Source organism: Erinaceus europaeus, chromosome 10 (assembly GCF_950295315.1).
Source record: "Erinaceus europaeus chromosome 10, mEriEur2.1, whole genome shotgun sequence".
Classification (NCBI taxonomy): domain Eukaryota; kingdom Metazoa; phylum Chordata; class Mammalia; order Eulipotyphla; family Erinaceidae; genus Erinaceus; species Erinaceus europaeus.
Genome location: NC_080171.1, coordinates 69693914 through 69982271, shown reverse-complemented (window position 1 = coordinate 69982271; position 288358 = coordinate 69693914). Strand labels below are relative to the sequence as shown.

The 288358-nt window shown below is 41.0% G+C and overlaps 1 protein-coding gene and 1 pseudogene across 2 annotated transcripts; both read left to right on the top strand.

Annotated features, from left to right (window-relative positions):
* The first annotated feature begins 72338 nt into the window (after nucleotides 1-72338).
* LOC103120643 (DNA-directed RNA polymerase III subunit RPC5-like) lies at nucleotides 72339-73560 on the top strand (annotated as a pseudogene).
* Nucleotides 73561-92025: 18465 nt separating this feature from the next.
* On the top strand, nucleotides 92026-277884 carry MAMDC2 (MAM domain containing 2). 2 transcript variants are annotated; one of them, XM_016191692.2, is made up of 14 exons: nucleotides 92026-92314; nucleotides 92584-92697; nucleotides 180528-180799; nucleotides 183566-183650; nucleotides 186820-186957; nucleotides 202609-202865; nucleotides 216448-216541; nucleotides 226794-226937; nucleotides 232272-232537; nucleotides 251383-251476; nucleotides 254450-254602; nucleotides 269397-269656; nucleotides 276678-276762; nucleotides 276885-277884. In XM_016191692.2, the coding sequence occupies exons 1-14, from the start codon at nucleotides 92278-92280 to the stop codon at nucleotides 276947-276949; spliced, it is 2064 nt and encodes a 687-aa protein (XP_016047178.2). In that variant the 5' UTR covers nucleotides 92026-92277; the 3' UTR covers nucleotides 276950-277884. The 2 variants fall into 2 exon arrangements, with proteins under 2 accessions (XP_016047178.2, XP_060055709.1); XM_060199726.1 differs by lacking the exons at nucleotides 276678-276762; nucleotides 276885-277884 and having other exon boundaries at nucleotides 254450-254598; nucleotides 269397-269599.
* Nucleotides 277885-288358: the final 10474 nt, after the last annotated feature.

The following is a 288358-nucleotide window of genomic DNA, read 5'->3' as shown; positions in this document are numbered from 1 at the left end:
CAGAGAGACATCTGCATACCTGTTTTACCACAGTGACGTGTGCCCCTTGCTAGTGGAGAGCAAGAGCTTGAACAGGGATCATTGCACATGGTCATGCATGGGCTCAACCAGGTGTGCTACAGCCTGCCCCCATTCTCTTATTTTAATGTGCCTTTCACAACAGAGCCCCCAGTCAAACAAAACAATACAAGTAGAAGAATAAGATTTCTTCCCTCTTATCCTATACAAAGATGTCATGAATCTGAGCCCAGTTGTTATCTACAGGCCGTCAAGTTTGCAGATTACTTTTCTGCCAACTTCAACACATGGATATTTTTCTACTGCTTCCACCCAGTGGAATCAACTAAGTTTTATAAAAGTCCCCAACATTGATTTTGTCACAATCCTAATAAGTAGTTCTCTGACCATTTCCTAAACTTTTCCATTAGGTCTACTATGGACCATAGTCATTTAATGCAGGATCAGATAGTCTTGCAACCCTATATAAATCATTAGTCTAGTGCTCAACAGACACTAGTTTCTAAAGTTAGTTCAGCACTAATTTAAAACCAATTCAGATTTTATTACTAATAATTTTAGAAGTAATTATAAATATCTAAGATAAAAATTATGAAGTCAGGAATTACTGAGTGTTTGCCCCATGTCAGGGGCAAGAACCAAGTCTTTTGATTGCATCACGCTATCTGTTCCTTTACCTTTTCTAGATCCTAGAGGTCACCCACACCCCTTGGCTGGTGATCTCTTTCTTCCATCTCTAATGTAGTGCTAGCTATAGCCCTTTGCTGTCACATGAGCCTCTGAACAAAGTTGGGAAAGTTTGTCATATTTTAAGAACCTGTGCAGTTGCCCTCACATGCATAATCCAATGTAAGTGCCAAATCTCAAGGTCTTCAATTCAATCCCAACTGTAAAATCCCTTTTTTCATATAAAGCAGCATATTCCCTGTTTCTGGATATGAAGAAGTGAACATTTTTTTCAGGGTTATTATCCTATGATCATGCAAACGCTTTTTGATTGAAAGGAAACTTCTTAAGTAACAAATAATTCAGACCTCTTTTGTTTTCTAATGAAGTGATGATCTTTCCATATGGCAGATTTTTCAAATTGCACTTCTCTTAGGAAAACATGAGTATGTATGTATTTTACTCATACAGCATAATGGTAATGTGGATAAGGATATTTTTATTGCTCAAACTTACTTCTTTGTAGTATATATTATTTTAATTTCATGAAAAAGGAGCATGTTTTTCTCTGTTTGTTTCTGTGCTGTTCTCCTTTGTACAGGATCCCTGGCTGGAATAAACTTCTTCCTCATTATCCACCATCCACTTGAATTCACTGATTTTTTTTTCCAGTGCCCAACTTGGGCCTGGGCTCATCCCCATACAGACTTTTCTGACTATGTAAGAGCAAGAAAAATAATTCCTTCTTTGAACCCTGATTCCTCTTTAAAATATCCCCTTCTTATTTAGTTAGTAAATATTTCTTGACTTAACTGACTACTAAGCAGATGCTATTAACAGATGTGGTAGGTGGGGAAAAGTTCACACTGTAAAACTGCTCCTGGGTAAGCAGGATATATATATATATATATATATATATATATATGATGTGGAGTGTGTGTGTGAGAGAGAGAGGGAGAGAGAGAGAGGTGGGGGGCACTTCACTAACTGCTTTGTGGATGTTGTGAAGTGAATGTATGATATCCAGTTCATTTTTACAGAGAGCAGCAGGGACTATGGCAGGCTTCTGATTGTGATAGGAAACTCTACACTATTGTCCTGGAGGTTGTTCCTGGAAGATCAGGCTGTTTCCTGAGTCTCTAGCTCTTCCAATGACTTTGTGATGACCTAATTCTAGGAGTGATGGAGGGATCACATGGAAAAGACGACCACCAGGTGGTCAGCTTTCTGCTTAAATTTATAGGAGGGGTTTCTCTAATCTGTAGGGATTAGAGAATAACCAAACTCTGATTAATATTAGTCCCTTGCTGGTATGAACAATATGAAATGTGGGAGTTTTCAGTGGTTCTGCTTCCTTCCAATTTAGTAATGCTCATGTGGCATAAGGAAGGATGTAGCCAATACAGACTGAAGCATAGATAGAAGCAGTTTAGATAAGACTGATTATAGAGTCTCATGATTCATAACATGAGGCCTCATAACAAAGACACTGCTAGTTTATTACTCAGTTATCTAGCCAACCTTTGATAACATGAGATACCCATGCACCTATGAATTCGCACATTCACTTAAGCTCATTCAAGTTGAATTTCTGTCATTAGCAAATCAAAAATTGAATTAGGGTGTACACTTCCTCAAAGTGATTATTACTAGGATATAACTTTTGACTATTTAGCCCTGTAGATGCATCCTTCTCTCTCCACTCTCCAATGTATGGCTGGTGATTTAGATAATTTAAAGTTAGGACTAAGAAGATCAGATGTAAGGCAAATGAATCACATATACTCTAATTCACAGCCATAGCGGTTACCCTAACAGATCTTTCACTTCTAGCAAATCACTTTAAATTACAGGTCCTATTACTATCAGGTTGCTAATCTATAAGAAGTATAGGACTAACCTGTAACTAGAACACAAATTGGTCAATGAGCGGAGTGAAGGCTTCCCACTGGGAGGGAGCACTTTGCCTTGTGAAAGCAGCATTATAACAGCTACCATCTCAAACTTAGAAAGTTCTGCCCACCTAAAATTTCAAATGAAATGCTTTTATGGCTATTTAATTTGTAATTCTAAATCAGTACACCCCCTCCAGCCTTGCCCATTTCTACCACTGGGTGGCAGCCAGCTGCCAGATGTCAGAACAGCTACATGTATTAGACAATTTGTTGGGATATATATGACCCTCTTGCATTCCCTTCTGGCCCCCACGCCTTGATGAAAGGATTCACCTAGGGGTCATGTTTCTCTATGGGATTCCTATTTCTGCCATTAGTTCTGCTGCTCAAATCAATTACCAGTCCTTAGAGGAGTCAATCTCTGACTCGTTTGAGACCCAACAGTATTTTACTGTCAAATGTAAATCATTAACCCCCAATAAAGAAACAAAAATAAATTAATTAATAAAAATGCATTGAACTTCATCAAAATTAAAACTTGTGTGTGCAAAGGACATTGCCAAGAAACTTAAAAGACAACCCATAGAAATCAAGGACATAACTGCCAACCACATATCTCTTCAGGGTCTCATATCTAGACGATGTAAAAAAATTTTATAACAATATCAAAAGGACAACTTCAATTTAGAAAATGGGTCAAGGATCTGAATAGCCATTTCTCCAGAGAAAATATGTAAATGGTCAATACATGCATGAAAAGATGCTCAACATTAACTGTAGGGGAGTACAAATCAAAACTACAATGATGCTACTTCATGCTCCATAAGATGGCTATATGGAAAATAACAAGTGTTGGAGAGGATGTACAAAAATGGAGCCCTTATACATTGCTGGTAGGAATGCAAATTGGCATAGACACAGTGCAAAAACAGTCCCATAAGATAAACAATTATCAGCTGATGTAAAGGTTGCTCATGGTTGTAGATGGGGTCTAAAAGATTACCAGCTAGCATAGTCACATGTGTTCAGTTCCCAGGAGAAATAGCCATGGTGGATACCTGGCACACCTCCATCGAGATGCTTCTGACCAGAAGAAGCAGCAGCAAGAGTAGCCTGCTCCAAGTCCATGCCTTTTATACCTTCCCTTCTCTGTTGTACACCTCAGGCTGACATCATTCATATGCTAATAGTCCTAAACTCCTGTTGGGGTCACAACAGCCTATAATGCAAAAACAACATAAAGATTTGATTCAATTCCTACCCAAATCCTAATGGTATTTTTATAGAAATAGAAGAAAAAAAGATCATGAAATCTACTTGAAAGTGCAAAATACTCTGAAAAAACAATCCTTGGTGGTGGGAAGGAGTGAAACTAGAAGTAATACAATCTCTAATTTCAGATTATAGTATAAAGTGAGAGTGATCAAAACAGCACAGTTCTAGAATAAAAATAAATGCACAGATCAATGGAATAGAACTAAGAACCCAGAAATAAACCTATATGTGTGTGCCTTTCTTCTCTTAAGGCTTTTCAATATTCTAAGAGGAGAAGACTGTTGGCCATGTATTCCAAGAAAGTATAGATCCAAGATGATATTAGGAATATTAGCACATTGAAGTTACTTCAGTAACTAAGCCAAGTGAATTATCTCCAGAGATACTGAAGCAGCTTGCTGATGTAATAATCTTGCGGTGTATAGTAAGCAGAATAGTGGCTTCTTTTGGAGATACCCAAATCCCCACCCCTCCCAAACCTGTGAATATGATATCTTATGTGACAAAAAGAACTTTACAGATAAAATCAGAGATCTTGAGATCAAAGGATTATCTGGTTAAGTCCACCAAGGAACCTTATTAGGGGGAAGAGGGAAAGTCAGAGAAAGAAAAAAATCATGTGGCTATGGAAACAATATTTGGAGGTGTGATTACTGGCACTTGACCACAGACTAAGAAATGTGGGTAACCTCTAGTAGCTGGAAAAGACAGAGGAGTGAGTTCTCCCCTGAAAGAGAAAGAATGTAGGTAATCTGATACCTTGATTTTAGCTTACTGATAATGACTTTGAACTTTGTAACTCCAGAACTAACCATAGAGTCTATAAAGTTTGTTTCAATTTGTAACAGCAGCAATGGAAAATTGAATACAGGGGGGCTGGGCGGTGACACTCCTAGTTAAGCTCACACAGTATGAAGCGCAAGAACCTGCACAAAGATTTAGGTTCTGTCTCCTGAATCTTCAGGTTCTCCCTCATCCCCACCTGCAAGGGGGACACTTCACAAGTAGTGAAGCAGGTCTTTGTCTTTCTCTCTCCCTCTCTATCTCCCCCTCTTTCAATTTCTCTTTGTCCTATCCAGTAAAGTGGGAAAAAAATGGCTACCCAGGAGCAGTGTATTTGTAGGGCTGGCATTGAGCCACAGTGATAACCCTGGAAGTGAAAGAAAAGGAAGGAAGGAAGGAAGGAAGGAAGGAAGGAAGGAAGGAAGGAAAATAGGAAGGAAGGATGGATGAAAGGAGGAAGGGAGGGAAGGAAGGGAGAGAAAAAAAAAAAGAAAGAAAATAAAGGAAAATAAATACAGGATCACTGCTTCAGACTTGGCAAACCACTGCATAAAGCAAAGATTACCAAGGGTTAGAGGCAGCCACATTCCAGTTTTGTTAGGAGCATTCTATTCAACAGAAATTTAATTATTTTAAACTTTAGATTATTGAACAAGTAGTACGAAAGTACTTAGAAAAGTAGACAGCCATCAGGAGCTTGTATAAATAAAGAACCAATTATCTCCAAATAAGGTGACAGAAGATTTAAAGTTAAGGGACTTATAGGGACATGTATGCAAGCTGCAAATAAATAATTCATCAAAACCTCTGATAGACTGCATATGATACTTAAGCAGACAAGCTGAATGAATGTAGACTGAACCACAGAAAATTTAGATGAATTTATGGTTGAACAAACAAATGTAGCCAAAGAATGTTGGTCTGATGGATCGAAACCACTTTGGAAAAAGAAGCATTTCCTGCTTTGTTTGGTCAAGTTCCCATCAGATTGTTAAAATTCAGAAACATGATGGTTGTGTAGGTGTTTTCCTTCTGTGTGTCAGACAATATTAACAGATTGCAAGGAATTATAAGTTAATAGGCTAAAAGGAACTAATATAAAAAAAATCTTCCAGGTGGAAAAATTAATTTTCCCAGTTAAATAAATTAAAAGGATGTATGCAAAACCTGATACTAGGTTAAAAATTATCCCCCCCCCAAATAGATTTAATACTTCAAGTTCTTTAACTGCCTTGACCATAGCTCTATGTATAAATATTTGCTTTAGCTTAAGTAGTTAATGTTTCATATTTGTAAAATGATCAAATTCTGACACTGGGCTTAAATTGTTCAAGGAACTCTAAAATTATATCTGCATGTATAGCTTTTTAAACATCTAAGTCAATTACAACTTTAGGCCAGACAGATCCAAACCATTTGGCACTGTCAGAATCTAAAATATGGAGATTTTCAGGTAGCACTAAAGGGCACAAAGCACAGTGAGGTCAAGTAGAATACAGTCGATGCTAACCATTGGATTATCATAGAAAACAAATCCCCAATTAACCTGGTCATAAATAATTAATTATTGCTATTTTAAACTCTTAAGACTACAAGGTATCTTTTACATTCTCTTTTAAAATCCTCATTTTTTTCTTAGTCCTGGAACCTCTAGGACTATGCCCATACTTCTTTATATTTCTTCTTTCTGATTCCTTACCACCATTCCACCTCTGTTGACCTCAACCAAATCACTACTAATGCTGCCATCCCACGTTATGCTGCTACTGAATTCTTACTGTGGACTGTAGCCAGGGATAGTGAGCATGAGATGTCATCCTTGCAACTCCAAACCTGGTGAAATCTTTCCTAACACATGGGACTACCTACATCCATTTTAGATTGGCATATCATCTATCAAAGTTACAGAAACTAGATATGGGCTACGGTTTAGGGTACTGGGTGCAGGTGTACATGTATACATAAACAAGGGGCAACTACTTAACTCAAAGTAATAGTGCTCAATAGTCCTTGGTGATTAAACTTAGACTTAATAAACCTGGAATCCTAGTTGAAATGCCTAAAGAAGGCATCCTAAATTGTTTAATTGATTAGACTCAGACAAAATTAGCTTGACAATCTAGCAGAAAGGCCCAAATAAGACAGATCTCAAAACCATAATTCTGCTTGGGTTCAACAAATGAGACTCGATGCTTAAACAACTGGAAGAAATTCTAAGGTCATCAGACAAAGAGAGGACTACAAAAGTTGGGCAAGAAGGGCAAGAAACTGGCTCACTTAATAATGGCCATTTTGGTTACTATGACACCACCTCATCACTTGGGGCCCTAGTGAAGCAATCCTTGGACTCCCACACAAATATGATGGGCCTAGACCTCTAGTAGATCCCTCTCTGCACCACCACTGGTCATTTCATCAGAAACATCATCATAAGCCCTCTTGCAGGCCTTCCCAAGACCTTGCCATCACCATAAAGCAGCTATTGTAGAGACTGCCCCAGTCTCCAAAGAGAGGTTGGGGTATCCTGCCCTGCCACAGGAGGAAGACTGGTCCTGAAATGAGTGCAGCCTGCAGCGTTTTCAGCTGTGACCATGAGCTGTGAGCTCAGACCAATAGGGACTTAGAAATTTCACAGGCTTTTGTGCTAAATGTAAATATATATATATATATATATGCCCTGTGTTGGGTAGATAGAGGTAGATGGTTAATTTTATTCATCAAAGTTTTTCAAGAATGGGAGCTACTCTCTGCCCTAATCCAACTTTCTAGCCCTTTTCTCTCCTTTGACACCATTTTCTCAGATAAGTTTTTTTTTTTTCCTCCAGGGTTATTGCTGGGCTCGGTGTCTGCACCATGAATCCACCGCTCCTGGAGGCCATTTTCCCCCCTTTTTTGTTGCCCTTGTTGTTGTAGCCTCGTTGTGGTTATTACTATTGCCATTGTTGATGTTGTTCATTGCTGGATAGGACAGAAAGAAATGGAGAGAGGAGGGGAAAACAGAGAGGGGGAGAGAAAGATAGACACCTACAGACCTACTTCACCACCTGTGAAGCAATTCCCCTGCAGGTGGGGAGCCAGGGGCTCGAACTGGGATCCTTACGCCAGTCCTCGCGCTTTGCACCACATGCGCTCAACCCACTGCGCCACCGCCCAACCCCCTTCAGATAAGTTTTTATCCCACTTCATGCTAGCTATCAAACTCAGGCAGACTACCATAGGCTTAGGCCCCTAGAAACATGCCTAGGATGGACTTCCTAGCTTTCAATTCCACCCTAGGATTCCTGATCTCATCTGCTCTGTTCCTACTTTTTGGTTCCTGTTCATTAACCATTTTGCCTCACTTTATGTCCTGCCACCTTCCAGACACCAAGTTTCAGATGCTACCATGGTTCTGTCCTGACTTCTCTGCACAAACAACTTCACCAATGTGTTCTGGAACCTTGCCTCTCCAGAGCTCTAGCCCATTATGGAAAGATAGAAACAGACTTGGGATATGAATCAACCTGCCAACACCCATGTTCAGTGGAGAAACAGTTGTAGGAGAAGCCAGAACTCTTACTTTCTGCACTTCAAAAACAGCTTTGATTCAAGCTTCCAGTTTGGGAGAAGTGATAAGCGGAAGAGGATAAAAGGGCTCTGAACTCCAGCTCCATCAGGACCCAGAGAGAGAAAGAGAGAGGAGGAAAAATGGAGGGACATTTAGATGTAGTAATAGGCTCACTTTCCTGCATGCTTCTCTCAATTCATACCAAATGATATTGCATCTGCCAATCCCAGCCTAATCAATGCAACGAGTACCACCTCATCATGCTTCATGTCAGACTGTGTCCAAAGACGTCAGGTATGGAATGCCAGCCCTTCACCCTCATTACTAGGGTGAGACCTTTCCTTTCATAGTATTCTCTAATTCCATTCCAGGTGGTTCACTTCCTAACAAAGTTCCAAAACCTAGATATAGACCAGGTCCCGTGAGATAGAGCATATGTTTACATGTATCCAAAAATTAGGGCAAAATATATACCTGAAAGCACAAGTACACAATAGTCTGCAGTGAGTCAGTATGAGGTTCCTAATGAAATAGTATCTAATTAGACTTAGATACCCTCCTCACCTACTTCCTATTACAGTTCTCTCACTCACTCCAAAGCTAACCTTATCAAAGCAAGACTGCAAAAGCTGAATAAGGGCAAGAGACTGGCATACTTTTTTAAAATTTTTATTTAGAAAAAGGAAACATTGACAAAACCATAGGATAAGAGGGATACAACTTCTCACAATTCCCACCACCAGACGTCCCCTGACAGCTTTCCTATTCTTTAACCCTCTGGGAGTATGGACCCAAGATCATTGTGGGATGCAGAGACTGGCATACTTTAATGATGACTCTTTAGTCATTATCAGGCCACCCCATCAGCTGGGACCCTATTAGGGGAGTCCTGAGATTTCTGAACAAACATGATGGACCTAGACCTCAAATCCCTCTCACCTTATTACCAGTCTTCTCTATCAGGAACAACAAAATAGACCCCTTTGTGGCCCCCCATAGGACCTTGCCCTCAACTTGGATCAACAATGGTAGAAAATGTTCCATCTCCAAAGGAAGGATGGACAACATACTCTATGGTACACCTGAGGAAGATGGGTCAATATTGGGGCAGCTTGGAATGTTCCTATTCATGACCACAGAATGTGAGGTCAGATCTACAGGGATGCAGAGGTCACAAAGGCTCCTAAGCTGAATATGGGCCCCAAAGCAAATCATATTGATGGGGTTTACAGTCAACAATATTTACACCCCATATTAGGGAACTATTCTTTTCCCTGATCCAGCTTTTTGTTCCTTTTCTATCCATGACATCATCTCCCCAGACAATAACTTGGATCCACCTGTATATCAGATTTCAGTCTCAGGGAAAAAAAAAAAAAAAACTAGTATAGCCACAGGCCCTTTGGAATATAACTAAAATATGCCTACTAGATATCTACAAAATAGAGGATCCTCCAACTCTTCATCTGCACTATTCCAGCCTTTAAGTTCATGATTATTCAACAATTTGTTTGGCTTTATATGTTAACTCTCTTTTTCAGCCACCAGGTTCCAGATGCTAGCATGATGCTGACCAGACTTCCCTACACAGACAACCCTACCAATGTGTCCTGGAGCTCTGCTTCCCCAGAGCCCCACTCTACTAGGGAAAGAGAGAGGCAGGCTGGGAGTATGGATCAACCTGTCAACACCCATATTCAGCGAGGAAGCAATTCCAGAAGCCAGACCTTCCACCTTCTGCATCCCACAATGACCTTGGGTCCATACTCCCAGAGGGTTAAAGAATAGGAAAACTATCAGGGGAAGGGGATGGGATACAGAGATATGGTGGTAGAAATTGTGTGGAGTTGTACCCCTCTTATCTTATGGTTTGTCAATATTTCCTTTTTATAAATAAATTTTTTTAAAAAAAGAAGAAAGAAAAAGAAGCACTGTATACAGGTGAGCAAGTGGCAAAACACTTATCAATGAAAAGATAATTATTGTCTCTATGGAAACCTCTATTAGAATCACCAAACAAGTAAATGTAGTATAACTCTCAAGGTTAGCTTAGACCCCACTAAAATCCTAGGTGTACTTGAGACCTGACTCCATAAACCTAATACTGGTTTGGACACAAAAAATGACACTGAACACTTTAACACTGGGTCTGAAAGCGTAAGCTTGTCAGGTAAAGAAGTGAGTGACTACAATAGCTGGAAAAGGGCAAGAGACTGGCTCACTTAATGATAGCATTCTTGGTTACTGCCAGGCCACCTCATCACCTGCGGCCTTAGTCAGGGATTCCTTGGATTCCTCCATAGATTCAATAGGCCTAGAACTCTAGTAAACCCCTCTCTCCACCATCACTGGTCACTTTCATAAGGAAATCAGCATAAGCCCCTACATGTGCCACACCAGAAATTTGTCCTCCATATAAAGTAGCAATGGTAAGGACTGACCCACTGTATGAAGAGAGGCTGGGTCATCCTACTCTGCCACTCTAGGAAGACTGGTCCTGAAATGAGTATAGCCTAGAATGTTCCCAGCTGTGATCATGAACTGTGAACACAGACTGACAAGTATTCAGATTTTATGTAGGCTCTTGTGCTAAAGATGAATAGATATGGGCCCTAGGTCAGATAAATGTGGTAAATAATTAATTGTATTTATATATTTTCTTTAAGTTTGGGAGCTACTCTCTTCCCTGATCTAGTTTTCTAGTCCTATTATCAACTCTGACACCATCTTCCCAGAAAATATTTCTTTTTTTTTTAGTTGCAAAGTATTTGATTCTCTTTCTTTTTTATTTTATTTATAAAAAGGAAACACTGACAAAACCATAGGATAAGAGGGGTACAACTCCACACAGTTCCCACCACCAGAACTCCGTATCCCATCCCCTCCCCTGATAGCTTTCCTATTCTTTAACCCTCTGGGAGTATGGGCCCAAGATCATTGTGGGATGCAAAAGGTGGAAAGTCTAGCTTCTGTAATTGCTTCCTCGCTGAACATGGGTATTGACAGGTCAATCCATACTCCTAGCCTGCCTCTCTCTTTCCCTAGGAGGGTGGGGCTCTGGGGAAGCAAAGCTCCAGGACACATTGGAAGGGTTGCCAAACAACATTTCTATTGCACCTCCATGTTATCTATCAAGCTCAAGCAAAGAGTATTAATACATAGGCTTTTAGGAACATACCTAAAAGAGAATTCCTCACTTCTTTCCACCCTAAGATCCCATTCTCAGCTGCTCTACTCCTACCTTTTGGTTCCAGTTCATTAATTATTTTGTCCTGCTTTATATCTTACTGCCTTTCAACTACCAAGTTGCAAATGCTATCATGATTCCATTCTGACTCCCCTGGGCAGATGACCTCACCAATGAGTCTTGGATCCTCACCTCTCCAGAACCCTACCCTACTAGGGAAAGACAGAAACAGGCTAGAAACAGCTAATAGCTGATATCAGGATCAACTTGACAACATCCATGTCCAGCAGAGAAGCAATTGCAGAAGCCAGACCTCCCACTTTCTGCATCCCATAAGGAATTCTGATCCTTACTCTAAGAGGGATAAATGTTGGGGGAAATGAGTGGAAGACTCTAAATTTCAATTCCATCAGGACCAAGAAAAAAGAAGAGGAAAAAAGGGGAGGTCACTCAGAAGTAGTAGGTGTGACTTAGAAAGGAAGGGAAGGCAGGACCATAGGAAAGAAAGGGGGGGCAAATATATGTAAATATAGATAGTTACAGAAATAATAATCAACCCACATCTGTGACTTTGGGAGAACTACTTCAGTTTCTAATGGAGGGCATGGGGACACAGAACTCTGGTGGTGGGAAAGGAGTGTAATTATACCCCTGCTAGCTTATAATCTTGTGAATCAATATTAAATCACTAATAAATTATTTTTAAAATGCTATGCAAGGAATTAATAGCTTTATGGCCACAAAGCTGGCCATACTTGGGGGTTGGGAGGGGAGTGGGAGGGCATCTGTTGCAGGTTTGCTTGATTTAAGATTTTGTTCTAGAAAGAAAGTTCTATGCTTCTGGGTCATGGACATTTTTTTTTTGGTTTCATGCTGGTCATCTTGTTGAGGGAGAGTAGGACCACCCAGAAATGGGAGTGGTTGGAGGTGTAGGTGGGCCCTTGGCTTTAAAAAGACTTGACCTTTGGGGGAACACTCTCTTTCTGGGACTACCATGTGACCATCAAGGCTGTAAGTCAGTTCTCAGTCCCATTTTTCTCCCTCTCCCTCCCCCTCTTCCTTATCCTCTCCCTCTCTCTCTCCTTCTCTGTCTCTCTCATGTCCTAACATGTTTTGTTTGTAATAAAAGTTTAAAATTCCCTGGATAATCATGCTCTCATCAATTCTTTGTTGGGAAAAGGCATGGCAAGCTCTCAGAATGGGGGACAGATGCTGTCCCCCCTTACTCCTTTAACAATCTGAACAAAACTGAGATCTAGGAAATAGGAGGAAAGAGCTCTCAGTGTAAATTTCTGGCTGCCAGGACTCAAGATGAGTCATTTAAATTAGCATTATTACCAAAATCTAATAATGATGATGATTCCATCAATTTACTATCATGTAAAAGATATTTCTGCAGTTATAATGAAATCAATCTGCCACTTAGATCTTCAACTAAGCTTGAAAAACAGATGTAGAAAGAAATTTATGCCTGCACAGAGAGATAAGATAGAGAGCTAGAAATGCCTCCCAGTGGTGCTTTTCTTCTTTTTTTAAAATATTTATTTATTTTCCCTCTTGTTGCCCTTGTTGTTTTATTGTTGTAGCTATTATTATTGTTGTCATTGATGTCATTGTTGTTAGATAGGACAGAGAAATGGAGAGAGGAGGGGAAGAGAGAGAGGGGGAGAGAAAGACAGATACCTGCAGACCTGCTTCACCACCTGTGGTGGTGACTCCCCTGCAGGTGGGGAGCCAGGGGCTTGAACCAGGATCCTTATTCTGGTCCTTGTGCTTTGTGCCACATGCGCTTAACCCACTGTGCTACTGCCCGACTCTCCCACTGGTGCTTTTTCATTGGCTTAGAATTACTTCATTCAGAGACTGATCCTTATCCATGCGCCACCTCTACTCTTTCAGAGGCTGAGGACTCTCCCTACACAATCCTATCAGAATTGGGTTTAAGCAAAGAATGTATTTGCCAAATATAGAGTAAGAAACAGCTAGTATTTGTATACATTTCACAGGTATGTATTGGGGGTGGGGCAGGGGTAGATAGCATAATGTTTATGCAAAGACACTCTCATGCCTGAGGCTCCAAAGTCCCAGGTTAAGTACCCCCCCCCCCCCCCCCCCCCCGCCCCATAAACCAGAGCTGAGTGTCCTCTGGTAGGAAAAACAAAGGAAAGGAAAGGAAAGGAAAGAAAGAAAGACAGAAAGGAAGAAAGGATGAATTAGAGTGTTCATTTCCCTTTTATATTCTTTCCTTGAAGGCATGAATAGCATGCCTACAGAATGTGAGCTATGACTACAGAATGTGAGCTCAGACCTACAGGGATGCAGAGGTTACACAGGCTTCTGTGCTGAATATGGGCCCCAGATCAAATTGATGGGGTTTATATTTATATACTTTTCCTATATTTGGGAGCTACCCTCTGCTCTGATCCAGCTTTCTAGTCCTATTCCCAACTCTGACACTATCTCCCCAGACAATACCTTTAGCCCAATAGCATGTTAGCTGTTGGGCTCAGACAAAAATTTCTAAAGTCAAGGGCCCCTTGGAATATACCTAAAATGGACTTCCTAGCTTTACCCAAAATGGAGACCCCAAGTCTCATCTGCTATATTCTTTCTTACCTTTAGGTTTTTTATTATTTAAAAATCTGCTCTGCCTTATATCTTAATGCTTTTTCAGGTATTTAATTTCTGAGGAAGGGGACATTTTTAGAAGAATACTCTTTCTCCTCAACAAAAGCAAGTCCAACTCTTGAGCCTTCATTTTCAAATTGTGAAGATCCTTTTCCTTCTTTACTTTAAAAAGTTAGTCCAAATCACACCAGAATAAATACTTCCTGAGATTTTGATATTTTCAGTCCTATTAGACAGAACTCTTAAACTTCATTATTTGAAAACAACTTTAATAAAACCTGACTTTAGGCAAGTCCTGAAATGCTAGATCAGAAAGGAACTTAATTAACTACTTTTCTCCCTACTCTAGATTCTACAGCGTACATTAGAGTTGAAAATGACTTTAGAGCTTTCCCTGATTCTAAGTCTTGTCCTCTCTAACATAGACCCTCCTACAATCTGAAAAATATATGAACCCTCTCCCCAGAAAATGTTAACCTCTCTGACCATAGCATGCAATCTGACCTATAATTTCCCGAATCATCCCTAGGACCTTTCATGAAACCTTTCATGAAACTTAAGAAGCTTAAGTCTTCTTATCCTAGGCTAACTCCTTAAATTTACAGATAAGGAAATCCCTTCCCAGTCAGGTAAAATGACTGACCCAAAGTAATACAGCTCATAAATTGCTGTATCAATCAAACAGGACTAAATTATGCTACAGGAGGGGCAGGCGGTGGTGCACCTGGTTAAGTGCACATGTTACAGTGTGCAAGGACCTAGGTTCAAGTCCCTGGTCCTGGGATGTGAGGGTGATCTGGCTGAGACATCTGTTACCCCATTGATTGCCAGGGTTGATTCAGCTGATCTGGCTGGCTAGGCGGGTGTCCCCTTCCTCCCTCACCACTCCATGTGCGTCCCTCCCAAAGCTGAAACTGCGCACTGGGTGGAAGAGGATGGCCTTCCCCGAACAGAGACAGAAAGAGAAATGCTACCACTGGTCATATTTCATTGACCAAAACAAATCACTCAACCATGCCTAAACTTAAGGATGGAAGAGTTACATCTGGTAGAGAGTATAAATGATGTAAAAAGTTGGAAAAGTCAGAAGAAACCCAAAACTTTATTTTTCTTCTCATGTTTTCCCCTCCTAGAGTACACAGTATAACCTATCTCAATATATACCACAGAAGATTTCACACTAGCTTAGAAGTGTTGTTTCTTATATAAAATTGAGATTAAGCTGAAGATTTCAGCTTGTCTCACTGTAAACACTGGTTTCCTTGGACATTTAAAACACTGTAACAGCAAAATAAGGTTTCATACTAAATGGGTAATCAATTTTACAGAATACTCACCTTTCAGACTACAATATTTTATTTCTGCTGTCTAAATTGCTGTTTCCAACATTCATTTTTCACTTGTCTTTCACAGATTGGGATTCATGGTATTATCAATACAAATACAGAGGAGTTTCTGATTTTTTTCTTACTTTAACAATAGATAATAACTATAGATTTACTTTTTCTATAATTTTTTAATTGGGAGGATTAATGGTTTACAGCAAACAGTAAGTATAGTTGTTGATAGATGTGTAAAATTTCTCAGTTTTCTATAAAACTCTAACTCCCAGGCCAGGTCTTCCTCCACCATCATGCACCAGGACCTTCCTCTTCCCCCAGATTCCTTTATGTTGGTGCAATACACCAAACCTAGTTCAAGTTCTGTTCTATGTTTCTCCATCTGTTCTTATTTCTCAACTTATGACTATGAGTGAGATCATCCTATACCCATCCTTCTCTTTCTGGATTATCTCACTTAATATGATTCTTTCAGGCTCCATTCAAAATGAGGTGAAGGTGAATTCATCATTTTTAATAGCTGAGATATATATATATATATATATATCTCAATTGTTCATTAACTTACAGAATACCTGTTTTGCTTTGAGGTTTGCAATGAGGATTAAATGAGAAAATACTCAGAGCCTCATGCAGAATAGTTGCTCAAGACATGACTACTTTGTGGTTTGTGGGTGATTATTTGATATTCTATAATCAACATAAGACAATGGCTGAGAGCACTTATCCACTTGATAGTGGATAACTTTACTGACAATTTACTCTTTCCATGTCATGGTTTTCTTAGCTTCAGATAGGGATACATAATACCACCATACTCTTAGACTGCAAAGAGGATTAAGTATAATAATAAAGGCAAAGTACCTATCCTTGGACCTGACTCACAGAAAGTTTTTGAATAGATCAGCTGTTATTTGTGCTATTGACATGATTGTTGAAACTGTGATTACTGTGGACAGTGTAGCAAGGAAGAAATGGCATAGACTTTGGAACTGGATCTACACCGATTCTAGTTTTAGCTTAGTTGTGGCATGAACTTCAAGGCCTCTCACAGTACATGGGATGTTAGAGACAGTCAATAAATAAAAACAAACTCTTCTGAATGTTGTGCTGCATTCAGAGAGGAGCACAGGAAACAAGTCCTTGTCTTCACCTCTGGGAGCTTATTATGTCATTGTGGAAAGAAAAAAATTCATAGATAACCACAGGTACCATGATTAAGTCTATGGGAGAGCTGTCACTAGTGCATGTGGAAGTTCATATTAGGTGACAAGAGGGTCATGTGAGCTAGGCTGTTGACTTTACTCAGAAAAAAAAAGTCTCTTGTTTACTTAAGACAATTTCTTAGTCGTTAATTTTGGGATGGGCAGTTGTTTTCTCAAGTTTGCAATAGCTCATCTCCCCAAAGTATGTCCCACCTCACCCACCATCAAATTTCCATCTATACCAGAGGACACATCCACCAGCCCATTTGTCTCCCCCTCTCTTTCCCATTAGTATTCTTAGATCTATTACTATAGACCAAGGGCTCATTAATGTTTCACAGTCTTTCCCCCTTGCTTTGTTCCTTAAATATTACATTAGAGTGAGATCATCTGATATTTGCTTTTCTCTGCCTGGTTTATTTCACTTAGCAGAATGTGCCCCCCCCCCCCATAGTCTGTCCATATTGGAGGAAAAGGCAAGATCTCATCAAAATAGTACTCTTCACTAATAAGATATTTTAATTTGTGAACATTACACCTTTCCTTCCTGTCTCTTCTCCTCACCTGACACCTTCAGGTCTCAGAGTGCCCTGTTCTGCATCCTGATAGCTTTGCATGGAGAGGAGAAATTCATTACCCTCATTCCCAACACAGTTTGCTGATGCACTCTGTTTTCTGCCTGAAATATTTACAGCAATTCAGTTACAATTTCAATTTCTATTATTCCCTGAACACTGCAGCTCTCATTTTATATTCACCATCTAATCTTTGTTGCTCTAGGACCCTGGAACCACTGTTACTTAACATTTAGAGGCTATGAACAAATGGGAAAAATGTTTTATCTGAGACAAGGCACACATGATGGAAGATTTTGCTTTGTTTCTTAGTGATAGTTTCATCCTCTTCTTTCTGTTTCCAACTGCATTTCTCTATCTAATTGTCAAAATGCCTCAGAGGTATCTGAACTTGAACATTGTCTTCTGAAAATGTTATAGTCCAGGCTCTCTCTGGCTGTTATTACAATTCCCTTTTATCTTGACTCTGAACTTCTTGATTTGCATTAACTCTTTTTTTTTTTTTCTTTTGTTCTCACTAGTCTCTTGCAAGAATTTCCCTCTGATTAAAAACTTTTCTAAAGAAACTCTGGGGCTAGAAGACTTTTACCCCACATCATTATCCATAGATTCGTTGAACTGATGAAATAGAATTTTTATTCTTCCACTTCAAAACTCCCTGCTCCCTACAAACCCTTTTCCTTAAGTCACTAAGTCGCTGGGAATGAGGGTGACTGAATGCTCTCTAATCTTTTTACATTAACTTTACAGCCTGTTTAAGGTATTATCAAGTGTAACTAACATTTCTAATTCCTGGCATTCAAAAATACACATTGCCACGTAATTGCACTATAAGCAGACATTGCATAGAGTTTGGCTAGTTCTAGCCATATTTTTGGTGATATGGGATCTTATCAAATATACTCGTCTCTGGGTTTTTAATTTGGGACTCACAGAGAATTGGGCCATTCTCTACAGGAGTCACAGATGTGTGAGGAAAGTAGAATGCCATTTCCCCCCATATGCACAGTGTTTTTTGTTTGTTTGTTTTTAATGGCAGGCATGTTGAAAATAGGTGAAACATGTAGATTATCTTGGTAGGTGACTCATTAGATTCTTTTTTGCCTCCAGGGTTATTGCTGGGGTTTGGTGCCTGCACTACAGATCCACTGCTCCTGGAGGCCATTTTTGTTATTTTCTTGCCCTTATACTTGGTGGATAGAACAGAGAGAAATCGAGAGAGGAGGGGAAGAAAAAGATAACTGCAGACTTGCTTCACCGCCTGTGAAGCGATCTTCCCACTTGGGGAGCCAGTAGCTCAAACTGAGAAATTTACTCTGGTCCTTGGGCTAAACCCACTGCATTATCATCTGCCCCCTCCCCTGCTTATTAGATTCTTAAGCAATATGTCCAGAGTTTGATTCCATCATCACGTTGTTCAGAATGATGCTTTGGTCTTTCTTGAATATTATTAATTTCTGGGAGGGGAACAGAGGTAGAGGAATGAACCTGATGTTCATGCCCCAGTCTTGGTTTTGGATATATGAAGTGTTCAGCACCAGTTACCTTATTTATATCTCAGTTCATCGGTGTATATTCTTTGAGTTTGTTTATGCAAGTACCTGCTATGTAGGTGCTGGACCCCATGCAGAATGCTGGGGAAAGGGGATTAGGTCCTGGCGCACCATGTTAAGAGTACATGGTGCGAAATGCAAGGCCCAGTATTAAGGATCTTGGTTCAAGCCCCAGTTCCCCACCTGCAGGGGGGTCGTTTCACAAGCAGTGAAGCAGGTCTGCAGGTGTCTATCTTTCTCTCCCCCTCTCTCTGTCTTCCCCTCCTCTCTTGATTTCTCTCTGTCCTATCCAACAGCAATAACAACAAGAGCAATAACAAACAACTACTACAAAATGGGAAAAAATGGCCTCCAGGAACAGTATTTTCGTGGTGCAGACACTAAACCCCAGCGGTAACCCTGGAGGCAAAAAAAAAAAAAAATGCCGGGAACATGAAGATGAACAAGATGTGGATTGCTATAACTGGGGAATCAAAGGAAGTGATACCTGGTGTAGACTCTATACCTCCAAGTTGTTCTAACAGAGTAGTGAGGGCTGGGAGATTTGTATCCAGCTCTTGCCAGTGAGTGGTAATTAACTGCTCCTTTTCTAAAATAAGGTGTCAGGGAATGAACCCAGCACCTCACACACATGCAGTGCCTGTGAGCCACCTCCCTGATCCCATTTCTATTCTATATTTTGAGACAGAGAGAGAGAAAGAAAACAGAGAGAAGAGAAGGAAAAAGAAGAGCAGGAGGAGGAGGAAAGAGAGTAAGAGACACCAAAACACCACTCTGCCATCCATGAAGTTCCCTTGGTGCTGTCATTAGTACTTAGTACTCTCATCTGGTTCCAGGGATTGAACACAGTCTCACACATGGTAAGGCATACACTCTACCTGTTGATCCCTTGCAAGCCTTCAGTGCCTGCTCCCTTTAATTGACTGTCACTCTTGATTTGTCACTCCTAGTTTGTCAAAACAGATTCCTGGGGTTAGAAAAAGCAATCAGTGGCATACAAGGCTGGCATCTGGAAGTCAAATCGACCATTAAAAACCAAGTGGATATGAGTAGACACACTAAGTGATTCCTCCAGTTTCAAAGTTAGAGGGAGTGGGTAGATAGCATAATGGTTATGCAAAGAGACTCTTATGCCTGAGGCTCCAAAATCCCAAGTTTAATTCCTGCACTCACCATGAGCTAGAGCTGAGCAATGCTCTGGTCAAAATAAAACACAATAAAAACAACAACAAAAAGTTAGGGGAGCTGGGGGAGAATCCTAATCTCTCAGTGATTCATAGTGAAAGCAGAATCATTCTGACAGTGCTACAACATTTCATTTACTCACTGCTTCAAGACAATATCCCAGTGCTCTCCTTTCCAGTTATTTGAAGATCTAACTCTCATTCTCACCTTTTCTTTAGGCCCCAAGGCTTTTGTTTGTTTGTTTGTTTATTTTACTTAGCTACTAACTGCTTTCAATCATGTCTTAGTCCTGGAGAGGAACTGCTGTTACCCTCACTTACTTGCTTTTGTTCAGGTTGTGATCTCCTTTCTCAATTGATTTAAAGTTTGCCTGTAAAAAAAGTTTTATTATGTTCATTTCACCTGGCTGTGAAATAGAAATTAGATGGGTCATTTAGTCACCAGTTTGGTCACACTCTGCCCTTCACTGTCTTCTCAAATTCTAGACCAAATAGCTTGAACATCCCAGCCTCAGGATTTATCTTTTCACTGTTAACCAAACTTGCTCCATTTCTGTCATTTAATTAACTTATTAAATATGAATTCACAGGAGGCTCTGCTGCAAAGTGTCTGGGAGCAGGAGGCAAGAACTGAATATCCAAGGGAGACAGTGGTCAGACCCAGGATCATTATGGAGTGCAGAGGAGGAATGTCTGGCTTCTGTGATTGTTTTCTCCATTGGACATGGGTGTTGGCAGGTGTAACCATACTCTCAGCCTGTTTCTAGATGGTGATGATACTTTAGTGCTGCCAATACCTTTCCTCATTTTGTTTATCTATATTTTGGAAGGAAATAGATTTGTGCTTTATACATTGTTTTAGAAATGTTGTTTATTATATATGCATTTAGACATTTAAATGCTACAAATTAGAGCTTTACAGAAATTGCAAAGAGCCCTTGCTTTCTTCCCTTATCCCTGGACAATTGTTCCACTCCTAACCTTGCTGTTGTTTTCATTTGCACCTAAAACCCTATAATGGTTATACAAAGAGACTCTCATACCTGAGGCTCTGGAGTCCCAGGGTCAAATCCACACACCACCATAAGCCCAAACTGAGCAGTGCTCTGGTAAATAAATAAATAAAAATGAAAAAATAAAATAAAACTCCCCTATGTCTATTGCCATCCTCCTTGGATGTGGTGCATAAATTCCATTATTTGATTAAATAAATAAATAAATTGGAAAAGCATTGCCAAAGAACACTCTGTTCAAGTTCTGAAGCTTAGGGTTTTTAGAAGGAAAGATACTCTATATATGCAAATGATCACTGTTTCTTTTTGTTCTATAGCTGTTTGTTTTTTATTGCCACCAATCTACTGCTCACCGTTTTTCTTTTTCTTTTTTCTTTATATTTTATTTGAAAAAGAGGAATTGAGTGGGGAGAGGGAGACAAAGAGGGAGAAAGACAGACACCTGCAGATTTGCTTCACACTCATGAAGGTTCATCCTGTAGATGAGGAGTGAGGGTGGCCCTGCAGACAATCTCACCAATGTGTCCTGAAAACTCACCTCTCCAGAGCCCTGCCCCACTAGAGAAAGACTGAAACAGGTTGGGAGTATGGGTCAATCTGCCAATGCCCATGTCCTGTGGAGAAGCAATTACAGAAGCCAGACCTTCCACCTTCTCTATCCTATAATGATCCTGGGTCTATACTCCCAGAGGGATAAAGAATAGGAAAGCTGGGAGTTGGGCAGTATCGAAGCGGGTTAAGCGCACGTGGCGCAAAGCACAAGGACCAGTAAGGATCCCAGTTCCAGCCCTGGGCTCCCCACCTGCAGGGGAGTTGCTTCATAGATGGTGAAGCAGGTCTGCAGGTGTCTGTCTTTCTCTCCCCCTCTCTGTCTTCCCCTCCTCTGTCCATTTCTCTCTGTCCTATCCAACAACGAACAACATCAACAATGGCAATAATAATAACCACAACAAGGCTACAACAACAAGGGCAACAAAAAGGGGGAAAAATGGCCTCCCCACCTCCAGAGGAGTCGCTTCACAGGCGGTGAAGCAGGTCTGCAGGTGTCTATCTTTCTCTCCCCCTCTCTGTCTTCCCCTCCTCTCTCCATTTCTCTCTGTCCTATCTAACAATGATGACATTAGTAACAACAATAATAACTAAGGCAACAAGGGCAACAAAAGGGAAAATAAACAAATTAAAAAAAAAAAAGAGTAGAAAAGCTTCCAGTGGAAGGGATGGGATACAGAACTCTGGTGGTGGGAATTGTGTGGAATTGTATGGTCTTATTGATCATTATTAAATCAATAAAAAAAAAAAACCTGGCCCTTGGTTCCAAGTATGTCAGAGACATTCATATAAAGCTGGCTAGAAAGTAGCCCATGGATTTTATAATAAACCCCATGAAATTCAGTGTGAGTGAATTTAATGGCGCATTTTTTCCTTTCACAAAAGGTTTCTGATGTAAAAGACTGGTGCCCTTCCAGGCCCCATAAGTATAAAGGCTGGCCCTGGCTCACCAGCCCTGGATTCAGGACCTCAGCCATGAGCACTGGCAGAACCAAAGTCTAGGCTGAGGCACAGGAAAGTTTGATGGTCACGGCATCATTTTTGGCATATGCAACTATATATAAACTTCCCACTGAAGGCCCAATTTGTTTGGCACAACCTGGCCTATCTGGCAAAGGTAGTTAGTGGTGCTCTAGCTTTCCAGAGCTGTCCACATCTCACAAATAGACTGGGTGTGGTGCTTTCGGCTCAGTTTGGAGTGTGATATTTTCACATTTCCTTTCATTTATTTACTTTGGTTTCTTATCCCAAATACTTCCTGTCTTTTCTTCTGAATTCAAACGCTGGAGAATTTAGCTGCAGTTTTGCAGGAGATGTATTTGTTCCATATTTTCCCACCTTCAGTGGTGACTTGTGGTTGTGGACCCTACTGACATCTTGAGTAAAATTAAGTTTGCCTTTATATTTTTTTCAATCAGTGCACTTCTCATATGGTGGTGCTGCTGGGGATTGAACCTGGGACTTTGGAGCCTCAGGCATAAGAACCATTATGCACCCCTTTTTTTGAAGCAAAGAGTGAGAGTGGTTGTAATTTGAACAATGACTTGCATGGATTCTGGGGAGAAAACAGGAGTTATTTACATATTGAAGTGTGTGTGTGTGTGTGTGTGTGTGTGTGTGTGTGTGTGTGTGTGTGTGTTCATGCCAATGCCTATGGAAGGGGACCTCAAAGTCTGAAGAAGTCTGATTCCTCATTGAGAAAGCCATTTATGTGATTGTTTCGCTTTGCTACTTAAAATATTTTCTGCTTTTTAATGATAGAACTAGGGTATTAATGACCAGCCATGAACTGACTCTTGCCCCTTTTGCAGTTGCAAGCCTTATGCACTAAAACATAAACAGATTTATTAATTTCCTCCAGAGTACTAAACTTTTTCACCTCGAGCTTTTTACATTTTATTTTCTCCTCCTGAAACACTCCGCACATTCCCTCTGTCTGAGTAACTTCTGCTTATTTCATAGGTCTCAGTTCATAAGAGACTTACCCCTAAAAGCCAAATCCTTCTGGCATAATCTAAGGACCCTTCTCTGTGTGTGTTGCTTTGTTGTGCCAGGGCTTTGCTTCTCCACTTATATATCCTTCATTAATATGTAAAATTACTAAGAGTAAAGACCATCTCTTTATATCTAACCATTTTATTTCTTGTACCTAGCACTATACCTGGCTGACAAATATAGTAGGTGCCCAAGAAATAATTTTTGACCCAGTAACTATGCTGAATATTCTTTCCAGAGAAGGAATCAGGTTTAATTTTATAAGTTCCTTGCTGCCTTTTATTTAGGTATTTGAATTATCTAATGAATTCAGAAGGAGCAACCAGTATTGAACACCATTACCTGCTAGCTATACTATGTCATTGATGTCCCCTTTACCCTCTTAATTTTGTAGCTGATAACATTTAGGCTTAGTCTGACTGAAGATCATGATTATGATAGCTGATGAATACTGAGCTTCAGAGACCTAACCTACTCTCATCATCAGGGTGCTACCTTAAATTTTTTTAATTAAAGGTTTATTTTATTTATTTCATGATATAGATTTGAGAAAGAGAGAAAAAGAGGCCAGAGAAATACTCAAGAATATACAGTGCCAGGGGGCGCAGGTGGTGGTCAGTACCTGGTTAAGCATATACTTTATAGTGCCCAAGGACTCAGGGTCAAGCCCCTAGTCTCCAACTGTAGGGGGAAAGCTTCACAAGTGGTGAACCAGTGGTGCAGGTGTCTCTCTTTCTCTCTCCCTCTTGGTCTCCCTCTTCCCTCTCAAATTCTCTCTGTATCTATCCAAAATAAGTAAATATAAAAATGAAGTGCTAGAGACAGAATGCTTGCAAGTCCAAAGCACCCCTAGTACATAACCTTCCAGATTAGGGATGCTTCCTTTTTCACCTTTTGGTATTTGCTCTGATATTTCAACCATCTGCTAGGCTACAATGTTAGACTATAGGAGCCCCCTGAATTGCCAACATAAAGGGTATAACTGAGAAAGACATCAGAATGGAATCCTGAAGGGGAATTGGTCTAAAAATCCAGACACAAGTTCTCTTCTTACCTCTGGAACTAACTAACTATGACACTCGGCACTTCACTTAGTTTCTCTAGGTCTTAGTTTTCTCATCTATACAATGGATGAAGGTGACCTAATCATTTTTTTATTTTAATTTTATTTATTTTTCTTTTTTATTTAAGAAAGGATAAATTAACAAAACCATAGGGTAGGAGGGGTACAACTCCACATAATTCCCACCACCCAATCTCCATATCCCACCCCGTCCCCTGATAGCTTTCCCATTCTCTATCCCTCTGGGACCATGGACCCAGGGTCATTGTGGGTTGCAGAAGGTAGAAGGTTTGGCTTCTGTAATTGCTTCCCCGCTGAACATGGACGTTGACTGGTCTGTCCATACTCCCAGTCTGCCTCTCTCTTTCCCTAGTAGGATGGGTCTCTAGGGAAGCGGAGCTCCAGGACACATTGGTGGGGTCTTCAATCCAGGGAAGCCTGGCCGGCATCCTGATGATATCTGGAACCTGGTGACTGAAAAGAGAGTTAACATACAAAGCTAGACAAATTGTTGAGCAATCATGGACCCAAAGCTTGGAATAGTGGAGAGGAAGTGTTAGGGGGGTACTCACTGCAAACTCTAGTGTACTTCTGCTTTCAGGTATATATTTTGCAGTAGTTTATGGATACGTGTGAACATATGCTCTCTCTCACAGAAACTGGTGTATATCTAGGTTTTGGGATTTTGTTAGAAAGTGAACCACCTGAGATGGAATTAGAGTATACTATGAAAGGAAAGGTCTCACCCGAGTAATGAAGCTGAAGCCCCTGGCTCCCCACCTGCAGGGGAGTTGCTTCACAAGCAGTGAAGCAGGTCTGTAGGTATCTGTCTTTCTCTCCCCCTCTCTGTCTTCCCCTCCTCTATCCATTATTCTCTCTCCTATCCAACAACAATGACAACAGCAATAACTACAACAATAAAGCAAAAATTGCAACAAAAAGGTAGTAAATAAACAAATAATAATAATCTTTAAAAAAAGAAAGACACGTGGAACCTTGCTTTACCATTTGTGAAGCATCCTCCTTGCAGGTGAGGAGCAGGGGCTTGAACCTGGGACCTTGTACATAGTAATGTGTCATCCTAATTGGGAGCACTGCCTTGCCTGGCTCTATACTTCTTGGAACTACCTTATGCACTCAAGCATTTAACCATGAGACTTCATGTCTTATTGCTGCTCAATCAGACTTGAAATGTAGAAATGCAATTTGTAGGGGATGAAAATAAGTCATTTGCATCTAAACTGATCTTCATGAACAATTAAAATTTACCATATCTGCAATGATTTCTAGAAGTGCAACTGTAAATAGAATAATTATATTATCTGAGACCTTAGTAAAAGAACAGGAAACCTGTCATTCTAAATTTAAAGAGAGAGTCAGTTTTTACTTTAATGTAGTTGACAACAACAAAGCTAAAAGTACATGCAACTTCAAAACCTTGAAATTATCACAGTACATATCAATGGATAGGTTAGGACTTCTTTTAAAAATCGAAGTGGTGAAAAAAATGAAACAAATTAAAATTAACAGGAGTTTTTAACTTGAGAATTTGTTGAGGCTTAAAACATTTGTTGTGGTCAAAACAATAGAAAGTGAAATAGAAATGATTTTAGCTATTTTCCATGCTTTTTCTATTTGTATGACTTTGAAACTAGATTTAAAAAGTTTAGGAGCCCCCCTTTTTTTACTGAGTTTTTTTTTTCCTCCTCCAGGGTTATTGCTGGGCTCGGTGCCTGCACCATGAATCCACCGCTCCTGGAGGCAATTTTTTTTTTCCCCTTTTGTTGCCCTTGTTGTAGCTTCGTTGTGGTTATTATTATTACCCTTGTTGACGCAATTCGTTGTTGGATAGGACAGAGAGAAATGGAGAGAGGAGGGGAAGACAGAGAAGGGGAGAGAAAGATAGACACCTGCAGACCTGCTTCACTGCCTGTGAAGCGACTCCCCTGCAGGTGGGGAGCCGGGGGCTCGACCGGGATCCTTACGCTGGTTCCTGCGCTTTACGCCACATGCGCTTAACCCACTGCACCACTGCAAGACCCCCCTGAGGTTTTTTTTATATTTATTTTATTTATTTATTCCCTTTTGTTGCCCTTGTTGTTTTATTGTTGTAGTTATTATTGTTGTTGTCGTTGTTGGATAGGACAGAGAGAAATGGAGAGAGGAGGGGAAGACAGAGAGGAGGAGAGAAAGACACCTGCAGACCTGCTTCACCGCCTGTGAAGCGACTCCCCTGCAGATGGGGAGCCGGGGTTCGAACCGGGATCCTTATGCTGGTCCTTGTGCTTTGCGCCACCTGCGCTTAACCCGCTGCGCTACAGCCCGACTCCCTTTACTGTGAGTTTTTAAGTGTGTCAATTTAGGCAACAAACTAACGCTCCAGAGAGAAATTTTGCCTTGCCTAAAATTAATATTTTATAAAAATCATTAAGCCATAATAACTTTAATAAATGTTAGAAATGTTCTACCAGGAATGACATTACAGCTTGCAAACTTATTCCAAGTTAAATAAATACTGGAAGTAGATAGCCATTCTTCATGGAAAATATTACATATTTTGTTTCCACATTGGATCACCTTCCTGTCTAAAAATGGGATTTCTACTAAGAAAATGGCCCGAACCTTGACCTTGCTGTGCAAATGTAAAAAGGCCAAACCCCACAGATCATAGATCCAAAAGTTCCTGAGGTTCTTACCCTATAAAATCACCTGTAGAACATATTTCATTAAAAGACAGTTTCATGAGTCGGGCGGTAGTGCAGTGGATTAAGTGCATGTGGTGCAAAGTGCGAGGACCAGCGTAAAGATCCCGGTTAAGCCCCGGCTCCCCACCTGCAGAGCAGTCGCTTCACAAGCGGTGAAGCAGGTCTGCAGGTGTCTACCTTTCTCCCCCCCCCAGTCTTCCACTCCTCTCTCCATTTCTCTCTGTCCTATCCAACAACAACGACATCAACAACAACAATAATAATAACTACAACAATAAAAAAGGACAACAAAAGGGAATAAATAAATATTAAAAAATAAATTTTAAAAAGACAGTTTCAAAATCAAAAAATAAATTTCTAGTAGAATTTTTAAAAGTATTCTGATATATCTTAGAAATGGATCTCTTTTAGGAATGTTGCACATTTTTTGAGAAGTTAATTAAAACCAGAATTGCTTCCTCATGGAACAATAAATCAACAATACCATGCTAGAATTTTACAACACCTTTTTCAAATGAATTTGTTACATCCAAATGAGAAAAATCTGTTTTTCTTGCTAAAAAGACTAATTCTAATTTGAGTTGTCTCCGTGGTAATGTAAAAAAAAAACATATAACTTATGGACTATAGAGAGTGTATACTTGGTTTCAATCTAGAAGTAAAATATAGGGCAAGCTGCAGTGTTAAATTAAGTGTAAGTGTAAGAAGACAATTTCTCTTGAGTTTCAAAACATCTATGACCATAGTAGTGTAAGTTTAGGAGCAAGTTTCAATTTGATGTTAGGTTTAAATCAAGCTTTCCGGAATCAACTCTATAGAATCAGGATGAACTAAGACTGTTAGACAAAACAAGGAAATTCATGAGAAAGAGACAATGGGCTATGGGTAAAGATTCAGTCAGTCCAAGAAAGAATGGTGTTGAAATATGTCTGTTACTTCAAAAGAGAGACGGAGGATCTCCCTTACAGATGGAACTTAAGAAACAAGGAAAGAAAGGGGAAAACTGGGTGAAAACCTCATTGTTGCTGCTGGGAGGTAGAATAAAGAACTTGTAAGGTTCTGGGTTCAATACCTGGTTTAGTATATTTTAGAGCTCAATTGTACCCTGGTTTGTCTCTTTCTCATAAAATAAATCAATAGTTTGAAAATTATACAATTATTATAGAGTAAAATGTATTTAATAATTCTCTATTAAAAACCATGTTCTTAATGGAAAGACAGTTTTGGGAAGCCAAATATAAATCCCTTTACCTACTTAATTCTTAGAAAATGTGGGACTTTTGTATACTTTGAATTTCCATAGGACAATGGACTGCTGAATCATGCCCTTGATTTCAGCTGTGGGTAAGACTTCAAAAAAGGATAGAGAGCAGGGGAGATAGCATGATGATTCTCAAATGGTTTTCATACCTGAGCCTCTGGAGTCTCAGGTTCAGTCCCTAGCACCACCATAAACCAGAGCTGAGCAGTGCTCTGATATCTCTCTCTCCCTCTCCCTCACCCTCTCCCTCTCTGTGTGTGTATCTTTCCTTATCACTCACTCACTTATTAAAATAGTGTTTTTTTAAAAAGAAAGTATAAAATATTTTCAATTAACAGGGGCTTTTGTAACTCTTATTCAACTGACTGTTGTGGGTGAGAAAACTCAAGTGTAATATTTACCTAGAGGTAGGAAGGAAGTTCACAGGGTATATATAGCACATGCTTTGTTGTGGATGAAGCCTTGGGTTCAGTCCCCAATACCGCATACATGGGAGGACTGGACAGAATCAAGGGAAATTCTATATATGATAAGGTGGTGCTCTCCTCTCTCTCTCTCTCTCTCCCTCTCCCTCTCCCTCTCCCCCCCCCTCTCTCTCCCTCTCCCTCTCCCTCTCCCTCTCCCTCTCCCTCTCTCTCTCTCTCTCTCTGTGTGTGTGTGTATGTTTCTGTGTGTCTCATGGCCCTTCTCTTCCTCATTCTCCATGCCCTCTCTCCAAGTATATAGAGTAAAATTTTGGACCAGCTAGGCTGGGATATCATGCAAAACTGAAGCCCCTGGTTCATTCCCAGCGCATAGTTGGATGGATGACTGGAAAAGGAGAGCTAGGACCCAGGAGCTGTGCTTCCCACTCACTCCTCACTCTGCTTCTTCCTCTCACTTGGATTGCAGAGAGCAGATTAAAGCCATAGGGCAGCTGCACACTTTGGTCCTCTTGGACTCTTTCCTGTTTCAACATTTTATGATTTTTCTATCATCACTGCATTTATAGTTTTTTTTTTTAAAAAAAGCACTTTTACTTAAATGGATTAATTGTAAGATCAGAAAATAGAAAAAAAAAAAAAAAAGAAGAAAGAAGTATTATTAGCTCTCAAATGGCCAGGGAGTATAGCAATATATCTTATAGAAAGAGATAGATTGCATGAGAAGAAGAAATTTATCTTCCAGAAAGGAATAAAGCTTTAAAAATACCAACCCAGACACCCTTACATTCTGCCAGAATATATCAAATATGGCACCTTGAATTGGTCCAAATTTCACAGATATCAGGAAACCACAAATGTGATGTTTCTGAGGATGCCACACATTTCCAAAAACATGTTATTTTGTTCTAGCTTTCTCATCCATGTATGCCTTTAACTTAGCATCTTGACATTTCTTCCAGAGATTCCACATACATGTCTAGTTTCCCAGAAATGAGTTATTTATAACATTAGAAAATGTGTTGTTTGGGTATTTGGGGTGGGGAAGGGGATTAAGCCCCATTCTTAACACTCACTTTTCTATTCTGCAAGCACCTTAGAGATGATACACCAGATAAGAGCTCTAATTTTAATCTCAGTGTTTAGACATAATTTTATTTCGAACTAGTAGCCTTACGTCACCTATTTTCCCCTTATGCTTATTTAGCATATTCAATTCTTTATATCCTATGTACAAGCAAAATCATCTAGAAGTAGTCCTCAAAGACACTGGTTTTAAAATTTACAAAAAAAAAAGATATAAATAGAATCTGTGACATTCTCTTAAAGAAGTACTGATTCTTCGCTTTGTTAATAGGATATGTATTTGTAATTAAATTTGAAAGCAAGCACTTTAAAATTCAAATTCCCTATATTCAAAAATATTGAAAAAATGATGGCTGACAAATGAACAAATCATTAGTTTGTCTCAGAAACATGTAATACTGAGGAAAGATGTTGACTTTACCAAAAACTTGAAGCCATTGCTATATTCATATCAGTGGATATAAATCAGAAAATAGTGATATTGTGACTGTGTCAGATTCTGGGACTGCACAGATGAGATAGTGACCCAGTTCCTTCCCCTGGGACCTGACATTGTAATCATGAGAAAGGCATGCAGACAGAATAGCTCTCTGCTAAAATACCGAGAGGCCTCTAGGAACATTGGAGATGGAAAACTTGGGAACCAGATGGTGGTACACCTGGTAGAGAACACATGTTATGCACAAGGACTTGGGTTCAAGCCCCCAAGCCCCACCTGCAGGAAAGAAGTTTCACGAGCAGTAGAGCAGTGCTGTAGGCGTCTCTCTCTCTTCCTATCTCCTTCTTCCCTCTCAATTTCTCTCTGTCTCTAGCCATAATTAATTTAAACAAACCAATAATAAAAGATTTTTTAAAAGATTAAAAACTTATGGGGATGGACATAGACTTCACAGAGAAAGCCACATCTAGGATAATAACTGAAGGGTGACTAGTACCTGCCTGGTGAAATAGGGCTGCAAAGAGAAGCCAGCAGGCCAGGTGGGAAAACTTACTCTGGCAAAGATGTTCAACTAAATCATTAATAGGGTTATTTATTTATTTATTTATTTTAAATATTTATTTTATTTATTTATTCCCTTTTATTACCCTTGTTGTTTTACTGTTGTAGTTATTATTGTTGTTGTCGTTGTTGGATAGGACAGAGAGAAATGGAGAGAGGAGGGGAAGACAGAGGGGAGGAGAGAAAGATAGACACCTGCAGACCTGCTTCACCACCTGTGAAGCGACTCCCCTGCAGGTGGGGAGCCGGGGTTCGAACGGGGATCCTTATGCCGGTCCTTGTGCTTTGCGCCACCTGCGCTTAACCCGCTGCGCTACAGCCCGACTCCCTATTTATTTATTTTTTATCATTTTATTGGGAGCTTAATGAGTTACCGTACAGTTGTTGACACTGTACTGTAACATGGGCACAAATTTTTCGAGTCCAATGCCTTAACCACTCTGCCATCACAGCCTGTTGGGTACAAATTTTTAATTTCCTGTTGATATGTGTCCGCAAAACACACCCAACTTGGGTTCATTTCTACCTACCATCATGCACTGCAATCCAACATCCTTCCCACACCCTCCTATCCCATCCCCATCTTCCTCAAAGACTAGTGTTCTTTTTTGTTTGTTTACTAGTGATTCAATATTGATTTACAAAATTACATGTCAACAGGGGTACAGTTCTATGCCATTCCCACCACCAGAGTTCTGAATCCCTGATTCCTCCATTGCAAACCACCACGGTTTTCCCAAGGTTGCAGACTTAGGTTAATAATTGCCCCCTTGCCCCCTTTTTCTTCCAGGTTCAGTCCTCTCTTCCCCTCCAAGCCACACATAACCCTATTACTTCATCCAAATATCTCTCCCCTTTTGCCCTTTCTCTCTGGGACTTGATGGAGCTTGAATTCAGAGCCCTCTTATCCTCTTCTCCTACCACTTCTCCTCCACTGAGAGTATAGATCAGAATTGTTTTTGGGGTGCAGAAGGTAGGAGTTCTGGCTTCTGTAATTGCTTCTATGCTGGACTTAGGCATTCGAAGGTCGATTCATACCCCCAGCCTATCCTTAATTTCCTGTAGTAGGCTCTAGAGAGGCAAGGTTCCAGGACACATTGGTGAAATCATCTGCCCAGAGAAGTCAGGATGGAATGGTGGTAGTATCTGCAACTTGTTGTCTAGAAGGTGGCAGGACATAAAGTGAGACAAAATGTTTAATAAACAGGAACCCAAAAGTAGGAACACAGCAGGTGAGATCAGGAATCCTAGGGTGGAATTGAAAGCTAGAAATCCTAGGTATGTTTCTAGGGATCAACACCTATGGTAGTCCCTGCCTGAGTTTCATAGCTTGCATGAAGTTATACATAAATTACATGTGTGTTAGAATATATATATATTTCACAGATTGTTGGAATGTTGTTTTTTCAATTTTCTCTTTTTTTTAATATTTATTTATTCACTGTTTTGTTGCCCTTGTTGTTTTATTGTTGTACTTATTATTGTTGCCATTGTTGTTGGGTAGGAAAGAGAGAAATGGAGAGAGGAGGGGAATACAGAGAGGGAGAGAGAAAGACAGATACATGCAAACTGGCTTCACCGCTTGTAAAGCTACGCCCCTGCAGGTGGGTAGCTGGGGGCTCAAACCGGGATCCTTACGTGGGACCTTGCACTTTGCGCCAAGTGCGCTTAACCTGCTGGCAACCGCCGAACTTCCTCAATCTTCTCTTTATGCTTCACTTTGGGCAGTTTCAACTGCTATCTTGAGTTTACTAGCCTTTTCTTCTGTAATATTCAGTCTGTTGTTAATCCCACCTATGAAACTTTTTTCCCTACACATTAAATAGCTTTATCTCTAAAACTGTTTTACTTTTTTTATATCTTAAATTCATTTTTTCTTGTGTTTTTCTTGTACATATTTAGGGTAACACATGAATGAATGACCTGGTGGTGACATTACTTCTTTCACCCAAAGTGAAAGAAGTATTTATTGATTTACTTATCCCTCCCCACCCCCCCGCCATATGGGTCACATTTTGCTGCTGTTTCTCATGCTGTGTAATTTATTTCATTGTATTTTTAAAATTCCATTTATGTCTCTCTTTTTAATTTCTATTTTTATTTATTTATTAGATAGAGACAGAGAACTTGAGAGGGAAAGAGACAAAGAGACGACTACAGCCCTGCTTCACCACTCTTGAAGCTTTCCCCCTGCATGTGGGGAACAGAGGCTTGAACCTGGGTCCTTGTACACTGTAATGTGTGCTCCTATCCAGGTTTGCTGTGTATTTTTTTTTTTATAATTGAATGTTGTACAAGTTTCAGACCATTGAATACTGGATTTTCTTTTTCTTTCTCTTTCTTTTCTTTTTTTTTCTTTCTTTGCTCTTTAAAGACCACCAGACTTTGTATTGAGAGATAGTAATACATGATGACCAGTTGGTTTTTTTTGTTGTTTTTTTTTTCCCTCCAGGGTTATTGCTGGGCTCGGTGCCTGCACCATGAATCCACCGCTCCTAGAGGCCATTTTTCCCCCTTTTGTTGCCCTTGTTGTTGTAGCCTTGTTGTAGTTATTATTATTGCCATTGTTGATATTGTTCGTTGTTGGATAGTACAGAGAGAAATGGAGAGAGGAGGGGAAGACAGAGAGGGGGAGAGAAAGACAGACACCTGCAGACCTGCTTCACCGCTTGTGAAGCGACTCCCCTGCAGGTCGGGAGCCGGGGGCTTGAACCGGGACCCTTACGCCGGTCCTTGCGCTTAGCACCTGAAGCAAACCTTAAAGAGTTAAACTAGGGGAGTCGGGCGGTGGCACAGTGGGTTAAGCGCACGTGGCGCAAAGCGCAGGGACCGGCTTAAGGATCCCGGTTCGAGCCCCTGGCTCCCCACCTGCAGGGGAGTCGCTTCACGGGCGGTGAAGCAGGTCTGCAGGTGTCTATCTTTCTCTCCACTCTCTCTCTGTCTTCCCCTCCTCTCTCCATTTCTCTCTGTCCTATCCAACAACAAAGCAACGTCAACAATGGCAATAATGACCGCAACGAGGCTGCAACAACTAGGGCAACAAAAAGGGGGGAAAATGGCCTCCAGGAGCGGTGGATTCATGGTGCAGGCACCGAGCCCAGCAATAACCCTGGAGGAAAAAAAAAAAAAAAGAGTTAAACTAGCCACAGTCCGGCGGTAGCACAGCAGGTTAAACGCACATGGTGCAAAGCGCAAGGCCCAGTATAAGGATCCCGGTTTGAGCCCCTGGCTCTCCAGGCGATTAAGCAGGTCTGCAGGTGTCTACCTTTCTCTCCCCCTCTCTATCTTCCCCTCCTCTCTCCATTTCTCTCTGTCCTATCTAACAACAATGACATCAATAACAACAATAATAACTACAACAATAATAAAAAACAAGGACAACAAAAGGAAATATATATATATGAAAGAGTTAAACTACCTTATCTTGTTAAGATGTCATTCTTCTACAGTTTTTATAGGATGCCTTAATCTTTTCCATTTTGACAAGCCAAACATTCAGCATTTCCCAGTCCTGTGTGAGTCCTGGGAATTGTTCTGTTTGCAGTCTCCCAGTCATTCTTCTCTTAGAGGAATGTTCACTCAAGGTTTAATATTAGCAGTAGATTCAAGATGAACCATGTGCAGATTTCTGGAGCACTTGCTCTACTGTATAGGTTCCAGTTGCTTTTGCTTCCCTGAGCTTCAGTCTACTTTGTCTCTTCAACACAGTGATTCATTGTTCTTGCTTGCTCTGCTCCTTGCACTGTTTCTGGAAAATGATTCAGACATAAAGTGAGAACAATCACAGGACTCACCACAATGATGTCCTTTTACACAAAACCACTGTCCTGGATTGTCTCTTGTCCAGAAGCTAAAATGAGTTATTTAGTACGTCTAGGTACATTTGCTAGTTATGGTTGAAGTATAAGATTAGTTCCAGTTACTTCATGATGGTTGGAAGCAGAATTTCCAATACTAAATATATATTTTTCCCTCCAGGGTTATCGCTGGGTCTTGGAGCCTGTAATACAAATCCACTGCTCTTGGAGGCCATTTTGTTCCATTTTGTTGCCCTTGTTGTTATTGTTGTTGCTTTTATTGTTATTGCAATTGTTGTTGTTGGACAGGACAGAGAGAAATTGAGAGAGGAGGGGAAGACAGAGAGGAAGAGAGAAAGATAGACACCTGCAGACCTGCTTCACCACTTGTGAAGTGACCCCCCCTGCAGGTGGGGAGTGGGGGACTCACACTGGGATCCTTACGCTGCCAGTCCTTGTGCCTTGCACCAAATGCACTTAAGCTGATGCTCTACTGCCCAGCCCCCAATACTAAATATTTTTAATGTATGAAATATTTCTCCAGCTGTGGTTGAGATCTGAGTCTAGTACTGAGCCCCTTTGATAATTAGAGATCTAGGTAAGAGAGATCACTGTTCTGGGTCCTACAGTTTAAAAGAACTAAAAAACTTCACATAAACAAATTATTGGAGGCATATGGGTAGTGAGGGCTCCGTCAATTGACATCTGGCCTTGAGTAGGGTCCAAAATGGAACATCATTCTCTTTTGACTTACACTGTTCAGGCCCTTTGATTACCAAATCAGCATATTACCAGACGTGACTGTGTTTGTGGATTATGTCACTGATGATTTTAGAGATGCTTGAGACAGACCTTGGTTTAGGTCCCTGGGAGGAATTGAATGACAGAAGCTTTTAATGAAAGACGAAGACAAATTGACTTGTCAGATTCTTCCTCTTAGACAGCCTGAATGTAACAAATTCTTATTTATCATTTGCCAGTAATGCCAAATGCTCATCGTCTAGCTTCTCCTTGTGTTGTGATTTGTTGTACCAGAGAAACTCACAAATTACTTCAGTGTTTTCTACAGCTGCAATGGAAGTCAACTGCTTAGAAATATTTTTTTTTAATTCCATACTCCAAGAGGGATAAAGAATGGGAAAGCTTTCAAGGGAGAGGATTGGATACAGAGTTCTGGTGGTGAGTTAGTTAGAGTAGTCCCCCCTCTTATCCTATGATCTTGTCAATATTTCCATTTTTTAAATAGAAAAGGATTAAGAAAAAAAAACCTGTATTTATATTAAATTTGCAGCACTTATATATGCCTGTAAAAGTAAACACAACAAATATGATGTATTATACTGATTCCTTACCTCACCAACTAAACTGATATTGAATACTAGAATTTTTTTTCTCTTTTTTTATTGCCACCAGGTTTATTTCTGGGGTTTGGTACCTGCACTACAAATCCGCCACTCCAGTCAGCCATTCCCCCCCCCCCCTCTATTTTTACTGTATAGGACAGAGAGAAATTGGAGAGAAGTGGGAAATAGAGAGGTAGAGAGAGAAAGATAGACACCAGCAGATCTGTGTCACCATTTATGAAGCAACCTCCCTCCAGGTGGAGAGTGGAGCCTTGAACCTGGATCCTCACACATGGTAATGTGTGCACTTATCTGGGTGTGGCACCACCTGGCTGCTGAATGCTAGAATTTTAAATATCTTAAATTTAATAAAAATGTTTAAGATTTAAATACAAATTCAAAGTAGCATATTTTATAATTTAGGTATTAATTTAAAACTTGTTTTTTTAATCAGAGTACTGTTCAGCTCTAGCTTATGGTGGTGCTGGGGATTGAACCTGGGACCTTTGGTGCCTCAGGCATGAAAATATTTTTGCATAACCACTGTGCTATCTCCCTGGCCCCAATTTAAGACTTTTAATTTAGCATTTTGCTACTTATAATTTGTAATTTACCTTTTAATTTTATAGAGACAAGTTTGAATTTTAATTTTATAGAGACAAGTTAGAGACAAGTCAGAAAAAATAAGATTTCAAAAACATGGAAATTTTTATAATTTTCATTTTAATTTTTACAAAATATCATCAAGATTTATATACAGCAAATAAATCACATTTTAAAATTCTGTACTATTAGAATGACGGTAGATTGTCATAGAAAATACAAAAATGGACTTCCGGGAGGCGTAGCCATGGAATAACTGTGACCAAATCACCTTTCCTCCCAAGACAACAAATAAATACAGTAAGAGACCCAACTGAATTCATAATCTACAGCTAAAAGTTCTGCAGCCTCAGGTCGGTGCTCATGTGCAGTTGGAGTGAAAAGGGGTTCAGGTGTGTGTTAAAGGACAGCAAAGTCAAATCAGAGCTCTGGGCTATGCAGGTGCTGAGCTGCTCCATCTTGGCTATTTCACTTTAAGGTGCAGCAAGCAAGTAACATTGTTCCTAGTGCCAGAAGAAAAAAGACAGGGGCTTAACACATCTCAATCTTTGACTGGGGTGGGGGGGAGGGTTATCCTTCTGAATTTAAGGCAAGGACACAACATAAAACATAAAAGGGCATTTGTGACCAAAAGACAGCCCAAAGCAACCACCACCACCCCCACCCCATCCCATAAGCCGCACATCATACAAGCAAGAGAATTAAAGCAAAAATTAAAAGAGCATGTTACTATGGAATTAAAACACACAAGAGAGAAACTTATAACATAGTTCACTAATAATCTTCAGATCTTGAAAGAACTTCAGTCAGAATTCCAGGGAATAAAAGACACTCTAACTGCAATCCATGTCCAGGTAGAAAACTTAGGAAGTAGATTCACACATTCATAAGAAATAATCCCCAATCCAGAGATACGGCGAGCCCACTCTTTCAGTTCAAAGATGAGGGAGAGGAATGGTTTAGAAAGACTAAAGCAACTCTATGTGAAATTGCAGACTCCATCAAAAGATTGAATATAAGAGTGATAGGTATATCTGAAGAGGAGGACAAGGCCAAAGGCCCGGAGTTTGTTTTCAGAGCAATTTTAGCTGAGAACTTCCCTCACTTAGGAAACCATCAGAACATTCTCATTCAAGAGGCAGAATGATCACCTAGATTTATAAATACAAAAAGACCAAATGCCAAGGAACATTCTTGTAAAACTATCAAAAGTCAACGATAGTGGGGGTAGACAGCATATGGTTATGCAAAGAGACTTTCATGCCTGAGGCTCCAAATTCCCAGGTTCAATCCCCACACCACCATAAAGTAGAGCTAAGCAGTGTTCTGTTAAAAAAAAAAAAAATTAAAAAGTCAACGACAAGGAAAAAAAAATTGCTGTCTGCTAGGGAAAGGAAAGCAGTTACTTACAAAGGCAGAGCTGTAATATTTCTCTTCACAAACTCTAGAGGCCAGGAGAGAATGGAATGACATATTCAAAGTTCTAAAGGAGAAGGAATTCCAACCACAAATTCTGAAAAATTATCCTTCAAATATGAGGGAGAAATAAAGATTTTCTCAAATATCCAAGAACTAAAGGAATTTGCCACAATCAACCCCACCTTACAATAACTAATGATTTGAGTCCCACAATAAAGGAGGAAGCAAAGGAATATACATTCCAAACACAAGTTGCAGATGCTACCCTGACGCCAACCTGACTTCCCCAGACAGATGACCTAACCAATGTAACCTGGAACTCCACTTCTCCAGAGCCCTGCTCCAGTAGGGAAAGATAGGGACAGGCTGGGAGTATGGATCAACCTGTCAATGCCCATGTCCATCGGAGAAGCAATTACAGAAGCCAGAACTCCCACCTTCTGCTCCCCATAAAGACCTCCCACCTTCTGTACCCCATAATCACTCTGGGTTCATGCTCCCAGAAAGATAAAGAATAGGAAAGCTTCCAATGGATTAAGTGGGATATGGAACTCTGGTGGTAGGAAATGTGCAGAATTTCACCCCTCTTATTCTGTGGTTCTGTCGATACTTTCTTTTTTTTATTTTACAAATAAATTTTTAAAAAGAAAAGAATAGAGGTAGGACCATAGAAAAAAATTACCTAATATATATACAACAAGAGATAGATAGCTATAGAAATAATAGTCAACTTATATCTGTTACCATGGGAGAACTGCTGTAGTTTCCAATGGAGGGGATGGTGACACAAAATTTTAGTGGTGGAAATGGTGTGGAATTATACGTATGTTATCTCGGTTTTGTAAATTAATAAGAAATCACTAATAAAAAATAGAAAGAAAGGGGCTAGGTGGTGGTACACTTGGTTGAATGCACATGTTACAATAAAAAAATACACAAATGGGGAGCTGGGTGGTTGTACACCTGGTTAAGCACATACTACAGTGTACAAGGACCAGCGTTCAAGTCTCCAGTTCCCACCTGTAGGAAGGAAGCTTCACAAGCAGTGAAACAATGTTGCAGGTGTCTCTCTATCTCTCTCCCTTTTATCTCCCCCTTCCCTCTCAATTTTTCTCTATCCAAGATAAATAAACATATTTGAAAAATACAAATACGTTCAATTAAGTAGCTGAAAAAGAAAAAAAATTCTGTCATTATGAAAGTGCAGAAGAATAATTTTTTTTGATAGTTAGTTGACCTGATCTGATTTGTATCTTTCAAATAAACTTACATGTGAGAGCTACTCATTGCTCTCCTGCTCCAGACACATGGGTTTTAGAGTCTGAATGTGAAAGAGGGAGGCAAAACTCTCTCAAGTTGAAAGATTTCTTTTCTTTTCTTTCTTTTTTTTTTTTTTGAAAGAGTACTTCTTGGTGTGTATCTTGTATGTTCAGACTGGGTGGAAGGAGGTAAGAAGTGTAGGAGGACTGATTTGAGAACCCTTGTCCCCAGAATTGCTCATTTTGATTCTGGTCTAGGTCCACTTTCACCATACAGTGGTTTTTTGATGGGGGATAAGAATAAGCATGTTGCGCTTATAAGCAGCATTCCAGCAAGAAGTGAGATTAAAAGCAAAAAGGGCCACTGAGGCAGACATTAGTTCACATAGACCAGATTAGAGGTGGTAACAATGGAGTCTGAGGAAGAGGGCAAAATAGACCAGAAAAACTTACCTTCTCTCCCTTGTAGAGCTCCCAGTGGCTCACCAGCACGCCTTGCCTTAGCCTGGCTCTTACTGAGCAGTTATGCCAAGACATCTGGGATACTTCCTCTACAGGTCACCACAACCAGACTCAGAGCTTGTGGAAAACATCACTGACTCCTGCTCAGAAGGGTAGGAGACAAAACAATATAAGGGCATAATTTTTTTCTATTCCATGTGATTCAGAATATTTGCAGTCATGTTTTATAAGCACTTATGTCATAGGCACCTTGCTAAGCATGTCTCCTGTGACATGATTTATGTTCTGTCTGTGATCACCTCTGCTGGGTTACTTTGAGCCTGGATGGATGGTGTGCTGTCCTTGGGCCAGTTGCTGTTCTGGGCACCAGAGAATTCTGGGCAAGAGAGAACAGCTATCAGTGTATAATGGATGGCTGCAGCTGTGAGAGAAAACTGTGAGAACATCTCTGAAAGAAATCCTGGCAATCTTAAGATCACCACATGGGTCCATTCATTTGGCTAGCAGAGAGTAGGCATTTGTCATCAAAGCCACCACTGTCGTGTGCAAGCAGTGTCCACACTGATGATTGCCTTTCCCAAGGTGAAACATCTGTCTGTACCAGTTGAAAGTTAAGTCTAAGACTTATGTTCTCTCTTTAAGAAGTAAAAGACAGTACAGTGGACATCTATTTATATGTATCTCTAGTACCTCACTTGAGAATTCTCAACCCTGACTATATATCACAAATGCCAGGGAGCACTTAAAAATACTGCTTCCAGTGTAGGCTGGGTGGTGGCTCGCCTGGTTAAGTGTACACATTACAGTGTGCAAGAACCCAGCTTCAAGCCCTTGGTCCCCACCTGCAGGGTGGAAACTTCATGAGCAGTAAAGCAGTGTCGCAGGTCTCTCTCTGTGTGTTCCCATTCCCTTTCAATTTCACTCTGTCTCTATTAAAAATATAAATAAATAATAATACAGCTGCCCACTGGCACAGGCAGGTGAACACATGATCTGCAAATGTGAAACCTGGAGTTTGATCCCTTGATTCCCATGTAATGGAGTGGTGTCTGGTCTCCCTCCTAAACTAATAAGTATGTAATTAAAGTGTAAATAAATTAATTAATCTTTAAAATACTGCTGCTGAGGGCAGAGAGATAGCTCATCAGGTGTGGTGCCTGCATTGCCATGCAGGCAGCACACAATAGAGTCTCAGCACCACATACTAACTAACACTAACTGTGGTATTTCTCCCTCACTTTCTTGTGGAAAAGGCACCCAGAGTGGTAAAATCAAAAAACCCCCCAACCACACACACACACACACACACACACACACACACACACACACACACACATACTTGGAGAAGGAAGGAAGAAAGGAAGGAAGGAAGGAAGGAAGGAAGGAAGGCAGGCAAGCAAAAGGAAGGAAGGAAGGAAAATGCTGCTCTAGACCAATTAAATTAGAATCTCGTAGGGACTGGTTCCCAACTTGTTATTGTAATAAGGAGATTGTAATGCATAGGTAAGGCATTTGCTGAACTAGTTATCAAGCAGGATGCATAGTAATCACTCAGTAAAGAAGATGAACTGAATTTGGAGCAGTAGTTTGTACAGATACCACTTTAACTGAAAGAAATAGTTGAGGAGGGCAGGGGAAGATAGCATAATGGTTATATAAAGAGACTCTCATACCTGAGGCTTCAAAGTCCCAGGTTCAATCCCCTGCACCACCATAAGCCAGAGATGAGCAGTGCTCTGGTGAAGGAAGGAAAGAAGGAAAGGAGGAAGGAAGGAAGGAAGGAAGGAAGGAAGGAAAAGACTTTATCACTCCAGGTAGCAAGCAACAGAACCAAAATGGTTCATCTAGAGAGGTGATCTCATGTCAATTAAAAATCATTGTTCTCCTTACTTTTTCTTTTCTTTTCTTTCTTTTTTTTTTTCACCCAAGGAGAATTAGTGTATATCCAAACACAGATGACTACTTTAGATGGTAGTTTTATTTGTAGGAATTTTCCTTATCTTGATTATTTGATTATTCCCTCATCTTGATTTGTTGTTAAAATTCGGCGGCTCTTGCCAGCCGGGCTAGCTTCACGGGTGGGTAACAGAGACGCGGAGACAACGGCTGGGCAGGGAAGCTGTATTTCTTTATTCAGGAACAACGATTCATAAACTAAGACAAACTAATCACCAAACAGAACTCTGCTGTCTCTTTGCGGCGGCGCAAGCACTCTCTCTTACTCCGGAACTCAGGAACCCTCTCGGGGTTCCTTGGGGCGGGGCCAAGTGGGCCCGCGAAATTAGCAGGACTGATTCAATTCTCTTGGCGGGGGAGAACTAGAACCCAATGTAAAGCATACAACAATTCCCCCTTTTCTTTTTAACTAAATGACTACAGTATCAAGGGTGTGGGGTGAACAGAAACATATATCATACAGGCATTTTTAAAAAAGAAGCTGGCACAAACATGGAGAAACATGTAAGCAAGTAACAAGAACCAGTGTGCTGTCAAGGGAAGGCCTGAGGGGGCCTTAATTGTCTCTGTGGGCAAAACTTTATCAGCTTAAAAAAAAAAACATTTCTTGCCTCTGGGGGGCGTACTTGCCTCGACGGGCATTTGCATGGGGGCGGGGAATGGCCTAGAGTCCCAAAGGCAGCTGGCTGCAATTTACTTACTATGAAACAAAACTTGTTATTAGCATAACCAAAGCACAATCTAATGTTCTAATAGAGAAGGAATTTGAGACTTTTACATATCAACAACGTCTTTTAACCTTTTGTTACACCCATTCAAGGTGGAGTCAGGAAAGGAAACCTCAGGCATGAGAATAATTAGCATAGCCATTTTGCGATCTACCATTTCTAATAGAGAAGGTAATTGAGAGTTTTACACATCAACAAGTCTATTTAACCTTTTGTTTAGACCAACTTAGTTAAAATATATTGCTTGTTAACTAATTTTTACCTCAGACTTTAAATGTAAGTTAATTTTATCTTTATGAGAATTACATTGAAAACCTTTTTCATTTAACTTTGACTAGTAAGAATTTAGCCTTAAAGTTACATTCTTAACCTTAAAGTTAGTTTACCAAACTTTAAACATACACATAAACATGGTCATTAATACACTAGGAGAGAAACCTTTGTTACGAAGACATGTCATTTTAAACACGAATTTAAATCTGTACTGTCTTAGTTGTTGGGGGTGGGGGGGTTTCACCATCTGGAGGTGGCTTCCCGCGCAGCTTCACTTCTAGGAATTGCAGGTTGCGATCTCTGCACGAATCTCTGCGTACTCCAGCTTGTCTGCCTTCAGACCGGACCGGCAGCTGGAGATCTCATGTGCCCAGTTTCGGCAGGGAGCCCGGGGGTCCGGGAGGTCCGGGATCGGTCCAGAATTCATAGCAAGAGGGTGGGCAGGCCAGGCTTGTAGAAGGTGTGGGCCTAGGTGCCCAGGGGTGGCGGCCATGATAGGCTGCCGCAGCCCATGCCCCATAGCCCTGCCATGTCTGCTGCCCTGCTCGCAGTGGCCGAGCAGCGTGGAGGGATCACGCATCTAGTGCCCTGCGCCATGCGGTGGAGAGCCGGCTCCTGTGGGCTGGCCTGCGTGCTGGCATCGGGCTCCTGCGTGGTGGAATCGGGCTCCAGCGTGTTGGCATCAGGCTCCTGTGTGCTGGCATCGGGCTCCTGTGTTCTGGCGTCAGCCTCCTGTGGGCTGTGGGGCTGCAGGGCTGTGGACACGGTGCGCGGGGTTGTCTGGGCGCAGCCGGCTGGCTGGCTGTTTAACCAGGTGGAAACAGCAGCTCCGTGCCTCCCGCCTGCTGGCTATTCCCGCTGGCTGTTCTGAGTTCGCCCGAGCGAGTGGAAACCACAGAGTGGTCCAGAGATAAATGTTCCAGAAACAGCAAAACAGTCTCGTGAAGAAAGAGCAGAGGCCTTTGGAGATCTCTTCACAAGCAGAAGAGAAGGCCATAGTGCATAGGTAGCCAAATTGTCTTTACTTATCTGAGAGATGCGCAGGTCAGGTCCACGTGGGCGCCATTTGTTGTTAAAATTCGGTGGCTCTTGCCGGCCGGGCTAGCTTCACGGGTGGGTAACAGAGATGCGGAGACAACGGCTGGGCAGGGAAGCTGTATTTCTTTATTCAGGAACAACGATTCATAAACTAAGACAAACTAATCACCAAACAGAACTCTGCTGTCTCTTTGCGGCGGCGCAAGCACTCTCTCTTACTCCGGAACTCAGGAACCCTCTCAGGGTTCCTTGGGGCGGGGCCAAGCGGGCCCGCGAAATTAGCAGGACTGATTCAATTCTCTTGGCGGGGGAGAACTAGAACCCAATGTAAAGCATACAACAACTTTAGATGGTAGTTTTATTTGTAGGAATTTTCCTTATCTTGATTATTTGATTATTCCCTCATCTTGATTATCATCCTGATTGACTATGTATGGCTTCTTCTTCTAGCGTTTGCCCTTCTTCCGTAGCCAGTCAACAGCATCAGGTTGAAATCTGTCAGGAGCTGCTTGTTGCTAGCTTTGAAAGTGACTGGGATCCATGTGGATTCAGTCGGCTAGGAAGGATCGTCAGTTTCCCCAATGAATGGGTACTCACAGGATGCACCACGAGAAGGTCGATCCAATGCAACCCACTATGTATGGCTGAATTCCAAGAATAGGCTGAATTGTGACTATGCAAAAGAAAGGATATTACATGTAGTGTCACAATGTTTTTCTTTGTTACTTTGTATCCTCTAGTAATGTGTTAATAACAAAATACGTTTGAGCATTGCAGAAAGGTTGCTTAATAACTGAGATGAGCTACCTCAAGTTATTTAAAAAGCAGTGTTTTTAAGTGTTCTCTGGTGTTTGTATTGTGAGGCCAGGGTTGAGGACTCTCAAGTGAGGTATTGAAGATATACATACATGTCCAGTGCAAAGTCTTTTCCCTCTTACAGAGAGAGCATGAGTATTATACTTACTCTTAGTTATTACTCTTCTGGGTAATGAGATAGTAAGACTAGAAAGTGTCTAGCTTTTCTTTTGTTTTACTGCTCTAAAAGTATTCTGTGAACCTAATTATTCTACTCTTTCCCCACATATGGCTCACTGGTGGCAGTATGTGGAGAAGTGAGCAGTGAACTGGCCAAGCTTGAGGAGAGAGCTTCTTCTAGCATTTGCCCTTCTTCCGTAGCCAGTCAACAGCGTCAGGTTGAGCCTGATGTAAAGTTTCGAGACCTCCTTTGAGTCTGGAGAGGTGGCAGTCGTTGACTATGTGGGTCATTGTCTGTAGCCGCAGGGGCAGTTCGGGTCATCTCTGGCTCCCCAGCGATGGAATTTACAACCAGTAACCCATCCTTAAATCTCAATTTACCAGGTCACTGTCCTCCCTGAGGCATGAATCTACATCCTCCACTTAACATGCTCAGATTCCTCTTCTCTTGAAAAAACCCCTCCCTTCTAAGAAGCTTCAAAGTCTTTCTCTTCTGCTGTAGCCTATCTACCCTTTAGCAAAATGGAGTCTGGTATGATGATTTCCTTTTTCTGTGTTAAGCACCAAAGATTAGATAACAATCTTAGACTACATGAAAGAAATAGTTCACTTGAAAGACTGATGATACAGCTTAGACAAAATAGGACTTTTCCTAGTGACTATGGGATCTGAAATGCAAAGAATAGCCTAAAATACATTTGGAAGAGTGAGGAGGTAGCTCAGTGCCTCAGGAAGAGCATATGCCTTGCATGAGTGAGGCCACATGAGAGCAACAAAGAGAATGTTGTGGGTAGTAGTGCAGTGCTTTTCTCTCTCGCTCTTTCACACACACACACACACACACACACACACACACACACACACACACACACACACACACACACTTTCCCTCATAAGAAAAGAAAAAAATTATGGGCCAGGAAGGGGCTTAGCACCTTGAGTTTAATCCTTGAAACTGCATAAGAAATCTATTTTGACCTTTAGGCTTCTTTTTTGTTACAAAAATCATCTACCTCATATGAATCTTTAATTGTATGAGCAGAGTATGTATGTCCAGCTATGTTTTCATACTGCAATGTATGTTTCTCATATTACCTTGTATTAATCTATGCAAATTAATACATGGGCAGTCCTTGGACCTAGAGGAAGCATTTTACCCAGGAAATGAAAGTCTACTGTTTTCTCTGACAACCTTTATTTTGTGTTTCTTTCGGGTGGATTTCTGAGTCATGTAACCAGTGAACAATGCTAAGTTCTTGTACTCAAATATCATTGAGGTCTGTAAGATCTGTAAAGAATCAGAACATTAGAACACTATTTGACCTAAAATAAACTTTGAAGAATGTGAAATCCAGTCCTCTCCCTTTACAGATAAGGAAACAGACTCAGAGTAGTGAAGTAACTTACTTGGAACCACAGATTTTTGTAAGTAACACAGAGTGAGAGATAGAATATAGCACATAGAATTTAGAATAAATGGATGAGACATAGTCACATTTTTGGTAAATTCTGTTCTAAGAACTCCATATTCTAATTTTATGCTCTAAAATTTTGTCAGTTGGGTTCTAGGAGATGGACCAGACAGTAGAGCATATACTTAACCATGTGTGAGAACCAGGGTTCAAGGCTGTGGCCACTGCATGGGAGCATCATGTCTGTCTATCTATCTATCTATCTATCTATCTATCTATCTATCTATCTATCTATCTATGTTTCTGTCTTTCTCTCTCTCTGAAAACACAAACAAATAAATCTGCTGGGTCCTGGTGCATGATGGTAGAAAAGATCCTACATTGGAGGTGAGAGTGTTCTGCAGACATCTATGGGGAGATAAGAAGCTATACCCATGTGTCAATAACTGTACTGTAAACTCTTCCCCCTTTCAATAAAATGGAAAAAAAAGTCTGCTGGGGGCAGTGGAATTGTGTTGGCACAAAGCTACAGTGATGCTTTGGCTGCAGGAAAAAAATATGTTGTCACTATGGTTGACATTTCAACAAAAATTTCCAGTGTTATATAAAATAAATTTGGTACCAATATGTATTGTAAGATCAGAGGACCAGAGATAGTTCACTGGGTAGGGTGACTGCATTGTCAGGCATGTGACCCAGGCTCGAATCCTGACAACTTTATTTCTGTGGTCTCTCTCTCATTCTCTCTCTCAATGAAAATGTAGCCTGAAGCAATGAACTTGTGTACTCACAAGAGAGAGAGAAAGAGAGAGAGAGAGAAAGAGAGGCAGAGATGCAGGACAAGATCAATAGTTAGGTTTTTGGCAACTAAAGTGATAAGCCTTGCCTTTTAGTTTTCAAGTCCTCTTCCTCTCCCTTCCTTCCCTTCTTCCTGCTCTGTGATCCTCTTTCTGCTTTTTCTCTGACATGTACAAAACACAAACCTTCAAAGTGCTGTTGAAGTCCTACTCTCTCTTCTCCCTGGCCTTTTCCCAGCTGCTCCCACTCCCCTCCCCTGCTCCTCCTGGCCATTTTATGTTCTGATAAGCCTATTTTCAATTTCATTATAGTGTTTTGTTATTTTAAGAGAAACTTTCAACATTATAAAATAGCCTTGGTACCAATATACATTATTAGAATATTTTCCCTAGATCAGGATAGTAAAGCCCCTCCTACACCTCTCCATTCATCCCTTCCTTCATTCCTTCTTTCCATCTTTCCTTCCCCTCAGACATTTATTTACAAAGTATTAAGCCAATAAAACACTGCAAACTAGATGACTACTTGAATACCCTCATGGGAGCATTAGGATCCTTTATGCCATGTGAGTAAGGACCCCTCAGACTCACCACTTAATCCACAGCATATTATCAGGCATCAGATGTAAGTGGATCTGTGGAGGCAGGGAGATAACATAGTGGTTATGCAAAAGGAATTTATACCTGAACCACCTTTTGGTGGTTTAATCCCCAGCACCGCCAAAACCAGAGCTGAGCAGTGCTCCAAACTCTAGCAATAACCTTGGTATCACCTTCTGCATCCCACAATGACCTTGGGTCCATACTCCCAGAAGGTTAAAGAATAGGAAAGCTATCAGGGGAGGAGAGGAGATACAGAGATCTGGTGGTGGGAATTGTGTGGAGTTGTACCTCTCTTATCCTACGGTTTTGTCAATTTTTCCTTTTTATAAATAAAAAAATAAAAAGTGGATCAATGAACATGTTTTGAGATTGGGATTTGAATTCAATGTTATCTGCTTTTGTGAAGATACACAGACTCAGAGGCTGATTTAGTTTTTCTTTTTAAAATTTACCAGCCAACAACTACTAGTTCTTAGACTGTTAAGTACACAGGAAAGCAATCAGTTCATCAGTTACAAAATAATAGGAATTATTCCTACTCAGAGTACTGTCCTTCTTACCCTGGGCAGATGAAGCAAAGGAAAAAGAGACTCATGTGCCAGTGGGTGAGGCTAGAGAGACAGGCTGCTCTCCTGCTCTGCAAGGGGAAGAGCTGTGGAGAGCTGCAGAGGAAGTGAAAGGTTGTGGGGATTGAGACACAACTTGGAGGCTGGTTCTGCACAATTCTGATATGAAGGGGATGGACTCACTTTTAAATGCAGATACTTATAAACAAGCTCACTTAACATTCTCTGGAAGAAATTAATTAATGAATTAATTAATTTACCACCAGGGTTATTACTGGGTCTTGATGCCTGCACAATGAATCCACCAATCCTGGCAGCCATTTTTCCTTTCTTTCTTTCTTTCTTTCTTCCTTACTTTCTTTCTTCCTTTCCTTCCTTCCTTCTTTCTTTCTTTCTTTCCTTCCTTCCTTCCTTCTTTCTTTCTTTCTTTCTTTCTTTCTTTCTTTCTTCCTTCCTCTCTGTCTTTCTTCCTTTTTTTATTAGGGCAGATAAATTAAGAGGAGGGAGAGAGAGAGAGAAAGACAGCTGCAGCTCTGCTTCATAGCTCTTGAAGCTTCTCTCTCTACAGGTGGGAAGTGGGGGTTTGAACCCAGGTCCTTGTACATATTAACACATGCACTCAACCAGGTATGCCACTGTCTGCCCCCCTATCCTATCTCTTTATTAAAAAAAAAAAAATCCTGTCTCTTCTACAATCTTCCCCCTCTCCTTGACTCTCTTTTCCATTCCTCCCCCTTACCTATCTCCCTCCTCCCTCCCTTCCTTTCTAATCCCTATTCAGAATGGAAAAACTCCCCCACTTGTCACTGGACCAGGTATCATAGGTTACATTCTGGTCATTTTAACAACATCATGGCTGGCATCTCAGCACACACCATCAGGCCTATAGGCACTATGCCCAACACATGTCCTCATTTAGGAGAAACAGGGAGCAGAAGTGCTCTGAATTGCACTTTTCAAAACCTGCTGTGCTCTTACGCCAAGAAATAAGGGGGAAATTTGCTTTCAATACTGCCATGAGGCAAATTTAGATGTTTTCACTGAATTAAAGTGCACCTGCATCAGAGGCCTCTTGTTCCCATAGATTCTGGATCCCTTGGGAAAGCAAGCCGGGAGCCAGGTGGTGGTGAACCTGGTAGGGCATACATGTTACAATGTGCAAGGAGCTGGGTTCAAGCCTCTGGCCCCACCTGCAAGGGGGAAGTTTCATGAATGGGGAAGCAGCTGTGTGTGTGTGTATCCCTCTTTATTTCCCCCTTTCGCTCTCTATTTCTCTCATTTCTACCCCAATAAATAAACAGATGATGTTTTTAAAAGGCATTAAAAGAAGCAAAGCATACTTTGTGGTGTTAAATGGTGTCATGAACATCTTGAAGTTAAGATGTTTCAGGGGAAGGATGCTGGGCTTGGCAGCAGATGACCTGGATCTGGCCCCTTGCTCTGCCCTTCCTGGCAGGTATCCCTGGGAAAGCCTTCAGACTCCTCAAGCTTCATGTTGTCTGGAGGTACCCGATTTCCTCTGTCCATCAAAACAAGTATTTCTTTGGTTTCCACTCTATGATGGGCTCATGTATGCATGCCGAAGTGCATTTATTCCTTACATCCTTATCAGTATTTAGATACCATTACTCAAAAAACAGATGCTGAAACACCAGACCAGAGTGTTTGAGCAGTGAAAAAGCAAGTGCACAGGGCTTGGTGGTCATATATATGTGGTTGAGTGCACCTGTTATCATACTCAAGGACCTGGGTTCAAGCCCCTGGTCCCCACCTGTAGGGGAGGAAGCTTCATGAGTGGTGAAGCAGTGCTTCAAGTGCCTCTCTCCCTTCCCTCTCAATTTCTTGGTTTCTATTCTAAATAAATATATTGGGGGGGGGGAGAGAGAGAGAACAATAAGGAAAGGACAAAAATGAGATCTGAAACAGTGTCAGCTTTCAGAGTTATTGAAAAGAATAGCTGTTCAGGGTCGGGCAGTAGTGCAGCGGGTTAAGCGCACATGGTATGAAGTGTAAGGATCCAGTTTGAGCCCCTGGCTCCCCACCTGCAGGGGAGTCGCTTCACAGATGGTGAAGCAGGTCAGCAGGTGTCTATCTTTCTCTCCCCCTCTCTGTCTTCCCCTCCTCTCTCCATTTCTCTCTCTCTGTCCTATCCAACAATGATGACATCAGTAACAACAATAATGATAACTACAACAACAATTAAAGTACAACAAGGGCAACAAAAGGGAAAAACAAACAAAAAAAGACTAGCTTTTGTGTGGCATGTGGAAGGGCTCTGAAAATTATGCTCTAGAGATTGCAAAGAGAGCAATTTAAAAGCACAGGGTTTTATAGTTAGTGAATGCATTGGCTCTCTATGTTAGTCATATTATTTACCTTCTTCCAGTCTTACTTGTTCACATTTACCAGATGGAGGTCATCATAGTAACTTACCTCCTAGAGGTATCATGGGAGCGAAATAATACCAGATCCTGGCACATTAGTTGCTGCCATTATTAGAAGGTTAGTTTTAAATTATTGATCTCTAGAGAAAACTATGTCCACAGCCTTAGCTTCATCTTATACACACCTTCTGTCTGCCCTATTCCTGTTTAGAAGCAAAAGCCAGAAGAAAAACTTATGTCTAGTATTAATTTTTAACGGAGCACATTTAGTATGAACAACAAGTGTTTGTTCCTCAACCTGAGTGGATGAAATCCAACCCCTGTCCCTTGAATAAATATTGGACAATTCCTGGTCCTATCCTTGCCCATGATGCTCTGCTGCCTCAGAATTCTCAGGATACAGCACAGACGTTCATCCTGCATCTTTCCTTTAGTTGGCTTTTGCTTCTTATTTGTCCCATGAATCCTGACTCTCAACTTCCCTTCCACCTCTTCTTCTCTGGAATAGTTCAACCTCTTCCTCTCACTACTGAGCTCTTGTGCTATCTTATCTCCTCTGTTTTCATAGCACCTCTGTTTCCCACTTTCAATTTGCTTTCAGATCCAAATGTCAGGTTCCAACTTAGGCCCACAGAGAGTCATTCAGTCTCTCTCTCTCTCTTTCTCTCTCTCCTCTCTTATGATTCATGTTCCCTCATGAATCATAAGAGAGGACAAAGTAGCAGTTGAGGCTTAGAGTGTGTCCATCCATGACAGACTTCCAAATCTTCTCCCAAAGCCAGAAGTTTTAGTCACATAGCTGAATTCTGTTCCTGGGTGAATTGTCACATTTCCTCCTGATATGATATTAGACAAGGTACAATCTTGGTTGAACTCAAGTTAAGATCAGGACTTCTCAGGAGCAGGGTTCTTTCTGATGGGCTTGGCTGAGAGCGCATGCTACAATGTGCAAAGACCTATGTTTAAGCCTCCTGTCACTACCTGTAGGGGGAAAACTTCATAAGCAGTGAAGCAGTACTGCAGGTTTTTCTCTGTCTTCCTCCCCTCTTTATCTCACTATGTGAGATAGCTTCATCTTATAGAACCTGAGTAGATGAAATCCAGTCCCTATCCCTTGAATAAATATTGGACAATGCCTTGTCCTAGCCTTGTCCATGATGCTTTGCTACCTCAGAATTCTCAGGATACAGCACAGATGCTCATGCTCCATCTTTTCTCTGTCTCTATCAAAAAGCTATTTGATATAAATACTTTCTTTGATTGCAAACACTATTTGGGATTTCTTGCCAGCCGCAGCAGTAAATATAAAATAAGTTCTCTACTTGACAAAAATATTTTTAAATGTAGCTTTCTTATTCAGCACTATGGTTGTTGATTTGGGGTGTGTGTGTGTGTGTGTGTGTGTGTGTCTGTGTGTGTGTGTGTGTGTGTGTGTCTGTGTGTTGAGGAGTGAGGAATTTGAAGGTTCACCCTCATGCACCTCCTGATTTCCCAGTTCTTTCCACTGTCACTGTTTGTCTCCTGCAAACATCTGTTAGAATTGGTAGTGGTGGCTGTTCAATTGGGCTGTTGAGTGGAGTTCCTCCAATTCTCTGATTCAGAGTTCCCATTGGTCTCTAACAGCCACTCTGCCTTCAAATATACCGTTAGCTAAGCACAATACTAAATAGATTGGCTCCTCCAACAAGTACATATAAATGTTTTCTTTTGCAAGAACAGCTTTTACTAAGGTGATCTTTATTATTTTTCTCCTACAAAAATATCCCCTTACATTTGATATTTAGGAACTTTATTCTTGATCTTCAATGAGTAAATTCTCCAAAAGTAAATAAAAACTGTTGCAAGGTTGCTGGCCCTACTCTATTACTTAGTCATAATTAGAGAATTGTGAAAACACAGTATCTTTCTTCTCAAGCAAAGAGGACTTTACTTGTTTCCAAGTTACTTGCATACAAGTTAATATATTGTAAACATATCAGATATAGATAAGAATTCAAAGCAAAAGGAAAGAGTGCAGGAAGTTAGCTCTGTAGAACTGCTATTGTCCTGTACGGTCAGCCTATCTCTAAGCTTCCGCATGACCAAAGCAATGAAAGAAGTCTCAACAGTTTTAAAGACATGGTGTCAAGATATAAAATCCAAACTTTGTTCTCAAGCCAAGAGGGAATTCTATGTGACCCTTCTCTAAGCAAAGTCATTGCAATAATTCTCATGGTGCTAGTTTGACCCAGGCTAAGGAAAACTATGTGAAAGTGCTCGTGTTTTTAGGGACTGAGTAAAACTATATATAATTTCTAATCTCTTAAGCATAAACAGGGACATAAACAGGGACTTTGGAGAATAATGTGAGTATCTCTAGCTCTTCCATTGTATGGTGCAATGTAGAGTGGTTAAAATAACATTAAATTACTGAATGCTTGTAATTTTAGATTGTTCAGTTCAAGGGAAAGTTTCATTTATCTTTCAATAACCTGCCCAAGTAGCTCTATCCTGTGACATTCTGAGGTGCTTCAAAAGTTTCAGCATAACCCACCACAGAGAAGGACCTTTTATATTCTCTACATCAGTGTTCCAATAATGGCATTATGATAATGTGATTTCATTTTTAAAAACATTTATTTATCTATTTGATAGGAATGAGAGAAAATTGAGAAGGGGGGATAAGAAAGGAGAGAGAAAGAGAGACAACTGCAGCACTGGTTCTCTACTTGTGAAGCTTCCTCTCTACAGGTGGGGAGCAGGGGCTTGAACCTGGGTCCTTGCATTTGGTAAGGAGTGTACCCAACCATATGCACCACTGCCTAGCCCCATGACAATGTAATTTCATGTCTATTTCTCAACTTGACTCTGATTTCTTTTTTTAATTATTATCTTTATTTATTTATTGGATAGAGACAGCCAGAAACTGAGAGGAGGGGGAGGTAGGTAAGAAGACAGACACCTGCAGCCCTACTTCACCACTTATGAAGCTTCCCCCCCTTGCAGGTGGGGACTGGGGGCTTGAACCTGGGTCCTTGCACATTGTAACATGTGCACTCAACCAGGTGCACCACCACTCGGCCCCTTGACTCAGATTTCTTAGGGTAGGTTGTCTTACCCATCATTGGATACCAATGTCAAGTATGGTGTCTTCTACAAAAAAATGTCAAGCCAAAGCAGAATGAATATTACTTTCTAGTTGGATCCTAAGTGCTTCATGTGATTTTATTTATCTAGTCTAACAACTTTATGAACTAGATACCATTAATATCCCCATTTTTCAGATGAAGTAAGTATGGCCAATGGAATGATGTGCTTTTTTACAAGAAGTGGTAGGAAAGAGAACTGAAACACATTCTATCAGTCAATGAACTAAAATGAAGACAAAGACTTAAGACTTTGACTAGGGAAGCACTAGAAAAGTCAGTGGGTTGTGTCACACAAACACACACATATACAAAGACACAAAAGAGTAAAAGATGGTTCTTATAGGGGCACTTTAGTCTGAACTCCTTCTCATTACCACAGTTCCAAGAATGAATCTTCTCACTCTGGCCTGTTACTGCACATTACTTTCAGAATTATGTGGCATCCTTAGAGGCAAGTACTTTATTTGAAAAATTTTATTATAGGTTTAATAATGTTTTACAAAATTACAGGGGTATAGTTCCACACTGTACCCACCACCAACATTCTGTGCCTCCCACCTGCTATGATAACAATCATAGTTCTCACAAAATCTTAGAGATAGTTTGGTTACTTTTTTCCTTGCAAGTTCATGTGTTTCAATTCTCTATATTTCACACCATTTTGTAGTTACAGTTCACTTTCATAATTACCTCCAGTTCTGTCCATTTTGTCATGAAGGACACAATACCACCTTTTTTTCAATTGCCCAGTATAGGACAAGCATTTATAAACCCTCATATTTTTAAATATGACATCTTTTTAAAATTTAGTAACATAACAGGTTTGTGGAGGGTGGTACATTAACTGAATAGATGCTACTAAACAGAAAAGCAGAGATAGGTGTAGGTCTGACTTAGAAAGGAAGAGAAGGGGCCAGAGAAAACATAGGCAAAAAAGACAGACAGATAGATAGATAGATAGATAGATAGATAGATAGATAGATAGATATAGAAATTACAGTCAACCAATATCTATGACTGTGACCTTGGAAGAATCACTGTATTTTTTAACAGATTTTTAATTTTTATATCTTTATTTGTTGGATAGAGACAGTCAGAAATTGAGAGGGAAGGGGGTGATAGGGAGAGAAATACTTGCAGCACTGCTTCACCACTTGTGAAGCTTTCCCCCTGCAAGTGGAGACTGGGGGCTCAAACCTGGGTCCTTGTGCACTGTAACAGGTGCGCCACCCCTGGCCCCGAATCATTGCACTTTCCGGTGAAGGGAATGGGGATATAGAACTCTGGTGGGAGGAACCACATGGAATTGTTCCTCTGTTATCTTGTAATTTTGGTTTTTTGTTTGTCTTGTTTTTAATGTTTTAATCTTCATTTTTTGGATAGAGTCAGCCATAAATTGAGTTGTAAAGAAAAGATGGAAAGAGAGAGAGAGAGAGACCTGCAGCACTGCTTCACCACTCACATAGCTTTCCTCTTGCAGGTGGGGACTTTAGGCTCAAACTTGGGTCCTTGAGCATTATAACATGTGTGCTCAACCAGGTGCACCACCACCTAGCCCCTTATCTTGCAATTTTGGAAAACAATATTAAATCACTAATAAAATAGAAAAGCAGAGACAATAAAGATAGTTTATTATATGCTTTTAATTTCTCCTCAGTGCAAAGTAGTGTTTACCAGTTGCATTATTTTACTCTAAACTCCAGATTCTTAAGTGGTCTGACATCTGTGGTTTTCTGAGGGAGAGAACAAAACAGTTGCATCTAATGTTGGAATTTACTCTAACATTTTGTTAAATAAATCCTGTTCTGAAATTAAGCTCTGCCCTTTTGATAAATTTGGCATATTCCTTTTCTAAGGGCATCCAAAACAAAATAGGTTGACTGAAAATATTTCTTCTAATGAGATGGCCTTGAAATATCAGTACTGTGATTATAAGTGTAAATAATGAATTTCATGGGGTCATTTAAGTTTCACTTTTTTTTTTTTTTTTTTGCTCCAGGGTTATTGCTGGGGCTCAGTGCCTGCACTATGAATCCGCTGTTCCTGGAGGCCTTCTTTTCCCCCCCTTGTTGTTGTAGCCTTGTTGTGGTTATTATTGTTGTTGTTGATGTTGTTCGTTGTTGGATAGGACAGAGAGAAATGGAGAGAGGAGGGGAAGACAGAGGGAGGAGACAAAGATAGACACCTGCGGACCTGCTTCACCGCCTGTGAGGCGAATCCCCTGCAGGTGGGGAGCCGGACGCTCAAACCGAGATCCTTAAGCTGGTCCTTGCACTTTGCGCCACATGCACTTAACCCGCTGCACTACCTACCGCCCGACCCCCTAAGTTCCACTTTTGATGGCATAGTATATCTTAGAACAATCTGGGGCAGTAGATAAATGAACAGCTTTTTAAAATATATAATTAACTTATTTTAGTATATCTACTGGCTATCTTAGCACAACAATCCTAACTCAGTTTCAGTCCATCTCAAACACATAAAAAAATTTAGCATTGTCATAGGAGATTTATCACCAGCCTAAAGGATTTTAGTTCATTTTTAAAAAGGATTCTGTTTTGAGAGAGTCATGATGATATTATTGAAGTTTTTCCTGTTCTTCACTAGTATTAATAATAACTTGATTGTAATTTTGAATAGTGGAATGTTTTTAAGCCAGGAACAGAAATGAACTTGGAGATAATGTAGAGTTTTACCAACAATTTATGAGAAAGCCAGTTTCCCTATCTTTTTACTGATGCTGTTTTGAAGAGACTGGTCAACTATTTTATATTCTAAACTTGTCAGATTATTACTTCATGGTGGTAACTTGTTTCTGTAATAACTGTATTTCCTGTTTAAATTGAATTTAGAACTTAGTGTACAGGGCAAACTTTAGTTCAAGCTGTATTATACCAGGAGACACTTCAGATCTCATTAGACTTCTATTCACAGTGCTTGGTTCTGATGTTAGCACAACAGTGGTATTTTCCATTATGAAGTCATATTCCTCACCTTACAATTAGGAAGTTATTAATGGGATACACTTATTTTTTATTTAGAATATATACATTAATTTTTGTTGGGGGGATTAATGGTTTACAGTTGATACAGTTGTTAGTATATTTATAAAGTTTCTTAGTTTCCTGCAAAACACTCTCACCCCCAGCCTAGGTCCTCCTCCATCATCAGGACCTGAAGGTACCCCTACCCCCCTTCCCCGGAATCCTTTATTTTGGGGGATGCATTTATATAATGCTAAAAGACTGACTATACTTACATGTGATTGACCAAGGAATTAATTGTTTAGGAAGCAAGTTATGTTTGCTTCTTACTTTCTTTGGAGTAGGACAGGCAAGGGAGTTTATACTACTTAGTTCATACTAGGCAGACTCTTACTTATCAGTAGGTCCCAGAAGATATTCAGGTCAAGGAAACTTGAGGGAATTCTACTCCTAAAACCATTATAAGGCTTGGATATGGACAAAAGCTAAAATCAGAGAAGTTGGGGGAATAATTTTACACTTTTAATAGGAAATAGATCCATGTGATAGAAAGTTTGAACTCTAGAAAGGATGGACAGTGACCTTATAGTACTAGCTGTATATTACTTCATAGTAAGATGCCAACTCAAACAGTGGCTTAAAACAATAATTATATCATTGATTAGTAGGGAGACTAGGCACCAGTGGAGTCAAATGTTCAGTCCTCCTGCAGAGTCTCTTATGCAGGTACTGTTGGGCAGTGGCTAGAACAAGTGTGTTCTCAAAGATCGTGAATGTGGAAGAATTTGCATCTGTATTTCAAAGGTCTTATATTGGTTTCCATAGTCACTCAGTGTACTTTTATCAGGGCAGCCAGTGTTACCACTTTCTCATGAAGCACTGAAAAGATGATCTATGTACAAGATTAACATGCATGTTCTTATTTTTAAAAAATTATTAAATAAGTTGTACCCCTCTTATCCTATGCTTTTTGTCAATGTTTCCTTTTTATAAATACAAATTTTAAAAAAAAGAATAGGAAAGCTATCAGGGGATGGGATGGTATATGCAGTTCTGGTGGTGGGAATTGTGTGGAGTTGTACACCTCTTATCCTATGGTTTTTGTCAGTGTTTCCTTTTTATAAATAAAAATTTATAATAAAAATTTATGTTATGCATGTACAAACTATTGTATTTACTGTTGAATGTAAAACATTAATTCCACAATAAAGAAATAAATTATTAAAAAAAAAAAAGTAAAAGACTCTGGGGTGGGTGGGTGGGGAGAATACAGGTCCATGAAGGATGATAAATGACATAGTGGGGGTTGTATTGTTAAATGGGAAACTGGGGAATGTTATGCATGTACAAACTATTGTATTTACTGTTGAATGTAAAACATTAATTCCCCAATAAAGAAATAAATTTAAAAAAAAAGAAAATCTTCCCAGTTGCTACAGTGATAAAGTAATGTAATGCCAGAAACTAGGCTCTATTATCAGAAAGTTGGGGGTTCTTAGGTTTGTTATACCTTGAGCCCCTTTGACAGTCTGGTGAAGTCTATAGTCTCAAGAAAAATTTTTTCAACTTAATTCATTTATTAAAATTTTTTTTTAATTATTTATAAAATATCCACAAAACCAAAGGATGAGGGGTAATATTCTACACATTTCCCACCACCAGGGTTCCATATCCCATCCCTTCCTCTGGAAGCTTTCCTATTCTTTATCCCTCTGGGAGTATGGACCCAGAATCATTATGGGGTGAAGAAGGTAGAAGGTCTGGTTTCTGTAATTGCTTTACCACTAAAGTTGATCCATATTCCCAGCCTGTTTCTATCTTTCCCTAGTGGGGCAGGGCTCCGGGGAGGTGAGTTTCCAGGGTACATTGGTGAGGTCCTCTGCCTGGGGAAGTCAGGTTGGCATCATGGTAGCTTCTGTAACTTGGTGTCTGAAAAAGCATTAAGATATAAAGCAGAACAAATTGTTTAATAATCAGGAACCTAAAGGCACGAATATAGCACGCAAGATTTGAGGCCTCTGTTTTGGAAAAAGTTAGTAGGTCTATTTTAGGTATATTCCAAAAGGCCTATGACTTTGCTAATTTTTCCCTGAGCCCAATGCGGGTGGGCCAAAGGTATTATCTGGGGAGATGGTGTCAGGGTTGGAAATAGGACTATAAAGCTGCATCAGGGAAGAGAGTAGCTCCCAAATCTGGGATAAGTAGTATATAAATATTGTTAACTGTAAACCCCATCGATTTGATCTGGGGCCTATATTCAGTACAGGAGCATGTTCTTATGCACTGTCTTGTCAGTTTTTCTCTTAACAGAATTTCATGGAAATTTTACCAGTCCACAGAATGATCTTCATACTTTTCCCTTAATAGTATTAGCTAGATGTACTATAGTGATTAATCCACACCTGTGTTAATGCATACTTAGATTATTTCTAATCTTTTACTATTGCAATCAAACTTCAAGAACTTTCAAAATGTATACATTGCTTTGAATTTATGTAGGAATATTTGTGTTATACATTTCTTTTAATTTATAAAATGGAAACATTGACAATAGGATAAGAGGGTAGATTTCCACACATTGCTCACACCCACAACTTCATATCCATTCCCGTCCCTTGATAGTTTTCCTATTCTTTATCCCTCTGGGAGTATGGACCCAGGGTGATTATGGAGTGCAGAAGGTGGAAGGTCATGCCCATGTCCAGTGGAGAAGCGGATGCAGGGGCCAGAACTTCCACCTTCTGTACTCCGTGATGACCCTGGGCCCATACTCCCAGAGAGTTGGGGAATAAGGAGGCTATCATGGGATGGGATGGGATGTGGAACTCTGGTGGTGGGAAATGTGTGGAATTATACCCCTCTTATCCTATGGTTTTGTTGACATTTTCTATTTTTTTTTCTCCTCCAGGGTTATTGCTGGGCTCGGTGCCTGCACCATGAATCCACCGCTCCTGGAGGCCATTTTTTTCCCTTTTTGTTGCCCTAGTTGTTGCAGCCTCGTTGTGGTCATTATTGCCATTGTTGACGTTGCTTTGTTGTTGGATAGGACAGAGAGAAATGGAGAGAGGAGGGGAAGACAGAGAAAGAGGGGGAGAGAAAGATAGACACCTGCAGACCTGCTTCACCGCCTGTGAAGCGACTCCCCTACAGGTGGGGAGCCGGGGGCTCAAACCGGGATCCTTAAGCCGGTCCCTGCGCTTTGCGCCACGTGAGCTTAACCCACTGCGCCACCACCCGACATTTTCTATTTTATAGATAAATTAAACTAAAAAATTGTGTAAAAAAAAAAAGTAAAGAAGCAATAAAAGATACTCATCACTTAAAAAAGAAGATGGAAGGTCTGGCTTCTGTAACTGCTTCCTCGCTGAACATGAGCACTGGCAGGTTGATCCATACTCTCAGCCTGCCTCTTTCTTTCCCTAATGGAGTAGGGATCTGGGGAGGTGGGGTACCTGGACACTTGGTTGGGTCACCTGCTCAGGGAAGTCAGGTTGGTATCATGGTAGCATTTGGAACCTGGTGGCTGAAAAAGAGCCAAAATATAAAGCAGAACAAAGTGTTGACTAATCATGAACCTAAAGGCAAGAATATTGCAGATAAAGATTGGGGTCTCCGTTTTAAAAGGCTAGCAGATCTGTTTTAGGTATATTCCAAGGGGTCCATGACTTTACTAGTTTTTACCTGAGCCTGACATCTAATATGCAGGTGGACCCAGCTTATTGTCTGGGGAGATGGTGTCATAATTGGGAAAAAAGGACTAGAAAGCTGGATCAGGAAAGAGAGTAGCTCCCAAATATGGGAAAAGTATATAAATATTGTTAACTATAAACCCCATCAATTTGATCTGGGGTCCATTTTCAGCACAGGAGACTGTGTAACCTTTGTATCCCTGTAGGTCTGAGCTCACATTCTGTAGTCACAGTTAGAAACTTTCCAGGCTGCACTAATTTCAGGACCCATCTTCGTTGGGTAGTAGGTAGAGTATGTAGTCCAACCTCCCTTTGGAAAGTGGAGTATTCCCTACTATTGTTGATCCACATTGAGGGCAAGGTCCTATAGGGGCCGAGAAAGGGGTCCATTATGTTGTTCCTGATGGAGATGACCAGTGACAGTGACTAGAGGGATCTATTCGAGGTCTAGGCCCATCATGTCTATGGGAAACTCAGGGCTCCCTGACTAGGGCCACAGGTGATGGGTAACCTGGTAGTGACTAAAGAGTCATCATTAAAGTATGCCAGTCTCTTGTCCTTATTCAGCTTTTGTAGTCCTTATTTTGTCTGACACAGTTAGCTTTGGAGTGATTGGGGGACAAGTAATAGGAGGTAGGTGAGGAGGGTATCTAGGTCTAAGTAGAAACTGTTTCATTAGGTAACTTTAAGGTGTCTTTTTAGTTCTTTCTACTTGTTTCATTTACTTGACTCACTGTAAATTATTGTGCACTTTTACTTTAAGGTATATATTTTCCCCTAACTTATGGATACATGTACATATGCCCCATCTCATGGGTCCCCTGGTCTATATCTAGGTTTTGAGGTTTTGAGCCACTCAAAATGGAGTTACGAAGTCCTGTGGGTTAGGAGTGGTCTCACCAGAGTAAATGAAGCAGAAGAATTGACATTCCACACCTGATGTCTCTGGACACAGTCTGAAGTGAAGCAAGCTGAGGTGGTACTGGTTGCATTGCTTAGGTTGGGATCAGCAGATGCAGTATCAGTGGGTATGAATTGGGAGAAGCATTCAGTAAAGTGAGCCTCACCCTAGAGGTTTCAGGACTGGGAGATTTATGGGCTTTATAGAGATAGGGGAAGATTCCTGCTATCTTAGGGCTTAAGAAGGCAATAGATAATTATAGTTATAACCAAATCATTTGGCAATTGGGTTGACTTTGAAAATCCCATTGTTAGGATATCTTATATTATACAAAACCTCATCAAAATTTTTGACCTTTTATGCTATTTATATATAGCTGTAATAAAAGGTCATGTAATTGTGAAAAAAAAAGATGTTGTGGGGGTCGGGCCGTAGCACAGCAGGTTAAGCACACATATTTCGAAGCACAAGGACCAGCACAAAGATCCTGGTTTGAGCCCCCAGCTCCCACCCTGCATGGAGGTCACTTCATTGGCGGTGATGGAGGTCTGCAGGTGTCTCTCTTTCTCTCCCCATCTCTGTCTCCTCTCCACTCTCGATTTCTCTCTGTCCTATCCAACAACAACAACAGCAATGAAAATAATAATAATGACAACAACAAGAGCAACAAAATGGGTAAAATGGCCTCCAGGAACAGTGGATTTGTAGTGTAGGCATGGGCCCCAGCAATAACCCTGGAGGCAAAAAAAAAAAAAAAAAAAAAAGATATTGTAAATTAGATGTAGGCAGTACTATAATTATAACTGATTAATATTTAAAAATTATCTTTAGCTGATACAAGAAAGATAACTTAGTAAAATGACCCTACAGTTATTGCTTTAGGGCACATTCATTTATTTTTAGTGCTCAAAACTGGTTTTTATTATTTTTTATTATCTTGATTTATTATTGGATAGAGACATCCAAAAATTGAGAGGAAAAGGGGTGATAGACAAGAAGAGAGAGACATTGTAACACTGCTTCACCAATCATGAAGCTTTCCCCCTGCAGGTGAGGACCAGGGGCTTGAACCCAGGTCCTTGTACATTGTAATGTGTGTGCTCACTCAACCAGGTGTGCCACCACCCGGCCACTCAAAACTGTTTTAAAGAATGTTTTTGAAAAAAAAAACATTTCAGCTGCTTAATACATTAACTATGCTATCTACTACTGTATTATCTTCAAAAATTGTAAACATAACTGTAACTAACTTCCTTGTTTTCTTTCGTATGTAATGAAACTCATTAATGATAGTTTATTTCGAGCCTGTATGTAAAAGATCATTTTCTTTTGTACATTGTCCTCTTTTGATTTAGGATCCTTAACAAAGAATAAGCCTAGAAGTTCTTTTGATGCCATTATTATTGCCCTCTTAAACTAACCATGTCATTTACATTTAAAGGATTAAGACAGTTTGCTTTAACTCGGGAGCAGTCTTTGCATATCATGGATTACAGAGATTCTTGGAACACAGGTTTGGATTCAAAGTAGCAATTTTATCACATTGTAAATGTGACACATGACTGTGGAAAGAAAAGCAGGAGTGCTGGAAAGATAGGAAAGACTGACCCTTTTCGTTGATTACAGAAATGCTTCCTCTCCTCAACGTCAGCTTCAGCAAGTCATCAGGACCTGAAACAAGAGACTTTTTGTGTGGAATTGCATTGCAATTGGCAAGGAGTATGTTTGCTTTCTGAAAGGCAAAGCAAAGAAACCTAACAGTTGTTAGTCCAGGTAATGGTGCACCTGGTTGAGTGCACACATTACACTGCACTAGGACCTGAGTTCAAGACCCTGGCCCCCACCTTCAGGGGAGAAGCTTTATGAGTAGTGATACAGTGCTGCAGGTGTTTCTGTATCTGTCTCTGTCTCTCCCTCTCTATCTGCCCCTTCCCTCTCAATATCTCTCCAAATGTACCCAAAGTAAATAAGCTTTAAAAGATACCTCTTCAGTAAAAACCTAACGGTTGTATATGAAATTCCTATTTTACTATTTGGAGTTCTTTCTGTGCCCAAAATGGAGACTTGATTCTTGTTCCATATAATATTTAGTAGGTTTTCCCATAAAACTGAAAGGGCCAGGAGCTGGGCAGTAATGCAGCAAGTTAAACGCATGTGGCACAAAGCACAAGGGCCAGGGTAAGGATGCCAGTTCGAGCCTCCAGCTCCCCACCTGCATGGGGGTGGCTTCACGGGTGGTGAAGCAGGTCTTCAGGTGTCTATCTTTCTCTCCCCCTTTTTGTCTTCCCCTTCTCTCTCAATTTCTCTCTGTCCTATCCAACAACAGCAACAGCTATGACAACAATAACAAAAACAACTACAACACGCACAACAAGGGCAACAAAATGGGAAAAATGGCCCCCAGGAGCAGTGGATTCATAGTGCAGGCACCAAGCCCCAGTGATAACCCTGGAGGCAAAAAAAAAAAAAAAAATTGAAAGGGCCAAATCGCCCTCCCTGGGTTTCTTCATGTACTTGAAAAGAGCAAATTCAAGGAATTTCCCACTACCACAGTGGGAAAAGTATGATTTTTTTTTTTTATCCCAGAGTGTGGTTTACTACTCAGCTGTGGTTTATGGTGATGCAAGAGACTGAGGTTTTAGCATCTCTGGCATGAAAGTCTTTTGCAGAACCATTATGCTATCTCCTCCACCTGCAAAACTGATTTTCATTGTACAGCCCAAATGCTAAAGAGCTATACTCATGATAAATTGCCAGTGAGGGAATATTTGGCTTTAACTTTCCTGGTGCTAATTGTTACTTAGTTGTTTGAGTCATTGTGACCCTCAAAGGGTGAGGTGGAATGGGCATGGCCCTACAAGGGTGTGATGACCTGAAATTGGTAGGCAATGGAATGAGCTAGGTAGGCAATGGAATAAAGCTGTCTTTGTGAAAAGCAAGCAATACGCCAAAATTTAATTTGCAAAGAAAGGATAAAGAGCTGAAATTTACTCCATTGCCCCCCTTTTTCCTTTTTCCCTTTCTCTTCAGGAAACAAGAGAGTTTCAGACTATTTTGTAAGAAATAATGTATACAAACACCATCCTGATGGGCTCCAGATCACATCAGATCGATGGGGTTTACAGTCAACATTATTTATCCACCTTTCCCATATTTGGAAGCTACTCTCTTCTCTGATCAGCTTTCTGGTCCCTTTTCCAGCCATGACATCATCTCCCCAGACCTTGGATCCACCTGCATATCAGATTTCAAACTCGGGGAAAAAAAACTAGTATAGCCACAGGCCCTGTTGTATGCTTTACATTGGGTTGTTCTAGCTCTCCCCCTGCCAAGAAAATTGGTTCAGTCCTGCTAGTTTCGAGGGCCCGCTTGTCCCCGCCCCAAGGAACCCCGAGAGAGTTCCAGAGTTCCAGAGTTCGAGAGTGCTTGGCGCCACCGTGGGGGAAAGAGGCAAGAGAGTTCTGTTTGGTGATTAGTTTGTCTTAGTTTATAAACCATTGTTTCTGAATAAAGAAATACAGCTTCCCTGCCCAGCCGTATGTCTCTGGTCGTCTCTGTTACCCGCCCGTGAAGCTAGCCCAGCCAGCTAGAGCCTCCGAATTTTAACAACAAGGCCCTTTAGAATATAACTAAAATATGCCTACTAGCTATCTACAGAACGGAGACACACACACCCCAAACTCTTCATTTGCACTACTCCAACCTTCAGATTCATGATTAGTCAACAACTTGTTTGGCTTTGTATGTTAACTCTCTTTTCAGCCACCAGGTTCCAGATGCTAGCAGGATGTGACCAGACTTCCCTGGACAGATGACCCCACCAATGTGTCCTGCAGTTCCAATTCCCCAGAGCCCCGCCCTACTAGGTAAAGAGAGAGGCAGGCTAGGAGTATGGATCAACCTGTGAATGCCCATGTTCAGTGGGGAAGCAATTCCAGAAGCCAGACCTTCCACCTTCTGCATCCCACAATGACCTTGGGTCCATACTCCCAGAGGGTTAAAGAATAGGAAAGCTATCAGGGGAGGGGATGGGATATGGAGTTCTGGTGGTGGGAACTGTGTGGAGTTGTACCCCTCTTATCCTATGGTTTTGTCAGTGTTTCCTTTTTATAAATAAATTTAAAAAAAAAATCCTGATCCAGAAGGCTAGATAGATCAGGTGGCTCAAGGACTCTGGGGATGAGAAAGGTGTGGAGTTATACCTCTGTCATCTTATAATTTTCTAAATCAATATTATGTCACTAATAAATAATCTTGGGAGGTGGGGCTATGAGCAGCAAGAGATGTGCTTCTCTCCTCTCCTCTCCTCTCCTCTCCTCTCCTCTCCTCTCCTCTCCTCTCCTCTCCTCTCCTCTCCTCTCCTCTCCTCTCCTCTCCTCTCCTCTCCTGTCCTCTCCCGAATCAATTAGGAATACCAAAGGAGACCACATGGGACCGAAACTAGATAGAAGTAGAATGACCTCAGGAACCCACCAGATCATCGGTGTATGCAAACACATATGGCTGGTGGACAGAGAGGAGCCTAGGGAGAGATTGGGTAGCTAGTAACAGTCCAGCAATTTATCAGTTGAGGCACCACCTCCAGTCTGTTTCACTGACAAGGGGACAGCTGAGGGGAGGAGAGAACTCCCGGGACTCGCCAAGTGCAACTCTGAGTCTCCATTACTTTCATTTTCAGTGACCCGTTATCTTCTGAATAGCATTCCTAAATACGTATAATTTCCATTCTATAACTCTTTTCTCTTAATATGAAACTCTAAGTCCAGATCCCCAACTTCCTTTCTACCTTGTAACCAAGATTCCATTAGTTAGGCATACCTAAGATTTTAATTTGTAACTGACTACAAAAAAAGAAAAAAAAATCAGTAAGATTCCTACAATGATTATCAAGAGTCTCCATGCCATGCCTCCACATTGTTGGCAGTGGAGTCAGCTTGGGCATTTGCAATGGGCTCAATGCAGTCAAGCTTTGGGTGATTAGAGTGACAGTGGCATTTCTTTTATCAAGCTATTTCTGTAACATTATTTTGGTCTTATTTCTGGAGGTTCAGCCTCAGACCTAGTTCTCTAACCCCTTCAGTAGAAACCCTAGTCCCGTCTAGTTTAAATTTCTACTTTCATATCTGACTCATTCCTCACCTTCACACTGCCCATATCATCATCAAAGTTTTTACCCGAGGAGCTTGGTGTAGGAAAAGGTATTGTCTGTGTGTCAGATCTTCCTGGTTTCTTCTGCTCCTGGTTCTTACAGCACATTGTAGGAAGGATGGATAAAGAAAAGAAAGGCTGTTCACCTAACTCATGCAATTGTAATCCCCTCTCAGAGAGTACTCCCTCTGTAAATTATCTTTCTGGTGGTAGATTTTTCTATGTAGGCAAGCAACCAGAAAACCATGAGATCGCCACACAATGTCATTGGAGAACAGACAATAGAGAGTCAGTGAGGCACAGTAGGAGGCAGTAAGTGGGGGGGGGATCAAACCTATTTACCTTCATGCCTCTCATTTCAGATCATCTAACAAGGTCCTTACTGAGGGTACAACCACATAGGACCAAGTTATTATGTGGGGCTCTTGGTTCCCATGCTTCATCCAAACCTATCTCCAGTCTGCTCCCACCCTCATCCCAGCCTTATCCTTTGTAATTCCCCAGAGCATCCAGGCACTGGAATCTTTCTTGATGGGTTGCTATCTTGGGTAGTGTGCTAGCAAGATACTTCAAACTTTGAAACTTGTGAACCTACAGGAAATTTACATGCCCGAACAAAGAGTAGGGGAGCAGAGTGTTACATACTCATATTCTCCTTGCCCTGTCATATTTTTCCATTTCTTTTTTTTCCTCTGCACAAAACATCAACTGCATTATCTAAACAGAACCCAAGTAAGGAATAAGATGTCAGTAAGATACTCTAGATCTCCAAAAGTCAAACTTGGAAGCTTTTCCAAACCGGAAGTTCTTGAAAAGAAAAACAGTTCCTTTTCTATTCCAGAGAGAGAAACAGGCAAAGGCTCAGTTTCCTTACCAGCAGCACCTGACTTGCAGGATTCTAGTTTCTCTCCTAGTCTCTAACATAGACTGTAGGCACAAAGGTGTGTGGAGCAGAGGATAAGGCTAGAGAGCCTTGATGAATTCATAATAACCCTAGGCAGAGCTACTGGGCTTCATTTGGATTAATTTCTCTTTCACAACCAGAATATCTGCTTCATCTCTGATCAGTAAGTCACTTGTCAATCAGCAACCTACTACATCCACTCCAAGGGTATTTTTCCTAAGTACAAACTCATTATTCATACTCTCCTTTCAGAATTTTGTATATTTGCTCTTCATGCAAAGGCTGTCCTTATATCTTAATGATTTATCCTTATAGGTATAAGTTTGTGCCTGGGATTATTAACCAGCACAGCATACAGTTGTAGAGCTGTACACTAATTCCTGATGAATCCCAAATGAGCACACTCTAATCTTTCCTGGAATTGTTGGAAACCCTAGAGAAACCACAGAATACAAAAGACAAGGAATAAAACTTAAAAGTGACCAGGAAAGAAAGATGATGATCTGTAAGGGGCAACTATTAAAGTGCCAGTAAACTTCTCAACAGTGTTGAGATCAGAGAAATAAAATAATTATTTTGATATATTGAAAGATGTTTATTTCTATTGTTTGTGTACCCTTCATACATTTGCATATTTACAAGATGTTCGTCCTTTAATATGCTAACAGTATAACTTTAGATCATATCAGTGTTTATGTTATTATGTTTGTAACATAATGTGCTTTTGAGTGTGCATGATATTCTTTTGACCTCTGGAAATTTGGAAAATCTTGTTGTCCCCATTATTTTGCTATTTCTTGATGGCTGTGCTTTGATGTACATCTAGCTTTCATCTGTAGGTCTGAGTGCTTAATGAACCTGTATTTGAATTCAGTAAACTTTCTTAAATTATTTGATTTTTCTCATTTATTTTCTCTGTTCTCTCTGAAACTCCCACTATTCATACATTGATCTTTCTAGTACAGTATGTTAATATATTTTAATATAATGTAGTAATATATATTAATATAGTGTGATGTTTTAGTACATTTTCCCATTTCCTTTGATTTGCTTTATGCTCCCCCCTTCCTTTTCTCCGAAGAGAATACACCTAAACTTCCTATCTTTCTGTCAAACGTTTCAGTTCTACTATCTGTTTCTGATTTCTAAAAATGTCTTTCCTGTTCTCTGAATGTTCTTTTTAAAATAGCATTTCAGTCTTGCTTCTGGGATTCAGAATCATTGTTCGTCTCTTTGAAGATATTAGTAATAGTTTTGTTTTGAAGTTTTCTTTTTCCTTAATGCTTTATTATCCCTCCAAGATGTTTTTCTCTATTTTTGGTTTGTTTATTTGATTCTAATATGATATATTAGAGGCATTCTTTGGTTGTCTGGTGGTATTTAGGTGTCTGCTCACATGTTTGTGTGTGAGGAGTATTCGGATTGGGAATTTTAGTGTATCAGTGGAGGGTGATGTAGCTGGGTCATTGTCACAGAAACCCCAATATCACTATTTTGAAGATTTTCCTCCTGATCTGCTGAGATCCCTTAGAAGTGGCTCTTCTATTATTCAGGTCTTCTTAGAGAAAAAGGGTCTGGCCATAACCATTCCAGAAGTTGTGTGGATAAACAGAAGTTGAAAATATATCTCAGTTTTTGTTGTAGTAATTCATATTCCTGATTTCATTGTGATACTTATGTTCTTAACTCATCAACATCATATGTGTTTTACCTTCTCTGGAGGATATTCTTCTATTCTTAAGCTGGAGTGAGAGAACATTCTGTAGTATAGCGGTATGGAGGGAACATAGGAAGTCAGTGCTTCTCAAATACCTTATCTAATCCTTATTTTAAGCCAACACACACACACACACACACACACACACACACACACACACACACCAATGGCCCCTATGACCTGGTATCACTATCTCCTAGTATCACCATATCCTGAATAATATTGCACAATAAACTGATACAACTCCAAGGTTGACTTTCTTTGATTTGATTGGTCAGTTTTTATTTTCCCATATCCTTTCTAGTTTCCAAGAATTTGTTGTTATTCATCTCCCATTATCCATATCCTTTCATGTCAAAGTATTTGTAAATAATATCTACTTTTTTGGCTTAAAATATGAAGGGGGAAATAAAGCTTATGAAGAATATTTTGAGTTAGGGCAAAAACAAAACAAAACTAAAAGACCTTTAACAATGCAATAAAATTGCTAATTTGAGACTTATAAATAAAAAAGCAATGGGATATACACTCAATGGAGTACTACTCAACAGTTTAAAAAGACTATAATGTGGAGCTAGATAGCATTATGCAAAGAGACTTTCATGTCTGAGGCTCCAAAGTCCCAGGTACCATCATAAACCAGAGCTGAGCAGTTCTGGGGGTGGGGGTGGGGGGAGGATCTATAATGTGTCTTTTGGGACTATATGAATGGGACTGACAGTGATTATGTTTACTGAAGTAAGAAAAGAAGTGAAAGGCAACTACAGGATGATTTCATTCATAAGTGTAGTATAGGGAATTGGAATACATGGATTTGAAAAAAGAAAAATGTATTTATATAGTCAATCCATATTTATGACCTTAGGAGAACTATGGCAGTTACCACTGGAGGGGGGTAGAGGCACAGAAATTGGTGGTGGGAATTACGTAGAGTTATACCTCTATATTTTATTATACCCCAAAGACTCTTCCAGCCCTCACAGTAGTGTGCTAGCCAAGGTGCTCTCCTGGGGCTGAGACTATGTTTTTGTTTGCTTCATTTCTTTATTGAGGGATTAATGGTTTATAGTTGACAATAAAAGACAATAGTTTGGGGAGTTGAGCGGTAGCAGTGGGTTAAGCGCACATGGCGCAAAGCACAAGGACCAGTATAGGTATCCAGGTTGGAGCCCCCAGCTCCTCACCTGCAGGGGAGTCGCTTCACAGATGGTGACGCAGGTCTGCAGGTGTCTATCTTTCTATCCCCTTCTCTGTCTTCCCCTCCTCTCTCCATTTCTCTCTGTCTTATCCAACAATGATGACATCAATAACAATAATAACTACAACAATAAAAAAAAACGAGAAGGGCAACAAAAGTGAATTTTAAAAAAAGACAATAGTTTGTACATGCACAACATTTCCCAGTTTTCCACATAACAATACAACCCCTACTAGGTCCTCTGCCATCATGTTCCAGGACCTGAACCCACCCCTCACCCCAGTCTTTTACTTTGGTGCAGTACACCAACTCCAGTCCAAGTTCTGCTTCCTGTTTTCCCTTCTGATCTTGTTTTTCAAGTTCTGTCTATGAGTGAGGTCATCTCATATTCATCCTTTTGTTTCTGATTTACTCAATTAACTTGATGTCTTCAAGCTCCACCCAATATGGGGTTAAAAAAAAAAGTGAATTCATTTTTTTCACTTTTCTTTTTTCCCTTTTTTACATTTATTTATTTATTTTCCCTTTTGTTGCCTTTGTTGTTTTTATTGTTGTTGTTATTGATGTTATTGATGTTAGATAGGACGGAGAGAAATGGAAAGAGGAGGGGAAGACAGGGAGAGAGACAGACAGATACCTGCAGACCTGCTTCACTGCCTGTGAAGTGACTCCCCTGCAGGTGGGGAGCCAGGGCTCGAACTGGGATCCTTACACTGGTCCTTCTGCTTCGCGCCACATGCGCTTAACCCACTGCACTACCGCCCCAACTCCCTTTTTTTTTTCCTTTATTGGGGGACTTATGTTTTATATTCAACAGTAAATACAATAGTTGGTACATGCATAACATTCCTCAGTTTTCCACATAACAATACAGCCCCCACTAGGTCCTCTGTCATCCTGTTCTAGGACCTATACTCCCCCCCACCCCCCACCTACGACAGAGTCTTTCACTTTGGAGCAATACACCAACTCCAGTCCAGGTTCTGCTTTGTGTTTTCTCTTCTGATCTTGTTTTTCAGCTTCTGCCAGTGAATGAAATCATCCCATATTCATCCTTTTGTTTCTGACATCTCACTTAACATGATTTCTTCAAGCTCCATCCAAGATGGGCTGAAAATGGTGAAATCACCATTTTTAACAGCTAAGTAGTATTCCATTGTGTATGTAGACCACAACTTACTCAGCCACTGTTCTGTTGCTGGACACCTAGGTTTCTTCCAGGTTTTGGCTATTACAAATTGTGTTGCTATGAACATAGGTATACACAAATCTTTTTGGATGAGTATATTTGGTTCCTCAGGATACATCCCCAGGAGAGGAATTGCAAGGTCATAGGGTAGGTCCACTTCTAGTCTTCTGAGAGTTCTCCAGACAGCTCTTCACAGGATTTGGACCAACTGACATTCCCACCAGCAGTGCAGGAGGGTTCCTTTGTCCTCTCCAGCATCTGTTACTGCTGTTATTTCTGGTGTATGACATTCTCACAGGAGTGAAATGGTATCTTATTATTATCTTTATTTGCATTTCTCCGACAATCAAAGACGTGGAGCATTTTTTCATATATTTACTGGCCTTTTGGATCTCTTCTATGGAGAATATTCTGTTCATAACCTCTCCCCATTTTTGAATGGAGTAATTGGTTTTCTTGTTGTTGATTTTGGTGAGCTCTTTATAAATTCTGGTTATTAGCCTTTTGTCTGATATATGGCATGTAAAGATCTTCTCCCATTCTGTAAGGAGTCTCTTTGTTTGGGTGGTGGTTTCTTTTGCTGTGCAGAAGCTTTTTAATTTGATATAGTATACTTGCCTTAGTCTTCTTTGTAATTGGATTCATTTCATTGAAGATGTCTTTTAAATGTATACAGAAAAGAGTTCTGCCAATACTTTAAGTATTTGATAGTTTCTGGTCTAACATCCAAGTCCTTGATCCACTTTGAATTTACTTTTGTGTTTGGTGAAATATAGTGGTTTGATTTCATTCTTCTTCATGTTTCAACCCAACTTTCCAACACCATTTGTTGAAGAGACCATATTTCCCCTATTTAATTGTCTGGGTACCTTTGTCAAATATTAGATGGCTGTAGGTGTTGGAGGAGACTTTGTTATGTGAAAGTTCACACAGAACCGGTGGGTGGTGAGGAGAGAGGTGGTGACAGTAACTAAACTGCGCAGACTACCTGAAGGACTTTCTGGAGCACATGGCTGTGGTGAGGATCAACAAAGGCTGAGAGTTCATCCTGCCCGATGATAGGGAGTCCATCAAGAAGCACCCCGATGTGGTCTAGCAGCAGCACATGCTATAGTAGGGCATCCAAGTCAAATTAGAAAAAAGTCTATAATCTTGCGAAGGAAACCATGCCAAAGAAGCCCGATGGACAATCAGCACCTGCAGTTCTCGTCTCTGGGGACCAGTGGATTCAAATAGCCAAAAGCAAGGCCCAGCAGAACCACACTCTCCTGGACTGCGAGCTACAGAGGCAGAAGGAGCAGCTCCGGGCCTCAGAGATACTGCCTGGCATGAGGACCAAGGAGGAGCCCCTGAGGAGAGGGAGGAAAAGGAAGAGCGGGAAGTGAAGAAACCTAGAAGTCCATGGACACCTTGCTCAGTAGCCTTCCCAGCAGGCTGCCAGCAGGGGCAGATAACTTCAATGGGCGCCCGTCTCCTGACTGGGCAAACACCTGTGTGACCCAGGAATTGTGGGCCTTTGTGAAGACGACCTTCCAGACAGATCATGCTCATGCTGAGCCAACTCAAGCACCTGCATCTGGCCAGCCTCCTCCCCCAGCCCCCACCCTGGGCACATGTTGTTCGGTGGCATCTCAGACCACATGCTGCAGGACAGGGTACTGGTGGCCACCTGCAAGCAGATACTGGTGCCTTTTCCCTCACAGACTGCTGTTTCCCTGGATAAGCAGAAGGTATTCGACCTCTAGGATTCTTCCAGTCTCATCTGACTCAAGAGTTGGCTGACTCAAGAGTGTGGTGATGATATAAGCAAGCAGGAATTGAATAAAGTGTTAAAGGACTGCTGTGTGAGTTATGGTGGCATGTACTACCTTAAAGGGACAGTACAATCTTGACAGTAGTTGCAAACCACTAATGCAACAAATTCAAGCCCAAGGAAGGACCAAAGAGCTATCAGTAGATTTAGTTACTTTAGGAGAAGACTAAAGGACACAAGAGGAACTGACCATCTCTAAGACTGTGATATCGCACTGTCCAGTGAACAAAGATCACACTTAGCCAGTGGCAGGGACAGCCTAGAATCTTCTCTGCAATACAATTTGAAACTCCTGATGTATTTTGCTTATTGTTTGATTCATTCTCATAAAGAGTATATACTGGGAAAAAAATCTTGTAAAGCACTAATAAAATAAAAATAATACCTACTTTTTATAGTTTTATATGGTTTCTAAATATTCAAAATTTGCATAATGCATTCAATCTGCCATCTTTACCTAGTATTTTAATCTAGAAGCTAACATTGAACTGTACTGCTTTTGATGGATATAGTTAAAAAAAATAGGGAAACTGAAATCTGGAGTAAAGAGTGGAATAGAAAGGTCAGTACACTTGGAAGCTTGGTAGGGATCTAGGAGGCTATCACCTTCAGATAAAGTTAAGCCCTTCTAAAGAATGTGGTGACATCATTGGTCTACTGTGGAAATTTAACAGAGACACACCACCCACAAATACACAGTGAAAGGCATTTCCGTGCATAAAATGAAAGAATCCATTCTGATTCTATTGCCTGATTTTAAAATAAAACCTAGAGATGAAGGACTTTGTGTTCTCGTGAAATAATGCCATCTTCAAACACCATGGGAGAAAATCTGAATTAAGTGAGTTAGCTATGCAGAGAAGTTCAATTCCAGCCTGCTATGGGTGGGTGAGTAAATAAAATTTCTTCATGACCAAGGAAATTTGTATATAAGTTTATAAAATGGGTCATGAAAAAAACAAGCCTAGGGGTAGGGAGACAGCACCATTGTTCTGCAAATGACTTTCCTGCCTGAAGCTCTGAGGTCCCAGGTTTAACCCCCAGCACCACCATAAGCCCAGAGCTAAGCAGGACACTGGTTTCTCTCTCTCTCTCTCTCTCTCTGTGTGTGTGTGTGTGTGTGTGGGTGGGTGTGTATGTGTGTGTCTTTGTCTTTTTTTCCTGTATCTCTCTCATTAAAATAAGTAAAATCTTAAAAAATAGTAATAATAAAGTAAACCTTTTCAGTTTGGGAGGATTTATAGTAGCTCCAACAGTTGGAGACAAGCTGTCTCACTTAAAAGATTTCCAGAAGATACTTTATTGGACAATGACCATTTCCCCTTAGGCTATAACCAAGGCCCAAAATAATTTCCTTTTGCCTCTAGAAACATAATCTCCTGAAATACTCTTTATGTATTCCATTCCATTTTGCTTGGTGGACTTCAAGTATTAGCAAATAAAGATTTCTATTTTATTTTATTTTTACACTATTTTATTTGTATTTATATTTTTTATTTATAAAATGGAAATATTGACAAAACTAAAGGATAAGAGGGGTACATTTCCACACAGTTACCATCACTAGAACTCCATATCCAATCCCCTCCCTCCCTTGATAGTTTTCCTATTCTTTAACCCTCTGGGAGTATGGACTCAGGGTCATTATGGGGTGCAGAAGGTAGAAGGTCTGGCTTCTGTAATTGCTTCCTCGCTGAACATGGGCATTGGCAGGTCGATCCATACTCCCAGCCAGTCTCTCTCTTTCCCTAGTGGAGTAAGAATCTGGGGAGGTGGGGCTCCAGGACACATTGGTGGGGTTGCCTGCCCAGGTTGGCATCATGGTAGCATCTGGAACCTGGTGGCTGAAAAAGAGCCAAGATATAAAGCAGAACAAAGTGTTGACTAATCATGAACCTAAAGGCAAGAATATTGCAGAGGAAGATTTGGGTTCTCTATTTTGGAAAAGGCTAGTAGGACTACTTTAGGTATATTCCAAGGGGCCCATGATTTTACTAGTTTTTGCCTGAGCCTGACATCTAATATGCAGGTGGATCCAGATTATTGTCTGGGGAGATGGTGTCATAGAAAGCTGGATCAGGAAAGAGAGTAGCTCCCAAATATGGGAAAAGTATATGAATATTGTTAACTGTAAACTCCTATCAATTTGATCTGGGGCCCATATTCAGCACAGGAGCCTGTGTAACCTCTGCATCCCTGTAGGTCTGAACTCACATTCCATGGTCATGGCTAGGAACTTTCCAGGCTGCACTAATTTCAGGACCCATCTTCGTCAGGTGGTAGATAAAGTATGTTATTCAACCTCCCTTTGGAGAATGGAACATTTCCTACCATTGTTGATCCACATTGAGGGCAAGGTCCTATAGGGGCCCAGAAAGGGGTCCATTATGTTGTTCCTGATGGAGATGACCAGTGACAGTGGAGGGAGGGATCTGTTAGAAGTCTAAGCACATTATGTCTGTGTGGGAATCCCAGGACTCTCTGACTAGGGCCCCTGGTTCTGACCTGGTAGTGACTAAAGAGTCATCATTAAAGTATGCCAGTCTCTTGCCCTTATTCAGCTTTTGTAGTCCTTACTTTGTCTGACATGGTTAACTTTGGAGTGATTGAGGGATGTGTAATAGGAAGTAGGTGAGGAGGGTATCTGGGTCTAAGTAGAAACTGTTCCATTAGGTACTTTAAGGTGTCTTTTTAGGTCTTCCTACTTGCTTGCTTATTTATTGACTCACTGCAAATTATTGTGCATTTTTCTTTAAGGTATATATTTTCCCCTAACTTAAGGATACATGTACATATGCCCTATCTCATGGGCCAAGATTTCTGTTTTAATCCAGAATTATTTTCTACATTATTATTTTAAATGTGTTAATTATTGGTATTTATGATAATATGCACCAATAGTTTTATTTTTCTATTCTGGTCATACATCAAATTTCTAGTTTTATGTTTATATTTGTTTAATTTATCTTTCAGTACCCCATCTTCACTCCAGGTGTGAAACACTATATGAAAGATTAGTTTGATATATAAATTCCATTATTAATTTTGACTATCAGCCCTGGCCTGTAAAGAACTTAAGTTGAAAAAACCAAACTGCACTTTAGTGCTTACGGAGAACCAGGCACTCTTCCCAGTACTCTGAAAATATAAACTAATCTAGTACTCATGTATGGTGAGAATTGTTAGTGATGTGCTCTGGGTTTATGTTTAGGTGGTAAGTGTCAGAGCTACAGATCAAACCCAGTGGTCCCCAGAGCAATATTAACATTACCTATTCTGATATAACACTCTTTCAACAACTTTTTTTTTCTGTGTTCGATTTTGTTGCTGATGAAAGATTAAACCAATGTGTTTTTAACCTTGGCTCAGTAAAATTACCTCAGAGAGCTTCAAGGAAATACCAGTGCTTTGATCCTACCTCCAGAAACTATGATTTAATTAGTTTGGTGGGGCCCAAATTTGTATTAAAAGGAAGCATCTCCCCAGGTGGTTTTAATGTACATCTGGAGTTGTGAGTCAGTGGACAAATCATTGAGGCATTTTACCATGTCTGGTGGCAGAGTTTCTACATTATTACCAACCACTTGGGAACTGGGTACTTTGAAAATCTGAGAGTATTACTTTAAAATCATTAAATCTTTAAAACCAAATCTTCAGTAGGTTAGCCCTTTGCATTTCAAACTTCCAGATTAGTAGTAATTATGTGGGATGTTTTCTCTTTGGTAATAAGTCTTTCTTTGCATACCACACACACTCATACATGCACATAAATGCCTCTTACACTTTTTAGAGCTGATCATCATTTCTCTGCCTCCCTCTTAGCTGGTATCCATGCCGCCTCTCAGTGCCCAGGCCTTGCTGGCTGTGACTGTCACTTTAGCCCTGCTCAGTTTTGATTAAATCACAAACTATATAAATCCCCAATGTAGCATATTAATAATGTCAAAAGCAGTAAGTCAGAAGGTAACCATAGGTTTCACTGCTATTTATGGAGTATTTTTGCTGCAAAAATATTCATTTTTTTCTTGCAATATCACAGCACTCAAACAAAACTTTATAAAGATGTATTTATTTTTAATAGAGACAGAGAAATTGAGATGAAAGGGGGAAGGCAGAGACACTTGCAGCACTGATCCACCACCTTTGAAGCTTCCCTACTGCAGGTGGGGGTAAGGGGCTTGAACCCTGGTCCTTTCACATTGTAAAATGCTGCTTGTCGTTAAAATTTCCGGACGGCTCCAGCTGGCCGGGCTGGCTTCACGGTGGTGAACAGAGACGCGGAGACAACGGCTGGGCAGGGCAGCTGTATTTCTTTATTCAGGAACAACGATTCACAAACTAAGACAAACTAATCACCAAACAGAACTCTGCTGTCTCTTTGCGGCGGCACAAGCACTCCCTCTTACTCTTGAACTCTCGAACTCAGGAACTCAGGAACTCTGTCACTCTTGAACTCATGAACTCTCGTACTCGGGAACCCTCTGAAACTCTGACACACTGGAACTCTCTCTTACTCTGTAACCCTGAAACTCTCGAACTCAGAAACTCAGGAACTCTGTCACTCTCGAACTCTGGCACTCAGGAACTCTCGGACTCAGGAACCCTCTGAAACTCTGGCACACTGAAACTCTCTCTTACTCTGTAACCCAGAAACTCTCTAACTCAGGAACTCCGGAACCCTTCCACCCTGGCACTGTCGAACTCTCGGACTCAGGAACCCTCTCTCGGGGTTCCTTGGGGCAGGGCCAAGCAGGCCTGCGAAATTAACAGGACTGATCCAATTCTCTTGGCGGGGGGAGGGCTAGGACAAACCAATGTAAAGCATACGACAATTCCCCCTTTTCTTTTTAACTATATGACTATAGTATCAAGGGTGTGGGGTGAACAGAAACATATATAACAAAAACCAGCATGTTGCCAAGGGAAGGCCTGAGGGGGCCATATCTGAAAAAAAAAAAAATTTCTTGCCTCTGGGGGGCTACTTGCCTCCACGGGCAATTGCATGAGGGCAGGGCTAGAGCCTCCGAAAATTTTAACAACAAATGGCGCCCACGTGGACCTGACCTGCGCATCTCTCAGATAAGTAAAGACAATTTGGCTACCTATGCACTATGGCCTTCTCTTCTGCTTGTGAAGAGATCTCCAAAGGCCTCTGCTCTTTCTTCACGAGACTGTTTTGCTGTTTCTGGAACATTTATCTCTGGACCACTCTGTGGTTCCCACTCGCTTGGGCGAACTCAAAACAGCCAGAAGAGTCGGGAAGTGCCAGCGGGAGGGAGGCAAGGCACGGAGCTGCTGTTTCCACCTGGTGGAACAGCCAGCCAGCTGGCTGCGCCCAGACAACCCCGCACACCGCGCCCGCAGCCCCGCAGCCTCGCAGCCCGCAGGAGGCCTACGCCAGCACGCAAGAGCCCGATGCCTCCACGCTAGAGCCCGAGGACAGCCCACAGGAGCCGGCTCTCCACCGCGTGGCGCAGGGCACTGGACGTGTGATCCCTCCACGCTGCTCGCCACTGCGAGCAGGGCAGCAGACATGGTAGGGCCATGGGGCAGGGCCGCGGCGGCCCATCATGGCCGCCACCCCTGGGCACCTAGACTCACGCCTTCTACAAAGATGGCCTGCCTGCCCTCTTTCTATGAATTCTGGAACCATCCCGGGCCTCCCGGACCCCCGGGCTCCCTGCCGAAACTGGGCACACGAGATCTCCAGCCGCCGGTCCGGTCTGAAGGCAGACAAGCTGGAGTACGCAAAGATTTGTGCAGAGATCGCAACCTGCAATTCCTAAAAGTGAAGCTGCGCGGGAAGCCACCTCCGGATGGTGAACCCCCCCCCCAACAACTAAGACAGTATAGATTTAAATTTGTGTTTAAAATGACATGTCTTCATAACAAAGGTTTCTCTCCTTGTGTATTAATGACCATGTTTATGTGTATGTTTAAAGTTTGGTAAACAGTAGCTTTAAGGCTAAATTCTTACTAGTCAAAGTTAAATGAAAAAGGTTTTCAATATAATTCTCATAAAGATAAAATTAACTTACATTTAAAGTCTAAGGTAAAAATTAGTTAACAATCAATATATTTTAACTAAATTGGTCTAAACAAAAGGTTAAATAGACTTGTTGATATGTAAAACACTACCTTCTCTATTAGAAATGGTAGATCGCACAATGGCTATGCTAATTATTCTCATGCCTGAGGTTTCCTCTCCGGCCCACACCTAGGGTGTGTCTCCATCTTGAATGGGTGTAACAAAAGGTTAAAAGACGTTGTTGATATGTAAAAGTCTCAAATTCCTTCTCTATTAGAAACGTTGGATCCGATCGTGCAGTAGATATGCTAATAACAAGTTTTGTTTCATAGTAAGTAAGTTGCAGCCAGCTGCCTGTGGGACTCTAGGCCATTCCCCGCCCCCATGCAATTGCCCGTGGAGGCAAGTAGCCCCCCAGAGGCAAGAAATGTTTTTTTTTTTTCAGATATGGCCCCCTCAGGCCTTCCCTTGGCAACATGCTGGTTTTTGTTATATATGTTTCTGTTCACCCCACACCCTTGATACTATAGTCATATAGTTAAAAAGAAAAGGGGGAATTGTCGTATGCTTTACATTGGTTTGTCCTAGCCCTCCCCCCGCCAAGAGAATTGGATCAGTCCTGTTAATTTCGCGGGCCTGCTTGGCCCCGCCCCAGGGGACCCCGGGAGAGGGTTCCTGAGTTCGAGAGTGACAGAGTTCCTGAGTTTCTGAGTTCGAGAGTTTCAGGGTTACAGAGTAAGAGAGTTCCAGTGTGCCAGAGTTTCATAGTTCCCAAGTACGAGAGTTCCCGAGTGAGAGAGTTCCTGGGTTCATGAGTTCGAGAGTAAGAGAGAGGGTTCCTGAGTCAGAGAGTTCCTGAGTTCGAGAGTTTCAGGGTTACAGAGTAAGAGAGAGTGCCAGAGAGACAGAGTTCCTGGGTTCCTGAGTTCCAGAGTAAGAGACGGTTCTTGAGTTTGAGAGTAAGAGAGAGTGCCAGTTAGACAGAGTTCCTGAGTTCGAGAGTGCCAGAGTTTCAGAGGGTTCCCCAGAGAGTTCCAGAGTTCCAGAGTTGGAGAGTTCCCGAGTTACAGAGTAAGAGGGAGTGCTTGTGCCGCCGCAAAGAGACAGCCGAGTTCTGTTTGGTGATTAGTTTGTCTTAGTTTATGAATCGTTGTTCCTGAATAAAGAAATACAGCTTCCCTGCCCAGCCGTTGTCTCCGCGTCTCTGTTACCCGCCGTGAAGCTAGACCAGCCCGGCCAGAGCCTACGAAAATTTTAACAACAGCTGCTCAAACTGGATACACCACAATTTGGTCTCCTCAAACAAAACTTACATAGAAGATAGCACAGGGCATCAGGTGGTAGTGCAGCAGGTTAAGCACACAAGTAAAGTGCAAGGACTGGCTCAAGGATCCTGGTTTGAGCCTCTGGCTCCCCACCTGCAGGGGAGTCGCTTCACAAGTGGTGAAGCAGGTCTTCAGGTGTCTATCTTTCTTTCCCCGTCTCTGTCTTCCCCTCCTCTCTCGATTTCTCTCTGTCCTATCCAACAACAATGACAGCAATGGCAACAATAACAACAGTAACTCAACCCTTCATAACAATAACAACAACAAGGGCAACAAAATGAGGAAAAATGGCCTACAGGAGTAGTGGCTTCATACTGCAGGCACCAAGCCCCAGCAATAACTCTGGAAGTAAAAAAAAAAAAAAAAAAACATAAATTTAACCCAGGTTTGTACATGGCCCTCCCCAACTATTAGTAGTTAGTAAGTTGAGCTCCAATCCCCTTGTGAGTCTCCAGTGTCTTTCTTCATCCCAAGAGGTAACATAAAGCCTTACCATCTGTGTTTGTTTGTTTATTTATTTATTTATTTATTACCAGAGCACTTCTCAGGCTGTGGCTGATGGTGGTATGAGGGATTGAACCTGGGACCTGGGAGCCTCAGGCATGTATGCTATCTCCTCCACCCAAGCCTTACCTTTTGCAATTTCAAGTTCTCTCATCCTGGCAGGGGCTGGATGTTAAGGCATGAACACACATGTGTATGAAGCAGTCTACACCCCCTGCCACAGTAGCAGGTTGCCCAGTCTCTCTGCAGTGAGCCCTGAGATGCCAAAGGGCTGCAAAGTGGGACAGAAGACTGTCACCTGCTGACTCTGGAGCAGGTGCCACAGTAGTTACCTAGCCCTTTGAGGGTCAGTGTTTGGCAGAGGTTTAGGAAGACTAATCTTCCTCCTATCCCCCATCTCCCCAAGAGCCCATCCTTTCTTTCCCCCCTGACAGGAGTGCATGGCTCCGGACCAGGACACACTGAGGCTCTGGAGCCAAGCTGCCTCTGGGTCCCTGTTGCCCTACCTCATCCAAGACCTGCAGGCGCTTCCTCCTGGCAGGGGGCAAGTTTTCTTCCTGAAAATTCCTCTGTTCTCATGAAAAGGGATTTCTAAGAGTCATTCCACTCTCCCTTCTGCTCTCAGTTTGTCAAATATAAATGCTGCTTTAGCCCCAGGATGCCTGTTCTACTTCCCTGCTCAGCCTGCTGCTCCTCTTTAGATTGGCTCTGTGTTCCCAGGCCACAGTGGCATTCTTTATTTGGTTCCATTGAAATCTTCCTGGGTGGGATAGGGAGTCTCTCTCTCTCTCTCTCCCTCTCTCTCTCTCCCTCTCTCTCTCTCTCTCTCTCTCTCTCATTAAAGCAGTATAAAAAGTGGAGCAGGTGGTGGCACACCTGATTAAATGTACATTTTACAGTGCACAAGAATGCCTGTTTAAGCCTCCATTCCCCACCTGCAAGGGAGAAACTTCACAAGTAGTGGAGTAGTCCTGCAGGTCTCTCTCTCTCTCTCTCTGTCTCTCTCTCTCTCTCTCTCTCTTTCTCTCTATCTCCTCCATCCCTCTCAATTTCTATCTCAATCCAAAATTAATTAATTAAAAATAAAATATATTTTTAAATCCTCCTGGGTGACTTACAGTTTAGATTTAGCCCCTTTTCTTCTAACCACAGGGCTGCAACCTTCAGCTGCATGTCACACAGGCAGGCCTCTGGACTGTGTGTACCAGGGGCAATGCCATTCCTTATTTTTTCCACCCATTAGTATTTATTGAGAGACTACTATCAGCCATGCACACAGATGATACAGGAGCAGATAAAAAAATGAAGCAAATTTGTTTTCTGTCATTGAATCATCAGTTTCCTCTGCAAAAACCAGCAACGTGAACTAAGCCGTTATGAGACAGAGCAAGACACTCTGCAGACTAGGAGTACAGTGGTGTTCAGACTCAGAGGAGGAAAAACTGGAACTGGGTCTTAAGTGAATTGGAGTGTATGATCCCTAGGGCTATGCAAACCAAGTACCACCAACTGGGTGGCTTGAACAGCAGACATGATTGGTCCCAGCCCTGAGGACAGAAATCCATTGCCCGGATGTCAGCAAGGTTCATTCCTTCTGGAAAGGTGAGAGGGAGAATCAGTTCCAAGTGGGGTTGGTGGTGGTGCAACTGCTAGAGAGCACATGTTACTATGTATAAGGACCTGGGTTTAAGCCCCTGGTCTCCACTGGTGGGGCAACAGGGGAAAACTTCACTAGCAGTAAAGTAGTGCTTCTGGTATCTCTCATTCTCACTCTTTATCTCCCCCCCCCTCAATTTCTCTCTCCTTCAAGTAAAAGAAAGAAGAGAGAGAGAGAGATGGAGAGATTGAGACTGAGTCAGCTCCAGGGCCCTTGTTGGCAATCTTTTCAATTCCTTGTCTTGCAGACATAGCACCTTGATCTCCACTTTAATCTTCACATGACATTCTCTTGTGTTTTGTCTGCATCCAAATTCCCCTGTTTTAGGACACTATAATCATATACTGGATTAGGAGCCCACCCAACTCCAGGGTGACTACATGTTAGCTATTTAATATCTGCAGTGACCCTATTTCTAAATAACATTACATCCTGGGGTACTAAGCTAGGACTTCAACACATGAATATGAAAGTTGAGTGAAGTGGCACAGTTCAACCCATAACAAGGAGTTTAATCATCTGGAAAAGGGAAAGAGGGCATTCTGATGTTGGGATAGACTGAGCAATGACCTCAAGGGGCTTTTCCTGGATACCTCACTCAGGCACAGAGAAACTCACCTTCCTGGCCTCAGCTCAGCCTAGGGTTAAAGGAATGAAGTAGAGAGTCAAGTGTAGGACTTTTCAGAGTATCCACTCAAGATTTCCATGGTGAAAATACAGACACTTTTGGCAGTAAGTACTTAAACTTGGTAGGCCTAGTTAGTTTGTTGGGTTTTTTTCCTTCTATACTTATTTTTTGGACATTCCCCAGGGATTGACTGCTTTGGGATGACTTTTTTCAGATAAAGAGACACAAAGGCAGAGAGGAAGATAAAGAGAGACCCCAGCATCAAAAAGTTTCCTTCAATGAAGTGGGGGCCAGGCTTGAACTTGGATTGTGTGCATAGCAATGCACCAAGTGAGCTAGTCCCCCTCTATACACTGAACATGAAGCCACTTGACACACCACAAACACTAAAAAAAAAAAAAAAAAAGTATGTGTTGTTATTGTGACAGTTCATGCCAGGGAACTTAGATTAAAAAAAAAAAAAAATCAAAACACTGCATTCAAGACATTATGAAGGGTGTCTTGACTCCAGCTGGGATTCAGAGTAAGCTGAATCTCAGAAAAGATTACTGATAGAAAGTATCTGTTTGGGAGTCGGGTGGTAGCACAGTGGGTTAAGTGCAGGTGGTGTGAAGCACAAGGACCAGCCTAAGGATCCTGGTTCGAGCCCTCAGCTCCCCACCTGCTGGGGTGTCATTTCACAAGTGGTGAAGCAGGACTTCAGGTGTCTTTCTCTCCCCCTCTGTCGTCCCCTCCTCTCTCCATTTCGCTCTGTCCTATCCAACAACAGTGACATCAATAACAATAATAATAATAACTACAATAATAAAACATCAAGGGCAACAAACGGGAACAAATAAATAATTTTTTTTTAAAAAAAGAAAGTATCTGTTTAGCACATGGTCAGAGGAAGGAAGACAGGGAATTGGGGGGGGGGGCACAAATCTTGGTTTTTCTTTGACCACTAAGGAGAAAGGAATTATCCAAGGCTGTTACCCCCGCACACACACACACCTAAGCTAGAACAAAAGCAGTATCCTTGATGTCTATACTGACATCAAAGATACTAAACCACCCTAGTGACTCAGGATAAAATCTCCCCTGCCCCACCAAGATAAATAAACAAGGAAATGATTTTTTAAAAATTTATCTGTTTGACAGACTGGGGGTATGGATTGACCTGTCAACATCCATGTCCAGCAGAGAAGCAACTACAGAAGCCAAAACTCCCACCTTCCGCATCCCAAAAAGAATTTTGGTCCATACTCCCAGAAGGGAAAATGATAAGGGAAGTAAAACAGAGGGATCAGTCTCCCCATCCCACCAGTACCCAAAGCGTTTGTCACCAGGAATCTTGTTTGTGTACCATCAATTGAAGGGAAGTGAATCTGGAAAATACCAGAGGAAGTCAGGCACTGTTTCTCTTATTTGAGAGAGAAGAGGAAAAAATGAAAAACATACAGAAATAATAATAGGTGTAGGTGTGACTTATAATGGAAGTGAAGGCAGGACCATTGGGAAAAAAATGAGGGAAATATGTACGTATACCTAGATATAGAAGCATCTCATACCAGTGACTGTGGAAGAACTATTGCAGTTTCAAGTGGAGGGTTGGGGACTCAGAACTCTGGTAGTGGAAACTGTATAGAATTGAACCCCAGTTATCTTACAATTTTGTAAATCAATGTTGAATCACTAATAAAAAAGAAAAAAGTATGTTTGAAATATTTACTTCCTTTTCAGTGCTCACTTGAAAAGCAAGAGCTATTTTATCAGTGCAGGCCTTTTTTACAAGTGACAATTTGAACATAGGGTTTATATTTTGTAATAAAAGGAAATCTGTAAAAACTGGTCAACCTTGAGCCTCAGTGCCTCCCAGGAGATGACTCAGAGCTGGAACAGGCACATAACTAGTCCTTGGGTTAAGGATGCAGCCAGTCAGCCCTGGGCTGAACACTCCTGCTGGAATATAACAAAGGTCACCTGCAGGACAAGATGCAGAGCCTGGGTTGGTTTTACCAGCTGACATTTTCAACCTGATGCATGTAATAAGCATGGGTAGGGTATATCAGTATCTATGTCTGGAGAGAGAGAAAGACAAAGTGAAGACAAGACAGAGCTAAATAGTTAAGTATAGAGTCAAAGACAAAGACTAGCCCATAGTATATGACAGAGACCCAGGGAAGAAGAGACAGAAGCAGGGGCAGAGAGACAATGGCAGAGAGATAAACTAAGAAAGATGGAGAGAGGAAGAAACAGCCAAAACTCTAGAGCAGAGACAAAGTCTTGGCATAGATCAGAGGAGATCCAGGAGGAAGACAGGGAGAAAGTGTATATAGCTAACATTTTCTATAGACAAATTGTAAAGCATATAAGATATAGTAAATCAACCAAAATATAATTAAAGGATAGCCTTACATTTATATTTGCAAAGGATTAGAGCACACAAAATCCTTTCCACGTGTCCAAATATGGGTCAATGAGAAAGTAAGCTAATGGTTTCTCATCCTGCCCCTGTCACTTAGAGACATGTGGTTAAAGTGTTAGAAGTCACCTAACTGCTTTCTATTCTGTTTTCTCTTCTGTAGACTGGAACTGGTTGCCCAGCTACCCCCTTGGGGGGCCTGGTGTGGTGGAACATCCCATTCTCTGTCCCCATGGTCCCACTTCAGTGCTGCAAATGGAGGTTCAAGAATTGAATTTAATCTCCCAAGAGGTTTTGTCCTACTCCCATAGAGTTAAAGTGTTTTCTTCCTTCCTTCCTCCCTTCCCTACCCTTCCCTTCCCTTCTTCCCTTCCCTTCCTTTCCCTTTTTTCTTTTTCTTCTTATTTTTTTCCCCCTTTCTCTTTCTTTCTCTCTTGCTCTTGGTTTGCTGTTTGCCCAGAGCACTGCTCAACTCTGGCTTAGGTGGAACCTGAGCCTCAGGCATGAGAATCTCTTTGCATAACCATTATACTATCTCTCCACCTGCACAGTTTTAAAAATACTCTACTTTGATTCACTGCCAGAATTTGAATACTGGAAATTATTACATATCCATCTGGATATTGAGCTTCTTGAGGAAAAAAAAAGGGCCATGTGGAACCCATGTCCCACCCTGGTAGTTTCAACTGCTGCAGGTGCCACTGATGCCCTTCAGCTGGGCAGTCTTGGTTCAGTTCTGCACAGTCCCCATCACTCCCTATTTTCTCCCTGGTACCAGCTCACAGCATTCACTAGTGAGACACCCCACCACTGTAGTGGGGGAATTCACATACACTTTTCCTCCACCATTAAGCTTTTCTTCATATGCTTACTCTGAATCCCAGCTGGAGTCAGACCCCCTTTAGTACGGCTTGAATGCAGCCTTTTCATTTTTTTTAAAGTAACATATATGTCACCCCCAAGTGGACTGAACCCTTATTTTTATTTTGCTGATATATTTTCTCCAAAGGATATTTTTCAGGGCTCTGTCTCCCGTTTCTGAGGCAGAGGCTGTGTTTTGCTCAATCACCCCTGGTTTTCCAACTCCAGTACCTTGTCCAGTGTATTGTGAGCATTTAGGAAATACTGGCTCATGCAGTGTGTAAGAGGGACAAGGAAGTGGTGAGAAAAAGCTGGAGGGAAAGAGGGTGTTGTAGCCAGCCTGTGAGTTTGGGCCTCTCAGGTACTTGACAAGCACTATCTCTGCGTCCTCCCCCAGACTGTTCCCTATAACATCTCGCCTGCTAGGTAAGGTGGGGCATAGGTCACCCTTCCTCTTTTATAGCCAGAGCCCTGAAGCAGGAATCTGAGGAGTCTCCAGTAGAGCTAAGTGTAGTGCAGCCCACAGTAGAACCCTGAATGAGGAACCCTGGGGTGGGGGGCAGAGCCCACAAGGGTGAGCCTGGCTGTCTGAGAAGCTTTGTGTGAGTGCCCAAAGGGACAGCCAGCAACTTAGGCTGTCTGTGGCATAGGCAGCCCTTGGAAGGAGAGAAGGGTCTCTGTGAAGAGAAGGTTTTTACACAATGTTGTGTATACAATCAAATTGCACTCAAACCCACTGGCTAGACATATGACCTTAAATATGTGAGGGCCTGGGGCCAGGTGGTGGCTCACCTTGTAGAGCATACACATTACCATGAACAAGGACCAGGGTTCAAGCCCCTGGTACCCACCTGCAGGGAAGAAGCTTCGTGAATGGTGAAGCACAGTTTCAGGTGTTTCTCCTCTCTACCACTCTCTTAATTTTCCTCTATTAAAGAGAAAGAAAAAAGAAATAGAATAAAATAAGATAGAATAGAAAAACACAGGAGGCCCAGTTTTCTCATTTGTAAGATGGAGTTAACAGTGGCATCACTTCCCAGATATGTACTTATTTATTTACTTGTTAGTGAGAAAAGAGCATTAATTAGAATATCATCCTGATATGTGAAATGCCAGGGATTGAACTCATGACCTTTGACTCACCAGCCCTCACTTTACCTGCTGAGCCATCTTCCTGACCACTGGCTCATGTTTACTTGAACATAACCTTCTTCATTAGTTTCTGTGGTCGCCAAAACAAATGACCACAGATGGAGTGGCTTAAAACAACAACAAGTTATTATTTCACAATTCTGGATGCCAGAAGTGCTGACACAAGTTGTCTGCATGAACACACACCTCTGAGTCTCTAGCAGAGAATCTGTTTTTCTTTTTTCCAATTTCTGGTGGCTCCAGGCATTCCATGACTTGGGATTGCCTCATTTCAATGTCTACCTGTGTCTGTTTCTCCTCTCTGTCTCGTATAAGAACATTTGCCATTAACCTAGGGCCTACTCCATCAGCCAGAATGACCTCATCCCAAGACTCAAACTTTGGCCAGGAAGTGGCACAACCATAGAGTACACACATTACCTTGAGCAAGGACTCGGGCTTAAGCCCCTGCTCCCCGTGTGTGTGTGTGTGTGTGTGTGTGTGTGTGTGTGTGTGTGTGTGTGTGTGTGTATGTATGTGTGTGTGTTAAAGAGGAAGCTTCACAAGCAGTGAAGCAGGTCTACAGGTATCTCTCTCTTTCTCTCCCTATCTCCCCTCTCAATTTCTATCTTATCAATTAGAGAGAGAAAAGAGGGGAAAAAATAGCCCCTGAGAGTTGTAAATTAGTACAGGCACTAGTACTGAGTCCCAGCAATAACCCTTGTGGCAAGGACCAAGATCTCTAACTTAATTACATCTACATAAACCACTTTCCAAATGAGGTCATATTCACAAGTTCTACACTATATATCTGTTTTCTGATGGAAATTCCACTATGTCCTTAACATCTGTTAAGTGCTTTCTATAAGCCAGAACTTTAGATTATTTATTGATAAGTTGATAGACATATTTTAGAGGGTCAAAACTTCCAGGCTGGGAGTCGGGCAGTAGTGCAGCAGGTTAAGCGCACATGGTGCAAAGCACAAGGGCCAGAGTAAGGCTCCTGGTTCGAGCCCCCGGCTCCTCACCTGCAAGGAAGTCACTTCACAAGTGGTGAAGCAGGTCTGCAGGTGTCTATCTTTCTCACCCCCTCTCTGTCTTCCCCTCCTCTCTCCATTTCTCTCTGTCCTATCCAACAACGACATCAATAACAACAATAATAACTACAACAATAAAACAACAAGGGCAACAAAAGGGAATAAATACATTTTTAAAAAAGATTTTAAAAAATTCCAGGCAGTTCCTACCCTAGGACTTAATGCTTTTTTCCTAAGTGATGAGGCATTCTACATGCCCATGTGACTCCATGATTAGTAACCAAAGGAAGTGGGGAAACAGTCTGACTCCTTTGTGGCCCTCTTTATATGCCCTATCCTTTCCCCTCTTTGCAAAATGTCTATGATGAACACTGATGTGCTGTTCAGAGTCTACCTCAAGAAAAGACTTGCTGTATCAGCCTCTGGAAGTATTGTCATCTACCAGCTCTAGGCCCTCTGCCCCCACATTCCCAGGCCAGCTTCAGAGCAGACAGCCAAACATACTAGAGACTATATGTGGATCATAGTGACAATTGAAGGCAGATTATATAAATAATCTGTTAATTTCATCCTAACACAGGTTAGAGGGGCCATTGTGACTTGATTTCCTTGGGTGGGATGGGAAGGGACTTTGTGGGACCTGCATTACACATAACTTTGCCCTATATATGGCCTTGATTCCTCCCCCTCCCTTCAAGGTGTGGACACCAAGGATATCCCCTAATCAACCATCCTGCATATGACACCCTAATCAGAGTCCAATTCCCAGAGCACTAGCCTGCAGCACTGTGGAAGGCTCATCAGTTCTTGGGATCATGCTATTATATGTGAAAGACAAATTTCATTCCAACTATTTTAATTTATGTATAAGGACTATTTCCCATAGGTACAATAAATAATGCCACCTTGACATTGTAAATCATATTGGAAAATATTTGGAGATCCCTTTAGGACTTTAAAGCTCTGAATTTTCCTAAGATTTGGAGTATGCAAATGAATCTACGTCAATCTTAAAACTTGGAAATACTCTGTAGGTGTCTGGGAAAAGGAACACCAGTTTGTTAGTTGCCAAATGTTTGTTTGGTTGAAGACAGTGTTTTGAGTTTATAGTAAAGTTGTTGACATATAGGTAAAATTTCTCATTCTGTGGAATGTTCTTCCCCCCAGACTAGGTGCTTTCCCACCATGAGCATGTTGGAATGCTAACATGGACCTTTATTTTCCTTAGCCTGGTACATTGTGTTGTGTATCATGTAGTTTCATCAAACAAAAGTTGATTATAATTAATTAAAAACTTGCTTAAGTATAGAAGAGAGAAAGAAGGAAAGAAAGGAAGAAAGAAAGAAAGTAATGTTTTGAGGTTTCAACTGGACTTCCTATCTGCCTTGGAATATCTGAGTAATTTGACAGAATTCATCAGATAGCGCCATCTGTGGACAATAAAGCAAAAGAGAATATAAAGCCAGTGAGACAGATTACTCTAGCCCTCAATAAAATAAGCTTGAACCTGGGTTCTTGTGCATGGTAACATGTGCCCTTCACTGGGGTGCATCACTGTCCAGCCCCCTTAATTTTTGTCTACACTTATTCTAAAGAGGATCTCAAGGATATATATATATGTATATCTTTTCTCTTTTGAGAGAAAGCTACTAAATCTTCTGACACTGAAGATAAGTTGACACAGTAGAGATACCTGAACAGTGCAAGGTAGAACCATGCAGCTCTCTGAGGAACATTTCAAGAACAGCATTTCAAGAACTGGGAACAGCCAGTGTGGGGTTCTGACAGGACAGTCAGATCATTCTTGATGACCAGCCAGGAGATTCATGTAACCAGAGTGCAGTCAGCAGGGTAGATGTGGTCAGCAGAGAGGGAGATGGAGAAGCATAAGGGGGTGGGTCTGGCAGGCTTTTGCAAAGACTCTGGATCTTGCTAAATGATTTGGGAAATTGTTAGGAATCTTGGGCCAAGAAAGGGTATGGCTCACATTCTGTATTTAAAGGATGGCCCTGATGATTGTGTGAAGATGGGAATTGAAGTGAGCAAGGCAGAGGAAATGGGGTGGTACCAGTAAGAGGCTAATGCAATGTCGGGTTAACACGGATGGATGCTAGAACTGGCACAGTCACTGTAGCACTGTGGGCACAGAGCATGGTCAGCACCTACTAACTTTTTTTTTTTTTTTTTGCCTCCAGGGTTACTGCTGGGGCTTCGTGCCTGTACTACAAATCTACTGTTTCTGGTGGCCACTTTTTCCTTTTTCATTGTTGTTGCTGCTATTGTTGCTGCTGCTGGATAGGACAGAGAGAAACTGAGAGAGGATGGGAAGACAGAGAGGGGTAGAGAAAGATAGACACCTGCAGACCTGTTTCACAGCTTGCGAAGCGACCACCTTCACCTACTAATTTTGAATCCCAGACTGACAGCTTTTGGTGATGTCATGAAAGGAAGAGAAGAGTCTAGGAGTTTTCTGTCCTGTGCAGTAGGAGGAGAAAAATTCCTTTAATTGAGATGAGGAAGAAAGGCAGATGGGAGCAGGAATGTCAGGTGTTCATGTTGGGACATGTTAAGATAAACTAACCCTTAGGTATCCAAATACAGTACTGAGATGACAGTGAGAAAGAAAAGTCTAGAATTACTGAGAAGTGTGGGTTATATAAATTCCAGCCCAGCCCCCACCACATTGAAGGAAGTTTTGGTGCTGTGGTCTCTCTCTTTTAACATTTTATTTATTTATTAAAGACACAGAGAAAGAGGAGATAGGGAGAGAGAGAGAGAGAGAAAGAGAGAGAGAGAGTACTGTTTCACCACTGGTGAAGCTTCCCCCTGCAGATGGGGACTGGGGGCTTGAACCTGGGTCATTTATGCTTAACCTGGTGGGCCACCACGTGGTCTTTCTCTGTCCTGCTCCCTCTCGGTCTCTATCCAAAAATAAAACAAGACAAAACAAAATAGGGGAGGGGGGCGCTAGTATTCCAGGGTTAGCATTACTGAACCATAAATTCTTCAACTTTTCCTGAGATAGAAGCTTATCCCACCAACAGTCTCCCAAGTTTTCCTCTAGGTTCTCCTAGGAGAATTCCACACCCACCACCCAACCTTCCGAAGAGAAGTTACTAAAATAAAGCTCTCCTCGCTGTACTTGCACGCCAGAGGCTGGGCTGTCCCCAGAAATAAGCGGGTTCCCACCGCGGTGGGCGGGGCGGGGTCTCCTAAAGACCTGCCGTTGGCCAGCGTCTGCGGGCCGGTCCCAGCCTTCAGATCCCAGAGCGAGGCCCGGCGTGCAGCCTCCCGGCCCGCGTCCCCACCGTGCGCAGCAGCCTGCTCCACGCCCAGTCAGCCCGGCCTCGCCCGCTCCACTGCGGGACCCGCTGCGCGGCTCGACCCCCCTCTCGCTGAGCCCTGGGCGAAGCTGGGCAACCGCGTGCACCCCTCTGCAGCCTCCCCTGACCTCACCAAGTGCAGGATGTTGCTGCTAAGGGGAGTCCTCGTGGCTGTGCAAGGTAAGACACAGGGTTCGGGGTGGCGGCTCTTGGGGGACTCGCTCCCTCTCCTGCTCACTGCTAGCGGGACTCCTCATCCTGGGGTGGGCCCTCCTTCTTCACTGCCAACCCGGGATGATGATGGAGGCGTGTTTGGGAGTGGAATCCCAGAGGGGAGAAGGCGAGGAGAGTGGGGAGGGGGTCCTTGCTGGTCGACTCCCTAAGGCCTCCTGCTTCACCTGCTAGATTTGTGCAGACCCCCCGAACTGAAACTCACTTTGTGCTCGCAGCCCTGCAGCTGGTAGGCGCCCTGGACCTGCCCGCGGGCTCCTGTGCCTTTGAAGAGAACACTTGTGGCTTTGACTCAGAGTTGGCCTCCCAGCCCTGGATGCTGAATGAGGAAGGTAAGGACTGGGCGCACTGGGCCCAGGGCGCAGGCTCTTGGTCACTGCTGCTTGGCAGTAACCAGGGTGACTGTTGTTATCCTGGAATTCACTCACAGAATTTGAGATCTTACAACCTTCAGCTGAGCTGCTCTAGGACGAGCAAGAATAGGGTGGAGAAAGTCCCCGTGTCTACCCAGCCTGTGGAGGGAAGCTTTTAAAGTCCTGCCTCTTCTCTCCGCCCTCCTGTGTGGGAGGGAGAGATCAGGCAGAGCGAGTGACTGCCCCTCTCTTGTGAGCTGGGAGAGTGAGATGGTGCTATAATCCTACCCTCCTCAAGCCAAAGTGGTTCCATCATTCTGTGATGAGACCTCAGTGCCAAGTGCACAGGAAGAGACAGTTTCAGTGCAGTGTCATCCTCCAACTCTTGTGTTAGAATTCAGCACTTGGCAAAAGGGGAAGCCAAATCCATGGCTGTGTGCCTGAGATTACTGTCTCACCACTCTGTGCCCTGTGGGTGCTGTGGGCAAGGCTGAAACGGGAGGTCTTCAGATGTGTCTTCTCATGCTTCTTTATATAGTTTAAAAAATTAAGTATTTATGGTGGCTATCATTGGGAGGGTAGAGGCACTGAACTTTGGTGTTAGGTGTGGTGTGGAACTGCTGTGGAATGAGGGAGTAGGGCAAAGGGTGTAAGGGTCCCCTTCTTGCTCCAGTGGGTCCTGGAGAACTACCTACCTGGAAGAATCACAGGAGATTTTATCAGTTACAAGGAGAACATAGACAGGGCAGTCTTCCTCTCTCTCCATCCTGAGTTTCCCTGTCCTCCTACTTTTATAGAGGCCACCTGGTGAAATGTTGAAGGAGGTCTTTGCTGACCCTGAGAGGGACCCACAACCCCTCTCCAGTGAGGGTTAACTGCAATCATTACCTTCTGGTGTGCACAACTGCCTTTTATGGCCTTAGCCAGTGGAAAGGGAAATACCTGTGCAGGACACAGACATCTCGGCTCCTCTTCAGGCTATCTGAGGAAAGTGGGGGAAGGGGGGGGCTTGCCTGCCCAGTTCAGCCAGCTCTGCATTCCTGCTCACATATGTTAATGTCCTTCCCAAACCCCCTAGGAGTTTTTTCTTGGGTTGGCTTTAAAAGAACTATGCCCTAAAACCTTACAATCTTGTACTATTAATCACAAATTTTAAATAATGGCTTTAAAAATAATAAGCAGCTGTCCAGTACCCAGAAGCAGGCACTGGAGAGCCTTGCTTTTATTTTACTCTCACATTCTTGACCTCATTTGGAAGTCTGATGCCCTGGGCTATTTGCAGTGTGGAAGAGACCAGTTGGCCTTCATGCTCATTCAGCTGTCCTTACCCCCAACCCCCAGCCCTAATTATCCTGATGGCTCCCCTGTGGGGCCCTTGCTTAGATTGTATTTGTGAACTGCTTACTCTGCCCCAGGCTTCTGTTTGGGGCTTTGCATACAATAGCTTTCCTGACCTTCACCTGTAGGCAACATTAACACCAAATTATAGAGGAAGCCTTGGCCTTAGAATATTCAAATGATTTAGTCCTGCTCATAATGGCGACTCTTAGCTCTCTGATTAGGGTTTGAAGCAGGGGTGACCAAGTCAGCAGTAATCAATACACATCTCCAATCATTGCCAAGGCTTGACCACTAAAGTTTACTTTGGAGTAGCTGGGTAGAAGTAATTCCTGATTTATAATCTGACAAATTCTTACTTTATCATTGGCCTTAATTTTCCTTTTCAGGTGAAATGGAAAGCATTTTGTGAGGTGACCAGACAAAGCTCACATGACTGCCTTTGGAGATGCTGATTCTCCAGGACATTATTCACCAACATTTTTAAAATTTCTTTATTGGGGGATTATGGTTTTACAGTTGACAGTAAATACAGTAGTTTATACATTCATAACATTTCCCAGTTTTCCACATAACAATACAACCCCACTTGGTCCTCTGTTATCATGTTCTAGGACCTGAACTCTCCCCCACAACTCATCTCAGAGTCTTTTACTTTGGTGCAATACATCAACTCCAATCCAAGTTCTGCTTAGTGTTTTTTTTAATGTTCATTTATTTATTCCCTTTTGTTGCCCTTGTTGTTTTATTTTTGTAGTTATTCTTGATGTTGTCATTGTTGGGTAGGACATAGAAAAATAGAGAGAGGAGGGGAAGACAGAGAGGGGGAGAGAAAGCTAGACACCTGCAGACCTGCTTCACCACCTGTGCAGGTGGGGAGCCGGGGCTCGAACTGGGATCCTTGCACCCGTCCTTGTGCTTGGTGCCACCTGTGCTTAACCCACTGCACTACTACCCAACTCCCTGCTTAGTGTTTTCTAACCTTGCTTTTCAACTTCTGCCTATAAGCTAGATCATCCCATATTCATCCTTCTGTTTCTGACTTATCTCACTTAGCATGATTTCATCAAGCTCCATCCAAGATGGGCTGAAAATGGTCAAATCAATGTTTGTAATAGTTGAGTAGTATTCCATTGTGTATCTAGACCACAACTTGCTCAGTCCTACTCATCTGTTGTTGGACACCTGGGCTGCTTCCAGGTTTTGGCTATTATAAGTCATGCTATTGTGAACATAGGTATACACAAATCTTTTTTGGATTGGTATGTTTAGTTCCTTAGGATATATCCCCATCGAGAGGAATTGCAGGATCATAGGGTAGATTCACTTCTAGCCTTTTTTGAGTTCTCCAGACTGTTTTCTCCACAGGGATTGGACCAATTTACATTCTCACCAGCAGTGCAGGAGGGTTCCTTTGACCCCACAACCTCTCCAGCATTTATTTACTGCTATTTTTTCTGGTGTATGACATTCTCACAGGAGTGAAGTGGTATCTTATTGTTGTCTTTATTTGCATTTCTCTGACAATCAGTGAGCATTTTTTCATGTTTGTAGGCCTTTTCAGATCTCTTCTGTGGTGAATAGTCTGTTCATATCCTCTCCCCATTTTTGAATGGAGTCATTTGTTTTCTTGTTGTTGAGTTTGGTGAGCTCTTTATATATTTTGGTTATTAGCCTTTTGTCTGATGTATGGCATGTATCTCCCATTCTGTGAGGAGTCTCTTTGTTTGGGTGGTGGTTTCTTTTGCTGTGCAGAAGCTTTTTAATTTGATGTAGCCCCATAGGTTTATACTTGCCTTAGTCTTCTTTGTAACTGGATTCTTTTCATTGAAAATATCTTTTAAATGTATACAGAAAAGAGTTCTGCTAATACTTTCCTCTAAGTATTTGATAGTTTCTGGTCTAACATCCAAGTCCTTGATCCAACTGGAATTTACTTTTGTGTTTGGTGAAATGTAATGGTTCAGTTTCATTCTTCTGCATGTTTCAACCCATTTTTTTCCAACACCATTTGTTCAAGACACTCCCCTTTCCCCATTTAATAGTCCTGGGGAAAGGACTATTAAATTAAGATTAGATGTCCATAGATGTGGGGGCTTACTTGTGGGCTCTCAATTCTGTTCCACTGGTCAGTGTGTCTATTCATGTTCCAGTACCAAGCAGTTTTGATGACAATGGCCCTATAATACAATTTGAGATTTGGGAGTGTAATGCTTCCAGTTCTGTTCTTTCTTTTCAAGATTGTTTTGTCAATTCTAGGTCTTTTCTGGTTCCAGATAAACATTTGTAGCATTTGTTCTATTCTCCTAAAAAATGTGGTTGGGATCTTGATGGGGATTGCATTAAACTTGTATATGGCTCTGGGTACTATATTCATTTTAATGATGTTAATTCTCCCAACCCATGAACTTGGAATCTTTCCACTTCTTTGTGTCTTTTTCTATTTCCTCATAATTTTCAGTATACAAGTCTTTCACTTCTTTGGTTAGGTTTATTCCTAGATATTTTATTGTTTTTGTTGCTATAGTAAAAGGGTTCTCCAACATTTAAAAAAAATTATTAATGACTTAGTATTGATTTACAAAATTATGAGATAACAGGAATATTGCACACTGTTCCCACCACCAGAGTTCTGTGTCCCCATTCCGTCCACTGGAAACTGCAGTAGTTCTCCCAAGATCACAATTATGGGTTGACTATTATTTCTATAACTCTATATTTATATATTTGCCCATTCATTTCTATGATCCTGCCTTCTTTTTCTTTCTAAGTCACACACCTGTTACTACTTCAGAATGACTTTTCTTCCTTTTTCTCTCTCCAGGTCTTGAGGGAAATGGAGCTTAGAGCCTTCTGGTCATCTTCCCCCAACATTTGTTTCTGTCTGGGGGTACTGACTAGAATTCTTTTTGGTGTAGGAGTTCTGGTGTAATTGATTATCCACTGGGCAAGGACTTTGGCAGGTAGATCCATAACCCCAGCCTGTTTCTATCTTTACTGGTGGGGTAGGGTTCTAGAGAGCTGAGGTTCTGGGATACATTGGGAAGGTCATCTGCCTAGAGAAACCAGGATGGAATCATTATAGCATCTGCAACTTGGTGGCTGAAATGTGGTAAGATATAAAGCAGGACAAATTGTTAAAGAAACCGGAACCAAAAAAGTAGGAAAAAAGCTAATGAGAATAGGGATTTTAGGGTGGAAAGAAGATAGGAGGTCTACTTTAGGTATGTTTTTAGGGGCCTGTGACTTTAATTATTTTTGCTTAAGACTGATAACTAAACAGCAGGTAGACTAAAAATATTGTCTAGGTCAGTGGTGACAACATTTAGCTGATAGATGTGTTCAAACAGGTATTGCTTCAGGTATTGTTTCAGGTTAGGTTATTGGCTGTGGGGTGGAGTCTGTGAATCAGCATTTTCCTTGGTTTCTCAGATGCTGCTGCTGGTCTGGAGACCACACTTCAGATTAGTGGATCAGTGCATGTGTACACACACACACACACACACACACACACACACACACACACACCTGTGCTAGACTCCTAGTTAGTATTGGGACAAGGGTGAAAAAGTCACCCATTTGACACTGAGAATGAGAAATCTCCTTAAATCTTGGGCCCTAAGAAGGCTAGGTAGTGGCACAACCAGGAAAGCATACATGTCACCCTGTGCAAGGACCCACCCCGTTTCCAGCCCTCCAGGTCCCCACCTGCATGGGAGTAGGCCTACAACTTTCTCTCTTCCTCCCTCCTTTTTCTCCCCATCACCCTGTTTCTGTCTCTTATCATCATTAAGAACAAAAGGGGGCAGGAATAGCTGCCTGAAGTGGTGGATTTATTGTATAGATATTATCCATCCATAATCCTGGTAGTACACAAATAAATAAGTAAGAGATCCTATACCCATGACAACTCTGTAAGTCTCTCTTTAGTTCTGATCCTACAAAACAGTAATCAAGGAAATTGGTATCCTCCTTCCTCAGGGAGCCCCATCAACCACCCCTGTCTGCTCCACGCCTGGTCAGTGGGCATTACACCACCACCTGCTGCACACAGATGCCCCCTACCCCACAACCACAGGACATACCCCACTGAGCTGGCACCTCACATCAGTGGCAGTTAAGCTTCCTGCTTGGGTGAAAACAGGGAGATGCTTATGGCAACAAGGTGACTATGGCTTAATAGTATAATGAAGGCACTGTTACTTTCCATCTCATTTCCAACTACCACTGCTTTCTGGCTTAGGGCTAGAACAACTGGCTTGGCTGGAGAGGATTCAGCCTCTTCCGAGCACTCCAGGCAGGCCTGGTAGGATAGGCTCCCATCAATATGGAACAAATATTCAAAGGCCAGAATTTGGCCAGAACAGTCCACTCCAGAGGGCCAGCAAGGCTGGGGTATGCCAGTTGCTGTGGCTGCCTACTGAGGAGCCATTGCTAAGTATTTCCCTTATAAACTCATTTTGAGGTTGGTGAATTAAAGATAATAAAATGGCTCCAGGATGAAATTTGGCAAGCTGTTCACAAGCCTCTCTACAAATGTGTTTCACCGTGTTGCAAAAACTCTTTGAAACTGGTTCTCCTGAAGCCTCCCTGTGTTGACTCCACCACAGAAAGCTGCAGGTTTCAGGGTCTTTTGCCTTCAGGTACTTGGAACACGTGTGACACCTTCTTTCCATTTATTTTATTTTATTTTATTTTATTTTACTTTATTTTATTTTATTTTATTTTATTTTATTTACTTACCAGAGCACTGCTCAGCTCTGATGTATGGTGATGCCTGAGATTGAACCTGGGGCCTCAGAGTCTCAGGCATGAAAGGCTTTTTCAGAACCACTGTTTGTTATAATCCCAACCCACAAATGACACCTTCTGTATGTCATTGACTGGCAAGTTAATTTACAGTGGAGAGAATAATGCTAAAGACCAGGGAAGGAGTGAAGTAGGGAAATGAATCTGCCAATTGAAATCCCATCACGGGGTAATCAAATAGTGTTCTCCTTATCTCAAAATGTCTGCCAGTTACTCAAGATGATTTATGAGTTTACTTAGAGTGTTGGGTCTGGGAGCTAGGCAGCAGCACACCTGGTTGAGTGATATATTACAGTGTGCCAAGACCTGGGTTCAGACTTGCAGCTTCCACCTGCAGAGGGGAAGTTTCATGAGTGGTGAAACAGTGTGGCAGGTATATATCATCACCTTTCCTCTCCATTTCTCTCTATCTCTGCTCAGACTAAATAAGTAAAATAAAGTAAAATAAAAAACAAATTAAAAAAATTTTAAAATTAAAGAAAATGCAACTCTAAGGGGTCAGGTGGTGGTGCACCTAGTTAAGAATGCACATTACAGTGCGCCAGGACCCAGGTTCAAGCCCTGAGTCCCCACCTGCAGGGGGAAAGCTTCAAGAGTGGTGAAGCAGGGCTGCAGGTGTCTCTCTGTCTCTTTCCCTCTCTACCTCTCCCTCTTCTCTAAATTTCTGTCTTTCTCTAATAAATAAATAAATAAATAAATTTAAAAAAGAAAAGAAATAAAGAAAAAGCAAGTCTAAAATATAGTATTAGGTCTTTAAGTATCTCCAATTACATTTCCAAAATGACAAATTCATAGTCATTTTAAAATATGTTTAATCTCCACTTGGCACAGAGTAGGTAGGTTTTGACAGGGTGGTGTTTTGGCTTGGACTGTGTATCCCCAAAAATCCCCTGGAGTGGGTGACACTGTGCAGGTGGCTTGTCTGCTCTTTAATTTTGCCACTGGTTGCCTGGATTTCTTGACTATGCTCTATGTTTCTTTTAATTTTTTTAATTACCTTTATTTATTTATTGGATAGACATAGCCAGAAATCGAGATGGAAGGGGATGATAGAAAGAAAGGAGAGCTGGGCTGTGGCACAGCGGGTTAAGTGCACATGGTGGAAAGCACATGGACTGGCATCAGGATCCTGATTCGAGCCCCTGGCTCCCCACCTGCAGGGGGGTAACTTCACAGGTGGTGAAGCAGGTCTGCAGGTGTCTATCTTTCTCTCCCCCTCTCTGTCTTCCCCTCCTCTCTCCATTTCTCTCTGTCCTATCCAACAACAAGGACAGCAATAACAGCAACAATAATAACAACAGTAATGACGATAACAAGGGCAAGAAAAGGGAAAAAAATAAAGTTAAAAAAAAGAAAGAAAGGGAGAAAGACAGAGAGACACCTACAGCACTTCACAACTTGCAAAGCTTTCCCTCTGCAGATGGGGAGGCTCAAACCCAGGTCCCTGCATATTATAACATGTGTGCTCAACCAGGTGTACCACCACCCACCCCGCCGTATGTTTCTAATAAAACATTTTTATTTTTCCTAACATTATTTCCTAATGTGAAATTAGGTCAGATGCAAATCTGTACTCTTTTCCAACTTTAGGCTTAAATTAAATCCAGGAAAGAAGAGATACATTTTATGCTATAAAGATCTCTTTAGGGGGCTGGGCGGTAGCACAGTGGGTTAAGTGCACATGGCACAAAGTGCAAGGACTGGCATAAGAATCCCAGTTTGGGTCACCGGCTCCCCACCTGCAAGGGGAGTCGATTCACAGGTGGTGAAGCAGGTCTACAGGTGTCTATTTTTCTCTCCCCCTCTCTGTCTTCTTCTCCTGTCTCAATTTCTCTCTGTCCTATCCAACAATAATAACAATACTAATAACAACAAGGGCAACAAAAGGGGGGGAATGGCCTCTAGGAGCAGTGGATTCGCAATAACCCTGGAGGCAAAAAAAAATCTTCTTTATTCATTTGTTTATCCTCTCCTATGTTGTTAAAATTTGTAGACTCTTGCTGGCCGGGCTAGCTTCACGGGCGGGTAACAGAGACGCGGAGACGACAGCTGGGCAGGGAAGCTGTATTTCTTTATTCACGAACAACGATTCATAAACTAAGACAAGCTAATCACCAAACAGAACTCTGCTGTCTCTTTGCAGCGGCACAAGCACATTCTCTTACTCTCGAACTCAAGAACTCTCTGAAACTCTGGCACTCTCCAACCCAGGAACCCTCTCTCAGGGTTCCTTGGGGCGGGGCCAAGCGGCCCGCGAAATTAACTGGACTGATCCAATTCTCTTGGCGGGGGAGGGCTAGAACAACCCAATGTAAAGCATACAACACTCCTATTTTCTTTTTTCCTGTTATATATTCATATAGATGCTGCTTTGAACAATGGTGCTCAGCTGAAATCAAGTTCCATTCCCCCAGTGCCAGCTGTGGGGCACAAGGCCTTTGGCTGGGAATTCTTGGAGACCATAAAGTTGACCACAAATTGAAAGAGTTATGATTCAAATTAGTCCTCCTTGGGTGAATTTGGTTCCACTCAAATGTTTGGACATTTTGGCTTAGCAGCTTTATCCTAACTCCATTTCAGAAGCTGGAGGAAAGAGGGGAGTAAACCTAACTAAACCCAGGCAATTTTGCTAAGATATTTGGACCCTTCAGTTACATGGGACAGGAAGGTAGAGCCAGAGAAGCTGCTTAAAAGAAGTTGAAAGGTTAAAAGAAAAAGAAAGTTCAGAGCATGTCTGGGGAGTTTTTTTTTCTCTACAACAATGGAGATTATGGCTTAAGAAGTTGCCTAATACAGGAAGAATTTGAATGGTATTTGTACCTCCAAGCAAGCAATGATATCTGACACAGGAAGGCCAGCTCTGTTGTTTGACGTAACGCAGGTATGGGATGTGGGGTCCTATAGAATGCACTGAAATTGTGTTCTACATACATGCTGGTGTCTCTTTCTGACAATCTCTTTCTTCATCCAAACCCACTCCTTCTCTTTTAACATCACTTTTGGTTACTTGGCATCTAATTTTCAGTTCTGTGTCAGTCATATGCATTTATTATTAGCAGCTGATCTGACCCAATATTTTTTCTTTTTCATTTTGTATTAGTGATGTATATAATAGTGATTTTTAAAAATTGCAAGGTAATAGGGGTATAATTCCACACCATTCCCATCACCAGCATTCTGTGTCCCCATCCCTCTTTAGTGGAAACTGCCATAATTCTCCTAAGGTCATAGATATGGGTTGACTATAATATGTATATATTTCCCATTTCTATTCACTTCTATGACCATGCCTTCACTTCCTTTCTAAGTCACACCAACACCTATTACTGAAATGTTAGATAGAAATTAATGGCAACTGGTTGTACCAGGTTCCTTGAAGCTACCTATAAATCCTAAACTTAGCTCCTCTTCCTATTAGTGCTTATAAAAATCCTGGCAGATTTAAAGCCAGCTTCTGGTATTTGTAAAAGTCCTGACAGTCTTTGACCTTTATGACCACTGCCCATCTCTTAGTCCTTGTATGCATAATTGTGAGTCTTTTTTTTTTTTGTCAACTTTTCTTTATCTATAAAAGAGAAATCTTACTGATCATCAGGGCCCAGAAGCTTTATGGCATTAGCTGATTCTGGGTCTGGCATGCCAATAATAATAACTCTGTTTTCCAGTAATCCCTAGGTGTTGTGACTTTATCCAGTTTTACGTTACTACTTCCAAGTGTCTTTCCTATTTCCTCTTCCCTTTCAGATAAGAGAAAATGGTGCCTGGCTTCCTCTAGTGTTTTTCAGATTCTCTTCCCACTCAGTCATGGTATAAAACAAAGATTCCTGGTGACCAGCATTTCTGGTCCCAGTAGAATAGAGATTCAGTGCATTTAAGTCATCCCCTAACATTTACCCTTCTGGAAGTATGGACCAAAATTCTTTATGGGGTGCAGAAGGTGGAAGGTCTGGCTTCTGTAATTGCTTCCTCACTAAACATGGGCATTGGCAGGAAGATCCATACTCCCAGTCTGTCTCTCTCTTTTCCTAGTGGGGCAGGATTCTGAGGAGGTGGGGCTCCAGGACACATTGGTAGGGTCATCTGCCCTGGAAAGTCTGGTTGGCATCATGGTAGCATCTGGAACCTGGTGGCTGAAAACGATATAAAGCAGAACAAGTTGTTGACTAATCATGAACCTAAAGGCTGGAATATTGTGGATGAAGATTTGGGGTCTCCATTTTGGAAAAAGCTAGTAGGTCTATTTTAGGTATATTCCAAGGGTCCCGTAAAAAACTTTACTAGTGGGAGTCGGGCTGTAGCGCAGCGGGTTAAGCGCAGGTGGCGCAAAGCACAAGGACCACATAAGGATCCCGGTTCGAACCCCAGCTCCCCACCTGTAGGGGAGTCACTTCACAGGCGGTGAAGCAGGTCTGCAGGTGCCTATCTTTCTCTCCTCCTCTCTGTCTTCCCCTCCTCTCTCCATTTCTCTCTGTCCTATCCAACAATGACAATAACAATAATAACTACAACAATAAAACAACAAGGGCAACAAAAGGGATAAATAAATAAAATAAAATATAGAAAAAAAAAACTTTACTAGTTTTTGCCTGAGTCTAACATCTAATATGCAGGTGACCTAAGTTATTTTTGGGGGGGATGGTGTCATAAATGGAAAAAGGACCAGAAAGCTGGATCAGGGAAGAGAGTAGCTCCCAATTATGGGAGAAGTATATAAATATTGTTAACTGTAAACCCCATTGATTTGATCTGGAGCCCATATTCAGCACAGGAGCCTGTGTAACCTCTGCATCCCTGTAGGTCTGAGCTCACATTCCATGGCCATGACTAAGAACTTTCCAGGCTTTGCCAATTTCAGGGCCCATCATCCTCAGGTGATAGGCAGAAGATGCTATCCCTTCGGAGAATGGAACACTCCCCACCCTTGTTGATCCACATTGAGGGCCAGGTCCTATAGGGGCCCACAGAGGGGTCCATTATGTTGTTCCTGATCTCTTTGCTCTCCTCCTACCCCTTCTTGCGTCTCATGATTGTCTTCACTTTGCCTCTTATAAATCTTAGTAGTGTCTCCTTATTAGAGACCCATCTACTTCTCACCCCATCAAACTGTGACATCATGGAGTGTGGGGATCACACTCTCCCCACCACAGTGTCTATATGTGGTGTTAACACACAATCTGAATTTAATCAGTCTTTGTAGAGACTTTCAGGGGAAAAAGTTGAGAGAACCCTGGATATTTCCCTATGTAGTGAGAGATTGTGTTTATTTATTTTTAAACATTTTACTTATTTATTGGTTAGAGACAGGAATGTTGAGAGGAAGGGAGGGAGACACCTGAAACACTGCTTTACCTCCTGTAAAGCTTCTCCCCTGCAGGGTGGGAGTACTGGGGACTTGAATTCTCAAGTTTTTATGCATGGTAACCTGTGTCCTCAGTTGGGTGCACCATGGCCTGGCCCCAGAGGTTGTATTTAATAATGCTTTCTACGATAGGACTTCAAAGCCTGAGAAGCTTTTGCTGTAACTTCCAAATATAACATTGAAGCAATATTTCAGCTTGGCTAGCCAATATTCAGTCTGTTCTATCCCTTACATACCCTTGGATTATTTACTCACCAAGGCTACTTGTGTCCCTTGATCCTTTGCCATCACAAATAATCACAGTGGAACCTTGAAGGTGATGCTGCTTGGTCTGCAAAGTATTTTTTTTATCAAAAGATCACTGAACTTTGAACTGCTGAGAGCTGTGGTTTCTCACTAAATCATGTGAGAGACATCAGTAGTTGCCTTGTTGGTGGATAAAAGCAGGTAGGGAAGGATTGGCAGGTAACTCTCTTGGTAGAGCTTTCACATTACCATCCACAGGGCCCAGGGTTCAAGCCCCCTATAAGGTGGTGGTGGGTGGAGATTCACAAGCAGCAGAGCCATACTGTGGTGTCTCTCTCTCTTAGTCTCTTCTTCTCTCTCTCACCCTTTCTCTAAAGGAAAAAAAAAGGCCACCAGGAGTAGTGGAGTCATGTAGGCACCAAACCCCAGCAATAACCCTTGTGGGTAAAAAAAAGAAAGAAAACAAAAAAGCCACACATTATATCATGTGCAAGGACGCAGGTTTAAGTCCCTACTTAACCACCTAGAGCAAGGATGCTTCACGAATTGTGAAGCAGGCCTGCAGGTGTTTCTCTTTTTCTGTCACTATCTCCGCCTCACTTCTAAATTTCTCTCTGCCCTATTGTATTGAATAAAGTAGAGAAAAAGGGGAAAAAATGACCACCAGAAGTAGTGGATTCATAGTGCCAGCACTGAGCCCCAACAATAACCCTGGTGACAAACTAACAAGCAAAAAAAAAAAAAAAAAAGGCAACTAGTGTTTTTGTTTTTGTTGTTGTAGTTTGTTTTTTCTGCTTCTGGAAGATGTGATTAATAGGGAAGACAAAGGGAAGCTTTGCAGTTCAGTGAGATATACCAGAATATTTTCTTTCTCTCGTTTGTCAGAAAAGTATTTGCATTTTCAGGGACTCTGAGGCTACAAATAGGATAAAATTGTGGGTTGTCAGAAACGTCATGATACATTTTTTGCATAGGAAAACAGAAAAAAAAACATTATTTTCCCAACAGCCTGTAGTATTGTTTTTTGTTTTTGTTTTCCTTTTACCAGAGCACTGAACAGCTCTGGCTTGTGGTGTAGGAGACTGAACCTGAAACTTTAGAACCTCAGGCATGAAAGTCTTTTTGCATAACCATTATGCTGTCTCCTCCACCCCAACCCATAGTGTGAACCACTAAGTTGTGATGATACACTCACTATACAATAGTAGAACAATTAACAAACAGGCTCAACTCTGCTGTGGATAAGCATATAGCAGTTTTCTGCTGGAATGAATTTATGAACTGATGGGTACACAAGCTGTATGAAATAAAATCTTTCTAAACAAAACAAAAACAAGCAGTACTATACCAAAACTTCATAGTGTCATCATGAGTGATCATTATTTTACAGAAAAAGATTCTTTTTTAAATCTTTTAATTTTTATTTATCTATTTCGGGTAGGAACAGAGAGAAATAAAGAGGGAAGGGGAAGATAAAGTTGAAGAAAGAAGAGACACCTGCAGCACTGCTTCACTGCCCATGAAGCTCCCCGCCCCCAAGTGGGGACCAAGGGCTCAACCAGGTACTCTCAATCAGGTGACCCACTACCCAGCCACAGAAAAAAGCTTCTAGTGGATATTCCTTTGGTCAGCAAGCATAATATTGTACCCACAAGGCACCATATTAATGCTAGAGTATATCAAGTACATGCCTGACAGTGGGCATTGAGTGCCCTTGGTGGCAGTCATAGATATATAGGAGGAAACTCAGATCTGTAATTAGCAGAGTGAGCCAAAGAAATTGCCTTCTGGTGAAGGTTCTGCATTGTGAACAGCTTAAATTGGCTGCTTAAATAATTCAGGAAAGGAATTTGGGAAGGTATGAGCTCTCAAAATCAATAGTGATATGTGGGCGAGAATAAAGAGAAGCAAAGTATTGGTAAGATTGCTAGGGTGGTGGTGCACATGTCACAATATGTAAGGACCGCATTCGTGCCTTTGGTCTCCCCCTGTAAGGAGGAAGCTTCACAAGCGCTGGAGCAGGGCTGCACAAATTCCTCTGTCTCCCCTTCTCTCTATCTTCCCCTCCCCTCTCAATTTCTCTCTATAACTGTCCAAAAAAGAAAATACAAAGCTAAAAAAAATTTTAAATAGGGGGTGGTACACCTGGTTGAGTACACGTTACAATGAGCAAGAACCCGTGTTCAAGCCCCTGGTCCCCACCTGCAGGGGGAAAGCTTCACAAGTGGTGAAGCAGGACTGCAGGTGTCTCTCTGTCTCTCTCCCTACCTCCCTATTCCTCTCAGTTTCTGGCTGTCCCTACCCAATAAATAAAGATAATAAAAAAATTAATGAAATATTAAAGGAAAAAACTAAAATAAAGAGGAGCTTCCTTACCTTCAACTCTGTATTTTTTTATTCATGAACTTCAGTAAACCATCCCTGTTCCAAAAAACCATGACTTTCTTTTTTTTTTTAAAGTCAAAGCCACATTCTTTTAAAAAAATATTTATTTATTTATTTAGTTTCCCTTTTGTTGCCCTGTTGTTTTATTGTTGTAGTTATTATTGTTGTTGTTATTGATATCATTGTTAGATAGGACAGAGAGAAATGGAGAGAGAAGGGGAAGAAAGAGAGGGGAAGAGAAAGATAGACACCTGCAGACCTGCTTCCCCGCCCCCAGCCCCCTGCAGGTGGGGAGCCAGGGGTGCTCAAACCAGGATCCCTGAGCAGACTCCTGCACCTCACGCCATGTGCGCTTAACCTGCTGTGCTACCGATAGGCTCCTGTTTTCTTTTTCTTTTTTTTTTAAGATGTGCAAGAGCTTTTTTTAAATTGTATTTATTTACTTTCCCTTTTGTTGCCCTTGTTTTTTATTGTTGTTGTAATTATTGTTGTTGTTATTGATGATGTCGTTGTTAGATAGGACAGAGAGAAATGGAGAGAGGAGGGGAAGACAGAAAAGGGGAGAGAAAGATAGATACCTGCAGACCTGCTTCACTGCCTGTGAAGCGACTCCCCTGCAAGTGGGGAGCTAGGGGCTTGAACAAGGATCCTTATGCTGGTCCTTGTGCTTTGCACCACGTGAACTTAAGGCACTGCACTACCGCCTGACTCCCAAAACCATTCCTCTCTTTAAGCATTTCACAAACATCTCAATACTATAAATCATATTACATGTAATTTGCAGTACATTGATGCTGTTCTGATAAGAATAAACTGTTTTCGTTTCAATTTAATTTTACATCGAGACAAAAAAAATAACCCAATAGATGCTATTAGATCTATTGGTGAGATGTTCTGTTAAATCCAATTTCATGCATCTACTCTTGCATCTTTACTTATATCTTTGTTTTCATAATCTAGATTATTTTTGAAAAATATGAACATAATAATTCTTTACATTTGCCCTAATAATCAAACCCAAGGTTTGAATTGCTGCCTACTCAGAAGGTCAATTAAGCAAAAGACAAAGGGTAGCACAAGAAAAGCAGATTTAAAAATTCAGCTGTTGGGGGCTGGAGAGACAGCATTATTGTTATGTAAAAAGGCTCTTATGCCTGAAATTCTGAGGTCCCAGCCTCAATCACCAGCACTACCATAAGCCAGAACTGCTCTCTCTCTTCCCCACCTTCCTCTCTCTCTGTCTTTCTCTAATAAAATAAATAACTTAATAAAAAATTCAGTTGTTATCAAATCTTGAGAAGATGGTAGACACTTGTGTTTTAAGCAATCTTACTCTCCAGTTGGAGGTTGGAGTTTATAGATGGGAGTCAGTGCAGGATAAGGGGTCCTTTCATGTGCTCCTTGGACTGACATAAAGAGTCCCTATCATGTAGCCTGACTAGAATAACTGTCTTAAATCATGGTTGCCCTTTGACAATTCAAACACCTCAAGAACATGCAAATTTCTTCAGCCCACACAATACATGAGTCCTCCAATAAATGGCATAATCACACTTGAAAGTCAACTTTAAAATGTGTGAAATTTTATTGCTAATGATATGCAGAGGGTGTGGGAGTTTGAACTAAATCTTTAATAATTATTGTGTGTCCTGGAACCTCTTTAAAAATATCAGGAAACTTTTTTAAATAAGATGCAGGAAAATGTTACTTAGGTATAGGGAACTTTAATCATATAGCATATTCTATTTCTGCAATAGGGTTATTTCCTACTAAGAAGTATAAAGTGTGACCTTACAAAATAGTTACTGTGAAGGAATAAGTCCCCAAGTTGATTCAATTAGAAATTCCCCATATAGAAAGCTAGGTGATTTTAGTGATTAAGAGCAAACCTTTATAGGACTAGATAATGAAGGAATTTCCCCTTTTCCCTAACCAAGGACAGCAGAGAATTTCTGATTAACTAAGAATGTTACCGAAACCCAAAACCCGTCTGTCTTGTAACCTTTATGTCATGATGGTTACCACTAACCTGCCCACTTGCTTCCTGGCGCCGCATGGTAGTTTTGGAATGTTTATTCTTGGAATGTACTCATGTGGCCCCCTTGAAGCCCCCCACTCCCATTCCCTTTAAAAGGAGATAAGCTCCTAGCATCTGGGTCTCTCTCCCAAACAACAGGGCCACTGCTGGCACTCTGGCTTGGGGGGGGGCACCCCTTAGGTTTCCTGAGGTCCCAGTGTTCTATGTCTTTTCTGTGTCTGTACTTGAGTAAGTTTGTAATAATGGCTATTCTATGTGTTTGTGTGAATAAATATTTCAACTTCCTCTATTTCTTGTGTCAGCCTTGGTTTGTCTCAGTTTATAATGGGTACGGTCAGAAGCAAAATACTAAACATTTACACAATGGTCTACACAACCAGGGTCAGTTACCTATAAGTAGTGGTTGAAATGTACTAAAAACTCATATTTTTACCATATCTAACCTTCACTACTGGGGGGAAATGTGGTAGGGGTTAGTTATTGTCATATTTTACAGATGAAGTCTGACACACAAAGAGATTAAGAGAACATATTCACAATTATTCAGGTAACCTAGTTGACCCAAGTTCACCTGGTTCCAAACACTTGAGATTCACTTGAGATTCCCACTGATAAGTATGATAACACAATTGTACTTCCAAGAGGCCAGTACCAAGAAAGACATACTGTAAGACTTAGACATGGGACACCTCTGCCAAATATGTTACAGCATCCCAACTGCTTGCCCTGAGTTCCAGCTCCAGCTCCACTAGCAGTGACAACTGGTGAGCATGCCATGCAGTCTGGGGCTTTGGAAGGAGGCATCAAACAGAGATAGGAAAATGCCATTTTACTTTTTTTTTTTTTCCACAATATGTTGGATTTTACTCTTGGAACCATTTGAAGGATTTGCTTGTCAGATCTTAGAATAATCTTGGCAGAGAGCTTCAGGGAAAGTTTATAGCTTGACCTAAAATACTTTGGCATCCTAAGAAATACTCCTAGACTTCAATTTTCTCTATTCCTATTGTGGAAAAATTAAAAGAGCATATAGATAGATGTGTTTTTGTAAGCCTACTAGAGGAGTATTTTGGTACTTGCTCATTCTACTACTCTTAACAAAATGGCAATGTTACTATACAGTGATATGATATATAACTTAGCTTGATGCCTAGAGAAATTTCCACTCCTTATTTGAAAAGCTTTTGCCTCACTGCCAAAGAGAGCTGAAGTGTTATTTGGGGCCATGCTTATAATGAAGATGACTTTAATATGCTTTAACTTCTGTGAGAAGTTGCCTTCTTTGCTTACCAATATTTTTTTAGTAAGACTGTCTAGTCTGAAACAATAACTTAATATTTGTTTTAAATTTTACAGATTTCTTCTATTTTTGTGACTGTATTAAAACGAATAATGGACTACTAGATAATTTTCCATTAAAGTGTGTTTTGACTCTGTATTTGCTAATTTAAAAATACCAGTTTTTGACTTTCCATTACAAAATTTGAAAATTAGGAATAAGTATCTGAAGTCACATTGACACTTCTGGAAACAAGTCTCTTTTTCCATAGACCCTGAAAAGGAAAGTGTGAGTTGACAACTTTTATCTTAATTTTTAAAAAAATTAATTAATTTATTTTCCCTTTTGTTGCCCTGGTTGTTTTTTATTGTTGTTGTGGTTATTGTTGTTGTTATTGGTGTTGTCATTGTTGGATAGGACAGAGAGATATGGAGAGAGGAGGGGAAGACAGAGAGGGGTAGAGAAAGATAGACACTTGCAGACCGGCTTCACCGCCTGTGAAGCGACTCCCCTGCAGGTAGGGAGCCGGGGGCTCGAACCAGGATCTTCATGCTGGCCCTTGCGCTTTGGGCCACATGCACTTACCCACTGCTCTACCACCTGACTCCCCTTTTAATTTTTTTTTTTAAGCATCAGTGCTGAAAAGCACACCATTTTGAACTCACATGCTGATGCACAGGAATAACTAGGAAAAAGCCCCTTTTATATCTTAGGTTATGTTAGCTGTACAGGTTTTCATCTTTCTTGCCAACGTAAAATACTCAACAGACTATGCGTGGTTCAGTTTATAATATTCCATAATAAAAGTGAAATGACATTCAGAAATAAAATCTTAAATACATAGTCTTCACATGGGGCATGATTTATTTTTAATCTTGAGCTTATGAACAGGAATTTATAGTGACTATAATAATAGCTAGTGCTTAGGGGCCAGGCAGTGGTATATCCTGTTGAGGGCACACATTAGCATTTTTGAGGGCAGAGGTTCAAACCTCCATCCCCACCACAAGTGGTGAAGTAATACTATAGGTCTCTCTCTCTCTCTCTCTTTCCATCTCTCTTCCCCTTCCTTCTCAATTTCTCTGTCCTATCAAAATTAATTAATTAAAATAATATTGTCTAATTCTTATGATTTCTCTCATATATATAGATCTTTTCTTTCTTTTTTTTTTTTAGATCCTTATTTTCTAAAAGATTTATTTTCATAAGAATCAACTATCACCAAGCCTGCCCTGAAAGAAGTTCTGAAAGGTCTCCTATAAACAGTCAGACCACCATAAATAGGCCATATAGCAGAACACTGTAAAAGTCTATAAGAATGGCGTTAAAATATCTTCAGTCTTTGATATTGATTTATCTTCATGAGTGCATGAGAGAGACCAGAATACTACTCAACTCTAGCATTGTGCTCAGGACTGGACTTGGGACCTCAGAGATCTCAGACATGCATCAGCACTGCAAATTTCTCCATTCTTTGTTTTTGAGATGACTAACTCAGCAATACAGTGATTCAGTTTCATTTTCATCCTCACTTAAAGGTTGAAGAAAATAATTTAATTTGCAAAGTCACAAACATCCAAGATAGCAGAACAGAAATTTTAGGCTCCAGTTTGTGTTCTGTGAATTATACAGCAATTATTTGTTCATTTTTTTCCCACTGCATTTGTGATAAGAAATGTTTCTACTTGAATTCTGATGTACATGACTCAGAGAAACAAGTGAGAACATTACTTCTTCCAGACTCTCCCATATACAGGCGCCCAAGGAAAAAGAAAGTTGTAACTTGAGGAAATGTTAAATCAGTCTTTTCCTCTAGAAATGGCACAGGGCCCTGGGACCATAGGAGAATTCCAGCCTGGTTCCAAGTACTAAATGAGGTTAGTTTGGGAACTCTGAGAGTCTCACTCTCTGAACATCTCCACGACTGCCTTGCATTCTCTGGATAAATTCCAACAGGACTTGTGCTCTTGATAATCTTAGTGGTCTTGCTTTGTCAAGTGTACTCATGTAAAATACGAAAAATATAGCCTTTTAATGCCTAGGTTATACAAAAGAGGAAAAAGAACTCAAATTGGTAGGAAAATAAGCAGGAGACCCCATCCAAGTCCAAGGACAATGAAAACTCTTCATTTTGGGAATTAAGGTAGCTGGTGACTCAATTTTCTCTTCTATACTGGGCGCTACCTGTCTGACCCATGAAATATGAGCATGCTGAATGCCTTTTAATTTTTAAAGATGATTCAACATTGATTGGCAATGTTATAAAATCTTAAAAGTATGGTTTCACGCAATCATTGGTTCCTGTGTTAATACACTAAAGTGTCTCATATAATTGTTACAGGCACCTCATGATAAAGCTACTCTTTATGGATTGAGATATTTGGTTTTTAGAGGGTTTGTTTTAACATTTCCAGACTGCTTCATGGGATGTGAATATATGTTTTAAGATGTTGTGGCCTAATAAGAAAATAGGGCCTATTATTCAGAGTGAGTACTTTATCTTGATTTTATCTTTTAATTTTTAATTTTTAATTATCTCTTATTTATTTATTGAATAGAGAAAGCCAGAAATTGAGAGGGGAGGGAGTAATAGAAATGGAGAGAGACAGAGAGATACCTGCAGCACTGCTTTACCACTCATGAAGCTTTTCCCTTGCAGGTGGGGACCTGAGGTTCAAACCCAGATCCTTGTGCGCTGTAACATATGTACTCTACCAGGTGCACCATCACCCGGCCCCTATCTTGATTTTATCCATTTAATATTTGCTTACTTGCAATAGGTTAGGAAGGTAACCAGCAACTAATGATGCTTGTTCTTAAGGAGTTGGCAATCAGTAGAAGAAATAAGGTGTATGAATAGTACTATCTTAGCCATTGTTGAGACCAGTGCTGTAGAAAAGAATAGGGGGTTGGGGAGACCAACGCTGTAGAAAGAATGGTTATGCAAATAACATTCATGCCTGAAGTTTTGAGGTCCCAGGTTCAGTCCATCAGTCAGAGTTGAGCAGGACTCTGTTCTCTATCTCCCTTTGTATCTCTCTTCCATTAAAATAAAAAATAAAATATTTTTTGAAAAAGAAAAGAAAGTAGATGTTCTGGGAGTTACTCCTGACTATTGAGAGCTGGCAAAGATGGAACTGAGTGGTTAAAAGATAGATTCCTGGGGCCTGGGTGGTAGTACAGCGAGTTAAGCACACATGGCATGAGGCACAAGGACGGTGTAAGGATCCCAGTTTGAGCCCCCAGCTCCCCACCTGCAGGGGGGGTCACTTCACAAGTGGTGAAACAGGTCTGCAGGTGTTTATCTTTCTCTCCTCCTCTCTGTCTTCCCCTCCTCTCTCGATTTCTCTGTCCTAGCCAACAACAAGAGCAATGGCAACAATAACAATAACAACAATGCAACAAAATGGGAAAAATGGCCTCCAGGAGCAGTGTATTTATAGTATAGGCAACAAGACCCAGTAATAGCCCCGGAGGCAAAAAAAAAAAAAAAAAAAAAAAAGAGAGAGAGAGAGAGAAATTCTTGGTGGTTTTTTAAGTAAAGGGGGTGGGGGGCAGGGTTATGACCAAGGGTTCATGATTCTTAGTGCCACAAGCAGTACAAGCTAAGGACAGTGCTAAGAGAAGAAGGGGCTGGCCTGGAAGGAGAATGCCATCACTCTTAACAGGTGTTCTGGGTGCATGGATGCAAAAATAAATGATTCTGGTATTTGTCACTTCACCTTAGGCCAGGTCCTTCTACTTATTAACTAGAAAGTCCAGCTGATTTAAATTGGTAGCCTGGGCCACTAACCAACCCTAAGCATGGATACAGCCTCATTCTACACACTCATCTGTGCAGCAAAAAATGTTACTTCCCAGTTTCATAGGGGATTTAGAAGTTATAGCAGGTTTCTTGTTGAAGAGAGCAGTGGTCAGTAAACTATTGTTTCTAGACCCTAACAACCTATCGCTCTGGGCAACAACCCATCCCTTGATAAACTTACTTTCTGTTTTAACTAAATAAAGGTATGTTTCTCATTCTTGAGTTCACTCAATAAAAATAAAATCATGGGTATCCAGCTGTGAAAGTTTAGCTCTTGACAGCTGGATAGTGGTTTTTTTTTTTTTTAATCTGTCTGCTAAAACACAAAGGCCCGACAGATGCTTTGCTAAGAGGATGAGTCATCAACTCTTAAATAATCGGTCAGCGATTTCTCTGGAGCTGTGATAATATAGTGTGAAAAATTACCTGTCAGTGAGTTGCTCATCCGTGATATAGCAATATGGCCCTTGGTCACTATCATGATGTTCTAGATCCCATGCCCACATCATCTCTAAACCTCTGCTTAACCACTGTGCCACCTCCTGGCTCCCTATTTTAAATATGTAGCAGTGGAGAGACACTGCAGTGACTCAGTCTGACTCAAGTCCTACAGCCAGAGCAGTGTTCTCTAAAGTCTCTATCAGTAGGTGTTTGAGTCTGGATGTAATGCTGAAGGGGCTTCTATAAGACTTCACTTCTGCCCTGTAGGAGTGAGTAGAACTCTTAAAAAAAAAAAAACACAAACTATTATTTAGTGGATAGAATCTGAGAGAAATAGAGATGGAAGGGAGAGATAGGGAGAGAAAGAGAAAAAAAAAAGACACTCCTATAACATTGCTTCACTGCTCATGAAGCTTTCTCCCTGCAGGTGGGGACCAGGAAGTGAAGAAGGCCTTGAACTGGGTCCTGGCACAAAGTAGCATGTGTGCTCAGCCAAGTGTGCCACCACCCAGTCCCTGTGGATCAGATTTTTAACTCTTTAGGTGTTAATATTTTGATGACCTATTCTCCCAAAGCATTCTCTTTACCATGATGCTTTGTTCCTTTTTGCTGACATTCACCATGTACATCTTTCCTGAACTTCACTGAGGGTGGGGATATCTTTGTGTTCTCAGTGTCTGGCCTCCTCTTGGGAGGCACTCGGCAAGGACTCACCTTCCTCGCCTCCTTTGAAACTTATCTTCCTGAACCCCTCTCACCTTTCCTTCTGTCTTAGTTTTCAGTCCTTTCAGAACTAACTCTTTCCACATTCATCTAAAGTGCCATTATCACTAAACTGACATCATGTCTCATTTCCCAAAATCACCTGTGGTAAAGCAGAAATGGGGAGAAAACATCTACCACTAAATTCATTCTTTTCAATCCTCTATCCTTGAGGAATCAAACCTTCATTCTTTTTTCTAGGGACTCATGGCTTAATTAGCTAGAAGAGAAGTTAGTTAGGCTAAGACCAGTAAGTATATCCCTGTGCCAGCCCACAATCCTCAATTCACAGACCCAGTTAGTAAAGTTAGTACCTGCTTCATTGGCTGGTGAATGAAATAGGTAAGGTTATACTCTGGTGCCATTTAGCAGGGGTATAATTCCACACTGTTCCCACCACCAGAATTCTGTATCCCTGTTCTCATACATTGAAAACTGCAGTAGTTCTCCTAAGGTCACAGATATGGGTTGACTACTATTTCTGTATCATCTATATACCTATCGATCTATCTATTTTTTTTTTGCCCATTTTTTTCCTATGGTCCTACCATCTCTTTCTAAGTCATACCTACACCTATTACTACTTCCAAATGTCCTTCTTTCTTGCCTCTGCTCTCTTTGGGCCCTGATGGAATTGGGGTTCAGAGTCCTCTAGTCATCTTCTCCTAACATTTCTCCTCCTTTGGAGGTATGGACCAAAATTCTTTTTGGGGTGCAGAAGTTGGGAGTTCTGGCTTCTGTAATTGCTTTTCCACTGGACATGAGCATTGGCAGGTTTACCCATACCACCAGCCTGTTTCTGTCTTTCTCTTGTGGGGTAGCTAGTCATCACTTTCTAATCATCTCAGCCTCAGCTAAAATGTTATCTCCTTCTCTGAGTTTCATATCTCAAGTCTGACCTCACAATTCCTACCACACCGCCTGATTTTAACTCTATCTGTAATATACTAGCTCTGTGCTATTTTTGTTTACTTGTTCATTTATCATCTACCAGCGCTACTAAACTAAGCTTTGTGAGAGCAAGGGCGTGGCTCACTTGTGTTATTATGGGCTGCCCTGTGCCGAGCTGCCGAGCCGTAGGACCAGCCATCAAAACAATCAAACAGTACTTAAATATTTGTTGAATGGATGGTCACATCTTAGTCTGAGACAATGTTGCCTTTGGGATGGTTGAAAGCCAACACGATTTGCTAAGTGAGAGTGAAATACCAAGTGAGCCTGAACCTCTTAGAGATGCTCTGTGTAAGTGATGTGTTTCCCTCAGGGAGGTGTGTAGGCAGAAGCAGCAGTGAGAGAATGTGACTTTTTCAGCCAAGCATTGGTTCTGTTGTTAGGGTGTGAGCAACCATTTCCCTTTGTCTACTGGTTTGGACAAGTGTTGTCTTGGGAGCACCAAGATTTATTACCCAGGCACAGTATAATATTTTTTTCTTTTGACAGATGTGGCAAACAATCCCTGTAATATCTGATATATGTAATTTAGAAACTAAGTACTAAGAGACTGCTCAGCCATGAACAGGAAATCATGTGATGCAAGTCTCTGTGTGTGTGTGTGTGTGTGTGTGTGTGTGTGTGTGTGTGTGTAAGTGTAAATGTGTGTGAATGGTAAACACTTAGCTGGTCTGTGACCTGATGGCAATTATTCAGAAAACTGCTTGCTTCTTCCTAGTCCAGACTGTGTATGAATTATTCAAAGACAATATTTTCTTCTTTCCCCCTAAGAGAAAGCAAACCGATACCTAAAATCCATCATAGTAATCAAACTTCAGATGACATGAAGATTATTCTCTTTTACAATCTCCTCACAGATTTTCCTTCTGAAATTCTAGCAACACAAAACTCTTTGGAGCCTGGAAGCTGTTTGAAAAGCAACTGCTGAATAATGGATGTGAATGCTGGCCTTGGTTCTCACTCATTCTTATAAAAATGCACACAGCATGTTGCATGTCTAGACTTTCCTCTCAGAGGAAGCCTGTGATAGCAGATATCATCATCAAGTTCTATGCTCCCTATGCCCAAGACAGAACCACAAGTACTAGTCTGTGCTGTCTATCACACCTCTCTTTGTGAGGTCAAAACTTAACCACATTTTATTTCAAGACCAGCCTCCACAGTGGCTATGAATGAGGAAATGAAAAGTCATTAGTGATTAAGTGGTCTGTGTGGCTGGGACCTGAAGGCTTGTCCTGGCACCTGTCACTCTCAACACACTCTCACTGTCTTCCACCTTCCTTTAAAGCACTGACCACACTCTCATTTTATCGGCCTTATTCAAAGCATATATTCTTTTTTTTTTTTTAATTTTTTTTTTTTATTTAAGAAAGGATTAATTAACAAAACCATAGGGTAGGAGGGGTACAACTCCACACAATTCCCACCACCCAATCTCCATATCCCACCCCCTCCCCCGATAGCTTTCCCACTCTCTATCCCTCTGGGAGCATGGACCCAGGGTCATTGTGGGTTGCAGAAGGTAGAAGGTCTGGCTTCTGTAATTGCTTCCCTGCTGAACATGGGCGTTGACTGGTCGGTCCATACTCCCAGCCTGTCTCACTCTCTCCCTAGTAGGGTGGGTCTCTGGGGAAGCTGAGCTCCAGGACACATTGGTGGGGTCTTCAATCCAGGGAAGTCTGGTCGGCATCCTGATGACACCTGGAACCTGGTGACTGAAAAGAGAGTTAACATACAAAGCCAAACAAATTGTTGAGCAATCATGGACCCAAAGCTTGGAAAAGTGGAGAAGAAGTATTAGGGAGGTACTCACTGCAAACTCTAGTGTACTTCTGCTTTCTTACTTTGGTGCCATACTCCAAACTCAGTCAATTTCTGCTTTGCGTTTCTACTTCTTTTTTTTTTTTTTACATGCATAACATTCCCCAGATTCCCATTTAACAATACAACCCCCACTATTTCATTCATCATTTTTCATGGATCTGTATTCTTCATATATTCTTTTACCTGTTATGATTCTAGAAGTCAGCATTTATGATCCTTCCTTCTCTTAATCCCCTATATGTCTTAGTGAAAGTCTGCACATAATAAACCAGGGATGGGACTAAAGTAAGGCTTCCCCTTGGGCATAAAGCTAAAGTAGGGGTGGGGCATAGCCCTCAGTAATCAACTGAGTATAGTATTTTTTATTATTTTGGGGGAACCAGGTGATACCATTCTAGGTAGGATGCACATGTTATTCTGAGAATCTGGGTTCAAATCCTCATTCCCTAGCTGCAATGGAGAAGTTTCATGGATGGTAGAGCAGTGCTGCAGGCCTCTGCCTCTCTCTCCCTCTCTTTCTTTCTCTCTCTCTCTTCCTTCCTCCCTCCCTCTTTCTATTTCCCTTTTTGTTTTTCTCTGTTTCTATCAGAAAGAACAAAAAGAGGAGTGGGGGCTGGCCACTGGCTTTAGTGCAAACACCAAGTCCCAGTAATAACCCTGGTGAAAAAAATGTTACACATTACATACTGTTTTATTAGTGGTTTAGTAATGGTCTACAGTATTATAGATTCCAAGAGTATAAACCAAAGTTCTGTCACCCCCACCACCACTCAGTTACCACCATTGCTCTCACAAATCTTAGAGACAGTTTGGTACCTGCTACTCCTGCTTATTCTTTTTCAAATTAATGTGTTTCATTTATCTGTTGGCATATTGATAACAAACAATATTTTATTGCATTATTTAAAAAATATTTATTTAATGAAAGAAAGAGATTGGGAGAAAGAAAGAGATAAGCAAGAATACTCATCAGTTCCAGTTTGTGGTACTGGGGATTGAACTTGGGACTTCAAAATCTCAGGCAATAAAAGTCTCTTGCATTATCAATATTCTGTCTCTCCAGCCCTAATGCACTAATTTTAAAACATAAAAGTAATGCAAACAGCATACCAAAATTTTAAATGCAGACTCTGCCTCTGTACTTGACCTTACTTTCTAGCCCTATCCCTGTAAGAGTAATTAAAAGTTGTTGGATTGGATTGGAATGGATTGTAGAACTGTTTTATAGTCCAGTAAAATATTACCATTCAGAACTCCTTGGCGAATCAGGTGGGCTAAAGCACTTAGCCTTTCCTGCCTCCAGTCTGTGCATGGAGATGTTGTTTCAGCTGTAATGGTCACATTTACTCAAGGCTAGAAAAGCTGCTGGAGTCCTGTTTCCCTACAAACCATAGCAGGGAGGTACCTACAGGGGTATTTTCTTAGCAGTTCAGCTCTAAATTAAAAACTACCCTTGACTTTCTGGAATTCTGAAGTTCCTGTAATTACTCTTCTATTTTGTTATTTTTCCCTTTCCTTATTATTTCAAGAAATCAGAGTAGTTGTTTTAGAAAGGCAGAAATAGGAAGTTGGGCGGTAGAGCAAAGGGTTAAGCGCACTTGGTTTGAGCTCCTGGATCCCCATCCGCAGGGGAGTCCTTTCATAGGCAGTGAAGCAGGTCTGCAGGTGTCTTTCTCTCCCCCTCTCTGTCTTCCCCTCCTCTCTCCATTTCTTATAAAAAAAAGAAAGGCAGAAATAGGTGATCCGGGAGATAGCACAATAGATAAAGCACTGGACTCTCAAGCATGAGTTCCCAAGTTCAGTACCCAGCAGCACATGTACCAGAGTGATTTCTGGTTCTTCCTCTCCTCCTATGTTTCTCATCAATAAATGAATACAATATTTTTAAAAAAAAGAAAGACAGAAATAGGAAATATATAAGTATATACATTTGTATATATATGAATATGTACATTTATATATGAATGTATTTATATCTACATATGCATAGACATTACATTTTTTAAAAATTTTTTTATATTTATTTTATTTATTTATTCCCTTTGTTGTTTTTTTTATTGTTGTAGTTATTATTGTTGTTGTCGTTGTTGGATAGGACAGAGAGAAATGGAGAGAGGAGGGGAAGACAGAGAGGAGGAGAGAAAGATAGACACCTGCAGACCTGCTTCACCACCTGTGAAGCGACTCCCCTGCAGATGGGGAGCCGGGGTTGGAACCGGGATCCTTATGCCGGTCCTTGTGCTTAGCGCCACGTGCGCTTAACCCGCTGCGCTACAGCCCGACTCCCGACATTGCATATTTTATCCATATATATATATATATATATATATATATATTTCTCCTATTGTCCCCATGCCTCCCCCAGATGTAGATAAATAATAATGACTAAATATTTGTGAGCTTATTGATGGGATTGTAGGAAATGGGCAGTTTAATTTTGGGTATGTAAAGTTTATACTGAAGTCAGCATTATACTTTATAGACAACAAAAATCTTTATACCAGGCAACGAAAGACTGGTAGTTCTAATGTGCTTTCATTTATTTTAAGCCTATTTTCCATTCTGTTTTTATTGTTTATATTTGAAACACTGAAGATTTTACCCACCAAGCAATCTGTCCATGGAATGCAGTGGCATTGCTGTTCACAGTAAGAATAAAATAGAAATCTGGGCCCTAAGTGTGCCTTGAGCAGCTTCTCCTGTCAGTAAACATGTCCAATTACAAAACAAATCACCACATCCAGGAGCTATTTAATCTTCCTCCAAAATGTCTCCAAAAGTCAATAGAAATAAGATGTTGAGAACTGACTTTCAGCAGGGCTGAGTGGTGGTGCACCAAGTTGAGCACATATTTCAGTGCTCAAGGACCTGGGTTCAAGCCCCCCAAATCCCAACAGTAAGGAAAAAGTTTCATGAGCAGTGAAGTAGTACTGTAGATGTCTTCTCTTTCCCTCTCTATCTCCTCATTCCCCGTCAATTTCTCTCTGTCTCTATCCAAAATTAATAAAGAAAATATATATTTAAAAAACCCTGACTTTGCCATGTGCATTTCCCAGGTTCAATTACAGGGTCCCCCAACACTGAAAGGAGTTTCAGTGTTATGGTTCCCTCCGTCCCCTTTCTCTCTGCCTTTATCTGCAAAAGTCATCCCAAAGTGAAGCAGTGGAGATGACAATGAAAAAAAAAAAAAATGCTGGGCTGAGGAGACAGCATAATGTTCTGTAAAAGTCTTTCATGCCTAAGGCTCTAGGCTCCCAAATTCAATCCCCAGCACCACTATACACCAGAGTTGAGCAGTGCTCTGGACCGTCTGTCACTCTGTCTCTTTCATAAAAAAAAATAAGTTAGCCTTAAGAAAAAAAACAAAAAAAGCTGAGGGCAGGGATAGATAGCATAATGGTTATGCAAAGAGACTTTAATGCCTGAACTGAGCAGTGCTTTGGTAAAAAAAAAAAAAAAAAAAAAAAAAAAAAAGGAAAAAAGAAAGAAATCAAGCTAAAAATAACTATTCTACTAGGTAGAACTGTCCAGATTTAAAAAAATTGTCAGAGAGCTATGTGGTGGCACATCTGGTTGAGCACACGTTACAGTGTGCAAGAACCTGGGCTCAAGCCCCTGGTCCCCACCTGCAGGGGGAAAGCAGTGGTGAAGCAGTGAGGCAGGTCTCTCTCCCTCTCTATCACCCCTCCCCCCTTCATTTCTGACTATCTCTATCCAATAAATAAATAAAGATAGTAAAAAAAAAATAGATCTATCAGAAATGGAAAATTAAAAGAAAAAGAATACTGGGGATCATGTCATGACACACCTGATAGACAGCACATATGTTACATTGTATAAGACCCCAGATTCAAGCCCCTAGTCCCCACCTACAGGAGGAAAGCTTTACAAGAACACAAGAGGTGAAGCAGGTCTGCAGGTATCTTTCTCTGTCCCTCTCTCTCTCTCTCCCCCTTGCTCTCCCTCCCACCCCTCCCTTTTAGTTTCTCTTTCTCTATCCAATAAATAAATAAATAAATAAATAAAGCAATGTCTATGAGAATGGATCTTTCTACAGCTTAGGTATAATATACCTAGACAGGCACAATCTAGAAAACTTAGAGGTTTTCAGCAAATGATTTCATTTATTTAACCAATACCTAATAGACTATGGCAAGTGCCAGGGATTTAACAAGTGAACAAAATAACATTTCATCTCACATGGAGCATGTGGACTAAGGGGTGGGGGGAGTTTAGGGTCAATGATGCAACAAAAGTGTAATGTAGTTGGTGGAATAAAATTTATGATGAGATGGGAAGTCGGGCGGTAGCTTACTGGGTTAAGCACACATGGTGTGAAGCACAAGGACTGGCATAGGATCCTGGTTCAAGCCCTCAGCTCCCCACCTGCAGGGGTGTCGTTTCACAGGCAGTGAAGCAGGTCTGCAGGTGTCTGTCTTTCTCTCTCCCTCTCTGTCTTCCCCTCCTCACTCCATTTCTCTCTGTCCTATCCAACAAGGATGACATTAATAACAACAACAATAACTACAACAATAAAACAAGGGCAACAAAAGGGAATATATATATATATTGCCTCTCTACTTGGAAATGACTTTAAATGTGCAGGAAAAAAGTTTATGATGAGAGATAAAATCGGCATCATGTTAGTTGTTTGGACTCAGATGAGAAGGAAAAGACCTTCTAGAGAGAAAATGCTTGACCAGAAGTCTGAAGAATCAAGGGAATGACTGTAGAGTGTGGTATGTTTGAGAAGTGACAAGGAGGTCAGCATGGCTGCAGCCCTGTGAAAAGGGCTTAGTGAAAGGAGATGAAGTACAGGCCTTGGGGAGGACTTTGAACTTTAAGCTGAGCAAAATGAGATGTCTCTGGAGGGTTTGAACAAGTAGTAGCCTGAGAGGACTTTTGTTTTGCAAAAAGGTCACTCTGACTTCTGAGTAGATAAGGGCTAGTGCTTTGGCCTTCAGAATCCAGAACTGGACAAAACCCCTCCCTTGTAGAGCTGCTAATTGCTGGAGACTTTTGGTGATAGGCACATAAACAAAGAAATTAACTCAGAAACATAATGAATAAAATGAAAGAGAGTAATGGAAAATCAGGAGTCTACCTGAAGCAGGTAGTGCAGAAGAGACATGCTCTGAACAATGACATGGAACTGAGAAGTGAACAGGAAAGAGACGCAGCTATGACAAATGAGGGTCGGCAGGAAGTATGTACCTGGTGGGTGGTCATCTGTGCTAAGGGTCTGAGGTAGGAGTGAACTATAGGGGAGGAAACAAAAAGATTACTAGTATGAGCTAAGTAGAAAATATTAATGAAAACACAATTGAGGTTAGAAGAAAAATGAAGATCTATTCAGCTCATGGTGAGAAATGTGGATTTGAACCTGATTGGAATGGACAGCTATTGAAGGGATTTAGGTATGAATCTTCCCTCAAAAAAAAAAAATTATCCTGCTGCTTTGTGGGAATGAATACATAGTGAGAATGGAGATGAAATCAGCCAGTGCAAAGCAAATGCAATGCACACAAGAGATAACAGTGGTTTCAATTCTTTTTTTTTCAAATATTTTAAATATTTATTTATTTATTTCCTTTTGTTGCCCTTATTGATTGTTGTAGTCGTTGGATAGGACAGAGAGAAATGGAGAGAGGAGGGGAAGACAGAGAGGAGGAGAGAAAGATAGACACCTGCAGACCTGCTTCACTGCTTGTGAAGTGACTCTCCTGCAGGTAGGGAGCCGGGGGCTCAAACTGGGATCCTTACGCTGGTCCTTGCACTTTGTGCCACAGGTGCTTAACCCTCTGTGCTACTGTCCGACTCCCATAAATAAGTTCTTTTTGAGGCTCTGGCTAGAATTTTAAGTGCCAGTGTCCAGTGGGTGAGTTGATACGGGTGTCTGCAGTTCAGAATAGAGGACTGTGAGTGAGACATGGGTGTAAGTAGCATCACGTGACTCATATTTAATGCCAAGAACTAGATGATCAGCTGGGGAGACAGTACAGATAAAGAGTGAGAGATTAGAAGGACAAATGTGGGGGATATTTCAAGATACACAGTGGAGACATAGATTATGTGTCAACAAAAAGAAGTAAGAAGTGGTAACCAAATAGAAGGGAAGACAAGGTGAAGAGAAAACCTTAAATGCTGAGAGAAGAACATGTTTTCAGGTGAAAATACCCAGCTTTGTTGAATGAAACTGAAAAGTATCATGAAGACAGAGAAACCATTGATTGGGCAGGCTAGTCTTTTTGCATGTGTGTAATCTTGGCAAAAACAATTTGGGTAGAATAGAGAGTGACAGGATTTTGTTCTAGCAGCTTCCCTTTTGTGAGAAGGATGCAAGAGAGTTCTGTTTGGTGATTAGTTTGGTTTAGTTTATGAATCGTTGATCCTAAATAAAGAAATACAGCTTCCCGGCCCAGCCGTATGTCTCTGGTCGTCTCTGTTACCTGCCCGTGAAGCTAGCCCGGCCAGCTGGAGCCTCCGAAAATAAACAACAGGTAAATATTATTAAGACCACACAGAGATTAATCCCAAGCCCTATACATGGCAAAAGGCAAGATGGTTTCAGTTTGGCCTGGAGAGTCCAGCCATGTTGAACTTCCTGTAAAGCTGATGATACCGTGTCAAGCAGCTCACATGGCAGTGCCTGCGGCATCTCTCCCTTTTTTATTTTGTAAATGAAACTTTCTTGTTTCCATATAAATGGCTTTGATGCTGTGACCTAGCACTCACTAAGCTCTTAAGGTTATTTTTTGTTCTAATTTTAAATATGATTGATTATCCCTAAGGAAGCTTCCTGGAGTATCTATTGTTTCTATGGAGCAAATTAATAGTCTACCTTTATTCTATAAGCTACCCAAGGCTGTGGGAAGAACCTGCTGCTCTCTATATTTTCCCCTAGCCTTTTCTGTCTGGGGTGTAGGTACTGGGGTGATAAAAGTGGGAGCAAGCAATTCCTTCACAGTCAGCTTATCTGATAATTGGCCAATTGTTATGTTTTGGACCTCTTTAGTCTGGAGGTCTTTAAGGGTTTGGTTTGTTTTTGTTAAACAGCATTTCCCTTAGGAACAATCTTTTTCCTCGGGTGTCATTTGGAAATAACCAATAAATCTTATAAAATAGCCAATAATACCCAATGCTAATAATATGAGAAATGGAACAAAAAGGTGGGGTAGTTTCAGTTCAGTCCGGGGCCTCTTGCCTTGCGGAGGCCCCCACCATGCTCGGACCTTGTCAGACAGCCGGTGTGACATCACCTTCACCACAGTCCTTTTATTTTATGGATAAGGAAACAGAAACCTGAAGAATTCAATGCTCTAGAAATCTCTGAACTACATCGTATTTAGACTTTACACTTCTTATAACTCTACTTCTCATTCCCAAATGCACAGCATTGAATAAGATGAAAAGAATGATCCAGGTAGTCTGTAGTAAAGGCATTCTACTTCCTAAAATTCTTCATATCTGAGACTGTATCTATAAAATGGTATTAATTTCCTTGATGGGGTAATCTTTAAACTATTGAGAAAGCTGTATTGATGCAGGTCTGCAAAACCCTCTATGTCCCTTGTCCATAATCCACTATGGTCTCTTTCCTGCTCACTTATTACAGCCACTCGCAGAGATCCAAGCAGTCACCAATAATCACTTCACCTGCCTGAACCATGAAGCATTTTTGCATTACACGTTTTGGAAAGAAGCTGCTTGTGTACTTACCTAGCCTCAAGAAGCTCAGAGTATGCAATGGCAATACTCAAGAGAAATGGCTTTTTTGGACAACTTAAGAAAGCCACTTTGTTTATGAGTAAAGCTCCTACTAAAATCTCTTTGCTACTCTACTGTAGAGTTGTCTGGGTCCTTGCTCATGATGTATGTGCTCTACCAGGTGTACTGTAACCCCACCCCTGCCAAGTTATACCAGTAATTTATCCTAAGTTTTATTTTCAACATCTGTAAAAATGAGAATTCCCAGAAGGATTGCTATGAGATTTAAGTGACCTGATTTGAATGGATACACATAATAAACAGTAAGTGTTCTGCAGCTGTAGACTGGTTAAGACTTGCTAAAAGAATCCAGAACCAAGTTCATCTTAACAGTTTGACACCTTAAAAGTGTGACAGACTATAAAAGTCAGGAAAATATTTATGTTAGTTAATTTATGAATTTGATAAAAGAATGTTTTATGAAATTCAGGGCCCTCATGTTACTTTTAAAAGACACAATAGCTACTGCGTCTACAGAAGACTATATTCCAGGGCACTGCCTGGATCTGGAGAGCAAATAGGACATTATTTATTCTGTATCTCTTTTGTGAAAGTGATGGGGAGTTTTAGTTTCTGTAGAATTTTGTCACAGTAGAGACAGGAGTCCCTCCCTCCTACAAGCCAACAGGCAATAAGAGGCAAATAGCCAAATCTTTTTTTTTCCCCACATATATTTTATCTTCTGTATAACATTTTATTTTCATGTACACTGGAAAATTCTATATTCTTACTGCTCCTGTGGTTTTCCTTTCTCCATTACTGGAGCTGTTATTTTATAGGTTAAGTTAAGACCCATATTGTTACTGGAAGTAATTACATTTATTATACCCTCAGTCATTTTTAATGTGTTTTCCCCAATCATAGCACAAATGTCTTATGCAGCACTGGCCTAGCCTGCTTTCCTGGCTAATATAAACTAACATAGCCTCAGAATGTTCAATATTCTTGGGGGTCAGATAGCCAGTTTGTAAGAAAGTAGGAAACAAAGTGTGAATTTGCACAGCCTTCTGATGACTTGTTTAGGATAGTATGCCTGATATAATTTTAAATTGAAATCTACATACTATATGCTTTGTTCCTTAGTGGCTAGCAGAGACTAAAATAATTATTTCAAGAGAGGAAATTGTAGGGGTCTCCAAGTCCTGAGAAAGGAAGATTTCTGAAGATGACTGATATTTGACATTTTTCCTGATCTGTGCTGCTGAAGTACATGGAAGGAAACTGGTCTGCTTTCTGGTACTTCTTGTTCCCATAGACTGAAAGAATGGTTGGGAAAGAATTCTGGACAGAAACTTGTTCTTTTAGTCACTTGTCTCTCATTTCCTAAAACATTTAACATGTCAGCAGGATCTTGGCAGAAGAAGACTTTATTATACCTCTTAACACTTTCCCCAATTAAAAATAAGTCTTAATGTGCCTTTTGAAGCCCTGGTCAGACTGCAGATATCCCTCCTGTGGAAAGATGATTCAGAATAGGGATGAGCTAAATTTACATATGTGTAAAGGAAGAGGTTCTAGAAGTGGTATCATCAGTTTTAAAAAATTGCATTCATGCATTTGTTGCTAGTATAGTATAAATGCTGTATCTAATAATGCCCAGAACTTGAGTCACTTCTAGCACAGAGATAAGCATATATTTCTTGACCTTCTGTATAGACTTCTATATACCATAGATCCTCGACTATAATACTATCTTATTTCATTTCTTATTTTTCTATTTTAGAAGAATCTATTCTCTGCTAGTCCTACTTTAAATTGACTCCCCCTCCCATTCTGAGGTGACCATATAATACCAGTAAAATTTTTCAATAAATAATCTTGCTGTTCTCAAAATCATGATCAATTTAACATTTGAGTATCAGTGGTCATTACTACTAACAATTTAACATGTATCTCAAGTCAAGAACTCTATGTAACTACAGCAATTTTATTTATTTTAATTTCTTTATTGGGGGATTAATGGTTTACAGTTAACATTAAAATAAAATAGTTTATACATCATAACATTTCCCAGTTTTCCACAAACAACTCAACCCCCACTAGGTCTTCCTCTGCTATCATGTTCTAGGACCTGAATCCCCCTCTTACCACAGAGTCTTTTACTTTGGTGCAATATACCAACTCCAGTCCAAGTTCATGACAGCAATTTTAAAAGTAGCTAATGTAATCCCTTAATAAATAGCAGTATTTTGGTCAGGAGATCACTGGCTTACCAGAGTGAAAAGCACCTATTGAGGGTGTTTTATGAAATTAACTTGGATTATGTTGAGTCAGTAGAATGAGTTTTTTTTTTATTGTTGTTATAGTTATTATTGTTATCATTATTGGATAGAACAGAGAGAAATGGAGAGAGGAGAGGAAGACAGAGGGGGAGAGAAAGATAGACACCTGCAGACCTGCTTCACTGCCTGTGAAGCAACTCCCCTGCAGGTGGGGAGCCAGGATCCTTATGCTAGTCCTTGCGCTTTGCGCCATGTGCGCTTAACCCTCTGCGCTACCACCTGACTCCCTAGAATGAGTTCTTTAGTGCACTTTGATCTGTTCTTCCTTCTAAAAGAAACCAACTGTGAGTTGAAGGAAGAATTGAAGGCAGTAACTGACTTACCTAATATATTATAGTTTCTTTTCACAAGAAACTATAGTTATAGTTCCCTGAGTGAAATTACAAACCAGAAAGATTCTTGACTAGAATCATACTACATTCTAGTCTTATATTTCTCTATATTTCTTTCCACTGAAACAGAAGTATCTAAAAACTTAGAATGAACCAGATCTAGGGTTTTTGGTGAGACAGTCTTTGTTTTTATGATATCAGAATGTCTGCTTATTTAGCTTCGCTGAGGTAAATCCTGCCTCCCAGGATTATTATGAGAATAGCGGAGATAGTAGAAACAAATTATTTTGTGAACCTTAATGTTCATTATACAGAAGAAGTCTTATTATTTTTATTCTTACATTGTCATTAAGATCAAGCCAAATAAATAATTTGCATCATCAAGCCTTTGGGTAATATCTTTGACTTAACACTGGTTGAAGACATTTGGGTACTTATCAATGAGGGACAGAATCAAAAGTCAACAATTCTAGAAAGAAAGAAAAGTATTGATGGTTAGGAAGCAAGTGGTTGAAGAGTAGAGAATTTGGGGTTGGAGAGGCAACTGGGGCTTTTTTCATAGCAATAGATATACTTATTTTTAAGTTGATAATTTTATGTGGCCTGAAAATAATGTTGTAAATTTCCAAATGACCCTTAGTAGAAAAAAGGTTTCCCACCCCTCTGAAAAATACAGAGATTGAAAGAGAAGACCAAAATAAAATGGACATTTTTTTTTAATTTGCAAAAATTCCCAAAAGCATTGCAAAATGGGCTTCTACAAGATGAAGGAAGTAATTTAGGGAGCTGTGAATGTGAAATTACCAATGTGGAATGCTTAAAAGGGTCCTCAATTTGACTGTTTTAGGAACTTCTCAGGATCAAAATTTCATAGTTATTAAGCACTGGCTACTTACTGAGTAGATGCCATCAAATCATGGGTAATTGTAATAACTTTAAGAACAATCCATTATGAAATGTTTTAGTGAGCTAGAGAGAGTAGAGGGTGCTGACATTCATCTAGTTTATTTTTTAATTTTTTTAAATATTTATTTATTCCCTTTTGTTGCCCTTGATGTCATTGTTGTTGGATAGGACAGAGAGAAATGGAGAGATGAGGGAAGACAGGAGAAGAAAAAGACAGACACCTGCAGATCTGCTTCACAGCCTGTGAAGCGACTCCCCTGCAGGTGGGGGAGGGCCGGAGACTCGAACTGGGATCCTTCAGCTGGTCCTTGCACTTTGCCACTAACCCGTTGCGCTACTGCCTGACTCCCTCATCTAGCTTATTTTGTTAATAATTCTCTTGTTAAGAATAAGATAGGAAACTTTCTTGTCCATTAGAACAATCTCCATACAATAGCCAGTCTCAGAGAAATTTGGTTCATGGGGTCGGGCAGTAGCTGCAGTGGGCTAAATGCACATGGCGCAAAGTGCAAGGACCGGCGTAAGGATCCCGGTTTGAGTCCCCGGCTCCCCACCTGCAGGTGTGTCGCTTCACAGGCAGTGAAGTAGGTCTGCAGGTGTTTATCTTTCTTTCCCCCTGTCTGTCTTCCCCTCCTCTCTCTATTTCTCTCTGTCTTATCCAACAACAATGACATCAATAACAACAATAATAATAACCACAACAATGATAAAACAACAAGGGCAACAAAGGGGAAAAAATAGACTCCAGGAGCAGTGGATCCATGGTACAGGCATTGAACCCCAGTGATAATCCTGGAGGCAAAAAAAAAAAAATTGTGGTTCATAATTAAACTGATTCCCTCATTGTCTCCCTGAAGCCTCAGTTCCAAATGTCTGGTTCTAACTGAGATCTCTTTTCCTTAGGATGAGAATAATTACAGAAGCCATTTGGAACCGAAAGTAGGTTATAAATTCTAGAATTATGGTGCTCTGTGTGCTAGAGTTAAAGCACATATAGTAATAACTATTAATAGTAATTTCTTACTTAGCAAATATTTCTACATACCAGCCATAATTCATGTAGTGTTCACAGCAAACCTATGAACCAGGTATTGATTGATACTACTGTTTTAAAATTACCACCAGGGTTATTGTTGGGGCTTGGTGCTGGCACTATAAACCCACTGCTCCTAGAGGCCATTTTTTCCTTTTTTTTTTTCCCTTCTTTCTTTTTTATTTGTTAGGACAGAAAAAAAATGAGAAGGGCAAGGGAGATAGGGAGAGAAAGGACTGCTTCACTGCTTGCAAAACTTCTCCCCCTGCAGTTGGGGAGCAGGGGCTCAAACCTGGGTCCTTGCACATGATAATGTGCATGGTCAAGTGGGTGCACTTTTGCATGGCCCCCTGGTACTATTTTATCCCTACTGTACAGATGAAAAAAAAATTAGACACAGTGACAAAATTAAGTTTGTCAAGATTATTCTGAACTTGATTTGAATCTAGGCAATCTAGGTTCTTAACCACTAGGCTATGCTATCTCTTTCAGTACTTTCATTCCTAGACTTCTGATAGAGCATAAGATTAATAGATATTTGTTTATTAAGAAGGAAAAGCAAAGGGTAAAAAAAAAGTACATCAAAATTAAAGGTAAGCATGGCAGGTTTTAGAGTAAAGGTGAAACTATGCTTTGATTATTTCTACTTAAGATGCAACATACCACATAACTGCCATACCACCCTGAACACACCCAGTCTCAGAAGATGAGATGCAACAGAGTTGTGGAAGAAATAAAAATAGCAAAAAGAAAAGAAGGAAAGAAGGAAGGAAGGAAGGGAAAGAAAGGGAAAGAAAGGTAGCATTAGGCTGCAAAACAGCAAAGCTCTAATTTCTGAGCTTAAGAATTTGCAAACATGTGGCTTGAAAGGAAGAAAGCTTTCACTTCTGACAAGCCAAATTTCTTTAACATTTTACTACTTGGACATCTTGTACCTGAGGAATACTGAATGTTTGCAATTAAAGTATCTTAGTTGATTTAAAACTAAGAGTTGGTGTGAAGACTGAATTACCACAAGTGCAAGATTCTCATCTGTGCAACAGAAATTTCTTGTGGGAACAGTCAACTAATTCAGTGCACCACTCATCTCCCCAATGTCTATATATTCTCTGCGGCTCAGTTCCTTCTCCTGAAAATTACAATAAAGGTGTTTTGAACCCCAACTTTTGGGCAAGGGAATTGAAAAAACTAGTTGAAACAGTTGAAATGACTAGTAGAGAGTCTAGGACTACTAGTAAACAAACTGTCTCTAAGACTTTGTGAGAAGTATGGTGGTTATTGTTGAGAAGGTGGGGACACAGAAATTTGGTGGTGGTTGTAATGTGGAACTATAACCTGTAGTCTTATAATCTGGGAAACTATTATTAATCACAAATAAAAACTGGCATAAAAAGAACTACTAGCTTACTATGATTAACAGTTTGCTAGCTTTCTGAGTTTTATTAGGATAGCAGCTTTCAATTTCATAAGTCTAAGTCCTTCTTGCATTTTTGGTATTAAACATGAATCTCATTTCCCCTAAAACAGCTCTGGGAATTAGGATTTGTTTATTGCTCTGGCCCCTGTGTCTTCCTTTTATCATTCCAGTCCTGTCAGTGTCTTATCCATGCTGCTCTCTTCTACATCTTGCAGTGCTCTGGTTAGCACCTGTTATTACTTCAACACGTAAACAGCCAAAGAGAACTCTGTCTGCAGCTGTTCAAAGCCCAACCTTTAAATTCTTAGGGTCAAGAGCCCCTCTGAGAATGAAAGGTCATGGATGCTCTCCCAGCAAACTATTGAGAAGCATAATGGTTTGTCACAGTGCCATGAACCTCTGAAGCCAGCCTTGTATACCACAGTAAGAACCCCATCCCTAAGAGCACTTCTTCTTCTAGCGTTTGCCCTTCTTCCGTAGCCAGTCAACAGCGTCAGGTTGAAAGCTGTCAGGAGCTGCTTGTTGCTGGCTTTGAAAGTGACTGGGATCCATGTGGATTCAGTCGGCTAGGAAGGATCATCAGTTTCCCCAATGAATGGGTACTCACGGGATGCACCACTAAATGAAAAGTACAGTATGCTATTCGGGTTATTTCTAGCTCACATTTTGCATTCCTCATCTCTGGATTTTCCCTTGGGGCCTTAAATAGCAGCAAATGCACCTGCTCTTATAAATGCATCTAAGAAAACCTAAGTGCCCACCTACTTAAAGAAAATATGCACAAAGATATACTACTGAACTATAAAGAGGAGATGAAATGCTGCTACTTTCAACAGCATTGATGAGGCTAGAGGGTGTTGTCCTTAGTGAAATAAGGCAGACAGAAAAAGACAAAAACCATATGATTTCATTCATGTGGGATATGTAGAGAAAAACAAACATATGAGCTAAATAAAACAAATAATGTTTGGACCTTTCTGACCAACTAGTTGTTATCAGAAAGGAAAGCAAAGAAGGGATGGGAAAGATAGGATAAGGCAACAAACATATACTGAAAAATACAATTGGGCTTCTATTTAAATATTTACTTATTTATTTCCTTTTTGTTGCCCTTGTTGTTTTTATGGTTGTTGTAGTTATTATTGATGTCGGCATTGTTGGATAGGACAGAGAGAAACAGAGAGAGGAGGGGGAGAGAAAGATAGACACTGCAGACCTGCTTCACACCTGTGAAGTGAGTCCCCTGCAGGTGGGGAGCGGGGGCTCAAACCGGGATCCTTATGTCAGTCATTGTGCTTTGCACCATGTGCGCTTAAACCCACTGCGCTACCATCCGACTCCCACAATTGGGCTTTTAAGTGTATTTAATATACTGTCTACAGATGTTGATTTCTCAGTAATGCATTCTTGAAACTTAAATAACATTACAATGCAATATTACTTCAATTAAATAAGGAAGTTCATTTTAGGCAGGCAGGCAGAGGGAAGGCAAAGATGATTATAGAAGGTGTATTCTCAAAGTGATACATACAACACACTTCTGTGCAGGACTGCCCTCTGGGCACAAAACCACACTGGGTTAGTGCTCTCTGGCCACTATCTTAAGACTCTTAATAGATTCATGTTTGCATTTTCTAAGTAAAGTTCAATAGAATGGTGGCGAATGTGTTCAGGGCTTCAAGCCTCAGCTCCTAAGGGGTCCACCTCCTGCCTCAAGCTACCTACCCAAGACCAGCTCTCTATGGATGACATCCTGGGCCTTCCCAGTCTCTTCATCTGCATCCCTGCCCAGCAGCTGCTTGCAGCCTCTGTTTTGAACACATGGGCCTAGGCAGGAGGGCCATGGGAAGGTTGATGTCAGGTGAGAAATCCCAAAGCATCTTGGGTCAGAGACTGTGGTTCCTACCTTCAGTGCATCAAGTAGTCAGCTCATAGCAGTAAGGGGCTCCCTGAGCACTGATATGGACACCGAGACCATTCCCATGTGCAGAGGCTGCACTATGCATGGATGAGGCAGTCACAGAATATTGGGGCAGCAGGACTTTGTGAAGATGGGGTGGCTTGGCTTGATCCCTCTGTCACTGACCAGAGCACACAGGTCTGGCATTTGGTAGCAGAGGGGACCCAGCTGCCCCCTGGACTGCCCTGGCTTCTGTGAGTCTCTCCATTTCCTCACAGGTGTTTCTGAGCTTGCTGAGCAACATGGAACAGCAAATAAAAATCATCCTGACAGACCAAGAGCAGGAGATTCCCGAAATCTTAAAGACATATTTAAAACATTTTTATTTTTAAATACTTTATTTAGTTATTTATTGAATAGAGCCAAAGAAATTGAGAGGGGAGGGAGAGATAGAAAGGGAGAGAGAGAGTGGTCTGAGAGGTGGCGCAGTGGATAAAGCATTGGATTCTCAACCATGAGGTCCTGAGTTCAATCCCCGGCAGCACATGTGCCAGAATGGTATCTGGTTCTTTCTCTCTCTGCGTATCTTTCTCATGAATAAATAAATTCTTTAAAAAAAAAAAAGAAGAAGAAGAAAGAGAGAGAGAGACACCTACAGCCCTGCCTCACCACTTGCGAAGCTTCCCCCTGCTGGTGGAGACCAGGGGGGCTCCAACCAGGTTCCCTGGGGAATAGTAGCATGCACTCTACCATGTATGTCACCACCTGGCCTCCTATTTAATACTTTTCTTTATACTTTTTTTTTCTATATTTTTCAGTGACAGGCCTAATCTTTCTTTCTGCACTAACCAACCACACAGATTATACAGTCTGCCCTCCTATGTCTCACTGGCCACAGAGAACTACACAAGGCACTGATAAACAGTCTTTCTTCTAGATGGTTATGCTTGGCTCTAATAATCTTTCTTCCCAAGGAAGTTAGAGACAATAGATACTAGGGTAGATTCATAGCAGACTTTATTACATATGATAACACTGTTAAAAATGATTACCAGAGGCCAAGAATTATTGAAAGTTTTCACAACTTTTAGTTCACTTAATCCTAAGAACAATAATACTGCTTACTCCCATTCACAGACTAAACAGTGGTACACAGAGATGAAGCCACTTGCTCCAAAACAAATATCTTCATAGTAAGCTATGAAGCCTATATTCTAGTTTGAGTTTCCTGAATTTCCATTCCAGGATGTTCACACAGCATTAACTTTGCAGATTAGCTGTGAAAACTACTATCTCTGGCTCAGTGGGAATGCTCTTGAAGACAGTGCCTTATAAAAATTTGGCTCATAATCAAGAGATAGCATAGTGGTTTTGCAAAAATATTTTCATGCCCAAGTCACCAAAGGTTCCAGCTTCAATCCCCAATACTACCATAAACTGGAACTGAGTGATACTCTGATAAATAAATAGACAAACCAATGAAAAACTTAGGTCATGGGATCTCCTGTACCAGAATCAAATTTTGTTTAAAATGCATTTTCCTAGGCTTTGAGTCAGACTTCTGAATCAGAAAATCTGAGATGGGGCATATAAACCTTCATTCTGTCTATTATTTTATTTACTTTTGTTATTGCTGGGCCTTCATTGCTCCAGGTCAGCTTTTTCTAGACAGAAACAGAAAGACTGGGAAAATAGCACAGCACCACAGCTGTCAAGACAGGGCTCAAACTTGGGTCATGCACATGACAAACTAGGTGCACTATCTAGATGGGTAGCCTACATTTCTCCTCCTCCTCTGTGTTATTGTTCTTCTCTTGAAATAGGAATTTTATTTATAAGAATCTCTATAGTGAAGATGGCGACTTGGAAGCAGCAGCTGGCATGAGCTCCAAAAAGCAGCAGCTTGTGACCTGGGATTCTCTGGATAGGGTAGGATACTGGGCCATCAGTAGGAGTGTGAACAAGGGGCGGTCAGAGTGACACCAAGGAGGAGTCCTATAACCCACTCTTGGGCTGGCAAATGGAGGTCAGGGGGACAAAGAAAGGAAAATCTTTTGATTATTTCTGAACTCACCCTTCCTCCTCCCCCCAGAACCAACCCCCAGGGCTTCCTGCTGAGCTATTTTCTTTACCAAGATTCCTGGCTCACCAGGGGTGTCATTCCAAGCCTCTTTTCTTTTTGTTTTCCTCCTTTTTTTTTTTTAAGAATCTCTATATTATCATATTTGGTAGTATGACAACTAAATAGGTATTGATTTAAAAAATGGAGCTTTTATGGTATCTGGTTCTTCCTCCTTCCAGCTTTCTCATTAATAAATAAAAAATGGTACTTTTTTATTAACTTAATGTTCTATTAGGGAAATAATGATGTACAAGATAGTTGTTACCACATGAGTAGAATTTCTTTGGGGGGAATTAATGGTAAATTAATTTCAATACAATTTCTTATCTCCTTGTGATAGGTGAGAGCACACCACACTCATCACCAGTTTATGTCTCCTCTACCCTCCCATACTGGGCTCTCAGCTTCCTTTGTACCCCCTGCTACCTCTCCCTTCTCCCATAGGACTTGACTTTGCTGAAACAGACAACATCTAGTCTAAATTTCACCCTGTGTTTTCTCTTTCTTCTCTTGTTAAGCTCTACCTAAAAGTGAGATCATCCAATAAATCTTCATTTTAAAGAAATTTCCCCCAGGGGATTTTTTTAGGCATTTAAAGAAATGTTGCACACAAGTTTTAGGATATAGTAAATTTCCTAAGACATGTGTGAGTGAGTGAGTGAATGAGTGAGTGAGTGAGTGAGTGAGTGAGAAATCATGAGGAAATAAGCTGGTCGCAGGAAAGCAGAAAGTGACAGCCTGACAACGGAGTGAAAGGGAACCTGGCATTATCTACCAAGTTTGTAGCTGCATTGTTCTTGTGATTCCACATTTAGAAATATATCCTACACATAAAGCATATTCCATGAAACGAAACGTACAGATTATTCACTATGGAATTGTTGAGAAAAGCAAAATATTGGAAGTATCTGGACATTGAGCAGTGTGTGTGTGTGTGTGTGTGTGTGTGTGTGTATGTGTGTGTGTGTGTGTGTGTCATCAGTGACACACTGGCTTGTCTGGAGAAATGAAGAAGACCACTAAGAACTGTTGTAGAGGAAACTCCAGGACATGTTAAGAAACAAAAGGGACAAGGAAACCACAGTGTGCATTGCATAAACACCTCTCAAGGAGCAGAGTGGTCTCCAAATGCCCAGTGCCTTTCTCCATACAAACTGTCTCTCAGGCTGACATGGCAGATGGTGGAGGTAGAGTCAGCATTGCCTTCTCTCAATGAGCCTTAAGCTATTGAAGGTTTCCTGAAAACTGTTATTATAGTTAAAGGGGCCTCTGTGGCCAAGGATATGGGTCTTGTACACCAAGAGAAGACATCCTACAGCATCTTTTTGGGGAGAGTAAATGTAAACTTGGAATATAGAATATTTCTGAGATTGTATTGACTTTTTCATCATTTCCTATTGGAAAGAATGATGCCTCAGACCTGAACTGAATTGCTTGGGGAACAAACTATATTAGTGTTTTTTTCTGTTTTTATGAAGTGCTGGACACTGGACCTAGGTTGTCACCTGTGTTCCACCACTGACTTAACGCCCCAGCCCAGATTTGTTTGTTTGTTTGTTTGATTGATTGATTTCATGTAAGATTGAGATAGAGAAAGTGACAAAGGACAAAGAACTACTCCACTATCCATGAAGTTCTGAATCACTTCATCTTTGTTGCCATCCTGTGGTGCCAGTCCTGGGCTTCCAGCATGGGAAGCAGGCACACTTCCACTGAGCTACCTCCCACATGTTTGCTTCCAAGAGCATTTGAATGCGAGGTGCTCTTCCAACTGTGTGTAAGGTTACTCCGCTCTTGAATTTAAATCACTCAGTACTGGTAGAGTGTTTTCTCCTGTACTTAAGAGAATGCTTATACCCTGGGTGGAAACATAATGAAGTTTCACTAACAGATTGTTCTCTAAAAATAGTTCCTCCTGTATTTCTCATTGAACTAGGTGTCAGGGCTCAGAATTAGCAAAGTGGTATGTTATAATAGCAAAAGCAGAATGGAGTGTTCCCTTGGAGCTTGTCATATATGCCTGTGAAAGCCCAGGAAGGCAGATTTAACAAGTTTTTATAAGTTAGAGGAGTGAAACTTAAGTGCAGATTTTTTTTTCTATCCCTAAAAATAAGGATCTAAGGGAGTCGGGCATTAGCGCAGTGGGTTAAGCACACATGGTGCAAAGTGCAAGGACCAGCAAAAGTATCCAGTTCGAGCCCCTGGCTCCCCACCTGCAGAGGCGTCGCCTCACAGGAGGTGAAGCAGGTCTGCAGGTGTCTGTCTTTCTCTCCCTCTCTCTGTCTTCCCCTCCTCTCTCCATTTCTCTCTGTCCTATCCAACAACGATGACATCATCATCAACAATAATAACTACAACAACAATAAAAAAGGCAACAAAAGGGAAAATAAATAATAATAAATTTTCTTTAAGTATTAAAAAATATTCTGGCACCAGGAAGTAGACTAGTACTACTAATCTGCTAGTATCAAGAAGTCAGTCATTTCCAGTAGTTTTGAGCCTGGATTAATTGGTTCTAGCTGCTGTGATGAATGGTCCTTCCAGCTGTAGAGAGGGGGCAGAATGAAGCTGCAGTTTCATGGTCCTTTATGTAAGATTGGAAAAGGATCAGTTGATCATGTCAAGGATCAAAAATATTGATAATGAACAATAGGGGTAAAACCCACCTCCCCCACCACTGCAGACCTGACCTTGACAGTGTAATGTTACCTTGCTGTAACTTAGTGAATTCTCATCACAAGCTCCATAGGTATAGCCAAGGTTAATGTTAACCAACAATGTCCTCTCAAACATTCTATGATAAGGAAATACTATGTACCTGTGTGATCCAGTATGACAGCTACTAGCAAATGAGACTATTGAGCAGTCAGAATGTACCTAATGTGCCTGAGAAACTAAATTCTTTGTTGTATTTTACTCTGACTAGCTTAATTTCAATAATCACATTTAAATGGCTGTTGACTACCATTTGATCTGCATAGAACTCTGTACTTGGAATAGAAGTCAGGAATTTATTTCTGAACTCTGTTTTTATGTCAAATTCAGGTGTGGTCAATGTTACATTATGTGTGGATGCATTATTAAATGCCCATCTTATAGAGTAGGTATAGCTGACCCTGTCCTCCCCTTTTTTATGTTCTGAGATGCATGGGTCATCCAGAATTTCATATTGAATTCCTTGGGTCAGAACTCCTTTGACTACGTTGGATTATTTGCAGGAAATAAGACATGGTTTCAGTCTCCTTTGGAAGTGGGGGTGTTGCATGACCTGAAGTAAACCCAGATTACCTCAGGTTTCCAAATTCAGTTGGTCTTTTCTCCTGAAACTGCCCACCTGTGAATCCCCCAGGGCCTCTACAGCTAGCACAAAAGATGCCATCTTCCAGAATGAGTCTTCATTCCAGCCTCTACTTACCTGGTGGGTTTTGTGGTGATGGCCTATAGCTGGACCAGCAGCTCTTGGCTTTGTATACTCATTTGTAATAAGCCATGATTTACTTGGCTCCCTATAGAGACTCCCAGAAATGACAGAGCCAGGTGACTTTTAGCCGACATACCCTCCATTGTTAGCAGGACACCTACAAGAGTAAATCCTCTTGGTATACACTGTTAATATATACAACTCATGGACCTAAGATGATTTTTTGCTCTTGGAACACAGACACTATTCAAAGAACAAACTCATACCACAATACAAGCTTCATTACAAGAATGACATGAACTACTCTCCTCTTCTATTGAGCAACACCTCCCCCCCGCAGAAGAACCATAAATATAAGCAGACCTAGAATTTCAGATCTTACTATTCTGCAGATGAGCACAGAGTCTTTAGCATACAGTGTGGGTGGTCTACTGGGGGGTTCTGAGTCAAAGCCAAGGACATTTATTCTCTGGTCAGCCCCCACATGTTATCTGTCAACTCTTGATTAATTGCTCCTAAAGTACACATTTAATTACCACTTCTGGGGTTTGATAGGAATATGATTATATTTTTATTCTCAGATGTCTTAAGAAATCTGCCTTTTACAAACTAGAACTCCAACATGGGTGCATGAATGGACTCTAGAGGGAGATTCAGAGGACCACCCTGTGACCCTCAGCCCGCTGTGTGACCTTGAGGACATCAGCAGGCAGGTGTGCCTTCAGTCTTTCCCAGAACAGACGACACACCTGCCTTAACTCTGGCTGAGCGGGAACATGTGCAGCTGCAGTAGATTAAAGCCAATGAAAAATTGTCTGCACACAGAGCTTCTCTGTGGTTAGATGTTATGCAATTACAGTGTTATTGCTAAATGCCATTCTTATTTACTTTGTATATGCTGAATCATTGAAAACTGAACATTTTGTAGTATGTTCTTAGTCTCCAATTTTTGCTTCAGTATACTGTTTATTATACTAAATGACCAAAATATCCTTCAAGTATAATGGAAGGTTATAATTTGCTAATTAAGACCTCATCTTCTTCCCCATCCCATTGAAATAACCATTTTGATCATTGTAGTACACCAGAAGCACCTGCTCACAATTTCTCTGTATGTGTAGAAACATAAATTCTTATTTTAATAGCTTTTAAATGGGCATGCCTTTTATATATTGCTATACATATATCTTCATATTACTTCATTTCATTTCCAACTGAAAATAGGGTTACCTCATTCTTTTTAGTTGCCTGTCTGTAATATGTCCCATGATCTATTTAGTCATTTCCCTGTTGTAGAACACTTTTATTTACCTCTTTCTTAAGAGATAAGGACAAAACCAAAAGTTTTATGATTTTTTTCTCTACATGCTTATTAATCTTGATGTTCACATTTCTTTAAACTTAATGTGAGTTTCTATCCTCCACATAACAGGTCATTTACAAAAAAAATAATTTGGAATTCTTAAGGACCTTTATTTATGAAAAAAACAGAAAGAAAGAAAGAAAGAAAGAAAGAAAGAAAGAAAGAAAGAAAGAAAATTCCCTTATATATAGTAAAGCTCCAGGGTTACTTGGGTCAGTTACAAGAGTATTTGGGAGTATTGTTTGTTGACAGGGTCAGTTTCCTAGGTTTCCTTGTGTAGTTGCCAGTCTGTGTGACTTGGCAACCACAGCTCACCCTAAACCAGGTCTTGTGGACAAATGCAAACTAAACATCGAGGAATGGAAAATACTGCAAGGTTTCAAAATGGTCAGGAAGGTCTTAACTCCAAGACAGGCCTAGTTCCTATTTTATGAAAAACAGTGTGGAGATAGCTTTTAAAAAAATCTTTTAGCTATTTACATTGCACAAAAGGAATGAAAGCATTTTTCATTTGGTGTTAAATGAAGAAGGCTTTAGGGTTACTTAAATGGTTACCTAAGCCAAGCACACAGCACTTTGGCTCTGCTAGCTCACTGAAGTGTATCTCTTTATATATGTTTGCACTTTTCATTTATGTATTCTATGTATTTATGTGTGTAAAGTATACGCATGGCAAATGTTTGCTAAGCCCAGTGGATTTACATAGAGCTAAAAAGTACCCTCCTTTAAAAAGAGGGTTGCTAAAGAGTGACTCTCAAATGTTTGTTTGATGCAAAGAAGAAAAAAAGTCAGGGAAGATCATGGCTTTTAATTAAAGAGAAGGAGGAGACCAGGAAAATGAGGTAATGTGGTTTGCTTTAGTGACAGATGCTAAATCAGATCTTGAGGATGTTTATCTTCAGCTTGAGAGCAATGGAAAACCACAAGAACCTTTTTGGCAACAGAGAGAATGGCCAAATCAGTGAGTGGTTAAGCTGACTCAGGCCTTTTATTTATGTGTCATGTGACTGATGACCTGTTCAGGACTGTCTTCTGCCCCTTCCATGGGATGACTTAATTATATCTTATGTTAATAGTTCATCCTGCCAGGTATCTAGGCACCAAAGAATATTTAGAATAATAGAAATAAACTCCAGCTTTGCATATTGTGACTTGGTCTGTATTATGATTTTGTGTATGCATACACCACACATTTTCACATGCCAATTGACAAAAATATAATTGGGGATAGTTAAAAAAAAATCCTTTCTAGAGCACTGATACTACCTTACTAGTCTGGGTTTCATGGTGGCTTTCAAGACTTCAGTCTATCTCTCACAGACTAGAGAAACTTGTGGAAAGAATCAGTAGATTGAAACTCCCATGTCCATCATATGAGCTCACTTCAGAGCCTATCCACTGAGAGAAAAAAGCCTCAAAATATTATCTTTAAGAGGACTGGAAGGGGGGTGCAGTGGATAAAGTGTTGGGTTCTTAAACATGAGGTCCTGAGTTTGATCTCTGGCCAGAACAGAACAGTGCTATGATTCATTCTCTTCTCTCTCTCTCTCTCTCTCTCTCTCTCTCTCTCCTAGGTAAAAAACATAAATACTTTGTAAAAGATTTTTTTTGGATTCCCTTACAATCCATTATTTCCTCCCGGAAATATCTAAGTATAATGACCAATTAAAATTTATTTACCTAACACTTGCTTATTACCAACTATGCCTATGCCAGTATTGTTACCTGTGTTAATTTCATTTCCAGTCAAAATAAAAGAAAGAATAGGTGAATCTACTAGCTGTCCCAGTTCTGGTTATGCCCATGAGACAGAAGTGGTTTAGACCTAATGTGTGAAAAGAATTCAAACAGAAGGATAGCTAATTGTAAGTCATTTTTTCTTGCTTTGTGATACAGACCATACAGTATTAAATATAATGAACATATGAAGTAAATGACTTTAAATGTCAGGCTTTTTTTTTCTTCAAATTTTCTTATTTATTGTTTCTGATTGGGAGTGTCACTATCTTTCTCTGCAAAAATATTGTAGTATACTTTTTTTTTTTTTTTTGCTTCCAGTCACTGGGGCTCAGTGCCAGCACTACAAATCCACCACTCCTGGTGGCCATTTTTCTTTTTTTTCTTTCCTCTCCATCATTTTTTTTTGATAGGACAGAGAGAAATTGAGAGAGAAGGGAGAGATAGAGAGGGAGAGAGAAAGATAAACACCTGCAGATCTGCTTGACCACTTGTGCAGGTGGGGAGTGAGGGCTCAAATCCAGTTCCTTGCATGAGTCCTTGCATAGTACTATGTGAGCTTAACTGGGTGCATCACTGCCCTACCCCCTATACTTTTTCCTCTATGTGCATCCTTTATCTTCTAGTTCAAGAACTCAAAGAGGTAACAGGGCTTCTTTATATCTACAAGGCAAGTCAAAAACTCTTATACCCATGCATCTAAAGCGCCTGCTACAGCTGACTTAGTGCAGGATTAGATCTGTCTCTAGTGAGACTGCTGGTTATAAAACAGTCCTGGTTATGAAAGTTACTTTTCTTTGAAGAGATAGAGTTCCATGTTCTTTCAGAACTCTAGGCTTAAGAATAAATTTGTTCTACCTGATTCATTCTTGGCACTTAATGCAAAGCCACCTGGAAATCAACATTTCTCATCTCTCTACACCAGAAGAATGTTGAAAATAGTGTGTGTGTGTGTGTGTGTGTGTGTGTGTGTGTGTGTGTGTGTGTGTGTGTGTGTCTGTGTTAAAAATTATCAGAGGGTTAGTCTAAGAGACATAATTATCTGTGAAATTTCAAAATATGTTGACAAAGTATGTTTTCAAAGTATGAGTGTCAGAGGAATGTTGAAAATTGTGTGTGTGTGTGTGTGTGTGTGTGTGTCTGTGTTAAAAATTATCAGAGGGTTAGTCTAAGAGACATAATTATCTGTGAAATTTCAAAATATGTTGACAAAGTATGTTTTCAAAGTATGAGTGTCAGAGGAATGTTGAAAATTGTGTGTGTGTGTGTGTGTGTGTGTGTGTGTATTAAAAATTATAAGAGGGTTAGTCTAAGAGACATAATTTTTTAATTTCTTTATTGGGGGATTAATGTTTTCCATTCGACAGTAAATACAATAGTTTCTACATGCATAACATCCCAGTTTTCCATATAACAATACAACCCCCACTAGGTTCTCTATCATCCTTTTTGGACCTGTATTCTCCTCCCCATCCACCACAGACTCTTTTACTTTGGTGCAATACACCAATTCCAGTTCAGATTCTACTTGTGTTTTCGCTTCTGATCTTGTTTTTCAGCTTCTACCTGAGTGAAATCATCCCGTATTCATCCTTCTGTTTCTGACTTATTTCACTTAACATGAATTTTTCAAGGTCTATCCAAGATCGGCTGAAAACGGTGAAGTCACCATTTTTTATACTATTCCACTGTGTATATATACCACAACTTGCTCAGCCACTCATCTGTTGTTGGACATCTTGGTTCCTTCCAGGTTTTGGCTATTACAAATTGTGCTGCTAAGAACATATGTGTACACAGATCTTTTTGGATGGGTGTGTTGGGTTCCTTAGGATATATCCCCAGGAGAGGAATTGCAGGATCATAGGGTAGGTCCACTTCTACCCTTCTGAGAGTTCTCCAGACTGTTCTCCACAGAGGTTGGACCAATTGACATTCCCACCAGCAGTGCAGGAGGGTTCCTTTGACCGCACAACCTCTCCAGCAATTGCTGCTGCTAACTTTTCTGATGTATGACATTCTCCCAGGAGTGAAGTGGTATCTTATTGTTGTCTTTATTTGCATTTCTCTGACAATCAGAGACTTGGAGCATTCTTTCATGTGATTCTCGGCCTTTTGGATCTCTTCTGTGGTAAATATTCTGTCCATGTCTTCTCCCCATTTTTGGATGGGGTCATTTGTTTTCTTGTGGTTGAGTTTGGCAAGATCTTTATATATTTTGGCTAATAGCCTCTTGTCTGATGTATGGCATGTAAAGATCTTCTCCCATTCTGTGAGGGGTCTCTTGGTTTGGGTAGTGGTTTCTTTTGCTGTGAGAAGCCTTTTAATTTGATGTAGTCCTATAGGTTTATGCTTGCTTTAGTCTTCTTTGTAATTGGATTCTTTTCATTGAAGATGTCTTTCAAATTTATGCAGAAAAGAGTTTTGCCAATACTTTCCTCTAAGTATCTGATAGTTTGTGGTCTAACATCCAAGTCCTTGATCCACTTGGAATTTACTTTTGTGTTTGGTGAAATACAGTGGTTCAGTTTCATTCTTCTGTATGTTTCAACCCATTTTTTCCAACACCATTTGTTGAAGAGACTCCTCTTTCCCCATTGAATAGTCTGGGCACCTTTGTCAAAGATTAGATGTCCATAGGTGTGGGGCTTACTTCTGGGCTCTCAATTCTATTCCACTGGTCAGTGTGTCTATTCATGTTCCAGTACCAAGCAGTTTTGATGACAATGGCCCTATAATACAATTTGAGTTCTGGGAGTGTAATGCTTCCAGTTCTGTTCTTTCTTCTCAAGATTGTTTTGTCAATTCTAGGTCTTTTCTGGTTCCAGATAAGCATTTGTAGCAATTTTTCTATTCTCCTGAAAAATGTGGTTTAGATCTTGATGGGGATAGCATTAAATTTGTATATGACTCAGGGTAATATATTCATTTTGATGATGTTAATTCTACCAACCCATGAACATGAAATATCTTTCCACTTCTTTGTGTCTTTTTCAATTTCACTAATCAATTCCTTGAGTAGTGACTCATGGTTTTCAGTATATAAGTCTTTCACTTCTTTGGTTAGGTTTACTCCTAGATATTTTATTGTTTTTGTTGCTGTAGTAAAAGGAATTGATTTCTGGATTTCAACTTCTTCTTAGTCTGCATAGAGGAATGCCACTGACTTTTGAATGTTAATTTTGTAGGCTGACACCTTACTGTATTGCCTGATGATTTCCAAAAGCTTCTTGCTGGATTCCTTAGGTTTTTCTATGTCTAGTATCGTGTCATCTGCAAGTAGGGAGAGTTTGACTTCTTCTCTTCCAATAATTCCTTGCTTCTGCATGATTACTCTGGTAAGAACTTCCAACACTATGTTGAATAATAATGGTGATAGTGGGCAGCCCTGTCTAGTACCTGATCTGAGGGGAAACGCTTTTGTTTTTTCACCATTGAGTATGATGTTGGTTGTAGGTTTGCTATATATAAACCTCACTATCTTGAGGAATTTTCCATCTATTTCCATTTTTTGTAGTGTCTTGATCATAAAGGGATATTGTATATTGTCAAAGGCTTTCTCTGAATCTATTGATATAACCATGTGGTTTTTGGTCTTGCTTTTGTTGATGTGGTGGATCACGTTAATTGATTTACATATATTAAACCAACCTTGCATCCCTGGGATAAACCCCACCTGGTCATGATGAGCTATATTTTTAATATACTGCTATATCCATTTGGCTAGAATTTTGTTCAATATTTTAGCATCTATGTTCATCAGAGAAATTGGTCTGTAATTTACCTTTTTGGTTGTGTCCCTGTCTGCTTTTGGTATCAGAGTGATGTTGGCTTCATAGAAGCTGGCAGGGAGTATTCCAGTGTCTTCAATCTTCTGGAAGACTTTTAAAAGTAGAGGTATTAGTACTTCTTTGAAGGTTTTGTAGAATTCATTTTTAAAACCATCTGGTCCAGGACTTTTATTTTTGGGAAGATTTTTGATAACTGTTTCAATTTCATTAGCTGTGATGGGCCTGTTCATGTTATCCACTTCTTCTTTACTTAGTTTTGGAAGTTGGTAGGTATCTAGGAAATCGTCCATTTCTTCCAGGTTCTCTAGCTTTGTGGCATATAGTTGTTCATAGAAGTCTCGCATAATATGTTGAATTTCTGCAGTGTCTGTTGTGATATCTCCTCTTTCATTTACAATCCGATTTATTTGGGTCTTCTCCCTTTTTTGTTTTGTGAGTCTGGCTAAAGGTTTGTCGATTTTGTTCACTCTTTCGAAGGACCAACATTTACACTCTTTGATCTTTTGTATGGCTTTCTTATTTTCAATGTTACTTATTTCTGCCCAGTCTATGGCCATACCACCCTGAACACACCTGATCTCATCTGATATTTCTGCCCTAACTTTAGTGATTTCTGCCCTTCTGGTTGCTTTAGGGTTCCTTTGTCCTTCTTCTTCTAGATCTTTAAGATGTGCACTCAGGCTGTTTATTTGTGCTTTTTCTTCTTTCCTAATGTGTGCTTGTATAGCTATGAACTTCCCTCTCAGTACTGCCTTAGCTGTGTCCCAAATATTTTGATAGCTTGTGTCTTCATTTTCATTGAACTCTTGAAACATTTTGATTTCTTCCTTGATTTCCTCTTTGACCCAGTAGTTATTAAGGAGTGTACTGCTGAGCTTCCACATTTTGGGACTATTACTAATCTTTTATTGATTGTTAAGTGTTAGTTTAATTCCACTGTGGTCTGAGAAGATGCTTGGGATAATTTCAATGCTCTTGAATTTGCTGATGCTTTCTTTGTGGCCTAACATATGATCTATCCTTGAGAATGACCCATGTGGACTTGAGTAGAATGTGTATTCCAGTTTCTTGGGATTAATGAGTCTGAAAATGTTCAATAGTTCTAGTTTATCTATCTCCTCATTTAGCTCCGTTATGTCTTTATTGATTTTCTGCCTGGATGATCTGTCAAGTTGAGAGAGTGAGGTGTTTAAGTCCCCTACTATGACTATGTTACTGTTAATATATTGCTGTAGCTCTTTCAGTAGATGTTTGATGTAGTTAGATGGCTTCTCATTGGGTGCATAGATGTTAATAATTGTTAAGTCTTCTTGGTTGACTGATCCTCTGAGCATTAAGTAGTGTCCATTCTTATCTTTTTAAATTTTATTTATTTTAAAGTCTATCATGTCAGATATGAGAATATCTGTTCCTGCCCTTTTCTGTGGGCCATTGGCTTGTATGATAGTTTTCCATTCTTTCACTTTGATTCTGTTTGTCTTATGGAATTAGGTGGGTTTCCTGTAGACAGCATATTGTTGGGTTGTGTTTTCTGATTCATCTTCCTACTCTGTGTCTTATAATAGGTGAATTCAGGCCACTGACATTTATTGATATCAAGGACTGAAGATATTTTAACACCATTTTTGTAGACTTTTAGAATGTTCTGATATATGGCCTATTTATGGTGGTCTGACTGTTTATAGGAGACCTTTCAGAACTTCTTTCATGGCAGGCTTGGTGATAATTGATTCTTTCAACTGTTGCTTGTCTGAGAAGGATTTTATGCCTCCATCTAGTCTGAATCACAGTCTAGCAGGATACAGTATTCTTGGTTGAAAGCCCTTCTCATTGAGCACTCAATAGATATCTTGCCATTTTCTTCTGGCCTGTAGTGTTTGTGTGGAATATTCTGCTGCTAATCTGATGGGTTTTCCTCTGTAGGTGACTGTTTTTCTCTTGCAGCCTTCAGGACCCTTTCTTTATCCTTATTACTTTCCATTCTAAATAAGATGTGTCTTGGTGTCTTTAAGTCTGGGTTATTTCTGATTGGGATCCTCTGGGCTTCTTGAATCTTTATGTCTTTAATGTTGTCTAGACTAGAGAAGTTCTCAGCTATTATGGGCTGACGAATGCTTTTTTCCCCTCTGTTTATTCCTCTGGTAAGCCAATAATGCATATATTGTTTCTTTTGAAGTCATTCCATAGGTCTCTGTTGTTGTTTTCAGTATCTCTTGATCTCTTTTTGAGATCTCTTACTTCTTTTTTAGTTGTCTTTAATTCGTCCTTGATCTTGCTAATTCTGTCTTCAGCCTCATTGATTCTATTTTCTCTCCTCTCTACTGTTTTCTGGAGTTTATCTATTTTGTTACCCTGTTCTGATACTATTTCTCTTGTCCAGCTAGTTGTGTTCTTAGGTCAGCTATTTCAGCTTTCAGCTCTCTAATAATCTTGAGATGATTAGTGTTTTCTTCCAGAGTCTCAATGGTTGTTTCTGCATTTTTGGTGCCAATTCTTTCAAACTCTTTACTCACTCCTGTGATTATTTCTTTAACTAATGTTTGGATGTTAACCTCATTATTTTGTGCTTCACCCATTGGGGGGCTTTTAGCTGGACTCTTGTCCTTGTTCATTTCTCCATTATTTCTTCTTGTTGGTTTAACTATTTTATATGTTATGCTATGAGGTCCTTCTCTCAGTAATTTTCAAATTACTGATCAGTATTGCCTGGATTGAGTTGTGTCTAAATAAACTAATTACAAGGTTCACAGTTGAGGAAATTGACATTTGCTTCAATAGTATTTTAATCCCTGATTTGGAGCTCAGTGGCTTAAAAGTCTCTGTTATTCTTTTTCTTCCCTATAGGCTATGGGAGCCTCAGGGCTTTTAAACTATAAGTAGGCTTCTTAGCTTAATCACTGAGTCCTGACCAAGTGATAAAGCAGGATTGGGCAGAGATAATCCAGTGGTTATGCCAAGAGACTCTCACAGCCCCACCGATAGCCCCCCACACACACACAGGTATAGATCTTCTCCTGAGTTTCCTGGTTAGTTCTCTGTCCCCTGGTGTCAGCACAGGGCCTCCCCTTTGCTGTTCCAGCTTCTGAGGGCAGTAAGAATGGAGACTCACAGTTGCATTTGGTGAGTCTTAGGGGAGTCCTTTCCTCCTTCCAGCTGTCTTTTTGTTGATGAAACAGACTGGAGATGGTGTCTCAACTAGTAAACTGCTGGACTGTTACCAGCCACTTTATCTCTCCCTAGGCTCCTCTATGTCCATGAACCACATGTGTTTGCACTCACAGGTGATTTGGCAGGTTCCTGAAGTCATTCTAGTCCTGTATTGTTGCGTCCCAGGTGGTCTCCTTTGGTATTCCTAGTTGACTCAGGAGAGGAGATGAGAGAAACATAGCAGCTGCTGCTCCTTAGCCCCACCTCTGGAAGTTCTAAGAGACATAATTATCTGTGAATTTCAAAATATGTTGACAAAGTATGTTTTCAGAATATGAATGTCTCTCATCAAGAGCTGAAATAACAAGAAGGAAGCATGAGTCATTTTATTTGGTGAGTAAAATTAGAATACAAAATAATCAAGTTTGGAAATCACCAAGTTTGGAAAACTGTGGAAGTGCTTAGTGGCTGTAATTGTCTTTTCTTAAGAAATAGAATAATTTAATATATGAGGGGTTGGCTTGTTCATTTTTTTTTCTCTTCTCCCTCTTATTGATATTGTGCTCATTGATGGCTTAGCAATGAAGAACATACTTAAGTATTTTCATTTTTAGGTGTCTAGCTAAGGTGCTCTCTAATTTTAGTTATGCAAAGTTATATTTTGGGGACCATACTTTTTGGAAATTATTTTATTTCTGCTTTAATTTTAGGTACTGTCTGTTCTATCATCAAGGCAATAGTTCAGTGAAAATAAAATAATTCTTGTCTGCATCAATATGTCTTCTAAGCCAAAGCAAGTCTTGTCCTTTTAATCACTTATGATGGCTGTCCCTGTTAAAGAAGAATAGCAACCTACTAACTGAAGATAAGGGTGATGTTTCTCACTGAAAGAGGTCAGCTAGCTCCAGGTCTGACCTTGCATACAATCCACTCTGTTTTCCCCTGTTATTCGCTCTTTCACTTATCATCATCATCATAAGCCCAGACTGTCTAGGACTTAAGGAAACAACTGAGAGTATAACCCTTATAGTTTCTCAGATGATATTTATTTCTATTAATTCCATTAATTATTGTTATTAAGGAGTAAGTCATTTGGAATGGGTTTGGTTATCCCAACTGTTGTGAGGATCCATTAGCACTGTAAGACAAATATAGCCAAGAATTTTGAGATAACTCATATTGTTTATATTTGAACCCAAGAGACTCTGGACTGTTCCAGTGTGATGTCATCTGAAGAAAACTTTTCTCAAACTATTAATAGCACTTGGCCAGAGAGGACTTGAGGTCTGACAACAGGTGCTGCCTGAATATCACACTCAGGGATTTTTATTACATGAACTATATCTGAAATTGTCATAATAGGAAAATATTACATTTATATCCTAGATAAAAAATCTAAGATGTTTGCACATAATAAATACATAATTTACATAGATACCATTTCTTCAAATCAGTAAGACCCCCAAAATGATCCTATGAAATCAGGTGTGGACTTTAGCACATTGAAACCATACCATGGTGCCTTTTGCTATTCAGGGCAATACAGATCTTTAATTTGGGTTCTTCTGTTTCCAAACGAAGTGGGACAGGTTTTGGAAAGCCAATTATCTGAGTTTTGAGAGGACCATACTCTTAAACCCCACCTTCAAACTCCACCAAGAAAATGCCTATTTACAGAGAGGCCAAAAAAAAAAAAATTATTCCTGAAACCTAAAGTCAAATGCTCCTAAGGAATGTTACAGGTGGTTCTTCAGCGCTTTAAGGAGCAAATTCATTCTATCAAGGTGATATCAGTTGGGAATTCTGGTGTGGAAGGAAGATGAGTTCCATCATGTCTTGGGACTTAAATTTTTAACGACACCTTTTAGGGCTGGGAAAACAACATAATAATTATGCAAAAGACTTTCATACCTACGACTCTGAGGTCCCAGGTTTAATTGGCAGCACTTCTATAAGGCAGAGCTGAGCAGTGCTCTGGTCTTTGTCTGTATCTCTCTCATTAAACTAAACTAAATATATACATATATATTTTTTTCATCTCTTGCCCAAGGAACTCTCCAAGGTATTGTCTTAAGTTCCCTACCAGTCAGTGGATTTGAATCTTTCTTTGCAGTATTGGCATGTATTTTCTGCCTATCTTGAACTTTACCCTTCTGTATTAGTCCAATTCTGAAACCATCTGTCTTTTCCATTTTGGATCCTTCCTGTCTGCTAAGTGCTTCCAAATCCTGAGATAAGCTGTGACATATTCTTGACTTGCCCTCAACTAACCTTTTGTCTGCATCTTGTCTTGACTCTGCCTTGTCTGACTGAAGTCTTATCCTTTCTCTCCCTGTTCCCCATCTGGGCTTTGATATTTATAGCACTTGTCTCCAACATGTATAAATAAAAAATAATCAGAAATAGAAATTAAACCCCAAAATATATATACTTTAATTTTAGCAGTAACATAAATGACCTCTATACACTTGGAAAATAAATAGATTTCTAATGAGCAAATGTCCAGTTTTCAGAGACTAGAAGAAAAGTAGGAAAAAAATTTGCATTTTAGTCTATTATCATTCACCATGTTTATTAAAGTAAATGAATAATTAGTTATTGTTGGCAAGATCAATATAATTCTTGGAACATACACTTGTTATACAGAATATAGTCTTGTTTGCAATTCTTAGATGAAATAGAACAATGAAAAATTGGCTTTATTGTTTTGACTCTAGAAGTAAATGACTTAGCCTGGCAATTTTTGCTAGAATATCCTTTTTAATTTGGAGCACTCCAAATTTATGCACGTTGTCAAAAGTTGCCTAGAAGTTACTTTAATGAGGTTACAAAAATTTATGTTTCTATAAAAATGCTTTTCTATGCTTTCATAAAATTTATCATCTCATTTGATTTCCACTATATTATGTGTGCTGTCTCTATAACGGAAGGCAGATTCATATTAATTGAGGGCACTGTGGATATACAGAAGTCATTGTGCAGCTAGGTGTCAAAAATGCTGTTTCTCCAGTTTCTTATACAAATATTACACTGTCTTAAAAAAAAGGGGGGGAGATTAACTGGGATCCTATTCAGGGTGTCCTGAGATTCCCAAACAGACATGATGGGCTTAGACCTCAAATAAATCCCTCTCTCCATAGTTACTGGTCATCTCTATAAGGAACAACAAAATAGACCTCTTTGTGGGCCCCCCATAGGACCTTGCCCTCAACTTGGATCAACAATGGTAGAGAATGTTCTATCTTCTGAAGGGAAGCTGGACAACATACTCTATGCTACACTTGAGGAAGATGAGGCAATATTGCAGCAGCTTGGAATGTTCCTACTCATGACCACAGAATGTGAGCTCAGATCTACAGGGATGCAGAGGCTGCATAGACTCCTAAGCTGAATATCGCCTCAGATCACATCAAATCGATGGGGTTTACAGTCAACAATATCTATACACCTTATCCATATTAGGGAGCTATTCTCTTTCTTGATCCAGCTTTCTGGTCCTTTTTCCAGCCATGACATCATCTCCCCAGACAATAACTTGGATCTGCCTGCATTTCAGATTTCAGGCTCAGGGAAAAACAAACAAACAAACAAAAAAACTAGTATAGCCACAGGCCTTTTGGAATATAACTAACGTACGCCTACTGGCTATTTACAAAATGGAGGACCCCCACCCCCAACTCTTCATCTGCACTATTCCAGCCTTTAGGTTCATGATTGATCAACAATTTGTTTGGCTTTGTATTGTTAACTCTCTTTTCAGCCACCAGGTTCCAGATGCTAGCATAATGCCAATCAGACTTCCCTGGACACACAACCCCACCAATATTTCCTGGCGCTCTGCTTCCCCAGTGCCCTTCGCCACTAGGGAAAGAAAGAGGCAGGCTGGGAGTATGGATCGACCTGTCAATTCCCATGTTCAGCGGGGAAGCAATTACAGAAGTCAGACCTTCCACCTTCTGCATCCCACAATGATCTTGGTCCATACTCCCAGGGGGTTAAAGAATAGGAAAGCTGTCAGAGGAGAGGATGGGATATGGAGTTCTGGTGGTGGGAATTGTGTGGAGTTGTACCCCTCTTATCCTATAGCTTTGTCAGTGCTTCCTTTTTACAAATAATTTTTTTAATTTAAAAAAGCAATTAAAAAATGAAAAAGGGGGGATGAACAAACCTCTAAGAGCAGCACCCTTTGATTTCTTGCTATGAAGAGATTATCTGACTGAACTGTTACTAGTGGTTGTATTGGCACTTAAGGCAGAGCTAATGGGTATATGAAATCATATAAGCATGCCTTTTCCAGCCCTGCATGAGACCAATGACCCTTTTCTCTAATGCAGTTCTCAAGACCATTGCCATTAATGTTTGTGGTGTGTGTGTGTGTGTGTGTGTGTGTGTGTGTGTGTGTGTGTGCGCGTGTGTCCCTCATACTACTCGCAAACCCTCCAGGAATTGAGGTCTTGACCTTGGCTTCTGACAAACTCTTAGCAAAAAGACATCACATTCTTACTGGCCCCAGCTGAGCCTTGACTCAATTTAGATTTCAGTATAAACAGAACTGGAGTGGTCAACTAATTTATTTTAGAAGTACAACCCATTCATCTAACTGAGCTATGTAGGAGAGCCTGAAAAAAACAATACAGATAAAAGGAGAGTGAACTCCACAGAGTGGAAATACAGGAACCTGGGTCCCTGCTGTTCTATCATTCCACTTGCTTCAGGGCTCCACAGAGTTATGCTTGAGTGTTATTAATTGTTCAGACCCTTTACTTCTGAGAAAACAGAGACTTGGAGAGGTTAGCCACTGTTTAATGCTAACAAGCAAGCTAAGCAGAATCAAACCTGAGACTATAAAATAAAAAAGATCTCTTAGCTACTGGCTACTGTCTGAAAAAGTCATAGCCTCTATATCTCTCTTTGCCTTTTCAAGTACTTTTTATTTTATTTATAAAAAGGAAATGTTGACAAAACCATAGGATAAGAAGGGTACAACTCCACACAATTCCCACTGCCAGAACTCCATATCCCATCCCCTCCCCCTGATAACTTTCCTAGTCTTTATCCCTCTGGGAGTATGGATCCAGGGTCATTATGGGGTGCAGAAGATGAAAGGTCTGGCTTCTGTAATTGCTTCCCCGCTGAACATGGATGTTGGCAGGTTGATACATACTCCCAGCCTGTCTCTCTCTTTCCCTAGTGGGGTGTGGCTCTGGGTTGCTTCTAGGTTTTGGCTATTACAAATTGAACATAGATATACACAAATCTTTTTTTTTTTTTGATGGGTGTGTTGGGCTCCTTAGGCTATATCCCTAGGAGAGGAATTACAGGATCATAGGATAGGACCATTTCTAGCCTTCTGAGAGTTCTCTAGACTGCTCTCCACAGAGGTTGGACCAATTTACATCCCTACCAGCAGTTTGGGGGGTGGGGTTCCTTTGACCCTACAACCTCTCTAGCATTTGTTGCTGCTACCTTTTCTGATGTATGACATTCTCACAGGAGTAAAATGGTATCTTATTGTTGTCTTTATTTGCATTTCTCTGACAATCAATAACTTGGAACATTTTCTCATGTTTGTTTGCCTTTTGGGTCTCTTCTATGGTAAATATTCTGTCCATGTCCTCTCCCCATTTTGGATGGGGTCATTTGTTTTCTTGTGGTTGAGTTTGGCAAGCTCTTTATATATTTTGGCTATTAGCCTCTTGTCTGATGTATGGCATGAAAGATCTTCTCCCATTCTGTGAAGGGTCTCTTGGTTTGGGTAGTGTTTTCTTTTGCTGTGCAGAATCTTTTTAATTTGATATAGTCCCGTAGGTTTATACTTGCCTTGGTTGTCTTTGTAGTTGGATTTGGTTCACTGAAGATGCCTTTAAAATTTATGCAGAAAAGAGTTCTGCCAATATTTTCCTCTAAGTATCTGATAGTTTATGGTCTAACATCCAAGTCCTTGATCCACTTGGAATTTACTTTTGTGTTTGGTGAAATATAGTGGTTCAGTTTCATTCTTCTGCATGTTTCAACCCATTTTTTCCAATATTATTTGTTAAAGAGACTCTCTGCTTTCCCCATTTAATTTAGTCTGGGCACCTTTGTCAAAGATTAGATGTCCATAGGTATGGGGGCTCTCAATTCTATTCCACTGGTCAATGTGTCTATTCATGTTCCAGGACCAAGCAATTTTTATTACAATGACCCCATAATACAATTTGAGATCTGGGAGTAATTAGACCCACGATTTTTCATTAGCCACTATCTTCTCAGGAATTTTGGCTAAGAAGGAAATAAAACTAGAATAAGACTTTGTCTCTTTTGACATCAGCTTCTGGAAGATTACCCCCTAGAAATTCAGTGTTTTACATCTCAGCACAGTCACCTGATGCTCTTTACAGATTTAACCAGACTGGCAACATGGCAGGCAGAATACAAGCTTCCAGCTTTGTCTAACTCTACAGTCATGCCCTGCTCTACAGTCTATGAAAGCTTAGCCTATCACTGCATATAAAATTATAAAACTAGAGATATCATTATGCCCTACATATGATTGTGAAAAAGTTATCTAAGTCTGGAATTTTACACTCAAACATTGAAACCTAGCAGGAAAAGTAAGGAATTTTCCTCAGACTATATCCAGGCATGTAGGGAGGAGAGTTGAATGGTGAGGGAAAGGGGGAGGAAGAGTTGACTGAAAACTGGAGAGGAGACTAAAGACAGACTCCACCTGCTTCTGTAATTTTGTTTCAGTCTGCCTAGAAGTCCGAAATAAATGTTAGGAAATATATTTGGATATTCTTCAGAAGACTGTTTAAAGAAATGATGACCTTGGGAGCCAGGTGGTGGTGCACCCAGTTAAGTGCTGCACATACTGTCACATGCAAGGTCCAGGGTTTGAGCCCCAGCTCGCCTCCTGCTGCCAGTGTGTATCTTTCTCTATCTTCCCCTCCTCTCTCAATTTCTCTCTGTCTTATTGAATAAGAGAGAGAGAGAGGAGGGAAAATAGTCACCAGGAGTGGTGGATTCATAGCACCAAGCCCCAGCGATAACCCTGGAGGCAAAAAAACAACAAAAATAGGGAATAACTTTTTTTTTCTTGCAAGTTCATGTGCTTCACTTATCTATATGTGATCTAAAGCATCCAGTTGCTGTTTTTCATTGCTTTACTGAACACAATCACCTCCAGTTCCATCCATTTCGTCTCAAAGGGCCATTATCTTTTAAAATTGCAGAATAGTATTTCTTTTTTTTTTTCTTTCTTTTTAATTTCTTTAGTGGGAGATTAATGGTTTACCGTCAACAGTAAAATACAATAGTTGTGTAACATTTCCCAGTTTCCCACATAACAGTTCAACCCCCACTAGGTTCTTCTCTGCCATCATGTTCTGGGACCTGAACCCCCACCCCCCCATCCCACCCCAGAGTCTTTTACTTTGGTGCAATGCATGTAGAATAGTATTTCACTGAATACAAATATCCCATAATTTGTTTACCCTGTTGCCTGTTGATAAGCATTTAGTTTGCTTCCTTTCCTTGGCTATTGCTAATGATGCAGTTACACATTTGTGAGAACTATGATGGTTTTCATTGGGGAGGGGAGGCAGGGGCACAGAATTTTGGTGGTAGGTGTGGTGGGGAACTAGACACTGTAATCTCACAATCTTATAACTCATAGTTAAATCAGTAGTAGAAATCATAATAAACTTATTTTTGTTTATTTTTATTGCCATCAAGGTTATTACTGGGGCTCAATGCCAGCCCACCCATCCAGGCAGCCATTTTTTCTTTCTTTTCCTTTTTTTCCCCTTTCTTTTCTATTTTATTTGACAGGACAGAGAGAAATAGGGGTGAAGATAGAGAGGGAGAGAGAAAGAAAAATGCCTGTAATACTTGATTCACCACTCTTGGAGCTTTCTCCTACAGGTGGGAACTGGGGGCTTGAATCGAGGTCCTTGTGCATAGTATTGTATGCATTCAACCAGGTGTGCCACCACCCAGCCCCCTGTAACATTCAACCAGGTGTGCCACCACCCAGCCCCCTGTAATAATACTTTTTAAAATGACAAGGAGAAAAACATTTTAGTAACCAACTTGGAGCTTGACTTCAATAATAGCCCCCCTCCCCAGAAAAAAAGTGGTGACTGTTACAGTGAACTATAGTAATCACATGTGCTGTTGAAAATGATGGTTTCCTTGACTTTGAAACACCTTACCATATATAGGCTGTTTTTGAGAGTACATGAAGTTCTGCATTGAAATGTCATAAATCAATGGGGAAAATGATAAATTGGGGGACATCACATAAAACTGTTATTGGGCTTATGCCCTCAATAAAGAATTCTGAGGGGCCAGGCAGTGGTACACCCAGAGGGGAAGCTAGAGAGGAAGAGAGAAATATAGTCACCTGCAGACTAGCTTCACTACTTGTGAAGTGTCCCCTCTGTAGGTAGAGAGCAGGGAGCCCTTGGACTTGGTAGTATGTGTACTTAGCTTAGACCAAGGGCCCTGGTTCAAGTGCCCTGCTCCCCACCTGCAGAGGAGACACTTGACAAGTGGTGAAGCTAGTCTGCAGGTGACTATCTTTCTCTCTTCCTCTCTAGCTTCCCCTCTTCTCTTAGATTCTCTGTCTTATCTAATAAAAAATATTCAAAAGAAAAAAAGAGAACATTAAAAAAAGAAGGAAGAAGAAGGAAAAGAAGAAGAATTTTGTAGCAGCCAGGGAGGTGGCTCGGTGGGTAGAGTGCAGGAATAGTATGTATGAGACCTGAGTTCAGTTTCTGGTACCATATATTTCATGGCAGGTGCTCTGATCTCTCTCTCTCTCTCTGTAGGTAAACATATAAATCGTTTTAAATCTAAAAATCAGTATTAAGAAACTAACAACTTAGTAGAAAAGTAGATCATGGAAAGCACACAAAGGCAATCTGAATGATTGGTATAAATGTGAAAAGATGTTCAACTTATATAGAATTTCAAATGAGGGCTGGCAAAATAGCTCAACTTGGTTAGTGTTTTTGCTTTGCCGTGGTATAAATGTGAAAAGATGTTCAACTTATATAGAATTTCAAATGAGGGCTGGCAAAATAGCTCAACTTGGTTAGTGTTTTTGCTTTGCCGTGTTCACCGCCTGAGGTTTAAGCCCAGCCTCCACCACATTGGAAAGAAACTTTGTTGCTGTGGTTTCTTCCCTCTCCCCACTCACCCCCTGCATCTGTTTCTCTATCTGAAAAAAACAATAATAATGTCATCCTGGTGATGAGAGAGAGATGTGGGGGCTTATGACAATATTATTTTCTACCTATTAAGTGGAAAGATACTTTAAAAATTTCAATAACATACTCTGAGTTGGTGAGGTGGGAAAAATGCCCCTGTATATATATTTTATTTTTTAATTTTTTGCCTCCAGGGTTATTGCTGGGGCTCAGTGCCAGCACGACAAACCCATTGCTCTTGGAAGCTATTTTTCCCATTTTGTTGCCCTTGTTGTAGTTGTTATTGTTGTTGTTATAGCTGCTGCTGTTGTTGGATAGGACAGAGAGAAATGGAGAGGGGAGGGGAAGACAGAGTGGGGAAGAGAAAGATAGACACCTGCAGACCTGCTTCACTGCTTGCGAAGCGACCCCCCTGCAGGTGGGGAGCTGGGGGCTGGAACTGCGCCATGTGCACTTAACCCGTGGCGCTACTGCCCAGCCCCTGCTCCTGTATATTTTTATGAGTAAAACTTGATATGATCTCACAATCCTGTTATACTTAAAATATATATCCTTTTCCCTTTGAACTCATCAATTAATCAGTTCACTTTCTATGGCTTTTTCCCAGGGCTGTACTCAAAAAGGTGTTCTTAGTGTTCCTCCAAAGAAATTATTGATTCTCACGTTACTTTAATAGCTAAAGACTAGGGGGCAATGCAAGTGCTCATTGGACATCAAGTAAGGAGTTGTGGTGTATCTATAGAACAGAAAGGCACTCAACAGTCTGGAAGTATGAGACGACTTTAATTAAATAAATTGATAGGGAAGTAAGTAGTTAATTAGGAAAACAGATAGACTGGTGGTAGATACCACCTTACCATCTCTAAGATGTATTAAGTGAAAAAAAAAAATCACGATACACAATAGTGTACTGTGTGGTAACTGTTTGTACAAAACCAGCTAAGGGACCAATACTGCTCATACTTTCACATGCACTAGGACCTGGGTTTGAACCTCTAGCACCACACAAAAACACCGACACCAGGGTAAGCATTATTAGATGTCGGGTTCTCCCCGACAGGTAGTTGCCAGGAGGGAGATCTGGACCAGCCAGACCCCCCCCCCTTTTGGGTCTGAGCGGGAGGGAGAGTGTCAACAACTTGAGAGAAGAAAAGACACCAAGTCGGGAGTTCTGTTAAGGCAGTGACTCGCTTTATTGAGGAAAAGGCCATTCTTTATGGGGGGGGGCAGGGATGGAAAGATAGGGTGAGATGACGTTAGAGGTGGTGTGAGGTGGCGTCACCATGGGGCCTATGCTCTTTACACATCATCAGTTGGAGGGCAGAGGTGAATTCAGGCACAGCCTATAGAAAGTGCTGTGTCACTCTGAGGAAGTTAGTGACCCTCGGCCAGGCTTAGGGAGTGTCTGCTGGGCCTAGATCGAGGCCAAGCAGGTCCCAACAATTAGAGACACATGAACACCTGGAGAGTCATGCAGTGGAAAATGTGTTCCAAGAACTGATCTTCTGTGGAAAGAACACCATCAGGCAATGCAGTTTTTTCTTCGACTTTTATATATTTTTAAATGCTGTGTAAAGTGAAGCTTCCATTCCAAGTATCCCATGACCTCTCACTGTGGGTTCATCACTTGGCTTTCTGTTGGTAGTTGCTAAGGTAAACTTCTCTAAAACTATCACTGGGACCAGTGGGGTCTAAAGTTCCTGCCCCCCACCCCACCCAGTCTAGGCAGGATAAATAAGGGTGGAACAAGACATCTGCAGTAGCGGTTTCAGTGTTGGCAGATTGTTTACACTGGAGATTACTCCCTAGCATTTGATAATGCTTTGTAATCTTTTAATACTACTTTTTTTTTGCAGTGCTAGTGCTGAAATGAGAATTAGGTACCTGTTGTCAAGAGAAACCAAAAGGGCATTTGAAGCAGCTTAGCAATGCTGACCTCATCACTTCTCAATGTGTTTGGAACACCTCAGAATTTGAGGTTGATAAAACTATAGCTCCCTTTAGTCTAGAAATGTCACACACTGAAATATTTTCTGAATGTTTCCCACAAAGTCTACATTACAGAGAGCCAAAGAATTATGTGCTTTAGCAATCCTTTGTATATCCAGATATAATGAGAATTTGTGTTTCGGAAAGTTTTCACAGTGGAAGTACATATGAGAATAGTGAGTGTTATGTTGAGTGCCAACTCTCATTAAATACTGCATTTCCTAGAATAACAATAAAGTGAGTAATTGCTAGAAAATTCAGCCCTAATGAAAAGTCCTTATAATAAACAGTTATAATGTGTGCTTTGTATATTAACTTAACAAATTAAATCTATCACCAGGAAGGAGTTTACTCATTTGTTTAAAATAAAGAGTAGCAGGGTCTGTGAAATAGCATAATGGTTATGCAAAAAAAGGCTTTCATGCCTGAATTTATTATGCTCAGGTTGGATCCCTGGACCACCATAAAGCAGAAATGAGGAGTACTTTAGAGAGAAAGAGAAACAGAGACAGAGAGAGGGCAACAACTATAGATAGATATGGTGAGTATCTGTATATGCTCAAAACATTGTGAAGGTTAGAGATAAGTAATCATAAAACTACAAATTAAAATTATGAGACATCTCACCTAATCTGAAGATGAAGGCTATTAATTAGCAAAGGCTGTTTGGAAAAAGTAGTATCAGAACGGAACTACCCAGGTACAAATGTCTACATTGTGTGTGTGTACAAGCAGTTGCACTTATTGCCTGTGTTAAGACTTTCATAAAATGTAGAAGAGAGCTAGGAGAGGAGGCAAGAAGCAATAGAGTGAAAGGAAGGAAGATGGGAGCTGGAAGGCTTACCTAGCTTAAGGAAGCCACAGCATAAGAGAAGGTCTGGACTAAGGAAAGAGTGTGGTCCCTTAGTTTAGGGGAACTAAAAGAAACTCCTTGACTCTTGTATAGATAGAGAAAAAGGTGTGGTAGTTGCACATAAAAGCCAGAACACCTGGGCCTTATAAATCGTGAAAGTGGGGACTCCCTCCAGTGTTTTAGGCCAGGAAACAATACAATCACTTTGGCAGAGTGGCTGTAACACCTGGCTACAGTGTGGAGGTCAAGGTAGAATGAGGCCAGCCTGAAATGGAAGATCTATTTGGAGACTGTAACAAACAAGGCAAAATCTAGTATTTTATTTTATTTTATTTTTATTATTTTTAAAATATTTATTTTTCCCTTTTGTTGCCCTTGTTGTTTTATTGTTGTAGTTATTGTTGTTGTCGTCATTGTTGTTGGATAGGACATAGAGAAATGGAGAGAGGAGGGGAAGACAGAGAGGGGAGAGAAAGATAGACACCTGCAGACCTGCTTCACCACCTGTGAAGTGACTCCCCTGCAGGTAGGGAGCCGGGGGATCAAACTGGGATCCTTACACTTCATGCCATGTGCGCTTAAAAAAGCTAGTATTTTAAACTGGAGCAGCAGTGGAAGCTTGATGGAATGGATGACTTTGAGAGAAATTTAGGAAATTAAGTTTCAGGAGGCCCTAGTTTAGGGAATCCTTAGAGTCCCACACAAATATGATGGCCTAGACCTCTAATGGCTTCCTCTCTCCACCATCACTGCTCACTTTTCATCAGGAACATCAGCATAAGCTCTCTTGTGAGTCACTCCAGGAACTTGTTCTCCCTAAAAAGTAGCAATAGTGGGGACTCCCCCACTCTATAGAGGGAGGTTGGGTCATCCTACCCTGCCACTCAAGGAAGCCTGGTCCTGGAATGAATGCAGCCTAGAATGTCCCCAGCTGTAAACATAAACTGTGAGCTCAGACTGACAGAGACTCAGGTTACACAGGATCCTGTGCTAACTATGAATATATATGAGCCCTGAGTTAGGTGGATGGGGTAAACAGTTCATTTTATTCATAGATTTCTTCAAGTTTGGGAGCTACTGTCTGCTTTAGTTTAATTTTCTAGCCCTATTCTCAATTCTGACACCACCTTCCCAGACAATATTTTTGTCCTACTCTATGTTAGCTATCAAACAAATAAAAACTATGGAAGTCATAGACCCCTAGGAGCATATCTAAAATAGATGTCCTCACTTCTTTCCATCCTAAAATCCCTATTCTTATCTGCTCTATTCCTGCTTTTTAGTTCCAGTTTACTAAACATTTTGCCCCACTTTGTATCTTAGTTTTTTAGCCATGAAGTTGCAGATGCTATCATGTTTCCATCCTGACTTCCCTGGGCAGAGGACCTCATCAAAGTGTCCCAAATTTCATCTTTACAGAGCCCTATCTCACGTGGGAAAGATAGAAATAGGCCGGGGGTATGCATCAACCTGCCAATGCCCACGAACAGTGGAGAAGCAATTACAGAAGCCAGACCTCCCACCTTCTGTATCTCATAAAGAACTTTGGTCCATATTCCCAATGGGGAAGAAATGATAGAAGATGACTAGAGGCCTCTGACCTCCAACTCCATCAGGACCCAGAGAATATATAAAAAAATAAATTAATTAATTAAAAAGGACATTCAGAAGTAGTAATAGGTGTAGGTGTGATTTAGAAAAGAAAAAAAAGGCAAATGTATACAAATATAGACAGATAGTTACAGAAATAATACTTAATCCATATCTGCAACCTTGGGAGAACTACTGTACCTTCCAATAGGGGGGATGGGGATACAGAACTCTGGCAGTGCAGAATTATACCCCTGCTATCTTATACTTTTGTAAATCAATATTAAGTCACTAATAAAATTTTAAGTCACTAATAAAAATATTAAGTCACTAATAAAAAAGGAAAATTATCAAGACTGTTAGAATTTTGGAGAAGGTGGGAGATGTATCAGTGAAGATGGCAACATCTTTTTTTATTTTTTTTTACCGAGGGATTAATGGTTTACAGTCAACAGTAAATACAGTTGTTGGTACATGTGTAAAACTTCTCAGTTTTCTGAAAAATACTCTAAACCACCCCCCTCCAGATCCTCCTCCACCGTCATGCTCTAGTACCTGAAAGTTCCCACCTCCCCAGAGTCCTTTACTTTAATTAAAACACCAAACCCAGTCCAAGTTCTAATGTGTTTCATCTTTCTGTTTTTACTTATTCATCTTTCTCTTCCTGGCTTATCTCACTTAACACGATTCATTCAAGCTCCATCCAAGATGAGGTGAAGATGGTGACTTTATTATTCTTAGTAGTTGAGTAGTATCTCATTGTGTATATATACCACAGCTTACTCAGCTACTCATCAGTTGTTAGACACCTGGGTTTCTTCCAGGTTTTAGCTATTACAAATTGTGGTGCTATGAGCAAAGTTATACACAGATCTCTTTGGATGGGTATGTTTGACTCTTTAGTATCTATCCCCAGAAGAGGAATTACAGGGTTATGGTGTAGGTCCATGTCTAGCTTTGGACCAAATTACATCCCCATAGCAGTGCAGGAGTGTTCCTTTCCCAAAGGAACACATCCTTATTGGTACATTAATCCTGGGGAAAACTGAAAAGTCAATTTCCACATCAAAAGAAATCCTGGCCGCTGCCTTGCATAATAGGATGGCCCAGAAGCTCACATGTAGCAATTTCATTCTGCCCTTTAAATACAGGTTTTCCTTCTTCCTTAAGTAAAGCTATATTTGGAATGTCCTCCCACCCCAAAATGAGAGCCTTTTGCAGTACTATCATAGGCTTCATTCTGGGAAGGGTTTCATACCACATGGGACCAAAATAGGACTTCAAGATGCTAGTCACATCTTCTCAAAGATAGATCATTTTACCCACCACACGTCAGAAGTGAGGCTAGCCTGCAAAGTTGCAAAGTTGATTTGTAAATCAGCACATTGTTTTTTGAGGGGTTTGAAGTTAAGTTTGTACCTCTTAGATCTCGTTTACCTTATTTATTGACATTAGCCCCCCCCCAAACAAGGGATTTCCTGCAATTTCATTGAATGTGAACATAAAGTTTCTTGAACCTGTGTCTTTAGGAAGGACCATAGAGGGTAAGAAGTAAGAAGAAGAGAAATGATTGCCATCAAAAACATTTACAGAAAAGCTTTGCAAAAACCCTTTCTAATCCAGTAGGGAGACTGAGAGCTTGGTGGGCCTGTTTATGTTGGATAACCAACATCCCACTATCTGACAGCCAGGGGTTTAAAGACAGCCTAGAAATGGACCACCCATAGCATGCACAAGCAGTGCTGTCTGCTCAGTGCAAATTAATACATTTCACTAGCACGGTGCTCAAACTCTCACAGCTTATGACCTGTAAGTCTCTGGAATGCCAGTCTTGTATTCAGACTGAGGTTCTTCACCTCTATGTTTCCCCATTCCCACTCCCCAGTGTATCTACAGAGAATGTTTGCTAAACTCAGAATATTTTCACTACCACCACTGCTACCAAAGAACAGGGTAAATCATTCATTTGAGTCTTATAAATAAAAAAAAGGAGGAGGAAAAAGAGGAATATGAAGAAGAGGAAAAGTAGTAGTTGTTATTGTTGTTGTAGGACATATGTCATATGACATATACTCAATGGAGTACTATTCAGCAATTAAAAAGACTAAATTGTTTCCTTTGGGACAAATGGGTGGTCCAGAGGTGATTATGTTTAATGGGGTAAGTAAGGAAGTGAAGGACAACTACCAGATGATTTCAGTCATGTGGAGTACAGAGAATTGAAACATATGAACTTGAAAAAAAAAACTATGTCCAAGATTTTGGGAGCAGTATGGAAGTTATTGTTAGGGAGCTGGGGCACCAGTGGTGAGAAAACGATATAGCATTAAACACCTATTATCTATCTTGTCATCTTGTAAATCACTATTAAATCACTAATAGGAAATATTAAAAAATAGTATTTTTTTTGGCCTGGGATATTGTTGGGGCTTGATGCCTACTTTACTTTATCATTCCCAGTCACTATGTTTCATGGGTTAGGAGAGATAGAGAGGGAAATAGAGATAGAAGAAGAGACACCTGCAGCTCTGTTTCATCCCTCGTGAAGGTCGGCCACCACCCGGCCCCCAGTGTAAATATCTTAATCTGAGTCTATTAATTGTAAGCATCTAACTGTTAACATCCTTTGAGGAAAGGCACTGCATACCCTAATTTTAGAAAAACTACTGTATTTAAAAGCCTTTTTAAATTCAAGGCAGCATGATAGAAAGCTTAGCATAGTTGTTCTCAGTAGAGAGAGTATCTGTAGAAGCCTGAATGGACTATGGACTTCCATTCCTACAGAATCCCAGTATAAAGAAAAAGAAGAAGACTTTTGGACCTTCCTGCTAGAGAAAGGTGAATGTAATGATAGAATGATGAATCACTAAAGAGACAGATCATGAAATATTTGAGGCATCATGGTATGGAGCAAATACCAGGCTTGGAGCTAGATGTTGGCTTGTGATCTGTGGTCTTAGACTGATGACTTAACCTTCACGAGTGTTTGTTTTCTCATTTGTGAAGTGGTAATTTCCTGTCCTTAGGAACAATGATCAGAATTAATAATGGGGGACATGTGTCAAGACTCTACTGACTATAGCACAGGGGATGTTTATTCTCTTTGATGCTTTATTTATTTTTATTTTTTATATTTATTTATTTTCCCTTTTGTTGCCCTTGGTTTTTTATTGTTGTTGTAGTTATTGTTAGTGTTATTGATGTCATCGTTGTTAGAAAGGACAGAGAGAAATGGGAAAGACAAAGAGGGGGAGAGAAAGATTGACACCTGCAAACCTGCTTCACCACCTGTGAAGCGTCTCCCCTGCAGGTGGGGAGCCAGGGACTCGAACCAGGATCTTTATGCTGGACCTTGCGCTTTGCACCACGTGCACTTAACCAGCTGTGCTACCGCCCAACTCCCTATGCTTTATCTTTTAACAGATGATTTTGGGATGAATTCTTGAAAACTGTTCATTACATATACTTAAAATTATGACTCATATAGTGATTTATTAAATTGCAAAGGTTAAGAGTAAAATTGAAAACTTAAATTGAAGATGAAAAGGTGCTGACAGTGATACACTTGACTGAGCACACACGTTACAGTGTGCAAGGACCTGGGGTCAAGCCCCTGGTGTCCCTACCTACAGAAGGAAAGCTTCACACGTGTTGAAATTGCGCTACAGGCCCATTTCTCTCCCTCTCCCTCTCCCTCTCCCTCTCCCTCTCCCTCTCCCTCTCCTTCTCCCTGTCCCTCACCTCTACCTCCCCATTTCCTCCCAGCGTCTCTCTGTCTCTATCCAAAATAAATCTTTAAAAATAAAAACTGAAGGGAGTCGGGTGGTAGCACAGCGGCTTAAGTGCAGGTGGCACAAAGCTCAAGGACCGGCAGAAGGATCCCAGTTTGAGCCCCAGCTCCCCACCTCCAGGGGGTCATTTCACAAGCAGAGAAGCAGGTCTGCAGGTGTCTAACTTTCTCTCCCCCTCTCTGTCTTCCCCTCCTCTCTCCATTTCTCTCTGTTCTATCCAACAACAACAACATCAGTAACAACAACAATAATAACTACAACAATAAAACAACAAGGGCAACAAAAGGGAATAAATAAATAAATATTTTTTAAAAAATAAAAATAAAAAAATAAAAACTAAAGACAAAAGTACTTTATGAAACTCATAGATATTAGTTACAGAGGCCAGGTGGTGGTCCACTTGGTTAAGTGTACACGATAGCGCACAAGAACTTGGCACTTGATCCCCACTCGCAAGAGGAAAGAAAGTTTTATGAGTGTTGAACCAGGGCTGCAGGTGTCTCTCTGTCTCTTTCCCTCTCTATATCCTCCTCCCCTCTCAATTTCTCTCTGTCTCTATCCAATAATAAATGAATAAAAGATTTAAAAAATATTTTAAAAAGAGATTAGTTATATCTCTTGGATATTTTCTGAACACAACATTCTTCTCCCTGGGGTACTCAGCATATTTATAAGTGATCTGAGTGATCAGGAAGAAGTCAGACATTAATAATTCCAAATAATATAGATTTTTACATTTGAGGAATATATACAATTCATTTTTTACTTTTTTGGATAGAGAGAGAAATTTGAAGAGATGGGGAAATTAGAGAGGGGGAGAGAAAGATAGATACCTACAGACCTACTTCATTGCTAGTGAAGCAAACCCCTGCAGTTGGGGAGCCCAGGGCTCAAACCTGGATCCTTGTGCAGGTCCTTGTACTTTGTACTATGTGTGGCTAACCCAGTGCACCACTGCCTGCCCCCCTATAATTTATTTTTAAGAACAGAATGCATTGTTTAGAACCCCTCTGTCTGTTGAACTTGGTACACATATTTTTAGTTTTTGGAATACCTTTGATGTACAAAGAAGGCAAGATTCTTTTAAAATGTAAGAAAATGGCTTATGCATAATTGAGAACACAGTTCATGAAAGCATGCTCACCACAATAAGAATCTAGCTCTTTGGAAAAAAAAAAAAAAAACTTAATGAGCATTTGCTAGGTGCTTGGCATGTGTTCTTGTTCAGGCTGCTTCAGTCAACCAACAGATCCCAGAGAGGATTGGCAGAGAATGCAGCAGAGAATGCAGTTGGGCAATGGAAGGGACACACTGGGAGAGACTGAGGTCTAGTCAACAATATGCTCACATAAGTACAACAGGTATTAGGGAGACTAGATCCCACTACAGATTAGTTGGAGAACCTTCTCTACAGTGGGCTGAAATTAGAGTCAGAAGATTAAGACAAAGGGTTGTAGGTAGAACAAGTAGGAATTGGAACTAATATGAGATGATGTGTTGGGTTAATCACTGGATAGAACGTGTTAATCAGACATCTAGAAAAGTAAGAATAGGGGGCAGACAGGAGTCCACTGGGTTAAGTGCACATAGTACAAAGCCCAAGGATCCGTGCAAGGATCCCAGTTCCAGCCCACAGGCTCCCCACCTGCAAGGGGATCACTTCACAGGAGGTAGAGCAGGGCTACAGGTGTCTATCTTTCCCACTGTCTATCTTCCCCTCCCCTCTCAATTTCCCTTTGCCCTACCCAATAAAAATGGAAAAAAAAATGGACTGTAGAAGCAGTGAATTCGTAGCACTAACACCAAGCCCCAGTGATAACCCTGTAGGCAGGAAAGGAAGGAAGGAAGGAAGGAAGGAAGGAAGGAAGGAAGGAAGGAAGGAAGGAAGGGGAAAAGCTTACTTATCTGAGAAAGAAGGGGGGGAAAGAAAGATACCTGGAAGTAGTAATAGGTATAGGGGTGACTTAGAAAGGAGGTGAAGCAAATGGTAAAGTAGGTGTCTCTCTTGTCTCTTCCTCCACTCTCAATTTCTCTCTGTCTCTATCCAATTATATATATAGAAGTAAAAGCAGAACTATAGAAAAATGGGGGGAAATAAATAGATACATATAGATTTAGATAGATAGTTATAGAATCAGCCTAGATGGGTGACCTTGGGAGAACTACTGCAGTTTCCAACGGAGGGAATGGGGACACAAAACTCTGGTGGTGGGAACCATATGGAATTATACCCCTATTATTTTACACTTTTGTAGATCAGTATTAAATCACCAATAAAAATAAATTTAAAAAAGAAATAAGAGCTAATAACATACCTAGAGAGTATGTTAAGAGTTTTATTTGATTATCTTACTAAATCATCTTAAAGGCTGCAAAGTATTAGGTTGTCAGAACAGTGTTGGCTACATCATGACATTCCCCCAAACCCAAGAGATCATCTCATTCTACCTATGAAGCAACTGAGTCTTGGGTAGTATAAACAATGCCCAAGGTGACATTACATATAACTGACATGCTTGGAAACTGAATTAATATTTTTCTAATGTGAAGAATCTATGTTTAAAGACCACAATACTGCATCCACAAGCAGGACACAATTCAGGGAGGCAGGCAGTCATGGATTAGAGCAAAGTCTGGTGGGAAAATCCTCAGCTGAGTCTAGGAACTAGAAAATCTGGAGAGGGAAACTATTGATAAGAAAACAGTGTCCGGTGACCTGGAGGTGGCACAGTAGATAAAACGTGAGGTTCTTCTTCTTTTTTTTTTTTAACCCCCAGCATTATATGTGCCAGAGTAATGCTTTAGTCCTCTCTCTCTCTCTCTCTCAACTTCTTTCTCATAAATACATAAGTCATTCTAGAAGGAAGGAAGAAGGAAGGAAGGAAGGAAGGAAGGAAGGAAGGAAGGAAGGAAGGAAGGAAGGAAGGAGACGGGGGCCAGGCCGTGGCTCACCTGTTGAGCACACACATTACCATGTGTAAAGAAAGACCTGGGTTTGAGCCCCTACTCCCCACCTGCAGGGAGAAGCAAATCTGCAGGTGTTTCTCTCACTATCCCCCCTCCTCTCTCTGTTTCTTTCTGTCTTAACAAGTAAAATGGAAAGAAAGAGAAAGAGAGAGAGAAAGAAGAAGAAAGGTAAGCAGGAACAAAGAAACAGGGAAAGGGAAGGTGAACGATGGGTCAGGGAGGAGAGGGATGTCCTCATCTTAGTTACTAAAGTAGTCAGGCCAAACAAAATAGGTACAGACATTGTTACCAGATATGGGTCATGAGACTTCAGCAGGAACCATACAAGGGGTAAATATGCTGACTTGCACATTAGATGATGATGAATCCTGGGTGAGATCCAGGAGAGCTTGGCTGTAGAGAAAGAAACCATTGGTGATGGGCCCCCAGGAGGAGCCTGGCATTAAAGAAGATAAAGGTGTATATTTGACATCAAAGAGTCAACGAAGGTGAAATGAAGGAAGACTCCCCACAAATCAACATTGAAAATGTGCTGCTGGTCTGCCAGCTGAACAAATAGCAAATTTTGGTTTAAAAAAATGTGTAAGAAAGCAATATAACTTTCTCACTCCCCAGGAGCCTCCTCCCCCATGAGGAGGACAGAAAAAAAAAAAATCAATGATTGACAGAGCATCCCGTATCCACCTTTTTATCTTGTTCTCACAGAGCCTGCAGATATGAAGTCATATCTCACTTCAACTTTGTGCTCTGAAGTCAGCACAAGGTGAAAATTGGATGCAGCCAAGTTTTCCCTGGAAAGTTCTTTAAATTACAGAGTATGATATACACTCTTTTCTCTATATTACATGACTTCTATGTACAGCACAGCTAAATTTTCTTTTCCAGGTTGAAGTAAGATAGATTTAACTTAGTGGCTATTTGTATGAAAATTTTCTTTTATAGTTTACATTCATATGTATGTATATATGGATGGGTGGATAGGTGGATGGATGGATGGATTGGTGGATAAATGGAGACAGAACACAGTAGTTGTTTTGTATTTAGTTTATTTGGCTTGGGGTTTTTTTTGTTTGTTTTGTTTTGTTTCTGAGTGCATTAAGTGATTTCCCAAATATTGACTGTGTGATAGGATCTCATTGTTTTATTATTCTCCTGTTGTAGATTTGCAGAGGAAGGAATGGATGTTAGTATATGTATATGTGTTCTACTTTGTTTTGACCGAAGCACAATTCAGTTCTGGCTATTGAGGCTGCGGGGGTTGGGGGGGGGGGGCGGCAGGGACCTCTGGCATGCAAGTCTGTACCTGTTGCTGCACCACTTTCCCAGCTGCATGATGAAGTCATTGTTTTAATTTTATTTATTTGTGATTATAAGAGGTTACAAGACTGTAAGATTACCATGTATAGTTCTACACCACACCCACCACCACAGCTCTGTATCCTCACCCTCCCACCTCCCAAAAATAACCACCAGAGTTTTCACAGGTCTTAGAAACAGTTTGCTTTGCTTCTGGCTTTGTTTTGCAAGTTCATGTCTATCAGTTCTCTAGATTCCACATATGAGTGAAACCATCTAATAATAAAAACTCAGGGCAATAAATGCACAGGCTACTGTGGGGGTGTGAAGGGGAAGTTGGGGGGCTGGGGCAGAGGAGACTAGGTGCATGTTGGGGCTCAACATCTGGGCCACCTTGAGGGTAGCACTGAGCTCTCACCCTCCAGGTCCACCCACTCCTGCTCTCTTCTTGGCTGCTTTTTTTTTTTTTCTCTTGGGCTTTGCTGCTCCCTCCTGGCTGCATTCTTTTTGTTCCATTGCTGATGTAAGTAGCTCAGGAGGATGCTGGTTTTTTTCTATCAGGGTGATCTGCTCGGAGGGGTACTCCTTTGGATAAAAGCAAAGTCTCGTTTGATATAATTTTTTGTCATCATAGAAGTTTTTGCCAGGTTGACTTTTTCTGATAGAAACAGAAACAGAAGGGTCTGGGGTATATAGCACTAAAGCTTCCTCCAAACCAGGGGTGGGGGCTCAAACCTGGGCTGTGCACATGCCACAGCAGGCACACTATCCAGGCGAGCCTCTTGCCAGCCCTGCATGTTAACATTGAAACCATGGCTCTACACTGCACATCCTGGGTGTGATCTACTGCACCAGAGTCACCCTACCATGATCATCACACTTGAGGGACAGCATATTCATTAGCTGGCAGAACTCTGGGGATGCCCAAAAGTCCCCTGTGATTTGAGACCTGTCCCCATGCCATAGTGATGGCCTGGGGCTTAGAACTCATGCTGTTGCCTGACTGTCAAGAAGACATTAACCCCTGCTCCCCAACTGCAGGGAGGTCGCTTCACGAGCAGTGAAGCAGGTCTGCAAGTATCTGTCTTTCTCTCCCCCTCTCTGTCTTCCCTTCCTCTCTCGATTTCTCTCTGTCCTATCCAACAACAGCAACATCAATAACAACAATAATAATAATAACCACAACAATGATAAAACAACTAGGGCAACAAAAGGAAAAAAAATATCCTCCAGGCTCCACTTCCCCAGAGACCCACCCTACTAGGGAAAGAGAGAGGCAGACTGGGAGTATGGACCGACCAGTCAACATCCATGTTCAGCGGGGAAGCAATTACAGAAGCCAGACCTTCCACCTTCTGCAACCCACAATGACCCTGGGTCCATGCTCCCAGAGGGATAGAGAATGGGAAAGCTATCAGGGGAGGGGGTGGGATATGGAGATTGGGTGGTGGGAATTGTGTGGAGTTGTACCCCTCCTATCCTATGATTTTGTTAATTAATCCTTTCCTAAATAAAAAAATAAATAAATGAAAATAGCCTCCAGGAGCAGTGGATTCATATTACAGGCACTGAACCCCAGCAATAACTCTGGAGGCAAAAAAAAAAGAAGAAGAAGAAGAAGAAGAAGGCATTAATACATGAAACTCTAGCTATATAGATGTCTCCCCCAGTTGAGCTTGACCTCATGCTCAGTACTGTTAAGTCTACCTTTACTACAACAGAAAACAGTTTCCAGTGGTTCTCTGATGCTTGTAAGTGACTGGAAAGTATGTTCTTGCCCAGGGCGTGTAGAGCCTAACCTTTTAGACAGGGTGGCTTCATTACTGGTTTTGATTGCTGACTTAATATGGGATAATCTGACTGATGGGCAGAAGTTAAGAAACAAGAACAGAAAGGGGAAACACAAAATAAAACTTGGGCTGGCTTGGTTTATTGCACCAAAACAAAGGATTCTGGGAAAGGAGGAGAGGAACAGGGGTGAGAGGAGGGGGAGCTTTCAGGTCCTGGTACAAGATGATAAACTTGGCGGCAGCGGAGGTATACCACTTCCGGGTCTGGTTGAAGAAACAACTGTGAGAGAAAGAAAAAAAAAAGGAAGGAAGGAAGGAAGAAAATCACTAAAGCCACAGGTGACTACAGACTTGGATGGAAAGGTGGTGAGGAAACTATTCCCAGAACTAAAAACTGGTGCTCAGAAAGGGCTGGCACCAAACTGGGAGGTTAGCAGCTGAACTGTACCACTTCCAGGTCTGCATTTAAACAACAAAGAACTATTGAAAAGAAAAAAATTACTTAAAAGCTCACCAATTTACAAATGTGACTTCTGAGTTTCCAATGCTGTTGCCCCACAGAGAGATCCTATGTTCACACCAGGGACACTGACCTGGTCTGGTGACTCAAAATAAAATCTCCCCTCCCCCACCAAGATATATAAACAGGGAAATAGAACACCTTAGCCACAGTGTTTCCTGATGGCCCAACAACAAAAGCAATGCTAAGTGCAAAAACTAAGAAATACACAGGCAATGACAGAAACCCCAAGTGACCAGAAAGGCACAGATCTAGGAAAAATGGAGATAGAGTTAATAAAATTCATTATGAAATTAATTCAAGAAACTAAAGATTCAAGAATTCAGTGATCATTTTACCAAAGAATTACAAAGTACAGGAAGAAAATAAAACAAACAAACAAACAAAAAAAAAACCCTCCAAACAGACCTGCAAGACATTTGGAATTCAGTTCAGGTTGAAGTAAGAGGCCTTGGAAGTAGACTTAATCAGATGGAAGAGAGAATATCAAACACCACACTCTATAAATTTGAAACTCTTAGAAAGGAAAAGATTAGCAAAAATGAAGCACTTTTCTCTATGAAATAGCATACTTCATGAGAAAGACAAATTTCCAAGTTATTGAGATCCCTGAAGAAAAAGAGGAGAGAGGAGTAGAGAACATATTCAAAGAAATTTTAGGAGAAAATTCTCCGCATCTGAGCAATGCTCAAAATACAAAAATCCATGGAGGTGAACACACACCTAAATTTTTTAACCCAAAATGACATACACCAAGACACATTATTGTAAAACTATCCAAAACCAAGGTCAAGGAAAAAAAACATTGCTGGCTGGCAGGGGAAGGAAGGAAGTCACATACAAAGGTAGGACCATCAGGCTACTGTCAGATTTCTCATCATAAACCTTAGAGGCAAGGAGGGGGTAGAATGGCATATTTAAAGTTTTGAAAGATGAGAATTTTCAGCCATGAACTCTGTATCCTGCTAAATTATACTCCAAATATGAGGAAGAAATAAAGATCATTTCAAACATTCAGAAACTGAAGGAATTTGCCACTACCAACCCTGTCTTACAAGAATTACTGAGAGGAGTCCCATATAAAAAGAAGCAAAGGAATCACACTCTTTAATGAAATGATCAGTATTAGAATAGAATCAGGAACACAATAACAACAGCTATGTTCATAGCTGTATTATTCACAGTAGTCAAAGAGTGGAAGCAGCTTAAATTCCCATCATCAGATGATTGGGTAAAGAGGTATTGAGATATATATATATTTCATGGAATACCACTCTGCAGTCCAAAAGGATGCTATTCATGGGTTGGAAGAATTAACATCATTAAAGTGAATATACTACCCAGAGCCATACACAAATTTAATTAATGTATCTCCATCAAGATCCCAACCACATTTTTAGGAGAATAGAACAAATGCTACAAATGTTTATCTGGAACCAAAAAAGACCTAGAATTGACAAAACAATCTTGAGAAGAAAGAACAGAACTGGAGGCATCACACTCCCAAATCTCAAGTTGTATTACAGGGCCATTGTCATCAAAACTGCTTGGTACTAGAACATGAATAGACATACTAACCTGTGGAATAGAATTGAGAGCCCAGTAGTAAGCCCCCACACCTATGGACATCTAATCTTTGACAAAGGTGCCCAGACTAAATTAAATGGGGAAAGCAGAGAGTCTCTTTAACAAATAATATTGGAAAAAATGGGTTGAAACATGCAGAAGAATGAAACTGAACCACTATATTTCACCAAACACAAAAGTAAATTCCAAGTGGATCAAGGACTTGGATGTTAGACCACAAACTATCAGATACTTAGAGGAAAATACTGTTAGAACTCTTTTCTGTGTAAATTTTGAAGACATCTTCAGTGAAACAAATCCGATTACAAAGACGACTAAGGCAAGTATAAACCTATGGGACTATCAAATTAAAAAGCTTCTACACAGCAAAAGAAAGCAATACCCAAGCCAAGAGACCCTTCACAGAATGGAAGAAGATCTTTACATGCCATACATCAGACAAGAGGCTAATAGCCAAAATATATAAAGAGCTTGCCAAACTCAACCACAAGAAAACAGATGACCCCATCCAAAAATGGGGAGAGGACATGGACAGAATATTTACCACAGAAGAGACCCAAAAGGCATACAAACATGAAAAAATGTTCCAAGTCATTGATTGTCAAAGAAATGCACATAAAGACAACAATGAGATACCATTTTACTCCTGTGAGAATGTCATACATGCTACAGATAAGGTAGCAGCAACAAATGCTAGAGAGGTTGTGGGGTCAAAGGAACCCTCCTGCACTGCTGGTGGGAATGTAAATTGGTCCAACCCCTTTGGAGAATAGTCTGGAGAACTCTCACAAGGCTAGAAGTGGGCCTACCCTATGACCCTGTAACTCCTCTCCTGGAGATATATCCTAAGGAACCAGACACACTCATCCAAAAAGATTTGTGTATACCTATGTTCATAGCAGCACAATTTGTAATAGCCAAAACTTAGAAGCAACCCAGGTGTCCAACAGCAGATGAGTAACTGAGCAGGTTATGGTATGTACACACAATAGAATACTGCTCAGCTAGCAAAAATGGTGATTTCACCATTTTCAGCCCATCTTGGATAGAGCTTGAAGAAATCATGTTAAGTGAAATAAGTCAAAAACAGAAGAAGGAATATGGGATGATCTCACTCACAGGCAGAGGTTGAAAAACAAGACCAGAAGTGAAAACACTAAACAGAACTTGGACTGGAGTTGGTGTATTGCACCAAAGTAAAATCTGGGGTAGGCAGGGGTGGGGGAGTTCAAATCCTGGAACAGGATGGCAGAGGACCTAGTGGGGGTTGTATTGTTATGTGGAAAACTGAGAAATGTTATGCATGTACACACTATTGTACTCACTGTGGACTGTAAAATATTAATACCCCAATAAAGAAATAAAAAAGATTAAAAATCTAAAATAAATTTTTAGAAAAGGATCATATTGTATCTTTTGGGATGAAATGGTTGGTACTGGAGGTGATTATGCTAAGCGAAATAAGTAAACAGATGAAAAACAACTATGTGATGGTCTCACTCATATGTCAAATCTAGAGATCTGATTTACATGAACTTGCCAAAAAAAAAAAAAATACAAACAAACAGAAGCTGAATTGGTGCCAAAATAATTTTGGTGTATATGTCTCTGGTAATGTTGCTAATAGATATACACAGCATGCGCTAAAATTGTTTTTATTTGTAATTTGCATACAAAAGCTCAATATTTTTAGATATCCAACATGTATAACTATGATGTCCAAGGTTACTCAGTAAGTAGCACCAAGTTTCATACTGTATAGATAATGAGATTTTTTTAGTAATGTGTTCTATATAATGTATGCTCTCAAAAGTAACAGGAGAGTATTAGTGTATGCTTGTAATAAGATCAGCTATAAAGGCCACGGAGATAGTTGAATGGTTATGAAAAAGATTTTCATGCCTGCGGCTCCAAGGGCCAAGTTTCATTACAATCCGCCACCTTAAACCAGATTTGAGCAGAGCTCGAATATAAAAAAAAATCATAATAACAATAAGCAAAGTGAAATCAGGTATCATATGAGATTATCTCATATGAATGTTTCATGTTATTTACTGAGAACAAGATAATCACCAATAGATGGGCTTTGTGGTTCTACTGTAGCATAATTTAGTTAAAAGCTTGAGTTTTAGCTTTAAACAGAAACCAGTAAGTTATCCTGTTTTCTTTGGTAAGAGGTATCTTGAAGAGTTCTGATTCTTGTACTGTTCTTGCCAGATACTGAAGTCACCCACTCTCAATTATGGTTCCAGCATCAGCATGATCTGGAACTTCTTAGAAATACAGTTTATTAGAACTCAGCATCACCCTAGACCTCTTAGATGGACTCTAGGAGGAGTTCCCAGGCAATGATGTTTCTTTCAACAATCCCTCCAGGTCATTCTGGTCTCAAGTTAGAGAACCCCTTCTGTAAACTGTTCCCTTCTAGAATAGGGGAAAGAAGGAGGGAAAACTTGGAAAAATAGAGAAGTCAAATAATTTTCCCAGAGAGAATTTTCTTTATGGCAAAATCAGTTTGGGGTGTGAGACTCCATAATACACAGTGAGGACTTTCTTTGTCTCTCTTCTTTCTTTTCCTTTTAAAATGTATTTAATTTTATTTACTATTTATTGGATGGAGTCTGAGAGAAATCAACAAAGAAGACAGCGATAGAGAGAGAGGAAGAGAAACATCTGCAGCTTTGTTCCAATGCTCATGAAGCTTCCCCCTTGTAGATAGAGACTGGAAGCTTAAACCTAGGTCCTTGAACAACTATAACATGTTCATTGACCTCATCTCTTTTCTTTTTCATACCCCATGTATTGGGTTGCCAAAAAAGTCATGACATATTTTTGTGTAGAAACATGGAAAAATACTTCACAATTTCTCTGACAATGCAATGCCAACCTTCCTATTCCTCAGAAACAATTTGAAGTGGTCTCAAGACCCAGCCCTCACCCTCATCCTACCCCAGTGCCAAGTTTTTCAGAGCCCCCTGCCTTTGGGGCAGAAGTCAAGAGGAGGAAAGGGAAGACAGCACTCATATATTTCCTCATGTCAAAGTAAAACAGCACTTTTATCCAAAATGAAAGAGGATTGTGATCAAGAGCTCTAGTTTAGAACTTCAAAACCCCTGTAGACAGCACTGTTAGTCTATGTGAGCACTTCTTTAGAACAGCTCCTGAGTGGTGACGAGTGTTAGCTGTGCATAAGACTTAATAGTGTTGGTGGTGATTACTACCAGAGCTAGATTTCTCTACATAGTGTGTCTGGGTTGTCATCCAGAAGCTGTTGCTGTTTATACCTAGTGTGAAGTTGCTATGTTAAAAAGACTGCCAGCTGGAAGTAGATTGTGAAATCTTTCATAGGCAATTGAGACTCCCTGAACATAATGCCAACTATACCCTTCTTGTGAAGATGGTCATCAGCTCAGCTGCTCCTGCCTCTTTGGTTCTCACCATGGAGACAAGGTTCCTGGCTGGGGTTGTCACTTGGGGCAGCATGAGAGGGAGGAAGAGGTGAAGAATCAAAATTGGTAAAGGTATAGCCCCCTTGGAATATAGCTAAAATAGACTTCCTAGCTTTTTCCAGGATAGAGACCCCAAATCTCATCAGCTATATGCTTACCTTTAGGTTCCTGATTATTAAATTTTTCTGCTTTATATCTTAAAACTTTTCAGCTACCCAGTTGCAGTTGCTACCATGACACCAACCTGACTTTCCTGGGCAGATGACCTCACCAATGTGTCCTGAAACCTCACCTCTTCAGAATCCTGCCCCACTAGGGAAAGATAGAAACAGGCTGGGGAAACTAAAAAAAAAAAAAAAAAGGAATTCAGGCGATAGCACAGCGAGTTAAGCGCATGTGGCGCAAAGTGCAAGGACCAGTGTAAGGATCCCAGTTCGAACCCCCGGCTCCCCACCTGCAGGGGAGTAACTTCACAAGCGATGAAGTAGGTCTGCAGGTGTCTATCTTTTCCTCTCCTCTGTGTATTCCCCTCCTCTCTCCATTTCTCTCTGTCCTATCTAACAACAGTAACATCAATAACAACAATAATAACTACAACAGCAATAAAAAAACAAGGGCAACAAAAGGGAAAATAAATAAATATATATTTTTAAAAAAGCTTCCAATGGAGGGGATGGGATATGGAACTCTGGTGGTGGAAATTATATGGAATTGTACCCCTCTTATCCTACAATTTTGTCAATCACTATTAAATCAATTTAAAAAAAAGAAGAAGCAAAGGGCCACTTCAGGGCATCTCTGTCAATAGTAAGAGTTCATTGTTGGGGACTCAAGAATGCAAGAATAGTAAGAGTTCATTGTTGGGGGGCTGCTCAGAGATGGAAACTAGCAGGTTAGATCCCAGCCATATATGGGGACCTCTGAACATGAGAGTCTGCAGGCAAGAAAGGAAGTAGGTCTCCAAGAACCATGGCTACTTCTATAAGAAGCTGATGACCAGAGTGAGATTCAGAAGATTCAAGTTAGAGTTCTTGGTTCTAGTCCTTTTTTTCACTCTATAAAAATGTCATTGTGCATTTCAGTATAGAAAGCTGAATACCACTTGTTAGAACTAGGAGAATAAAGGGGCCGGGGAAGAAGGGGAGATAATAGAAAGAAATAAGGAAAAGGTAAGTGGAGGGATTTGGGGGAAAGAGGAAGAAGACAGAAGAGAAGGGAAGAAGGGGAAGTGAGAAAGGAAGAGAAGGAGGGAAGAGAAGGAATGATTGCCAAACTCCACTGCTTTTTCATGCACATGCTTTCTCCTGCAGTTACCATGAGATGTCTATGAGATAATATAGGGACAATTCCAGAGGAGAAGAACCTTATTCCTAAATTTTTAAAAGTAGTTTAGAAGGCTCTTTTTTTTCTTTTTTTTTTAATTCTTTTTTTTGAAATTTTATTTATTTTATTTATTTATTCCCTTTTGTTGCCCTTGTTGTTTTATTGTTGTAGTTGTTATTGTTGTCGTTGTTGGATAGGACAGAGAGAAATGGAGAGGGGAGGGGGAAGACAGAGAGAGGGAGAGAAAGACACCTGCAGATCTGTTTCACCGCTTGTGAAGCAACACCCCTGCAGGTGGGGAGCCAGGGCTTGAACCAGGATCCTTATGCAGGTCCTTGTGCTTAGCGCCACCTGCGCTTAACCCGCTGCACTACAGCCCGACTCCCTTTTTTTTTCTTTTGCCTATGTCTAAAGACTTCAGGTAACCAAATCTACTGAATCTCCTGTAATAGTGTAAGTTAGTATAAACTGAGTCATCAGATATGAAGGAAATGAGGGAAGGAGAAGTTTGAATCCACGAAAGTATTCCAATGCCAGTATTGAATGTGTCACCTATTTATCTGCTCCTACAGATTCCAAAAGCCCCTTATACTGGGTTCCTAAGCTCACGTATCTATGAAGACTAAGGACATGGATACAATGTGATAAATGGATCTGATATCAGACAACGCTAAGGAACAGTTACTTGGCTTCAGTGCCAGGATATAATAGGATGTAATAGGGATTATTACACAGTGAAGTCATGGACCACTTTCCTAAGAGGCAACATTAGTCACCTCCAGGTGGTTGTCATATATCATGCAAAAATGCTCTCAATATTGCTGTACTTTCTCATTTTTCACAAGAAAGCAGAGTCCTATTGTTCAGGCAATATTCAGTGGGCCAACAAAATGTATTTGCAGAATACAAATGCCCTCAGACTGACTGGATCACAAGTTTCATATTTTCCTGCATTGCAATCACAACGTTAACCTCCCTTCCTGTATTTCTTTCTCCTTCCAGGCCATTATATTTATGTAGACACCTCCTTTGCCAAGCAGGGGGAGAAAGCCGTGCTGGTAAGTTCTGACTTACAGGCTGAGGAATGGAGCTGCCTTCGATTGGTCTACCAGATAACTACTTCTGAGGGGTCTCCATCAAATCCTAGCCAGCTCAACCTCTATGTGAGATTTGAAGATGAAAGCTTTGATCGTTTGCTTTGGTCAACTAAGGAAACTTCAGACAGCTGGCTCATAACCAGCCTGGATTTGCAAAGCAGTCCTAAGAAATTCAAGGTAGGTTGGATTTGGGAGGAAGGTGTAGGGTTTACAAGGGAACTTATATGCTATTTTCAGATGTTATGAAAACATCTGCAACTGAAGTCAGTTATCTCCTGTGTTAGGGCTCCATGAAAGAATATTAGTTATGTAAATTACTACTTTATTTCTTTTTTAATTTTTTTTGTACTTATTTATTTATTCCCTTTTGTTGTCCTTGTTGTTTTATTGTTGTGGTTATTATTATTGTTGTTACTGATGTCATTGTTGTTGGATAGGATAGAGACAAATGGAGAGAGGAGGGAAAGACAGAGAAGTGGAGAGAAACATAGACACCTACAGACCTGTTTCACCGCCTGTGAAGCGACTCCCCTGCAGGTGGGGAGCCGGGGGCTCCAACCGGGATCCTTCCACAGGTCCTTGCGCTTTGCGCCACGTGCGCTTAATCCGCTGTGCTACCGCCTGACTCCCACTACTTTATTTCTTTCAGTAATTTATTTCTTCACAATTTTCTTATCTCTATAAATGTGATTTTCATAAGAACCTAAATGAAACATAAAGCAACCTCTTCAATGAAAATTTGTCTTCTTTTCATCTTGGATGGAGCTTGAAGGAATAATGTTAGATAATCCAGAAAGAGAAGGATGAATATGGGATGATCCCACTCATAGACAGAAGTTGATAAATAAGAACAGAAAGGCAAACATAAAGCAGAACTTGCAAAGGATTTGGAGTATTGCACCAAAGTGAAGGACTGGGGTTGGGATGGGGGTGGTAGTGTTCAGGTCCCGGAGCATGATGGTGGAGGAAGATCTAGGTGGGGGTGGGCAGCAGTTAGATTGTTATATGGAATACTAAGAAATGTTACACATGCACCAATTACTGTGTTTTACTGTCAACTGTTAATCCCCCAATAAAGGAAAAATGTTCTAAAATAATAAAATAAGTATTTATTTATTGGTTGATCAGAGAGAGAGAGAGACTAGAGAGAGAACCAGAGCATCGCTTTGACATACAGTATGCCAGGGATCAAATTGAAGACCTGCTTGTGAACCAGTGCTTCATTCACTGTGACACCTCTTAGACTGTGTGAATTTGTTTTCTAACAGATATTAATATGTGATCTCACTTCCAATTCTGTTTCATAATTCTTTTTCCTGGGGGGGGGGAGGATAAAAGGGACCAATTCAATTCAAGCTTTCTTGAATTCAGTGAGGACTGAGCTTGAACCTCAGTCATGTACATGGCAAAGGAGCACACTACCTGAGTGAGCTATTTTGCCAGCCCTGTTTATTTTTATTTTTTATTTTATTTTAACTCTGGCTTAAGGTTATACCAGAGACTGAACCTGGGACCTTGGAAACTCAGGTATGAGAGTCTTCTGCATAACCATTAATGCTGTCTCCCTACTCTCATAACTCAAAGTTGTGTGTAGTATGTGTTTATTATCTTCTGAATTGCTTGCTATAAATTGTGAGCAAAACACTAGCTATAACAAAGTGAAAAATTAAAATATTTTGAAAGAGGAAAGATACATAAGCTCTGATCCCTTTTCAAAGGTGGAAGTTCTTTTCCCAGAGGAAGTGTTTAAGAAAAGAAAAAAAAAAAAGCAAATACTGTGAGGTAAAGTGCCATGGGTTGGAGTAGGAAAGGAAGGCAGAATCAGAGCTGGCTTTGCCAGGGAGTGTGATATTTAGTGAGTCTGTCTTGAGGGACTCAGTGAAGTCTTCATGAACACTATTTTCATCTCTAGACCCCTTTCTAAAAAATTTCTCATCTTCAGACACCTTTGAAATACTGTGATCTCCTACACCTGCTATCTCCTTACAATCCCTCTGACCACGCCATATGGTGGTTGAGGGAAGGAACTTTTGGATCTTGCTCCTTGCTTCACAGTGTCTTTCAGGTAGAATGCCACACCCTAAATCAACAATCTGACCTAGCTGTGAAATGTTGGGCTAAAATCACATAGGGAGAAATAGTTACTTTTGGTAACAGGACCAAACATGACTTAAGACAGTACATGAAAACACCCACATGAACTGTCATGCACCTATCTGTCTTTGTGCCAACATTTCATCTATAGAGAAGTTACACATTGATTTACATCTTATGAAGAGATCTCCCCCACTAGTCTCATGGGAATTACCACTCCCTCTTCCAAGGAAGTCTCCTTCCTTGATGACTCTGCCCTTGGTGTCAGGCCTTTCTCGGGGTGGGTTTCCCCAGAGACACAAGCTCTCCTCTTCATCTGTGGTCACTTAGTCTCACAGCCCTGGGAAACTGCCATAGATGGGGCAACAGTGAGAGAGCTGACTCTGAACTTCTCACCTCCAAATTGCCTTACTCACCTGCAAAATTCTTAGCATACATACAGTATTGTTGTGTTTTTTTAAATTTAATTTTATTTTTTATTATTTTTTCTTTTTTTTAAATTTTTTATTTAAGAAAGGATTAATGAACAAAAACATAAGGTAGGAGGGATACAACTCCACACAATTCCCACCACCCAACAGTATTGTTGTGTACACACACACACACTATTAATAAAGCCCCCCATAGATTTAGTATCCAATACAAATTTAGTATATAGTAGAATCCATGAGTCTAGTATTTAGTATAATCCATGAGCTTAGTATCAAATAGCAATTAACCAGGACAGTCTTTTTTTGTCTTGAATTGCTTCACAACACCGAAAATACTAGAGCTACTAGCAGCTACAACACTGAACCAAGGAAACATGGTGTCCGAAGTCTAATTCCCTTCTCCCTGTGTGTTGTGCAGATTTTAATAGAGGGTGTGCTAGGACAAGGAGCCACAACCAGCATCGCCCTCTTTGAAATCAAGATGACAGCTGACTACTGTATTGGTAAGTGGGTTTCATTTCCCTCAGCAACGTGAATCTTTTTCTAAAAACAGCTGCTGCCAGAGGGGAGTAAATCTAGCCTTACAGCAAAGTATTGCATAGCATAGACTGCATAATGTGTAGTCATTTAAATTCTTTGCTGGGCTCACTTAAATGTCCTGTGTTGTTTCTTACTTCCTCCTCAGCACGGGAAGGCTCATTAGCTGTATTAATGAAAGAAAAGCAGATGCAGCCATTATAACCTGCATCATTGCCTTACCCTCAACATGTTCTAATAAAAACAATTTCCAGTTTGCTGTAAATTCAGCTTTCTGTAGCATTTCTAGTAAAGCAAGCACTGTGTTACTCCTCTTCCCACTTTTCTGATCTCGTGCATATACCATTACCCTTGCCAACCAGTCATCACTTAGTTTCCACGTGAACAGAGTTAGCTGGATGTGTCTTGCATGCCAGCTTCTGAAGAACATAAAAAGAAGAAGACACAGTCTATGTCCTGTGGTCACCTGCTGCTTGTCTGCCATTGGAAAGCAATTGCAGTGTGTGATAAATGGTGCTGTAGAAGGCTAAGCCATGGAGATGTGGGGAGCAGTGGAAATCAGATGGAATGGAATTCAAGAGATGCACAGAAGTGGGAGTTTCAGAAAGAAGAGGAGTCTACTCAAGTGTGGGTGCAGTGTAGGAAGGGATGATCCCAGTGGGGAGGAAACACAGGGTATGTTCAGGCAAAGGCAAGAGACTGGTGGGTTGTTTGATGTGTGAATGTGAACTGCTGGGGGGGGGGGGGTTTGTCTGTTACATGAGTCTGAACCCAGTCTGTGGAGCCAAGAAGACAGGAAAAGACAGTTATCAGGGGTGTGGGGAGATTGCCTGATCTGGTAGAGTACTCCCTTAAAGGAGGCCCAGGCTTGAGCCCTGGTATCACACAGGAGTGTTGGAGCACTAGGGGGAAGCTCCACATATTCCTATTTTCTCGCTCTCTCTCTCCCTTATAGTTTTTTTTTTTTTTTTTTTTTGGTTTTGGTTTTTACCAGAGCGCTGCTCAGCTCTGGCTTATGGCAGTGTGGGGGATTGAACCTGGAATGAGAGACTCAGGCATGAAAGTCTCTTTGCATAATCATTATGCTATACCCCTACCCCACATATGCTCTCTCCATCTCAAAGGAAATGAATGAAAATGATTTATTAATCAACCTGGGAACAGTGGAATCTATATCAAGAAGCCCTGGCCACCACAGATACACACATACACACACACACACACACACACACACACACACACACACACACACACACAGAGTTTCAGTTTTCAGGGGAGGGATGTGCAGCTGTATGTTCAGATGGTAACCTGGTTGCCACATAGAAAGTGAGCTGGAGACAGGAAAATACACAAGTGATAGAGCACCCCTAGGAGTTGACTGAGACCTGACAGTGGGGACATGATAAGAACCTAACTTTAGGGTTGACAGCAGTGTGGGAATTACGTGGTCAGTTAGAGAAGTTTTTTAGCACCGACAGTACTTGGACGCTGAGCAGCTATGGAGACGAACAGAAAATAGTCTAAAATAATTCTGGAGGGGGAAAAAATGCCTCTGAATTCTTGTGTCTCCCTTCTGATTTGACCTCACAATGATGTCTCTAATGCAAGTGGGGACAAAAGCAGATGGAGAGCGTAACCACTTCTGAAAACAGTGGTGATTTTAGTCCCTCACTCCCTTCCTTGAGCCTAGCTTTAGACACCCAAGCAGCATCAACACAGAACTGAGACCAACTTCAGACTGAAGTCAGATGCACCCAGTATGTGAAGCAACCCCCTGCAGTTGGGGAGCCGGGGGCTGGGATCCTTGTGCAGGTCCTTGTGCTTCGTACTGTGTGCACTTAACCCGTGTGCCAGTGCCCTGCCCCCAAATTAAATATTTTTTTAAAGAGAAGGTATAAGAGTAAAACTGTTTTGTTTTGTTTCTTTAAGATAGAGAGATAGGATAGATCAAAGAATTCAGCCGTGGATAGTGAGCGAGATACTATCCGACTGCAAACAGTGATAACTTGTCAGCCAGTTTTACCTCCTGGTCTAGAGGGACAAGACACGAGAGGTTCCCAGAACCTGGGACAGTGAAAGCTGCTCTACAGGAGCTGTGTCCTCTAATAGGGACACAGCCAACCCATAGTGACACAGCAGGGATTAAGCTGGAGGAGCAAGTACCCCAACCTTGTTCTCTCAGTTCAAATCCATCAGGAGGCTCAGAGGCAGGGTTGCCATTGAGACAGTCTACACAGGTCCACCTGGGGGACTGGACGGGACAAGGGTAGCAGGGTGGGGGTGGGGGTGGGGGTGGGGGTGGAGGCACCCATGAGAGACAGCCAGCAACATCACAATTCCGATTTATTACTTGCATGACTATGAGGGCCAACAGAGGCACTGATTTAGGAGATTTTCATTCCCATCCAGAGTCTGTAATTAATCAGTGCCATCATGTCCATGTCACTGGGAGGAGGGGCCTTTGTGTCTTCTGTTTACTCAGCAGCTGCAGAAGCATCCAGAACCTAGGATATGCCTGCCCTGCCTTTACTGATTGGGCTCTTTCTTTTTCTTTGTTTTTTTTTCTTTAAAGCAGTGGCTTTTCACCTTTAGTAAACATAGCTCTAAGCTCTGGGTATCTTGTCTGCCATCAAGAGAGAGAAGTAATGGGTTGCCAGGAGGAAGTTGGGTAAAATCCCTGGAGCTAAGAACAGAACCCTAAAGAGTGCTTTGGAACAGAGATGGTTGATATAACCAAGCACTAGCCATGTGCCTGGCTCTGTAAGAAGCTGTTCACATTTACAACAGCCCTAAGAGCTGAGACCATCCCCACAACCCCCCCCACACACACACAAATGAAATAGAGGCTAAGAGAGACCATCACCATATAGCTTGCTAGTGATAGGACCCAAATTTAAAAAAAAAGTGCAACAATGAATTACAATCTTCACTCATTACAGAATCTCTTGCTCTTGACCCATATTGCTCAGAAGTCCTGTTAATACACACACACACACACACACACACACACACACACACACACACACACACACTAGGCAAAGGGCATGATAAACTTATCTGAATATCTCAGAGCAAACTCTGTGGCAGGTGGGGTATGTTAAGTCTCCATAAAGTGCTTTTCCCCTCTTTTATCAGAATGTGATTTTGAGGAAAATCATCTCTGTGGTTTCGTGAATCGCTGGAACCCCAATGTGAACTGGTTTGTTGGAGGAGGAAATATTCGGAATTCACATTCCATTCTCCCTCATGATCACACCTTCAAGAGTGAGCTGGGTAAGCTGATGGGAAGATGGGGGTAGAATTAGTGGTGTTCTTTTCCTGGGATAGTGGTTTCTGCCATCTGTCTTGCCTCCTAAATGGACCTAGTTGTGATTCTATCAACAGTGAAGGGAGGAGAACAAAGGTTAGGGACTGCATGGCCTGGTGGAAGAATACAGTTGAATAAACCATGAAATGGACATAAACTGGGCATGAGCTCTTAGACTGCACCTGCTTTGCAAACTGTTTTCATTTTATGTTTCATTTTCTATCTGTGGCTCCACCCCTAGTTCTTGTTTCTAAAGATAAGGCTGGAACAATCCTAGGTTACTTTCCTCTGAAAATAGATGGATTGAGAAGGAGCTTGTCCTGAAGAAATTCACAGGTGGTGAATTGAGTCCATATCCAGGGGCCTGAATCCTGGATGTGGGGTGCAACAGGGCCCCCTAGTGGCTGTGGGGGTTGGTTTTCTGTAGAGGAAACAGCTATCAGTGAGGTAAAGACCAGTGAAGAGGTTAGGGAGTTCTCACAGAGAAGGGAATCAAGGCCATAGAGCTTACTTCTTCGTGAGTGATGCCTTTTATCTGGACCCTCATAGACTTCATAAAGTATCCCCACAGTTACAAGTCTGCAATGGCAAGGTCTTACTGACCTGTAAGAAGGTTCTAGTGAGAGGTTTTTTCATCCAGAGCCAGAATATGAATTTCGATTGTTTAAAACAGTAACTTGTTCTTTTTGAGACTTTGCTTTGTAAATACTGAAGTGGTCTTCTCAGTCCTTATAAATGGGTATTGATTAAAGTGTGCCTCTGATCAGTGGAAGCAAATTTGGGGACTCAAAAAGGGGAGAGCAGGTTAAGCAGGTTATTAAGGTAGGCTGGGGACCTAAGTCCCTAAGATAGAGTAAAAAAGAAAAAAAGTTAGGCTGAGGGTGAAATGTGCTGATGCCTATCTTGGGAAAATGTGGAAATTTGTGATCACAAAAGTCCTGTAAATCATAATTTCCTTGGGAGGTGGGCTGTAGCGCAGCAGGTGTAGTACACATGGCATGAAACTCAAGCCATTGTAAAGATCCCGGTTCGAGCCCCCGGCTCCCCACCTACAGGAGGTTCGCTTTACAAGCGGTAAAAGAGGTCTGCAGGTGTCTGCCTTTCTCTCACCCTCTCTGTCTTCCCCTCCTTTTTCCATTTCTGTCCTATCTGACAACAATAACATCAATAACAACAACAACCACAACAATAGTAAAAACAACAAGGGTAACAAAAAAGGAAAATATGTAAATAAAATATTTTTTAAAATCATAATTTTGGGGAGTCGGGCTGTAGCGCAGCAGGTTAAGCGCAGGTGGCGCAAAGCACAAGGACCGGCATAAGGATCCCGGTTCGAACCCCGGCTCCCCACCTGCAGGGGAGTCGCTTCACAGGCGGTGAAGCAGGTCTGCAGGTGTCTTTCTTCCTCTCCTCCTCTCTGTCTTCCCCTCCTCTCTCCATTTCTCTCTGTCCTATCCAACAATGACAACAACAATAATAACTACAGCAATAAAACAATAAGGACAACAAAAGGGAATAAATAAATAAAATAAAATAAATCATAATTTCCTCAAAGTGATACTGGAGTTGGAGATCTAAATTCAATAAACAATTTAACATTTTAAAAATGGTGCTTCCTGGTGCACCCAATTAAGTGCACACATTATCATATGCAAGGACCCAGGTTTGAGGCCCCAAGCCTTACCTGCAGGGGGGATACTTCATAAATGGTGAAGCAGGTCTACAGGTGTCTTTTTTTCTATCCCTGTCTATATTCCCCTCCCCTTTCAATGTCTCTCTGTCCTATCAAAACAAAACAGGAAAAAAAGAAAGACAGAAAGGAAAAGAAGGAAGGAAGGAAGGAAGGAAGGAAGGAAAGAAGGAAGGAAGGAAGGGAGGAAAAAAGGAAGGTAGGAAGGGAGGAAGGGGAAAAAAGGCCACCAAGAGCAGCGGATTCATAGTGCAGGCACTGAGCCCCAGCGCTAACCCTGGTGACAATTAGAAAAAAAAAGACACTGGGGCTTGGTGTCTGCACAGTGACAGCACCACTCCTGGTGGCTACTTTGTCTACCTTTTTTTTCTTTCTATTAGAGACAAATAGAAGGAAAAATCAAACAAGACACCTGTAGACTACTCTACCACTCCTGAAACATCCCTCCTGCAGGAGACCTGGGGTTGGAATGTGGATCCTCAATACCACCACCCAGCCTCCTTGTGAATATTATTATACACATCTCTAATTCTTTGAAGGGCCTAATCTTCTACTTTTCTTGGTTCTGGACAGTCTTCATAACAGCATTATTGTTCTCTTGCTCTTATTCTGTCTCCTTTATATCCAGCATCAGATTCAATTTCCTAAGTAGATTGGGTCAATGGCAGAAAGCAGGCAGACATTATATGAAATGCCCCTCAGTTGTTGTTGTTGATAGTGATTATCTCACTATCCCAATCCAGGCAGGGGGTTGAGGTACTGCATGTGGCAATAAAACACATCTCCAGGTCAGACCCAACAATCAGTGTCTACTTTGAAACATTTATACTCTTTTTTGAGAAATTAGGTCTTTTAATAATTTTAATGCATTTTGGATAGACACAGAAATGGTGAGGGGAGGAGGAAATAGAGAAGGAGAGAGAAAGAGAGATGCAGCCCTGCTTCACCTCTCATGAAACTTCTCCCCTGCAGGTGCGGATCAAGGACTTGAACTGGAGTCCTTCTGCACTGTAATGTGTACACTCAACTGAGTGTACCACTGCCTGGCCCCTGTATTTCTTTTCACTTTTAACATGTTCAGACTACTACAAATTGTTTAAAAGGACCTGTACATAACAAGGTATCTCCGGGCATTTAAAAGTTGAAGACAAAGTAAACTTTGGGCCTCATGCTTTCATTTATTTGACTGTGGTTTCAATGTTATTAGAAAATGGTGGTTAAAATGACAAGTCCCTATGATTTTTGTCCAGTTTCATGGAGCATACATTCAAGAAAGGGAAAAATGCATCCAACACAAATGACCTTAATACAAGATAACATGTCAGGTGTTTTAAGTGAGGTCTTCCCATGCCATGCCCCCACCAAAGAAAAATGCTGGATGGTATTTAGGGATAAAGGAATCATGCACTACTTGAACATTATAGAAGACACGGATTTTTTAAAAGCCAGCTATATTTAAATGGTGGCTTTTCTCTTTACAGGCAGAAATAAGGAAGAATAGTAGCAATGATGCATGTTGGCAATTAAAGGGCACAGCCAAGAGAGACATGTCACTAGGAGCCCATGTGGGGACAAATTTGGAAAGGTTCTGGGGGCCAGGCGGTAGCACAGTGGGTTAAGCATATATGGTGCAAAGTTCAAGAACTGGCATAGGATCCCAGTTTGAGCCCCTGGCTCCCCACCTGCAAGGGGGTCGCTTCACAGGTGGTGAAGCAGGTCTGCAGGTGTCTATCTTTCTCTCTGTCTCCCCCTCCCCTCTGGATTTCTTTCTGTCCTATCCAACAAAAACAACAACAATAGCAATAATAACGACAACAAGGGCAACAAAATGGGAAAAAATGGCCTGCAGGAGCAGTGGATTCATAGTGCAGGCACCAAACCCCAGCAGTAACCCTGGAGGGAAAAAAAAAAATTGGAAAGGTGCTGAGTGCTGCACAAGACATTTTCATCTTTATTCTACTGATGATGGGAGGCCGTTGGAGGTTGCTGAGTAGGGAAGAGATATAAATTGCAGCAATGTATTTAATTTAATCTCAGTAGATAAATGAAATGTAGAACAAGAGGGGCTGGGTGATAGTGCACTTGGTTGAGCACAATCATTACCATGTGCACAGACCTAGGTTCAAGCCCCTGGTCCCCACCTGCAGAAGGGAAGCTTCACAAGTGACTTTCTTCCTATTTCCACTTCCCTTTCAATCTGTCTGTCCTATTAAATATTAAGAAATAATAAAAAATAAAACAAAAAAAATTTAAGTAGAAAGAAAGGACCAAAGAAACCACTTCTCTAGATACATATAGGACCACTTACCTTAGAAAATTTTTTTTAATATTGGTTTATTTTGGATAGAGATAGAGAGAAATTGAGAGGGGATGGGGAAGTTAGAGAGGGAGAGGGAGAGGGAGAGGGAGAGGGAGAGGGAGAGGGAGAGAGAGAGAGAGAGAAGGAGAGATACCTACAGCACTGCTTCACTGCTCATGAAGCTTCCCCAGTGCAGGTGGGGACTGTGAGCTCAAACCAGGGTCACTGCACACTATAACATGTGTTCTACCAGATGCATCACCACCTGGCCCTTCCATCTTAAAATTTTTTATTTTGAGAGAAAAAGAGAGAGAGAGAGAGAAAAAAAATATGTGTGTGTGTGTTCAGCTTTGGCATATAGAGGTTATCAAGATTGAATTTCTGGTTTCTAAGACCTCAGGCATCTACAGGAGTATTTTAAAAAGACAACTTGGTGGGAGTCGGGTGGTAGTGCAGTGGGTTAAGCGCATGTGGTACGAAGCACAAGGACCAGCTTAAGGATCCCGGTTCGAGCCCCCGGCTCCCCACCTGCAGGGGAGTTGCTTCACAAGTGGCGAAGCAGGTCTGCAGGTGTCTGTCTTTCTCTCCCCCCTCTGTCTTCTCCTCCTCTCTCCATTTCTCTCTGTCCTATCTAACAGCGACGACATCAATAACAACAACAATAACAACAACAACAAAAAAGGGCAACAAAAGGAAAAATAAATAAATAAATAAATATAAAAAAGAAAAGACAACTTCTGTGGGGTCAAAGGAACCCTCCTACACTGCTGGTGGGAATGTAAATTGGTCCAATCCCTGTGGAGAGCAGTCTGGAGAACTCTCAGAAAACTAGAAATGGACCTACCCTATGACCCTGCAATTCCTCTCCTAGGGATATATCCTAAGGAACCCAACACACCCATCCAAAAAGATTTGTGTATACCTATGTTCATAGCAGCACAATTTGTAATAGGAAAAACCTGTGTGGAGAACAGTCTGGAGAACTCTCAGAAGGGTAGAAGTGGACCTACCTATGATCCTGCAATTCCTCTCCTGGGGATATATCCTAAGGAACTGAACACACCCATTCAAAAATATCTGTGTACACATATGTTCTTAGCAGCACAATTTGTAATAGCCAAACTCAGGTGTCCAACAACAGATGAGTGGCTGAGCAAGTTGTGGTATATATACACAATGGAATACTACTCAGCTATTAAAAATGGTGACTTCACTGTTTTCACCCCATCATGGATGGAGATTGAAGAAATCATGTTAAGTGAAATAAGCCAGAAACAGAAGAAGGAATATGGGATGATCTCACTCTCAGGTAAAAGTTGAAAACAAGATCAGAAGAGAAGACACTAAGCACTAAGTAGAGTTGGTGTATTGCACCAAAGTAAAAGACTCTGGGGTGGGGGGGGGGAGTACAGGTTCAAAAAGGATGGCAGAGGACCTAGTGGGGGGTTGTACAAACTATTGTATTTACTGTGGAATGTAAAACATTAATCTCCCAATAAAGAAATTTAAAAAAAGACAACTTGGTAATTATAAAAAGCAATAAAATGTCATCATCTCTTGAGACCTGTGATTCAGTTAACAAAGCAGGGCTGGGGAGATAGCATAATGGTTATGCAAAAAGACTGTCATGCCTTTTGATGTCCCAGGTTCAATCCCCAGCACCACCATAAGCCAGAGCTGAGAGTGCTCTCCTCTGGCCTCTTTGTGCATGTATCTCTCTCCATCTTCTCATTAATAAATTATTTATTTAAACTAGCAAAGAAATTAATAATTTCTAGGGATTTTTTAAAGAAAAAATCAGGTGACATTTTCTTTTTTTTCCCTCCAGGGTTATTGCTGGGCTCGGCGCCTGCACCATGAATCCACCGCTTCTGGAGGCCATTTTTCCCCCTTTTGTCGCCCTTGTTGTTGTAGCCTCGTTGTGGCTATTATTATTGCCATTGTTGATGTTGTTCGTTGTTGGATAGGACAGAGAGAAATGGAGGAGGGGAAGACAGAGAGGGGTAGAGAAAGATAGACACCTGCAGACCTGCTTCACCGCCCCTGAAGCGACTCCCCTGCAGGTGGGGAGCCAGGGGCTCGTACCGGGATCCTTACACTGGTCCCTGCGCTTTGCGCCACATGCGGTCAACCCACTGCGCCACCGCCGGACTCCCGACATTTTCTTAATTTATAGATCACTTCAAGGTTGTTCAAAGTAAAACTTTAAGAACTTAGTGCAAGGAATAGAGAGAATCTTGGAACTCAAATGCATCAAAGGTACAGTAATCATTGATGTTGTCACAATAGTACAAGCTTAAATATGGACAAATGCTAAGACCCTTCTCCCAAATTATTTAAAAGTTCCAGATTCAAACATCTCCGTAACCAGTGTCATAATCTAATGATTACTTGTATCACCTTTCATCCTCAGGGAGGGTTGGGGAGAACACGTTTCTTTTTGTTGCCCTGCTTTTTAAAGATATTAATTTCACTGTTCTCTTTTCTACAATACCAAGGCCAGGGTCCTCTTAGAGTTCCTTCACCCCCTCTCCATAGCCCTTCTCCCTTAAGCAGCTCTGGAGTTTCTTTTTCTTCATTTCTTTTCTTTTTCTTTAGAAACAAAATGAAACTCTTCCTATTTTTTTAAATATTTTTAAATTTTATTCTTGGATAGGATAGAGAAATTGAGAGGGGAGGGGGAGATAGAGTGGGAGAGAGACAGAGAGACACTTGTGAAGCATCCCCCCTGAAGTTGGGGACTAGGGGCTCGAACCCAGGTCTTTGTGCTTAGTACTTATGTGTGCTTAACTAGGTGTGTCACCACCTGGGCTCTGGAGTTTCTGATGCAGTCCATAGTTTCCTCTGTCCCTGACACTTGCTTTTCTAGTTTTGGCTTGAAAGCAATAGCATAAACTGTTTCCAGTATATGAACGTAAAATCATGGGATGAGTTTATGTAGAGTGCAACCTGCTGCTACAGACAGACACCTTAAAATTTTCATCTTTGGCCATCCAAATTGATAGGGCTCAGGAAAAGATCAACACAGCTAACAGAAGGCAGATGAAAAAAGAAAGATGGGTCAGGCTCAGTGGGTTAAGTGCACATGGCGCAAAGTGCAAGGTGTCTGTCTATCCCCCCTCTATCTTCCCCTTCTCTCTCCATTTCTCTCTGTTCTATCCAACAACAACAGCAATAGCAACAGCAACAATAACAACAACAACAAGGGTAACAATATGGGGGGAAATGGCCTCCAGGAGAAGTGGATTCATAGAGCAGGCACTAAACCCCAGCGATAACCCTGGAGAAAAAAAAAAGATAAAGAATTGTGGCAGGACATCTTTGAAATACTGAGGGGACTGGAATATTATCTGGCTTTTTTATACTGATTCATCACATGTGGGTTTATTTCTTCATTAGTATTTTGTGAAGTGAAACAAAATCTTCCTGGAAGGAACCTACTGACAGCTCAGATCATTCATATCTCCAACTTGCCTTAGCTAAAAATAGAAGAAAGAAAAAAAGGGGGGGGAAGAAAATTGCTGGGAAAAATAATGAGGGAAATCCATTTCTTTACTGAGATTTTTTTCTTAAGTCAAATCTGCTTATGGTGTCACTCTAGAAAGAGCTGAGCAAGGTTTCTAGACCTGAAGTAAGGTCAGAATTATCCTCTTCTAGCAACAGTCAGGAGATAAATGGATCATCTTTCTATAACTCATGACACTACTCATTTCTGTTTGAATTGAGCTCCAGTGTCAACAGCTTCTATTCACTTGCTCTTTTCACTGATCTGTTTGCTTCTGCAGAAGTCTCGCTTGCCATTACCTTTGTGCCAGCTCTGCTGCATTTTCTTACTTTGTCCTTGGATGACTTCTCATACCTTTTTTTAAAAAAAATTATTTTGTCTTATCTTTATTTGTTGGATAGAAGCAGCCAGAAATTGAGAGGAAAGGGGGTGATAGGGAGAGAGACAGAGAGGCACCTGCAGCCCTGTTTCACCACTCACAAAGCATCCCCCCTGCAGGTGGGGACTGGAGGCTCAAACTTAGATCCTTGCACATTGTTAACATAGGCGCTCAACCACGTGTGCCACCACCCAGCCCTAGTGACTTCTCATACATTTTCAGTCACTTTCAGACATGAACTAGCCATCTCCTTTTCAAGGCTTAAATGCTGTAAAGTTAAAACTCCCAGTAACTCATCCAATTCAAATCTTACTGCAGACCAGAGCTGAGAGGGGCAGTAGAGAAAAGGATTGAATTTTTTTCTCAAATTCTTCCTTCTGTACTCCCTCTTCCTCCCCACCCTCACCTACCAGCTGATTATGCTGTTCTGGTCCCTTCAAGTTTGGGGGAGAAGTGATAGTCAGGAGTTGGAACAGATAAGAGAAGGTGACAAATGAATGTGACATGTACTGTTCATGTGATGTCCTTTACGTTAAAAGTGGCCAAGTCCAGTGGCCAAGTCCACTTTGCTCTTTGCAGACAGAGTTGATGTGCTCTCTGATCACACATGAAACCCCACTTATAGTAACAGAGCCTGTGTCAGTTAGAGTTACCTACATGCATACAATCTTCAAAGCAAATGCTCTAGCAACCACTATAGCCCAGCTACCTTCTGATGAGCCTATTTGGGTTAAGAGCAAATTCAAATCTCAGAACCTATCAAATTCTCGAAGTCCAGCTCTCTCACTCATAACAAAATTCTTTTTCTCTACACTGCCCTATATACAACACTATCCCATAACCATCTTGCCTGAATTATGGCTTCAAGAGTTAAGTATCAACTATAGCCACCACTGATCGACTTCTCCCAGGAAATCTGACCACCCTCCTCTTAACACCCAAGGCAACCCCAGAACACTGGAATGTCTGTGGGTATGGGAAGGGATGAGACGAGGCAGTGATTTCTCTACTCTCTCTGTAATTGGTTCCCTTAATTCGCTTTCCACAGAGCAAAGTGGGAAAGGAGGCTCCATGCCACTTCTTTTGAGAGGTTGAAGGAGAAGCACAGGCAGGACAGCCCTGTAACAGTTCTCTTCAAAGAATCTGTCTCCAGTCTCTGACTTCTCTCTGGCCTTGTCATTTGCATTTTAGAATGGAATTCTAGGCTGAGTCAGATGGATTTGGTTTGAGTGCCAAGTCTGCCACTGATTTATCTTATTCTATTTTTCTTTCTCCTTCTCCTTCTCCTTCTCCTTCTCCTTCTATTCTTCTTCTCCTTTTCCTCCTTCTCCTCCTTCTCCTTCTTCTCCTCCTTCTCCTCCTTCTTCTCCTTCTTCTCCTTTTCCTTCTTCTCCTTCTTCTCCTCTTTCTCTTTCTCCTCCTCATCCCTCTTCTTCTTCTCCTCCTTCCTCTCCCACCCTCCCCCTCCTCCTTCTTCTTCCTCTTCTTCTTCACCTACTCCTCCTCTCCTTCTTCTTCTTTATTTAATAGGACAGAGAGAAATTAAGAAGGGACGAGGAGATAGAGAAACAGCTGCAGTACTTGCTTCACAGCTCATGAAGCCCCTTCCCTGCAGGTGGGGAGCCGGGATTCGAACCCTCTCCTTGTACATAGTAACATGTGTGCTTAACCAGGTGAGGCACAGCAGTCCCCTGCCCCCATAGCTTATTCTACATTGCTGGTCTATCACCACTTTCTAGAAAGTAGACATTCTTGTCAGCCACTGTCCTTGGCCTTAGCAGACCTTAGGACTTAGAAGTCATACTTAAATCATTTATGTCATTCCCAAAAGATGTATATAAATGTCAATCTAACTCTACTGTAGCCAAACTCTAACATATATATATATATATATATATATATATATATATATATATATATATATATCACTTTATTGAGGAAGTGTTAGTTGATAAGACCATTATTGTCACAAATGTGTACAATTTTACTTCCCCCTACGATAGCTGCCAACACACCACACCCTCCACCACCTTGTCCTCTTTCTTCACCACAGGGAGCCACCACGCCCCTACTGCCTGCCTCATTTGGAGGCCTTGAATCTGCTGCCAGAGACCATATCTAATTAAAGTTTTGCCCTAATATTTCTCTTCCTTTCCTTTTCTCTCCTTCTTCTTCTTCCTCTCCTCCTCCTCCTCCCCCTCCTCCTTCTTCTCTTCCTCCTCTTTCACCTTCTCCTTCTTCTTCTTTCCCTTCCTTCTTTCCTGCCTATTTGCCTATGTTTTTGAAACCAGGATTATTGCTGCTCACATGACTCCACCTTTCCCATGACTATTTTTTTTTAAGAAAGTGAGGGACAGAGGTGGAGAGAAGAGACACCGCAGCATTAACCCACCACTCATGAGGCTATCCCCTGGTCCCCCCTTTCTTTATTTAAATCCCACTTATGAGTGAGATCATCTGATATTCATCCTTCTCCTTTTGGTTCATCTCATCTACCATTATTCCTTTATGTTCCATCCAACTTGTAGAAAAGAGGAAGTCGGGAGTCAGGCGGTAGCACAGCGGGTTAAGTGCAGGTGGTGCAAAGCACAAGGACCCATGTAAGGATCCCTGTTCGAGCCCCCAGTTCCCCACCTGCAGGAGAGTTGCTTCACAGGTGGTGAAGCAGGTCTGCAAGTGTCTATCTTTCTCTCCCCCTCTCTGCCTTCCCCTCCTCTCTCCATTTCTCTCTGTCCTATCCAACAATAATGACATCAATAACAACAACAACAATAACTACAACAATAAAACAAGGGCAACAAAAGGGAATAAATATTTAAAAATCTTTTTAAAAAAGAAAAGAAAAGAAAAGAGGAAGTCACACCATTTCTTACAGCTAATTAGTATTCCATTGTCTGTGCTACCACAAATCCCTTGACCACTCATCTGTTGTTGGACATTTGAATTATTTCCAAATTTTGGCTTTTATAAATAGCACTGCAGTGAACATAGGTGTGTGTAGATCTCTTTGGACGTGTGCCTTTGTGTTCTTTGGTTATATCCCTGGGGAAGAAACTGATGGATCATAGGATTTCACAGGCCCTGAAGTACCATGAAGCTAAGTGTCATATCCTTAGACAGGGAAGGCAGGCATGATGGATGACGTGTAGGGTTTTGGTGCTTTCTCCTCACACTAGCAGCAGGCCAGAGGGCATCCCCAGCTGGTGTACATCTTTGCAGACCAAATCATCCCCCCCCCCCCCAGCCCAGAAACAGCTTGTCCAGACAACCATGGTCTGGAAACAGCCTTGGCAACTGGAGCACAAATGTGACCAGTGGGGTGAGATAACAGCTGAGTCAGAGGATGCCATTGGCATCCTGGCCAAGCCAAGCGTGAGGTGGGTGGAATGCTAGTTAGCCAGACTGTTTGAAAATAAAACTTCAGGAATTGCTCTCACAGCTCTTTTCCTAGTGCCAGGGGAAATGTCACATGGGGAAAGCTGAGCTGACACAGAAGCCTGCTGCAAGAGAAAGAAGTCCTCCCCAGAGGCAGGCTCACACCTGCTGTGCTGTAGGCGGGGCAATGAAGGCCCAGGGCTCACCTGGTGTCACCAAGAGCTTCCTTCTTTCCCATGAGCTGGAAACCATTTTTCCCCTTAGAAACTGTAGGTCCTTGGTGCACAGTATATGCCAGACTAGGACAAAATAGACTGGCTCCCAGCTTAAACAAGACCAAGTAGCACTGATTTTTACAAGAATGGCAACAGATTTTCCACTATTTGGGGAGGAAGAACCTATCACCCTTCATCAAAGACTCTTCCATTTCCAGCTAAAGTTTCAATGTAATTTATTTATTTATTTATTTTTGCCTCCAGGTTTATCACTGGGGTTCAGTGTCTGCACTACAAATCCACCACTCCTAGAGGCCATTTTTTCCTCTTTTTCTCCTTCTTCTTCTTCTTCTTCTTCTTCTTCTTCTTCTTCTTCTTCTTCTTCTTCTTCTTCTTCTTCTTCTTCTCTATTTTATAGGTTGGAGAGAATGGAGAGGGGAAGGGAGATAGAGGGGGATAGTGAAAGATAGACACCTGCAGACTTGCTTCACCACCTGTGACACTCCCCCCCCCCCCCCCCGCAGGTGGGGAGTGAGGGCTCAAACCATGATCCTTATATTTTAGTACTGTATGTACTCAACCGAGTGTCAACCAGTCCCAAAGTGTGCCTCCATGGGCAAGACATCTAGTAGTTTCGGATTCCTCCTGCCCCTTCAACTAAAAGGTAGATTTACAATGAACTAGCAAGCTGCCTTATGTTGCCCAGTAAGAAACAAGCTTACTCCAGCTGTCAGTAACTAATACCCAACTCTGGCAACAAATGAATGAGGGAGAGAAAGGGGGCAGCAGAATGTGGTCTAGTCTAGTGGTTCCACATGAGACTAGGAGTCAGCAGTCCTGTTCTTGTTCCCAGCTGCCTCAATGACTCATGTCAGGCTGCTCAGCCTGTGTTTGCTACATGTTTCTGTGGACCAGAAATATGACTGTGGCTCATATGACTTGCCCTAGTATCTGACCCATGAGTTGCTAATGAGGCACTTTAGATGGAAATTCAGGAAATATAATATTGTCCACGCAGCAGGTGAGTAACTAACCTTTGAAGAAGACTATCAAATATCACACAAGAGTGCAGAAAATAAATTTAAAAGAGGGGCAGGATGTGAGATGTGTCTTCAGTACAGGTACCGTGTACTTCGGAGGTAGAGTGAATTGTTTCCAGAAGTAGAATTAATGACTTCAGATAGATCTGTGCCACCCAAACTCCCCAAGAATCTCCTGGAGCTGCTTCTTATCCTGAGTAGAAATGATTTCTCTTTTCATGGCTGTGTTGGCTTGGAGCCTCCAAGTACTGGGCTCTGAGCTGTGTGAAAGAGATGCCTTGGTGATTATGCTTAGGAAGATCCTGATTCTGAAGGAAAAAGAAAGAGAGGAAGAAAGGAAAAAAGAAAGTGAAAGAGAAAAAGAAGGGGAGGACCTAGTGGGGGTTGTATTGTTATATGGAAAACTGGGAAATGTTATACATGTACAAACTATTGTATTTACTGTTGACTGTAAGCCATTAATCCCCTAATAAGGAAATTTTTAAAAATTATCATAAAAAGAGGAAGGGAGGGAGGGAGGAGAGAAAGAAAAAGGGTATCTTTTAAAAATATTTGTTTGTTTGTTTATTAGATAGGGAGAGTTATCAGGAGGGAAGTGGGAAATAGAAGAAAGAAAGGGAGAGAGAGAGACCTACAGTACTGCCTCACCACTCATGAAGCTTCCCCCTACAGGTGAGGACCAGGGGCTTGAACCTGTAATATATATTTCTTTATTGGGAGATTAATGTTTTACAGTTGACAGTCAAATACAGTAGTTTGCCACCTCTCCAGATTCAAAGGAGGTCTCGAAACTTTACATCAGGCTCAACCTGACGCTGTTGACTGGCTACAGAAGAAGGGCAAACGCTAAGAAGAAGAAGTCGTTTGTACATGTGTAACATTTCTCAGTTTTCCACATAACAATCTAACCCCCACTAGGTCCTCCTCTGCCATCATGTTTCAGGACATGACCACACCCCCGAGTCTTTTGCTTGGATGCAATACACCAACTCCAGTCCAAGATTTTCTTTGTGTTTTTATTTCTTGCTACTATTGAAATATGATTTCAGATGCTAGCAACAAATCAACTCTCTCTGTTTTCCCCTGTCCCATTCTGTGTCAATCACATATTGGGCTCCTTTTTAACTCTCAGAGTTACCAACTCTATTTCACAGTTCCATGGTTCAGTGTGTTGGTTAGCTTCCGAGATCAGACGAGATCAGACGTGTTCAGGGTGATATGGCCGTAGACGGTGTGTTGGTTAAAGAAGTTATACTTAAGCAAGGAGCTTACTCAAGGGATTGAACAGTTTGCTCCCAGAAGGGGGTGAGCATTGGCTTGTCCTTCTTCTTCTCTCTGCCATGCTGAATTGAGTATCTTCCCTTTTTAAAAAAAATTTTTATTTGCTTATTTTAATGAGAGAAATACAGGGAAAAAGAGGGGCAGGGGAGAAAGAGAGCCCAGAACACTACCCAGCTCTGGTTTATGGTGGTGTTGGGGACTGAACTTAGGCTTTCAGAGCTTCAGGCATGAAAGTCTTTTTGCATCATTATGTGTCTCCCCAGCCCCAGTCCAATGGAGCATCTTTCTAAGACTGTATCAGTGCTTTGAATAACTATTTGGCAAGGGCCTGCCACATACAGGATAGTATGTTAGACACAAAGTAAGTATCCACTATATGAAAACATATATTCTTCCTAATAGTTTTCTACTATTTTGCTGAAGATAAAAGGATGTTTATAAACCAGAAACTTTGCAATAAAAGTGAAGGTATTCAGCTGTAATTGTTCTGAGCTTGTAAATAGAAAAACTATTCTGTGACATCTCTATTGCCTAGCATTCTATCATCATTGCAGATGAGATGAATTGAGACAAAACTGCTAATAATAATAGCTACCCTTTATACAAAACAGATAATGGGAAGCATGATACTAGAATCATGAGTGTCTTATTTTATTTCATTATAATTACATTAGGCAATCTCAGTATGCCAGGAGCACACACAACTGATTTGCTACTCATATCAAGCCTGTGAAATAAGCATTTGAGTCACATTCTGGAGGTCAGGAAACTGAAGCCCACAAATATTTAGTGGCTTGCTGTGCATCACAGGGATAGTAAGAGGCAGAGTGGGATTCACGCTTCTGTTTAATGCCAAATCCAAGCGATCTGCATTTAGCCTCATGGTTCCTCTGTGTGAAATTGATGCTTCTCAGGGAGGCTGGTCTCTAATTCAAAAGTCTCCCAAAGTTTTGGCAAACCTTAACCACATCTTAACCTGTTCTGCTGTGTTGATTGACTGGTGTGCCCTATTATAGAGATACAATTTATCCTCTAGTCTGAATTCAAAAACCTCTGTTTTTGTCAGCAAGTAAGCAGTAATATTTTGTGTCAACTGGGAAGCTATACTAGGAGCAATACTATATGTCACTTGTTGGTTTTATTCCTCTGCTCCCAGCAGATTGCATCCATCCATCCATCCATCCATCCATTCGCTGGTTTGTTCATTTGTTCTTAGAGGTGACAGGTGGTGAGGGAGGGAGAGAAGAGAGATGCCACAGCAACTCTCCACCACTTCTGACACTTCCCCCAGGCAGGTGCTCCCAGGTGGTAGCTGGTGACCCTACCCCAGGTCCTCCCACATGGCAAAGTGTGCTCTCTACTGGGGTGAGCCATCTCCCAGCCCCCTGTATGCCCTTTTAAGAACTGACAATATACTTGGTATGAAACTTTATGCCAAAGAAGACGTGAAGGAAGGGAATTTGGGCACTGATGATCTTAATGCTCTTCACAGCTATGTTGAGCTCATAAGCGCTCAAGCCCTTTACACATGAAGCATCTCCCTTTCTATTAAGTATGTTTTGCTGTAGTCAAAAGTATAAGTAAGGAAAAAAAAAAAAAAGATGGCGTTTCCCCTGTGTTTGGCAGAGTATTCTAAACTCTGTGTGATCATCCCCCAACTACAACATGCATCAACCTCTGGCCACATTCGTGCCATCTTAAACTTATCTTCTCTCTCCCTCTCCCTGTCCCTCTCTCTCTCTCAACTATGCGAAACCTAACCCCAGAATGCCCCCTAGCCCATCTGAAATTCCCCTGGCCTGCCTCATGCTGTGTCTCTTCTGTGATTTCCAGGCCATTACATGTATGTGGACTCCGTTTATGTCAAGCACTTCCAGGAGGTTGCGCAGCTTATCTCCCCGATGACCACAGCCCCCATGTCCGGCTGTCTGTCCTTCTACTACCAGCTCCAGCAGGGGAACGACAATGCCTTCTCTCTTTACACTCGAGATGTGACTGGCCTCTATGAGGAGATCTGGAAAATGGACAGTCCAGGGAACACTGTCTGGAACCTTGCCGAGGTCGAGTTCAGTGCCCCATATCCCATGGAGGTAAGTGTGCCAGCTGAGACAACTGTACCCAGGGCTGGCACTGAGCAGGGACCCTGCCTGCAGGGCTTGAGGAAGCACTGCATCTGTCTTAATCTTCTATCCTTTCCCCTTCCTTGTCCCCCTCCACTTCTCCCTCTTCCTTCTTCCTTTACTACACACACACACACACACACACACACACACACATTTTTTTCCCAGAGGGACTGTTTTTTTTTTTTTTTTTTTTTTTTTTTTTTTTATCTTTTTTTTTTATTTAAATTTTTAATTTAAGAAAGGATTAGTGAACAAAAGCATAAGGTAGGAGGGGTAGGGACTGTTTTTCTAAACACAGACATGGTAAAGGCAGCCAACCAACTGCTTTTCTCAGACACACCCTCTGAAGCTTGTATCATGATGCTTAAGGTGAGATTAGACTGAGAGATGGAAATCACCCGTGCACTTCCATTGCTCAGAACAGTTAAAGAGGTTCCCCTGAGCTTGTGGAATAGTCTTTCTAGGAAAACAAAAGGGGAGGGGACTTATTATCTTCTTTTCTCCTTTATGGTATAACTAAGACCATAAATATCAGGAAAAAACTTACAATCATGACCCTAATTTGAAAGAAGACATGGTACTTGTTTGATTTTTGTTGTTGTTTTCTTTGTGTAGTTCCATGAGTCATAAACATCTGGTATAATAACATTTGAAAATATGAGAAAGGGAGACCAGTTGTGGCACACCCAGTTAAGTCACATAGTACTATTTGCAAGGACCTGGGTTCCACACTCCCCAGCTGCAGGGGGGATTCTTCACAAATAATGAATCAGGTCTGCAGGTGTCTTATCTTTCTCCCTCTCTCTCTATTTCCCCTCCCCCTCAAGTCGCTCTGTTCTATAGAATAAAAAGGGGGTGGGTGGCCGCTAAGAACAGTAGATTTGTAGTGTTGGCACTGAGCCCCAGTGATAATCCTGGAGACAAAAAAAAAATTGAAAGGAAGGAAGGAAGAGAATGTGAGGAAGCACAATGGAAGATGCTGGAGTTGGCAACCTGCTGAGTTGAGAACTGCTAACATTTTGGTGTTTGTTTTTGCATACCTTTTTATCTAAGTATTGATGTCAGTACACATCGATGTTTATGTGTGTGTGCTCCACTCCTTACAAAAATACAGCAAAGTAGATTAAAATTATATTACAGAAGAGTTAAGCTGTAGTACACTCAGTAGAGCACACATTATTACTATGCACATCAATCTGGGTTTGAGCCCCCGGTCCCCACCAATGGGGGAAAGCCTCACAGGCAGTGGAGCAGTACTACAGTGTCTCATTCTCTTGCTCCCTCTCCTTGTCTTTCTTTCTCTTTCCCTATTACTCTCTGTATCTTTAAGAAAGAGAAAGAGAGAGAGAGAGTGAGAGAGAGTGGAAGGAAGGAAGGAAGGAAGGAAGGAAGGAAGGAAGGAAGGAAGGAAGAGGAGAGAAAAGAAATTCCCACAGTGAGCCCTAGAAATAACCCTGTGGAAATATATATGTATTACAGAAGAGAAAGCAGAGAATCTAAGAAGCATATTTCTTTTTCTGTTTTGTCTTGTTATTTTTTTATTAGGATTTAATAATGATTGACAGTTGAGGGATAAGAGGGGTACAATTGTATGCAATTCCCACCACCAGAGTTCCATATTTCACCCCCCCCCCATTGGAAGTTGCCCTAGTCTTTATCCCTCTGAGAATATGAACCAAAGATCTTTATGGGGTGCATAAAGTGGGAAGTGTGGCTTCTGTAATTGCTTCTCCACTGGAAATGGGTGTTGACAGGTCCATCCATACTCTCTGCCTGTCTCTCTCTTTCCCTAGTGGGTCAGGGCTCTGGGGAGGCAAGGCTTCAGGACACATTGGTGGGGTTGTCTGCCCAGGGAATTCAGGTTGACATCATGGTAGCACCTGCAGCTTGGTGACTGAAAAGCATTAAGATATAAAGCAGAATAAATTGTTTAATGAGTGGGAACCTAAAGGTCAGACTGTAGCAGATGAGATTTGGGGTCTTCATGTTGGAAAAAGCTAGAAATTCTATTTTAGGTATATTCCAAGCAGCCTTTCTAACTTTACTAATTTTTTTCCTGAGACCAACAGCTAACATGCAGTGGGCTAAAAGTATTGTCCAGGAAGTTGGTATCAGAGTTGGGAATAGGACTAAAAAGCTTTCTTTTTCTAGATGGTGAGTAGTTGAACGTCTTAAAAGGTTTCTGGACTAAAGCTGGTCTAAAGCTGAAGGAAGAGGCCCAGTTCTATATTCAGGGAATAAACACGTCACTGCAGTGCAGATTTGGAAGGACAAGCAGACTCTTAGTTCCACAGTAACTGAGATCCCCTGCTTTGCACTTTGTGCTTCTTGTACTGTTTCCTCTAGTTCCCTTTAAAGTACAAAAGCAGCAGACTGTTCTCTGGGTGCCTTTCAGTGGTACCATCTGTTTGCCTGATGTGCCTCAGAGCGATTGGGTTGCTCTTGGTTTCTGAGGAGTTCTCTCTGGTGAGAGAGTATCGCCCTCTCTAGTTCTGCCTTGTCTCCCCCTTCCCAAAACACAGCTTAGGGGGAGCACAGTGCAGTCTTTTCCTGTTCCTCAGTCTGACCTGGTCTTGATTTGTTCTTGTCACCCAATGGAAATTTTTCAGAATTTGAGTTGCAAAAAGAAAAAGAAATCCACCAATTGCTTCAGAACTTTTCCCTTCTGCTAAAATCAAATGAGTCATAACCTGACAGTGTTTGCTCTGCAGACTCCTTCCACCCAGCCATATATTCCTTGGGCAATATTTATATGAATGCTTTTCTTTGCTTCATTAAAAAAAAAAAAAAATCAGTGTTTGAAAAGTTACAATTCTAGGCATCTCTGAGCTTCAGTATATATCCTATTGATTCACATACACAGTGTTGGCTATAGCAATCTGAACTCATTATGCTGGTATTATTTGCTCTCAGTAATTGCCAGGAAAAGAAATGTGTCCTGCGGAAATCAGTGAATTTAATGTCACCAGATTCACAAATGAATTTCTTAAAGGAAAATAAACAGTGGAGAGACTTTCTGAGCAAGAGCAAACACACTGGCTCGTGGGCTTTGATTTGCAAATTCTGATCAGAAATGTTTTTATTTGGCCTGCTCAGTAGGATTTCAGTCTGTCATCCTCTTCTCCCATGAGCGCCTTGACAACCAAATGTGTTAAGTCTGTGACTATGTTGTGGCCCAATTCACAGCTCCACATCTGTTCCCTTTGTTCAAGGCCATTCTCCTTGTGCCAGAAATAGGTTTCTGGGTCCTCTCTTGAAATCTGCTGTATCTTGGTACCAAAACTGTAAAATTGTTGTTAAACTGAAAGAGATCTTAGGAACCATCTCATTCAAATGTTTGTTGTTGTTGTTGTTCCAAAATTGGAAAAGGAGAAAGGAAACTTACATGAGCAACCTAGAAGCTAACTCAGCATGGTGCACCCAATTGAGTACACATGTTACCATGTGCAAGGACTCAGGTTCAAGCCCCCAGTCCCCAGCTACAGAGGGACACTTCATAGTGGTGAAGCAGATACACAGGTGTATCTATGTCTCTCTTCATCTTATTCCCCCCTTTCCTTCTCAATTTCTTTTTTTTTTTGCCTCCAGGGTTATTGCTGGGGCTCTGTGCCTGCACTACAAATCCACTGCCCCTGGAGGCCATTTTTCCCTTTTGTTGCCCTTGTTGTTTATCGTTGTTGTTGTTATTATTATCATTGTTATTGCTGTCATTTTTGTTGGATAGGACAGAGAGAAATTGAGAGAAGAGGGGAAGACAGAGAGGAGGAGAGAAAATAGACACCTGCAGACCTACTTCACTGCTTGTGAAGTGACCCAGAATTCTGCAGGTGGGAAACCGGAGGCCCCAGGATCCTTACGCCTGTCTGTGTGCTTCACACTATGTGCACTTAATTCACTGCACTACCATCTGGCCCTCTCCTTCTCAATTTCTTTCCCTCTATCCAAAATAAATACATAAAATAAAATGGTTTAGAACTTTTAAAAAGAAGTTAACTGGGCTTGAACTTGAATAGGAGTTCAAACACATGGATTTTCTTTAGAGCTCACTATGCAATCTGACTCTGTATTTATTAGGATCATTGTATGCACTTTCTCATTTAACCTCCACTATCCTAAAAGGCAAATGTCATCACACTTATGTTAATAATAAGAAAAGCTATACCCCGGGATGATAACAGTGTACCCCTGGCCACCCAGGAACAGCACAGGACAGAAATGAGGTTAAACTCAGGTCTGTCTGCCTCCCAAGACTCCACTCTCTTGAAAAAAAAACTTGAGAACTAGAAGCCAGTGGGATCTAGTGCAAATTAGTTGCTACTATAGTGGACTTGTCTCTACTTATTTATTTCAGTTTTTTTTTTTAATTGACAATACTGAAAAAGCCAACTATTTCAACTTAAGGTCTAGAAATTCAGATTCCCTTGTCAATTTACCAGATCCATACCTATTTGACCTGAATTTCTACATGTTAGTTATTGAGGAAGCTGAATATCTGCTACTCACTTTAGACAGAGAGACGTTTTCCTTTTCACCATGGTCTGCACCATCTCCTGTGGTACTAAACCCTCTTCCTGCATTTGTACCAGCTGCCTGGCTCCTGTAGCACTGTGTGTGACAGAGCTGGTCCCTAGCACAGGAGCAGTCTGTCCGTCAGCTAATCTCATAACACATGATTCCTTCCAGCTCCATCCTAGAGGCAAAGAAGATGACTGCATCAGTCTTAACATGTGAGTAGCATTCCATCATGTATATATACCACAACTTTCTCAGCCACTCATCTGTCATCACTCACATGAGATGCCTCCAAGTTTCGACTATTACAAATTGTGCAATAGGTATACACAGATCTTTTTGGATGGGTGTTTTTAGTTCCTTAGGCTATACCTCCAGGAGAGGAATTACAGAGTCATAGGGCAGGTCCATTTCTAGCCTTCTGAGAGTTCTCCAGACTGCTCTTCACAGGGGTTGGACCCATTTACATTCCCACCAGCAGTGCAGGAGGGTTCCTTTGCCCTGAAACCTCTCCAGAATTTGCTATTACTGTCCTTTCTGGTGTCAACAACCATACTGTTAAGCATTAACCCACCAATAAAAATTATATTTATGGTATATTGCACCAAAGAAAAAGATTCTGGGGTGGATGGGGGGGGGGAGAATACAGGTTCAAAAAGGATGACAGAGGACCTAGTGGGAGTTGTATTGTTATATGGAAAACTGGGAAATGTTATTCATGTGCAAACTATTGTATTTACTGTCAAATGTCAAACACTAATTCCCCAATAAAGAAATAAAAAAATAAAGAAAATTAAAGAAATAAAAAAATTATATTTAAAAAAGGAGCAGTCTGCACACAAGTGAGCTTCCCATTGTCAGTAAATGCTGGTCCCCCACAGTCCCAGATAAAAGGTGGTCAGAGAAGAGAGGAAAACTCTTAAGAACTCAACTCATGAACCCCATGCTCTGTCTTGCCATCTGAACATGAACATTCTTAAAGTCTAACAGCCATACACAGAGTTCCCAGGCCTGGTTCTACTTCAACTATCAGGCAGAACACGTCTAGACTGTCCAAGACCCTTGTGTAGAATTCCATGTATAAAAAGGGGGAAAGGGGGCAAAAGAGCTGGGGAGACAGCATAATGGTTATGCAAAGAGACTCTGATGCCTGAGGCTCTGAAGTCCCAGGCTCAGTCCCCTGTACCACCATATGCCAGAGCTGAGCAGTGTTCTGATAGGGAAAAAAGAAAGAGGGAGAGAGAGAGAGAGAGAGAAGGCAAAGGGGATGGGACCAATTGGTAGAGTACCAATGTCACAATGCATAAGGATCTGTGTTCAGGCCCCAGGTCCCTGCAGGGGAAGCTTCAAGAGCAGTAAAGTAATGCTGCTGGTATCTTTTTCTCTCTATCACACTCTCACCTCTCAATATTTATCTCTATGTATCAAAAATAAATAAATAAATGAAATTTTTAAATAATTAAAAAAAAAAACTGGAAAGGGGGGTGGGTTGGTGCCTCACCCATTGGAGCACAAACATTTCCATGTTCAAGGACCCAGGGTCAAGCCCCTGGTTCTCGCCTGTTGTGGATCAGTGTGTCTCTCCTCCTCTTTGTCTCTCCCTCTCTTTCTCTCAGTCTCCAAAAATGACCACTAGGCCCCATACCTATGGACATTTAATTTTTAACAAAGGACCCCAAACTATTAAATGGAAAAAGGAGAGTCTCTTCAACAAATGGTGTTGGGGAAAATGGTGCTGAAACATGCAAAAGAATAAAACTGAGCCTCTACACTTCACCAGATACAAAAGTAAATTCCAAATGGATTAAGGACCTGGATGTTAGACCTGAAACTAAAATATAAAAATATTTATTGACAGAGCCCTTTTTCATCTAAATTTTATAGGTATCTTCAAGGATACAAATCTAATTTTGGGGAAGACAAAAACAAAAATAAACTAATGGGACTACATTAAATTGAAAAGCTTCTGGGCAGAGGGTTGATAACACAATGGTTATGCAAATAGACTCTCATGCCTGAGGCTCCAAAAGTCCCAGATTCAATCCCCCACCACCACCACCACAATAAGCCAGAGCTGAACAGTGCTGTGGTAAGAAATAGAGAAAGGAAGGAAGGAAGGAAGGAAGGAAGGAAGGAAGGAAGAAAGAAAGAGAGAAAGAGAGAGAGAGAAAGGAAGAATGGAAGGAAGAAAGAAAGAAAGAAAGAAAGAAAGAAAGAAAGAAAGAAAGAAAAGGAAAGCTTCCGTACAGCAAAAGAAGCCACGACACAGAGATCCCCTTACACAGTGGGAGATCCTTACATGCCATACATCACACAAAAGACTAATAACCAAAATATATGAAGAGCTCACCAAACTCAACAATAAAAAAACAAATGACCCCAACCAAAAGAAGAGAGAGGAATGTTCACCAAAGAAGAGATCCAAAAGGCCAATAGACATATGAAAAAGTACTCTAAGCCATTGATTGTCAGAGAAATACAAATAAAGACAACAATGAGATACTACTCACTCCTATGAAAATGTAATACATTAGGAATGATAGTAAACAAAAAAAAATGATAATAAACAAATGCTGGAGAGGTTGTAGGGGTAAAGGAACCCTCCTGCACTGCTGGTGGGAATGTAAATTGGTTCAACCCCTGTGGAGAGCAGACTGGAGAACTCTCAGAAGGCTAGAAATGGGCCTACACTATGACCCTGCAATTCCTCTCCAGGGGATATATCCCAAGGAACCCAACACACCCATCCAAAAAGATCTTTGTATGCTTATGTTCATAGCAGCACAGTTTGTAATAGCCAAAACCTGGAAGCAACCCAAGTGTCCAGCAACAGATGAGTGACTGAGTAAGTTGTGTCTATATACTCAGCTATTAAAAATTATTTCACCATTTTCAGCCCATCTTGGATGGAGCTTGAATGAATCATGTTAAATGAGATCAGTCAGAAAGAGAAGGAATCAAAAGAGGAGTGGAGACAGAGAAGGGGGAGAGAGAAAGACAGACATCTGCAGACCTACTTCACCACCCGTGAAGCAACTCCCCTGTAGGTGGGGAATTGGGGGCTTGAGCCAGGATCCTTACACCTGTCCTTGACTTCACATCATGTGTGCTTAACCCACTGCACAACCGCCTGCCCCCCCCCAAAAAAAAATTCTTAAAAAAAAGGTAGGGGGCAGAGTTCAGGTCCTGGAACATGGTGGCAGAAGCCCTAGTGGGGGTTGTATTGTTATGTGGAAAACTGAGAAATGTTATGCATATACAAACTATTTATTGTATTTACTGCCAACTGTAAAACATTAATCCCCCAATAAAGAAATAAAAAAAAAAGAGAGTCACCAGGATGCAGCCCCTTTGGAAGACTGTATGGAGAGTCCTTAACAAATAAAAATGGAATCACCTTATGACCCAGCAATACCACTCTTAGGCATTTATCCAGTGGACACTCAAACACTAATTCAAATAAAAATATGTACCCCATATTCATAGCTGTATTAGTCACAATAATAATAATATAATTATTATAATATAATAATAGTATATTATAATAATATAATAATATTATTATTGTATTTACTGTAAACCATTAACCACCAATTTAAAAAGTCTTTTTTAAAAAAAAATGGTGGTGCAGGGGATTGAACCTAGAACTTTGGAGCCTCAGGCATGAGAGTCTCTATAATATAATAGTCTCCATAATATAATATAATTATATCATAATAATATTATAATATAATAATAATAATATAGCCAAAGAGTAAAGCTGCCCAAATTCCCACAATTGACTGGCTAAAGAAACTATGGGGTATATGCTCCATGGAAAACTACTCTGCAGTCAAATAAGATATTGTGTCCTTTCGGAGAAAATAGTTGGAACTAGATGTGATTATGCTTATTGAAATAAGAGATGAAAGAGAACTACTAGATGGTTTCACTCAAATCTAGAGATCTGATTTACATGAACTTGGGAAAAACAGAACTGTTTCTAAGACTTGTGAGAACTCTGGTGGTTATCTTTGAGAGGTGGGAAGGTGAGGATACAGAACTTGGGTGGGTATGGTGTGGAACTGTATGCTGTCAGGGGTAGATAGCATAATGGTTATGCAGAGAGACTCTCACACCTGAGGCTCCAAAGTCCCAGGTTCAATCCTCCATACCACTATTAGCCAGAGCTAAGCAGTGTTCTAGTGGAAAAAAACAAAAACTAAAAAAATCCACAGAAACTATATACTGTAATCTTACAATCTTATATCCTACTATTAATCACAAATTTTAAAAAGAAATACAATGCAATGAAAATATGTAAATCATACAATCATACAAAGAATTGTGTTTATTATATAACTAGTACACAAAATTTGCATTGTTGAGTTTGTATATTAGTCAATAAATACCTATCAAACACTCAATTAAAAGACCAGCAGTGGGGCTGGATGGTGGCACACCTGGTTTAGCCCACATGTTATAATGCACAAGGACTTGGGTTCAAAACCCCAGTCTCCAACTGCAGAAGAAAAGCTTCCAAGTGGTGAAGCAGGACTGCAGGTATCTCTCTTGCCTCTATCCCTTTCTCTCCCCCACCCCATTCCTCTCGATTACTGGCTGTCTCTATCCAATAATAAATAAAGATAACTTAAAAATAAAAGACCAGCAGGAATGGTGGAGTAGTGCAGGTAACCCTAGTGGAAAAGAAAATTTTAAAAAAGAGAGAAAATGGAAGGGTAGGCAGAGAAATACTTTACCAGATAGGGCATGTGACTTGCTATGGGCATAACCAAAGCTCAAGCCCTGGCACCACATGGCAGGTGCAACAGCACTAGGAAAAGTGCCTGTGCTGTGGTAGTTTCTGTTTTTTTTATGTTTCTCTGTGTGTCTTTCATCCTCTCTGCATGAAAAAAGTGGCCTAGAAGCTGTGGAACTGTTCGTGTGTGAGGCCCTGGCTCTGAAACTAAATAAGAAAGAAAGAAAGAAAGAAAGAAAGAAAGAAAGAAAGAAAGAAAGAAAGGAAGGAAGAAAGAAAGAAAGAAAGAAAACAAAGGAAGAAAGAAAACAAAGGAAGAAAGAAAACAAAGGAAGAAAGAAAAGAAACAAAGAAAGAAAGAAAAGAAAAAAGAAAGAAAGAAAGAAAGAAGGAAGGAAGGAAGGAAGGAAGGAAGGAAGGAAGGAAGGAAGGAAGGAAGGAAGGAAGGCAGGCAGGCAGGCCCTTGTGGAGGCTTAATTTTCTGCAAAGGGCAGGAGCAGAACCTGCTTCCTACAAGTAGCCTTTTTTTTTCTGTTAAAGTTCTTAATGTAAATCATTAATTCTGTAGTTCTATCAGAAAGTGATATAGGTGCTTCTTCTCTGCCTCATTTTTTTCTGTCACTCTTTCTCCATTTTCTCCCTTAATGAACAATAACTAAGTCAAGTTCTCTTTTTCTTTAATTGATTTATTAATGATCAACAAGATTGTAGGACAGGAGGGATACAATTCCACACAATTTCCACACCAGAGTTCTGCATCCCATCCCCTCCATTGAAAGTTTTCCTATTCTTTATCGCACTGGGAGCAGGGGCCCAGGGTCATTATGGGATGCAGCAGGTGGGAGTTCTGGCTTCTGTAATTGCTTCTACGCTGGACATGGGCATTGGCAGGTCAATCCATACCCCCAGCCTGTTTCTGTCTTTCCTTAGTGGGCAGGGTTCTGGAGAAGTGGGGATCCAGAACACATTGGTGAGGTCCTCTGCCCAGGGAGGTCAGGTTGGCATCATGGTAGCATCTGCAAGTTGGTGACTGAAAAAGCATTAAGATATAAAGCAGAACAAATTGTTTAATAATATGAAACCTAAAGGTAAGAATACAGCAGATGAGATTTGGGGTCTCCATTTTGTAAAAGACTAGTAGGTCTATTTTAGGTATATTCCAAGGGGCCCATGACTTTAGTATTTCTTTTTAATTCACATATTTTATTTTGCATTTAATTAAGAAACCTCCCTGGTAGACTTTTTTTTAGATTTTTTTATTAATGTTTTACATTCATCAGTAAATACAATAGTTTGTACATGCATAACATATCCCAGTTTTCTATATAACAATACAACCCCCACTAGGTCCTCTGTCATCCTTTTTGGACCTGTATTCTCCACCCACCCCAGAGTCTTTTACTTTTGTGCAATATGCCAATTCCAGTTCAAGTTCTACTTGTGTTTTCTCTTTTCATCTTGCTTTTCAACTTCTGCCTGAGAGTGAGAACATGCCATATTCATCTTTCTGTTTCTGACTTATTTCACTCACCATGAATTTTTCAAGGTCCATCCAAGAGTGGCTGAAAACAGTGAACTTAGCATTTTTTATTGTATATATATATACCACAACTTGCTCAGCCACTCATCTATTCTTGGACACCTGGGTTGCTTCCAGGTTTTAGCTATTACAAATTGTACTGCTAAGAGCATATGTGTACACAGATGGTTTTTTTAATTTCTTTATTGGGGAATTAATGTTTTACATTTGACAGTAAATAAAATAGTTTGTACATGCATAACATTTCCCAGTTTTCCATATAAAAATACAACCCAACTAGGTCCTCTGTCATCCTTCTTGGATCTATATTCTCCCCACTCACCCACCCCAGAGTCTTTTACTTTGGTGCAATACGCCAATTTCAATTCAGGTTCTACTTTACACAGATCTTTTTGGATGGGTGTGTTGGGTTCCTTATGATATATCCCCAGGAGAGGAATTGCAGGGTCATAAATGTAGGTCCATTTCTAGCCTTCTGATTCTGAGGTCAATAGCAATGGAGACTCACAGTTGCATTTGGTGAGTCTTGGGGGAGTCCTCTCCTCCCTTTAGCTGTCCTTTTGTTAGTGAAAGAGACTGGAGGTGGTGTCTCAACTGGTAAACTGCTGAACTGTTACCAGCTACTTAATCTCTCCCTAGGCTCCTCTCTGTCCATGAGCCATATGTGTTTGCACTCACTGGTGATTTGGTGGGTTCCTGAAGTTGTTCTCGTCCTGTCTTGTTGTGGTTCCAGGTGGTCTTAAGTATTCCTCGACTTTACTAATTTTTGCCTGAGACCAACAGTTCACATGCAGGTGGGGTAAAGGCAAATCTGGGGAGATTGTGTCAGAGTTGGAAATAGGATTAGAAAGGTAAATCAGGGCAGAGAGAAGCTCCCAAATATAGAAAAATTATATAAATACCATTAACTGTAAACCCCATCGATTTGATCTGGAGCCTATATTCAACACAGGAACCTCTGCATCCCTATAGGTCTGAGCTCACATTCTATGGTCATAGCAAGTTCTCTTTTTAACAGTGACATAGGTACCTTAGCTGACTTTCAAAGGAGAGGAAAAAGCCAAAGAGTAAAATACAATTTAGAGGCCAGGAGATAGCTCACTTGGTGGAAAACTCACATTTCAATCAGCAAGGGCCTAGATTCAAGCCCCTCCCCCCATCCCCACCTGCAAAGGGAAAGTTTTATAAGCGGTGAAGCAGTGATGAAGGGCCACTCTTTCTCTATCCTTGATCTCCTCCTCTCTCTGTCCAATGCTCTGTTTCTATCCAAATAAATAAATAAAATAGAATATACTTTAAAATACAATTTAGGATTGAGTATTCACTCTCCCAGAAAGACTGCACTGATTGGCTGGGGAGGAGGTAGCTTGGTGTGTGGAGTGAAAGGCTTTCAATACATGGGATCATGATTGATTTCTTTCTTTTTTATGCCTTCAGACCTTCACTGGGCCTTTCTGTCTGCATAATCCCACCACTCCCAGTAGACTGTTTCTGTTGTTGTTTTCAGATAGGGGGTGACATAGGGAGAGAAAGAGAGAAAAGGAAGAGAGACAACCCAGCTCTGTTTTACTGCTTGTGAACATTCCCCTTTGTGTGGCATGCCCATGTGGTAGCCATGGGCTTGAACCTGGGCCCTCGTGCATGCCAAAGTGTGCTTTCTACCAGGTGAGCTCTCTCCTGGCCCCAATCTTAATTTCTTTTTAAAGTTATTTTATGTATTTATTTATTGGTTAGAGTCAGAAAGAAAGTGAGGTGATGATAGGGAGAGACACCCACAGCCCTGTTTTATCGCTCATGAAGCTTCCTCCCTGCCAGTCTATGTGCACCCCCAAAATCCCAAATCATGTACACTATACTAGGTGTGCCACCACCTAACCTTCTCTTTTTTAACTTTATATATAACCTTCTCTTTTTTAACTTTATATAAGTGTATATATATATATATATATACACTCACACACATATGTTGTAGAGACAGACAAAAATTAAAAGGGAATAGGAAGATAAATAAGGAAAGAGGTAGAGGAGAGAGAGAGAAAGAAAGACACATGCAGCCTACTTCACCATTCATGAAGCTTTCTCCCTGCAGGTGGGGACCGGGGTCTTTAACCCAGGTCCTTGTGCACTGTAATGTGTGCATCCAACTCAGTGAACCATTGCCTGGCCCCATAATTTCTATTTTATTTTATTTTATTTTATTTTATTTTATTTTATTTTATTTATTGTGTAGAAGCAGAGAGAAATCATGAAGCTTCCCCCAGTAAGTGGAAGCCAGGGACTTGAACCCGAGTCCTTACATATGGTAATATATGCACTCAACCAGGTGCACTACCGCCTGGCCCCTCCCCTGGAATTTCTTTCTTTCTCTCTTTCTTTCTTTCTTTCTTTCTTTCTTTTTTCTTTCTTTCTTTCTTTCTTTCTTCCTTCCTTCCTTCCTTTCTTCCTTCCTTCCTTTTCCTTTCTTTCTTTTTTTTTTCTCCTTTACCAGAGCACTGCTCAGCTCTGGCTTATGGTGGTATGGGAATTGAACCTGGAACCTCAGATCCCCGGGCATGAGAGTCTGTTTGCATAACCATTATACTGTCTTCCCCCGCCCTGGAATTTCTTAATTATTTATACCTAGTATCCCCTGGCTTGATTGACACATCATTTGGAATCTTAGTTAAGATCACTGAAGCCTAACAGAGACCATATAAATGTGCAACAATAATGTCATCAAAATATGTCAATGTGTATGAACATGTGATTTCCCTCTGCAGGTGATTTTTGAAGTGGCATTTAATGGTCCCAAAGGAGGATATGTTGCCCTGGATGATATTTCTTTCTCACCTGTACACTGCCAAAATCAGAGTGGTAAGCTTTTTTTTTTTTTTCCTTCCCCATCCCTGGTAAGCATATTTTTTTTCTTCTTCCTCACTTTCAGAATTTCCCTTTCTCGACAGATGTATGTAGTCAGGACCTGCTTTAATCCCTTCTACAACTGAGCCTTGAATAACTTGAGGGTTAAGAATATTGACCCCCGTCTCCATCATGAAGTCTCCCCAACATTAAGAATCCATGAGAGGCTGGTGAAACAGCATAATTGTTCTGCAAAATACTTTGAAACTTTAGGCTCAGAGGCCCAGGTTTAATTCACAACTGTCAGAGCAATGCTCTGGCATCAGTCCTTATCTATCTATCTATCTATCTATCTATCTATCTATCTATCTATATATCTATCTTTATCTCTCTGCCTATCTTTCCCTCTCACTAAAATAAATAAATGAATAAATTTTTTCAAAAAGAATCCACGTGTTCTGCATGTGGCTATTCAGTCAACCAACAACTGAAGTTGGTTGAATCTGTGAATGCACAGCCTAAGGAAAGGAGATACTTGAGGTCTGTATGAACCTTCTCAGTTCAAGCACATGTGATTTTCAAGGTCAACTGTAATTTTCTCTTTTCGCTGCTACCCTTTAAAATGGACTTAATAGTCTTTTTTCTAGTGTATGAGTCTTATTTTCTGTCATGAACCAAATCTAATTTTCCTGACAACATAGGCTGCTTGTCATGTGTTAAGGATCATTCATCTTCCCTACCTAAGAGGAAATGAGACTTAATAATACTAAATAATTTCCACCCTGTCTTTCTCTTTAGTCTATAGATAGGGAGATGGGTAGGTAGGATATAACTCAAATTCTGTGCAGAATTATTAAAACTCTTTCCAGTTTTATGCACCATTGCTTATAAATGTCTTTCCATATCTATACATATCCTCAAGTTTAAAGACACTATTTTTGTATACATCTCTGTTGTGGTATATAGCTAAATCTTATGTGCAGAATGTACTTTCTCTTTGTGAGTGAACTCTCAAGTTATTTTTTCATGGCTAGTTTTATAATTTCCATAAACCTGGTGTTTGGGGGGGAAAAAGACTTTTTTCCTTATTTAATGAGAAGTAAGCAATTCCATTTGTAGTTAAAAAGACTTGAAAGGAAATGTCTTAGTGCACCAAAGTAAAAGACTCTGGGGTGACTGGGGGGAGAACACAGGTCCAAAAAGGATGACAGAGTACCTAGTGGGGGTTGTATTTATATGGAAAACTGAGAAATGTTATGCATGTACAAACTATTGTATTTACTGTTGAATGTAAAACATTAATTCCCCAGTAAAAAAATTTAAAAAAGAAATGTCTTAGAAAAAAGAGTTATTATATTAATGATAGCTCAGATAAATGTAACGAATCTTATCTTCAGTGAATTGGTTTCCTTGAAAAGCCACAAGGAAACATAATGGCCATTCCATCTTATTAATGGGTCCTTATTCTGGGTTTTGCAGCATGGAAAGCTAACTTTTGAAATGGGCCTTTGTAGTTTTCGCTTAAGAAAGAACAATTTCATATGGTTCCAGATATACTTGCCAGGCTCTACTGGAGCTAAACTGTTAACCTCAATTTAAAGAAAATCATACTAATTTGATGAAACCAAACATACTATATTTCCATAAGTCTATTTTATTTTTTAGTGGTAAAATAGTTTTACCCAAACTATGTTACCTTTTTTTCACAGAAATAATAAAATCCAAATTGTAATCAAATATTAAAAGAATCTCTCAATTTGATAGACATAGGAGCCAAAATTGATTTACTTTTCTAAATCTGATTGCCTCGGAGTTCCACTAGTTAATGTGACAAGGATGTTTGTAGCAGTCTCATAGTCACACTTTTTTTTATAATATAATAATGATCAACAAGACTGTAGGAAAAGAGGGGTACAACTCCATACAATTCCCACCACCAGAGTTCTGTATCCCTTCCATTGGAATCTTTCCTATTCTTTATCCCTCTGGGAGCATGAAATCAAGATCATTATGGGGTGCAGAAGGTGAGAGGTCTGGCTTCTGTAATTGCTTCTCTGCTGGACAGTCACACTCCTTAGGAAGTGCTCTATCTGGGATCAGCAGGTGGCTCACTAGGTAGAGTGCACACATTATCATGCTACCAGGCTCAAGGACATGGGTTCAAGGCCTGGGCCACCACATGGGATTACCTCTAGGGGAAAAGCTTCACAAGTGGCAGAGCAGTGCTTCCAGGGTCTCTCCTCTCCATGGATCGCTCTCTCTCTCTCTCTCTCTCTCTCTCTCTCTCTCTCTCTCTCTCCCTCTCTCCTCTCCTTCTGTCTTTTGCTGCCTAACCAAAAATAGGAAAAGGAAATAGCTGCTGGGAGTAGTGGAGTCATGCAGGTACCAAGCCCCAGTAATAACCCTAGTGGCAAACAAAAGAAAGTGCTCCTCTCTGTCACTAGGCTTTGTATTGAACTTTTATGTATGATTTATACAAATGATAGAAGAGTATCCCTTCAACATGTGCACTAGAAAGAAGGTGGGGGAAGAAGCACATGGGAGGCAGTGAAGTCTATTGAGCCACCTTAGAAGAACGGAAAGGAAAAATACGAAGTAAAACTGGGGCTGGGCTTGGTGTATTGCACCAACGCAAAGGACTCTGGGGAAGGAGGGCAGGGAGGGGATTGGAGGGGGAGATGGGGTCCTGGTGCATAATGGTGGAAGAGGATCTAGGCTGAAGAAGAGAGTGTTTTACAGACACCTATCGTGAGGATATAAGAAATTTTACCCATGTGTCAGCAACTGAATTATAAACCATTACCCTCCCCCCAGTAAAATTATTTTTTAAAATGTCCTCCTTTATGAAAAGAGAATACAAGTGAGCCCTCTTCTGCTGATTGGTGAGAAGAAAAAAAAATTACAACATAAGAGGGCTGGAGGCCAGGCTATGGTGCACCTGGTTAAAGTAGGTCAAGTGCACATATTACCATGTGCAAGGATTAGGGTTCAAGCTCCTAGTCCCCACCTGCAGGGGGGAAGCTTCATAAGTGCTGAAGCAGTGCTACACATCTATCTATCTATCTGTCTGTCTATCTATTTATCTATCTCTTTCTATGTCTCTCTATTCCTTCCTTTTCAGTGTCTCTCTGTCCTACCATACTAAATAAATTAAATCAAAATTAAATTAAGTTAAATCAAAATAATTAACTAATTATTAGCTTAATAACTAATTAAATTAAATCAAAAATAAAAGCACTGGCTGCTTCACCCTCCCCCCTCCCCACCCCAGGAACCACCAGAGCTGTACATTTTTTACATTCAAGTTAACCAAGGTTCTGGACTGATCTTAAAAACTTCCCAACTCATTCACTTTATTCTACATGCCTTAATTTTGTGGCCATAGTATTTACTATGTGAAGAGCCAGCACTTGAATTCATGTTCTTTCTCTGCCTCATACAAGCTGTGTGAACTTCACCTTGTTAATTAATCTCTCTGAGGCTGTGTTCCACAGGTATAAGACAAGGGGAGAAAAGTCAGTTTCATAGACTTAGGGGAGATTGATGAGTTTTTAATCCTGTGATGACTTTAGCAGAATATGTTCCCTGGGACATTCTTATTCATAAGACTTAACATATTTACTCACTTCTCAAAATAAACCAACTCTTCACTTAACATTTGTGGGTTGGGGGCTGGGGAGACAATATGATGACTATGAAAAAAGACTCTCATGCCTGAGGTTTGAAGGCTACAGGTTAAATTCCCCAGTACCACTATGAGCCAGAGCTGAGCAGTATTCTGGTGTTTCTCACACATTAAAAGAAAATAGATAAAAGAAGAAGAAGGAGAAAACTAAGAAGAAGATGGTGGTGATGATGATGGTGATGGTAATGATGATCTCCCCAAAGTTACAAAGAAATGGTGCTGTGAATTTGGGTATCTTCCTCAAAGGGACATTTTATTTTTTCATTAACTGATGCTCGGGGGGCTTTTAAGCACCTCTGAGTCTAACCCTAACTTTCAAATCATTCACACTCCTTCCAGTAGCTCTGCTATTCATACCTTTTGACTCAAGCTTCCCAAACAGCCTGAAGCACAAACTCTCCCTCCACTGAGCTTTCTGGAGGTCTTGTTTTAGGTCACAAAGTGGCCTCTGCCCCCACTCCCTTCATGAATTAGATACAAGCTTCCAGTAGAAGCAGCATTTTGATTGAAAAAACATTAGACTTTGAACTATGCTTTGGTGATCTTCCTTAAATCAGATATTCTCAGGACTTCAAGTACTAAGTATTTAGCAAAAGAATATAATGAACTCTTGAGGTCCAGGAGGTGGTACAGTGAATAAAGCATTGGCCTCTCAAGCATGAGGTCCTGACTTCAATCCCTGGGTTCATGTGTACCAGAATGATGCCTCATTCTCTCTCTGTCCCTTTCTGTCTCTCTCTCTCTCTCTCTCTCTCTCTCTCTCACACTAATAAATAAATAGAATAGTTTTAAAAATAATATAATTAACTCTTCAGGTAGGGGGAATGATAAACTACATTGTATGGATCAGTTTTTTTTATCATGGAGAGAACTTATCCTTACTAACTTTCAGGCTTATTTTTTTTATAGAGACAGCCAGAAATTGAGAGAGAATAGGGGGATAGATAGGCAGACAGATACCTGCAGCTCTGCTTCACAGCTTATGAAGCTTTCCTCTTGCTTGTGGGTACTTGGGCTTGTTAATTAACCTTGGGCTTGAACCCCAGTCCTTGCACATTCTAACAAGTGTGCTCAAACAAGTGCACCACCACCAGGCCACTACAGTTTTGTTTTTTGCCATCAGGGTTACTGCTGGGGCTTAGTATGTGCACAACTCCACTGTCCCCAGTGACCATCCCCCCTTTTATTAATAGATATAATAGATATAGAGAAAAGGAGATAGGGGGCGGGCGGTAGCACAGTGGGTTAAGCGCACATGGCACAAAGAGCAAGGACTGGTATAAGGATTCCAGTTTGAGCCCCCAGCTCCTCCCCTGCAAGGGGTTGCTTCACAAGTGGTGAAGCAGGTCTGCAAGTGTCTGTCTTTCTCTCCCCCTCTTTGTCTTCCCCTCCTCTCTCCATTTCTCTCTGTCCTATCCAACAACAATGACATCAGTAATAACAATAATAACCACAACAATGATAAAACAACAAGGGCAACAAAAGGGGGAAAAATAGCCTCCAGGAGCAGCGGATTCATGGTGCAGGCACCGAGCCCCAGTGATAACCATGAAGGCAGAGAGAGAGAGAAAAGGAGATAGAAATAGAGATAGAGAATGGTAGCACATCTCCACTACTCCTGAAGCTCCCCCCTCCAGGGTGGGAACGAAAGACTTGCACCCAGATCCTTGTGCATGGTACTATATGTGCTCTACTAAATGTGCCACCTCCTTGCTTTCAGGTTTTCATGCCACCTGCCACCTCTTCCTACACATGCAATAAGTGGGTACAGTTCTCTTGGTCACCAGTGGTATAGTCATTGGGACATATTCCTGCTGAGTAGTTTCACTGCCCTGCCATTCTGTTTGTGCAAGGCATCTAGGAGTGACACACCATTTTGTAAGCTAAAAGACCATACAAGTTTCTAATTTCCATCTGCTTTCTTCATTCCCAGAAAGCAGAAGGGTGACTAAGACTACAAGCCATTACCTGATTGCCCTGTGGTGTCATATCTCATGGGGGAATGAAAGGATTCTTGTTTGGAGGCTGGGTAGTGGCACACCTGGTTCAATCCCCACCTGTAGGGAGGAAGCTTCACAAGTGGTGAAGCAGGGCTTCAGGTGTCTCTCTCTCTCCCTGTCTGTCTCCCTCTCCACTCTCAGTTTCTCTCTGTTCTGTATTATAATAATAATAAGGAAAAACAAAAGGAAAATGGCTGACAGGAGCTGTGGATTTGTTGTGGGTACTGAGCTGTGGTGATAACCCTGGTGACAGAGAGAGAGAGAGAGAGAATATATCCTTGTTCAGAGGGCATCTCATTCTATTTCAAAGACTTAATCCTCTCACCTGACAGGTACACCCTGATGCTGACCACAGGGCAAAGCATGTGGAGCTAGTCAAGTGGCTCAGAGCTCTGAGAGTCCCTTCCCTCCCCCAGCAGCTATCCTGCCTTGCCAGGGTCTCCACCCTGGGATACACTGTCTGAGATACAATCGGGTTCCCAGTTGCTCAGCAGTGTTTTCTTCCTGGTCTTATGTTTTTGTAATACAGTGTTAGTTACTTATAATTTTTTTTGGTTTTGTTTTACTTTATTATTTATTGTGGATAGAAACAGAGATTGAGAGGGAAAGGAGACAATGGAGACAGACTCCTACAGCACTGACTCACCGCTTGTGAAGCTTCATCCCTGCAAGTGGGGACCATGGGCTTGAACCCTGGTCCCTGTGCATGGTGACATGTATGTTCAACCATCCAATCCCTATTTTAGTGTTTTGTAAACTTTGGTTCTCTCTCTCTCTCTCTCTCTCTCTCTCTCTCTCTCTGTTTAAAAAAATATTTCTACCAGGTTATTACTGGGGCTCAATGCCAGTGCTATGAATCCACTGTTCCCAGTGTCCATTCTTTTCCTCTTTTTTTTTCTTTCTATTTTATTTGATGGGACAGAAACTGAGAGAGGAGGAGAAGATATAAAGGGAGAGAGAAAGAGAGAGACCTGCATACCTGCTTCATCGATTATGAAGCTTTCTCCCTGCAGTGGGAAGTGGTTACTTAAACCCTAGTCCTTGCACATGCTAATGTATGTACTCAACCAGGTGCACTACTGCCCAGTCTAAACATTAGTTTTCTATCATTTTAAACTCAGATAAAATTTTCTAGAGTGTTACTATGAAGAACTTCTGTACAGAGAGAGGAGGAAAAGGAGAGGGACATATGGAGGAAGTAATGGTGTCACGAGTGCCTTGGAAGGGAAGAGAGGAAGGGACCTGGAAGAAAAAGGGGGCAGCTATGTATAAATGTCGAGAGATAGTTATAGAGATGATGGTTGGCCCATGTCTATAACCTTAGGGGAAATGCGGTGGCTTGCAGTCAGGAGACTAAAGATTCAGAACTCTGTTGGTGAGAATGGTGTGGAATTATACCCCTGTTGACATGTTTTGTAAACCAATATTAAATAACTAATAAAAATTTAAAAAGAAAGACAATAAAAACCTCCTGTAGTAAATGTGAGAACTGCGGTGGTTTTTGCTAAGAGGGTGGGGGCACAGAATGGTGGTGGTGGGTGCAGTGTGGAACTAGACCCTGTAATCTTATAGCCTTATGAAAACCACTACACTATTAAACATAAATGTAATATATATAGTAGCTTGCTTTACAAAACACACACACACACAACTCCTGTATACATCTCATCTAGATCTCCAAATAAATGTTTTGTCCCCAGGCCAAATGGTGGCTCACCCAGTGGAGCACAAATGTTACCCAAATTCAAGCCCCCAGTCCCCACCTGCAGGGAGGAAGTTTGATAGGTGGTGAAGCAGTGCTGCAGGTGTCTCTCGTCTGTATCTAAAAGGAAAGAAGGAAGAAAGGAAGGAAGAGAAAGAAAGAGAGAGAGGGAAAAATGGCTACTGGGAAAGGTAGAGCTGTAAAGACAGTGCCCCAGTGATAACACTGGTAGGAAAAAAAGAGAAAAAAAAAAAAAAGAAAAAGAAGGGAAAAAATCTTGTCACATTTGCTTTATCAACCACTGAAGAGCACATTACAGATATTATGCTCCTTTACTCCTAAATAGTTCTGTGTATCTTTTCCAAAAGCAAACACTTTCTAGCATACTAAAGGGTCATTTTAAAGGTCAGGAAATTTAACATTGATTCAGCATTAACAACTAACCTGTAGTTCACAGGCCAGGTTTGTCTATGCTCCACTAATCTCTCTTGTAGATTTGTTTTCCTGGACAAAAAAGGAATCATAGTAGTCTATGATAGTCTTTGGTTTCTGTGCCCCTTCATTCCCCCTTACCCAGGGTCAGTTGCTTAGCCCAGGTAAATGTTTTCTTCTTTTGAAAACTAACAGCACCAGGTGGTGGCACATCTAGTTGAGCACATTTGTTACAATGCTCAAGGACCTGTTCAAACCCCCAGACCCCACCTGCAAGGAGGAAGCTTCACAAGTGATGAAGCAGAAATGCAGAACCTGTCTCTCTCTCTCTCTCTCTCTGTGTGTGTGTGTGTGTGTGTGTGTGTGTGTGTGTGTGTGTGTGTGTGTGTGTGTGTGTCTTCTCTCTGTCTCTCTCTCTCTGGCCCTCTCTTCCTCTCTGTCTCCTTCTTCCATCATGATTTCTATCTCTCTCCAATAAGAAAGAAATAAAATATTTTAAAAAAAAGAAACGACAGATTGGAAGAATAAGTCTTTTTTCCTAAATAGTTCTCTATTTCATCAGATCGCTGTTATTAAAAATACAAATGTTTCTGTAGGAATTATTTCCAAGTTATTAAAAATAGTGTCTGCTCTCTTTAGCTCTAAAAGGTTAGGTCAGGGTCAGGTGGTGGCATAGCTTACTGATTATACACACTACAATGCACAAGGAACCAGGTTCAAGTCCCTAGTCCTCACCTGTAGGGGGGAAGCTTCACAAGTGGTGAAGCAGGGCTTTAGGTACCTGCCTATCTCTCTCTCTCTCCATATATATATATATATATATATATATATATATATATATATATATATATATATATATCTTCTCCCCCTTTTAACTTCTCGTATGCTACAATGCACAAGGACTCAGGTTCAAGCCCGTGGACCCCACCTGGGGAAAGGTTTCACAAGTGATGAGGCCAGTATGCAGGTGCCTCTCTCCCTATCTTTCCCTCTCTTCTCAAATTCTCTGTTTATATCCAGAATGAATGAATGAATGAATAAATAAACAATACATTTTAAATGTACACTTAAAACAAAAACTAAATAAATAAAACAAAAATTATTTTTAAAGGGGAGGGGGGTTGATCAGTGATCAACTGGCAGAACAGGGTCACACTTGGCTACATTGTATGTGTCCCAAACAGCTACAGTCTGGAGCCAGGCAGTCATGCACCTGGTTAAGCACACAAACTGCAGTGCACAAAGACCCAGGTTCAAGCCTCCGGTTCCCACCTGCAGGGGGAAAGCTTCATGAGTGGTGAAGCAGTGCTACCTGCAGGTATGTCTCTCCTCTCTACTTCCCCTCCCCTCTCAATTTCTCTGTGTCTCTATCCAATAATAAATAAATAAAAATATTTTTGCCCATATTTTTTATATTGTTGTTGTAGTTATTATTGTTGTTGTTATTGATGTCATCATTGTTGGATAGGACAGAGAGAAATGGAGAGAGATGGGGAAGGCAGAGAGGGGGAGAGAAAGACAGACACCTGCAGACCTGCTTCACCTCCTGTGAGGCAACCCCCCCTGCAGGTGGGGAGCTGGGGGCTCGAACCAGGATCCTTACACTGGTCCTTAAACTTTGCGCCACGTGCACTTAACCTGCTGTGCTACTGCCCATCTCCCAATAGAAATATTTTTAAAAGACGCTTCTCCAGACAGTTACAGTTCCATCCTCTTCCTCAGGTTTTGAAGAGCAATCTGGACAGTGAGGTCTGAAATCATAGGTTGCTAGGATTAAGTTGTTCTTGCAAGAACAGAATTCTTTCATGTCCCTCTCCCTCCAGGCAACCTCGGATGAGGGATTATTTCTAAACTAGAGTAACTCATACCAGAACCCACCAAAAGGCAGGATAATAGCAATGCAAGTGACAGAGTCATGTGAGTTTTTCAACAGTGTGATTTATGCTGAGTAATAATTTTCTGCAAACCAGCCAGCTCCTACTGACTATTCATGTCGATTATAAATAGTGTCTGTTTCTGGCACAGAGACTGAGCAACAGTGGGAAGATATGACTCCCAAAATATCTGTCTTAGAAATTTGGAACTTAAAATTCTTACCTTTTTTCCTTCTTTCTTTTTAAGCTTATGTGAATGAATTCTACATTATAAAGAAGTGTGTGAATAAATGCTTGGAAATGAAAGGAGTGAAGTCTGGTACTTCTCCATTTTTATGGAGAATGTAAACATTCTCATTCTATGCCTTTGAAGAGTAAAAGAGTAATTTTCCTGCCATGGCAAGACTGTTACTTTGATGCTGACCTGTCAGAGTAGCATTAGTGGAAAAGTTTTTGTTTGTTTGTTTGTTTGCCTTTGCTAGAATTCCCTGCACAAATGTATACATGTCAGCCCTTGTAGTCTTTTGAGGTACTTGGACACAGTTGGCTCTAACTTTGTTCCCCTTTTGCTCAGAGCTTTCTTTTAGTACCTTGGAAGCAAGCTGCGATTTTGAGGAAGATTTCTGCAACTTCTACCAAGACAAAGAAGGACCGGGCTGGACCCGAGTGCAAGGAAAGCCAAACATCTATCGGGCTGGGGATCATACTTCTGGTTTAGGTAAATGGAGAGTCTGCTGTGTGTGACTGTCATAGCAGTTTTGTTTTGTTTTGTTTTGTTTTTTGTTTTGCCAATTAATGAACAGTCAACCCTTTGAAATTAGCTTGCTCTTGACTTTAAATGGAAAAGTCCCTCTGAAAAATCTATTAAATTCCAACTGCCTAGACTATCCAGAATCGACAAATCCACTGAGACAGAAAACAAATTAGGGTGGCCTGGGCAGTGATGTATATGGTTAAGCACACACATTACCATGCACAAAGACCTGGGTTCAAGCCACTTATCCCCACCTGAAAGGTGGGAAGCTTCATGAGTGGTGAAGCAATGCTCCACATCTCTCTCCCTCCTCTTCCCCTTCCAGTTTCTCTCAAAGAAAAAAAAATTTTTTTAAACAAACTAGTGGTTTGGCAAGGGCTTGGGAGTGGGACATTTGAAGTTACTGCTTAACGGATGCAGGGTTTCCTTTTGGGGTGATGAAAATGTTCTGAAACTAGATAGTGGGGATGGTTGCACAGTGGTAGTTAATGAATACAGGAACACCACTTGCATGCTTTAAAATGGATCAAATGGTAAATATTGACATTGTGTGCACTTTATTACAATAAAATATATTGAGGAGACTAACAACAGAATGTTGAGTGAGATATATATATGAAACAAGCTGGCTTGAGTTTCCTTTTTGTTTTTAATATTTATTTATTTATTTATTTTAATTTGATAGGACACAGGGAAATTGAAAAGGAAGAAGGAGATAGAAAAGGATAGAGAATGACATCAACAACAACAATAACTACAACAATAAAACAACAAGGTCAACAAAAGGGAATAAATAAATATTTAAAAAAAAAGAAAAAGATAGAGAGAGGTACCTGCAACACTTGAGTAGAATAACAACGGAATGTTGAGTGATATATATAAAACAAGCTGGCTTGAGTTTCCTTTTTGTTTTTAATATTTATTTATTTATTTATTTATTTATTTTAATGTGATAGGACACAGGGAAATTGAGAAGGAAAAAGGAGATAGAAAGGGATACCTACAACACTGATTCACCATTCATGAATGCTCCCCCTTGCTGCTGCGGACCGGGGTCTTGAACGTGGGTCCTTATGCATGGTAAAGTGTACACTCAACCAGGTGTATCAACACCCAACTCCCCTTGAGTTCACTTGTAGGAGACTTTTTAATCGTGTTAACGCAGTCTCTGGTCAAACCTACTCCAGCAGGAACTGGTGGAAAGAGCTTGCTCTGAATGGCTAAGTTTCTTGCTCATTAATTCAACAATTATTAATGTTCTGGACACCAGGGTGAATTTAGATCATAAAACTGACAGAACTTATGTTAGGGTCCTTCCTTTCCATAGGAGCTGGGAAAGACCTTCAGAGTTTCCCTCACAAGTTTATACAAGCAATGTTGTATTCTTTTCTTAGGGTTTGGTTAACTTGTAGAAATGTAGGCTTTACCAGGAACTATGCTGACCTTGTTCAGACTAATTCTGCTAGTGCTCATATTGGTGAAATACAAACTAAATACAAAGTCTAGCCTCTCTGGCAGACCATCATTTCAGGGGGCAAGACAAACATTTGGTGAAAATGTATCTAAATAAACTCACAATTACAGGCTGTGTGGAAGTGCTGTGAGATAAATGAAGAATAAGCTTAGAAAGAGAACAGAGGGGAAAGCCTAGTATTATCTAGGCCTCTGGGAAGGGTTATCTGAGGACGTAGGAGAGTGGGAGCATCCACGCAGAGGGAACAACCTTTGAAGGCCTCAAGTCTGAAAACAGCAGGACACCCCGTTGTTTACTTATTTTTAAATGTATTTATTTATTTATTATTTATGACAGGCAGAGAGAAAATAGAGGGATGGTAGAGATAAAGAAGGGAAAGAGAGAGAGAGAGAGACCTGTAGCTCTGCAGCTCTGCTTCACCACTTGTGAAGCTTTCCCCCTGCAAGTGGGGACGAGGGGCTTGAACCTGGGACCTTGTGCACTGTATAATGTGTGTGCTTTACCACATGTGCCACTGCCCAGTCCCCAGTTGGACACTCCAAAAAGCCAGGAGGCTCGTGTGATTGCACCTGGAGATAGAGCAAGGGAAATGAAGTTTAAAAGGAACCAGACAGTGGCACATTAGGTGGAACAAACATGCTTCAATATGCAAAGATCTAGGTTCAAACTCTGGTCCCACTGGCAGTGGGGAGAAGCTTCATGAATGGTGAAGCAATGCTGCAGGTGTCTCTTTTTATCTTTCCCTCTCTATCTTCTCTTCCCCAGTTGATTTCTCTCTGTCTCTGTCAAATAAATAAATAAATAAAATTTTAATTATTTAAAAAGAGAGAGAGAAAGAGACAAAGAAAGAAAGAAAGTGACGTTAAAGAGGGAGATAAGGGTGTGAATGGACAGAGGAAGCACTTGAGAGCCGACTGTAAAAGCAGTGAGAAGTCATTGAGGGTTCTGGTTGAAGCCTGTGCTCTTCCTCGGGTGAGGGCATGGCTGCAGTCCCTAGTGTGGTGGCAAAGGTGGAGGGAGCAGCCTCCCACCCACCCTCAGGGCTTCAGCTGAAATAGAACAGGGGACTCTGACCCCAAGTCCTCAGCTGTGACAGACACAGTTGCTGCCCTCCCAGCATTTAATTCCCCATTGCGACACACAGGAAACATAACTAGGATGTGTATCAGTGGCAAGTCTTGGAACTCTGCCTTTGTATGACCACTATATTTGTGTACTTAGCATTAAAAAAGTGAAGTCATTGAAAGGTCTATGTAGAGATTCCGACTAAATTGATTAAATTTGAGCTTCAAAAAATATTGTTCTGGCAATTTAATGACCAGTATTAGTGTACAGGGACTGTCATAACAAAGCCTACAGACAGACTGACTTAGATAGAGAAATGTATTTCCCTACAGTTCTGAAGCTTGGGAAGTCCCAAGTTAATATGACATCAGACATCTGGGTTACAAAACCTTCTTTCCTGGTTTGTCAGTTGTACCTTCTCATTGTCCTCACCTGAAGAGAAGGAAGAGAGAGAGAGAGAGAGGCAGAGAGAGGCAGAGAGAGAGAGAGAGATATCCCCACCCAGTATCTGATTTGTTTTTTTACCAGAGCACTGCTTAGCTCTAGCTTATGGTGGTGCAAGGGATTCAACCACCGTCCTTGAAACCTTGAGCAAGTGAGTCCTTTTGCATAACCATTAATCTATCTCCCCTCTCCATTCTAATCCTCTTCTTATAAGGACACTAAGCTTGTAAAATTAAGGTTTCATCCTTATAACCTAATTATATTCTTAAATGTCCTGTTTTAGATATAGTCAGCACTGAGAACTGAGAATTCTGCCTTTGTATGACCACTATATTTGTGTACTTAACATTAAAAAAAAGTGAAGTCATTGAAAGGTCTATGTAGAGTAGAGATGGGGTCTAAATTGATTAAATTTGGGCTTCAGCATATGCACAGGATGGGGATAGAGAGCGGGAGGTGGAATTGGGGCAGGGAATCCAGCCCATAACACTGCCTAAGCAATATAACCAAAGCACCTTTGCCAGAGCAGCTGATTAATTACATTAAAAACAATAGGACTGGGAGCCGGGCAGTAGCACAGCGGGTTAAGCGCTTGTGGCGCAAAGCATAAGGACCGGCGTAAAGATCCCAATTGGAGCCCCCGGCTCCCCACCTGCAGGGAGATTGCTTCACAAGTGATGAAGCAGTCTGCAGGTGTCTATCTTTCTCTCCCTTCTCTGTCCTCCCTTCCTCTCTCCATTTCTCTCTGTCCTATGCAACAACAACAACAACAACATCAATAACGGCAACAATAATACTACAACAATAAAATAACAAGGGCAACAAAAGGGAATAAATACATATATTTTTTATTTTTTTTTAAATCAGGTCTAGAGAGAGAATTTGTCAGGTCGGGCATGCCTGTCTTGTTATGTATGCAGCCCAGATTTCAGCTCCAGAGCCACATGGAAGGTGCTGTCTGGTGCTATGAGGTCTCTCCCTCTCTGTCTTTCTCAGTCTATCTCTTTCTCTGTCTACTTGAATGAAAAAAAAACACCCTGGGGAACAGTGGTGGAGCAGCCAGTAGAGCACACATATTATTGTGCTCAACCACCATGTTTGAGTGCTCCGTTGCTACCTGCAGTAGTGCAGCACGGGAAGCTTCACAAGGGGTGAAGCAGTGATGCAGGTGCCTCTCCTCTGTGTCTCTCTATCTCTCTGTCTCTCACCTGGTACCCAAAAAGGAAGGAAAAAACGGCTGCTGGGAATGGAGTAGTTGTGCAGGTATTAAACCTCAGTGATAATCCTGGTGGAAAAAAAAAAATGAAGAACCATAAACCGTTACAGAACAGTAAAATTGTACATGCATGAGGCCCCAGTTCTGCACAAACAAGACAAAATTTATGTTTTTTATGGGTTGGTAGGTGTGTATGGAGAGATAGAGAGAGAGATCTGAGGCTCTACCACAAAAAATAACTAGGAGCCAAGAACTCCTAGTGGAAAACTGAGAAATGTTACGCATGTCCAAACCATTATATTTACTGTTGACTATAAAACATTAATCCCCCAATAAAGGAAAAAGAAGTTAAAAACATAAAATAAAATAAAATTACCACCAAAAAAGAAAACTAGATGCTGAGTGGTGGCACACCTGGTTGAGCTCTAATATTACTGTGTGCAAAGATCTGGGTTCCAGCCCCAGTCCCCATCTGCCCAGGGAAGCTTCACAAGCTGTGAAACAGTACTGCAAATGCCTATCTCTCTCCTTCCCCTACCTTCCTCTTCCCTCTCAGTTTCTCTGTCTCTATCTAATATCAATAAATGTATTTTTTCAAAAAGAAAAGAAAATTGAAGAGAGAGGAGTAGAAAAGAGAGAACGGAAAGTAGAATTTTGCATGTGGATTTCTTGCTGTGGCTTTCTAAATGACACAGACTCCAGTGGGGGCGGTGGTGGTAGAGCAGGTGGGAGTAGTGGCTGCTGCCTCCCCTGTGGGCCTGACTCAGAGATTCAGGCTGAGACAGCTGCTTGGCACAGACAGCTGGGAGCCCCAAGATGCTTGCTTTTGCTTTTTTGTTTGTTTCATGCCAAACACAATTATTAATTGATGCCCAGATCTGAGCAGGCCATTTGGGAATCTGTGGAGGTTTATTTGTAGTAGAGTACTATAGGTGTATCCTATCACTTAAGCCACAGATAATAGAAAATGGTTTCAGTCACTGAACGACTGTGGAGATGGTTTCTGTTGGTAGATTTGGAACCATATGTTTCCCACTTAATAATCTGGTTACTCAACGTTTTCATTGGTGATCCACTGAGCATGCCATCTTCTTTGCAGGGTATTATTTGTTGGCCAACACGAAGTTGACATCTCAGCCTGGCTATATGGGAAGACTCTATGGCCCCTCCCTTCCAGGCAACTTACCATATTGCTTACGTTTTTACTACGCCATCTATGGGTTTTTTAAAATGAATGACACCTTAACAGTTTACCTCTTTGAAGAGAACCACGTGATTCAAGAGAAGATCTGGTCTGTGCAGGAATCCCCCAGGGGCATTTGGCTGCGAGCTGAAATCACATTTCAGAAGCCCATGTCTGCCAAGGTGAGTGAAGTCCACACAGTCTTTTGTTCATTGTTGGTTTCTGAGCTGTGGTGGTGAACCTCTGTTGAATTGTTTTCAGCTGGGGATGCTCAGTTTTCTGTTTCTCTTCAAATTGACAGCCACATCCCCACACTTTATGCCCAATCAGGCACAAATTATAGCCTTTGCTTCCTTTGTTTCTTTCCACTTGCCTGTGTCTCTGAATAGTAGCCTCCTAGAAATCTTGCTTGTTGGTTCATAGGTTCCCTGAAATAAATGCAAAGATATAGAATACATCGATAGTTCGAGTTCAACAGCTACACGTGTGTGTATTATAACTAATACACACATGCTAGAACTCTAAAAAGAGTCAAATCAGTGAGCCTGGTTCTTTATAGGTGTTGGAAAAGTCATGATAAATTTTTGCATAGAAAAATGCATCATGATTTTTCCAACAACCCAATACATAGATACTTTAAGGGCAGCAACTTAAGGTTCTAGATGAACATAGGATAGGGAAACTCAGTAAAGAGAGAGAGTGTATGTTAGGGTGGGGGAGACAGATAGATAATGGCTATGCAAAAAGGCTTTCATGCCTGAGGCTCCAATGTCCAAGGTTCAGTCCCCAGCAATACCATATAGCAGAGCTGAGCAGTGCTCTGGTCTCCTCTGTATCTCTCTCTGTATCTGTCTCTGTGTAGCTCTCTCTCATTAAAAGTAAACAAAATAAAATAAAAAAATGGACTCAGACAGATTTTAAATAGGGACTCAGATAGAATTTAAATAGAGAATCAGCAGCAGCTGATTTTGGTGGCAAAGAGAATACAGAGAGATACAGAGGAAATATAGCAGAAAGCCGAAATGTCCTGAGCCTAATAAGTCATAAACTTAAGGAAGTTTTAGAGATGCAATAAATTCTCTGAAACTAGTATGGAGAAGAAAATGTGTTTTCTTTCAGTCTGTCAGTCAGTGAGAGCACATCTCTTAAGAATGTTTTCTGTGCAAGAAGAAGGCTCAGGGAGAGATGAGAAAGGCCCCCTGCTTCAAACAATGACACACACAATGGGAGCTCAGTTGATATGGCTCATTATCCAAGACCTACCAAAAGCCCAGGCTCACCAGAGAAAGAAGCAGTAGAAATTTCTTCATAGCCATGAGTGGCTTGAACTTCCCTTAGTTACAACCATCTGGACAGAATTAGAGTATTGCTGTCTGTACTTGCCGACTATGAACAGGATGCAGCCTTCACATCCTAATACTGCTTGGCTATATTTAGGCCATTGGAATTCCTACCAGGGCATAATTAACTCTTCACAGTGATTAATGAGAGTGCCTAGATTATTTTTTCTATCATAAGCAAAGAAGATTGTGATGATAGGGACTTGATAGCCTTGAATTACTGATTTCTTTCCTTTTTTTATTATCTGTTTATTTTTATATTACAGAATTGCATGCCGACAGGGGTTTGAATCTACACCATTCCTACCACCATTCCTACCACTACAATCCACCACAGTTCCCCTAAGGTTGTAGATATGAGCCAACTATCATCTCTACAACTATCTGTCCACATTTATACATAACATAGTTGCCCCCTTTTTTTTTTTTCCTGATTCAATCCTCTCTTCCCCTCCAAGTCACTCATGACAACATAACTACCTCCCTCTCCTTTTCCTTCTATCTCTGTCTCTGGGTGCTGATGGAGCTTGAGTTCAAAGCCCTCTTATCTTCATCATATCACTTCTCCCCCGCTGGGAGTATGGATCAAGGTTGTTTGTGGGGAGCAGAAGGTAGGAGTTCTGGCATCTGTAGCTGCTTCTCTGCTGAGCATGGGTGTTGCCAGGTCGATCCATACTCCCAGCCTGTTTCTATCTTTTCCTAGTGGACCAGAGCTCTGGAGATGCAAGGGTCCAGGACAAATTGGTGAGGGCATCTGCCCAGAGAAGACGGGATGGAGTCATGGTAGCCTCCTTCCTTCCATCCATCCATCCTTCCTTCCTTCCTTCCTTCCTTCCTTCCTTCCTTCCTTCCTTCCTTCCTTCCTTCTTTCTTTCTTTCTTTCTTTCTTTCTTTCTTTCTTTCTTTCTTTCTTTCTTTCTTTCTTTCCCCGACAAGGGTTATCAGTGATGCCATCACGTAAATTCCACTGCTCCAACAGCCATTTCCCCCCCCTTTTTTTGGGGGGGTTGTTTAATTTTCTATTTTTATTTGACATAATAGAGAGAAATTGCGAGGGGGAGGGGAAATAAAGAGGGGAAGAGAAAGATAGACACCTGCAGATGTACTTCACTGCTCATAAAATGTTCCCCTTGCAGGTAGAAGTTGGGGGGGTTGAACCCAGTTCCTTGTGCACAGTAATATGTATCCTTGACCAGGTGTGCCAAGTGTGCTACTGCCCAGTCCCTGAATTATTTCTAAAAGGGTTGGACTAATTTAGGTTACTTCTGGCAGACTATAAATTTTACAACAATTTACATTCAAGTTTTACAACAATCCCATAAACACTGCTTGTATTTTTCTTTGATAAATAAGTAAGTAGTGCTGTAGGTATCCCCTTCTTTAAAAAAAACATACTTTATTTTAACACAAGAGAGAGAGAGAGAGACAAGCATTGCTCTATGCTGGCTTATGGTGATACAGGGGATTGAACCTAGGACCTTGGAACCTCAGGTGTGTAAACCTTTTTGCATGACCTTTATGCAATCTTCCCTGGCCCTGGTATGTCCTTCTTAAATTCATCATACTTTGCTTATCAGACTACACTGCGATATTTGAGTCAGCCACCTGGGCAATAATAGAAGAAACAAATTGATATTTCTGGTGTCAAGTTTCTACTCCTTGTATGGGCCTATGCTTTTAAAAGTAAATACATAAATAACGACTTTTCTAGAGTGAGCAGGGCACCACTCAACTCTGGCACGTGCGTGCAGTGCTGGAGAAGTGAGTGTGGGACCCTGCATGCAAGTTTTAGTGACACTGCTGAGCTATCTGGCCAGCCCTGGGCTTATAAGCTCTTTTATTCATTGCTTAAAGAATTCCAAAAATATTATGATTTAGTCTACAGTTCCCTAAGTGTCTTCTGACATTTACAGAGTCATTGAATTTTCTATTGGATCTATGAGTCCTGGAGATCTTTAATCAGTTATTCTGTTTTCTCATTATTTGTCATGTATGTGACCAGTTCAAGGGATTAAAGGTGACTAACATTCGGATTCTACCCTTGAGGTTATTAACAGATGATGGGGGGGGGGGGGATTTGCTTCTCAAGCGGTGAAGCAGGTCTGCAGGTGTCTATCTTTCTCTTACCCCTCTGTACCTTCTCCTTGTCTCTCAGTTTCTCTCTGTCCTATCCAACAATGACAGCAATCAATAACAACAACAACAATAATAACCACAACAATGATAAAACAACAAGGGCAACAAAACGGGAAAAAATAGCTTCCAGGAGCAGTGGATTCGTGGTGCAGGCCCCAAGCTCCAGCAATAACCCTGGAGACAAAAAAAAAAAAAATGCATAGTGAAGTGTTTAGGTATCTGCTCACTCCTTTTAAGTGGGTTCCTTCTCTCCCCTGTCTTTCAGAGAATTAGGGACAAGCCCTCAGCAATAAGGATGCCCTGAAAAGTTTTACTCTTTTCTTCTTGAACTGACTTTTAGCCTTTCAAGCCACTACACAGTTTCTTCTCAGCCACTTAAGGACAACACAATGGAGACCCAGAGTGGGTTAGGGGCAGGAAAGGTTTGACTGCCTCAAAAGCAGCTATTATAGTTCTTCAGGCCTGCCCAGTGCAGGTGAGGTGGTGGTGGAGCTCAGCATGAGGAGGGTTCTCTGGGGTATGGTGGCACAGGATGTAATATGGACAGTGGGTGCAGTGAGACACACACACACACACACACACACACACACGGAAACTGTACTCCTAGAATATTAGAATACTGTAAGCCCCACACCTATGGATACACCAATCGTAGCAGTATTTGCTGATGCCCTGCTAGAAAAGATAAGAACTTTAGCTTATTAATACTATTCCTTCTCCTTTTCTACTTCCTCACAATTTTTAGTTATAGTTTTGTTTAACTTTTTTCTTGGTTCCATCTACAACTTTACTATATTTGACCTTTTATTTTTAGATCTATAAAATTTTGATAGTCTCTTGATACCATCTATATAAGAAGAATAAATCTTCACCCCTATATCTCCCTTACCACTCTTTTCTCCACTTCTCAAATTCTCTGTTACACAATTGCTTTTATGTTGTCATGATTTATAACATTTATGTTCCTGTGATAAAGTCTTCTGACACTGCCAGTGGCTAGAGTTCCCAGTCTGGAATCTCCCTAAGCACTTGGAAGCACAAAATGTCCCTTTTGTTACTGGGTTTTTGTTTGTTTTTTTTTTTTAAACATCTGCAATTACAGAAAAATTCCAAATTAATATTTTTACACCTCTGTAAATGGCCCCAGAGATGCCATAGCATCATTGGTTGAGAACCATTGATCTATAAACTAATTTTGAAAATTGTGAAAACTAATTTTGAAAATTGTCTGTGAAAACCAACCCCGTCTATAGTCCACTCTTGTCTTGTTCCCTGTGCTCTGCTTGCTTGTCACAGAGTTGGCACAGGGGAGCCTGGGGTTTCCTGTGTCTCTAGAGGAAAGGACTCTGTATGCTCTGACTTCCACTTCATCTTAGCTTTGGCTCTTCCTTCCCACACTATCTTCAACAATTTTTAGTGGCTTGGAAATATTTTGAAAAGACACGGGGCTGGGGAGATGGCAGACCTGGTTATGCACACACATTATAGTGTTCAAGGACCTGTGTTCAAGCCCTTGGTCCCCATCTGCAGAGGGAAAACTTCAGGAGTGGTGAAGCAGGTCTGTAGGTATCTATCTGTCTCTTTCCTTCTCTATCTCCCCCTCCTTTCTCAATTTATTTTTGTCTATCTATCTAATTAATTAATTAATTAAATGAATTTAAGAGAAAAAAGGCATGAATTATAAGGTGTTTCTTGATCTGCTATTGTTCAAGCCCTCTACTAGATAGAGAACAGATAATCGAAAGTTACCTTGAGGCTTTCATGTCCTTGAGAGGATAATGAGGAAAGGGAACAATTCACTCCAAAATGCTTTTCCTAAGAGTTAAAGGTCAAGAGATACTAGAAAGCTAGTGTCAGAAATGCTGTTCAACATTATGTGTTCAACTCTGTGTATGTAGCCTTATGTTTAGTCACTGCAGTCAGAATATTAGGTCCTGCTATACTCCTGGCCTGAAGCTAGTTGTTCCTTTAACAAAGATTTTTAAGTGGTTTGTTAATTAGAAGCACTGGAAAGAACTCAAACTGCATTCATTACATTTCTCTAGAAATAATTGTTAAATGGTCCATAAATGAATAGCCAGGCCTGCTTTTTCATCCAGGTCTGACTTAAACAGCTCAGCAGACATCCATATCTATTGAGCAACCCTTTCTAAGTCTACAGTCTTTACTCTGTTTTAAGATTTAAAAGCAAACCTCAAAAAGTCATTTTAGAGGGCAAGGGAAACTGCATCATGGTTCTGTAAACAAACTCTCTGAGGGCCCAGGTTCAATCCCATATTCGAGCATAAGCCAGAGCTGAGCAGGGCTTTGGTGGTGGTGGTGGGGGGTGATTTTAAAGATGACCCAAGTTTGAACCCAGTCCACACCTTGAGGGAAGCATCAATGCTGTGGTCTCTCTATCAATACCTGGAAAATATAAGGAAAATACAACTAAATGTAAAATCTCTGGGGTTCAGAAATTTATTAATACTTTGTTTGCTCACATAGAAAAAGTTTAGAAAGTCCCTGGCAATATTTATAAATAGGTACCTTGTAAATGCAAGACACCCTGCTGTAAAGGGATGAAGGAATCAAGAAATGTGTAGGCAGGATACAAGAAAATTAAATCATATTTCAGGAAGTCTGGGAACACTAGGGAAAGGCAGCTCCAGGAAATTATTGTCCCAGCATAATTAAAGCAGGGCAGCTAAGTACAAAGTAAAAAGAGCAAGATCATTGATTATGGATAGGATGGTGAATACATTATAGAACAGCTTAGAATGGTCTCATGCGCAGAGAAAGTAAAATTATTCTGTCAAGTGGAATTAGTTTAATGTGAGACTGAGGAGTGGAACAGAGTGGAAAAGGAGCCTGCTCAAGGTCTTCAAACCAAGTTCAGCACTCAGTTATCAGCCAGGAATCCTATATTACTTTAAATATGAGTTACTCCCCTTTTCATTTCCTTGCAGTTATTTGTTTAGGGCTTCTGGGCTTTGTGTCAAATTATGGGGAAATGAGTGAGAGTGCTAACCAGTACAACTTGTAGTTACTAACACACAGCTTCCACAGTGCTTCTCATCTATCACGACTTTTCTGAAGAATGAGTTCCATGGAATGTTGCTGCCTCACATTTGATCACACAGTACTGCAGAGACATCCAAAAAGACAACATAGGCATTATTTATCAGTATTTTTTTTATTTTTATTTTATTTTATTTATTTATTCCCTTTTGTTGCCCTTGTTGTTTTATTGTTGTAGTTATTATTGTTGTTGTCGTCGTTGTTGGATAGGACAGAAAGAAATGGAGAGAGGAGGGGAAGACAGAGAGGAGGAGAGAAAGACAGACACCTGCAGACCTGCTTCACCGCCTGTGAAGCGACTCTCCTGTAGGTGGGGAGCTGGGGTTCGAACCGGGATCCTTACGCCGGTCCTTGTGCTTTGTGCTTATCAGTATTTTTAATAATAAACTTAATAAAGTAAACATTTATCCTAAGTATTTTTAAAAAGATTTATTTATTAAAAGAGAGGATGGAAAAGGAGGGAAGAAGACCAGATCTAGTGTAAGGTGTTGCCAGGGATTGAACCTGGGGCCTCTCTGACCTCAGGTATGCAAATTCTGAGCTTTAATAGGTTGAACTGTCTCCCTGACCCTGAAGATTACTTATGAGCTGAAAAATACTGCCTCTCTTCACACTACCAAAATTTTAATCCCATTAGTATTCATAGTCTTGTAATGTCTACATTTTAGAGAAAATGTTCCCAACTTTTTTGGATGAGAAATTATTATTATTATTATTATTATTATTGATGCTCACATTAAATTCTCTAGGGATATTCTGACTTTCTGAGCTCAAGATCAAGTTAGAAATTATTGACCTCTTTAAGCTCAGCTCTTTTGCTTGGAAATTAGCAATTACTACACTAATAAAGATTCTCTTTTCACCTGGAGAATCTTACCTTGTTTTATTTATAAACAGCTCCATTCTCTTCTCCTCTTTTATGAACTTCTCTGAATACTTTCTTTTAACCCCTCCCTTTTTAAAAAAATTTTTATGCAGTAGAAATTTCTCCAGTCAATCCACAGAATACTTCCCTGTGGGGAAGGGGCCACTGATGGATTGTGTTTAAAGTCAGTTTACGTGTATATCTATACACTGCTCAGGACTTTATCATTGATAGCTTGTCAATTGCATCTGTCTTCAAACCCAGATATTTAATTACTCCCTTAGATTTATTCTCCAAATAAAAAATACCTGATAAACATATTTTTATTTATGTAATGTTTATTTATCCAATGGAAATATTGACAAGACCATAGGATAAAAGGGGTACATTTCCACAGAGTTCCCACCACCAGAACTACATATCCAATCCCCTCCTTTAATAGCTTTCTTATTCTTTATCCTTCTGAGATAAAGAATGGGGTACAGAAGGTGGAAGATCTGGCTTCTGTAACTGCTTCCCCACTGAACATGGATATTGGCAGGTCGATCCATACTCCTAGGCTGTCTCTTTCTTTCCCTAGTGGGGCAAGGGTTTGGGGAGGTGGGGCTCCAGGACACATTGGTGGGGCTCGTCTGCCTAGGAAAGTCAGGTTGGCATCATGGTAGCATCTGGAACCTGGTGGCTAAAAAAGAGTTAAGGTATAAAGCAGAATAAAGTGTTGACTAATCATGAACCTAAAGGCAAGAATATTGCAGATGAAGATTTGGAGTTTCCATTTTGGAAAAAACTAGTAGGTCTATTTTAGGTTTATTCCAAGGGGCCTGTGATCTTACTAGTTTTTGCCTGAGCCTGACATCTGATATGCAGGTGGACCCAAGTTATTGTCTGGGGAGATGGTGTCATAGTTGGGAAAGCGGCTAGAAAGCTGGATCAGGAGCTGAGCAGTGCTCTATTAAACAAAAACAAAAAAAGAATTCCTTGGTGCGAAGAAAGTCCTATATACATGGGGTGGCCTGGAGCATCAGACGTGGAGTGTTCTGTGAGCTCAGCACACCCTCAGACAACCCTCAGTGTTAAAGGTGAGGGATTCGTTGTCTATGTCCCACCATAAGAGGGGCATGAACTCAAGTCAGACAGACCCTGCTCCCAAAGCAAAGGAAGTGGAAAAGGGTGCAAATGAAGACAGGGTAGTGGCTTTGGGTGTGGTGAGGTGAGGGCCTGCATTGTCTTTGAGGAGCAGGAGGCAGCAGTATCTGCTAAAGGACAGGAGTAACGAGGAGAGTTTACTCACTGGTTCTACGTTGACCAGCTCTGAAACTCGGTCAGAAGCTTTAAGATTCAGATTCTAGTGCTCTGCTATCAAAAACTATAAACAGACATAGGACAAAATGATAGAAAGATGACTGTTAACAGGTTGAAGATGTATTTGTTCTGCTGTGATTCGTTTCACATTTTTTTTTCTTTTTAAAATTTTATTGACGGGTTAAAGGTTTACAGTATAATCTTTTAACTCAAAGACACAGCCTCTCATCTCCCCTGGATTGGTGTCCAGAACCCCAGTGTCCCTTCATCCTGTCCCTTTCCAACTTTGCCTGGAATCCTTTGCTTTGGTTTACATATTTTTGAACGCCTAAGACAAAAGGAAGAAGATGAGCAGATTGGCATAGCGAAATATGCCCTGTGAGAGATTCAGAATGTGCCATTTCAAGGGGCCAGTTGGTGGCACACCGGGTTAAGCACACATAGTACTGAATGTGCCATTTCATGCATGGCTTTGCAATGGGCTGTTGTGGAAACCTGAGCTGATATTACAACCTCTTGGGACTTTTCCTTCATTAAACAGTGGCTGATCCTGGAGACTTTCCTGGAATTCGCACTCCCTTTACAGTGGCCGAAAGATTCCCAAATATTGCAGATTTCTGGCATCTGTGGGTTGGGAGATGCTGCTATGTTTCACCAAAATAGCAGTGAAAAAATGTCAACTCCAGGCCACAGTCTCCCCCACAGTGCCCTCTAGCCCAGAGCAGAAGGCTCCTGTGAGCAGACTCACACTGAGAGAAGCTGGAGGCAGCTCACATTTTGTTGCTTGTCAAAGCCAAAAGTCAAATTAAACCCAATGGGCCTAGGGGATAAAGAATAAAGAAAGAAAGAAAGAAAGAAAGAAAGAAAGAAAGAAAGAAAGAAAGAAAGAAAGAAAGAAAGAAAGAAAGAAAGAAAGAAAGGAAAGGAAACAAAACAGATGGGTCTTTGTAGGGGAAAAGTGTTAGTCAGCTAAAAACTTACTTAAAAACACATGGTCATTCTTCTTTGGGAGGGATCTAAAGACCAAATATAGTCTCTGAGAGAGGCATGCAAGTACAGTTTTGGAACTCTTTCAAAAAATATGGCTGGGATTCTAAAAATGCTACTGTCTCACACTCTATTTTCTAGATAAAGCACTCTTCAGCCTGCCTTTAAGGGATCCATGAAAACCCTACTCCTTTAGCCAAGAGTCTTGATACTGGAATTTTTATTTGTCTTCCTTTATTGGGTTTTTTCTTTCTATTTTAAAAACTATTTTACAATCTACTGTCCAACAGTTAAAGAAACACAGTTTCGATTTCTAGTCCTTGAAGCTGTGTCTGTAACATCTTACCAGCAGGGGCCTGGAATTTCACTAACTAGATTATAGTAATTCTATAACAAATCATTCTGCCAGCTCTGTCATCACCCTATCTAAATCTGTCTATGCAAATGATGTTCAGAGGATTCTAACTTCATCAGAAGAAAAGTTAAATGTAACTCAGGTTCAAACCCTCTGGTAAATTGTTGAGCTTTACCATTTATAATAAGAACTGAACTAAGAAGCCAGACTAGACCTTCTACCTTCTGTACCCCATAATGACCCTGGGTCCATACTCCCAGAGGGATAAAGAATAGGAAAGCTATCAGGGGAGGGGATGGGATTCAGAGTTCTGGTTGTGAGACTTTTGTGGAGTTGTACCCCTCTTATCTTATGGTTTTTGTCAGTGTTTCTTTTTTATAAATAAAAATTAAAAATAAAAAATAACTGAACTAGTTTCATTTTGTGAACACTTGGCACTCCTGGTATTACTAGCATAGGATTGAAATATAAATGTTTCATTTTTTATTAGTGACTTAATATTGACCTACAAAATTATGAAATAACAGGGGTATAATTCTGCACTGTTCCCACCACCAGAGTTCTGTATCCTCATTCCTTCCATTGGAAGCTACAGTAGTTCTTCCAAGGTTTGCAAATATGGGTTGACTACTATTTTCTATAACTGTCTATATTTATATGTACTTGTCTATTTTTTTCTCTATGGTCGTGGCTTCTCTTCCTTTCTAACTCACATCTATACTTATTACCACTTTTGAAGGTCCTTCCTTTTTTCCTCTTCTCTCTCTGGGTCCTGATGGAGTTGGAGTTCAGAGCCCTTTGGTTATCTTCCCCTAACATTTCTCCTCTCTGGAAGTATGGACCCAAATTATTTTGGTGGTGCAATAGGTGGGAGTTCTGGCTTCTATAATTGCTTCTTTCCTGGACATGAGTGTTGACAGGTCTGTCCATTCCCCCAGCCTGTTTCTATTCTTTCCCTAGTGTGACTGGGCTCTAGAGAGGTGAGGTTCTAGGACACATTGGTGAGGTGGTCTGCCCAGTGAAGTCAGGATGGAGTCATAATAGTGTCTGCAACTTTGTGGCTGAAAGACTAAGATATAAAGCAGGACACAGGGTTGAAATGTTTGTATGTGAACTTAATAACAGCCTAACTATAGTTTTCCTTTTTTAATCATTATTATGTTTTATTAGGGAAATACTGCTTTATAAGACAGTTGTTTCCACAGAGGTACAATTTCTCTTCCCTCTGTGATAGGAGTCTGCACATCAACCCCATCACCAGGTTAGGGCCTTCCCCACTGTTGTGCTGGGTCTTCAACACTCTCACAACCCCTTTCCTCCCTTCCTCCATGTCTAGTACTAATTTCAACCTGTGTTTTTGTCTTTCCTTCATTTCTTGAAAAAGTGTTGATCTGCTAAAGACTTAGTTAAAAACACATAACTATTCTTCTTGGTGGGGGGGGTGGATCTAAAGATCAAATATGTCTCTGAAAGAGTCAAGGAGGGAGCATTAGAGTGCAATACCTAGGTGCCTGGGACCCTAGAGGCCATAGGTTCAACTCCTGGGACTACTATATGCCAGAGAGCTACTCAGCACCACTCCTCTGCATAAAAATAAATAAATCTTGGTTACATAAACAAAGAGAGTTAAAGGACCAACAAGACAGCTCACCTGGATGGTGTACCTTCTTTGCCCTGCTCGAGAGCCAGATTCGAGCCCGTTCCCCACCACACTGGGGGAAGCTTCAGTTTTGTGGGGTCTTTCCTTCTCTACCTCTGTCTGCTTCTCTCTATCTGGAATAGTTCACTCAGAGAAGTGAATCTTCTGGTGATACAGTCAAGTGATAGTGCTGATGCTTATTTCCTCTATTAGAAAGTATTTCTTTGAACTCATTCTTACATTATCTCTCCACTCACTGGCTATTTGTGTTTCCAAAGTTAGTTTAGATAAATCTCCTCAACAACAAATATTTCCTATCAACATAAAAGTTCAAAGTATCATTAAAACCTAAAGACTGGAACATTTAGTGCACTGAAATAAGCTGATGTATGTACACACCTAATTTGCCCCTAACTTTTAAGAAAACTGTATGAACTCAGAATACCTGTCTAAAACTTTCACTTTACTTTGACGCTCATCTCCTCCTCCCCTGCCCAATAGAACAAATAAACATTCAAGTGTTGTAAGAACCGTTTCTGGTCTTTAAAGGTAGTCTACTTGCTGGGAAAACTGCCAAGAACGAAATAAACATTTATTGAGAGAGAGAGTAAGCCATAGGTAAGTGAGATAGCTCATCAGGGAGGGTGTCTGTTCTCCAGTTGTGTAACTGGGTTCAAGCCTCTGGTGTACAGCATACACAAGTACTGCAGCACTGAGGGACGCTTCCATGACAGAGAGTCTCTCCCTCTCACTTTCTTCCTTTCTACACAGCTTGGCTCAAAGTGGTGGCACCCAGAGAGGACAAAAAAAAAAAAAATTAAATAAATAAACAATGTCTGTAAATACACAAGAGGTTAGTCCCCTCAAGAGTTTTAACTATGGCAACTCAAGAGATTGCTCACTGGATTAAATGTTGGCTCTCAAGCATGCGGTTCTGAGTTCAACTCACAGTATCGCATGTGTCAGAGTGGTGCTCTGGTTCTCTCTGTCTCTCTCCATCATTAGTAAATAAATAGTCTTTTTTTTAAAGTTTAGAATAGAATAATTCCCTTCTTTTATTTTTTTAAATTTCTTTATTGGGGGATTAATGTTTTACATTTGACAGTAAATACAATAGTTTGTAAATGCATAACTTCCCATTTTCCACATAACAATACAGCCCCTACTAAACTCCATTCTTTTAAATATTTTTATTTATTTTGTTGTATTGGGTAAAGACAGAAATTCAAGATGAACAAGGAGACAGAGAGGGAGAGAGAAAGAAAGATACCTATTGCACCAGCAGGAAATCCATTGCGTTAAATCAAACAAACTGCTCAACAAACTTCCCCTCTGAATGTGGGGATCAGGGCTTGAACCCAGGTCCTTGTGCATGGTGACCTGTGCACTTAAGCAGGTGCACTACCACCTGGCCACTTTTTTCACATTCTTAACTGGTTCTAGGGACAGAGTTCTCAAAAATAGAAATGTTAATTTTTCCCTTTGTCTTGTGTCAGTCAGTCCTTGTTCATCAACTACCCTAGAATAAACCCTTCACCTCCATTGGCCGTCAAAGTGTAAAATGGCAGCACAAGAAACGGAGATGACACCCTCAACACTATTATTGGGAAAGCGGGAAAGCAGGAAATCCACTGTGTTAAATCAAACAAACTGATCTTAACATGTTTCTTTTGCATATTAGAATATCAATATGTAATACTCAAGCAGATTTGAGGTTTGAGGTCACAGTTTGAATCTAGTATGTAGGATGGAGGGTAGATAGCATAATGGTTATGCAAACAGACTCTCATGCCTGAGGCTCCAAAGTCCCAGGTTCAATCCCCCACACCACCATAATCCAGAGCTGAACAGTGCTCTGGTTAACAAAAAGAATGAATCTAGTATGTAGCAAATAGTTTGTGGATCCTTTATCTGATAGAACATATGGTATAAACAAATATTCAAAGTGTGGAAAGAGTTCTAAACCAGAGCAGTATCTTGTTATCCAAGACGTCTTTGGCATTTTGCTTAACCTACTATTAATTTATAATCCCAGAATTGTTTGATATACACACACACCAAGAAGCTCTAGCGATTGGAACCTTCTGCAATGGGGAAAATATCCATTGTGTCCAATTCAGTTGGCCATTAGCTGTTTGTGGCTATTAAACTCATAAAATATGGCTGAAGAATTTTTTTAATTTTATTTAAATTTAACTTAAATATGTTCAAGTAGCTAGCATAATAAACAGTGCTGAGCTAGAAATTACTAACTTGTATTCAGTATCTTAACTGTAAACATTCTGGTTTCGCATTATATTTAAAACTATAAATATAAGGGGAGTCGGGCGGTAGTGCAGTGGGGAAAGTGCAGGTGGCGCAAAGCACAAGGACCGGTGTAAGGATCACAGTTCAAGCCTCCAGCTCCCCACCTGCAGGTGGTTCACTTCACAGGCAGTGAAGCAGGTCTGCAGGTGTCTATCTTTCTCTCCCCCTCTCTGTCTTCCCTTCCTCTCTCCATTTCACTCTGTCCTATCCAACAACGAATGACATCAATAACTACAACAACAATGAAAAACAACAAGGGCAACAAGAAGGAAAATAAATATGAAAAAATATATAATAAAATGATAAAAAGATTTTTTAAAGTTATGCTTAATGTCCATAATGTCATAAGTCTAACTTAATGATTATGAATTTGGTAAACTTTAAAGTTTCCTTTAGTATTTGTAAATAAGTCAGACACAATTTCATCTTTTCATCTTATTTACTTTCATCTTTTTTACTTATTTATTTATTTACTGGATTGTAGCCACCTTTTACCAGTTGTTGTGAGAGAAAATATATTTCTATACCATTAAATAATGCTACAAGCTGTCAGAGCTAATGACTACCTATTTCTTAGACACTGGCACTGTCATTTATTTTTTTATTTTGAAATATTGGGTGTTTTGTCTGTTTTCTCCCCCTTTTGGGGGGATTACTATAAGTCACTCAAAAACAATGCGGTAGCAGGGGTAGATAGCATAATGGTTATGCAAACACACTGTCATGCCTGAGGCTCCAAAGTCCCAGGTCCAGTCCCCGGCACCACCATAAGCCAGAGCTGAGTAGTGCTCTGGTTAAAAAAAAAGAAAAAAAAACAATGCTGTAGTAAACTCTTGAAATCATGTTAACATTTCTTCTCCTTAAAAAAATTAATTGCCAGTTGCTTGTCTTATTTAAGTAATAATTTGTAGGATAAATTATTTTACTATAACATATTTCTTTTGAAAATATACTTTGCCATTGATTACACTTAAAAAAATAGACTTAAAGTTGCCAAAAAGAAAGCCAAGAATTTTCTTTCCATCACACAATTAATTCAACAAATTCTAAGACAGAATGCTAATTCATCTAATATAAATAATAAAAATTGCTGATAAAATGTAACTGCATTCAAAGATAATGATAGAGACCTTTTTTTTTGTAAATAAGAAATGTTCCCAGAGCCCTTCCCCACTAGGGAGAGAGCGTTACTCTCGATCGCACTCTGTCATTTCATAAACATCTCATAAAAACTGCAGCAAAGGTGGGCACGAGGAATAACATCATTGCAAGACTGGCCAGCTCCTCATGGGGCGCGAGCGCTTCCACACTACCATCATCATCTCTGGCATTATGCTATTCCACTGCAGAATACTGTGCCCCAGTATGGTTCCGTAGCCCCCATGTCCACTTGGTCGATTCCAAATTATATTCCTCCATGAGGATAATTTCTGGAACCATCCGTTCCACCCCGGTTCCATGGCTGCCAGTTCTTAGCAACATCGCCCCACCAGATATTCGTCGGGATGCGGCATCATCTAAGTTCATTTCCCACGTCTACGCTCGATCGGACCTGCCAATATACGCGGATATCTTCGCCCACCCTGTCCAACGCTTGACGTCTCGTCACCCAATCTGGTCCCCTACGCCTACACTGAACTTCTCTGTTCCAGACTCTTGGAAACAGAGTTGGCAGTCAGCTGAGGTAAAGAACAAACACCTCATCACAGACCCCTGCAAGCGTCAACCCGGCTTTGACCTAGCACGTTATGATTGGGCCCTCCTCAATCGCTATCGAACAGGCCATGGCCGGTGCGCCGCTATGTTCCATCGCTGGGGAGCCAGAGACGACCCAAACTGCCCCTGCGGCTACTGACAGACTATGACCCACATAGTCAACGACTGCCACCTCTCCAGATTCAAAGGAGGTCTCGCAACTTTACATTAGGCTCAACCTGACGCTGTTGACTGGCTACGGAAGAAGGGCAAACGCTAGAAGAAGAAGAAGGGAGAGAGACAGGCTTGGAGTATGGATCGACCTGTCAATGCCCATGTTCAGTGGGGAAGCAATTCCAGAAGCCAGACCTTTAACCTTCTGCATCGCACAGTGACCTTGGATCCATACTCCCAGAGGGTTAAAGAATAGGAAAGCTATCAGGGGAGGGGATGGGACACGGAGTTCTGGTGGTGGAAATTGTGCGAAGTTGTACCCCTCTTATCCTATGGTTTTGCCAATGTTTCCTTTTTATAAATAAAAAATTTAAAAAAAAAGAAGTTCCCAGGCCTGCAGCCCATAAAAAAATTACTTTACATATTCAGAAAATCTATAGAGCCTGTAAAAATAAGAAAATTAAGAGGCTTTAAAAAATCTATTTTGTTCTTTGTAAAATTACATAATTATATATTGTCATATTTCACAGCTTCACTGTTTATAACTTATAGCACTATGAATATAGTAAGCTTTCATAGATCTTTTTTTTTAGTTTATTTTTTATTTAAGAAAGGATACATTAACAAAACCATAGGATAGGAGGGGTACAAGTTTTCATAGATCTTACAGTTAGTCATCATTCTGAAGATCTTTTTTAAGACATTTTATATTATGCATACTGATGAGGTAACATTTACCTTTTTTAAAAGATTTCATTTATTTATTTATGAGAAAGATAGGAGAAGAAAGAGCCAGACATCACTCTGGCATATGTGCTGCCGGGGATAGAACTCGGGACCTTATGCCTGAGAGTCCAAAGCTTTTATCACTGTGCCACCTCCCAGACCACGATAACATTTACTTTACTTTTTAAGTAAGTTCTTCCTCTGATGGCTTTGATCATCAGATAGCAAAGGAATCCTACTGGTAACCGATAAATTGAAGACATATACTGAATACCAGAGACTAGAAATATCAAATGTGCTCCACTTGCCAGGATATGACCTTTAGCTTGTATTGTAACATCCGTCTTCCTTTTTTGTTTGAATTGTGTTTTCATTTGAGGGGTAGAAAAATGAGTGGAATGACCTCATGCTAATTAAACACTAGGTTGTGAATGAGAAGCAGCTTTGTGAGCCAAAAAATAAAGGGAACTCTAATATGAAAAATTTTTATATGGATTGGGAGAGGCATACGGGAAAGTGGGCCCTATCCAAGGGTTCCAGGACTGGGGGAAGTAGAGGCTCTATAGTGGAGATGTGAGGTTCCTGCTGTCTTAGGGTTCAAAAAGACAATGGATAGTTAATGTTATCATCACATTATTTGGTAATTGGGTTAACTTTGAAAAGTCCTTTTGTTATGGTTTGCTGTACAGAACATCTTGTATATAGCTGTATCTTGTATATAGCTGTGCTATTGGATGCTTCTAATCTACTTGGTCTAGGCTTTTGAGAGAGTCCGCATATCAAATACACAGCCTATATATTAAAAAGACTCAGTCTGTGTTTTAAAAAACTTTGAGACGTACAATTAATTTTCCCCCTCTCATAAAAAAAAAAAAAGAAAATTTTTGAAAAGTACTTTTTGCTCACTCTATTTTTTTATTATCTTTATTTCTTGGATAGAAACAGCCAGAAGGATGACAGAGGACCTAGTGGGGGTTGTATTGTTATATGGGAAACTGGGGAATGTTATGCATGTACAAACTATTGTAGTTACTGTTGAATGTAAAACATTAATTCCCCAATAAAGAAATTTAAAAAAAAGAAAACACTACAAAAAAAAAAAAAGCCAGAAAATGAAAGGGGGTGATAGAAAGGAAGAGAGACAGAGAGACGCCTGCGGCCCTGCTTCACCACTCGTGAAACTTTCCCCTTGCAAGTGAGGGCCAGGGACTTGTACCTGTGTCCTTGCGCACTGTAACATGTGCACTTAACCACCTGGCCCCACTCTTTGCTCATTCTACCTGTGAAAAGGTGACTTTAAAATGGTCCAAGTGGAAAGAAATCCAAGATACTGCCCCTCTTGAACGACAAATTTAATAATTTATGGCAAAGATTTGGTTTTCCTATCATAGATGTTTGTGTTGGTAAAATAGCAGCATTTATGGTTTTTATGCATAAATGCTACCTAGGGATATCGATTTTTCCCATGAAAATGGAACATAAATTTCCTGGTGGTAAATCATCAGGACTTTGTTCATAATATGACTGAAGCACATTACTAGAAAATTATTTCTAGAAAAATCAGTGTTGTGTATACTGGAAATGTTTATAAGGATGCTTAGAATGCCATCAATTCTGCCTCACTTCATGGATTTGGGTGGGGGGGGGATCCTTAAAGCCTGTGTCACCCACTTAACCTGTCTCTTCTCTTAAGTTTTAAAGAATGCATGCTAATTCCAGTATTAGTATTCATAATATGTCATTGTGACCTTTGTTCTTTTTTTATTTAAAATTTTTTTTTATTTATTAATGCCTTGTTTTATTTGTCTTCTGTTTAATAGGACATAGTTGAGAAGTGAGGGGTTGATAGAGGAAAGAGAGAGAGATATCTGCATTCTGAAGCTTCCCCCCTGCATGTGGGCATACAGGCCTTAAACCTGTGACCTTGTGAATGGCCCTAGTTCTGCTATTAAAAATAATAAAAGTAGGGAGATGGGCAGTAGCACACCAGGTTAAGCACACATAGTGCGAAGCGCAAGGACCTGCACAAGGATCTCGGTTCCTCCAGATTCCCACCTGCAGAGGGGTCACTTCACTAACAGTGAAGCAGGTCTGCAGGTGTATTTCTCTTCCCTTCTCCGTCTTCCCCTCCTCTCTCGATCTCTCTCTGTCCTATCCAACAACAACAATAATAGAAGATGGTTGCCAGGAGCAATGAGTTCATAGTGCAGGCACCAAGCCCCAGCAATAACCCTGGAAGATAATAATAATAACAAAAACAACAATAGTGGCTCCAGGATCAGAGATACACAGTAACGTTACTTGTGCCACTGTGCTCTTTTGTTCACACAGGCAATGTGAACTGTAGGTTGTTTATGCTTTTGTGCTAAGTCAATCCCAGCTTGTAAGAGTTCCCAGTGTGTAATTAGAAAAATTGATAGCTTTCTTTTTCTAAATGGCAGGTCGTTTTCTTGAGCCTGTGCAAAAGTTTTTGGGACTGTGGACTTGTTGCTCTGGACGACATTACAATAGAGTTGGGAAGCTGCTCAGCTGCAGGTAAGATGACCATCATTTCAGCTGTTGGTCTCCCCATCTATACATGACACCTCTGTTGTATTTATCATTGTTGTTAGTGTTGTTGTTGTTGTTGTTATTGCTGCTGTTGTTGGATAGGAGAGAAATCGAGAGAGGAGAGGAAGACAGGGGGAGAGAAAGACAGACACCTGCAGACCTGCTTCACCACTTGTGAAGCGACCCCCTGCAGGTGGGGAACTGGGGGCTCAAACTGGGATCCTTACTGTGGTCCTTGCACTTTGCACCATGTGCGCTTAAACCACTGCGCTTCTGCCTTACCACCCTTTTTAATTCTTCATTTAATAGGACAAAGAGAAAATGAGAGGAGAAGGGAAGATAGGGAGAGGGACAGAGAGATAGCTGCAGACCTGCTTCACTGCTCGATAATCTCCCCCCCCCCCATCTGCTGCAGTAGGTGAGGAGTAGGTGCTCGAACCCAGGATCCTGTGCATAGATGTGTGCCCTTAACCATATGTACCACCTTCTGGCCACTTCAAAACATGATTTTTTAAAATTTATTTATTTCCTTTTGTTGCCCTTGTTGTTTTATTGTTGTTATTGATGTTCTCACTGTTGGATAGGACAGAGAGAAATGGAGAGAGAAGGGGAAGACAGAGAGGGGGAGAGAAAGATAGACACCTGCAGACCTGCTTCACCGCCTGTGAAGCGACTCCCCTGCAGGTGGGGAGCCGGGGGCTTGAACCGGGATCCTTATGTCAGTCCTTGCGCTTTGCACCATCTGCACTTAATCTGATGCGCTACCACTTGATTTCCCAAAACATAATTTTAAATGATGATAAAATTAATATTTTCCAAGTGAATTACATAACAATGAAATGATGAACTAAGAACCATAGATGGTGTCATGTGTTGGACATTATGTCTAATGAGAAAATAATACACACATCAGTCCAGGTTGCTGGTCTGTAGCTACTAATTACCACTACTCCCTAAATCATGGAGTGTCCATTTCTTTAACAAACAGGAAAACTATGGTGTCAGTCTGGCACTGGAAGAAAATCTCCATGTTTGTTTAATTAAAAGACACTTTGTTTTTAGTGACTTGGATAGCAAAGTACTAATAATAGACACACACACACACACTCATACACACACACAAATGACAAAAATCTATGTACTTTACACCTGTACGTACTGAAGATAATGAGTTGGTATTATTTTGGCCTGTGGGTATGAATAAACCCGAAAGAGAAGGATGAATATGGGATGCTCCTACTCATAGAAGTTGAAAACTAAGAAGAGAAGAGAAAACAAAAAGCAGAACGTTATTGCACCAAAGTAAAGGACTCTGGGGTAGTATTCAGATCCTGGAACATGATGGCAGAGGAGGACTTAAGTGGGAAATTAGAGTGTTACATGGAAAACTGAGAAATGTCACACATGTACCAATTACCATATTTTACTGTCAACTGTAAACCATTAATCCCTCCCCCAATAAAGAGGGGGGAAAAAAGAATTATCATGCAAGAAGTGTAGAGTATAAGATGTTTTTTAATTATTATTATTGCCACCAGTGTAATCATTGGAGCTTGGAAGCTTCCCTTCCCCCTATAGGTGGGAATTGGGGGTCCAATCCAGGTCCTTGCACATAACTTGTGCATTCAACCAGGTGCACCACTGCCCAGCCTGTACTTAGAATCTGAATGTTGGAGGCTGGGGGTATCGATTGACCTGCCAACACCCATGTCCAACAGAGAAGCAATTACAGAAGCCAGAACTCCTACCTTTTGCACCCCAGTAACAATTTAGATCCATATTCCCCATGGGGGAGAAGTGATAGGAAGAAAAGGATAAACGGGCTCTGAATTCCAGCTCCATCAGCATCTGGAGAGAGAGGAGGAAAAAGAGAGGGAGACATTTGGATATAGTAATAAGTTAGTTGTTGAAGATAGCCTCCAAAGACATTACTATTTGAGGGATAGAAAATAACACCCCATGGGAGTTGGGTGTTAGCACAGTGGGTTAAGCGCACATGGCGCGAAGCACAAGGATCCCAGTTCAAGCCCCCGGCTCCCCACCTGCAGGGAACTAGCTTCACAGGCGGTGAAGCAGGTCTGCAGGTGTCTATCTTTCTCTCCCCCTCTCTGTCTTCCCCTCCTTTCTCCATTTCTCTCTGTCCTATCTAACAATGACGACATCAATAACAACAACAGCAATAAAAAAACAAGGGCAAAAAAAGGGAAAATAAATAAAAATTAAAAAATTTAAAAGAAAAAGAAAATAACACCCCAGATAGCAAGACACCTAGTTCTGCTATTTGTTTAGCTAACGTGTATTGAGTATTTCATGTTCTGAATACCTTACATATTTCATCTCATTTAATCCTTACCACTTCACGAGACAGGGTACATTTCACATTTCCACATTACAAGTCAGGCTACTCAGTCACAGATCCCACACACATTGGGTTAGGCCTCTAAGAAGAGCTTTTGGTTTTCTTGTATCTCAGCCCCGCTCCTTGAATGCGATTATATAGTTGTTTTCGGGATCCCCTGCCCACTTAAATCTTGGATTTCCAAAGAAAACTCCTACATGATCCTTTTTTTGTTTTTACTTCCCATACTTCTACAAAAAACAGTTCACCTCCAGTTTTCACAGCTTTGTAAGCTCATTCACACAAATAAATTCCTAAGTCAGAGAATGTTTTATTTCTTAAAATACCCCCCAATAACTTTTAGAGTTAGACTTCTGATCATTCTCTGTCTTTATGACAAGAGTCCTGACTTTGTCCATGGCGGAGTGCAGGCTCTCACTGGAGGTAAGAGCCTGGCATTTCTGTGCCACCAGTGTGTATAGGGGTTGGGGGGGCAGCTTCTCCATATGCATGGCATATGGCCAAGCACTCATATCTGCAGACTCGGCTGGCAGTGCGCCAAGGAATGCATATGCATTCACACCACCTTAGCAATCACAACACCTGCTGTTTCCTTCCAGAGAAGTTTCCACCTCCACCTGGTGCATGCACTTTTGAACAAGATGAATGTGCATTTACTCAAGAGAGAAGAAACCGAAGCAGCTGGTACAGGAGGAGAGGAGAAACGCCCACCTCCTACACAGGCCCGAAGGGAGATCACACTACTGGGGTAGGTGAGTTAAGCCTCTTGATGCTGTTTCCCAAGGAAAACTTCTAAAATAGTGCCCTCAGGATTGTCAGGTGCATTTTAATATGTGCCAATTTGTTGTTGTTGTTGTTGTTGTTGTCTTGGTTTTTTTGCTTGTTTTTTGCCTCCAGTCACTAGAGCTCAGTGCTGGTACTATGAACCCACCACTTAAGGTTATATATATTTTTTCTTTCCATTCCCTAAGATAGAAAGAAATTGAGAGAGGAGCAGGAGATAGGCAGAGAGAGAGAGTATAGATATCTACAGATGTGCTTCACCACTTTTGAAGCATTCCCACTGTTATTAGGGAGTGGGGCTCGAACCCAGGTTCTTTCTCATATCCTTAGTTCTGTGTGAGCTTAACCGGGTGCAACACTGCCAGGCCCCCACCAATTTGAATCTTGTGTCTAGAATGAGCCACACATGTGATTCTGTATGTCTTGGAGAATTCAATATGTGTGTTTAAAATCATCCTGTTCACTACTTTGGCATAAAGTGGATTTAAATGGGCTTATAAAGATTAGATGCACACGGCAATGATTTGATTAGAATTAGGTTTAGGGGCCAGTTGGTGGCGTACCTGATTGACTGCACATGATACAGTGTGCAAGGACCGGGGTTCGAGCCCCTGTTCCCCACCTGCAGGGGGAAAGCTTCACGAGTGGTGAAGCAGGGCTGCAGGTATCTCTCTGTCTCTCTACCTCCCCCTTCCTCTCAATTTCTCTCTGTTTCTATCCAATAATAAATAAATTTAAAAAGTTTTTTTAAAGAATTAGGTTTAAATGTAAATAAAAGAAGCACAGTAGTGAAAAAAAATTATCTCAACGGAGTCCAGGACTGAGGGCCCCATGTAGAAAATGCACTGGCAGGTAGGGGAGGAGATGGCACTTTTTCTGTTTTATTATTGTTGTTATTTTGACCATCACCAGGGATTCACTGATGCAGAACAACTTTTTGAGATACAAAGAACATGATGATAACACAGTGGTTCCTCAAAAGACTTTCATGCTTGAATCTTTCATGCTTGAAGTTGCAGATTCCATCACCAGTACCACCATCAGCCAGAGCTGAGCAGAGCTCTAGTAAGGAGGAGGAGGAGGTTTGGGAAGAAAGAGGAAAAGGAGGAAGAAGGGGGAGGGAGAGAGCTAGAGAGACAGAGAGAAAGAATGACACCTCAACACCAAAAGGTTTCATAGTGCTGTGAGGGTCAGGCTCAAACCTAGGTCATGTGCATGACAAAGCGGGCACCCTCCCAGCTGAGCTAACTTGCTGGCCCTCCACACTTTCTAATGAATACTAAGATGGTTAACACATTTATGACATTATTGATAGTATGATTAATATGAAAAGCTAGAGCAGTCCACCCATGGGTTTAGGTCACAAGAAGGTGCATTGCCTGGAGAAAATGTATTAGCAGCCCTGGGGAAACTTCAGAATGATTATGCAGATTATGTTCAGGCCTGAGGCTCCAAGGTCCCAAGTTCAGTGCCCAGCACCACCACCAGCCAGAGCTGGTTTTTTTAAAAAAAAAACAAAAAACCTGGAAGTAGTCTTTGGGATAAGCAAGGTGAATCCTTGGGGCCACTTGATCTAGGCTACTGGATCAGGATGGTGATGTTTGTTTGTTTGTTTTTGGTATATTTCTTCCTTACAAATGCCTGAAGCTCACTTGCTTTCCCTGAAGGCAAAGGGCAAAATGTAATAAAGGAGTCAATGCTCTAGTAGAATGCAAGAAAGAAAGAAAGAAAGAAAGAAAGAAAGAAAGAAAGAAAGAAAGAAAGAAAGAAAGGAAGGAAGGAAGGAAGAAAGGGGTTCAAGCCCCTGGCTCCCCACCTGCAGGGGAGTCGCGTCACAGGCGGTGAAGCAGGCCTGCAGGTGTCTGTCTTTCTCTCCCTCTCTGTCTTCCCCTCCTCTCTCCATTTCTCTCTGTCTCTATCTAACAGCGATGACATCAATAACTACAACAATAATAACTACAACAATAAAACCACAAGGGCAGCAAAAGGGAATAAATAAATAAATATTAAAAAGAAAAAGAGGGAAAAAAGGAAGAAAGAGAGAGAAAGAAAAGGGGAGGGGATGGGAGGAGAGGAAGGAAAGAAGGAAAGGAACATGGGAGGGAATGAAGAAAGGGAGAAAAGGTATAAGTAATGATAAAACAGACTAAAAGTAAACCTATGGTCAGCAATTCTAAGCAACGTCAGCAATCAGATACTCCCTGCAGAATAGTTTTCTCACTGGTGTGCTCAGTTTTACATCACTACAGGATGTGGCTTTTCTCCCATTTCTCAAGACACCAAGAAGATTAACTATAGCAGATCTGAATAAAGGTGCCCTCAGAGAAGGTCTTCCTGTGGTGGGCTACACCCAGGGAAATTTCCTGGGCAACAGGCCATTGAAAGCCCTAGCATATGGACAAAAGTGTAAAGCAAAACTAGTCAGCAGTGGAGGGAGGTATCTCAGAAGAAGGTGAGGAGGGCCACTGCCAAGAGTCTGACAGAGAGGCCCAGGGCTTTTGAAGTCCAAGTTGTACCTTACAGAGGTTGCTTTAAAAAGTCTTGTCTCTCATTTAGTAAATGAGAGTAATTATAACCATTTGACAACTTCCTACTTAGGGATTTTACTTCTAGTATTATCTGGGTACTGGACCCACATTTTTTGTTTTAAATTTTATTTTATTTAATGAGAGAGACAGAGACCAGAACGCTATTCAGGTTTATGATGGGGCTGGGGTTTGAACCTGGGACCTCAGAGCCTCAGGCATGAAAGTCTTTTGTAGAACTAGTATGCTATGCCCCCCCCCTTTTTTTTATTGCCACCAGAGTTATTGCTGGGGCTCAGTGCCAGCACTATACTAAGAGTCCACCGCACCCAGCAGCCATTTTTTCCTTTTCTTTCTTACACTCTTTCTTTTTTTTTTTTTAAATTTATAGGACAGAGAGAAACTGAGAGGGAATGAATGGGGAGATAGAGAGGGAAAGAGAGAGAGAGACACTTGCAGACCTGCTTCACCACTCATGAATCATCCCCACTGCAGGTGGGGAGCGGGAACTTGAACACCCACATGGCAACATATGCCCTCAGCTGGGTGCACCACCATCCAGCCCTTTTATTTTTGTTTTTACCAGAGCACTGCTCAACTCTGGTCTATGGTGGTGCCAGGGATTGAACGTGGGACCTCAGAGCCTCAGGCATGGCTGTCTTTTGCATAACCATTATGCTTGTGTGTGTGTGTGACCATACATTGTGTTTTTTTCTCAGTCCAGTTCTTATGGTTCCCATTCTGAAATTTTTTTCTACAAGAGATAGAGGGTCAGCTTTATAAATCACTATGGTCATATGTCAAGAGCATGGAAAGGAAGGGTATTCTTGGCATACCTTCTCCTTTTGTTAGGATTTGAGAACTGGCTCTCTGTCAGATAGCTTTTGCTAAATAGTAAGCCACCACAAAAAGTAGTAGCTTAGTATACTCACCATTTATTTAGCTCAAATTCTGCAAGCTGACAATTTGATCTCAGCTCAGCTGGGCAGTTCTCATCTTGACTGGATTCATTCAGGCATCTGAAGCCATTTATGTGCTTGGTTGGCTGGGAGCTGGCTCATCTTGGAGGAGTGTAACAGGAATGGTTTATTCTGCAAGGTCAGATTCAAAGAATGAGAAAATAACTGCACTTTTGATGGGAAGAGCTGCTAAATTCTATTACAAAATGAAATGGACACAGAGAAGGTATAATTGTGGTTATTTTTTGTAGTCTGCCATTAATCACATTAATTTTAAATCATCCCCTGACACAGGTCACTATTATAGAATCTGATAAAGTCACTTGTATTTGAGCCAGAATTTATAAATAACAGTTCACGGTACCCAGTTAAATTTCAACTTTCAAATAAACAATGAATAGTTTCTTGTTGTTTTCGTTCGGGAGCTCCAGCAGGCCAGGCTAGCTTCGCGGCGGTGAACAGACGAACCGGGACTCATGGCTGGGTTGTACACAGTATCTCTTTATTCATGCAGGACACAGCACAATCTATACCAAGCTAAGCTAAACTAAACTAAAAACTACAAACAATCTTGTCCTTATAAATATACTAGCCCAGTAGGGTGGGAACAGGATGCGACGCAGAGAGGGTGGAGAGAAAAGTGACTGGTGAAAATCAGGGTTTGACAAGGAGAGGGAGCTGAGCAGGCAAGAATTCTATCACTGAACCACCAATGCCCTGGAGGGAGGGTGGTGCTTGTTAACAGCAGTTATGTAAATAGAATGAAGTGGTTATGTAAATAGAATAGTGTTAAGCAGGGGGGATTAAACCAATGAAACAGAAGGGGTTTTTAGAAGCATACCAACAGTTTCTAGTATAGATAGATCCAAAATATTGTATGAAAGTCATGGAAACAAAGAATATTAAGACCAGAAGGGATGCTAGGAAACACATGGTCAGGGAATTGTAAAGTCTAGTTCTTTTAGGTGGTAGGAAACACTCTCTTTAGCAGTTGGGCTGTTACACAGCAGCATGTGATGGGGACATTGGTTTACAATTGTAGGCATATTATCATCTAGCCTGTACTTAAACTTTTGAGAAATTGCCGTGATAACCTGACAAATGTCTGCAAGCCAAATTCAGCTCACAAATGTCCAACTGAGAACTCGTGAGATTGTCTGCTTTAAGGTGATCTGTCTTGACAGACTGACGAAGCAAATGAAAGGTGATCCTAAGACTGAAATCAGATCCTCATGCTACCCAAGCCAGTCACCATGATAATAAGCTCTCCCCTTAGCCTCTACTTCCACAGTTTCTTAGGCTTAGTTTAGATCTGGGATTGCTACCCAGGTCTGCTAGATACCCACCTAAGCTATCTGAAGGCTTTCCTTAATGTATTTTTAAAGTGTATTTGATTATTTTATGAAAAGAAAGAGAGAGAGAATGAGAGAGAAGAGCATTACTCAGATCTGCCTTATGGTGGTACCAGGGATTAAATTTATCACCTCTGGGGTCTCAGGCATGGAAATCCTGAAGCTGAGCTATCTCCCTGGCCCTCTATAACCCATCTTGCACTTGTTTCTGGTATTGTCAGCTACTGCTAACACAGAGAAGGCTTTTATGATAAGTAGGGGGTTTTTGGTTTTGTTTTGTTTTTTCAAGAAATTGCTGTGAATTTTAAAATATATAACATAAAATTGCCATTTAATTGTTTTAATGTCTACAGATCAGTGGCACTGAATACATTCTCACTGTTATACAACCATCACCACCATCCATTGCCAGAGCTTTTGAATTTTTCCCAAGTTGAATTTCCATACCCCTTAAATAACCCGTTTATGATGAGCATTAAAAAAAAATCATCTAAAAGGTCTAGTAGTAAAGAGAAATTCTAGGGAGACACATTTAGCTATAACTCTTCCCAAAGTTATGATATCTTCCTTCCCCAATTATTCGGAATTCCCTTCCCACTTAATGCAGCTAGACCGATCATTTCACGGGGCCTCCCAGGCTGCTAGGCTCCGTCCCTTCCTCCCAACAAGGGCCAGGAGGTGGAAGAACAGCTGCATTCCTGCTCCAGATTATGAATATGATGTGTGTCTCAGCACATCACAGTTGCTATACAGAGGACAGATGGAGCTCTGGTCTCCCAGAAGGCTCACTGAACTCCCCCCCCAACTTGAACATTAAACAGTGACCCACAGAGTAAAAGTGACTTGTCTTCTGCAGTTAATAATCCCTTCACAGACTGGAAGCCTTTATATGCAGGGACATGTGAGTCATTCTCAGGTTTCAAGGCTGGGACTCCCTGGCTCCTATCCAAATCTGCTGTTTGTGGAGACACAGACAGCTTTTGGATTTTTTTTTCCTGTGATGAATCTTGTCAACACACAGGGCTTTGCTGGCTTTCCAAATAGATGTGAAGCAGACTAGTTTTCCAAGAATCTCTGATCTTTTCTGAGGAGAAAAAAAAAAGTCACATGCAAGACAAGAAAAGAAAAAGATAATTGGAATGTAGAGGAATAACTGATTTGTATAGCAGAGGAATAAATTCTAATTGGATGATAAATATGTTTAAATTATTTTTAGGTTGATCTAAGCTGTTCTAAATAAGTATTACTTTTGGTGTGTGTGTGTGTGTGTGTGTGTGTGTGTGTGTGTGTGTGTGTGTGTGTGTGTGTGTAAAAAGCGATTAAAATACACACTATATCCTAATGGATTTTTTGGAAAGGCCAAGGCTACTCAGGAAAGCTAGGCTGGTGTCAGTACCCCCAGAAAAACACAGCTGTGCTGACATTTTCCTCTCTTCCAAAAGCAGTGCAACTACACACAGCAAACAGGAAACTTCCTCTCATATCACAAGGCAGGAATCATGGAGGTCACTGGAAAAGGAAACCTTAAAGTGATGGCCACTGCCTGACACCCGAGGCCCAGAGGTGTAAGAGATAAAAACATGATCAGAATCAAATTTCACCTACTTAGGAATAAATGGGGGCTGGGCATTGGCACACCTTACCTGGTAGAGCACATACATGACAATGCACAAGGACCCAGGTTCAAATCCCCCAGTTCCCACCTAGAGGGGTGGAGATTCATGAGTGGTGAAGCAGGACTGAGGGTGTCTGTCTTTCTCTTTATCTCTCCTTCCCTCTCTATTTCTCTGTTTTTGTCCAATAAATAAATACATTTTTTAAAGAGTAGATTTTTAAGAATAAATTTTTAAATGACTAGGGGAGAGAGCACAATTGGTTACACAAAGAGCCTTCATGCTAGAGACAGGCTGGGGGTATGGATTGACCTGCCAATGCCCAAATTCAGCAGAGAAGCAATTACAGAAGCCAGAACTCCTACCTTTTGAACCCCAAAAACAACTTTGATCCATACTCCTAGTGGAGGAGAAGTGATAGAAGGAAGAAGATAAGAAGGCTCTGAACTCCAGCTTCATCCGCACCCAGAGAGAGAACAGGAAAAGGGAGGGACATTTGGATGTAGTGATGGGGTTAAGTGTGGCTTGGAGGGGAAGAGAGGATTGGATCTGAAAAAAAAAAGGGGCCGACTATGTAAAATGTAGACAGATGGTTGTAGAGATGACAGTTAACCCATGTCAGCAACCTTGGGAGAACTGTGATGGTTTGCAATGGGGGGATTTGGGATTCTAATGTTGGGAACAGTATGGACATGTAATTTTGTAAATCAATATTGAATCACCAATAAAAAATTAAAATAAAATAAAAAGTGCCTTCATACCTGAGGCACCAAAGGTCCCAGGTTCAATCCCTGATCAGCTAGAGCTGAGAAATGCTCTGATTTAAAAAACAGTGAATAAATAAATAATTGGCACATTGAACACATGAAAGAAAGGATTCAATTTGGCAACTCTGATTTTCCTTTCTTCAATAACCTCAGGTTAGCTCTGGTTGAGACTCAGAGTGTCATCATGAGTAATGCACATAATTACCTCAAGATAAGAGGCCTCTCCCAGACCTTCTCACTCATTTGGATCCACTACTTGTCTCCCATTCTGAGAAGGCTTTCTATGGCAGGACCCCAGTAGCCCTAATGGGTCCAGTCTCTCAGTGATAGCATCTTTCAGAGGAGTCGTCCCTAGAACTCTCCAACTGAACATTTCCTCTGTGGTCAAAACCCTTTATTTAGCATTAATTTGGGCTTGGGGCATGGAGAAGAAATAAAAGTCAGGCACCAATGTTATTTATTTTTTAATATTTATTTATTTTCCCTTTTGTTGCCCTTTTTTATTGTTTTAGTTATTATTGTTGTTGTTATTGATGTCGTTTGTTGTTGGATAGGACAGAGAGAAATGGAGAGAGGAGAGGAAGACGGGGGTGGGAGTGGGAGGGGGATAGACACCTGCAGACCTGCTTCACCACTTGTGAAGCGACTCCCCTGCAGGTGGGAAGTCAGGGGCTTGAACCCGGATCCTTACTGGCGCCAGTCCTTGAGCTTTGCACCACCTGCGCTTAACCCACTGTGGTACCGCCCAACTCCCGTTATTTATTCTTTTTTAAAGTGTTTTTTTTTTATGCTTGTTTATTTTCCCTTTTGTTGCCCTGTTGTTCTTCATTGTTGTTATAGTTATTGTTGTTATTGACGTCGTCGTTGTTTGATAGGACAGAGAAATGAAGGGGGAGGGGAAGACAGAAAGGGGGAGAGAAAGAGAGAGACCTGCAGACCTGCTTCACCGCTTGTGAAGCGAATCCCCTGCAGGTGGGGAGACGGGGGCTCGAACTGGGGTCCTTATGCCGGTCCTTGCGCTTTATGCCACATGCGCTTAATCCGGTGCACTACCGCCCGACTCTCCTTTTTTTGTTTTTTGAAAGAGAGAGAGAAAGCCAAGAAAGAAAGAAAGAGAGAAAAGAAGTGTCTCAGCATTTTTATAATATTCATGCCATCCCTGGTGCGGCCATGTTTCAGAAGTTCAAGCCCAGGACTTTGCACATGGTAAGGTGTGCATTCTACTGTGCCTCTTAATTTTTTTCTGAAGAACTATTTTTTGGAGGAAATGTCCTTCAGGCAAACATGTTAAGGCATGCTTTCAATCAACTGTCCTGTTTACTTATTTATTTATTTTATTTTTTTACATTTTTACTAGACCACTGTTCAGCTCTGGCTTGTGGTGGTGCGGGGGATTGAACCTGGGACCAACTTACTTATTCAAAGGACAGAAGGGATACCTTTACACACCATTAGGTGACAAATGATGGTGATTTTCAGGCTCTAACCTTATTACCCACAAAATTCAATTCAGTGCACCCTGGTACTAAGATAACATGTAGCCGTATTTGTTTATATCCAGCCTAGTGAAGTTAGAAAGTGTTAAATTAAAGAGCAGGAAATGTTCCTCTCATTCCTGAAGGTGTCAAACTCCTGTTGCTTCTCATATAGCAAGCTGTTCCTTTGCCAGTGAAAAGAATGAATGTGGGGGGTGGAAGGACTGGGCAGTGGCACACCCAGTCAAGTGCACATTCTAACAGCCACAAGGACCCAGGTTCAAGCCCCAGCTCCCCACCTGGGGGAACTGTATCACCAGCGGTGAAGCAGGTCTACAGGTGTCTATCTTTCTCTACCTCTTTCTGTCTCCCCGTCCTCTCTCAATTTCTCTCTATCCTATCTAATAATTAAAAGGAAAATTGGAAAAAAAAAAAAAAAAAAACATGGTGGGGAATGGCCACAGGGAGTAGTGGATTCATAGTGCCAGCACAGAGCCCCAGCAACAACCCTGGTGGGGAAAAAAAAAAAAAAAAAACCTTTCTTTTCTTTTTAAAGAATGAATGTAACAAAGATAAGGAATTATTGGATGTGTGTTAAGCTTCAAAAAAAAAAAAAAAACATGAGATTACAAGGAACTAGTTTGTAAGAACAGTTGCTTTGAGTTGACCAGTTTCATCAAAACTTACATTTATTCTAGTTTTGTCTTGGACCCTGTGAGCCAAGTAAATATCTTGTTGCTAAACCCCTCATGCAACTGAAGAGACCTTGGCAGAACCATATGCTCTGGAAACGGTCAGCATGATCTGTAGCATAGGACTGCAAGAGAAAAATGCATTCATTTCTTCACCCACCAATTATTTACTGAGCATCTGCTGTGTTCCAGGAACTGTCCTAAGACTGGGAAGCATAGCAGTGAACCAAACAAAGACAACGAGCCTGGATCTTTCTGTGTCCTAAAGGAGGGTGTAGACAAACAGACAAAATGAAACCAAAGTATGTTGAGAAACAATTGAGTGCTGTGGAGTGTCATTAGGGTGGAGGGAGGGCAAGTACTATGTGAAGGGGGTTGCAATTTGAAATGGTTTTATCTGGAGAGGCTGCAAAAAAAAAAAAAAGAAAAAGATAATATGGGGGGCGTGTCAGTGGCACACCTGCTTAAGTGCACATAGTACTATGTGCAAGGAGCTGCGCAAGGACCTGGGTTTAAGCCCTTGCTCCCCACCTGCAGGGGGGACGCTTTACAAGCAGTGAAGCAAGTATGCAGGTGTCCGTCTTTCTCCTTGTCTATCACCCCCTCCCTTCTCGGTTTTCTTTTGCTCTATTGAAAGAAAAAGGAAAAGGGAAAGGGAAAGGGAAAGGAAAAGGAAAAAGGAAAAGGAAAAAATTGGCTTCCAAGAGCAGTGGATTTGTATCACCAGCACCCAGCCCCAACAGTAACCCTTGAGGGGAAAAAAAAAAAAAGGAAAGAAAAGATAGTATCTGAGCAAAGATCAAAAGGAGGTGAGAGTGAGGCTTGAGGTGAAATGGGGGCAAGAGAAGTGGCATATGCAAAGGCTCTGAGGTGACTACATACCTACCATGTTCCAGGAATGATATAGAGGCCATTGGGACTCAGGAAGAGAGCAAAGAAGATAATGAGAGCAGAGAAATGAGAAGATCTGAGATTGACAGCTCATTTTTTTAAAGTACTAAATAATATTCCAGGGGCCAGGTGGTAGTACACCTGGTTGAACACATGTGTTACAGTACGCAAGGACCCAGGTTCAAGCCCCCGGTCCCCACCTGCAGGGTGGTGATGCAGGTCTACAGGTATCTCTGTCTCACTTCTGCTCTATCCCCCCCGTTCCCTCTTGATTTCCGGCTGCCTCTATCCAATAAATAAAAATAACAATAAAAATTAAAATAAAATTTAAAGTAATAATAGTAATATTCCAATGTCTGTATTACAATAAAATATTAATATTTCATTCTTTTGTTTAATAAAAACAATCATATATATAAAAAGAGTAGCCAGGTAAAAGATTGTATCAATTTAAAGACTCAACTTTTACTGAGTGAAATGCTAAGGCAGGGAGAATACAGGTCCATGAAAAATGATGAATGAAATAGTGGGGGTTGTATTGCTAAATGGGAATCTGGGGAATGTTATGCATGTAAAAAAAAAAAAAAAAAGAAGTAGAAACGCAAAGCAGAAATTGACTGAGTTTGGAGTATGGCACCAAAGTAAGAAAGCAGAAGTATACTAGAGTTTGCAGTGAGTACCTCCCTAATACTTCCTCTCCACTTTTCCAAGCTTTGGGTCCATGATTGCTCAACAATTTGTTTGGCTTTGTATGTTAACTCTCTTTTCAGTCACCAGGTTCCAGGTGTCATCAGGATGCCGGCCAGACTTCCCTGGATTGAAGACACCACCAATGTGTCCTGGAGCTCAGCTTCCCCAGAGACCCATCCTACTAGGGAAAGAGAGAGGCAGACTGGGAGTATGGATCGACCAGTCAACGCCCATGTTCAGCGAGGAAGCAATTACAGAAGCCAGACCTTCTACCTTCTGCAACCCACAATGACCCTGGGTCCATGCTCCCAGAGGGATAGAGAATGGGAAAGCTATCGGGGGAGGGGGTGGGATATGGAGATTGGGCGGTGGGAATTGTGTGGAGTTGTACCCCTCCTACCCTATGGTTTTGTTAATTAATCCTTTCTTTAATAAAAAAAAAAAAAAAAAAGAAAGATTTTAACGATGGAGTGTTAAAATTTAGTTTCCATTTGTGAAGTTTCATCTATGGGGACTATGTTGAGGTTTGAGGACAAGGGTGGAAGTATGCTAGTTCTGCCATGCTGTGCTAATAAAAATGAGAAGTGATAGTGGCTCAGACCAGGTGAAAACAGTGAGGGTGATGTGAAGAGAAATGACTGCATGAATGCTGGACACATTTCAAAGATTCAAAGGGCCAGGGAGATGGTGAGACAGTAGTGCACCAGAGTTGCACACTGGACTATGCTCTAGTCTCTCTCTCTCTATCTACCCTGGTGCGTGCGTAAGTGCGTGCATATGTGCGTGTGTATCTAATGAAGAGCCATAACTAAATATATATATTTATATTTATTTATAAAATGGAAATATTGACAAGACCATAGGATAAGAGGGGTACAACTTCACAGAATTTCCACCACCAGAACTCCCATATCCCATCCCCTCACCTGATAGCTTTCCTATTCTTTAATCCTCTGGGAGTATGGACCCAGGGTGGTTGTGGGGTGCAGAAGGTGGGAGGTCTGGCTTCTGTAATTGCTTCTACAAAAAACATGAGCATTGATAGGTCGATCCATACTCCCAGCCTGTCTATCTCTTTCCCTAGTGGGGCAAGGCACTGAGGAAGCAGAGCTCCAGGACACATTGGTGGGGTCTTCTGTCCAGGAAAGTCCAGTTGGCATCATGGTAGCATCTGGAACCTGGTGGCTGAAAAAAAAGTTAACATATAAAGTCACACAAATTGTTGACCAATCATGAACCTAAAGGCTGGAATATTGCAGATGAAGATTTGGAGTCTCTTTTTTGGAGATAGCTAGTAGGTCTATTTTAGGTATATTCCAAAGGGCCCATGACTTTATTAGTTTTTTCCTGAGCCTGACATCTGATATGCAGGTGGACCCAAGTTATTGTCTGGGGAGATGATGTCATGGCTGGCACAGTGCACATATTTCTAATACACTATCAGGCTTCTTGGATCTGTGTAGATATGAAAGGAAGAGAAAGAAAGAATGCCCAAAAGAAGCCTCCATGGGAATTCAGATCAGTTCTAGTTGGGGAATATCTCAAGCTCTGCATTTTACAAATGATCAGACCTCAGTGATAAACTTGAAGATATAAAGAAAGGCCTTGGAAAATATGTCATATGTATATATCATTTGAGATTTCTTTTCCCCTCCCCCAATTTGGCCTTTAATTTCTGTATAAAAGATGAGATACATCACCATACTAAAGGTTAGTTTTTAATTTATGTATGCAAAAAAGTCAGTGTTGTGGGGGTCGGGCGGTAGCATCGTGGGTTAAACGCACATGGTATGAAGCACAAGGACTAGCATAAGGATCCCGGTTCCAGCCCCCGGCTCACCACCTGCAGGGGGTCACTTCACAAGTGGTGAAGCAGGTCTGCAGGCATCTTTCTCTCTCCCTCTTTGTCTTCCCTCCTCTCTCGATTTCTTTCTATCCTATCAATGACATCAATAACAACAATAATAATAACCACAACAACAATAAAAAAAAAAACAACCAGGGCAACAAAAGGGGAAAAAATAGTCGCCAGGAGCAGTGGATTCATGGTGCAGACATCAAGCGCCAGCAATAACCCTGGAGGCAAAAGAAAAAAAAAAGTCAGTGTTGTGAGACAAAACAAACCACATTCAAGTGTGTGTGTGTGTGTGTGTGTGTGTGTGTGTGTGTATGTGTGTAGAAGAGACATACATTTGTTTCCCAATGATCAAAGGTAAGAACTATTGAAGTTCAGTTCAAGGCTCCAAAAATGGGCCTTCACTGAATAGAACTATTATACTAGTGCATTATTCCAGAAATTACTATACACATGCTGCCTTGTTTCATTGGCATAGCAGTAATTATTGAGTAATTATTTTAGAAGTGGCAGTGGTGGTCCTGATATGTAACCATATCCTATATCTGTGGTGTAAATATTTCAACCATGGACCAACATGAAGTCACTTGAACCTACCAACAAAAGCCACTCAGAGTACTGACTCTTGAGAGCCGATGGAAACCAGCTGCAGCTCAGCACTGCCTTCCTACCTGTAGATGAACTTTACTCCTTCCTGAAACCAATCAATTCAAAAAGAAGACTAAAATTGAAAAGAGAAAACAGAGTTTTATTTCATTAAAACACACAACCTATAGGATAATAGCTATTACATGATGTATAGAATCTGAGACATACTATATATGTTATATCCAATGTTATAAATGTGTTTTCAAGAAATGTGACCAAAAGTTTCAGAAGACAGGGATGGGGGTAGATAACATAATGGTTATGCAAAGAGACTCTCATGCCTGAGGCTCCAAAGCCTCAGGTTCAATCCCCATAAGCCAGAGTTGAACAGTGCTCTGGTTAAAAAAAAAAAAAAATTCAGAAGACAGGACAGGTAACTAACATTTAAAGTTTTATTACATCTAGGCACATATCACAAACATGATTTCTCACAATTCTGCAGCACAAATACTGTTAACCCTCATTTTTTATGACAAATATAGGTTCAGGGAAGATAATTTATTAAACCAGGATTACACCCAGACAACAAATACTGGATCAAAACTTAAATCCAGACCTTTCTTTCCCTTAAGCCCATAGCTGGAAGCTTCAGAACACAGCCTAAGCATTAATAGGATAATTTCCAAGATGATAATTCTGATATCAGTGCATAATACCAGTACATTAATTGCCCTCAATATATGGAACTGAATTTTAAATTAGTACATGAAAATTTTTTTCCAGTGGTCTAAGTTGTATAGCACCAGTGTTCTTCTTAGATTATAAATACAATTAAATTCTTTACCAGTACTGTATTGACATCATCTTTTTTTCTTTCTTTTTAATTTTTTAATCTTTATATATTTTGAATAGAGACAGAGAGAAATTGTGAGGGGAGGGGGAAATAGTGAAGGAGAGAGACAGAGGTCTACAGCTGTCACCACTCATGAAGCTTTCCCCCTGCAGGTGGGGACCAGAGGCTTGAACCAAGATCTTGCGCCACCATCTGGCCCCTTCCTTCCTTCCTTCCTTCCTTCCTTCCTTCCTTCCTTCCTTCCTTCCTTCCTTCCTTCCTTCCTCTTCTTTCTTTCTTCCTTTCTTTCTTTTTTTCACCAGAGCACTGCTCAGCTCTGGCTTATGGTGGTGCCGGTGATTGAACCTGGGACTTTGGAGCCTCAGGCAGGAGAGTCTCTTTGTATAACCATTATGCTATCTGCCCTCTGCCCTAACTTTTTTTTTTCTTCTAAGATTGCTACCAAAGAGGAGACTATGGTTTGTGTCCTTTTTGACAATGTCTGTTTCTCTGCTGCTCTCAAGGTTATTACATGTACATTGAGGCCTCCCACATGGTACATGGGCAGAGAGCTCGTCTGCTCTCCAGGCCTCTGAGAGGAGTCCCCGGGAAACACTGCTTGGCCTTTTTCTACCACATGTACGGAGCGGGGACAGGCCTGCTGAGTGTATATTTGAAAAAAGAAGGTGACCATGAAGAGACTCTCTTATGGAGAAGGAGAGGGGAGCAAAGCATTTCCTGGCTCCGAGGTCTGGTGGAATATAGCTGTGAGAGACCACACCAGGTAAGCCAAAAAGAGAGGTAAAGTGTCACTGATGGAAAACGTTCCTGTGAACTTCTGGTGCTCTTTCTTGTCTTGCTACCAAAGAGAATGTTTTGTTCTTTTTTTCTGGGTCATAGATAAAGGCAGGATTTGTTTAAGAATAAATAATATTAATAATCTCTAGGCAATGGATGAGAAATCAGGCAGAGAAGAGAAAGCTTTGAGTATTTACTTTTTATTTTAATTAATTTTTTTTCTATTGCCACCAGGGTTGTCACTGGGGCTCAGTGCTGGCACTATGAGCCTACCATTACCAGTGGCCATTTTCCCTTATTACTATTATTTATTAGACAGGACAGAAAAAAAATTGAGAGAGGAGAGGGTGGGGTGGAGAGAGAGACCTGTAAACTTGCTTCACTGCTCTGCCTCCCCCCTCAGGTGGGGGAGTCGGGGCTCAAACCTGGGTCCTTGCACATGATAATCTGTGTGCTCAACCTGGTGTGCCACTGCCTGGCCCCCAGCTTTGAGTATTTGTGCACACAGTGACTTTTGAGGCTCAGTGAGGCAAGTGTATCTATTTTTGTGCTGGTTGACTGTGAGTATCAAGTGTCCTAACTGTGTCCTGTGAATCTCCAAAGCAGAGTCTCCTATCGTAAGCATGCTGTTACCTAATTAGCTGTTGGAGCTGTATCTTTCACTCATCACCGCTCATGTGCAAAGGCTTTTGTTGCAAACCTCTGTTTAATAGAGTGATTGTCCATCCTTTGTCTGCACAATGTGAAAGAACTGAGTTTCTTGATCTCAAGTCCTGTTGTTTTTTTTCCCTTGAGTTTTTTCATGTGCTGTAGAAGATCACCATCTTTGAGGATAATGATGATAAGGGGAGCTAGGCAGGGGTAGGAAAGAGCCTTTTGATTTCCAGTGATTGAATTTGAGCAGCCAATCAAATCTAGAACACAGCTATGGCCTCCTGTCAGCCACTCACTTTACCTGCTTACCCTGAACCAATTTTCCAGAAAGATCTGGGGAGATGACATTAGACTTCTAGCTATTTCTGAAATTGCACTCCAGCAATTGTAGAAATTATAAGCATGCCTTTCCACTAAAAGTGCTACCCCTGTCCAGCCACCCTTCTGACTGCTAAGCCTCTGGACCTACATCCCTTAACTTTTACTGCTGTCTGCATAGTATAAGACCAAATCTTCTCAATGGAAAAGTTTTCATAATAAAGATTTGATTTCCCACCACCCCACAGCCAGTGACTACAGAAGTTGGGAAGGATTCACAGAAGCTTATGTGGCCTAGGTTCAAGGGCCATCAAAGATTATATATGGACAAAGGACAACTAGCAGGGGGGAAGATATACCTGCATCCAGGAATGAACTATTACTGTAATGTAAATTAAGGCGGTTTAGAAATTTAGCAAAGAATCACAGCCTCAGGAACGATTCTCATGTCAAGTGATTCAATGTCTATTTATGGAAGGCGACCACTTAGGATTTTACTAGTATAATTAATAATCATTCAGAGACAGTGGATTGTAGGGGAGATAACATAATAGTTATGAAAACAAACTCTCATGCCTATGGCTCTAAGATCCCAGGTTCAATCTGAAAAAATGGGGGGGGGGTGGGTTTGGGAGCTGGGCAGTGGTATACCTGGTTGAGGATACATGTTACTATACACAAGGACTTGGGTTCAAGCTCCCGATCCCCACCTATGGGGGGGGTGCTTTACAAGCAATGAAGCAGGTCTCTCTTTCTCTCTTCCCCTTCCCTCTTGTTTTCTCTGTTTCTACCCAATAAATAAATTAGAAAATAAGATATTAAAAATGCAGAGGTGGTAGATTAATTTTGCTAGGCTGTTAGGGCACTTATCCTTCTGTTTTATCTCACTGTTCTCTAATTATGGGCCTAGGACCAGTAGGAACACCCCATGTGCAAATGCACCTAATAGTAAATACAACTGAAATGCACATTTTCAGGTTCCAACTCAGAATTCCTGATGCAGAAATTCTCATTGTGGAGTCCAGAAATCTGTCTTCTGAAGTCCTTCTGCTGCTGCTGATGCCCACTAGAGATGGCGCATGTCTGTCCTAGACTATAAATGAACCTGCATCTCTCAGGTGGAGATGGAGCAATGATATTTTCAAAACCCCTGAACGATGCTGATGGGCTGAGTTCTAGAATCTAAGTTCTTGACAACAAGTGACTTTTAACATGAGTTCTAGAATCTAAGTTCTAGACAACAGGTGACTTTTAACACAGTCTAGAAAGAAGACTCTAGAACATTCATTTTGGTATGAAATGGAACAGACACAAATTTGGCCATGAGGAATTTGCTTCTGGATTTGGTGAATCCCTCAGGCACCTCAAATGACTGTATTGAGACTGGCTAGTTTCTTCAGAACATCCAAGTGTCTGATAAAACACAGATGTACCTGTGAAAATAGACTAGCTGGGAGTCAGGCAGTAGGGCAGCGAGTTAAGTGCATGTGGTGTGAAGTGCAAGGACCAGCATAAGGATCCTGGTTTGAGCCCTCAGCTCCCCACCTTCAGGGGAGTCGCTTCACAGGTGGTGAAGCAGGTCTGCAGGTGTCTCTCTTTCTCTCCCCTTCTCTGTCTTCCCCTCCTCTCTCCATTTCTCTCTGTCCTATATAACAACTATGACATTAATAACAACAGCAATAATAACTACAACAACAATAAAAAAACAAGGGCAACAAAAGGGAAAATAAATAAATATAAAAAAATAAAATAAAATAGACCAGCCATCTACTCTATGCCTGTCAAAGTGCACTGAAGTTCTTAAGGGCTGCACAGGAGTCTCTTAATCCATTTTACCAGCCCCTTTATAGTTATGGAAAAGTAAATGTCAGCTTTACCAATAAGTGGCAGAATGAGATGTCAAACCCAGAGCTCACTGGTTCCAAATGTTTCATTCCCTAAACTATTGTCCTTCAGGCCTTCCCACCAAAGGAAGCCCTAACATCTTCATACCCTGAAAGTCACAAGACTGGGTGATCATAGAGACAGAGCATTCTCGTTGAAATTGTCCATATATCATCAAAGTTGGATAGTAAATTCTGCTATACTGACATCACCAGGGTTAGAGTAACGGTCAAAAGGGAACATGAATGTGAAAAGTTTTGTAAACTTTGAAGTAGTGGTCCGGGAGGTGGTGCAGTGGATAAAGCATTGGATTCTCAACTAAGAGGTCCTGACTTCAATCCCCAGCAGCACATGTGCCAGAGTGATGTCTGGTTCTTTCTCTCTCTGCCTATCTTTCTCATGAATAAATAAACAAATTCTTTAAAAAAAAAAAACAACTTTGAAGTAACAAAATACATGAAGGATAGGATTGCTCTTTCAATGTGGGTATGTCAAGTAAAAAATAGGAGGCTGGGGTTCAGAATAAAGCCAGAGGTTGACCAAATAGCTCACTTGGATAGTGCTATTCTTTGCCATGTGCACAGCCCAAGTTTGAGGCTGGCCCACACCACTTTGAGGGTGATGTAGTCTCTTTTACTCTCTACAACTATGCCTCTGTCTAAAAAAAAAAAAAAATGGAGCTAGAGATTGAATTTTACATCATCAGTGGGAGTGAGTGGGAAGAAATGACTCTAAGAACACTGTAATGCTGCTGCCACTTAAGACTCAGCTGGTAGGGAATCTGTGCCAGTGGCCTCTGGATGGTGTTCCATCATTGGGAGGTTCCCATTATTACAGAATATGTGCATCAAATGGTAACATTCATCCTCCTTCCTAACGAATACTTTAAAGCACTGAGCAGAATCTCACTTGTTATTGATCACAGTGCCAATGAGTTACCATGTCCAAGGCCCACTGTTCAAGTCCCTGGTCCTCACCTATAGTATGGGGAGAAGCTTCACAAGCAGAGAGGCAGTGCTGCAGGTGTCTCTCATCAATTTTTAAATCATCTCTCTTCCTGTCCATCTCTTTCTGTCTCTCATCCTCTGTCTAGGAGAGGTGAGCAATGGAATCACGTAGGCACTGAGCCTCACTGATAACCACAGTGATCCAAATAAACAATAACAAAAAACTAAATGGTTGTCATTCAAGTATTAAGAAAATTCGAAGGAGAATGCTATATGAAGCCAAGTGTTTAGCCCAAACACATGCTATCAGGATATAATTCCATCAGGTCTACTACATTTCCATTTCAGACTGGTAAATAAAAAGAAAGAAAAAAAACAGATTGCATTGTTGTCCACAAGACAAAAATGCTTCTTAATTTCACTCGTATATCCTCCTAGCTAAGTATATTGTGACATTTCCCATGACTTTCTTGCCACTTGTTTGTGTTCTTGTTTACAATTGTAGACTCACAAATTCTATCAATGCTCTTTTGCAGTGTTTCTGTCATTCAGCTTTGAGTTTTTATGTTCAAGACAGTTTCATATTCCTATTAATTATCTAATTTATATTCTTTGATTTAAGTCATAAAATGATCTAATGGGGAATTATTTGCTCATAAAATGAATAGAACAAATATGTCTTCTGGATAATTTTCATAACCCACAAGCCTCCCAGGGGTATCTAGTGTTTTCTTAACCATTTGGGGGCAAGCCATAGAGCTAATATTATCAGATTTTCAGGCAGAGAGATGGGACACAACCAAGACTTTAATGTAGGAAGCCAGAAGACTAGGCCCCAAACACAATGGCACTCACTCTTTTATGCAGTTATCAACTTTAGTAACTCAAAGCAGCAAACTAAACACATTACTTTTCTTTTGTGTATACCAACAATACAATTTGTTTGTGTCATCAGCAGACTCTTGGGCAGAAGTAGCAGATTCTAAAGGGATCGACCAAGACCACTTTGAAGACAGCAGTAGAAAGCCCTGCTTTTGCTCGGAGGGGGAAGATTGCCACCAACTGCATTTTTCTTTAACTAAGAAGTTAACTCTTGTTTTTCTCTTTAACAGTTAACCCTTGCTTGCCTTACTAGTGGCATAACTGATCTCCACCACCCCCCCCCCAAAAAAAGAAAGAAACCTGAATATTTGACCAGGTATTTCCTTCTCAGACTCTGAAAATATGAAACTATTCTCCCTTCTTTCAGCACTGTGTCTTGGGTGTTAGGGTATTTAGCTTAAGCAAGACATTGTCTTTTTGGGAAATGTGATGCCCAGGCTTCACCACTCTGGGCCAACTTTAAAAAGGGAGAAAGGGAGGGAGGGGAAGAGAGATACATCATAGTACCAACACTTCTCTCTGTGTTGTGGAGGCCAGCAATCAAACCTGGATTGGGTGTTTGGACTATCATTCCATTGGCCCTGAAGTGCTCTAGGTGGGGAGTGGAAGCCACATTATACACACACAGCACATACGATACACCGCACACATACACATGGATACCACACACATACACATGGATACCACACACATACACATGGATACCACACACATACACATGGATACCACACACATACACATGAATACCACACACACACACACACACACACACACACATGGATACCACACACAAAAGGAGGCATCTCTAGGTGAGCACTTCTAGGCAATTGCTCAGAGATCTCAGAAGAAAGAGACCTAAAGGACCCAGTAATTAATTTTGAACCTCTTTAATTTAGTATCCTCCGTAAATTGGCATTAAAAATTTTTTTTTCTTCTTTCAAATGCTTTTATTGTGGTTTTATTTTACAGTCTCTGAGCCCAATATTCACTTAAAAGATTGACTATAGATACATATACACACATACACCCATAGGTTCTAATTTTCTTATTATTTGCTTCCTGATAGCCTCCTGTTTGTTTGTAACAGAAAACTTTTTAAGTTTCAAATGCTGCACACATAACCTGATGAAGTGTTGGAACTGTCAGAGGAGATCCACAAGAGGTGCAGTTTATTAAAAAAAATTTAAACCAAAGCTATTAACGTACTATTGGTTTACACCATTATGAAATTTCAAGAGTACAGTCACATCTTTACATGTATATAAGAAAGACTTGAAGTTCCAGTGCTGTCACAATATCAAAATGATCCCTTCTATCCTTTTTTCTAATTGCCGCCAGGGTTACTGCTGGCATTCAGTAGCTGCATGATGAGTTTACTACTCCCAGTGGCCATTTTTTTTCTTTTATTTGATAGGAAAGAAAGAAATAGAGAGGGGAGGGGAAATAGAGAGGGAGAAAGGAAGATACCTGCAGCACAGTTTCACTGTTTAGGAAGCTTTCCTCCCTGCAAGTTGGGACTGGGGACTTGAATCTGGATCCTTGCACATGGTGAAGTGTGCACTTACTCAATATGCAACCATGGGTCTGGCTTCCTCTCTGTCTATTCTCTTTTTTATTTCTTTATTGGGGAATTAATGTTTTACATTCAACAGTAAATACAATAGTTTGTACATGCATAACATTCCCCAGAAAATTTTTAAATTAATTTTAGTAGTGATTTGATTTACAAAACTACATGTCAGCAGGGGCTACAATTCCACACCATTCCCACTACCAGAGTTCTGAATCCCCATCCCTCCACTGCAAACCACCACAGTTCTCCCAAGGTTGCAGACATGGGGTAACCATCATCTCTACAACTGTCTACATTTGTACATAACTGCCCCCCTTTTTCTTCCAGGTCCAGTTCTCTCTTCCCCTCCAAGCCACACATCACCCTATTACTACATCCAGATGTCTCTCCCTTTTTCCTCCTCTCTCTCCAGGTGCTGATGGAGCTGGAGTTCAGAGCCCTCTTACATTCTTCCTCCTATCACTTCTCCTCCACACTGGGAGTTTGGATCAAAGTTGTTATTCCAGAAAGTGGGAGCTCTGGCTTCTACATGTAATTGCTTCTCTACTGGATGTGATCATTGGCAGGCCGATTCAAAAGCCCCTAGTAAATTGGCTTTTTTTTTTTTATTTATTTAACATTCTCTTCCTGAAAGAGGAACTTAAGAACAGGTTAAGCATCCATACCTGCCCAACCTGGGTCTGTCCCAGGCCAGTCTTGTTTTTAGTAGGATGACTCTACTTCTAAATTCTAACTTCATTATTTTTCAGATAATTTTTGAAGCCATTAGGGGAGTGTCAATAAGAAGTGATATTGCCATTGATGATGTTAAATTCCAAGCAGGATCTTGTGCAGGTAACATCTTTCCTAATTATACAGGGAGTTTTGCAGGAGTCTCGATATAATAGTGCAAATGAAGTATCACTCTATTATAAACATAGAAAAAACTATTATTTTCTATTTATCTTCCTTGACAGAAATGGAAGACGTAGCTCCACAGTCATCAGGATATTCTGAGGATGTAAATGAAATTGAGTACTAAGAAATTATCTGATTTGGGTGACTTGCACAAAAAGCCGTACCTCTTGTCAATCCAAACGAAAGCAAGACAAGTTGCTACAGGACAGTCTTCACCAATTCATGCATTATGAAAGGACTTCAGAGCACTCTTCCTCATTAGTTTTGCAAAACATATTGACTCAGGGCTTTTTTCCTCCCCTTTTTGCAAATGACAACTGTTACTCCAAGTACAGGCTGCTGATTTTTCAGAGATTATTCATCTTAATTTTGGTTCCAGTGAAAGCAACAAATGTACTACTATATTTTAAGGTTTGCAAAGAAAGGGCACAGTCAAGATGAAATGTGCTCACTTAAGTCTGCATTCAGTGAATGTATTGAGAATAGAATCGGTCTTGCGGGTTTCCATTTGAGTGTCACATATCGTAAATATGTTTAAAGCAATAATGTGAGGTGCCAGTAAGATCTGCAGGATGAATGCAGTTTTTTCAAGATGGCAAGTTAGTCTAAGAAAATAAATTTTCTATGTTTTATTCATAGAAATTGAGTGTTAATTAAAATTTTTTTTTTTTTACCATATGTGATAGCAAAGGATCTTTGATCAGGGTAAAACAGGAGTAATTACTGCTCTATTATGAAGCAATGCTGCCTTCTTTTTTCCCCATTTGACTACTTTTGAAACTCACTATGATCATATGGATAGAAACTGCACTTTTTTTTAATAAGGCAAGCTTTAGTATATATATATATATATGTATCCATCCTCAAAAACAATTTTGCAGATTATTTTAATAAGTGTTTTGGTGAGGTCTCAAACAATATGAATTCAAGACACATGAAACTACTGCTTTTTATTTACAAGTTTAGGAAACTGTGTATCCGTGCTTGCATATCTGAGCAGGTATCGTGAAACTATAAAGTTAGCTAATAAAAGATCATTTGAAACATTGGTCAACAGCAGCAGTTAATTCATGTCTTCATTATTTCTTATCAGTACTTCACTTTATAGTTGCAAATTCCAGTTTTGATTACTACTCTTTCAAAATCAATTATTTCTTAAGCCTTTTATAGCATATACCACATACATTGATGCAAAAATTAATGTTTTTTTTCTGAGTCAGCACATTGTGTATATGAAATTTCACCACTCCTTGGTTGACTTTTTCACTCAGAGACAGAGAAAGGGAGAGAGATAACATCTCAGAACCTCCTCCCCAATGTGATGGCATTCCCATGCAGTGCCAGGTTCAAACCCAGTGTTTTTTGTTTTTTGTTTTTTTTTTGCCTCCAGGATTATTGCTGGGGCTCGGAGCCTGCACTATGAATCCACTGCTCCTGGAGGCTATTTTTTCCTATTTTGTTGCCATTATTGTTATTGTTGCCATTGATGTTGTTGTTAGATAGGACAGAGAGAAATCGAGAGAGGAGGGGAGACAGAGGGGCGGATAGAAAGACACCTGCAGACCTGCTTCACCACTTGTGAGGTGACCCCCCCCTGCAGGTGGGGAGCAGGAAGTTTGAACTGGGATCCTTATGCTTATGTGCTAAACCTGCTGCACTACCGCCCAACCCTCCCAGTGACTTTTAAGAGGTATTTTATTTCACACAAACAACCTCAATTGTGCCCCCCCCCCCATTTTATCTTATTAGAAGGTAAATGCTACACAGATTGGGATTCCTGCCTGATTGGTTTACTGTCTCATAATCTAGATACCCAGAAGTAAGCCTGGTGTTTAGTAGGTGCTCAACAAAGAAGTACTTGTTAAAGGAATGAATGGCTATGACCCTCCCAATATCCTCCAAGAAAGAGATCTCAGAATTCCATCTCACAGTAAGGAAACTGAACTCAAAGGGTGAAAGTTTAAAAACAAAAAATCCTTAACATGTTAGAACCTTAAGCAAAAGGCCTCACTTGAACAGAGCACCAGGTTTGAGACCAGCCCCCACTATAGTGGAGGAAACTTAAATGTGGTTGGTGTCTTTCCGTCTCTCTATCTCTTCCTATCTGAAAAAGTCAGTCCAAAGTGATGAAGCCCTGTTTAAAAAAAAAAAAAAGTTCATAGCTCTTAAGTGGAGGAATTTAGGAATCAGGGGTCTCTTATTTCAAAACCCAGGCTCTTTCTATTCCTGATGAGTATTTCCCCAAAGCTGAGAAATCCTTAGAGTTAAAGCATTAGGGGAAGAAGATTTCAAGAAGTTCAGCAGCACACTAGATTTTCTTTTCTCAAAGCAGCAATCCTATACAGAGTTAAATTATATATGGTGAGTAAATAAATGAAGACTGGGGGCCAGGTGGTGGTGCACCTGATTGAGCGCACGTTACAATGCTTAAGGACCCGGGTTCAAGCCCCCGGTCCCCACCTGCAGAGGGAAAGTTTCACAAGTGCTGAAACAGGGCTGCAGGTATCTCTCTGTCTCTCCCTCTCTATCTCCCCTACCCTCTTAATTTCTGGCTGTTTCTAGTCTATAAATAATGATAATAAACAATTAAAAAATGAAGACTGTTTCCAGGGCCTAACATGTCTAGAACATAGTAAAGGATATGTGGTGAATGAATAAAATCATTCACCAGCCTCCTTTCTTCTGGGCTACATAAATACAGTCATGATCATAGCTCACATTTATGGAATCCTTAGTGTTTCTTAGACACCGTTTTAAGTGATATAGTGAATTTGCTCATTTAATTCTGACAACTATGAAGTAGATCTAGTGTCATTTCCATTCTTAAGTATGGAAACAACCTGTCCAGATTCTTCACTTTGTGTGGGCTTGAGTCTGAACCTGGGTTGATTTCTTTGTCAAACTTGTGTGCTAATTTTTTTTTTTTTTTTTTTGCTTCCAGGGTTATCACAGGGGCTTACTGCCAGCACCTGAATCCACTGCTCCTGGTGGCCATTTTTTCCATTTTATATTGGCTAGGACAGAGAGAAATTGAGAGGGGAGGGGAAGATAGAGAGGAAGGAGAGAAAGACACCTACAAACTTGCTTCACCATTTGTGAAGCGACCCCCCTGTAAGTGGGGAGACAGGGGCCCAAACTCAAATTCTTGTGCAGGTCTTTGTGCTTTGTACTATGTGCACTTAATTTGGTGCACTATTGCCTGCCCCCCTTTTTTTTTAACAAGAGCACTGCTCAGCTTTGGTTTATGGTGGTGCAGGGGATCAAACCTGGGACTTTGGACTCTCAAGCATGAAAGTCTCTTTGAAAAACCATTATGTTATCTTCCCTGCCCTTGTGTTCTAATCCTTGCCAAGATGGCCAGCTCTCCTACCAACAATACCAATTTAACTTCTAGCCAAAGATTCCCCTCTCTCATGAGGATTTTTCTCTACTGAAACTGCTCCAAGGCAGAGGTAGATAGCATAATGGTTATGCAAACAGACTTTCATGCCTGAGGTTCCAAAATCCCAGATTCAATCTCCTGCACCACCATAAGCCTAGAGCTGAGCAGTGCGCTCTGGTGAAAGAAAGAAAGAAAGAAAGAAAGAAAGAAAGAAAGAAAGAAAGAAAGAAAGAAAGAAAGTTGTTCCGAAGATTGTCAAACCAGAAATACTTCTTGAAGCATCATTGTTGGGAGTTGGGGGAATCAAGATGGGGATAGTAACACTAATTATTGACTTGGGGAGAAAAAAAAAAGGAGATTATTACTGGTTGTTGCTAATAAACCATCTGAAGTTTATAGCAAAGAGGTGAAAGGTGAGTGGATTTTTTTACCTGCTCCATTTCAGTTTGTTTCGCAGCATTCAGCTTTTTTAATGGGTCTCTTCCTTTTGCAGGTGATCCTTCACTGTCATTAAAATTATTTCTCACATGGATTGAAGGTTAGTAAAACACAGTTTTCTCAGGTTTAGAAATGCCCCAGGTGGAGCCAGGTAGTGGTGCCCCTGTTTGAGCACACTTGTTATAATGTGCAAGGACCCAGGTTCAAGCCCCTGGTCTTCACCTGCAGGGGGAAAGCTTTGCAAGTAGTGAAACCGTGTTGCAAGTGTCTCTCTCCCTCTCTATCCCCCCTACCCTCTCAATTTCTGGCTGTCTCTATATAATAAATAAAGATAATTTAAGAAATTAAAATTAAAAAAATAAGAAATGCCCCAGGGGTAGGCATACTAGCTAATAGATACTACTTAACAACTTAAGCCCAGATATTTTTTAAGCCTAGTCTCACCTAGTGAGAATAGAAACTACCTTTTTCACAGATTCCCTCTTCTCCTATGCTTTGGTGTGTAAGGTGGAGATCTTTGGTATATTTAGAAGGGAGTAAAAGTGAAGATACTATGAAACTAATGGCACTGGTGCAAGGATGGACATAATATGGATGAAGAAAAGGCTCAGAAAAGATTTCTTGAGACTTAGGCTCTAGGGATCAAGCAGGGGCACACCCAGCTGGCTAAGTGCACACATTACAGTGCATAAGGATCTGGGTTCAAGCCCCTGGTCCCCACCTGCAGAGGGAAAGCTTCACAAGTGGTGAATGAAGCAGGACTACAGGTGTCTCTGTTTCTTTCCCTGTCTATCTCTCCCCTCTCAATTTCTGTCTCTATCCAATAATAAAATAAATTAATTTTAAAAAGAAATGACTTTTTTTTTTAAAAAAGGACTTTGGCTCTAGACATGATAACAAGCACGAAGGTTACAAAAGCATGTAAAGATTAGTCAGGGTCCTGGGCGGTAGCACCAGGTTAAGCGCAGATTGTACAAAACACAAGGACCCGTACAAGGATCTCAGTTCAAGCCCCCAGCTCCCCTCCTGCAGAAGGGACACTTCACAAGGAGTGAAGTAGGTCTGCAGGAGTCTTATCTTTCTCTCTCCCTCTTAAACTCCCCCTCCTCTCTCAATTTCTCTCTGTCCTATCCTATAAAATGGGGGAAAATGGCCTCCAGGAGCAGTGGATTCCTTAGTGCTGGCACTGAGCCCCAGAGATAACCCTGGAGCAAAAAAAAAGATTAGTCGGGAGAAGAGTGAAAAACTGGCCAGCACAATTCACAGTGATAATTATGCTAAATAGTGATGCCTGGGAGGTGCCATAGAAGGGTCTAGAAGGAGCATCTGGCCAGGCAGGGCAGGGTCAGCCTCCCTGCTGCAGTGTGGTCTGACAGTGAGTCAGCAGACATCCAATAAAACGGAGTTTCCAGTGCCATGATGCCACCTGTCACTCTGTGGTAAGACTTGGGCTCTTTGATACTTCAATCCCATGTACCAAGCGTATTTTCCTAAGTGATTTCATCAGAACGGGGGAAAAGGGGGTGAGATTATGTGGGGCCATTTTCATTTGCAGCATGTTCCAAGTGTAGAATGCTGTAAAGAGGGACGACAGCTTAGTCATTTTAATCTCAGTTTAAATCCTGCCTCTGCCACTTGCAAGCTTTGTAACTGAGCAGAAGTCACTCATCCTCTCTGACTTTTATTCCTAGTATGCAGAAATGAAATAGATACTTCTCTTTATTATGAAGGTTGTTAAAAAGATGTAATGAAAATAATACTTATAGGCCATTCAAGTTTATATTATATGGTCATAAGTGAACTTTTTAAAAAATAAATTCCTGTTCTTTTTTATGTATTCTTTTTCTATAGTGGAACTGTGAGTTTATAGTGCCATCTTAAGGATAAAGCAACCATATAATATAATCTTGTCATTTTATCATCTTTCTCTCTGTCTCTCTACCCCCCCCCTTTTACAGTCTTTACTTATAGGATAGAGACATCAGAAATCAAGAGGGTAGGGGGAGATAGAGAGGGAGAGAGAAAGACTGTTTCACCACTTGCAAAGCTTTTCCCCTGCAGGTGGGGACCGGGGACTCAAATCCCATCCTTTATAAATTGTAACATGTCCACGCAGCCAGGTGCACCACCACCTGGCTCACCTTCCTCTTTATCACTAGCAAGATAAGACTTATTTTAGCCAGCACCTGGGCAGTGCCTTCTCCTTTGTTCTTCGTATCACAGCCACCATTAGTGACTCTTCTGTGTCACTTACCTAGTATATCTGTCCCTAGCAAAATTTATCCAGCTATACCTAAATTTTTATTTTTATATTCATCTCCTCAAAAACTTGTTACATAGTTGATTTATACCCTAATTCCCTAGCATTCCCAACAAATATCTCCAAGTTAAATAAACATGTTCAGTGGAGGCTGGGCAGTAGCGCAGTGGGTTGAGCGCACGTGGTGCAAAGCGCAAGGAACAGCACAAGGATCCCGGTTCAAGCCCCTGGCTCCCCACCTATGGGGGGGGGGGGTCACTTCACAAGTGGTGAAGCAGGTCTGCAGGTGTCTCTCTTTCTTTCTCCCTCTCTATTTCCCCCTACCATCTCAATTTCTCTCTGTCCTATCCAGTAAAAATGAAAGATGGCCACCTGGAGCAGTGGATTCATGGTGCTGGCATGGTGCCCCAGAAATAACTCTGGAGGCAAGAAAAAAAAAGACATGTTTGAGGATGTCTCCTTCTTCTTCTTCTAGCCCTTCTTCCGTAGCCAGTCAACAGTGTCAGGTTGAGCCTGATGTAAATCTGCTTGTTGCTGGCTTTGAAAGTGACTGGGATCCATGTGGATTCAGTCGGCTAGGAAGGATCGTCAGTTTCCCCAATGAATGGGTACTCACGGGATGCACCACGGGAAGGTCGATCCAATGCATCCCAGGATGTCTCCTGAAGCAATGTAAAAATGAAAACCTGGAAGCCATCATCTGTATGTTAAATCAGTAGAGTAACAGATAAACTGAAACATTCATACAGTAACCCTACAGCAGCTAAAAGGAAACCAAATTTATCAGCCACTGAAACCAAAGGAGTCACATATTTTATGTGGATATTTACAAAGTTCTAACAACTACCAACTATCTCTCCTATGGGAAGTAACAGGGTATGAGAAGAGACTCCCAGACTTCAGTACATATAACCAAGCCCCCATCAAGGAGGACTAGCAATTTATTTTGCAGGCAATTAGAAAAGAGGCTGTACATTTGTACATAGTGCCCCCCCCCTCCGAGATTGAAGCTCCATTTCTTCTGGAACAATTGGAAAGTATTATCCCATTTCCTATCAGAAGAAATGAAGATCCATTTAGTTCTACCTTTTTATCATGATATGTCACAAAGAACACTTAAAACCTGATAGATTCCTAGTGATTTCTTTTAAAAAAAATCTGGGGGCTGGGCGGTAGTGCAGTGGGTTAAGCACACATGGTGCAAAGCGCAAGGACCAGCATAAGGATCCCGGTTCCAGTCCCTAGCTCTCCACCTGCAAGGGGGGGGTCACTTCGCAAGCGGTGAAGCAGGTCTGCAGGTGTCTATCTTTCCTCCTCTCTTTTCCCTCCTCTCTTGATTTCTCTCTGTCCTATCCAACAACAACAACAGCTATAACAACAATAACAATCACAACAAGGGCAACAAAATGGGAAAAATAGCGTTCAGGAGCAGTGGATTCGTAGTGCTAGCACTGAGCCCCAGCGATAACCCTGGAGGCAAAAAAAAAAAAATCCACTATGTCTAAGAGATGAAAACTTAAGAAGCAAATGTTGAGACATTGATCTAGAATGCAGAAATGAAATATGCAAACTTACAATAGTAGCTAGCATGTGGAAAGAGCTATTAATATTAGCTACTACTGCTAATACTGTGATCATTGCTGCTACTAATTCTATTCATAATACAAATTCCAGGGTTAACACAGTAGGAAGAAGCAAATTCAAATTTTATATGATGTTTGTAACATATCTAAAGAATTTAAGTGCTTAGAGGACAGCATAATGATTATGCAAACAACTTTCATGCCCGAGGCTCTGAGCTTCTAGGTTCAATTCTCAGTGCATCAGAAGGCAGAGTAAAAACAAAAACAAAACAAAAACAAACAGCAAAATAAAAAATCGAAACCTTAGATTTAAGATGCCTGGTATCTCTAGGGAGACAGCATAATGGTTATGCAAAAAGATTACCATGCCTGAGGCTCCAAAGTCCCCAAGTTCAACCCCCTAGCACCATAAGCCAGAGTTGAGCAGTGCTCTGCCTCTCATTTAAAAAAAATAAAAATAAAAAAATAAGGGAGTCAGGCGCAGCGGGTTAAGTGCATGTGGTACAAAGCGCCAAGGACCGGCATAAGGATCCTGGTTGGAGCCCCACCACCCCACCCCCCGGCTCCCCACCTGCAGGGGAGTGGCTTCACAGGCAGTGGGTGAAGCAGGTCTGCAGGTGTCTGTCTTTCTCTCCCCCTCTCTGTCCTCCCCTCCTCTCTCCATTTTCTCTCTGTCCTATCCAACAGTGATGACAACAATAAAACAACAAGGGCAACAAAAGGGAATAAATAAATAAATATTTAAAAAACAAGGGCAACAAAAGGGAATAATAATAATTTTAAAAAGCACAGTGTAAGATCCTAGTATCTAGCAGAAATTTGCTATCCCCTTGTGGAAAAAGGCAATGATTGCCTCAGAATCCCTCAATTTTGCCTAGATCTTCCCCATCACTTCTCTAAGCTGATTAGAAAGTGATAAGGAGTAGGTGTGTGAAATGCAACAGCTTACTTGGATACTGGGCTGTTTTGCCATAGGCACGGCCTACGTTCAAGCCAGTCCCTGCCACATTGAAAGAAGCTTTGGTGCTGTGGTCTCTTTCACTCTCTCCACCTCTATCTACCCCACTAGGGAAAGAGAAACAGGATGGGGCTATGGATTGACCTGCCAATGCCCATGTCCATCGGAGAAGCAATTAGAGAAACTAGACATCTCACCTTGTGCACACAAAGAGTTTTGGTCAATACTCCCAGAGGGGTAAATGATAGACTAGAGGGCTCTGTACCCAGCCCCCCAATTTTTTAAAATATTTATTTATTCTCTTTTGTTGCCCTTGTTTTTTTTTTATTTTTTATTGTTGTTGTCACTGTTGGATAGGACAGAGAGAAATGGAGAGAGGAGGGGAAGACAGAGAGGGAGAGAGAAAGATAGACACCTGCAGACCTGCTTCACCGCTTGTGAAGTGACTTCCTGGCAGGTGGGAAGCCGGAGTTTGAACCAGGATCCCTCCGCAGGTCCTTGCGCGTTGTGCCACATGTGCTTAACCCGCTGCGCTCCCGCCCGACTCCCCCGAATCTTGTTTTTATACCATCATTGAAAGGGAAGTGGTTCTGGAAAACACCAGAGGAAGCCAAGCACTGTTTCTCTTATCTGAGAGAGAAGAGGAAAAAAAGAAGGACATTTGGAAATAGTAATAGGTGTAGGGGTGATTTAGAATGGAAGTGAAGACGAATGTGAAAAAGAAAAGTCAGCCTATATCTAAGACTGTGGGCGAACAATAAGGTTTATCTATGGAGGTAGGGATAGCGATACGGGCCTTTGGTGATGGGACTGGTGAAAAAAATTTATTTTGAGGGGCCAGGTGGTGACACAGTGGGTTAAGCGCATATGGCACAAAGTGCAAGGACCAGCATAAAAATCCCAGTTCGAGCCCCTGGCTCCCCACCTGTTGGGGGGCAAGGAGGGGTCGCTTCACAGGTGGTGAAGCAGGTCTGCAGGTGTCTATCTTTCTCTTTCCCTCTGTCTTCCCCTCCTCTCTCCATTTCTCTCTGTCCTATCCGGCAACAACAACAGCAGTGGCAACAGCGAAAATGACAATAACAAGGTCGACAACAAAGGCAATGAAATGGAAAGGTGGCCTCCAGGAGCGGTGGATTCGTAGTGCAGTTATCGAGCCCCAGAAATAACCCTGGAGGTAAAAAAAAAATTAAAGAGACCTCAGAAGGATTTCAACAGGCTGGAGTATAGGGAGAAAAATGAGAAAATTACAACAACAAAAAAAGGAAAAAATATTTTTAATAACAAAAAAATCTACAAAAAAAGGGAAGTGAAGGCAGTCTTGGAAAAAAATATGTATGTGCATAAATGTAGATAGTTATAAATCAGCCCAGATCGGTGGCCTTGGGATAACTATTACAGTTTCCAATGGAGGGGATGGGGACACAGAACTCAGGTAGCGGAAACCATATGGAATTAATACCCCTATTATCTTACAATTTTGTAAATCAATATTAAATCATTAATGAAAAAATTTTGGGAGGGGTGAAGTGGTGAGAAAAGAAAGAATCCTAATTCAAAGATGTAGGTTTTACAAACTTTTGGTTTCTTAGACTTGGAACAACAGACTGGCTCTGAGATGTTCTCTGCTGAATCCCACTTCATGCATTTGGCCTGCCTAGGAACACAGGCAGGAAAGAAAACAAAGAGAATAGCATTCTGAGGGTGGGGTAAAATATACGGATAATCCTTGACCCTGACTCTTGCTGCTAGATTTTTGGTTATGTCTATTTTAAGGTTTCTGCAGCACTCAAAATAGCCTCTGGTATGTCATTCACTAATCATCGGTAAAAAGTTAGATACAATTGCTTTGGACTATATATTAAGTATGAGGATAGGTAATAAACTAAATCAATTTCTGGTATTTAGACCTGAAAAGTGTGGTGTTCACTGTTATGGGTCACTCACTGATTTATTGATATCAGATTTGCATTTATCGGTACTCTACTTTCAGAGAACTCTGTCACTTTAATAACACTTTATTTATTAATTTATTTATTGGGTAGAAACAGAGAAATGGGGGCCAGGCAGTTAAGCACACATGGTGCAAAGTGCAAGGACCAACATAAGGATTCAGGTTCGAGCCCCTGGCTCTCCACCTGCAGGGGAGTCACTTCACAGACCTTTCTCTCCTCCTCTCTGTCTTCCCCTCCTCTTTCCATTTCTCTCTGTCAAATCCAACAACAATGACATCAATAACAACAACAACAATAAAACGAGCAACAAAAGGGAAAAAAGGCAAATTTTTAAAAAAATTAAAAAAAACACAGAGAAATTGAGAGGGAAGCCCCGATAGAGAAGGAAGACACATCTGCAGCACTACCTCACCGACTGTAAAGCTTCCCCCCTTCATGTGGAGACTGGAGGCTTGAACCCAGGTCCTTGTAGATGGTTGGTACTATGTACACTTAACTAGGTAAGCCACTTTTTCAAGATGGTTTTCACGAGTGGAATCAATCCAGATGTGGCAAGACAATTTTGTATGAAATTCCTAAAGACTGCTTTAGGCTAGTAGAACTTGGCAGTGTTTCCTTGGTTCACACCAACTTTTAGGCATACAAAATCCAAAGACTGTATACGAACATGTTCAACAATCTTGTAAGGGCCTTTTAAAAAATTTCTTTATGGGGGATTAATGGTTTATAGTCTAGAGTAAAATACAATAGTTTGTACATGTATAATATTTCCACATAACAATACAACCTCCACTAGGTCCTCCTCTGCCATCATGTTCCAGGACCTGAACCCTACCTGCCTCCCCAGAGTCTTATACTTTGTTGCAAAACACCAATAATCTTGTAAGGTTCTTTATGGAAAGTACTCAATTATTATTATCATGGTATTAGTCTGGTAGGGCCTTCTATATGTGTGATTTC

What these genes read in the sequence shown, in the direction of transcription:
- MAMDC2 (XM_016191692.2), top strand. Translation starts at nt 92,278, where the DNA reads ATGTTGCTGCTAAGGGGAGTCCTCGTGGCTGTGCAAG. An exon ending in GCAGTCCTAAGAAATTCAAG is followed by an intron (nt 180,800 to 183,565) that starts GTAGGTTGGATT and finishes TGTGTTGTGCAG; the next exon opens with ATTTTAATAGAGGGTGTGCT. An exon ending in GGATCATACTTCTGGTTTAG is followed by an intron (nt 226,938 to 232,271) that starts GTAAATGGAGAG and finishes TCTTCTTTGCAG; the next exon opens with GGTATTATTTGTTGGCCAAC.